This window comes from Elgaria multicarinata, chromosome 13 (assembly GCF_023053635.1).
Source record: "Elgaria multicarinata webbii isolate HBS135686 ecotype San Diego chromosome 13, rElgMul1.1.pri, whole genome shotgun sequence".
In the NCBI taxonomy this organism is placed as follows: domain Eukaryota; kingdom Metazoa; phylum Chordata; class Lepidosauria; order Squamata; family Anguidae; genus Elgaria; species Elgaria multicarinata.
This window is the reverse complement of record NC_086183.1, coordinates 33,011,630-33,295,426: the sequence shown is the minus strand read 5'-3', so window position 1 is coordinate 33,295,426 and position 283,797 is coordinate 33,011,630. Positions and strand designations below refer to the sequence as shown.

General features: G+C 48.2%; 7 protein-coding genes across 9 annotated transcripts in view; all 7 read left to right on the top strand.

Annotated features, from left to right (window-relative positions):
* The window catches only part of PLEKHG2 (pleckstrin homology and RhoGEF domain containing G2), a 56,732-nt gene extending 11,197 nt beyond the window's left edge, over positions 1–45,535 (top strand). The window contains exons 2-18 of the mRNA XM_063139775.1: positions 4,635–4,708; positions 5,546–5,964; positions 8,920–9,020; positions 16,064–16,130; positions 18,611–18,657; positions 19,438–19,588; positions 20,345–20,476; positions 22,427–22,609; positions 23,911–24,003; positions 25,183–25,269; positions 25,778–25,811; positions 25,938–26,039; positions 27,974–28,075; positions 29,735–29,802; positions 34,971–35,249; positions 37,413–38,946; positions 43,284–45,535. Of these exons, the coding sequence (XP_062995845.1) occupies positions 4,660–4,708; positions 5,546–5,964; positions 8,920–9,020; positions 16,064–16,130; positions 18,611–18,657; positions 19,438–19,588; positions 20,345–20,476; positions 22,427–22,609; positions 23,911–24,003; positions 25,183–25,269; positions 25,778–25,811; positions 25,938–26,039; positions 27,974–28,075; positions 29,735–29,802; positions 34,971–35,249; positions 37,413–38,946; positions 43,284–45,370 (5,535 nt within the window). The 5' untranslated portion in view covers positions 4,635–4,659 and the 3' untranslated portion in view covers positions 45,371–45,535. The remainder of the gene's footprint in view (positions 1–4,634; positions 4,709–5,545; positions 5,965–8,919; positions 9,021–16,063; positions 16,131–18,610; positions 18,658–19,437; positions 19,589–20,344; positions 20,477–22,426; positions 22,610–23,910; positions 24,004–25,182; positions 25,270–25,777; positions 25,812–25,937; positions 26,040–27,973; positions 28,076–29,734; positions 29,803–34,970; positions 35,250–37,412; positions 38,947–43,283) is intronic.
* A 16,380-nt stretch (positions 45,536–61,915) lies between these two features.
* LOC134407826 (neuroglobin-like) lies at positions 61,916–85,307 on the top strand. Its single transcript, XM_063139773.1, has 5 exons — positions 61,916–62,148; positions 76,722–76,829; positions 80,893–81,013; positions 81,572–81,652; positions 85,182–85,307. The coding sequence occupies exons 1-5, from the start codon at positions 61,916–61,918 to the stop codon at positions 85,305–85,307; spliced, it is 669 nt and encodes a 222-aa protein (XP_062995843.1).
* A 24,010-nt stretch (positions 85,308–109,317) lies between these two features.
* SUPT5H (SPT5 homolog, DSIF elongation factor subunit) lies at positions 109,318–141,695 on the top strand. Of its 3 annotated transcripts, none has more exons than XM_063140780.1 (30): positions 109,318–109,455; positions 114,471–114,571; positions 116,420–116,579; positions 116,726–116,791; positions 117,623–117,634; positions 119,231–119,300; positions 120,444–120,512; positions 120,642–120,707; positions 120,908–120,938; positions 121,083–121,151; positions 121,919–122,170; positions 123,271–123,360; positions 124,217–124,287; positions 125,332–125,437; positions 125,936–126,029; positions 127,333–127,469; positions 128,047–128,202; positions 129,032–129,178; positions 130,306–130,452; positions 131,332–131,457; positions 132,474–132,558; positions 133,631–133,747; positions 134,439–134,541; positions 134,805–134,929; positions 136,464–136,569; positions 136,659–136,817; positions 137,396–137,564; positions 138,353–138,556; positions 139,390–139,485; positions 141,183–141,695. In XM_063140780.1, the coding sequence occupies exons 2-30, from the start codon at positions 114,491–114,493 to the stop codon at positions 141,324–141,326; spliced, it is 3,258 nt and encodes a 1,085-aa protein (XP_062996850.1). In that variant the 5' UTR covers positions 109,318–109,455; positions 114,471–114,490; the 3' UTR covers positions 141,327–141,695. The 3 variants fall into 3 exon arrangements, with proteins under 3 accessions (XP_062996850.1, XP_062996852.1, XP_062996851.1); XM_063140781.1 differs by lacking the exon at positions 109,318–109,455 and adding an exon at positions 109,462–109,549; XM_063140782.1 differs by lacking the exon at positions 117,623–117,634.
* A 2,371-nt stretch (positions 141,696–144,066) lies between these two features.
* On the top strand, positions 144,067–183,606 carry TIMM50 (translocase of inner mitochondrial membrane 50). The gene is made up of 11 exons (XM_063139772.1): positions 144,067–144,303; positions 147,426–147,573; positions 151,555–151,586; positions 164,676–164,697; positions 169,231–169,289; positions 171,609–171,728; positions 174,111–174,215; positions 177,588–177,686; positions 180,253–180,409; positions 180,958–181,064; positions 183,011–183,606. Exons 1-11 carry the CDS (start codon positions 144,067–144,069, stop codon positions 183,110–183,112), a joined length of 1,188 nt encoding a protein of 395 aa, XP_062995842.1. The 3' UTR covers positions 183,113–183,606.
* Positions 183,607–199,306: 15,700 nt separating this feature from the next.
* On the top strand, positions 199,307–243,903 carry DLL3 (delta like canonical Notch ligand 3). The gene is made up of 9 exons (XM_063139771.1): positions 199,307–199,375; positions 202,319–202,564; positions 204,692–204,749; positions 209,718–209,975; positions 213,782–214,143; positions 225,628–225,844; positions 231,476–232,124; positions 235,917–236,031; positions 243,761–243,903. Exons 1-9 carry the CDS (start codon positions 199,307–199,309, stop codon positions 243,764–243,766), a joined length of 1,980 nt encoding a protein of 659 aa, XP_062995841.1. The 3' UTR covers positions 243,767–243,903.
* A 9,483-nt stretch (positions 243,904–253,386) lies between these two features.
* LOC134408090 (calcineurin B homologous protein 2-like) lies at positions 253,387–262,817 on the top strand. The gene is made up of 7 exons (XM_063140176.1): positions 253,387–253,540; positions 257,579–257,651; positions 259,254–259,334; positions 260,824–260,933; positions 261,589–261,650; positions 262,270–262,392; positions 262,723–262,817. Exons 1-7 carry the CDS (start codon positions 253,474–253,476, stop codon positions 262,774–262,776), a joined length of 570 nt encoding a protein of 189 aa, XP_062996246.1. The 5' UTR covers positions 253,387–253,473; the 3' UTR covers positions 262,777–262,817.
* A 9,108-nt stretch (positions 262,818–271,925) lies between these two features.
* LOC134407822 (ras-related protein ORAB-1-like) lies at positions 271,926–281,114 on the top strand. Its single transcript, XM_063139770.1, has 5 exons — positions 271,926–272,135; positions 275,495–275,590; positions 276,576–276,671; positions 278,150–278,281; positions 280,846–281,114. The coding sequence occupies exons 1-5, from the start codon at positions 271,926–271,928 to the stop codon at positions 281,065–281,067; spliced, it is 756 nt and encodes a 251-aa protein (XP_062995840.1). The 3' UTR covers positions 281,068–281,114.
* Positions 281,115–283,797: the final 2,683 nt, after the last annotated feature.

Here is a 283,797-nt window from a genome sequence, read left to right as displayed (position 1 = left end):
CAGTGGGGCAGTGAATGTGCTCCAGGTTTCCGTCAGATCTCCAAGGCCCCCTGGACAGCTCCTTTAGAGTTCTGAATGAAACCTGGAACCGAATAGCCTCCCCACTGGCATCGGAGCCACCAGGCTGCCCTGGACAAAAAGTGTCATTTCAAGGCCTCTAGCTAGCCAACAATGAGAGTAGCCAACTGGCCAGAAGGAAGGCCTGGCCTGCAGTTGTGGCTTTAATAGCTGCTTATGTTACTTGAACTAGCACGGCAGTGCTTTCATGATGGAAAGAGAAAAAGTCTGTGGAAACGGCTGTGTTGCTGTGGCCCACATCCTGGTTGTGCCACCTCCCCATCCGCTCAAGCGAGTCCCAGGGCCGCCTTGTGCAATGGGCTGCAAAGGCAAAGGCAAGTGGTGGGGTTGCAAAGCGCAGTTTGTCTAATTTCTGTCCAAGAGCAAAGCCCAATTTGGAAGCGGTGTGTGTGTGCCTTTTTCTACACTTAGGGCGCACCCCTATGTGTGTCCTGACTGAAGCCCGGAGTGGGGGTGAGGGAGATGTAGGAGATGAGAGCACTCTTCAAAGACTTGAAAGGTTGTTACACAGAGGAGGGCCAGGATCTCTTCTCGACCCTCCCAGAGTGCAGGACATGGAATCACGGGCTCAAGTTAAAGGAAGCCAGGTTCCGGCTGGACATCAGGAAAAACTTCCTGACTGTTAGAGCAGTACGACAATGGAACCAGTGACCTAGGGAGGTTGTGGGCTCTCCCACCCTAGAGGCCTACAAGAGGCAGCTGGACAGCCATCTGTCAGGGATGCTTTAGGGTAGATTCCTGCATTGAGCAGGGGGTTGGACTCGATGGCCTTGTAGGCCCCTCCCAACTCTGCTATTCTATGATTCTATGACTTTTTTTCTGCCCAAACCTGCGTACGATTGTGCCCTAAATGAAATTGTGCATCTGACCTCCCTTCCCTGACCTGGTGCCCTCCAAATGTGTTGGACTACAAGTCCCAGTATCCCCAGGCATTCATGGGAGTTGCAGTCCGACACATCTAGAGGGCACCAGCTTGGGGAAGGCTGCCCTTATAACAAGGGAGCGGCCAGCGTGTCCTGAGCTGTGTGGAAATTTTTCCAGGAACAAATTGATAATTTCTAAAAACAACAACTAAAAAGTTGGGGGGGGGAAACTGTACTGGGCCTCCAGCTTGCCCAGAACCAGCATCCTCTGACCGGGTAGACTCATGTCCCAATCCCAAAGGTGCGTGGGACGGCAGCGATGACTCACTCGTGCTGTCTGCACATGCTCAGAGTGAGCTGCTTCAGCTCTTCCAGTACCGGACTCTTGCTTTGGAAACCAGTCCTGGAGCCATGTCCTAAAGTCAGCTGGGCCCCGGCTCACCCGCCCCCCTCCAGTAAATGACCAGGGGCTCCCTGATAAAAAGAATACCATCCATGATGGAGTGCTGTCATATGGATTGCACCCAAACGAAGTCCCGCCAGATGGGAGGGGGACTGGATCGTGCCCAGTCTCCAGTTCCCGTAACCCCTCCCTTCACCCAGTCCTTCGCTTTGGTTCTGTTTCCAAGCGCCGGCTTCCCTTCCCCGCTCTGCCCCCTGCCCTTCCCCGCAGCATGGTTAAAAGTTCTCATATGGTGGGGGTGGGGGTGGGGGCTCCGCTTCTTTCCCTGACCTGCTGCCTCTCTTGAATGAATGCATTGTTTCCCAGACAGCGCAACCTTTTGCCCTCCCCTCTCCAGGATGGAGTGACGGATCCCGTTAGTTTACCCGGCGGCCTGCAAAGGTTTTTACAAGACTTCCAGGGGGACGAGGCCAAGACAAAGGCCTTTGTGTGGGGAGGACTAGGAAGGAGGTCCGAGGAGCGGGCTGTTTAGCCAAGAACCGCTGGAGAGAGAGAGAGAGAGAGAGAGAGAGAGAGAGAGAGAGAGAGAGAAAGCACCAGCACGGCTGTGCTTTTTCCTCCAACGCCAAGGTCCATAAGGACTTCCGATGTGTGATACAAGCGTCCCTGTGGGTCAAAACACCAGAATTTCCGCACTGCAACAGGCCAAAGGTCTGGCTAACCCAAGGCCCAGTTTCCTGCTGTTCGCCCCCAGCGTTAAATTTGATTTAGCCATCATGGCCAGCAGACAGTGGGGGAGTGGAAAATGTAGAGGTGCAGCCGCTCATCACGATAGTCCTGTAGCCACACCCCCAAGGAAAGTCCAAAGCTGCAGGCATCCAAGTCCACATCCACAAACTAGTTCTGGGGGATTTCACCTGCTAGGATCAGGCCTTTCGCAAAGCCAGTGGGTTTTCATTGCCCCTTTAATACTTTATGTTACACCAAGGAACAAGACAGTATTGCTGCTAAGTTTCCTTCCCTCCCACAGTTACTGTGTACAGCTACCCTCAGAGGGAACAAGGCATTCTCAGTGGGTGGCAGAAGACATCTGGATCCCTGCTCATAAAAAAGTGCCACACAGCGACCCTGTGAGATTTGGCTCTGCTCACACCACTGCTAACAGAGCTTTCCTCCCGTCCATTTTTCCGGGCCAAACTTTTCGAAAGTCCTCCAAAGGGTTAAGCCTTCCAATTTCCCCCCTCCCTGGCTAATAGCAGCTCCAGGGGTTGTGATCTGGATTGTTGGCTTTCAGGCACAGAGGCAGGGAGGGCTCAACATCACCTAGGGATGCACGGAGCAGCTGGACGTGAACTCGTCAAGGTTTTCCGAATTTCTCATTGAAGCTGATTCTAGTTCGCATCCAGATCAAGTTGCGAGTATTGGGTTTTGTTTTCTTTTCACGTGAAAATTCGTGCACATTTCCCGAATGTACACATCAGTTGTGTGCATTTTTTGAAAAAAATGCACACATTCTTCCGCCATTGATTAAAGCATGTTTGTGGACATTTTTCAAAAGTGCGCGTTTTCTCCTGGGCATTTTTCAGACGTCGGCATTTTTCGAATACTTGCTTTTGTGTTTGTCAAAAGACATCACAAGCCAGAAATGAGCGGACTGCAGCAACGGATGGCATTCGGGCCCACGTGTTGTGCCAAAAAGGGGCGTTAAGCGCATAGTAACTGGAGAAACGGCTCGCTTGCTGTTGGTTATTTTTATGTTTCGCTGCTCAGGTCTTAAGCATCTCCGGTGGATCTAGCAGAAATTTGGGCTGAGTCTGTGTCTTAAGAAGCAGTTCCCGACTTTTACTCATTTACCACTCTGATGATGTACCACGACGGTTGTTGAATTTTTGCCACGGCATTTTCAAACACAACTCTGGCGCTAGCCGTGACGGGTAGAAACTCTTTGAAATGAACGTCATTTTTCTCACCATGTGAACAGGAACTTTTGGGGTTGCATGGGAGAGAAATGTCGTCCGTTCGAGGCGCATGCAAAAGACCAGTGCCTGGGAGAAACGCCAAGGCCCTGTGTCCTCAGTCAATGCCCTCTGGGGAGCCCCACCCCACCCCAACTTTCTTCAGCCAGCCCCCTATGTGTAGGGTGACCCTATGAAAAGGAGGACAGGGCTCCTGTATCTTTAACAGTTGCATAGAAAAGGGAATTTCGGCAGGTGTCATTTGTATATATGGAGAACCTGGTGAAATTCCCTCTTCATCACCACAGTTAAAGCTGCAGGAGCTCTACTAGAGTGACCAGATTTAAAAGAGGGCAGGGCTCCTGCAGCTTCAACTATTGTGATGAAGAGGAAATTTCACCAGGTTCTCCATATATACAAATGACCCCTGCTGGAATTTCCTTTTCTGTGCAACTGTTAAAGATACAGGAGCCCTGTCCTCCTTTCCATAGGGTCACCCTACCTATGTGTCCACATCCTCCCTTTCTTGTTGCTGTTATGGCATCACCTCTTCTGCCCCTCACCGCAGCAGCCAGCCATCCAATCCTAGTTCAATGGTCTCCAGCTGGTGGGGTGAAGATGCCGGTGTGGGTCACACCTGGACCTCAGTTTGGTCAGGCCTGCCGCCGCCCCCTTTTTCGTTTCATTGTTGAATCTCTTTCAGCACATTTCAGCCTTTTAGAAGGGGACGGGGGGGAACCAGAAGAAAGGAAGAAGGGGGAAAGACAGCCTCCGGTACAGCAATGTTGCAATGTCAATTTAATAACAATTTAATCATTACGGCTTCCCCTAGAGCAGACTTTCTGAATCTGGTGCCTTCCACTGTGTTAGACTACAACTCCCAGCATGCCCCAGCCAGGTTCGGGAAGGCCGCTTTTGAGTATCTTTGCAATTGTCGTTTTCAGACAGCGCCCTGCGCGGCTTCGCTTGCTGCCGCCTTTTCAAAGAGCTTTTAAGGGCTTTTAAAAGCTTTGGGGGAATTCTGGAAATCCGGCATTTCTAAGACCTGCTGTATTGACTGATCTCTTCAATTTACTCTTTGCTGCCTAAAGTTTTTATGCTGCTTCAGCCTCCCCCAGCCTGGTGCCCTTCAGGTGCCTGGGGACAATGGGAATTGCAGTCCCAACACATCTGGAGCACACCAGGTTGGGGGAAGGCTGCTGTGTTTGTATTTTTGTATTCTCATTTGGGTGGTCCTGTTTTCAAAACTTTATTGTAAGCTGCCCAGAGAACTCTGGTCTGGGGCAGCGCATACATGCGTGAAAATAAATAAACACACAACTCCATCCTTTGCAGGACGGGTGCCAAAGACCACATCACCATGCCCGAGGGAGCCCTCAGGGGCAGCACCAAGAAAAGAGGAAAGGCAGGTCAGTGTTTTCCCGCCCCACTGCTCCCACCCCATTGCCAAACACACCAAGATAATAAAGCCACCAATACTATGTCCGGAGCTTGTGCAGCTCCTGTACCTTTATAATAAAGCCACCAATACTATGTCTGGAGCTTGTGCAGCTCCTGTACCTTTATAATAAAGCCACCAATACTATGTCCGGAGCTTGTGCAGCTCCAATAACATGTCCAGAGCTTGTGCAGCTCCTGTACCTTTATAAGAGATGTGTGTGTGCAGCTGTGTGTGAAAAGGGAGGCCCAGCAGGAGGCCCTCCGATGCCGAAGGTTTGAATCTGGTTCCGGTTTTGAAGTAGGCCGGCTGGTATTTGTGCAACCCTTTCTTCCACACACCCCACCACGCACACACATGCACACACCCTCCTGCAAGCTGCAGTGCTTTAGATGTGCGCTTGAGATGGGGGGAGGGGGGGGAGCCCGGAGAAGGTGCGCGGCCTTTTCTTTGCAAACTGCCTCCTCCCAGAATGCATTGCACAAGAAACCACAGCTTCAAAAGGTGAGAAAAAGCCACAAAAGGATGTAGAAGAGGGAGGAAGGGGGTGTTTTAGGGTTGTTATTTTTTTTGAAGAACTGACAGCGTGGTGTGGGGGTCGGCAAAAGCAGAAGGTGAGGCGGGGGGGAACAATCAGGGCAGCCATCCCTGTGGAATTGGTTCTTCAACTGTGAAGCTGAATACTGCCAGAGTTGCCTGCGATGGGGGCCCTTTTCGGAACGAGTGGGTGAATTTATTGCGGGACTTGTGGTCTCCCCACCCCACCCCCTGTCGTTTCTTCCTCCGCCCTGCCCCTCTGCCTCAGCAGCATCCAGGCCCTCGTCCATCTCCTCGCTGGGTGGGATCGGGTCCAGCATGGCATCCGACCCCATCTTGGGCAGCTGCACCTCCGTGAACACCGTGTGCTCGGACAGCGACCGGCCCGTCAGCCTCAGCTCCTCGGCCTCCTCGGCCTCCCTGCAGGACAGCCAGAGCGCTTTCGGCAGCAGCGGCGGGCTGGGGGGCTGCCCCCCGCCTTACCCCCACCACAACGGCAGCGACATCAGCCTGGATCTCACGCCGGTGGGCCTTCTGGATGGGCCGGGAGAAGCCCCGCGGGGCGGCCTGCCACGTTGTGGCTGGTCGGCCAAGGAACGCCGCATGAAGCTTTCCCACCTGGACCGGGTGGTGCTGGAGATCGTGGAGACCGAACAGGCCTACGTCAGGGACCTCCGAAGCATCGTGGAGGTAAGGAGGAAAAGGCCAGCGGCAGAGCTGCGCCTGCCTGTGGTTGGCTATGCATTCGAATCCTGCCCTCCCTCCCTCCCTCCCTCCCTCCCTCCAAGAAGCAGGTCTATATCCGCGTTAATATCCTCACCACAACCCTGTGAGGTAGGTGAGGCAGAAAGACAGTGAGGTCTAGCTTCATGGCTAAGGGGGGGATTTGAACTCGCACCAGCTCCAGCATGCCGCTCTCACCCCGCACCACCGCGGTGGGTGCTCTTCCCACAAAGCCAGCAGGTGGCGATGTTGCGCAGGTGTGTTGTCCGCTTCGTTGGGAACGTGATTCGTTTCGCTTCCCAACCGTTGGCTTTGCTTTTTCCATTTCAGAAGAGCGGGAGTTAACCTCTGCCATAAAACTTTTCCCGTTCGTACCATTCAGATGTGCCCCCTCCCCCTCGACCGGGTTTAAAACCCACCTTTGCTTTTCAGCCTGCAGCGGCATCGTAAATTAGTCAGGCGGTTTGTGGGTCTAATATTTGAGAAAGGATAAACAGATGTTTCCCGTTTTCCAATCCACTCGTGAGGCTCACTGAGCTTTTTCTGCACAGCTGCAGCGTGCGCCTCTGGATGCCGGCTCCTGTAAACACCCCGTTGGTTGGCTCCATTGGCCCGCCTTGTGGGCTTCCTGGAAGCTTTCGGCTGTCCACTGTCAGAAACTGGATGTTTGCTGAGATGCACTTTTGGTCTGAGCCAGCAGGGATCTTCTTAAATTCTGTAGCTGAGGACTGGGCCACACGTTTTTCTCAGTGGCCTTCAGGTTAATAACAGCAGCAGCCCCCCAGCCCACCTTAGTTTAAAGGTCTGATTGTGCTTCAGTTCGCACAAGCCTTGTGTTCACGTGAGTCTGCTTCTTTTCAAGCGGGGTCCTGAGCAGAGATGCTCTGATCCAGCCTTCCCCAACCTGAGGCCCTCCAGCTGCATTGGAATACAGCTCCCATCAACCTCAGCCAGCATGGCCAATGGGAGTTGTAGTCCAACAGATGTGGAGGGCCACAAGTTGGGAGAGGCTGCTTATCCATGCTGGCTGAGAATGATAGAAGTTGTAGTCCAACACTTCCCGAGGGTGCCAGGTTGGGGAAGGTTGCTCTACCCACTACACCCAACTTCCCTCCCCACAGTAGCAATGTATTTGTGATCAGCCTTTAAACTCCACAACTCTTGAGAATAGAAAGAACGGTCAGGGGAGGCTGGGGGCTCCGATACCAGTGGGGCATCAATCAGAATCAGTCAGAGCTTTCCTCCCTGGGTAGCTCCTTCAGAGTTCTGACTGACTGAAACCCGGAGCGGATTCACCACCCCGCTGACGTGGAAGCCACCAGCCTCTGCTGCTGCCAGGGAAAGTCCTTTGCGCTCTTTCTCCCTTCCGGCCGTCCCTGCTGCTGGAATTCCTGGAATTCTTTGGTCTCTCTTGGGACCGCGGGAGGGCAGGGCAGACGGGGTCCGTCTGGCTGGAGCAATGGCATCTCCTGTTTTCCAGTCCTCTAAAATAAGCCCCACCGGGCCATCCTGTAATTGTCCAGGCTCCCTGGAACTTGCCCTCTTCCACCTGACCTTTCACAGGCGCCCTTCAGGCCAGCATCCCTTTCTCCCAATTTCACCTCGGCAAAACCATTTCACTTCCATCTCGCCTTCCTTTCCAGGACACAAAGGCAGCAGGGCCTAATCTCACAACAGCCCTGTGAGGAAGGTTAGGTGATGAGCGAGGGACTGGCTCGTCAGGGCAGAGCAAGATTTAAACCCATGTCTCAGTGGGTTCAGCATGCGCCAATCCTGCGAGGTAGCAGCGACCATTCTTCCCAAAATAATGGGAAGAATTCTTCTTCGCAGGGTCCGTGCAAAAGCGAAGGTCCATATTTGTCCGGCGTTTTGCAAATTGAAAGCACTGTGGAAATTAGAAGCACCAGCAGGAAAATGTTATTTAAGCAAATAACGGAGGAGCTCTACTGCAAAACGGCCTCCGCCCACCCTCCCGTGAATTGGTCTGATCCCATTTTTAAAGCCATCTATGACAGTGGTCCTCCCCAGTTCTTGTGGCAGGGAGTTCCATAGGCTAACGCTGTGTTGGGTGATCAAGGATTTCTCCTTTTCTTCCCGCTAATCATTAGTTAAGCCCCGCCCCCCGGTTCTAGTGTTATGAGAGACAGCGAAAAAAACTCTCTGTGGGCACCCTAGTTTAGGTTGACCATATAAAAAGGAGGACAGGGCTCCTGTATCTTTAACAGTTGCATAGAAAAGGGAATTTCAACAGGTGTCATTTGTATATATGTAGAACCTGGTGAAATTCCCTCTTCATCACAACAGTTAAAGGTGCAGGAGCTATACTAGAGTGACCAGGTTTAAAAGAGGGCAGGGCTCCTGCAACTTTAACTGTTGTGATGAAGAGGAAATTCCCCCAGGTTCCCCATATATACAAATGACACCAGCTGAAATTCCCTTTTCTATGCAACTGTTAAAGATACAGGAGCCCTGTCCTCCTTTTCATAGGGTCACCCTACCCTAGGTAGCATCCACTGTTAATCCCACTTCAGGTACACCCATTGAACTGAATGGGACTTGAATTAACTCTGACTAATTCAACTCCCATTCATTTCAATGGGTCTGCTCTAAGTAGGACTAACATTGGATACCCCCACCTTGTCTCCACACCTTTCAAAACAGTCTTGATTTTGAAGGAGCCGTCTTACCTGTCCCTATCATTTCTGAGATCATAAGGGGGGTGTCTAAGGCAGCCTTCTCCAAGCTGATGCCCCCCAGATGTGCTGGACTGCAACTCCGATCATTCCCATTGTAATCAACCGCCTCTAGAGAGCACCAGGCTGGGGACAGCTGGTGTGGGGCGTGTGTTAGTTATGCAGGGTCAATATGGCTGATCCCACATCCCACCCACACACCCACACATTGCATTTCCCTCCCTCACAGGACTACCTGGGCTGCATCATTGACTGTGGGCACCTTCCCCTCAATCCCGAGCAAGTCAACGCCTTGTTTTGCAACATCGAGGACATTTACGAGTTCAACAGGTAAGTCGTGGCGCATCCTCGCACCTGGGCTTGGAGAAGGGCCGGGCAGGAGCTGAGGGTCAGCAGAGAAGGCTGCTGAAACCAGAAAAATATATATTTTATTACAATTACTGGTCCGCCGGCATTCGGAATAATAATAATAATAATAATAATAATAATAATAATAATAATAATAATAATAAATTTCTTACCCACCTCTCCCTTTGGATCGAGAGTAAAGTTCTGATTGATTCTGATTGGGATACAAATTCCACCGCGGCGGCTTGCAGGCAGGAGTGTCACTAGGCCCTTAAAGGGTTCTGGGTCCGGGCCCATAGGACCCAAATCTGCGTAGGATAATTTATATCTCCATATGCAAAATTTAATTTTTTTTTAGTAAGATTGATTTAAATTTCACAGGAGGCAAAGCTGAGCCAGTGAATTCCTCATCCAAATAAATCCCAAAGACAATAAATTCTTCAATTAATTTGCGCTCTGAGCCAGATCATCCCAAACCAAAGAGAAACGTGTGTGTTTTTCTGAGCTTGATTGCCAGGGAAGGAGAGACCCTTTTGGGGGGTGGGGGGATGGGGGGGTGTTACAGCGTGTGGCATGGGGAGAGTTGACATTTCCCACCCCCCAGCTTCAAACCACTTGAAAATTGCCCCCTATGTGGCAATTAAGGTGATTTTTTAAAAACCCTCTTCCACTGGCACCAGAAAACAATCAGGACTTTGTGAAATAGACCCAGGACTTGGAGTCTCTGTTTACAAGTTCAACGTTTTGCTGTTTCAGACGAGGTGCCAGGATCTTTTTATTCACCCAGATATTTAAAACCCCACTAGCGACATTTATTTTATTGCTCCCTCTTGCTCTTTTACGTCATGGTTTTGCGGTAGTGGTTTTTCTTCTTGTGTTTTTAATTCATTATTAAATGCCATATATATATATATATATATATATATATATATATATATATGAGAGAAGACAGGATACCCTGGAGAAGAGGCTGATGCCAGGGAAAGTGGAAGGCAAAAGGAAGAGGGGCCGACCAAGGGCAGGATGGATGGATGAGATTCTGGAGGTGACGGACTCGACCTTGGGGGAGCTGGGGGTGGCGACGGCCGACAGAAAGCTCTGGCGTGGGCTGGTCCATGAAGTCACGAAGAGTCGGAAGCGACTGAACGAATAAACAACAACAAATATATATGTGTGTGTGTGTGTGTGTACAGTATTTAACATGAAATGCAATCAGTCCTAATCTCCGAAGCCAGTCACGGCAATGCATTCTGCAGGATTTAATCCCAAGCGAGTGACTTTAGGACTGTAGCCAAAGAGTCTAGGGCCATGTAAGAGACGGACAGATTTATTATCATGGCAGTAGCTTTTGTGGGCTTAGAGTCACCTGAGCTAGGCTGGGAGTCGATGGGGCCCAGGCCTGCTGTAGCCAAGATGAGGAACGTTCCTCTGTTCCTCAATGTGAAGCCCAAATCATTCAGTTTTCTAGCCTTAAGGGATGCCGGACCAGGTGACCTTGACACCTTTAAGAACAGAATGTTCCATAGTGACTATCTCTAGAGCTGGTGAGATTCCCCGTCACTCATAAATTTTGCTCTTTTTGTTTTAATTGATATTTTACAATATATTTTTGTTTGCTTTTTATTGGTTTTTCCAAAGTAGCAATCAATGAACACAAGAAATTTAAGTAGGCCACATGTAGGTCAATTGCTTTATAGTCTTTCTGATTAGGGATGTAGAGCGTTTAGTTTCAGTTTGCAAATGACTTGACAATGCCCCGAACATAAACCGAAGTGCATTTTCTCCGAAAACGTCCACGAATTTCCAAACTTGCTTCCACATTTGCAAAATTTGTCCTTGAAAAATGCTCAGCTTTCTCAGAATATGCAAATGTCTCCAAATTCAGAACTTTCTCAAAAGGACAACTTCCTAAAATGGGCACATTTTAAATCACTTGTGCTTTCATCGATGGGATAAATTTGAAATATGTGGAAATTTGGGCATTGCTTGCACAAATGTCGTGTTCGAAAGTCGTTTATTTATTTATTGCATTTTTATACCACCCAATAGCTGAAGCTCCCTGGGTGGTTCACGAAAATTAAAACCATTCAAAGTATAAAACTAACAGTATTAAAAACATGATATACAATACAATATAAAAGCACAACCAGGATAAAATCAGCGGCAGTGCAGAAATACAAATTTAAAACACAAATTTAAAACAGCAAAGTTAAAATTGAATTTATAGACTGTTAAAATGCTGAGAGAATTAAAAGGTCTTCACCTGGCATCTGAAAGAATATATCGTATTTCTTCGATTGTAAGACGCACACTAATTTCAGTACCACCAACAGAAGAAAAAAACCTAAGACACACCCGCAATTCTAACACGCACCCCATTTTTAGAGATGTTTATATGGGGAAAAAAGTGTGTCTTAGAATCGAAGAAACAGGGTAGTGTAGATGCCAGGCTCATTTCACAGCCGGGGGGTTGGGGGGCCACAACAGAGAAGACCCGGCGTTCCCGTTCGCGCAAAACGAACAGCTATCGCAAACGCCAGCCCGAATCAAGGAGAGACACGCGGTGAGCAGATGTTCGGAGCATTTCGGCGGGGCTCAAACATCGCTCAAACATCACCCATCCTGATCACTCAGGATCCAAGCAAGATTATATGATAAATGTGATCCCTCCTCCTCCTCCTAATACAGCCTTCCTCAACCTGGAGCGCTCCAAATGTGTTGGACTGCAACTCCCAGAATGCCCTGGCTGGGGCATTCTGGGAGATGCAGTCCAACACATCTGGAGCGCTCCAGGTTGAGGAAGGCTGTCCTAATAGATCGCACTGTAGAGTTCTGTGTGTCTTAAGGAGGTTTTTTAAAAAACACAAAGGAGTAAAGAATATTACAGCGCAGCAAAATATTTAGGCACTCCTGAAAGCGTGTCGTCCCCTGCTCCCCCCAGGCCATAGGTTTAGGGGCACTAGAAGCTGCCGTCTAGCGAGTCGGGGCTTCGAACCATATAGCTCAGATTCGCCTCCTCTGTTGTGCAGCGTCTGTCCAGGGTTTCAGAGAGGGCTCTTTCTGGGGATGAAACAGGAGCCTTCTGCGTGCAAAGTATGTACTCTAGCACTGAGCTGTGCCCTGTAGATTCTCCAAAATTAAAGGAAAGAATGCTATTTATTTTGAAATCTACGTTATTTGATTACCATCTACTCTCACTTTGACACAGGGATGGGGAAATTGCGGCCCTCCAGCTTTTTGCTGCACAGCAGCTCCTATCATCCCCCTCCAGTTGCTATGTTGGCCAGAGCTGATGGGTGTTGCAATCCAACAACGTCTGGGCTGTGCAAATCTTTCCTGCTGTTGCCAGCATGTTGAATCAAAGCATGCTGCTGCCCCCTCTACATTGTCGGGACCCACGCCAAGCCTCCTGGAGCAATTGGTAACGGACACCCATGAGAATACCCGTTACAGCAGAGCTGGGAAACTTGTGGCCCTCCAGAGGTTTGGACTACAACTCCCATCAACCCAAGCCTGCATAACCAGAGGTGAGGGATGATGGAAGTTGTAGGCTAAACATCTGAAGGTTCACAAGTTGCCCCCCGATAAGATTCCCAACCAATAGTTCCTAGACTGTGGGCACACCCCCCCCATATTTTTTTCCTGCAGCCTGTCCAATACATACTGGTACCTGTACAGGTAGCAGAATCTCTTCTTTTTAGGGCTCCCATAATTGTCAGCACAAGGGAATAGCTGGAGGGTGTTGAAGAAACAAATCCCAAGTATTCAGAGATGAACTTGCTCTGAACGAGCATTTGACCGGTTACCAGGATAAGTTATCTTGACCCCGGTCAATCCTGCCCCGGTATCAAGGCCACGAAGCAGCCTGACCCGGGTGCATCAGGCAGCAGAATATGGGAAGAGCAACACATTGTGCCACCTGCCCCTCCAAAGGGCCCGTGGCTTCTTGCTCCTTCCGGCTGTCTACATGGCCGTCCAGCCAGCCAGCCATGGAGGCAGAGTACGACAGTGGGATCTTGTGCATGTAATGTAAGAGGTGCCTGGATTATTTCTTTTCCGCACTGTTGTCTTGTACCTTGGTTATAGCAGCAACTGAACTTGCCACTTTTAACTACATTTTATTGATTGATTGATTGATTGATTGATTGATTGCACTTAGATACCACCCCCCATAGCCAGGGCTCTCTGGGCGGTTTACAGAAATTCTAAAATTAAGATAAAAACGAGTATACAAAATTTAAAATTCTAAAACACAGAACATACACACACAAAGCCTTAAAATCCATTTTAAAAAAACCCTAAACATGTGGGTAATTAGGATCTGCCGCCATATGCCTGGGCAAAGAGGAAAGTCTTAACCTGGTGCTGGAAATATAGCAGCGTTGGCGCCAGGCGAGCCTCATCAGGAAGATCATTTCAGAGTCTGGGGGCCACCACTGAAAATGCCCTGTCCCTCGTTGCCACACTCCGAGCCTCTCTTGGAGTAGGCACCTGGAGGAGGACCTTAGATGTTGAACGTAGCGACCGGGTATATTCACGTCGGGAGAGGCGTTCCATCACGTATTATGGTCCCAAGCCGTGTAAGGCTTTATAGGTCAAAACCAGCACCTTGAATTGGGCTCGGAAACACACAGGCAGCCAGTGCAAGCGGACCAGAGCAGGTGTTATATGGTCGAACCTTCTGGTTCCCGAAATCAATCTGGCCGCTGCATTTTGCACGAGCTGCAGCTTCCGAACCGTCTTCAAAGGCAGCCCTACGTAGAGCGCATTGCAGTAATCTAACTTGGAGGTTACCAGAGCATGGACAACTGAAGCCAGGTTATCCCTGTCTAGATAGGGGCGTAGCTGGGCCACCAACCGGAGTTTGTAGAAGGCACTCCGTGCCACTGAGGTCACCTGAGCCTCCAGTGACAATGATGGGTCTAAAAGAACCCCCAAGGTACGAACCTGCTCCTTCAGGGTGAGTGCAATCCCATCCAGAACTGGTAGAACACCCCCCCCCCATCCTGTCAGCAGAGTCACCTTCCAACAGCATCTCAGTCTTGTCTGGATTGAGTTTCAGCCCTCATCCAGTCCATTGTCGCAGTCAGGCATTTCTTGACTTGCCTGTGCCAATTCATTGCAATGAAATCCAGATCTGAAAAGGTCCTGGAGCAAGCTCTGAAAATGTACAACAGCACACAATGCCGTGGGGGAACTCCTACATACTTGTCCAACTGGCCCACTAGAAGCCCTCTCTAGGGTATCCAGCCACAGAGGTCGCTTCTCCCGGACTCTGGGTGATCCAGGATCTGTTTCAGCAGCAATTAACGTGGTAAAGGAAGGCGGTGGGTTTCTCTAAAAGGAAATGCTTTTAGCCCTGGAATTCGCTGAGCCTGTAATTTGAGCGGGGCTGGTGTGGGGAGGTGAGGGGCTTAGAAGGGGATGTATGTTTTGGAGGGGATGGAGGTCTGAGAAAGACATGGGAGTGTGTGGCTTTTGCAGGAGCATTGTCTTTGCCGAAAGGGTAATCTCACCCCTAAGATCCAAAGTGTCTGGAGCTGAACCAGGTCAGGGAAGGGGGAATTGAGCCTCACCCAATTTCTAATCCCAGACTCTGCATGTAAAAGAGCAATAAAGACAAGAGAGGCATGTCCAGCGAGTGTCTCCAATCACCACGGGGTTCATGGCAGACCTTCTCGAGTTCTAACCTCATCTCTGCCAGTTCACTAATTTATTCGCCCTTTTTATTCAATACCGTTGGACAATAAGGACAAGTCAAAATCTGATACCTCTCAGTTTAGGTCCCGTGTTGCAAAGAAATCCTCTAATGTTGCAAGAAACATAGAATCATAAACTTGGAAGAGATGGTGGAGATTATCTACGCCAATCCTCTGCTCAATGCAAGCCTGAAATCTTTTTTACTGGTCCATCTGTCCGTATAATGCTGATGTGCATCATTTGAGGGGAGACAAGAGAAGTAATTCCTCCGATTTACAAAAATGTCCCTTCTGGTGGCCTGCGAGCAGTTCTCACTCATTTAAGGGGAGCAGGAGAGGGCCCATGTCCACCTCGAATTAGCCACTAGCAGTAGTTGAAGTAGGGTTTCTGTGATTCAGTTTTCCTGTGTGTTAAAATGGGTCCACACAGCCCTCCGCTGTGCTCCAAGAGAATTTCTGAAATGTACGCCTTGAACAGACCCATGTTTTAAATTCTTTCTCCTCCCCCTCCTGGTTTTTATTCCCCATCAGGGCAGGATGGTTTCTTTGACCCCACAGTAGATGACGGCCATTAAAGATGCGAAAGCATTGTTCCCTAACAGGGGTCCTTGGCTAACAGCCATGTTTCCCCTTTTCCTTTCAGTTTCTCACACCAGTCCCTCTCTCCTTTTCTCTTCCCTCACTCCACCTCCTGTTGCTTTTTTGCTTTTTAAAAAGCTGGTTTGCTGCCAATATCTGCACCAACCAACCTGCTTTTCCATCTGGATCTGTTTAAAAGCTTATGCAAAGCCCAGTGGGGGTTGGGGGGAGCGGATATGGGTGGAATATGCAGAGAAGGTTGGAGGGATGGAGTCGATTGACTGGTCTTCTGCTCAAAAGGGACCCACCCACCCCACACACACCCGACCCCTTACAACGTAGCACCGTTAACCCTTTAGGGAAAGGACCCCACGCACACACCATGCCATGAATAACCACTTAATGCGCCTCCCGTTGCAATTCATCCTGAATGATAACACTTGAATGTGCCTGTGCGTTCATCATCTCGATCGGCCTTCCTCAACCTGGGGCGCTCCAGATGTGTTGGACTGCATCTCCCAGAATGCCCCAGCCAGCTGGCTGGGGCATTCTGGGAGTTGTAGTCCAACACATCTGGAGTGCCCCAGGTTGAGGAAGGCTGATCTAGGTCCTCAAAATGCTTCACCTACAAATAGGTGCCAGTGCTTACAACGGCCCTGCAAGGTAGTGCAGTTCCAGGGCAAGGAAGGGGGTCACAAGGACCCTTCTTCATGTTTGCCCCCATCTTGTGTTTCTCTCCCTGAGCAGCGAACTGCTGGAAGACATGGAGCGGAACCCCAGCGCCCACGCCGTGGCCGAGTGCTTTGTCCAAAGAGTAAGTGTCCTGCGTCGGGTCTGGCTGTACCTCATTGCTCTTCCATACCTCTCTAGTTCCATCTGCAACACCTTGTCCAGCTTTGGGGCATCCCCTCATACATCTGGGAAGGTGTCCAGAGACTTGGACAGATGCAGAATAACATAACCAAGTTGAAGCCAGGACCCACCATGGAAGGACAGTCTTGCCCCAGGGTTGAAAAGATCTTTTCTAGCTTCCATTTATTTATTTATTTATTTATTTACAATATTTGTATACTACTCAATTATCTTAACACAGATTTCGGAGTGGCAAACATAGATATAAACAGTAAAAGAAAGAAATTTTAAAAAGCAAATTAAAATGATTCAATTTGAAAACAAAGGAGCCAGAAAAAACAGTGACTAGTCAGTTGGGGAAGGCGTCTCGAAACAGATGTTTTCAGGAGGTGCCGGAAGGAGCCTAATGTTGGTGCCTGCCTGCTCCTCCTTGGTTCATTTTTAGATAGAATCATAGAATCGTAGAGTTGGAAGGGGCTTATAAGGCCATCAAGTCCAACCCCCTGCTTAATGCAGGAATCCACCCTAAAACATCCCTGACAGATGGCTGTCCAGCTGCCTCTTGAAGGCCTCTACTGTGGGAGAGCCCACAACCTCCCTAGGTAACTGGTTCCACTGTCATACTGCTCTAACAGTCAGGAAGGTTTTCCTGATGTCCAGCCGGAATCTGGCTTCCTGTCACTTGAGCCCCTTATTCCGTGTCCTGCACTCTGGGAGGAACGAGAAGAGATCCTGGCCCTCCTCTGTGTGACAACCTTTGAAGTATTTGAAGAGTGCTATCACGTCTCCCCTCAATCTCCTCTTCTCCAGGCTCAACATCCCCAGTTCTTCCAGTCTCTTCTCATAGGGCTTTGCTTCCAGACCCCTGATCACCCTCGTTGCCCTCCTCTGATACCCGGCTAATTCCATCCCAGCATCTAAAACTGAGACGGACTCGCTTTCCTTGCTGAGAACAGTACTGCCCTCCCTCCCTCTTGAGATTTGATGAAGGCAGCAGTTGGCTTTGACTTTGGCTGATGGTTTGGGATGTTGCCAGGGCCAGCTCCGGGGTTTTGAGGGCCCTTGGGCAAGCCCCCCTCCGTGACTCTCACCATCTCACCGCCATGGTCACCGGCTGCTCTGGCTCCTCCTCCTCTTCCTCATCACTCGCTTGCTTGACAGGCAGAGAGCCAGGAGGCCGGGGCATCTTCCTCTCCTCCTCCTCCTCCCTGACACCACTGGGTCAGAGCGAGAGGCAGCAGGTGAACAAGCAGGTGGCAATGGAGACAAGGGGCTCCCATCCAGGGGGGCTTTTGTCAGCCCCCCCCCCGGCTGTCCAGTGACTCTTGTCCGTGTCTATTTTTTACGCCAGCCCTGCGTGTTTTAACTGGATTTGTAAGCCTCCACTTTCCAGTGAAAAGGCCAAGCAAAACTGTTTTGGGCTGCATTAATAGAAGTAGAGCTTCCAAATCGCGTGAGGTACTGGTTCCTCTCTATTCTGCCCTGGTTAGGCCTCATCTAGAGTATTGCGTCCAGTTCTGGGCTCCACAATTCAAGAAGGACGCAGACAAGCTGGAGCGTATTCAGAGGAGGGCAACCAGGTCTGGAAACAAAGCCCTATGAAGAGAGACTGAAAGAACTGGGCATGTTGAGCCTGGAGAAGAGAAGATGGAGGGGAGACATGATAGCACTCTTCAAAGACTTAAAAGGTTGTCACACACAGGAGGGCCAGGATCTCTTCTTGATCCTCCCAGAGTGCAGGACACGGAATAACGGGCTCAAGTTAAAGGAAGCCAGATTCCGGCTGGACATCAGGAAAAACTTCCTGACTCTTAGAGCAGTGCGACAATGGAATCAGTTCCCCAGGGAGGTTGTGGGCTCTCCCACCCTAGAGGCCTTCAAGAGGCAGCTGGACAACCATCTGTCAGGGATGCTTTAGGGTGGATTCCTGCATTGAGCAGGGGGTTGGACTCGATGGCCTTGTAGGCCCCTTCCAACTCTGCTATTCTATGATTCTATGTTGCAAGTAAATAAATAATAGTATCTCCAATAGATAGCTGCCTGGAACTGATCCAGGACATATTTCTCTCCCACACAACCAGAGAATTACACCTGTAATCTTCTGTGGCTTCAAAGAATAAAAAAATGTAGTGGTTTTTTTTGGATGGGCCCTCTTACAAAAGCATACGAGTTGCCTTGTTGTGGGAAAAGGGAAAGAGCAAGCCCACAACTTCTCCTGGAGCCACGTTCCTGCCTTAGCAAAAGCCCAGTGTAGTGCATTAGGAAGCAGGCATTGGTGGCCCCTATACCCCAAGGGGTAAGAAAAGGCGGAGTGCTGCCTTCTGGCAGTTAAAGAAATAACAACCCAGATGCACTTCAGTGCACTTGAATGTTGTTCAGTTACGTTGTTCGGTTAAACCAATTGTTAAATCAGTTGTGTTGTTGTCTAATTACATCTTGCAGAGTGAAGAATTTGATATCTACACCTTGTACTGCATGAACTACCCCAAGTAAGCATGAATTCCCAAGCCCAGCCTGCCTAGCCCAGGGGTGGGTGGGGGCTCTTATCAGTGGGCCCTCAGCAAACGCCCAACCATGCCCACCCCTTAAGAACAAGAGCATAACGCAGCCTTTGTCAATCTGGTGTCCTCCAGGTGTTTCGGACTACAACTCCCATCAGCCCCAGAGAATATGGTATGGGATTAGAAGAGTTGTAGTTCAAAACATCTGGAGAGCACTGAGCTGCGTACATCTCAAGATCTAGTTCTTCAGCAACTCTTCACCCAAACCACCCTCATTCCACTATATTTGTTCCCATCCATCCATCCATCTCCCTTCTACGCAATCTCTGCCCACCCCCTCATTTGCCAGTCCCTGATCTCTGCGCTCCATCCCAGTTTTTTCTGCTGAAAGCTCCCTGGGCAGAGGCGCCCTTTTCTGTTTCCTGCTTCACAAACAGCACCTGGTCCGCTGTCCGCACCAAATGCACGTCACGCATCATCAACAGGAGGCCATGCTGCAGCTTTGCGCCTGTGAAATGCCTGGGAGTAGCTTTCCCCTTCGTCACTATGTCCCTAAGGACTAGAAACTCCCATTCCCCCCTTGAAAGTGAAAATGGTGCAAAGTCAAGATGAAACCCTCTACCTACCTTGTACCCCCGTCTCTCTCTCTCTCTCTCTCTCTCTCTCTCTCTCTCCTTCCCCATTTTGTCCCCTTCTTTCCTTTCACGCTCACTCTTTTTTTTTGAAGAAACGTAACCGTGCCCCCTTCCCCCCTCTCCGCTCCCCAAGCTCTGTGTCGGTGCTGCGGGAATGCATGGAGCACGACTCCCTGGCCAAATTCTTCCGCGAGAGACAAGCCACGCTGTCGCATTCGCTGCCCCTGGAGACGTACCTGCTGAAGCCTGTCCAGCGGATTCTGAAGTACCATTTGCTGCTACAGGTCAGCAACAGCTCCTGCTATTTCAGGGCAGGCTGGGGTAGGTGGGGGGCATGTTCCTAATTTGAGGGAGGGAGGGAGGGAGGGGCGGGAAGGTGAGGGTGGAAGGCTGTGGCGGTGGTGGTGGTTATTATTATTATTATTATTATTATTATTATTATTATTTACCCACCTCTCCCTCCGGATCGAGGTGGGGAGCAACATAGAATGCAAAAACATTATAAAATACATAAATGTGATTAAAACATATAAAGCCGATTGTTAAAATAACAGCCAGACGTCTTAAAATCCGACTGGGTAGGCCTGCCGGAAGAGATCAGTCTTTATAGCTTTTTTTATATTCAGAAAGACTGTTGAGTTGGCGAATCTCTCCCGGCAGGCCATTGTGAATTGCTGGTGAGGTTTTCTGCTCTGGAATGTGAATCTTGGGTGGGGTGGGGGTGGGGGTGTTCTAAGCCTAAAAGGGTTTTAGGGTTACAATCCTAAACATCACCCTTCTCGTGGTGCCTTCCAGACGTGCTGGACTGCAACTCCCATAATTCCCAGCCAGCATGGCTAACAACACGCCAATAGCGTTTTTGTAGAAAATGCAAGCTACTTTTCAGGCACAAAGGCACACACACACACACCATGAGGACTAGAAACATCACATTGTTTACTGCAAAGAAAGCTGAGATTTGTAGGAAGCTGCCAGTAAGCAGCTCTCTGCTCTGTGCATAACCCAACCTGTGCATAACCCAGCCTGCCTTTCCTCCCCAGGAACTAGTGAAACATTATGACAAGAGCAGCCCTGGCTACGACGCCGTGGAAGAGGCTAGCATCACTATGACGGCCGTAGCTTGGTACATCAATGACATGAAGCGCAAGCAGGAACACGCCACGCGGCTGCAGGTACGGGGATTGCGTGGTGCTCGCTTACTTCTATAACCATTGTTCTGCTATAGCACAGCGCCACCTACAGGTTAAGTATCAGAAAAGCTGGCGTGTTGCCCCCGAAAGAAACCAAAACCAGGGTAATTCAGCTTCTGCACAGGGAGCCCAAATTCTCTGCCCTGCATAAGTTATGTAAATGTCTCTCTGTCTGCTTATTTTGCATAATTATTTTGCAAAATAAGGGGGAGGGGGAAAGAGCCACCAAGGGCAACTGGGTCACCATCACCGGAACTTGTATCACCAGATCCACGTGCTCCAAGCACATCTTAGCAACCACGAAGGTGAGCGTGTGGCTTTTGCCTTGTCTTTTAAGGCAACAGAGGGTCAGGACGCTGATTTCTGCACCCCATATCCAATTCCGCGCTTGCGTGGTAGATTCACAAAATTGTAGGGTACACACAGCTCTGTGTCTACTCAGCCACCAAGCATCTGCCTGGATAAGAAAGTCTTACTTTTACTCGGGGGAAAGGTTTTATTTTGATGGGCCGTCAGGAGCAGAAAATGAAAAACTAAGAATATGTATTGTTGTTGTTATTTCTTCTATTTCAAATATTTTAAAAATATCTCGAAGTGATTTAGATTTGGCATCTAAACGCCAGCAAGGAAAGGGCCATCCAGGTCTCCCAGGGCAAGGGGTTCTACAACCAGAGTGGGAGGGTGTAATTCTCTGGTTGTGTGGGAGAGAAATATGTCCTGGATCAGTTCCAGGCAGCTATCTATTGGAGATACTATTATTTATTTACTTGCAACATAGAATCATAGAATAGCAGAGTTGGAAGGGGCCTACAAGGCCATCAAGTCCAACCCCCTGCCCACTGCAGGAATCTCAATGCAGAGATCCTGGGTTCTAGTCTCCACTCAGCCATGGAAACATACTGGGTGACTTTGGGCCGGTTATCAGTTGTTGTTATGAGGTTAAAGTATTTTCTGGGTGCCCATGTTGCTGTCCTTTCAGTGCCAGGCTGACTCCCGTGTCCCTCCAGGCTGCTCAAAATCATGTTATTTTAGTCTCTTGGGTGTTTATGGTGGTTTTAGATTCTGTGTTGACTGGCTGGTTTTATTATTATTATTTTATTTATTATTTATTACATTTTTGTACCGCCCAATAGCCGAAGCTCTCTGGGCGGTTCACAAAAATTAAAACCATAATAAAACAACCAACAGTCTAAAAACACAAATACAAAATACAGTATAAAAAGCACAACCAGGATAAAAACCACGCAGCAAAAATTGATATAAGATTAAAATACAGAGTTAGAACAGAAAATTTTAAATTTAAGTTAAAATTAAGTGTTAAAATACTGAGAGAATAAAAAGGTCTTCAGATGGCGATGAAAGGAGTACAGTGTAGGCGCCAGGCGGACCTCTCTGGGGAGCTCGTTCCACAGCCGGGGTGCCACAGCGGAGAAGGCCCTCCTCCTGGTAGCCACCTGCCTCACTTCCTTTGGCAGGGGCTCACGGAGAAGGGCCCCTGGGGATGATCTTAAGGTCCGGGCAGGCACATATGGGAGGAGGCGTTCCTTCAGATAGCCTGGCCCCAAGCCGTTTAGGGCTTTGAATGTCAATACCAGCACTTTGAATCAGGCCCAGACCTGGACTGGCAGCCAATGAAGTTGCAAAAGGACTGGCGTAATATGGTTTTAGCTCCTGTGACTGGTCTTGTATTTCATTGTGTTGGCATTTGTGTAGTTGGGTTTTTATGGTGGGTTCCATTTTCAAGTGTCATTGTTGGGCTTGTTTTTTTTATTGCAATATTGTCCTGTTTTTGATTGATTTTGTACGATACCCAGGGCACGTGTTTTATAGGCTTCCGCAAATAACGATCACAACCAGTCATTGCTCTGTGGGAGGCTGTGATCGGTCGCCTGCCTTCCATTTCCCCCTGCCTGACCTCTCTGCCCTTTCCAGGAGATCCAGGGGCTGTTGGTGGGCTGGACGGGCCCAGAGCTGGGGGCTTTTGGGGAGCTGATCCTAGAAGGGCAGTTCCGGGTGCCCCGGGCACGCAAGGAGCGGGTCTTCTTCCTCCTCAGCAAGGTGATCCTGATTGCTAAGCGGCGCGGCGACGCCTTCGTCTACAAGAGCCACATCTTTGTAAGTGGGGTTGAATGTGTGGGGCACAAGGTGGGGGGGACAGGGGAGATGGGTGGGCTTGGATCCCTGGCCTTTCGGAGTGCCAGGAAGGCATAGCGTTGTAGATCCAGCACCTACTGAACCTACGGCATGGAGTTTCAGAGTTATTGCCGCAGGTTTGACCTCAACGCTCGTACACCCCCCCCACACACCTTTGATACTTCCAAAGGAGACTTTGGAGCCTGTAAAGACCCCTAGGAATGGCATGGTCTAGGATAGAGCTGGAGAACCAGATGTGGTCCAGAGGTTGTTGGAGTCCAGTTCCCATCAGCCCCCAGCTGGCATGGCCAATGGTCAGGGGTAGTGTGGGAGATGTAGTCCAATAAAGAGCCTTTCTACTCAAGGTTTTTTATTGTGCACTTGTGATTTCCCTCTCACGGTAGTTTGCAGGTGCTTTACACAACGTCGTCATCCTCCAGGGCCTCTCCTGTGCTTTGCGACCATTATGGCCGTTGTTTTTCCCCTAATTATTTAGAAATGGTTGATTGAGAGTCACATGCAGTTGCGCAGTTCCACTATACCACATTGCCATCTAGTGGTTGTATAATGAAACATATAGAAAGACAGAGAAAGAACCACCACCACCCTGAAAAAAGCACGGCTAAAGAAGCCAGTGTTAATCCCGCAAAGAATCTAGAGGCAGAAGCCTTCAGAAAGGTGCACGATAAAAGCCTCATGTAGAAACGCTCAATGGCTGGAGGGCCACAGGGTCCCCATTCCTGGTAAAGGAGCTCAAATGGTGGGCTTGGATCCAAAGAGGGGCTTTGGGTTCAAGTCCCACCTCTGACACGTACTTGTTGCGTGGCCTAGGGCAATTCAGTCTCTCATCCTCCATTCCTTCTGTTTGTACATGTGGACAGGACTGTTGTGTGGACGGACATAATGGGGATAGTGCAGTGTTTTGCAAATGGAAAAGTGTTGTGCAAGGCCGAAGACAGATGTAATATAGCAAGTACTATGTAGACTTCCTCCCAGCATTGCATCTTGTAGCGACAAATGTGCAGGCAAATGAATTGGATGCCTGCTCAGCCGCCAGGCCCTCCCCTCCCACATCCGCTTCTTGCAGGATATTCATCTGTTCCTTTAAAAACAACCCAATCAGAACTCCGTCCTGGAGAACAAAAGGTACATTTGGATTGAAGGCAGTGAGGAAGCCTCCAGAGCGGCTCCTCTGCTCTAGAAATGTTACCTCTGTCTTCACCCCAAGTAACGGGTAGCAACTGAAGGAGACACTGTTGTTGTATTTGCCTCTGGCTCCACAGTGCTGCAATCTGGCCCTGCAAGAGAACACAAAGGATCCGATGAGCTTCAAAATCTCCGATCTTTCCATCCCCAAACAGCAGCACGTGGTCCAGGTGAGCCGCTGGGATGCAGGATCAAAATTAAATTGAGCTGAGTTGGATGCCACAGTCAAAACTCAGACATACTTGTACAGCGCTCTGCAGATGTCCAGTGGCACGGACTCCGTGCACCAGGTGTTGCAGGGGAAGTTTCAAGAACTGAAACTGATTCAAGGGAGGTGGCCGTTCGCAGTCCAGTCTGAATCTGAATTCTGTATAAGAATGTGGTAGTGTAAGGCTTGTTACTCAAGTTCTACCAGACCGATTTGGTTCATGTTTGTTTTAAACTGAAGCTTGTACAGTGTAGACATACAGAAAAAAAATGAAATGTCGAAGAAGTCCAAAGCTTGAGCTTTAATAGCCAAAGAGTGTGTTTCCGTGCCCTGGCGAAGAGCCTGAGGGAGTCGGGGAACAACGGCTCCCACATAGTTCCACGCCATGTGGAGCTGAAATCATGAAGGTGAGAATGGAGGGAGGGGGCTTGGGTTTTGAGAGTCAGGCCTGCTTCGGGAGCAGCCATATTGGATGGTGGTCAAGGTGGCAGTGGACACTCTGAAGAAAAGAAGCGGCCCTGGGAAAAGCCGGGCTTTAAAATGTGGAGGAAGAGGGAAGGAGGTGGGCTTGAGGTCTGAGAGGAAGAAGCAAAAGTTGTTCAGCAGCCATGGGTGTGAGGAAGAGACGGCCGAAAGTCCTCAGTTGCATTGAAGGAAAGTAATCTGAGCCTCCGTCTATGTTAAGGACTCGTAAAATGGTCGTGTATTTAAAATGTTTAATGTTTTAATATTGTAATATATTTATTTATTTATTATTTTTGTATATTTCTTTTCCTAGGTTTTAAAATGTGTATATGTTTTAAATTTTGTAAAGCTGCCTTGAGGCCCAGTATTGGGCAAAAGGCAGGATACAAATAATAATAATAATAATAATAATAATAATAATAATGATGATGATGATGATGATGATGATGTAATTCCCATACAGCTTCTGGAGGACTGATGTAGTCAAGGAATAGAATGTTTTGCCCTCAGGCTACTAGCGTCCATGGGGACATGGGCTTTACACTAGTTTAAAAAAAATGGCAGCAGTGTTCTTGCACAATATAGTAAGAGCATTTTTAATGTGTGTTACTTTGGACACTGGCCATGCAAAATATACCTGGGATACCTGGCCAAATACTTCCCTTCTCTGCTGCAGGTGAAAAACCAGGAAGAAAAACGACTCTGGATCCATTACCTGAAGCGGTTAATAGTGGAGAATCACCCAGCATCCATTCCTCAGAAGGTAACTGGGGGAGGACAGTGTGAAACGTACCTAGATAGCCCTGTGAAACGTACCTAGATAGCCCTGTGAAACGTACCTAGATAGCCCCATGAAACGTACCTAGATAGCCCTGTGAAACGTACCTAGTAGATAGCCCCGTGAAACGTACGTAGATAGCTTGGGGGACCAGGAAAGAGAGATTAGATTTTGTCTTTCCATGGATTGGATAAAGGACATTATTGAGAGTAAATAGTTCAACCCAGGTATGGGGCTTGTGTCCATGATTATCAAAGACTCGTTTTTCGAGAAAAGCAGAAAATCCAAGATGCTTCAGTGGGGACTAGAACCCGGATCTGTAACCACTACAACACACTGACTTCTTCATGTTTACAGGCTGACTTTGCTCGCTTAGTTCTTGGACGTTGTCTTTGAAAAGGGCAATGCTTTCGAATCCGTGGCCGCGCACCAGTCCGGAGCAGCTGCACTGCCCCTGGCCTGACGCTCTTTCTCTGTTGTTTTTTGTTTATAGGCTAAGCAAGTCCTTCTGGAAAACAGCTTCCAGAGTAAGTGTCTGAATTTTCAGCAGGACCCTATAGCCCAGAACCTATTTCTGGGGCTCAGTCTGAGTTCTCCACCAAAGGCTCCTGCAGTTCACATTCAGGGTGTTCTTGTTTGCTTGTTCCCTGCAGGTTCCCCAGAGATTTTCTATAGTCCAGAGTCCCCCCAAAAGCCCCTGCCTTCTCCACGGCCGGACGAGTCCAGGGCATGTGCTCGCAGCAGGCGGCAATCAGGTGAGAAAGAACTGGGCGGTTCAGAGAGAAAGCGCCACGCACTCTTGGAAGGGACAGAAATTCACTGTCACAAGAAGTGGTGAGGCCCACCAGCTTGGATGGCTTCTGAAATGCGTTAAAATAGGCACATTCATGGAGAGGTATGTTGGTAACTACTGTATTAGTCATGATAGCTGAAGGAACGGTATGCATTCAGAGCTGTTAATCCATTGTATCTTTTTTCGGTTTCCTTGCAGAACTGAGCTTTACACTTTCCTGCCTTTCTGCTACATAACCTCTAGGTAGCGCTGTGCTACAGCAAAACACTACAGTTACACAACTAGGAAAAACTTTTTCTTTTAACCGCCCAGAGAACTTTGTGAACCGCCCAGAGAGCTTCGGCTATTGGGCGGTATAGAAATGTAATAAATAAATAAATAAATAAATAAATAAATAAAATTTCACAAATAATGAGATTTTCTACACAGGGCACTTATTGTGCACTCATTATTCCTTATTCAGGGTTGCTTATGGGTTCTTTTTGTGATCCTTGAGTTTCACTTCTGTTTCTTAAGAGCACTTTCTCAGGGGGCATTTAGAGCAGAGAAAATGGATTATTATTTCTAAAAACGAAAGAAAATGTGCTCGCTTACTTGTATAACTGCATTATTCTGCTATAGCACAGCGCCACCCACAGGTTAAGTATCAGAAAAGCAGGAAAGGAAAGCTCTTCATTTAGAGTTCAGATCTCAATTCTACGACGAAACTGAAAGCAGATACAGCAGATTAACAACCTTATGTAGAAAAGCCCAATACTCCATTTTCCTATTCTAAAACCCCCGTGAAAGTGTTCTTAAAAAACAGAAGTGAAACTGGAGGATCACAACATCATCTAAAGAACCTGTAAACTGTGAGTAAGGAATGACAAGTGCACAATAAATGCCTCGCGTAGAAATGTTGGGAGGACAAACCAAACAGAAAAATTATTAGAATCATAGAATAGTAGAGTTGGAAGGGGCCTAAAAGGCCATCAAGTCCAACCCCCTGCTCAATGCAGGAATTCACCCTACAGCATACTTGACAGATGGTTGTCCACCTGCCTCTTGAATGCCTCTAGTGCGGGAGAGCCCACAACCTCCCTAGGTAACTGGTTCCATTGTCGTACTGCTCTAACAGTCGGGAAGTTTTTCCTGATGTCCAGCTGGAATCTGGCTTCCTTTAACTTGAGCCCGTTATTCCGTGTCCTGCACTCGGGGAGGATTGAGAAGAGATCCTGGCCCTCCTCTGTGTGACAACCTTTCAAGTATGTGAAGAGTGCTATCATTAAGTATTATCATCATAACACAGTTGTGAGCACTCAGAAGATCGTACACAGGATCCTGAACTTCATGACCCTTTGACCCGATCCAGTTGTCGTTGTTGATTTTGTAGTTGTTATCAGCGTCTTCTCATTGTATTTCTATGCCAGCTTTTGAAAGGCAACCAAAAAGTGCAGAAAATAACAACCATACTTGAATAAAAGCATAATAAAACATTTAACAGCAACCTTAAAAACCATAACAACAATTTAAAAAGCCGAGTTAAAAAGGTGTGTCTTGACACGCAGAAAGAACAGGGACCAATTGCCAGTTCTTGCAATCTGTTGTTTAATTCTCTGCTTCTGATTCCCCTCCTCCCATCCCTATTCTCCCAGGTGGGAGGGTGGGGGAACAGGGAGTGGAGAATTATCATGGGGTTATGCATGTCCCTGGTCCCCTTGAAGCAACTATTACTCGCCACAGGTAACCAGGAAATCACATCCTTGCTTTTCAAGAATTACTTTACTTTCCATTATAATATACCAGATTTATTTGCTTCATTTAATAGAGGGGTTTAAGGGTGGCAGCGTCATCCCTGCAGAGGCCATGTGGCCAAGCTAATTCTAGATATGATCAAGCTTTCGTGTCCTCTTTCAGAGCCCCCGGAATACATGTACAGTCCAGAGAGAGCCCGGCGAAGCTGCCCCATCTTACAGCTGGAGAAGAGCGGTTCATATCGTCGTGGCCGCAGGCAATCTGGTGAGGACACACGGGAAGCGTGTAGATACGTGGGGGAGGGTGTAGACCCAAGCCTCTGACACGCTTATGCACACAGATAGGGTTGCCATATTCTGAATCCACAAAACCGGGACAATTGGGGGGGGGGGGGGCTAGGATTTTTTTTTAAAAAAAACAGCAGTATGTAAAGGTCTAGGGAAAGCCCAATTTTTCAATTAAAACACCAACAACTGTAAAACCAGACATCTTAAATTCACTGCAACTTACTTCCAAGTAACAGATTTGAGACTTGCAACCCAAATTCAAGGAGGTGGACTGTTGAAGGGTGATTTTGGGGGGAGTGGCTTTTCTTTCCTTCCCCCCCTCTCTCCTTTCCTCTCCTTCACCCCCTTGTCCCCCACTCACTTCCCCCTTCCTCTCCCCCACAAAACTCACTTTCTTCCCCCACAAATAACCCAGCAGCTCTGCCCCGGGCTTACCCTAAAGGTCTGACCGCAACCAGCCAAGCGCACCGAACTCCTTTGCCTGGCATGGGACTCAGGTAGCCCGAGGAGCGCAAGTGCGCCTTTCCTCGCTGTTCTTCCTCTTCTACGCAGCCGCGGGCGCAATAAGTTGAGTCACGGTGAGTGACTCAGATGAGCCTGTGGAAGAGCGGTGATGCTCTGGAAAAGGTGCCGGATTGATGCGTCTTTTTCTCTGCTGCTGCCGCTCCACTGAGCAGGCTCAAGACACCATTTTGGAGGTCAGAATTTCTCCGGCCAGCTGGACCAGGAATCCAGGATTCTTGCCCAGCTGGTCAGGACATTTCAGAATCTCCTGGAAATCGGGACATTCCTGGTTTTCTGGGACATTTGGCAACCCTACACAAAGAGTACTTCCGGACCGGGGTGTCGGTGTCCTAGTGCTCCCCATCAAAATGCATTGTGCCTCTGTTCCGTCTGTTCCTCCTTCATGGATATTTCAGGGGAAGACAAAAGATGGAAGACGTGGTGGGAAAACATAGGAGGGCTACATGTTGAAGATGTTGTCGTCTGGACCCCCAGCCCACCCCGTAAAATTCCCCGAATGAGGCATGGCAGGATAATTGCAGGCTAAAAGCCTCATCCGGAAGCGCGGTGTGTGATCACAGTTCCCAACGGCTGCCGTGCGTTCTGCGGTGACGCTAGAGGGCAGTGCGCTACAAGGCCACACTCCTTCCCCGGTATTATGTAGGGCACCGAAAGAACTTTCTTTGAAATGGTCCCTTAGAAAAGGTGCATGGAAGTTGGGCCGTGATATAACGTTTTCAAGGGTGAGCCTGGGGAGGAATCGATTCTTCTCTTCTCAGATCCTAACCCAGAAAACCTCTGTGGATAATCAACTCTGGAATAACCTTTCAAGGCCTATTGTGCCTTCACTGGAACACTCCCCTGGAGCATTTCGTCTGTGAATGCAAGAAAAAATTACTGCAAGGCCGGCCTCCCTCTTGACTTCTGCCCTGTCTGCTCCAAAATCATGTTTAGATTTACTCAAATAATTATTATCTCAGGTTATTCCCCCTCAGATGAATAAAGCTCTTAACAACACAAGGAAGATTTTGTTCAATTATAAGCTTAATCTTCCTTCTCCTCCATCTCTCCCTCTACTTTCACCCTCACTTAGATCTAAATTAATATTTCTCCTCCTGTTGCCTCCCTGCAGAGCCAGCCAAGGAGTCGCAGGTCCTATTTCATCAGGCGAGTAAGTCCCTGTCACTCCTTGTTCCGTATGTTTGGTGGGGCGGGGTGGTAAAATGAACTCTGATCCGCTTTCCATGTGTCCCTTGGATTGCACCCAGGCCTCCACCATATCCCAAGGCTGGCCATGAGGACCATTCCAGGAGTTCCTGCTCTGCCACGGATTCACTAGCTGGTCTTGGGTGACTCACTTACTCTTAGCCTCAGTTTACTTCCCCTGTCCCTGCCACCACCTGTCAAATATTTTTTTTTAGTGTCCTACCTTGCAATGTTGTTGTGAAGAGGGAAAGCAGGTCCAAGCCCTTATCACTCCCAAATTTCCTCCACAAATATGTTCTTTGCCTAAGGTATTCCAAATAGCGTAACATCCCCACCTGCTTCAGTCTTTTCCCTGATGTGAAAATTGAGATGAGGACCAGATCCTGTGCTCTTCAGGTGGCTGCAGGTGGTTTGAAAGAGGAAAGTGCTGTTCACGGCAGGGGCACTAATCCAGTTTCTTTAAAAGGTTTTCAAGTTTCTTCTAGGCAGGGCTGGTGCTGCCATAGAGGCCAGTCAGGCAGCTGCCTAGAGCGCCAAGGTAAGGGGGGGTGCTGAACGCCCCACCCGGAAGTCACCCTCCCACTCCCAGAGCCGCTCTAGCTGAGCGAGGGCAGCTTCCGGGCACGCCGTTCCAAAGCTGCCCTTCTGCCCCCCCACCCCAGTGTCCCTGACTTGACTTTGGCTGGGCGCCCGCCCAGCCAAAGCCAAGGTGGGACACTGGGGTGGGGTGGAGGCGGGCAGATGACTCCATGTCCTGGCGTCCGGGCACGCTGGACGTCAGAACGTGGAGCTGTCCGTCCACCCGCCCCCCACCCCCCGCGTCCCGCCCAGCCGAAGCCAAGCTGGGACGCCCATTCTGACTTCGGGTGAGGGAAAGGTAAGGCAGCCTCCATCCCTGCCTGTCTCCGCCTACTGGGGGTGGGTGGGTACGCTGGGGTGGGGTGGGTACGCTGGGGGGTGAAAGCAGCTCACCTTGCCATGGGCGCAAAACATCCTGGCAATGGCCCTGCTTCTAGGTGTCCAAAACATGGCCTGAGATGACAGTGGGAGTGAAGGAACTGTCCTGCCCCATCCACACCCTGGGAAGAGCTGCTCCTCTTTCAGATCACTTCAGAAAATATGGTCTCTCTCCCCCTGCAATAAAGGGGGTTTGCTCAGGACTGGCAACCCCACCTCCTGGTTTCTTACCTCCTTCAGATCTCGCCTCTTGATTCCATTAAAAAGGGTGGGCTGAAACACTAGCAGATTTGGGGGAGGGGCAAACCTTTGCAAGTTTAGACAGGAAAAAGTCTTACAACTTTTGTAGGACTTTTTCCTATCTAAACATGCCTAGGTTTGGGCCCTGACTGTGGCAGACCCCACATCTTCAGACGCATAAAGTGTTATCCTTAGTTGGCCGGGGTATCTATGTACACTTGTAGAGAGATGTGCCCTGAGGAACTGGCTCTAGTTCGTAAAACTTCTGCCATAATAAATCTCTTGATTATTATTGCTGTAACAGATTTTAGGCTGCTATTGCTTTAGAAATGATCCCGTGAATTTTCAGTTTTTAAGAAAATTAGGGTATTGTATCACAGCCTCTGATCATGGTTTTCTTTCTTCTCCTCCTCTTTCCCCTCCCCCTATTGCGGATGTTCTCAGATACGACCACATTAAAGGTAGGTTACTTAAGTGTGACGTCTGCACCTCTGGGCGTTTGGTTGTAACTAGTGAGGAGGAGGGTTCTCAGGGGGGAAATGTTTGTTTTTCCTTCTAACTTATAGCCTGTGTGCTTTCTCTAAAGAAAGGAACAATCCAGACATTTGTGTATACATTAGGGCTGTGCTCCACTTCGCTTTGGAGAAGCGATAGCGGAGCGGCCTCATTCACGTCTGACAAAGGCGGAGACGAATCGGGTTGGGGGGCCTGCGGATCGAGGCGAAGCAGTTTGCCTCGATCCAGAGCTCCGGACGCAAGTAAGTGGGGGGGGGGAGGGGGACGCACCTGGCGGCTGAGCCACTGCAGTCCGTGCGGCGACAGCGATGGAGCCAGGTATGGGGGGAGGGGGGCTTACCTGCCTCTGTTGTGGGCTTCAACTGAAGGCCAGGCCTCAAAGCGGAAGCAGGCTGTGGCCTGCTTCTGCTTTGAGGCCTGGCCCTCAATTGAAGCCCACGACGGAGGCAGGTAAGGGGGTGGGGGGGAGTTTCGCTTACCTGGCTCCACCACCACAGTCTGTGCCGCAGCGGCAGAAGAGCCAGGTAAGGGGGGAGGGGGGCTTACCTGCCTCCGTCGCGGCCTGTCGCGGGCTTCAACTGAGGCCCCGGCTTGAAGCCGGAAGAGGCCGCAGCCTTCTCAATTGAAGCCTGTGACGGAGGCAGGTAAGGGGGTGGGGTGGGGTGGCTTACCTGGCGCCGGCAACACCGCCACTGTCCATGCAGTGATGGCAGCAGAGCCAGATCCCGCTCTTTGGAGCGGAGTGGGGGACGGGCGGATCGATCCGAACCGGTTCGGGGGGTCCGTGCACAGCCCTAGTACCCATGCCATTTATTAGTGAGTTTAAAGGAAAACTATGTAGCAAGCCAAAAACACAAGATGTGCATATAATACAGCCGTACGACACAGTGTGAGAAATTGCTGTGAAAGAATCCACCTTAGTCACTTACTAGCGCTGGATTCGGTTTGGCCAACGAGCTGGTTTGGATGTTCTCCCACATGTGGCCATCTTGGGAGAAGACCAATGGATGTCCTAGGAACAGCTGCCTTCCACTGAGTCTGACTCTGGGTCCATCTAGCCCAGTGCTGTCCACACTGACTGGCAGCCCAGTATCGTCGAGACTGACTCCCAAGGTTTTTGACAGGCGTTTTCCAGCCCTACCTGAAGACGCGGTCAAGGATTGGACCTTCTGCATGCAAAGGAGGGGATCTTCTGCCACTGAAATCCTGGGCCTCCCCAGAAAGGGGTGGGCCTAAACCCTAGAGTCGCCCACATAAGGTGGCAGAAGAGGGGGTGACCCAAGGTGTGCCAGCTTATTTCTATCCCCACCACTTTCAAGTGCCAGGAAGTCTCCTCCGTTCTGGAAGGGATCTGCCCTTCTTCCCTTGCTACCCATTTGTATGGCCTAGAGCAGCCTTCCTCAACCTGGGGCGCTCCAGATGTGTTGGACCGCGACTCCCAGAATGCCCCAGCCGGCTGGCTGGGGCATTCTGGGAGTCGCGGTCCAACACATCTGGAGCGCCCCAGGTTGAGGAAGGCTGGCCTAGAGGCTGGCAAAGCCATGGCTGCCCGCAAAGGCTTCTGGGCGAACGGCTGCTTCTGCTTCTAAGCTAGCAAGCTGTTATTGCCTTCTGCACCAGTCTGCAACATTCCTCTGTGTTACGGGAAAGCGGGGTCAGAGGCACAATTACAGTGATCTCATGAGAGCCTCAGGCGTCTTATCTGGAGGCTCTAACGAGCTGACATCCCACGGAGGTTCAGTGGGAAAGCTGGCCGGAACCCCCTTGGAAACCCAATGAGTGGGTCTTGCCCGTGCCAAAGAAATGCCAAGTAGTGCCTTGTTGACCACAACAATGTAGACGTATGCTATAGATTCTTAGGATGAGAAGAGCTGCTTTGTTATTAACAACATGCAATTAACCACTCGCTGAACTTGGCAGCAATGCCAAGTTCAGTTATGCTGTAATTGTTCTTGTGCCCAGGGGTGGGGGGGCCAGATTTTGCCGAGGGGTCCTTTGGGCAGGAAGCTTTCACAGTCTAGTCCATTTTTATTGGGATATGTGTAATATATGCCAATAAATTAATCTCCTTGTAAGCAAACCTGTGAGTCTGACTACTTTGTCTCCTTGGCAACCCTGGAAAAACCTGAAAGCCCACAGCCAGGGCAATACACCCCTATGCCCAGAACTTCCTCTTGGACCGCTGACCACAGGTGGGGACCCTTTGTCCTACAGAGGGCCATTGGCCCATGGGAATAGTCGATTGGGGACCGGAAGCAATGGTGGGTGGAGCCAGAGCCAAAAGTGGGCAGGGATCCCTGCATTGAGCAGGGGGTTGGACTTGATGGCCTTAGACACCCTTCCAACTCTACTATTCTGTGTTTCTATGAGGGTTTGCAGCACTGCAAGATTGCAAAGCTCAGCCTTTCTCAACCTGGGGCCCTCCAGATGTGTTGGGCTACAACACCCAGCATCCCCCAGCCAGCATGGCCAATGTGGGGGGGGGGAGCTACTTTATGTTTGGAGGCAGCGAGGTTGGGGAAACCTCGCACATGAATTTGGGCCATGGGCCGTATGCAGCCGACTGCGGGTGGAGCTTCCACCGGACACACCGCCTCCGTTCCTCTTTCCCACCCTTGAAACCTAACCCAGCCTTCAAAGCATTGAGCTGAATCCTTTCTCCCAGCTGAAACAAAGCCGACAGGTGTATTATCTGCAGGTGCTGGCATTCACCTTTGGTGCTTCAAGACGAGGCTTTTGTTCATTTTAATAATGTAGTAGTTTTATATGTTTTAATCAGGTTTATGTATTTTATAATATTTTGTGTTCTATGTTGTTCCCTGCCTTGATCCAGAGGGAGAGGCAAGGAATATATATATATATATATATATATATATATATATATATATATTACTCGCAAGCAGGATGATCAGGGGTCTGGAAACAAAGCCCTATGAAGAGAGACTGAAAGAACTGGGCAGGTTTAGCCTGGAGAAGAGAAGATTGAGGGGAGACATGAGAGCACTCTTCAAATACTTAAAAGGTTGTCACACAGAGGAGGGCCAGGATCTCTTCTCGATCCTCCCAGAGTGCAGGACACGGAATAACGGGCTCAGGTGACAGGAAGCCAGATTCCAGCTGGACATCAGGAAAAACTTCCTGTTAGAGCAGTACGACAATGGAATCAGTGACCTAGGGAGGTTGTGGGCTCTCCCACACTAGAGGCCTTCAGGAGGCAGCTGGACAACCATCTGTCAGGGATGCTTTAGGGTGGATTCCTGCATTGAGCAGGAGGTTAGACTCGATGGCCTTGTAGGTCCCTTCCAACTCTGCTTTTCTATGATTCTATTATATATATATATATATATATATATATATATATATATATATATATCGTGTCATTGCACTTCCTCGTCTGTGAAATTTGACAAAGGGAGATCCAGTAGTAATGCTCCGCTCCCTCCTTGCAGCACGCTGACAGCGACGGAGAACTGTTCCCAGCTGCCGAGGCCCTCCGGCCTTCCGGCACCTCCTGCACTCTGGCTTCCAGCAAGGCGGAGGCTGAAGAGTCCGACCAGGACGAAGGGGAGGTGGAGTTCTCTTTGGCCGAAGAGCCAATCCCCACCAACCTGTCCATCACCGAAGAGATCCTGGAACTACTCAGCCAGCGGGGCCTGGACAAGGAAGGCAGAAGGGAAGGGGCGTTTTTGGGAGAAGGCAGCCTGGAGCCAAGCGGCCTGCCTCCGCAGGTAACCAAGGAGGAGGCACCACGGTGTGCGGGATCAACTTTAGGGTGCGGTGGGGTGGGGGAGGATTCATGGATTCTCTTCAACGCCATGGGAGCAGATCCATCGTTGCAGGTGGCAGAAGGGGCTATTGCTCCTTACCGGTGGAACATCTGGCCACAAGATCTTAATAATAATAATAATAATAATAATAATAATAATAATAATAATAATAATTTTATTTATTTGTTACCCTCCTCTCCCTCTGGATCGAGGCGGGGTACAACACAAATAAAAACATAAAGTACATGCATCTAATTCAAACGTTTAAAACCAGTGCATCATTAAAAACAGCACACCATTAAAAAAGGCATCTTAATTCAGCCGGGTAGGCCTGCCGGGAGAGATCCGTCTTCATGGCCTTCTTAAATTCTGGAAGACTGTTAAGTTGACGAATCTCTCCCGGCAAGCCATTCCACAAACTGGGAGTGGCAGAAGAAAAGGTCCTCTGGGTAATAGTTGTCAACCTTGTTTTTGTTGGCTGGAGTAAATTCTTCCCAGAGGACCTGAGTGTGCGGGGCGGATTGTATGGGAGAAGGCGATCCCGCAGGTAGCCTGGACCCAAACCATGTAGGGCTTTAAAGGTGATAACCAACACTTTATACTTCGCCCGGAAACTATCTGGCAGCCAGTGAAGTGGCTGTTATATAGCCCAACACTTCCATTTGGGGGCAAGAAAGTATTTCAGGCCTGGCCCTGGTGAAAACATGTTATGGGTAGGTGTACAAGGTAGCTGGTGCGGTCAGGCTCAGGGGGGATCAGCATATTCTCCCAGGCATTTAGCAGCATTTAACAATGCTAAGTTTGACCCCAGAACTGTTTTTTTTAAAATGGATACTGCTGTTTTTATACTGTTGTTTTTATGTTTTTGATGGTTTTAAATTTTGTATGTTTTTAATATTTACTGTTTTTAACTTTTGTAAACAGCCCAGAGAGCTTCGGCTGTGGGGCGGTATATAAATGTAATAAATAAATAAATTAAAACATTTGTATCCCGCCCTATATCATTAAGATCTCAGGGAGGTGTACAGGGTAGTATAAGGCTGAGATTTAGGGGTAGGATGGGAGAGTCTCCCTACGGTGGGGCAGGAGGCAAGACAGTGTTCCCAAAGTGTCATCAAGGCAGGTATAAGTGGTACTTAATTTCTCAAGAGAGGCTCGCACCTGTATGGGAAGCCTGACGTACGGCCTCAACAGAAGCCCTGCTCCATCATTCTCCAAACAGGCCCCCTGTCCATGCTCAGAGGCACTTACCTAATAGGCTCCTTTAAAGAAGAGGTCTTGCCAATGTTGGGAGAGGGTGGTTCCAATCAGCTGTGGCTGAAGAGGAGGCGGGGCACCAAGACCAACAGGTGACTGCAAATAGGTCGCTGAACTAAAGAAGCCTTCCCAGCCTGGCGCCCTCCAGATGCTTTGGACTGTCTGGGGCTGATGGGAGTTATAGTCCCAAAACATCTTGAGCAGCCTTCCTCCACCTGGGGCGCTCCAGATGTGTTGGACTGCATCTCCCAGAATGCCCCAGCCAGCGGCTGGGGCATTCTGGGAGATGCAGTCCAACACATCTGGAGCGCCCCAGGTGGAGGAAGGCTGATCTAGAGGGCACTGGGTTGGAGAAGCCAAAAATTAAAGTTATAGCTTACATGGAGTGTGGCCTATTATTATTATTATTATTATTATTATTATTATTATTATTAGATGAATTTTAAACCTAAGAAATTTTTAAGACGTTGTGATTGTTATTTTAATATTGTATTGGTTTTACATGCTCTTTTAACTAGTTTTATTATGCATTACATTGTATTTAATGTTGTTCTCCGCCTCGATCCAGAGGGAGAGGCGGGTAAGAAATAAATATATTATTATTACATATATTAGTATTATCAACCGTAGCCTGCCCCACAGTGTTTGGGGCGATCTCCCCCAACCTGGCACCGCCCCCTTGCAATGTATGGTACTACAACCCCTATCAACCCCAGTCAGCATGGCTAGCCGTGCTGTCTGGGAATGATGGGAGCTTTGCGCCTGCACATCTGGAGGATGATAAGTTGGGCGAGGCCTGCTTTAGGGTTACGCGGAGTTCTTGGGCTGCCCTGCAGCGATGCCATTTGTCTTCTTGTCCTCTTCCAGGATCAACCCCTCCAAAGCAATACCTTGGAAGAACTGGAGGAGAAGGCGGAGGAGGAGGAGGAGGAGGAGGAGGAACTCCAGGAGGATGCACCCTTGGGTGCCAGCCACGTTCCATCCCAAAGAGACCCCCGCCAGGAAGGACCTCCGCCGATGCTTGGTCACCCCGTTGCCAGCGACTCTTCGGAAAAAGAGCAGCAGCAGCAGCAGGAAGAAGAGTTGAGCGGCCCGTCTCCTCTGCATGTCCTGGAGGACTTGGCCTCGGAGGAAGCCTGTGCGAAGCCAGAGGAGGCGGCCAGCGCTGCCTCCATGGAGCCGGGGGCAATGGACGGGGAGAGCCCGCCCCCTGACCGGTCCAGCCAGCCCGACGCGTGCCTCCCGAGCTCATTGGTGGTCTTGAGCAGAGACGAGAAGAGGGCCACGGCAGACGGTGGGGCCAAGCGGGACTCCACGTTGACCAGGGATGATTGGGTGCTGATTGAGAAGATCAAAAGCTACTACGACGGGCTGGAAGCGGTGAGCAAAGTGCCGGAGCTGGGCAAGAAGGACTGTGCCCCTCCTGTGCCTGCCGGAGTGGTCCGAGAGTCCGTCCTCCGGTTCAATAGCATCTTGAGGCAGAACGACGCCCAGGATGGGGAAGTGGGAGGGGCCAAGCATAGGAGGCTCCGCCTGCAGCACGGCGCCACCAGCCACGAAAGTCCTAGCAGGAGCCGAAGCCAATCCTGTCATGCCCAACAGCCTTCCTGCCACGAAGATTCCGAGGAGGGGCGGAGTCAGCTGCCTACAAGCCCGGAACTTTCCAAGAGGGGGCGGAGCTGTTCTGATGGGGGCCAATCACCAGAAGGCTCCAAACATTCCAGCAGCGATGACGCCCACGCCTCCCATGCCTGCTGTGAGAATTCCGATAAGGGGTGGGCCCAGTCTGGCGACATCCAGTCAAGAGCCACCCTGAAGGATTCTGGGAGAGAAAGGAGCCATGTGGGCTCGAGAAGTGGGCGTGGCACGGAGGAGGAGCCAGCAGAGTCTGAGTTCAAATCCTGCGCAGAGATCCGGAGGGCTTGGCAGGAGAAGGAACGGAGCACCATGGACACCCCCAAAAAAGAGGCTAAAGGGGTGAACAGGGGATCGTACCCCTCCCCTGAGATGCCGGTGTACGCCGAACCTCTGTGCATCGTGGAGGATTCAGACCTGGAGGAACCCCCTTTGGTTTCAGACCAAGCGCCAGAGCAGGGAGCCCACGGCGCCAAGGCAAGGGAACCGCCGGGGACCGAGGTGGCCGAGGGGTCTCCTGGCTACCTCCCCTCCTTGGGTCTTTACGAGAACAACGGGGACCCGTGTCTTCTGGAGAACTCCGAACGCATCATTAGCAAAGTGCAAGCCCTGGCGAAGATGTACAGCGAGAAGATCAGCCGGATGAAAGCGCAGAAGAGGGGCTTGGAGAGGCCGGGGGCGCGACCCCGGGGCCCCCACCGGCGGATCCCTGGCCGGAGCTTGGTTGGGATGGAGGAAGGGAGGCAAGGAGCCAGCATCCCCCACTGTGAGTGAACCCCGCACGTGACCCGTGCATGCGGTGGGACTCTTCCCTAGCTAGCAAGCCCCACCCTCGCTTGCCTCCCGGGGGCTTCTGGGCTTTTTCTCCCATCACTCCCCAGGGCCAGGTGGTGGTGGTGGGTTGTTCCTGCATGTATGTAAAACTTTACATTTCTATACCGTCCACCTTGACAGTTTATAAAGATTAAAACCATGAACAAACAATATAGCAACATGATATAAAACCATCCATTTACAAACATATCAAACAATTGAAGGGAGGCATGATAGCAGTCTTCAAGGACTTGACAGGTTGTCCCACAGAGGAGGGCCAGGATCTCTTCTTGATCCTCCCAGAGTGCAGGACACGGAATCACGGGCTCAAGCGACAGGAAGCCAGATTCCGGCTGGACATCAGGAAAAACTTCCTGATTGTTAGAGCAGTACAACAATGGAACCAGTGACCTAGGGAGGTTGTGGGCTCTCCCACACTAGAGGCCTTCAAGAGGCAGCTGGACAGCCATCTGTCAGGGATGCTGTAGGGTGGATTCCTGCAATGAGCAGGGGGTTGGACTCGATGGCTTTAGAGGCCCCTTCCAACTCTACGATTCTATGATTCTAATTTCACACAAACAATAAAAATCCCAGGACCTGTTAAACACACAACCTGAACCTGTGCTGTCCAGTGCCTGGGAGCTAGAAAGATGACAATGTTGGTGCCAGGCAGGCCTCAGTGGGGAGAACACTCCGCAATCGCTGGTACATTTGAACGTCGGAAGCTGCCCTGGATCCGTTTCACCAAGCAGCGCCTCTCCAGGGTTTCAGGCAGGAGTTTTCCCAGCCCTACCTGGAGAAGCCGGGAATCGAACCGGGGCTCTTCTGCGTGCAAAGCTGCGGCAGAAGTCCATGGGCTGTTCTTGGTGGCCCTGGGCAGGGCTTGGGCGGAACATCAGGAGTCCTCTCCAGAGCAAAATGTCGCTGGGCACAGGGCAACATCCCGAGACCCACCCACAAGGGAAGACAAGATGGATGACGGAAATGGGGGAGTGTACGTTTCCCCTCTGGCTTACTTCACTTTCTGAATCTAGGATGACTTCGATTAGATCCACCCCGTTCCTAGGATTCAGAACTAGCTACGCGGCTGCTGCGGAAACGTTCGCATCTATTTTTAAAATGGAAAGGAAAAGGGGGATCCATGCCCTGTGGGGGCACATAGTGAGGTGGAATTGGCTGTGAAAGGGGGCAGATTCATATTGTGTGGGTGAGCTATTCAGTGGTTGGGCCATCGCTTCGCGGTAGAGCACTTGTTTTGCATGCAAAGGTCCCCAGGTTGAATCCTGGGCACCCCTCACTAGGACTGGGGAAGTCCCCTATCAGAAATCCCCAAGAGCTGCTGCCAGTCAGTGTCAACAGCACTGAGCTAAGTAGACTGAGGGCCTGATGCCTATATAAGCAGTGGAGGCTGGTGGCTCTGAGGTCAGTGGGGTGGTGAATCCGCTCCAGGTTTCAGTCGGAACCAGTCAGAGCTCTAAAGGAGCTCTCCAAGATTTGAAGCTTGGCAGGTGCCCGGATGCTGGCCCCCGACTGAAATGAGCACAGCTGGTTACATAATGGCATTGAACGCGCTGCGTGTTGTCATTAGAGCAAAGCAGTAATTAAGAGGCAGGAACTAAACAGTGAAACTAGGCGAGAGAGAAACAGGAGGACTCGCTTGGGGACCGAAGCTCTGGAGGCTTCACATCTGGGAGGCTGAGGAGGAATTCTTTCCCTGGGGGTCAAAATTCATTTTCCTGTCAGAATTCGCACTCGGGTCTGAAAACGTCTTTGATTCTTGTGCATCTCAGACCAGAGTCTCCAATACTGGCTTCTGCCACACAGACTTGTGTCCCGCTATCAGAAGCAGCCCTGCTTCAAAGCGAGGGGAGGGGAGGGATTTGGGGTGTCAGGCAGCGCTTGGCGATCCTCCGGGACGTTCCGTTGCACGATCAAGGGGAGGTGGGCAGACTCACGACAGTCCCTGTCGCCCCACAATTGGGATCCGGGCTGCTTCCCGACAGACGGCTCCCAGCTCTTTTTTTTTCTTCTGGTAAGAAAAATGCCAGAAGAAGCAGTGAGACAATGCAGGAGGGTAAAATTGCATGAGTGAGTCAGGGCGATTTCACGACAACACTCCTGGTCAAAGGCGGTTGGGCTTGAAAAATGGCCGTGGCTGATCCCAGATGCGTTGGGGCTGGTTAGGGTTTCCCAAGCGGGTGGGGATATGCCAAAAGGCAGGGGATTTGCTCATCTGTTCCCACTCCAACCGGGATGCCCTAATTGCTTTGGTTTGCCACTAACTCTCTGCTGGTCCCCGGAGTATTCTAAGTATAAGTTCTCATCGCTGCCTGTGGTCTGCAGAGCTACTCTCAGTTTAATTTATGAACTACAGTTTTATAGTTTTGCCCTTCTTCCAAGCAGCTCAGGGTGACTTACTCTCCGGCTCTCCCAGCCAGACTCCACTTCCAATCCCCTGTCACACACACACACACACACACAGGCACACACCCTTAGCTTCAGCAGTTTAGACCGTTCTTATAGCCCTCCCAAGTCTACGGCATCCTCTAAATCAGCCTTCCTCAACCTGGGGCGTTCCAGATGTGTTGGACTGCATTCTGGGAGTTGTAGTCCAACACATCTGGAGCGCCCCAGGTTGAGGAACGCTGCTCTAAATCAGCCCCACTCAGCCCTGCTTCAACAGTTTGGGGACCCTTTTAATTTATGAAATAAATCTGGAAATCTAACGCATTCCCTGGCCCATTCCCTCGTCACACGCCCCACAACCACTGCCCACTTGTTGCAGGAGGCCGTTTGAGTCAAGCGGGAAAGGCCGGGTGTTTTGAATGACACACACACACACACACACACACACACACACACACATTTTCACAGCTGGACTGTGTGAGTGGTTTTTGCCTCCTCCGTTTTGCTGACCCACTCACTTCCCTTCTATGCAGCTGTGCAAGGAACATCTGCAAAACAAACTCAGCTGGGCGCCCGCATGCGCTTGACTTTCTGTCTTCCTTGCAGGTTTTGTGTCCTTAGGGGGGAGGCGCAGGACTTCAGCGCAAGCATTTTCGCTTACGTCTAAGAGCAAACGGGGGCAGGCCAACCCTTTCAGAAGGTGCCGTAGCTGCAGGGTAGGAGGAACTCGGCGCTGTTGGGGAGTCACGTTGCCCACGCCCAGGGCCCCCTCTGCAGTGAGAGGGGGGCTGGATGTGGTGCTTCCGTGGCACTCCCTAACGATGCCTGCCAGGAGCTGACACATTCTGGCTTGGTGTCCTAGTTGTGTGGTGAGAGGTTTACTCAGTGCTAAAGGAAATGCAGTCTGCATGTGCTCAGAGGAACTCACTCCTTATTACTTCGCAGGATCCAGGGCGGAGTCTCTGACCCCGGGGGAAAATGCAAAGTTCGAGCTCCTAAATTCTGGGCCTGATTCTCAGCTTGTGACATCTCACCGGGCGGGTGGGTAGTTTTGCTCATGCTCAGGGACAGACGGCAAGGAATTAATTGCTGGCTTCCAGAACAGTGCACGGTTTGGCTCGCTCACTCGAGTCACCTGGCACATTTTGCTCAGCCAGTGCCATCCTGCAGTGCACCTGCTTTTTCCCTGGGGCCCGAAATGCACAGGTGGGTGCGTGGGGCTTGCTGGACAGAGAGCTCAGACATGGGTGAGGCGATTCAGAGGTAGGATGGATGGGGAACTTTTTGGGGAACTTTTCAGCACCGGCCTTCTCCCTTGGACTTCTGTCCTAGCAGAGAGACAGGGCCAGATGTGATCAACCTAGTCTTGAACACACTGAAAGTGCAATTCTGTACATGTCTACTCAGAAGTAAGCCCCATTAAGTTCAATGGGGCTTACTCCCCGATATGTGCGTATAGGATTGTAGTATTAGTTGACTAACTGTTTGCCATTTAGCTCACTAGATTTTTATAGTGTACATATTACCAGAACCTCAGGTATCGTCTTAAGCTACTGAAGGACGTGTGAGATTTACAATTTAATTTTAAAAAAGCCGTGGCATGTGAGAAGGAAAGGCCATTTCCCAATGCATTGCTCTGTGCCTTATTACAGCAACACATCAGAGCCATGAATAGACCTGGGTGTCCTTAGCTCTCCACATCATCATCATCATCATCATCATCATCATCAGTTAGAATTGCCCCACAGATCAATCAACTTTAGCTTTAGCTGATTAAGTTGTAAACGGAAGAGAGCTTGGAGGCCTGGTTGTTTCCCTTCCCGCTGAGGAGCTGGGAGTTTCATGCTGCCTCTTGCTTCTGTCTCTCTCTCTCTCTCCTCGCAGGTGAGCCACGCATCTACGGCCACGTCCTCATCCATGAACCTCTCCACCACGTCATCGGGGTGCAGGAGAACACGCCGCTTGTGGCCGCCACCCGGGGGACGGCCCTGGAGTTGCACAGTGAAAGGCCCCGCCCGCTTCTTTCTCCAGATCTCCTGGGTCCCCTGCGGCAGGAATTGCTGTGCCCGCTCTCGCATCTCGCGCACGTGGAGTCGGGGCCTCTGCTGCCCATCGGCACTGAGGAGGTTCCAGCTGTGCACCAAGGCAGAGAAGTCCCAGGAGGTCCCCAACGTCCCCTGTCCCCAGAGTGCATCGCGGATCCAACAGCCCCCTCCAAAGATGGGCATGCACCTCCACACCCCAGAGCCACAACCCAGATGGCGATTGGCGCCCCCAAAACAGAGGAAAGTGCATGCCCACCCAAGCCAGGCAAGGAGATGGAGGAGCAGACACCGCCGACTTGTGGGACTGTGGTCCAGCCAGGGATTGCTGCAGAAACCGGGATGTCCGGCCTTCCCCGAGAATCACAACAGAGTCTCAGTGACGTGGAGGGCGAAAAACCGTCCACCTTCTCTGGCCCCGGAGAAGAAGCAAAGACTGGGTTAACCAGTTCCTCAGCGATGCCCACGGCGGCGTGGGTCTCTCCAGAGATGCAGGATGAGTGTCCCTCCATGAGAAGCAACAGCCCAGCAGAAAGCACCCCCAGGAGAAAAGAGCCCTCCCTTTTCCAGGAGATAGCCGAGAGCAACAGAGCAGATAAAGAGCTGCAGGTGTTGAGCCAAGAAGCCTCCAGAACCCAGTCTGGGGTTCACAGCTGGGGGAGCCCGAATTCTAGCCCTGGCCCGGAGCCGTCGAAGGCCACCGCTCCCTTCCTGCGTGCTTCCTCTGGGATTGCGGCCCTCTCACCCCCCAGGGTGGGGGCGCCTGCCCAGGAAGCCCCCGCCACAAGCCATCCCGATTTCCAAGCTGGGGCGGCAGCAAAGCCTCCGGCAGCCGCTCAAGAGCAGCACCTGGGGGCGCCCCTTTCAAAGCTCCTCCCCTCCTCGCCCGTCCGCAGGTGCCTCTCCTCCAGCGCCGCGGCCATTTCCAGGTACATCGCGGCCTCCTGCATCAGCCAGAGCCTGGCCAAGAAGAACGGCGCCCCTCCGCACGAGGAGCTGCAAGTGCCTTTCAGGCCCCTCGCCCCCGGCCGGGCCCTCCCCAGAGCTCCGGCCAACCCGTTAGCTCTGCTCCCCAAAGGGGCCCCCAAGGGCCGCAGCCATGTGGCGAAAGCAGAGGCCTTGATCCCGAGAGACGCTTCCATGGCCGGTTCCAGCTCCCCTGGCTTCAGCTCCGGCCCGCTCTCGCCGACCCGCCAGAGGGCCGCCTCGGCGGCGGCACACGCCTTGGTACGCCGCGCTCCCTTCTCGTCCGCCTCGGAGCCCAACTCCAGAGTGCAGTCTCCCTGCCCTGCGAAGCCCAGGGTGTGCTCTCCTCCTCCAGCCGGGCCCCGTGCGTTCACCTTCACCCCCTTGTGTGTCCATCCTCCCGGGCAACCGCCTGGCCACATCACAGCCCCGGTGCCGCTGACGCCGCACTCCGCCACAGGGGCGACCACATTAGCTCAGTTTGCTCGATTGAAGGGCAACAGCCTCCCCGACAGCGGGTCGACAGAGAGCCTGGTCATCAACGGGGAGCAGGAGTCATCAGGGTGTGTCCCGGGGCCTCCCCACAACAACTCTGGCCCAGCCCCCAGAGGATGCCCTGGTTCTCACGACTTAGGCAGCATCAAATGGCCAAATGTGCCCGGCCTGTGCCTGAAGTATGTGAACAGAGAACGTAGGTTGAGTCCCCAGAGGAAGCAACTTGAGGCGCCGGGCTGCCAAAACTCGGACTCCCCCATAACTCTGGACGCAGCTCGATCCACAGACAAGAGCCAACAGAAGGCCAGTTATTCGACTACGGTCAACATCCAAATTGGTGGCAGCGGTAGGATCTCTTCCTTTAGTAATGCCCAGGTCAGCCTAACTCATCCCCTCCTGGCCACGCCGGAGCAACTGAGTGTCAGAAAGGTCAATTGCAGTGCCTTGGAGACGCCACCCAAAACGTGATCCGGCACCTTCAGTGGCTCAAGGCACTAGCTGGGACCTACTTTTCAGATCTTGTCCGGGCCTGGGATCAACCCTAATGCTGCACTCAGAGAAGGGTGGAGAGGCAGAAAGTGTGGAAAGGTTTGAATTGAGATGAAGGAGTCTGGCAAGGCATAGCCGTTCCATTTCGGGTTGGAGGGAGAGAGAGAGAGAGAGAGAGAGAGAGAGAGAGAGAGAGAGAGAGAGAGAGAATGTACTTATATCCAAATATGCCAAGGCAAAGATCTGCTTCCCCCCTGCCCCAAACGTAGCATCTTTTGGCCTCGCTGTGCCAAAAGAGATCACAAAATCTGGCTTGAGTCCATCTCAGTGAATTGGGGCCAGCAAGAGGAGGTGTGTTCAGCGCACGAGGGAGGGATGTTAAGCAAAGCCGACACACAATCGGGAGGATGTGGTTCAGTTTTTTAAAATTTGTATTGTTTCTCTCTCCGCCCCCACCCCATTTTAAACAGATTCCAACTCTTGTTAGAAGAGGGAGCCGTGAAGACTAAGAGGATCTTTGTAAATGTTGTTCATAAATCAATGTGTTGAGCAGATGCTATAGGGATGTAGCAGTCCGAAGCTCAGAATAAAGCCCCCGCCCCGCCCCCCCCCGGCACCAAGATGTAACGCAACCAGAACACACAAAGCAATATTTCTCTTAGCGGTCATGTGGAGTTCCAGGTTCCGGGTTTGAAAAACAGTTTTGGTTAATGCTCTCAGGGTGAACACGGATCAACTCGGTTGCTCCTTGGTGAGAGGGGGAGCATAGCATGCTCTGTCTATGCTCAGAGGTCATCGGGGCCGAAGGCACGGCTTCTGAGATTATAACTGGACCAGGGCATCTTTCTTGGGTGAGCAAGAGCTAAACTTGTTCTTTTCCCACCTTGTGATCTCAGCTTCTGGGGTAGGAACCAGATGTAGGGCACCCCTAAACCATGCCCCGCCCTGGTTCCACCCCATGTAGCAACATTGCCCCACAGCATGTAATGAAAGGCCTTCAAAAGAAATAGTAAAGCGTTCTCAATGAAACGAAGATGGGGCAGTGCAGGCTGGTGGCTCCGATGCCAGTGGACCGCCCACTGGCATCGGAGCCACCAGCCTGCACTGGAACACACCACTGTTCCTGATATATCCCAGGCCTCAGCCTTGCAGCTGATCCAGATACTCAGCAAGGGTTCCTCAGCAAAGTCAGACCGCTCTGCTCCCGCACTCTGCGTTTGAGTCATTTCCCAATGAGCTCTGGATCACTGGCCGAGTTTGGAACTTGAGATTTGCAACAAACGAAGAAGATTAAAGAAAGAAAGAAAACCAGCTGTAAAAGCCAAAACAAACAAAAAAGTCAGCTATGCCAGAATACAGTCCCCGAAATTCTTCATTTGCTTCTAAAGCTTCCAAAAGAGTTACGCAGAGTTCCCTGGGTCATAAAAAAAAGTGAGATGGTTCTGAGTTGTTTTAGAAGCAGGTGAAAAAAATTCCCTTTTGAGAGCGAGAGGGAGGGATCTCGAAATGCAACAGGAATGGCATTTTGAAGCAGCTGTTTGGCTGTGGTATTTACGGCCCTTAGAATATAAGAAGAGCCCTGAGGCTGGATCAGACCAAAGGTCCGAGTCCAGCACTCTGTTCCCACAGTGGCCAGCTGGCTGTTGACTAGGGACCCACAAACAAGACACGGTGCAACAGCACCCTCCCGCCCATGTTCCCCAACTGGTATATATAGGCTTACTGCTTCTACTACTGGAGGTAGTAACATAACTATCAGGACTAGTAGCCTTTGATAGCCCTTTCCTCAGGAATTTATCCAACCCCCTTTTAAAGCCATCCAAATTGTTGGCCATCGCTACATCTTGTGGTAGTGAGTTCCATAGTTTGACTACATGCTATGTGAAGAAGTCCTTCCTTTTATTTGTCCTCAATCTCCCACCAACCAGCTTTATGGGATGACCCCGTTGGGTTCTAGTATTCTGGGATTGGGAGGAAAATGTCTCCCTCTCCACATTCTCCACACCAGGCATACTTAGAATCATAGAATAGCAGAGTTGGGAGGGGCCTACAAGGCCATCGAGTCCAATCCCCTGCTCAATGCAGGAATCCACCCTAAAGCATCCCTGACAGAGGGTTGTCCAGCTGCCTCTTGAAGGCCTCTAGTGTGGGAGAGCCCACCACCTCCCTAGGTGACTGGTTCCACTGTCGTACTGCTCTAACAGTCAGGAAGTTTTTCCTGATGTCCAGCTGGAATCTGACTTTTGTACACCTCTATCAGGTCTTCCATTAGCCTCCTTTCTTCCAACTTCAACCAGCCCAGCTGTGGTCACCTTCCCTCATAGGGGAGATGCTCCAGGCATCATTTGAGTTGCCCATCAACTCTTTCTCCCTTACGCTCCTCAGTCATGTATGAGGTGAGGAACCAGCTGATTCCCCCCCACACACACACCTCTCCCCCCAAATCAAATGTATGAGAACAGGAAGCTGTTGTGCACGGCTCTGAGAGTCAGGAAATCAACAGCCTTTCCTGCATCAGATCAAGGGTCCCTTGACTCTCCAGCATTCAGCTTCCAAGAGCAGATCGCCAACCACGTCCGGTTGGCTGGCAGGCGAGCCGTGGAGGGGATTGGTGCCCTTTCGTTGCCATTTGGACCCTGGGTCTCCTGTCCAGCTACAAATTATCGCTGGACTGGAGGTTCCAGTTTGCCCAACCTTGCGCCCTCCAAATGTGTGGCTTGAACTACAAGTCTCATCAACCCCAACCAGCATGAGCAGTGGGGATTATGGGAGCTGTAGTACAACACATGTACTTGCTCTTGTGAGAGCCAGTGTGGTGTAGTGGCAAAAGTGTCATACTGGGAGTCGGGAGGTCCGGGTTCTAGTCCCCACTCAGCCATGGAAACCCACTGGGTGACTTTGGGCCAGTCACAGACTCTCAGCCCAACCCACCTCACAGGGTTGTTGTGAGGATAAAATGGAGAGGAGGAGGAGGAGGAGGATTATGTACACACCGCCTTGGGTTCCTTGGAGGAAAAAAGGTGGATATAAATGAAAGAAAGAAGTAATTAAATAAACAAATAAATCGACATATGTGGAGGGTACCAGCTTGAGGAAAGACATCTCAAATGTGTCTAACCCCCAACTCCAGCAGCAGCAAATCCCAAACATCAACTCTGCATTGTGTGAAAAGATCCATTCTTTTGTCTGTTGTGAATCAACTGGTCTTTTTCATTAGTAGATCAATAGTTCTAGGATTAAGAGACAGAGGGAACCCTTTTCTTCAATCTGCTTGCTTTACACTTTGCATAATTTTATGAATCCCAGTCGCTCGCTCACACCCAACCGTGCAGCATTAATCTTCATTTTCCTAACCTAAATAGTCTCAAACATTCCAGCCCTTCCGCATTTTGACTGCTCTTTCCTTCACGTTCTCCAGCTTTCTGATACCCTTTTTGAGATGCAGCACCAGGACTGTGCAAAGTATTCCAAATACATCTGCACCAAAGAGTTCTATAACGGCATTATGATACAGGCAGTTTTATTTTCAGTCACTTCCGTAATTATCTCTCAAACGGGGATAATTTTTTGCAGCTGCCACAGACTTGAGTCAACGTTTTCACTGAGCTATCGACCATGCCCCCAAGATCTCATCCCTGCATGGTCACCTCCAGTTTAGACCTCACCAATGTCTATGTGCATGCATGAGGGTTGGGGAATGCCCCCAAATGTATCACATTGTGCATTTATTTCGTAAGCCGTTCTCCAATTTAGAGAGATCATTTTGGAGCCTTTTGCAGACTGCTTGGTTTTCTGACGCCAGATCATTTACACAGTGGTTAAATAGCTCGGGTCTCCACTCCCAACACAGATCTTTGGGGACTTTACTACTTTCTTCCCTCCCTGGCAAGAACGGCGGGCGTACCTCTAACCTCTATTGAATCATAGAATCATAGAATAGCAGAGTTGGAAGGGGCCTACAAGGCCATCGAGTCCAACCCCCTGCTCAATGCAGGAATCCACCCTAAAGCATCCCTGACAGATGGTTGTCCAGCTGCCTCTTGAAGGCCTCTAGTGTGGGAGAGCCCACAACCTCCCTAGGTAACTGATTCCATTGTCATACTGCTCTAACAGTCAGGAAGTTTTTCCTGATGTCCAGCTGGAATCTGGCTTCCTTTAACTCAAGCTCGTTATTCCATGTCCTGCACTCTGGGAGGCTCGAGAAGAGATCCTGGCCCTCCTCTGTGTGACAACCTTTTAAGTATTTGAAGAGTGCTGTCATGTCTCCCCTCAATCTTCTCTTACAAGGGAAGAGAATTTCCATTGTAAGGGAGAATGTTGTGGCCAGGAGGAAAGGGGTTCTTAATCCGTCCTTTTCCAATACCTTCTTAGAAATGTAGTTCAAAACACTTCTTTCTCCCCCCCCCCTCACCTCTACAGCCAGATTCCAAAATGAAGTAATCCCAGCTGAGTCTAAAACGGCCAACCTGGGTAGCATTTGCTTTGCTTTCCTCGCACACACGCCTGCTCTGCAAATTCAGGTCTTGGGATGGCCTGTTTGGAAATGGCAAAAGGGTATCCGGAAGTTGTGAAAAAGTGCAAGGGTATGTGGGGGGGGGGGGAGAACAGCCACAGCTGTGTAGATGAAGCGGTTTTGTCAAGTCCCAACACGTGTCTGAACACCAGCCTTTCTCGAGGGAACAGTTGCTTTAGCACAAAGGCCCTGGGAAGCCTTCCGCCATTTGATAAGAACATGATCTCATCTTCTGCGTTATATCTCTTTTATTGGACTCTTTTAAGGCAGTACAGCTGCTCAAACAGATCGCAGAGTCAAGGGGGCAAAGCCATTGCAGACTCAAATGGGAGAAATTTCCGTAGAAATGGGTGAGGCAGACTTCCAAACCCAGACGCGTGAGTTGGCTGCAACTCCCTAGAAGCCCAACAGAAAACAGCTTCCCAAGTTCAGTTGGTGGGCCAAAGGTTGAACATAGAAAGCTGCCTTATTCGACATCAGACCACTGCTCCATCTAGCCTAGTATTATTGACTCTGACTGGTTCCTTTCCTAGCCCTACCTGGACATTTCCGGAACCAAACTTACGAAGTGCCCTGCTGGATCAGACCAAGGTCTATCTAGTCCAGCACACAAGAGGCCAACCGGCTGTCGATGATAGACCATGAGTGCAACACCACTCTCCTACCCATGTTCCCCAGCAACTGGTGTACATAGACATACTGCCTCCGGTTTTGGAGGTAGCACAAACGTAGCCATCAGGACTAGTAGCCACTGATGGCCTTCTCCTCCAGGAATGCAGACCCCGCTGCCGGGCCATTGCTTTGCAATCTCCCCCGGACTCTGGCTGGTGGCAACTCTCTAGCTTTCCACCTAGCTGGGAACATAAGGAAGTTTCCTGAGACCTTGGAGGGCTCCTTTAGAGTTCTGACCGGTTCCGACTGAAACCCGGAGCGGATTCGCGCCCCGCTGACATCGGAGCCACCGTTTCAGCCTCTTTTTCTTGGAGAGGGGTTTCCAGGCTATGGGGCGGGAAAGTGTTCAGATCAGGCACATTTCCAATTTGAGCCAAACGGAGAGGACGTGGGAGAGTGGCGAGTTGGAAGTCGATGCGCAGGGATGCGATCTCGGCAAATGAGCCGCATCAGGCCTAGGCAAAGTAAGATGGCCGCCTCGGGCAGCTAACTGTGGGAGCCATGAAGTGGACCCCAGAATGGGAGCTTGACGGATCTGACCCATGGAACATAATCCAGCACAAGCCTCATTGAAATGAATGGGAGGCCTCGTGCAGCCTCCTTTTAGTGTGTGTGTGTTATACTTTGGATTTTCTGCCATAGTTGAGGGTTGTTAGGCTCAGGAATTGCTTTCACTTGTAAAAGAATCCGCTATTGAACTTTCTACCTTTTTGTCCAGAAGGTTGTGATGCTGCTTTAATTAAACCCGGGGTGCAGAGGCTCGGGCCTGGGTTCCAATCTGGCCCTCTGCGTTTCCCCCAGATGGCCACACCCCCTTCCCCAAGCTCCACCCCTTTCCCCCAAACACCTATCGCTTGCTGGTTTCTTGGCTTTTGTGAGGTGTTTCCTCGACTCTAAAAAGTTGAAACACTTCTACGGCGTCCTTACAGCCAGTGAGAGCTTTATGCCAAGACCTGCAGATATTTTTGAGATCTTGGTTCTGCACCTTTTGCCATGGCCACCACTGCAATGTGGTCCCTGACCGTTTCTCTGAAATGGTATTTGGCCCTGGGATTAAAAGAAGCTTTGCACCCATGAATTAAACCATACCTTCTGGGGAAATGAATGTGTGCCCTTTTTCTCTTCCCCCACCCCCCTTTACAGGACTGGCTGCCTTTTCTAGGTAAACATGCTCGCTTAACAGATGGTGTGTTTATGTGTGTGTGTGTGTGTTTAATTGTCTATTTATAGTGACACCATTTTAATTTAAGTGCAGGGGATTCCCTCATCCTCCTCAGAATGGGTTTGCTTTTCAATATCCCCTTTCCACCCTTGTAAATAAACATTGATAGCGCTGGCCTCCCACTTTGTATCAATGCCTTTTCTTTTCATCGTCTTTCTCTCGTGGGATGTACATAAAATAAATTTATAATATGATGTGGTGCTTTTTTAAAAAAACCCAATGTGGATCTGGAAAGGGAAGTGTGGGGAATGGTGAGAGTAAATAAACGTCCAAGTTTTGATCAAGATGGTTGGTGTCCCTCTGTCTTTGCAAAACCTTCAGGCTCAATAGTTCTGTCATTTCAGCAAGTCTTTTGCCAGACTTGCAGCAGTGGCTAAGATCTAACAAGACAGGCGTTTGTGGTTTTCCAAGCCCTTGTATTGATTCTATCGTTGGCAACAAATTGAAACAGCCCAGGTCAGAAAGATGTGGAGGAGGCCTTTGGGTAAGGTGCCCGGGTTGTCATTCTTCAGGGCTCAGCTCTCCCTCAAACACACACACCTGCCACAAAGTCTCCCAACATGAAGACCTGTATCACACCAGCATCGAGGCTCATCTTCTGCAATGCACTCTACACAGGGCTACCTTTGTGCCTAGTCCGGAAACTTCAACTAGTTCAAAATATGGCAGCCAGGTTGGTCACCGGTACATCTAGGGGGGACCACATCACACCCTTCACTGGCTGCCAATTAGTTTCCGGGCAAAGTATAAAGTGTTGGTTATCACCTTTAAAGCCCTACATGGTTTGGGTCCAGGCTACCTGCGGGATCGCCTTCTCCCGTACAATCTGCCCCGCACACTCAGGTCCTCTGGGAAGGATTTCCTCCAGCCAACAAAAACAAGGCTGGCAACTATTACCCAGAGGACCTTCTCTTCTGCCGCTCCCAGTTTGTGGAATGGCTTGCCGGGAGAGATTCGTCAACTTAACAGTCTTCCAGAATTTAAGAAAGCCATAAAGACTGATCTCTTCCGGCAGGCCTACCCAGCTGAATTTTAAGATGCCCTTTTTAATGGTGTGCTGCTTTTAATGATGCACTGGTTTTAAATGTTTGAATTGGTTTTATGTATTTTGTGGTGTTTTTATTTCTGTTGTACCCCGCCTCGATCCAGAGGGAGAGGCGGGTAACAAATAAATATATTATTATTAATAATAATAATAATTATTATTCTGTGCAATCACTGCGAATTGTGTGCAATGGACTCCGCAGTTTTCCAGCTTATAATCTGCTTTTATTGTGAAATACTCTGAAGTTTTCCAGTTTATAACCTGCTTTGACTGTGAAGTACTCCCATGCATCCTGCTTTAATTGTCCTTCAAAGGCAAAAGACCCGACCCAGTTTGGTACAACTTTTGGAGCGAATCATTTGTTGTTTTCCAAGCGGCCACTGGGGGTGCAGGAGCAGGATTTGATATGTTTAAAGAAAAATTAAACAAATGCTTACATCTGCGTAAGTTTTAAAGATAAAGACATCCAAATTGGCACAGTAATAGATATTAAGGAGAGCTTTAAGCATACCAAATTTGAATCAGATTGGGTCATCTGTTGATTTTTTATGATTTTTTACATTTCCCCCCTTAAACCCATTTCCTGGTATGCAAAAGATCTTAGGAGCACTGCTGCCCAGGGTGTGATTTAGCTAACAACAACGTTATACTGTAGGGGATAATTTGAGGGAAACAGGTACGTGGGATGAAGCTAGAAATCTCTTGATTGGGAAATGGATGCCCCTTGTTTTTAGCGCACACGTAGGTAAGTGTGTGCGGATCGACACTAAGGCACCACACAGTGCACACAGCCTGGGCTTCCACACGCACCGTAGCTGCTGCAATTTGTGGAGTACATTGCCAGCTAAGTACATTTTTCCCCCTGAAATACCTTGAACGAAAAGAACACGGCATCCTTTTAGCTCTTAAATGGATGGAGAAGAGTAAATCCACAGCAAAAGTAAATTCAGGTGAGATAGATCCTCAGGAATACGTAACATGCAGCACAGGTTATAAGCTGGTGTGAGAATAGGGGTGTTACAACGGCATTCCTGTTTTCAGCTCTGAAATAGTGAAAAGGATGTGTTGGAGGCCAGCCCATCTGGCTCTATCAGATGTGCTGGACTGCAACACCCATCATTCCCAGTCAACATGGCCGATGTCCTTGGGAGTTGCAGTCCTACCCACCTGGAGGGTACCAGGTTGAGGGAGACTGCTCTAAGTAAACTGTAGTCCACAAAAGCTGGTACGATAGTAATTTCGTTGGCCTTCAAGGGTCTTGGTTGCTTTCGCTGCAGTGGACTCACACGGCTACCCTGCTTCAAAGGCAAGCTTGCCTCTTTGAGGACTAGCGGCTGTGTTTCTGCATAGCTTGTGCAAACCGTGCATGAGTCTACCTGCAAAGGGAGAAACGTGAAGAGCCTAACCCAGGCAGATGGTGAAGGCCTTGCCTGCCCACAAAATGCCACTGAACACGAGACTGCCACGGGGCAGCCTTTCCACGTGAGTCCCACGGACTTCTCTGTTTGTTTCTTCAATGGATGCAAACAGCCCAGCTGTTGCACTTTGGAAGAGGCCAGGAATGAAGCTGGCGGGAGCAGCGGACAAGCGCTCAGGGTTAGGGGGCCCTTGCAAGCCCTGTTTTCCAAGAACACGTGCGGAAGAAAAAGAAAGAACGATCATTACTTGCTCTACTGAGACACGATAAAGATTTCCTGCGCTTTTTAAAAAGGTGAATAGCTGAAACATGGGGGGTATGTGCGTCAAAACCCTCAGGACCACTGTGCAGAGCAGGGAGGAACAATGCGGAGAAGGAAAATAGCTGCGAGAGCAGAGGGCACGGCGGGGTGAGGTGGGGGGGTGTACTCATCTGCTCATTCCTCTGTTCCAGAGCAGAAGTTTCCCCCTTGGAATGCACATCGCCTGGCAGCCCCATTTTCATCTCCAGCTAAAGCTGCTCTCGGCTTCATGGAGGGAAACACGCAGGCAGGTCGTTTCACTCAGCAAGACCGATAGCTTCCAGGGTACTGTGGGGAGAGGGGGGTTGGTTTTAAGCTGGAAAACAGCACAGGGGTGAAAGGCGGAACCCCACTCCATGGCACTGTGGTCTAAATCTGCTTCAGGGGGGACCCACATGTGCAATTACCTCCCCCCCCCAAAAAAAAAGAGATGAAGGAGATAAATTTTCATAGGGTCACCCTGGCTTAGGAAAGCATAAAGGTGCTGAAACCTCACAAGGAGCTCTGATTGGGACTAGTCAAGCATCTGCTGCAAAACCTATTTAAATTAGGGCTAAACTTTGCGTGATGCTCAACGCGTCAGTTGCCCTTGCAAGCAAAACTCTAAACGAGAAGCACTTTCAATAGCTCCTTGAGAGCTCCGACTGGGTCTGGATGAAACCCAGAGCGGATTCACCACCCCACTGACATCGGAACCACCCAGCCCCCACAATTGTATTCACATTTACTTGGGGTGTGTGTGTGTGACTTCCTTTTTGAGCGGGCACACAGGGGATTGTCCCACATGGGCGAAATGCCATGCACGCTCGCTTGGAAGTAACTCCCATTGAAACCAGACCTCTCCCTTCTGAGTAAGCCTGACAAGGATTGGGCCGCCTGCGTGTGAGCCAGGAAATCCTTGGTCCATGATTCACTTCCATCACAGACAGCACGAGGCCGTCTTTTATTTATTGCATTTTTATACCGTTTAATAGCTGAAGCTCTCTGGGTGGTTCACAAAAATTAAAACCATTCAAAGTATAAAACAAGCAGTATAAAAGCATGATACAAAGTACAATATAAAAGCACAATCAGCAGCAGTGCAGAAATACAAATTTAAAACAGCCAAATTAGAATTAAATTTATAGACTAATAATAACAACAACAACAATAATAATTTTATTTCTTACCCGCCTCTCCACTTTGATCGAGGCAGGGAACAACAATAAATGATAAAATACATAATACTCGATTAAAACATAATATACATTGTTCAAAACATCCTAAAAAACGTCCTAAAAACATTTTTAAAACATCTTAAAATTCCACTGGATAGGCCTGCCAGAAGACATCAGTCTTTATAGCTTTCTTCAACACTAGTAGACTGTTAAGTTGACGAGTCTCCTCCAGCAGGCCATTCCACAGTCTGGGAGCAGCAGAAGAGAAGGTCCTCTGGGTAACAGTTGTTAATCTAGTTTTTGCTAGCTGTTAAAATGCTGAGAGAATAAAATGCTGGGAGAATAAAGTCTTCACCTGGCGTCTGAAAGAGTATAGTGAAGGTGCCAGGCGAACCTCCTTAGTGAGCTCATTCCACAGCTGGGGTGCCACAGCAGAGAAGGCCCTCCTCCTGGTAGCCACCTGCCTCACTTCCTTTGGCAGGGGCTCACGGAGAAGGGCCCCTGACGCCACTGTCTGCTCAGCCTCAACGCCCACCCCTCCACCGCCACCCCACCAACAACAACCCCCAAGAAGGAAATAATCCTTGTGGCTTCCGCACAGGGCTGTGGAAGGGAGCACTAAGTTAATATAGTAAGTTAAAGTTCTCCAAATCTACGCCAAGCAGGATATGACATAGAATCATAGAATAGTAGAGTTGGAAGGGGCCTACAAGGCCATCGAGTCCAGCCCCCTGCTCAATGCAGGAATCCACCCTAAAGCATCCCTGACAGATGGTTGTCCAGCTGCCTCTTGAAGGCCTCCAGTGTGGGAGAGCCCACCACCTCCCTAGGTCATTGGTTCCATTGTCGTACTGCTCTAACAGTCAGGACGTCTTTCCTGATGTCCAGCTGGAATCTGGCTTCTTGTAACTTGAGCCTGTTATTCCATGTCCTGCACTCTGGGAGGATCGAGGAGAGATCCTGGCCCTCCTCTGTGTGACAACCTTTTAAGTCTTTGAAGAGTGCTCTCATGTCTCCCCTCAATCTTCTCTTCTCCAGGCTAAACATGCCCAGTTCTTTCAGGCCACAGCTAGACCTAAGGTTTATCCTGGGATCATCCAGGGTCCGCCCCTGCCTGAGCACTGGATCCCCTGTGTGTCACCTAGATGAACAGGTTTGACCCCTGGACGATCCAGGGATAAACCTTGGGTCTAGCTATGGCCTTAGTCTCTCCTCATAGGGCTTTGTTTCCAGACCCCTGACCATCCTGGTTGCCCTCCTCTGAACACGCTCCAGCCTGTCTGCATCCTTCTTGAATTGTGGTGCCCAGAACTGGTCACAATACTCTAGATGAGGCCTAACATTATGAAAATGGTTTGAAAACCATCCATGGAGTGCATCCTGGGCTCCAGCAGTTGTCACTACTGTTATAAACCGTTTTAAAACAGTAGTGTAGATCCTGCCCTGGACAGTTGGGGAGGGGGGAATGCAGTCTCAGTGCATAATATTATTACGGCTGGATTCTCAGTAGGGTTCTTCTTTTTCTTCTTCTTCCTTCCTCTCGCCGGTGGCCCTAAATCCTGGCACCATCAGGTTGTTGTCTCGCAGGCAGCTAGAAGTGCAGCCCCGGGGCCTTTGTTCACTGTCAGCACTGTGACAAATACAACCCCAACTTCGGTCCATAAATTGAATGCGCCTTTCATGCGCCGAGCAGAGATGAAAGAGGCGACCCATCTGTGTTTCAATGGAGCTCCCCACAGTTGATGTTTTTCAGGTCTCGAGAAAGGGGAGGAACGGCTGGGAGCGGGAGGGGGAGGGGGAGGGGAGGGAGGAACAGGCAGCCCAAAAAAGCCCCGGGCAGACTCTAGGACCCCGAGGACGCCAGTGGGATTCACCTGCTTTAGACGTCTCCGAGAGGAATCAAAGGGGCGGCTGCAGGAGCTTTCCGCTTCTTCAAAGAGCAGCGTTGCTGCTTCTTCCCGCTTTGGGATCTCCACCTGGAACCTGGAGACGAGCATCCTTTCATTTCTCATCACTCAGCGGAACTTGCGCAGGTAAGTCGGCACTCTCTGGTCCTCGCTTCGTGGCCCGGGGATACGCATCCCCAAATGTTGGTTGTACTTCTAATATTGCAACTTACCTAACTCTGTAGGACCACCAACGCGCGTAGTGCTCATGAAAGCACGATCAGCGAAAGGAAGCCTCCTCCTGCCTTTATACAAATCGACGGTGCGACCACACTTAGAGTACAGTGTACAGTTCTGGTCACCACCCCTAAAAAGGGATATTATGGAACTTGGAAAAGGGCAGAAAAGGGCAACTCAAACGATGAAGGGGCTGGAGCATCTCCCCTAGGAGGGAAGGTGACATCAACTGGGATTGTTTAGCTTGGAAAAAAGGAGACTCAGGGGAGACATGATAGAGGTGTACAAAATTATGCATGGTGCGGAGAATGTGGAGAGGGAGACATTTTCCTCCCTCTCTCAAAATACTAGAACCCAATGGGGTCATCCCTTGAAACTGATTGGTGGGAGATCCAGGACAAATAAAAGGAAGGACTTCTTCACACAGGGCATAAATTATGGAACTCCCTACCGAGAGATGTAGTGATGGCCACCAATCTGGAGGCAAAGGCTATCAATGGCTACTAGCTCGGATGGTTGTGTGCTAGCTCCAGTTTTCGAGGCAGTAAGCCTGTGTGCACCAGTTGCTGGGGAAACATGCATAAGATTGTGCCCTTAGTGCATTTATTATTTTACATTAGCTCTTTTAAATGCATTTTTTTAAAGGTAAGCTGCTTAGAGTTCTTAGGACGTCAAGGTTGAAATAACTAAATAAAGTTGGCATTGACTGTAGCAATAATTGCGTTTTTGCCCAGAGTTTGTTGGAGTGCGCTGTGCTAGGTGGACTCTCTCTTCTCTCTGTTCTTGCAAACTTTGGGACAGTTCATTTCTTTCCCCCACCCAGGGCTGGTGCCAGACTATGGCCACTGCTAGACCTAAGGTTTATCCTGGGATCATCCAGGGTTTGCCCCTGCCTGAGCACTAGATCCCCTGTGTGTCACGTAGATGAACAGGTTTGACCTCTGGACGATCCAGATAAACCTGAGGTCTAGCTATGGCCTATTTTGCACCCTAGGCAAGGTAAGCTACTTGCGCGCACACCCACACCCACACCCAAAAATGCCAACTTCGATTCAGCTGTTCAAGAAGAGTTTCTGAACTATTATATTTTCCTTTTATTATGTTTTTTTCTTAAAACAGCCAATTTGTATAAAACTGTGGCCCTCAAAGGACAGTACTGCGCCCCTCTGAGGTCTGTGCCCTAGGTGGCTGCCTCGTTGGCCTAATGGTAGCACCAGCTCTTCCCCCCAACCCACCCCAACCCATTTCCACCTCCATGCTATTTCTTGATCTAGGACAGTGGTTCCCAAAGTGGGCGGTACTGCCCCCTTGGGGTGGGTGGGATTGCATAGGGGGCGTTAAGAGGCAAGGGGGCGGCAGGGGCTCTCGAGGTGGCCTTTTCCGTACCAGGAGTTTTGGTTACAGAAGGAAATTTCTGGTCGCTCTCATGCACTATGGGGAGGGGTTCAGAAGCCTCTGGTTGCATTTCCAACATCCTATCTGGTCTGCCGACTTCTCTCCAAGCAAAGAAATCGACTCCCAATTACTAAACATGGTGATTTAAGGCTCATGTTAAGTGACTTTAAACCAGACATGGGGAAACTGGTATCCCTTCATCAAGCCCACCCATCACATTAAGAATTTACAGAATAGTGAGGTACTCTACCCTAGTTACTAAATGCAATATCTAATATTCTTGCTAAATGACTATCAGACTTTGAAAAGATGATATCACTGGATCAAGTTCATCAATTATGTTTAATTGAACAAACTAAAAGAATGTAATTGGATTTTGAATAAATATTCAATTAATTGTTACTGTTTTGAATTTTATTGTTTTTATCTTCCTTAGTGGGTCATTGAAAACTGCTATTCTGAATAATGATTTTTATAGGGTAGGTTAGGGGGCACGGGGCATGAGTTTGGGGAACCAAGGGAGCAGTGACCTGAAAAAGTTTGGGAACCACTGGTCTAGGAGATTCCCTGATACTTCCACTCCATCCTTGTCTTTATCCACTGCGCAGTGCCTGTTGCAAGTCATTCGGGGCAGGAACTGGCATCCCTTCAACCTCACACACTGCCGGTGCTGGAGAGCTCTTCCCCTGGCAGTACAGAGGCTTCTGTTCTCAGCTGAGCATCATCTCCCAAATGTCCGCGTGTGCCAGCCGAGGTGGTGGGTGGAAGGCAAGTAATAGTTGCCTCCTTCCGGAGCAAACTCTCTCCCAGCCACCCACTGCAAAATCTCAAACACTTTAGAACTGTAAGGACACCTTCGCATTTGCAATATTCATTTAGTCGCTTTAGATAAGTCACACGCTGGCATGCAATGTTGCTCAGGGGAAACCTGATGACTAGAATAAAAGCCTATTAAAATATGTACAATAAAACAGCTCAACAGTAAATAAATAAATAACAATATAAAGGTAGCATGAAAACAACCAGTAAAGCTTTAAAATGGATTAGAGTTGGAATAGTTTAAAAGGCCTGGGGGAAGAAATTGAAGCAGTTTTTCCCCTGGTACCTAAATAATGACAAGGTAGACAAGCTGGAGCGTGTTCAGAGGAGGGCAACCAGGATGATCAAGGGTCTGGAAACAAAGCCCTATGAGGAGAGACGTGAAGAACTGGGCATGTTTAGCCTGGAGAAGAGAAGATTGAGGGGAGACATGAGAGCACTCTTCAAATGCTTAAAAGGTTGTCCCACAGAGGAGGGCCAGGATCTCTTCTCGATCCTCCCAGAGGGCAGGACACGGAATAACGGGCTCAAGTTAAAGGAAACCAGATTCCGGCTGGACATCAGGAAAAACTTCCTGACTGTTAGAGCAGTACGACAATGGAGCCAGTTACCTAGGGAGGTTGTGGGCTCTCCCACACTAGAGGCCTTCAAGAGGCAGCTGGACAAGCATCTGTCAGGGATGCTTTAGGGTGGATTCCTGCATTGAGCAGGGGGTTGGACTTGATGGCCTTGTAGGCCCCTTCCAACTCTACTATTCTATGATTCCATGATTTCTGGCCTCTGAGCATTTCATAGGAAGGAGGAGGCCACCTCACATCTGAAGATCTACTCATTTGTCCTGCCCTGATCCCACATTGGATTCAGCCTTCTCCAATCTGGTGCCCTCCAGATGTGTTACTGCCTAACACATCTGGAGGGTGCTAAGTTTGGGGAAGGCTGAATTATTTGCTTTTGTGATGTTGACTTGTTGCATGCCAATGTATGCACCAACTTCACCATTTCCTCTCCCCAGGCTCTGTCTTGTTTTGTATTCCATTTTAAAAACATTAAGTCCCAGGTTCAAATCTCCTATTCATCCATGAAGCTCACTGGGTGATCCTTGGCTCAGTTGCTTCTCTCTTGAACTGTCCTACCTCATAAGGTAATTCTAAGGATATTGGGGTGGGAATGCGGAGATAGAGAAAATCATGTATTCTATTTATTACATTTATATCCCGCCTTTTCTCCTCCAAGGATCCCAAGGCAGTGCACTCCTCTCCATTTTATCCTCACAACAACAACCCTGTGAGGTAGGCTGGGCTGAGAGTCTGTGGCTGGCCCAAAGTCACCCAGTGAGCTTCCATGGCCGAGGGGGGAGTAGAACCCAGGTCTCCCGATTCCCAGTCCAACACTCTAGCCACTGCAGCACAGTGGGTCTCCTCAGCTCCTCACAGAAAGGGCTGAATATGGATGCAATTCAATAAATCAACCTTTCCCAGCAAATAATATTTGCAAATTCAAAATGGTCTACAAAGCATGTTTTATTGCAGCCTGATGCCCTCCAGGTGAGTTGGACTATAATTCCCAGCATCCACAGCCAGTCTGCAGTCTGGCTGGGCACCAGGCTGGGGGAGACTGCAGTCAAACATGCTTCATGCGGACCATTTTGAATTTGCAAACGTTTTAAAATCACTGCAGATAAACAATAGCTATTGCTGTTCCTCCTTTCCCCTCTGAGATATGATGAGACATCTCTTTGGTTGATCCAGGTCAATTCCATTGCTAGATACCTTTTTTTTTAAAAAAAGTTCTGTGTGTTTTAGGTGGCACTGGAGATTTGTGAGTTGGAGCCTTGAGAAAGAGAGAGAGAGAGAGAGAGAGATGGGGTGTGCCTTATCCAGCCCAGGCATCAGGTCAGACGCCGCCATCTCTGAAGAGAAGAGGCGCTCCTCTCTGGAAGATGGTTTGGAATTGCCTGAGGAAGCCGAGTGTCTGGGCGACGAGGAGATGCCTGAATTGTTCCCACTTTCAGAGGCTCAGAAGGAGCTGATCCAAGAGTCCTGGAAAGTCCTGCACAAAGACATTGCCAGAGTTGGCATCGTCGTCTTCATCAGGTACGGGCCCGGTTTCTTGTTTTCTTTGCAGGCGGGCGTCTGAGCCGGTGGTCAGAGCTGAACAGCCCTTGTGATGTGCTGACATTCCACAGGTTCAGCTGATGCCACCGCTTGGGAGGTTTCTCTAAAACCCCTAATGTCCAGACCGAGGCCCTGTCAAAGTTATTGTGCTGGGATCTCTTCAGGTAGATTGAAAAAGAAAGATGTCCACTGCGGGATGGATCCCAGTGGTGGTTCTGAAGAGGGTTCGCTGTGCGTCGAGACATCTTTTCCTGCACTGCTCGCTTGCATCAGTGGGAGTCGTTCTGCAAGCACTTCTGCAACAAGCACGGAACCGGCACGGACGGAGCCTGCTAGGAACACGAGGGAGTGCCTTAGACTGAGTCAAACCATCAGTCCATTTAACTTGATTAAGACGGAGGGGAGACGTGATAGCACGCTTCAAATACTTGAAAGGTTGTCACACAGAGGAGGGCCAGGATCTCTTCTCGGTCATCCCAGAGTGCAGGACACGGAATAACAAGCTCAAGTGACAGGAAGCCAGATTCCAGCTGGACATCAGGAAAAATTTCCTGACTGTTAGAGTAGTACGACAATGGAGCCAGTGACCTAGGGAGGTTGTGGGCTCTCCCACACTAGAGGCCTTCAAGAGGCAGCTGGACAACCATCTGTCAGGGATGCTTTAGGGTGGATTCCTGCATTGAGTGGGGAGTTGGCCTTGATGGCCTTAGAGGCCCCTTCCAACTCTACGAATCTATGGTTCTATGATTCTAGCTTAGTCTTGTCCACTCTGCAGGGACCAGCCACGGTTCCCCAGGGGTTTCAGACAGGAGCCTTTCCTAGTCCTACTTTGAGATCTCTAAGTCAACCCCTGGCACCTTCTGCAGGCAAAGTAAGTCCCCTGCCTCCAGTGGAACCACGGATCACTGGGACAAAGCTCAGAGCCGTTTGTCTTAGCAGGAACAATGATGGTGTTTCCCCCGCCACAGAATCCTTCGTTCTCTCTGAATTTAGCTGCCATCTTCACAGTGCCTGGAGGGGGAAATGAATTCCCTCAGCAACGATATATTGTTTCCTGTTGTCATCCAAAGGATTTGGGTGGGGGAGGCTTGGCCCTAAATGAGAAATGGAGGCCTTTTAGTTTTACAAAAGACCTATATAATAAGCAAGAGAGAGATACAGTAATAAGCGAGAGAGAAAGATGGTGCTGCACAGCTGCCTGCAGTTCAGGGCCGGCCCTACCCTTAGGTAGAGGGAGGCCGTCGTCTCAGGCAGTAAAGGCTGAGAGACAGCAGCCAGGTGTGGGAAGACCGAGCTGTTTGCCACACAGAGGACATGGAGGATGGCGTCCCATTGCCAGTACTGCATTTCTTTATTCTCCTTGGAGGTTGTGGGGACTGCCACGAGGACCGCTATTTATATTTATTTATTATTTACAGTATTTATATACTGCTCCCCATTCAAAATTTCGGAGCGGTGTACAAGAAAAAATAAAAACAGGACAAAACAGTTTAAAATAGATTTTAAAAGAAGCAAAATGTACAGTGAACCGTGGCTGGTTCTTAAGGAAAGGCTTCCTGGAATAAGGATGTTTTCAGGAGGCGCCGAAAGGAATACAAAGTTGGTGGCTGCCTGGCCTCCAGAGGCAGGGAGTTCCACAGGAGGGGGGCCACCACACTGAAGGCTCTTCCCCTGGTGGACTCCAATTGGAGGACGGATCTATGTGGAACCACCAGGGACATGCCCTCGGATGACCTCAGTGACCAGGCAGGTTGGTAGGGGAGAAGGCTCTCTCTCTCTCTCTCTCAGGTATCCTGGTCCCAAGTTGTTTAGGGCTTTGTACACAAGTACCAGAACCTTAAACCTGGTCCAGTAGTAAATAGGCAGCCAGTCCCACTGTCTGCTTTTAAGCCGCGGCCCATCACGTTCTGCAGATGTTGCTGTGCTAATGTCAAACACTGAGAGACCCAGAGATGCTAAGAATGCAGGAGAAATTTCGCCCTGGCCTCTGGCCACAGATGAATTTATCTCCCTCCTCTCTGTGTTTGTTCCTTTGCATTAGAAGGATCGATTCCAGGGGAAACGGAACTCCTGTGGTTACCACTCAGGAAGCGTAGACAACGATCCTTGGGTTGGGCTGTATAATGGTCAGAGCAAAAGAGCTGTGAGCTGTAAGATGCACTTTGAAGTGTCGTACTTTAAAATGATGCAAAAATGGGCCATCGCTGAAGTGACTAAAAGGTGCCCCTGTCCAAGCAGTCGAGACCAACTTCCTCCGGGGCTGAAGGCCATTTTTCCAGGCACCCGTCTGTCTTTGCTAAATGGACTTGCAGCCACATTTGACCTTGCACGGCTGAAGTAGTTAAGTTCTAGGCTTTTAGGAAAAGAGGGCTTTTCAGAGGCTGGAGAGGGACAACAGTTTTTCATAGAGTTGATAACGGTTTGGGGAAACCGTTATCAACTCCCATGGCGCGTGTCTTACATTTCTTTTGCCCCAGGGTTCAAACAACACAAAACATGTGTTGATGAGGCGAAAGCGCTGTTCTGCAATTGCATGCCGTCCTTCAAGATGCTTTCCACCTCTGGAGGTGGAAAAATCCTCTTTCTTGTCTCTCTCCAGCCTGAGGGGCCAAGCCAGGACTTCAGATGGTAAATGGATTGCTGCAATTTGATGGTAAATGGATTGCTGCAAGTGCGTACTTCTTTTTTTAAAAAATGCAGAGCGCAGCAGCTGGGGATGGGTGATAATTGTTGGGTTCTCAGCAGAGAGGAGAATCTTCAACGTTTCCTCCTGCACTGCCCTCCTGGTGAAAATGGTTCCTTTGAAGCTACTATTTGCATGGGGAGGAAGGCTCAAGGCTTGGGATATTTTCTTCCCTTTTTGCCAATGCAAACATACATTTCGCATCTCATTTGGCCCCCTGTTGTACAAGACACTTTCTCCCACCACCACCACCTCCACAAGATCATCCTTTTCCATTTTAGCTATTGTAAATCATTTTACCATTTTGTAGTTGGAATTTAATTGGACCAGAGTAATTTTCATGTGTCGGACCTTGCGACGTCAGATCTGAGTTTCTGAACACCAGACAAGCATTTCACATCGATGCAAAATTGCATGTGGCTACAGGCAAACCATCTCCCTTCTGGCTGCTTACCTCTTCTTAATGTCTGCAAAATCCTTCTGCTGCATCCTTGTTGAGCCTCTGGCCATCTCTTGTGGAGCACACTGTCGCCTCTTTCTGAAGGGCCTCCCCTCCTGCCGGATGTCTTAGCTTCAGGGCCGGTGCTACCATAGAGGCCACTCAGGCGGCCGCCTAGAGCGCCAAGCTAAGAGGGGCGCCGGGCGCAGCGCAGCACTCTTGCGTGTTGGCTGTGAGCCAGCCCGGCCCGAGGATTCAGCAGGGTGAGATGGCGCCCTGTGCCCACCCAGCCAAAGTGAAGCCAGGGACACTGGGGTGGGGGTGGGGCGGCTCCACGTTCAGACTTCCGAAACGCACCCGGAAGAGAGAGAGAGAGAATGTATGGGTGAATGAGATGCAGGGGGTCTTTGAGTGAATGCATGTGTTTGTTTGGAATGAGTGATGCTGAGTGTGTGTGTGTGTGTGTGTGCACGCGTGTGAGTTGGAGGGGATGATTTGGAGGTGATATTCCTATTAAATAAGACATTTTAGACCCATAGACGTTCCTTTCCAATTTGTTTGCTATAATTGACTTGACGTATTTCTTGCACTTTAAAATAAATTTAGCAGTTTCAAGTTTTGTGCTTCTTATTTTTTCCAGGAAACATATGTCCTTAAAAATAAAAGTTGGCATTTTTGGGTGTGTGGGTGTGTGGGTGTGTGTGGGTGTGGGTGTGTGTGTGTGTGTGTGTGTGTGTGAAAGTAGCTCACCTTGCCTAGGGCGCAAAATAGTCTGGCACCAGCCCTGCTTAGCTTAGGCCCCAGGGTTTACTTGAAGGGGAAGCATTTGTCACATTCAAATCAAGAAACTCAACCCTAAGAGATGAGGTGGGAGTGAGGAGGCTTGGGACACTTCTGCAGGAAGGGAGGAGCCGTTGCCCCCAGAGGAAGCTGGTGCCTCCGATGCCAGTGGGCCATTGAAGCCACTCCAGGTTTTAATCAGAACTGAACACTTCCAATACATAACATCAGTAACCTTTGCAACAGCCCTGTAAGGTAGGTTGGTAACATTACCCCCAGATTGCAGAGGAAAGAGCTGAGAGCAGATTGCGTTTGCCTCCTTGATGAGCTGATGGCAGAGGCAAGATTTGAACTTGTGTCTTCCTGATTGTAGCTCAGTTTCTTGGGTCTATTTTTCATAGAATCATGGAATAGTAGAGTTGGAAGGGTCCTCCAAAGGCCATCGAGTCCAACCCCCTGCTCAATGCAGGAATCCACCCTAAAGCCTACCTGACAGCTGCCTCTGGAATGCCTCTAGTGTGGGAGAGCCCACCACCTCCCTAGGTCACTGATTCCATTGTCGTACTGTTTTTCCTGATGTTCAGCCGGAATCTGGCTTCCTGTAACTTGAGCCTGTTATTCCGTGTCCTGCACTCTGGGATGCTCGAGACGAGATCCTGGCAGAGGCAGTGCGGTCTAATGGGCTAAGCAGGTTTAAGAGACCTGAATTCAAGTTTCACCAGTGCCATAGAGTCATTGTGCTCTATGAGCCATTTACTCTCTTTCAGCTTCAGCTTTCCTTTCGCAAAAGAGAAATCCAGTGAATGGGTGTGTGGGGTGGGGGCTAGGAATAGCACCATAGAGATTGCTTTTGGTTTGCAAATGAATTTTCTCCTGAACATTATTAGAAGCTATGTGTGGAATGCAGGTTCTCACCTCATCCAGTTCTGCACCCTCCCTCCTCAACATTGTTTTGAAAATGCTTATATGTTAACTTCTAAAGAGGAGCAGTGCCTGGCTTAAGGAAAGAAGGAAAGGCTGAAGGAAGGAAGTTTAAAAGTAACAGCTTCTAACCCTGAGTGCATGGAGTTTGGCAGCAGGCTGTAGTGATTCAGTAGTGAGGTCCGGTGTAGTTTGGAATTCTCTTCCAGAGCATTCGCGGACTTTTCTTTTTTTCTACAGCTTTTAGAACTTGACTTTGTTCTTACTTTCACACTGTTCGTTTTATTGTCCCCTGTGCCTATTTGGTGCGTTCTCTTCCCTCCCTTATTGTTTCGTTATGATTTACTTCGAATGTAAGCTTATGCAGCAGGGTCTTGCTGTTTTATTCTTTTACTACTTACAGCACCACGTACATTGATGGTGCAACAACAACAACAATAAGTTTGCACATGCTCAGAGGTGTTCTTTCACAGCAGCAGGTTGTAGGGCTGAATCCTGGCTTGGACGGAACCCCAGGGATCCCGCGCACCTCCTTTTTGGGTAGGAACCAAGACATCCGGGGCTGGAGTGAGCCTCCACCTCTCCTACCCCTCCACTCCCTTCTCCATCGGGAGTCTCTTGGCCTAAGCAATTGCTTTTGACCTGCAATGTTGTTGTTTTTCGGAGGGGGTCTGTTTTATGTCTGGCTAACTCCAGGGGGCTTTGAGGGAGGGAGGTTCGGGGAGGAGAGAGAACAACGTCTCGCTGGAGGGAATTCAATCCTCCCCACCCCCTCCCCAATTTTCTGGAACAGGACCTGTCCTCTGCCTTGTTCAGGCAGGGTGGGATGATCCCACTCTGTTGTTTATGGCAGAGAACCCTTTATTTGTTCATGGGAAAACTGCCTCTGCCAAGTCCTTCGGAAGTATGAGTCTATCGGCTGCTTCGTGACCCCTTTGACTGGGGATGCCAAGAATCGAACCCGGTGCCTTCTGCACGCACACATGTGCTCTGCCACCAACTTAAGGTCCCTCCCCATATGTTGCATGGATGAGGCACCAGTGGAGTCTGATCTCGAGTTAAAAGGGTCTTGGGCACCAGGCGCTGGGAAAGACCTTCCTCTCCTGGAGACCCCAGTTGACCACTGCCAGACAGACAGGGCAGATAGCACTAGACTAAAGGTGCAATCTTAGACAGAAAAAAGTCCTAAAACTGTAGGACTTTTTCCTGTCTAAATATGCTTAGGGTTGCACCCTAAATGAACCATGTAGGGTTCATGTGACCCACATAGGACAGGGATGGGGAATGTGTGGTCCTCTGGATGTTGTTGGGCAGCTCCCATTAGCCCTGGGTACTGTAGCCAATGGTAACCGTTGCCCATCCGCAATAGAGGACAACCTCACATGTGTATATAACTAGATGATGGGAGGCAAGGTCTAATCTGTGGGCTCTCCTACACTGGAGGCCTTCAAGAGGCAGCTGGACAACCATCAGTCAGGGATGCTTTAAGGTGGATTCCTGCATTGAGCGGGGGGGGGGGGGGTTGGACTCCATGGCTCAATAATGGGCTCAAGTTACAGGAAGCCAGACTCCGGCTGGACATCAGGAAAACTTCCTGACTGTTAGAGAAGTATGACAATGGAGCCAGTTACCTAGGGAGGTCATGGGCTCTCCCACACTCGAGGCCTTCAAGAGGCAGCTGGACTGCCATCTGTCAGGGATGCTTTAGGGTGGATTCCTGCATTGAGCAGGGGGTTGGACTCGATGGCTTTAGAGGCCCCTTCCAACGCTACTATTCTATGATTCTGGGGGCGGACCTCGTGGATCGCATCAGCTTCTTTTTTTGCCTCCCATAAGCAATTTCGTGAACTGCCCGTGTCGTTGGGCTGGGCTGGCTTAGATCAAATGAGATGAGAGATTTTCAGAGATTGTAGACAAGAGATTTTCTTCTATACAAGGCTGTTAAACTGCTGCATCTTGGTTTCATCACAGAATTGAGATACAAGCGCTACGGACTTTTCTACACAAGGCATTTATCATGCACTCGTCATTTCCTACTCATGGCTGTTTACAGGTTCATTAGTTGATGTCATGACCCTCCAGTTTTGCTTCTGTTTTCTAAACAGAACTTTAGCTGAGGTTTTTGTTTGTCTTTTTTTTTTTTTTTAGAGCAGGGAAAATGCTTTTTTCACTTGTGTATTTATGCTATTCCACTCTACCACAGTGCCACCTAGAGGTTATGTAGCAGAAAAGCAGGAAAAGAAATACTTTTCGTCTAGTTCTCAGTTGTCAATTCTGCAATGAAACCATAACTAGATACAACAGATTAACGGCCTTGTATAGGAAAGCTCAACATAAGAAGCATTTCTTTCCTGCTTTCCTGCTACATAACCTCTAGGTGGCACTGTGGTAGAGCAGAATAGGACAAATACACAAGAGGAATTCACACTTCCTTGCACCATCAGAAATAATACCCCATTCTCCCTGTTCCAAAAAAAAAAAAAAAAAAACTCACAGAAAATGCTGTTTACAAACAGAAGCAGAACTGGGGGGTCACAACATCATCTAAAGAACCTGCAAAGAACCATGAGGAGGGAATGCCTTGTGTAGAAAAGCTCTCAGTCTCCTCAAACGCAAATAGTTGTGAAGTGATGAAATCTCTTAGGCTATCTCTATCAGGATTATATTGTAATTTCTTCTCCCATAGCTCTCTGAGTGGGGGTGGGTGGGTGATGGGTTTCCACCAGGGAATTCTCTGCATCTTTGGCCGGGCTAAAATTCCCAGGATTCACTGGGGAAAGTCATAACTGCCAGATCGTTTGCAAACAGATAAACACAGATATACCCTGCATGATATTGCTCTGAGGTCTGGGGAAACATTGCCCTTATGACAGCATTGATAAGCTCTGCAAAAAAATAATAATTAAAGAGTAGAAGCTTGTTGTTTTTTTATTGGGGAGGGGAATGAAAGCTGGGAATCTCCCATTGCCAAATTCTGAGGCCAGCTATAAGGTTCTAAGCTTGCTCAACCATCCGGCGGACGCAGCCCTGGTTGAAAAATGTAGGGGCTATGGGGAGGGAGGGAAGGAAAGAGATCAAAAGCTCTTCTGGTTGCAAATAGCTGTCAAATAATCCCGTGGAAACCTTTTCCTTGTTGAGTCGGTTCTGCCCCCTGGCGCTGCTTCCTCGGGTGTGCACGCGGTTTGCTTTATATCCATCAACACCTCCCCGCAGGCATCCTCCACCTAATTAACACCTTGCATCTGGAACAAGTTCTGCTTCATAAAGAGCACCTCCTCAGAATTCACCCCAGGGCCTCCCCGCTGCAACAGGCAGCCCATGGCACACTCGTTCCCTAATGAGAACCGCTCTTTTCCGCTTCTCTCCCTGCAAAAGCATTAGATCAGCCTTTCTCAACCTGGGGCACTCCAGATGTGTTGGACTACAACTCCCAGAATGCCCCAGCCAGCTGGCTGGGGCATTCTGGGAGATGCAGTCCAACACATCTGGAGCGCCCCAGGTTGAGGAAGGCTGCATTACATCAATCCACTTGGTCTCGCACTTGCTTGAGCTGATTTGCATGGTAGTTGTTTATTTATTGATTTGATTTTTAATTAACAAGCATAATTGGGCAGATCGTGGGAGAGGTGGAAGGAAGCAATTTCGGCTTTTTAACACCTTCTTTGGCCCACTTGTTTTTCTAAAGAAAATAAAAGGATATTAATAAAACTGTACCTTATCAGACAATACACAGATGTGCTTCCAGTCAGAGATCCTTCCAAGCGATTATTCCAAACTAGAACAGAATGACCCCATTTTGTATTCATGGCCGTCCAATTAATGTGTCCATCCCAGGCACAGCCAGAAGCCATCCAAAATAAACAGTGACCTTTGGATCTGGAGTGTCTGACACGGTGCTTGCAGGTGACTCACTTGGTGCTCCACATCCCTCTTGAGTTCATCGTCATCATCATTATCATCATCATCATCAATGATATGATGATAATAATAATTACAATTTAATAATTTTTGTGAATAAGCACGTCTCCCATGGCAGCCATTTTTGACAGTGCCCGCACACTCTTTCAAAAGTCCCACCGGCCCCAAAGGGTCGGGAGCCTTGCATGAGCTAGCCCTTCATTTGCAATTGTCCTCTTGCAAACTACTGAAAGATTTTTTTATTATTATGAACTTGTGCATGGCGGTGGTGGTGGGGGGCACGTTTTATGACTTGGCTGAATTCATTTAAAGGCTGTCCATTACAAACAGCAACATTTAATACATTCTTACCAAAATTATTTCATAAGCCTCCCACCTAATTCTCACTTTGTATATTTGAACGTTTACTTATTGAAGATACTTTTATCTTCTTCTTTTCTTTGACCCAAAGCGGCTTGCAAAGAGTAATAATTTAACAATATCCTAAAACCCCAAATAAATTAACTAGAACAATATGGATTGAAACAATAAGAGCCAAGAATCCACCACGATCAAACTATAACAAACAAACACCAACTTGGCAAGAAAGATATTGCTATATAAATCAGTTCAACGCCATATAAATCATTTCAACACCATAGAACTCAAAGTTGCTGCTTCCCGTCCCCAGTTAGCTGTGGACTCATAAGAATGCAAGAAGAACTCAGCTGGATCAGGCCACAGGCCTCGACCTTTCCCCTTTGGTCTACTTCCTTTTGTCTGTCCTGACTCTCCCACCACCCAACTTCATGGGATGACCCACATTGGCTCTAGTATTATGAGAGAGGGACAAAAACGTCTCCCTATTCTCCTATGGCTGCGAGAGCTGGACCATAAGGAAGGCTGAGCGAAGGAAGAGAGATGCTTTGGGACTGTGGTGTTGGAGGACAATTCTGAGAGTGCCTTAGACCGCAAGAAGATCAAACCAGTCCATACTCCAGGAAATAAAGCCAGACTGCTCACTTGAGGGAATGGTAGTAAAGGCAAAACTGAAGTACTTTGGCCACATAATGAGAAGACAGGATACCCTGGAGAAGAGGCTGATGCTAGGGAAAGTGGAAGGCAAAAGGAAGAGGGGCAAGATGGAGGGATGATATTCTGGAGGTGACGGACTCGACCTTGGGGGAGCTGGGGGTGGCGACAGCCGACAGAAAGCTCTGGCGTGGGCTGGCCCATGAAGTCACGAAGAGTCGGAAGCGACTGAGCGAATAAACAACAAATTCTCTACACCATGCATAATGTTAGGCACTTCTATCATATCCTCCCTTTACCCCCTTTTTCCTAAGTTTAAAAGCCCTAACTGTTGTAATCTTTCCCACTAGGGGAGTTGCTTCAGCCCCTTGATCATTTTGGTTGCTCTGTTCTGCGCCTCCTCCAGCTCTATGTTTTTTGGGTGGGGTGTCCAGAACTCTACGCAGGCTGTACCATAGTCTTGCATAAAGGCACCATAGTTTTGGCAGTTATATTTTTCATTCCCTTCCCTAATGATCCCTAACATAGAAATCACATTTTTCACAGCTCCCACAATCCCTGGTCAATGTCCTCACTGAGCTGGTCTGTGGCGCTCTGGCAACTGCTCCATGCCAAGGCTGAGGAGACTTGTTTATTTTGTCCCTGTTGCAGGATTGCTGCCCGTGGTCCTGAAACTAGCCACTGGCCTCTGAACCACAGCCTCTGTCTCTGTCCAGTGTACTGATTGTGTCTCAGCACCAAGGAACTTCCAAATCTGCCTTGTATTGAGTCAGAACTAGCCCAGAATTGTGGACACTGACTGGCAGGAACGGCTGTCCAGGGTTTCAGGGAGGAATTTCTCCAGTCAAAGAATCATAGAATAGTAGAGTTGGAAGGGGCCTCTAAGGCCATCGAATCCACTTTACAGCATCCCTGGAAGATGGCTGTCCGGCTGCATCTTGAAGGCCTCTTGTGGGGGAGCCCACCCTCTCCCTAGGTCATGGGTTCCATAGTCATACTGCTCTAACAGTCAGGAAGTTTTTCCTGATCTCCAGCCAGCATTGCCCTCAAATGTCCTTGAGCGGGGGAAGGAGAATTGCCCTTGGCCGGGGAAGGGGGCATCATAAAAGTGTATGGATATTGTTGAGCTTTTATATTGTATTTTATATTATGGTTTTATATTGTTGTTTTATACTTTGAATGTTTTTAATTTTTGTGAACCGCCCAGAGAGCTCCGGCTATTGGGCGGTATAGAAATGTAATAAATAAATAAATAATATTGTGAAGGAAGTGGCTTCTCGTAATACTAGGATCAGGTGTCATCCAACAATGATGGAAGATTCAGGACGGATGAAAGGAAGTTTAACTTCACACAGCACACAAATTATGGAATTCACTACCACAATTTTATTTATTTATTTATTTATTTATTTATTACATTTTTATACCGCCCAATAGCCGAAGCTCTCTGGGTGGTTCACAAAAATTAAAACCATAATAGAAACAACCAACAGGTTAAAAGCCACAAGACGCTACCACAAGACGTAGCAATGCCCATCAACTTGGATGGCTTCAAATGGGTATTCCAATGATTTGTGGAGGATAGGGCTACCAATGGCTACTAGTTAACGATGAGTTATCTGGCACTATCAGGATCAGAAGCAACATGTCTCTCAATATCAGTTCCTAGAAAACAAGACTGGGAGAGAGTCATTGTCCTTTCCCAGTCTCATCTGATTGGCCACTATGGACTACAGCATGCTGGACTACATAGACATTTGGTCTGAGCCAGCTAGACTCATTAAACCAAATTGATTAATGGCATATTTTCAAATATTTGAGGCCTGCACATGTTTTTTTGCATGTTTCCCCTTAACTAACCTCAGGCCTATATATGATGTGTGAAGAGAACCCAAGGCCAATTGCACAACGTAACTCCCCAGGCAATCTAATTGCTTACACATTTTTTCATTCATTTCTTTTTCCTAAAGCTTTTAAAACTTGATTTTGCTCTGACTTTTATACTGCCTGTTTGGTGCATTCTCTTCCCCTCCTTATTGTTTTATTATGATTTTATTAGAATGTAAGCCTATGCGGCAGGGTCTTGCTATTTATTGTTTTACTTTGTACAGCACCATGTACATTGATGGTGCTATATAAATAATAATAATAATAATAATAATAATAATAATAATAATAATAATAATAATAATTAGGTTTGATGAAAATTAAAAACACCCAATAGATTACTCTGCCGATCTTGGAGCCGACTGGCTGCCAGTTCAGGTTGGGGCCCGATTCAAAGTGCTGGTATTAACATTCAAAGCCCTAAATGGCTTGGGGCCAGGTTATTTGAAGGAACGCCTCCTCCCATATGTACCTGCCCGGACCTTTAAGATCATCCACAGGGGGCCTTCTCCGTGAGCCCCTGCCAAAGGAAGTGAGGCAGGTGGCTACCAGGAGGAGGGCCTTCTCCGCTGTGGCACCCCGGCTGTGGAACAAGCTCCCCAGAGAGGTCCACCTGGCGCCTACACTATATTCCTTCCGTTGCCAGCTGAAGACCTTTTCATTTTCTCAGTATTTTAACACCTATTAACTTAAATTTAAACTTTGCTGTTTTAATTCCATATTTTAACCTATATCAATTTTTTGCTGTGTAGTTTTATCCTGGTTGTGCTTTTTATATTGTATATTGTATTTGTGTTTTTAAATTGTGGGTTGTTTTTATGTTCTTCATGATTTTAATTTTCTGAACCGCCCAGAGAGCTTCGGCTATTGGGCGGTATAAAAATGTTACAAATAAATAAATAAAATCCTATGCCATGCTGGCAGGAGCCTAGCAGGACAGGAGGAACCGAGTTGATTCCACCTCCTGTTCCTCTTTTAAATAGAAAAAAAAATTCAGCAGGATGGGCTTCAGGAGGGGGAACCTGATATGTCCTATTGTCACTGGGAGAGCATCCGGGGACCCTAGGTTTGCTGTGTTAATTATTTTACTCTACACCAGCCAATAATAATAATAATAATAATAATAATAATATATTTCTTTCTTTATTACCTGCCTCTCCCTCTGGATCGAGGTAGGGAACAACATAAGATACAAAATATTATAAAATACATTAAACTTATTAAAACATATAAAAACTAATACATTATTAAAATAACAGTCAGACATCTTAAAATTCAACTGGGTAGGCCTGCCGGAAGAGATCAGTCTTTATTGCTTTTTTATATTCTGCAAGACCCAATCAAGATACTTCTCTTGGTAGCCATAGACTGATTAACATGGTTACTAGACTATTAATCTGCCCTTAGGTACAATAACTAAACAAAACACCAAATTCTGAAGTCTGCATTTAAACCGATGTTTGGGGGGAAGGGAACACACCAAGGGCCAAGTCACTAAGAATTCGAATGTTCAAAATTATTGGCATTTCGACCAACACGGGTGTCTTAATGTGACATTATTCCTGCTGTATTAAATAGCCCACTGCTGTTGTTTTTAATCTGTTGTGATGAGCTGCCCTGTGGGCTCTTTGCTAGAAGGCTTGCCCATTTTGAGAGAGCTGTACTGGTTACCAGTTTGCTTCTGAGCCCAATTGAAGGGGCTGGCCTTTTAAAGCCCTTCCTGGCTTGGAAACCAAGTCTCTTACGGGCTGCCTTTTTCCATATCAAGCCCCCTAAACATTGAGGTCCTCCACTGAGCCCTTCTCAGGGTGCCCGCAACATCACAGACCAGGCATCATGAGGTCTTCCTAGTCTGTGGGCCGCCCCATTTTGGACTGCCCTCCTCACAGAGGCTCACTTGGTAACGATCTTATTATCTTTTAGGTGCCATGTGAAGGCATTTTGATTTTAGTGGTTTCATAGAATCATAGAATAGTAGAGTTGGAAGGGGCCTACAAGGCCATCGAGTCCAACCCCCTGCTCAAGGCAGGAATCCACCTCCAAGCATCCCTGACAGGTGGCTGTCCAGCTGCCTCTTGAAGGCCTCTAGGGTGGGAGAGCCCACAATCTCCCTAGGTCATTGGATCCATTGTCGTTCTGCTCTAGCAGCCGGGAAGTTTTTCTTGATGTCCAGCAGGAATCTGGCTTCCTGTATTTTGAGCCCGTTATTCCGTGTCCTGCACTCTGGGAGGATCGAGAAGAGATCCTGGCCCTCCTCTGTGTGACAACCTTTTAAGTATTTGAAGAGTGCTATCATGTCTCCCCTCAATCTTCTCTGCTAAACATGCCCAGTTCTTTCAGTCTCTCTTCATAGGGCTTTGTTTCCAGACCCCTGATCATCCTGGTTGCCCTCCTCTGAACACGCTCCAGCTTGTCTGCGTCCTTCTTGAATTGTAGAGCCCAGAACTGGACGCAATACTCTAGATGAAGCCTAACCAGTATTTTGTATTTTAAATATCAGAACGATACTGTGCTTAAACTCTGCTGTTCTGCTCTGCTGTTTTAATGACTGCTTAGTCCTTGTTTGGCTTTAATTGAGCTATTGGATAATTTATCACTGTGGTTTTGTTTCGGTTTTTGTTTTTGATTGCTTTGTAAGCTGCCTGGAACAGCTGCTATGGAGAGTGGTGTATAAATGCCCTAAATTAATCTTCCCCAGCCAGATGCCCTCCAGATGTGTTGGGTTGCAACACCCAAGGATGATGGGAACACATCTGCAAGACAACTGGTTGGGGAAGGCTGCCATAAATAAATAAATAAATAAATAAATAAATAAATAAATAAAGCTTTCCTAAAGGAGGTGGAGACCTGCGTGTTATTCCAAGGAATGAGCACTGTGCTTGTTGTCTTGACGGCCTCCTATTCCTTCTCCAGGCTCTTCGAGACCCACCCTGAGTGCAAAGACGCGTTCTTCCTCTTCCGTGACATTGATGACCTACAGCAGCTGAAGATGAACAAAGAACTGCAAGCTCATGGCCTCAGGTAGGCCGAAGACCCGTGTTTTCTGGGTCCAGGTCATGTGTCCGTCTTCTCATCAGTACGTTAGCCCTACGTTGGAGCGCTTACAGGGTTTCTGGCATTGCCAGCAAGGCTGGCTTCACGCTGCTGCAATTGCGAGGTGCCAGCTGGATGCTGTTGTGTGTTCCTTTCCTGGGGGAGGAGAGGGTTGCTAAGCAATACACAGTGCTTCCTTTCCCCCCACCGCACATTCTCCTACAACAAACTCTGGGCTTCCATAGATAGGTGCAAGGAAACACAGGAAGTTTAGTCCCCCTTTACCAGGGATTGCTAGGTTTGCCCAAAACATTTTGACAAAATCCAAACTCCTAAAGCTATGCTACTTCATCTTTTTGAAACTAATGGATTCCTGCATAAAGACCTTCTTAAGCAATTATATACAGCTGCATTGTAAGCCTGTGGGCAGGGACTGTCAAGAAATACTTTTGTAAGCCGCCATGAGAGCCTTTTTTGGCTGAATGGCGGCATAAAAATACTTAAATAAATAAATAAATAAATAAATAAATAAATAAATAAAATGTCATGCGTAGCATGTAACTGGAAGTCTCCAAAGCCACAAACTAAAAAGGCATTTACCCTCACTCGCTTTAATGTGTTGCCATCAGCATTACTAGAAGGACGATTTAGTAAGATCCCGGTTAATGAACGGATAGGTCCCTGTGGTTCTGGAGCAACAGAATCTGTTGAACATGTCATTTTGCATTGTAACATGTAGGAGGAATGTAGAAAAAAGTTAATCTTTCCTTTATTAACAACCTTTTCTGGATATAGCTCCACAACGTTGGTATTAATCTGTTTAAGGGATGCATACTCCCATATTACTGAAAGGGTCTCTAAGTTTCTCCTGACCTCAATGCAAATTAGAAAAATAACGCTGCAATCCGCCTGAGAGAAGCAACTCACCAAGCTGTATTTTGCTTTTATGTCACTTTTTTATCTATCCCTTGTATGTTTTGGTGTTGATTTTGCTGGTCTGTGACCGTAATAAATAACAATGATGATTATGGCTGCATATAATGGTCCTGTTGTGGCCTTTGACTATTTTCTGATCCAATGATTAAGGACATGGCAATGGTCAATGGTTCTACCTTTTTTGGAACCCATCCTGCACTTCAGCAAAGGTGTTGTTAAGAGCGGCCCCTTCTTCCAGTTGGGTTAATAAGGAGCAAGAATAACCTTCAGAAGCAACATCGAATAGACTCAACGAGCAATCATTACTAGGGCCCTCTTGTTTCTATTGGGACAGTCGTGCGCCTCTCCTAACCTGGTGGAATCATTCCATACATTGTTTATATATGAGAACAGCTTTGCTAAAACCAGGCGCCGTCAATGAGCGTTACCGAAAAAAATCCGTGAAGCCAGCTGGACCTCACTGGGGCCTCTTTCTTCACATTGTGTTCTTTGATTACATTTCACCCGAGGTCATGGTTGAGTCTCAGACAGTTCTGGAGAACTTGTTTCAAAACATAAATTAACTTTTCTGTCTGTCCATAACTGCAAAATTGATGGCAATAAGCTTCCTATTTTGCATAACTTGTATTTCCGCCCTAGTCTTCAGTGACCCTTTGCCTTTTTTATTTTTTTGCTTTTGGGGGAGGAATAATGTGTTCACCAAATAGCAGACAGACCCTGAGGATGGACTATTTAAATACACCCCCCCCAAAAAAAATAAAAACCACTGACAATCACACACACACACACACACAGAGAGAGAGAGAACCTGAGGTACTTTCAGACTCAATATTTAGTGTTGATTCATCGCCATGCTTCATTCACCCACTTTTGTATCCCTAGGACACCGATCATTGTCTGGTTGTATTTATCTTCTCTGTGGTCCCTCCAACCTTCCTCTACTGTTCTGATGTGCTTTTAAAACCAAAGGCGACCCCCGGGCCTCAGCACCTTGGCAGATACGGCTCTTTGTCTTCTCTCCATTAGGGCCGCCCCCACGTTTCCCTACAAACATGTTACATCTCCCATGATGCCATCTGTCAAAAATGTTTATTCATAATTCAATTTTTATAAAACAAAAAAGTAATTTCATTCACAACATCCAAGACTGAGGTAAATCATAAGATAAAACAAAACGACCGGGGTGGGGGGGGAATGAATTATATACACTTCCCCAAAGGGAGACAAGATGTTTATGCGATATCTAAAACGCCTTTCCGGAATGGAAAGTTATTTGGGCAGCACCTTGAGCTATTGTAATATTATTATTTAATCTTCATATAACTATAGCAGTTCCTTGCCAAACCACAATAATAATAATCCCCCTTGGTGGAGCCTTTGGGGCCCCCTTTACAGTTATCTGTTTTAGAACATGTACACTTCTATAAGTCCACGTATAATAGAGGAAGGATTGGCGAGAGTCTTAAGTTGCTTTTAACTAGGGGTGTGCACGGACCTCCCGATCCTCTTCGCGCCCGATCCGCCCTGCCTCGATCCGCCTAGGGGCCACTCCACTTCGCTGCGGAGCTCCAGCTCCGAATCAAAGCTCCGCAGTGGCGGGGAGTGGCGCCAGGTAAGGCCCCCCTCCCTCCTTCCCCTTACCTGTGTCCGTCCCATCCCATCCCAGCTTCACTAGAGCCCGCGGCTCAACCAGGAACTGTAGGCCCCGATTGCGGCCTACACTTCCTGGTTGAGCCGCGGGCTCTAGTGAAGGTGGCGACAGGCTGCGAAAGACGCAGGTAAGACCCCCCTCCCCCTTGCCCCCTTACCTGGCTCTGCCGCCATCGCCACATGGGCGGCAGCAGCAGCAGGGCCAGGTAAACCCCCCTCCCTCCTCTCCCTTACCTGCATCCATCCATAGTCCCGCAGCTGATTCAACTGAGCCCGAGCCTAGTCTTCCTGTTTGAGTCCTCGGGCTCAGTTGAAGCAGCCACGGGACCGCGGACGGATGCAGGTAAGACCCCCCTCCCCCTTACCTGGCTCTGCCGCCGTCGCCGCATGGGTAGGCAGCGACAGCAGCAGGGCCAAGTAAACCCTCCTCACCTTTTTTGCGGAGCTCCGGATCGAGGCGAAGGATCCGCCTTCACCTCGATCCACTCCGCAACGCTCCGCGGCTCTCCCGATCCTCTTCACCTCCGCCTTAAGGGGAGGCGAAGCCCCCCAATCCGCTCCTGCTTCTCCGGTCCAAGGAGAAGCGGAGCACATCCCTACTTTTAAGACTTCTATAGTGCTTTACTGATAGTTGTCTTGTATGTCATACACGTTTGGTATCAGTTTTTAAAGGTTATACTATTGAGTTTTTAGTGGCCCAATATATAGTGGTATTTGTTTTCATTGATTAAATAATTTTAAATGCTTTCATCATCATTGTTATCTAATTGCTACTATCTCAATGCTTTGTTTTGTAACTTTTTGGAGGATTCCTCGCTGCTACAAATAACCTTGAAAAGGATGCAACTTCCAATTAAAGAAAGAGGATTTGGCTGCCAGGAATTTGCTTTGTATCATTGGGCCAGTTAGTTGAACTGTAGTAAATTGCAATCTTTTCCAGTCTGAATGCCCTTCCGCCTCTGTCCCTTGCATAAGGGTGGGGTGGGGGGCACTGGTACTCTCTTGCTAGAGCTGGGGACGTTGGAGAAATTCACAGTGGAATCAGGTGAGTTCAGATTTCTGTGAATCGAACTTGCGAATTCCGCAACAGTCTTTTTCCAAGTCACGCGGCTCGTGAACCAGTTTTTCACTTTTAGAGAGGATTTGTGCTAAACTGCATTAGTTAATGTGCATTCATGCTATTGGGCGGTATAAAAATGTAATAAATAAAATAAAATAAATAAATTTGCATTCATGCTAATTATGAATTAATTTCGAATTAGTTCATTCCACCAGTGAGCGGATAATGGCACAAAAGTTGCCTGACAGTCCATGAAACCCAGATGGAGCAGATTTAACAGCCTCTGTCCATCCCTCGCCGGGACCCCCTGAAATTCCAACGCCTGCCCTGCCAGCTTTATGGGCCTCTTTCTTCTCATACCCAGATTTCTTCTCTGTCTCTTTCACACTGTCCCTCCATTGCCAGGGTGATGTCGTTCATCGAGAAGAGCGTGGCACGGCTGGACGAGGAGGGCAAGCTGGAATACTTGGCCTTCGAACTGGGCAGGAGTCACTGCCGGTATAAAGCTCCCCCCAAGTATTATGAGGTAAGGACAGACAGCTCAATCCCCTACAATAGCAGAAGAGAGACATTGCCGTGCCAGGTGCAGGAGGAACCCAGAAAAAGAGCCAGGACTGATCCCCAAGTTCTGTCTTTCTCTTTCTGGGTTGTTCATGGTTAACAAACCATGGTCTATTAGCATGGCTGGATTCGCACATCATGACAACCCAGGATTCAACATCCCGTGGGTTACATTAAGCATGGGTCAATGTTATGCACCAACCAGGTCAGTGTCTCGACTTTTATGATGTTGCATTCTTTTAGATTTATTGTTAGATTTTATTGTATTGTTTAAAATAGTTGTATGGTGCCTAGAGAACTAACTTCATAGATGTTTAACAAATAATAATAATAATAATAATAATAATAATGTCATCATGTCCATTTAGAAAAACTGCCATGAGCGATAAAAGAGATAATAATAATAATAATAATAATAATAATAATAATAATAATAATAATAATACAGCCTAACAATAAATAAAGCCAATCTGCCTATCATTCTTCCCTCTCCAAAACTCCTTTCCCTTCTCTTGTTTTTCAGTACATTGGCGCTCAGTTCATCCAGGCTGTCCAGCCCATTCTAAAAGAAGAGTGGACCCCAGAGGTCGAGAAAGCCTGGGAGGTAAGGAGGTCTGGCCGGATTAACATTTTATCCACCCCCTAGACCCTTTCCCAGAATATTCGCTAGCATAACTTCCACCCATCCAGGCCCTTGTTTTTTTTTGGGGGGGGGGGTAGTTAAAAGTGTGTGTGTGTGAGAGAGAGAGAGAGAGAGAGAGAGAGAATAATGGCTGGCTGGCTGGCTGGCTACAGAACCACTAGACTACAGGTTGTCTGCTACATTTATTTCATGGTATTTTAAAAGCTTAATAAAGTAGTATTTCTTCCACATGTGTCTAGTGCATCTCAGTATTATCTCAGTGCCTTTGCACTAGAACAGCCTTCCTCAACCTGGGGCGCTCCAGATGTGTTGGACTACAACTCCCAGAATGCCCCAGCCAGCTGGCTGGGGCATTCTAGGAGATGCAGTCCAACACATCTGGAGCGCCCCAGGTTGAGGAAGGCTGCACTAGAAAGAATGAATAGCTTATAATATTGCGTACTCATAATCCCATTGCCCAGCCGTACTGATTCCCCCAACATGCCAGTGAAGTAGGCCAGAAATTGCTCCTGTCCTTCCGCAGGTGCAATTAACCCCCTCTGTCACTGTCAAGAGGAGGGCTGTGCCTTTTTAAGGGCTGAGGCAGCGAAAAGGCCAAATCCAGCATCCCCAAAACCCACTCTGATGAGCCAGCAGGGAATGAGAAGTACAGGAAACGATGTCACGGATTCTCCCGTCCACCCACGCATAAGATCACCGCTCTGTGAGTGTAAAGCAGGGATGGGGAACCTCTTTCACCCCACGGGCCAAATTCAACTTCAAAGAAGCTCTCGGAGGGGGGGGGCATTCCAGTGGTGGGTGGAGCCAAAAGGCAAAAAGGGGTGGGGCTCAAAATATGACAAACACCAGCATGTTGTAGCTTAAGGCTCTTACTGCCTGCAATGAAGCCTTAGGAGAGGCACATTTCAATCTTTCAGAATAGCGCAAAAACCTGGACACCAGCAAACGATTGGTAGGCCTACGGAGGCGTGACCAGCTGGGGAGGGCTGCATTGTGCTCACAGGCCCGAGGTCCCCCACCCCTGTTGAAAATCTTCATAGAATCATAGAATCATAGAATAGCAGAGTTGGAAGGGGCCTACAAGGCCATCGAGTCCAACCCCCTGCTCAATGCAGGAATCCACCCTAAAGCATCCCTGACAGATGCTTGTCCAGCTGCCTCTTGAAGGCCTCTAGTGTGGGAGAGCCCACCACCTTCCTCTGTAACTGATTCCATTGTCGTACTGCTCTAACAGTCAGGATGTTTTTCCTGATGTCCAGCTGGAATCTGGCTTCCTTTAACTTGAGCCCGTTATTCTGTGTCCTGCACTCTGGGAGGATCGAGAAGAGATCCTGGCCCTCCTCTGTGTGACAACCTTTTAAGTATTTGAAGAGTGCTCTCATGTCTCCCCTCCATCTTCTCTTCTCCAGGCTAAACATGCCCAGTTCTTTCAGTCTCTCTTCATAGTGCTTTTCCAGACCCTTGATCATCCTGGTTGCCCTCCTCTGAACATGCTCCAGCTTGTCTGCGTCCTTCTTGAATTGTGGAGCCCAGAACTGGACGCAATACTCTAGATGAGGCCTAACCATGATGACCAGTTTATTAGTATGACACTTTTACATGGTAGAACCATGCTCAAAGCTGCTTTCAGCATCATTTTTTAAAAACAAAAACAAAAAACAATCACAATAAAAAGTAGCAACATTTCCAAATAATTATCTAACCGTTTTCTAGAGTGGTAGAGTTGGAAGGGGCCTACAAGGCCATCGAGTCCAACCCCCTGCTCAATGCAGAAATCCACCTTAAAGCATCCTTGACAGATGCTTGTCCAGCTGCCTCTTGAAGGCATGTAGTGTGGGAGAGCCCACCACCTCCCTTGGACATGGGTTCCACTGTTGTAACAACTAGTGTGACCATATGAAAAAGAGGACAGGGCTTCTGTATCTTTAAGAGTTGCATAGAAAAAGTAATTTCAGCAGGTGTCATTTGTATGCATGCAGCACCTGGTGAAGTTCCCACTCCATCACAACAGTTAATGGTGCAGGAGCTATACTAGAGTGACCAGATCCAAAAGAGGGTAGGGCTCCCACAGCTTTAACTGTTGTGATGAAGAGAGAATTTCACCAGGTGCTGCATGCATACAAATGACACCTGCTGAAATTCCTTTTTCTATGCAACTCTTAAAGCTACAGGAGCCCTGTCCTCCTTTTCATAGGGTCACCCTACGTGTTGTACTGCTCTAAAGGTCAGGATTTTTTTCCTGATGTCCAGCCAGAACCTGGCTTCCAAGTCAGAAGAAAGATTAAATAGTCATATTTAAACATCTCACATTAATAAATAGAATGTAGGACTAAATAATCCAATAACAATTCATACGAAAGTCAAACAGAGGAGTTTTTTTTTAAGACATCTACAAAAACAGCAGCCAGAGCCACAACGATGGTAGCCAAACCTCCAGGCCAGGCAGAATAAGCCAGCGGAGCAGGGACCAGGCGTTGCCAGACTTACCGTGAGATGGTCTCCTGGCACCTTCAGCAGGAGCAGCCGCCTTTGCAGCCGGAGTCCGCCAGAGTTCCACCCTTCCAGGCCAGAGAAGCCGGGACCAGGTCTTGCAGGACTCCGAGCCAGAATGCAAAGGAGGAAGCCCACGCTGCTCCCTGCCATAGAGAACATAGAATCATAGAATAGCGGAGTTGGAAGGGGCCTACAAGGCCATCGAGTCCAACCCCCTGCTCAATGCAGGAATCCACCCTAAAGCATCCCTGACAGATGCTTGTCCAGCTGCCTCTTGAAGGCCTCTAGTGTGGGAGAGGCCACAACCTCCCTAGGTAGCTGATTCCATTGTCGCACTGCTCTAACAGTCAGGAAGTTTTTCCTGATGTCCAGCCGGAATCTGGCTTCCTTTAACTTGAGCCCGTTATTCCGTGTCCTGCACTCTGGGAGGATCGAGAAGAGATCCTGGCCCTCCTCTGTGTGACAACCTTTTAAGTATTTGAAGACTGCTATCATGTCTCCCCTCAATCTTCTCTTCTCCAGGCTAAACATGCCCAGTTCTTTCAGTCTCTCTTCATAGGGCTTTGTTTCTAGACCTCTGATCATCTGATCATGCAGGGAGGTGTGCCGTTGTTTGGTTTTTTAAGATAGAGGAGCATTCCGTGATGTGGGGACCCCAGCCAGTTTGGCCAACGGCCATGATGACTGCAGTCCCACACATCTGGAGGGCACCGGCTTGGGGAAAGCTGGCCGATGTGATTTCTCCCACCTGCTGTCCAGAAACATCTGTTGTTTATGTGAACTCGGATGTGGTGAATTCTGGATCCTTGGGAAATGACAAGGGCGGCGAGCGGGGAGTTTGCGAGTGCATTTTTGGAATGCGTGCCCAGCCTTTCAGACCCTTTTGGCTCACGGCGCTGCCTTAGAGCCTCATGCAACTTGCTCCTCCAATTTTTTGGGTTCGAGATGCAAAAAGCGGTAAACATCTGTCTCCCCACCCCTCCCTCTCTCTCCAAAGAGCCTGTTCAAGTACCTGGCAGCCACCATGCGGAGAGGCTTCTACAAGGAAGAGAAGATGATGGAGGCCAGCCAGTCCCTTTCCTCGAGGAAGGCTGGTGCTGAATCCACCCCAAACAAAGTCTAGCAAGAGTGCTCCACCCTTGACGGGGCTCGCTGAAATACCTCCCTGGGCCTTTTTGCTCCCGTCTCCCAAGTGCGACTCCCAGCGTGCATAAGATGTTGTTTGCGGTAACGTCACCTCTGCTAAAACCTGGGGTTGGCAGTAGAATTGGGGGCAAGGATTTTAATGTTCGGGCTTCTTAAAATGGGGGCCACTCGCTCCTGAGAGCCTTCATGAGAGCCTTGGTGTGTATGAGATATCTGGATTTCGAAAGGATATTGTGGGAACCGAGCACAGCTTGCAAAGACGCCGTCAGAGTTTCTGGCTGGTGTTTTTTTGGCCACAGGTGGGGGACGCCAACCTTCCCCTGACATTTTAGAGGGCTTCCACGGCTGTTGTGGTACGTTCATCCACGGCCTGTTCCTTTCCAGTAGATTTAATACAGCAACAGTTCCACTCCCAGCCCATTGATCCTGAATGTAGGGAGAGACTGTGGGGATCCATGCAAAGTCTAGTCTCTAGGAAGAGTCCTGAACAGCCCTGTACCCAGGGTGGGGCAAATGGGTGCACCACCACCCCTCCACAGCTCTGCTTCATAAGAACATCAGAAGAGCCCTGAGGCTGGATCAAACCGAGGATCCTTCTAGTCTAGCACTGTGTTCACGCAAGGGCCAACCAGCTGTCAACCAGGGACCCACAAGTAGGACAGCTGTTGACCAAGAGAAAAAACTCCTCCCTAGGATTTTTTTGGGGGAAATTGACCTTTTAATTTGTGGCATCACTGACAATGACAGCCTCCATTTAAAGAATAGAAGTTTGCTTTAAGAATAGAGCAATTTAAGAATAGGAGCAACAGAGGCCACCAGTGAGGGAGGAAGCAGCAGCCAGGCACCTCTCCATCATGCCTGGGTCCAGCTCCAGCTGAGAGCCCCCCTTCCTCCTGCTACCAACTGTCTCTGCAGAGGCCACCAGTAAGGGAGGAAGCAGCAGCCAGGCACCTCTCCATCGTGCCTGGGTCCAGCTCCAGCTGAGAGCCCCCCTTCCTCCTGCTACCCAGTGTCTCTGCAGAGGCCACCAGTGAGGGAGGAAGCAGCAGCCAGGCACCTCTCCATCATGCCTGGGTCCAGCTCCAGCTGAGAGCCCCCCTTCCTCCTGCTACCAACTGTCTCTGCAAAGGCCACCAGTGAGGGAGGAAGCAGCAGCCGGGCACCTCTCCATCGTGCCTGGGTCCAGCTCCAGCTGAGAGCCCCCTCCCTCCTGCTACCAAGTGTCTCTGCAAAGACCACCAGTGAGGGAGGAAGCAGCAGCCAGGCACCTCTCCATCATGCCTGGGTCCAGCTCCAGCTGAGAGCCCCCTCCCTCCTGCTACCAACTGTCTCTGCAGAGGCCACCAGTGGGGGAGGAAGCAGCAGCCAGGCACCTCTCCATCGTGCCTGGGTCCAGCTCCAGCTGAGAGCCCCCTTCCTCCTGCTACCAAGTGTCTCTGCAGAGGCCACCAGTGAGGGAGGAAGCAGCAGCCAGGCACCTCTCCATCATGCCTGGGTCCAGCTCCAGCTGAGAGCCCCCTCCCTCCTGCTTCCAAGTGTCTCTGCCAAGGCCACCAGTGAGGGAGGAAGCAGCAGCCAGGCACCTCTCCATCGTGCCTGGGTCCAGCTCCAGCTGAGAGTCCCCTCCCTCCTGCTACCAACTGTCTCTGCAGAGGCCACCAGTGGGGGAGGAAGCAGCAGCCAGGCACCTCTCCATCATGCCTGGGTCTATCTCCAGCTGAGAGCCCCCCTTCCTCCTGCTACCAACTGTCACTGCTGAACGTTGCAACTAAGACTGTAGTGCCTGAAATTGCTTTTCTTTCCCCCCTCCTCCTCCTCCCTCCCAATCCCCTTTCCTTTTGTGTCATGTCTTTTAGATTGTAAGCCTGTGGGCAGGGACTGTCAAGAAATACTTTTGTAAGCCGCCGTGAGAGCCTTTTTGGGCTGAATGGCGGCATAAAAATGCTTAAATAAATAATATAAATAAATAATAGGAGCCTCTGAAAAATTCAGTGAATAAGGCAGGGCAAATGCACTACAAAAAAACTCATCTGGAAGAGCCCCCAAAAGTCTGCTCTGTCAAGGCTTTCCATGACCGAGGGTGGGATTTTCATGATCACAATCACCCTAAAATTACTTAAGCAATCCTGGAGAGAGCGAAAGAGACAGCCTGTCTAGTAACATAACCCTTGAGGAGTTAAATATTAGAACGTTGCATTTTGGGCTAGAGTTCGGCTCCACCTTGCTCTGCTTTTCAGTTTCAGTTGTGTTCTCTACTCAGCCAACAGTTTTAAAAAAGCATGTTTGTTTGCCTGCAGTAAGAAGGAAAAGTTTGTTTATTCTGAAGTTATGATGAGCGCAGCAGAATTGGGTGATTATTGCGAAAGGATGAAATAACGAGATAACTTGAAGTGATGTGAAAAAATATCCGCCCTAAGTTACCCTTCACTCTTTTAAAGCGCTCAGTATACTCACAATCCTAGTGGTCTTATTCTGTTTCTAAATCTGTTTTTGTTTTGGGGGGATTGGGGTTCTCGTGATACAAGATTAAAACCTAATTTCTGAGAAAACAAGCTCTGAACTAGTTTTTGACTGCTTCGTTATAGCATAAACAGTTTTGTTTGTTTTGCACCTCTGGTGTCGCCACTGCATCCTTAACATCCTTTTTTCTTAGGAAACCAAAAGAGGCCAGTCATTTAATCCTTGGTATTCATACTACATTTCCTGTTAACTTGACCTTGACATAGCCATTACGTAAGTTAACACACTCTCTGCATGGAGGAGGAGTGAGCGGGGAGGCCTTTGCCGCTGTCCTGTTTCTTAGAAAGCTCTTGCTTTCCGTGGGAGACAAATGAGGAGGCCTGCTATGTAATCCACGAAGCTTTTATTAAGCAGCAAACATCTCTTCTACCTGAAGAGAGTCTACTCTCTTGGAAACTACTAGGGCTGTGCTCCGCTTCTCCTCGAACCAGAGAAGCAGAAGCGGATCGGGGTGCTTCGCCTCCCCTTAAGGTGGAGGCGAAGAGGATCGGGGGAGCAGCGGAGCGTCGCGCATCGAGGTGAAGGTGGATCTTTCGCCTCGATCCAGAGCTCCGCAAAAATTGTAAGGGGGTTTTACTTGGCCCTGCTGCTGCTGCTGCTACTTGCTGTGCGGCAGCAGCACGGAAATCACGGACGGGGTGTCGCGGAGGGGGCATTGGACATGACGAGCGGGCATGGAGGACGGGGGACGGGCATGACGAGCAGGCATGGCGGATGGGGGGGAAGAAGGACGGAGACAGGCCTGGCGGACAGGGGGAGGATGGGCGAGCGAGCGGGCAGGGGGGGCATCAGACATTGTGGGGGGGGAATCAGGGGCAGGGGGAGCGGGGGACCCTTTATTTGTTTTTTTAAAAAACCCTACCTTTTACGGCAGTGCGCTCCTGCGCACATGGACCTTTAAGGGGCGAAAACCTGGAGCACGCGATGGGGCTTTCCCTTGCCCCGTCGCCTGTTTACGTCTGGAAAAGGGCGACAGCATGCGCTAGCTGTAGCACGCCGTCGCCCCTCCTCCCAGACGGATTTTCTGGTAGGTCTAGCAAGGCCCTCAGTTTCTGTCACCAGTTAAAAAAAGATCAGGTGTTTCTTCACACTATCATATCCCAGCTGTGAGCAAACAGGGGCTTCCTCCGGAGTTAAATTCTCAGTGATTCCATTGCTTTTCTTGCATCTTTTATTCTTTGTGCTCTTTGACTGCACTGTTTTGTAACACAATTTGCTCGTGATTTAGGTACTTACATTGCATTTGCCATGAATTACTTACCCGTGGAATATCCTCAGAGTAGTTTTCCTTCAAATGTAGCCGTTCGGCTTTCTCTTCCATGTTATTTTTAGGGCTGTAAACCCTTAATTGGTTTACTCAGTCAGATTAAAAAGCATCTTGGTTAAATGAAAAGGGGAACGCTCCATTTTAAAAGAGGTGTTCCTTCCTGAGAGATAGGGACAGACTCTTCTGTTGCAACATGTGAATTTTGTGAACCGCCCAGAGAGCTCCGGCTATTGGGCGGTATAGAGATGTAATAAATAAATAAATAAATCATTTAAAAACAGTGCATACTTTTTAGCTTTGCTTTCTTTTCTTCTTCTTTTGCTCTCCTATGCAGTAATACATGCATATACCTTGTATTATTTTATTTATTTATTTTATTTAAATCATTTGTATCCCGCACTACATCATTAAGATCTCAGGACGGCGTACAGATAAAAGCATACAGTATAAAACCACTGCAGTCATAAAAACCATTGCACAGATGCGAAAAATAAAAAGTAGCACCATAAAATAAAAACAGCAAACATCTCAAAAGGCAGATACCAAAACATCGGCATGAATAAAAGACAACAAGCCATGGAGCGCTTAAACATTCAGAGTTAAAAGTTTAAAAAGTGTTAAAATTGGAGCTGCCGTCGAATCCATGTGAAATTAAAACACGGCTACACCTCAACGGTTTGCCCACCCATACACCCCATGGATCTCCAAAACCAGAGGCGATCCCTATAGCAAGGGTAAGGGGCAAATTTGTTTTCGGAGAAGCTCTCTGGAGTCACATTCCAGTGGTGAGTGTGGTCTAAGCCAAAAAGCCTGGGGCCAAAAATACAGAAAAATACCAGCTTGTTGCATCAAGTTCTTGGACATCAGGAAAAACTTCCTGACAGTTAGAGCAGTATGACAATGGAACCAGTTACCTAGGGAGGTTGTGGGCTCTCCCACACTGGAGGCCTTCAAGAGGCAGCTGGACGTCCATATGACAGGGATGCTTTAAGGTGGATTCCTGCATTGAGCAGGGGGTTGGACTTGATGGCCTTATAGGCCCCTTCCAACTCTGCTATTCTATGATTCTATTTATTTATGTTATTTATTTATTACATTTTTATACCGCCCATTAGCCGAAGCTCTCTGGACGGTTGTTGTTGTTTTTTACACCTAGAAGCATTTATTTTATGCAACAAACTTAAATATGATCATGTGTACATAAAAGTGCACACTATGCTGAACAATGCCAGGAGAAATCAATATTGATGCAAATCTAAATTAAACATGAAAAAATGAGCTGGGTCAGGAAGATAAAAACATAAACAGACTTACTTTCCATCAGCACAATGCTTAAAATTGAGAACAATCCTAAACATTTCCAACATTCCTTACAAAGCTGCCAAAAGTCCATTGATTGATTTTTTACATCAATAATAAAAATCTGGTGACGAGCATTATAAAATCAAATGCTGGGCTGTCTTTACTCCATTAAAATTTAGAATATTCCAACAGAACCACAGGAGTAAACCCACTTAGAAATGATATATGTTTTATATAAAACAGCCAACAATATTGCAAATTATATTAAACTAAAATGGAGGGGGAAATGAAAAAAAAAGATGAAATGTCTACTTGCAAATCAATTATTAAATGATTAGTCTCCTATTCTGATTCTATGATTCTTAGTGCCAGTAAACTAAGTTTTAGGAGAGGCATTTTAATCTTTTAGAATGAGGCAGAAACTGCATGAAAGCTAGGAAAATATCGGATGATCTGTTGTTGGAGGAAGGAAGGCTGTGGGGCTCAGGGAAATCCGTCACCCGTGCTGAACAGGAACAAAAAGTGATTGGAGGCTAGCGGGTTGTCTATACACACAGAAAGCCCCAGGGTTTGTGGGGCAACGCAGCAGCCACCTCGCAGCCCTCACTTGGCTTTCCTGTGAAGGAGAAAAGTCAGGGACTTTTGCATCTGGCATCTATCCTCGCTCTGGAGTCGCAGCGGAGGCATGGCTGGGAGGATAGCGACCCCTGATTGGTCGCCATCCCCGGGGGTTGGAGGTGGGCCCAGCCGCTTGAAACCCCGTGCTTTTGCTGCTGCGTCGGGATTAGCCGCCGCCACCCCAAAGCAGCAAAAGCGTGGGGTTTTGTTTAACGCAGCAGCAACCTGCCCGAAAAGAGCAACTAAAACACTCAAGGCACTGGAGTAATTCCCCTGTGAGAGGTTACAGCAGCTGGGATTATTTAGCTTAGAAAAAAGACAAGGACGGGGGGGACATGATAGAGGTATACAAAATTATGCACAGTTTGGAGAAAGTGGATAGGTTGACATTTTTCTCCCTCTCTTATAATACTAGAACCTGTGGCCATCCCATGAAGCTGATTGGTGGGAGATTCAGGACAGATCAAAGGAAAGAGTTGCTTTCACTGCCTTTCTATATGTTCCATTATACAACCACTAGATGGCACTGTGATATAACAGAATTGCGTAACTGCACTAGAGCTTCATTCCACCATTTCCAAATAAGACCAGACTTTCATTGATTCCACCACCAAAAAACAATGCCACAAAAAATGGTTGCAAAGCATGCAAGAGGCCCTGGAGGATGACGTTGTTGTGTAAAGCATGTATAAATTACCTTGAGTGAGGAAACTTGAGCACCCAATAAATGCCTCATGTAGTAGAAAGGCTCTGAGTAAAACAATGAAAAATAGCTGGCAACTTTACCGTGCCTTCCAGTCCAATCTGACTGCACTAGAGGAGGAGCGAAGGCAGAGAGAGCTACCTACCAGTTACCAGTAGCAGAAGGACGAACAAAGACCTGCTTTGCCTACAATGGCCAAACACATCCAAGGTCATTTTCTGTCTTGTGTACGTTTGGTGTCATTTTTTCATGCCACTTTGGCTGAAGACGGAGGCCCTGTTCAGGAGATGAATATGGCTGATAGTGCTCTTCTGAAGGGAGCCACCCTGTATAAGCTTGGGGAAGAAGACCCAGTGAAGTCATGTTGGTTGTTAGCAAGGAAGCAGCAGGCCTAATCCTGTTCCTCAGCTTCATAGAATCATAGAACAGCAGAGTTGGAAGGGGCCTACAAGGCCATTGAGTCCAACCCCCTGCTCAAGGCAGGAATCCACCCTAAAGCATCCCTGACAGAGGGTTGTCCAGCTGCCTCTTGAAGGCCTCTAGTGTGGGAGAGCCCACAACCTCCCTAGGTAACTGGTTCCATTGTCATACTGCTCTAACAGTCAGGAAGTTTTTCCTGATGTCCAGCCGGAATCTGGCTTCCTGTATCTTGAGCCCGTTATTCCGTGTCCTGCACTCTGGGAGGATCGAGAAGAGATCCTGGCCCTCCTCTGTGTGACAACCTTTCAAGCATTTGAAGAGTGCTATCATGTCTCCCCTCAATCTTCTCTTCTCCAGGCTTCCTTGCACTGATTAAGCTCACATTTTAAGTTGTTTGTGCAGGCCTGGACATATGTTCTAAAGTGTGTTGGGAAACTGTTGTCATTCAACACACATTGACTGCATTCATTTGGAAGCATTACAGAAAATTAGGGCACAGAGCCTGTGTTCAAAGGTCCACTTTTGTCAACTGCCAGTTGTTGCCGTTTTGATTTTGTTTGTCATCTTACTGATGGAAAGGTGGCGTATTGATTTAATTAATAAATTACACAAAAAATACCTTGCTTCCCATCTCAAGTGCCCAATTTAAAGAAAAATAACAGAAGGTCCTTAAATCCATGTCTCTAGAAGTTATATTACTGGCACAGGATGTGGGGAGGTACTATTGAGAGCTGATAAAAACCATTCAAATAGTTTATTTATTTATTTATTTATTTATTACATTTTTATACCGCCCAATAGCCAAAGCTCTCTGGGCGGTTCACAAAAATTAAAACCACAATAAAACACCCAACAGGTTAAAACACAATTACGAAATACAGTATAAAAAGCGCAACCAGGATAAAACCACACAGCAAAGTTGATATAAGATTAAAATACAGAGTTAAAACAGTAAAATTTAAATTTAAGTTAAAATTAAGTGTTAAAATACTGAGTGAATAAAAAGGTCTTCAGCTGGCGACGAAAGCAGTACAGTGTAGGCGCCAGGCGGACCTCTCTGGGGAGCTCGTTCCACAACCGGGGTGCCACAGTTGAAAACTTTTATAGAGACCTACATTCTTATTTTTATAGCACCAGCTCTAACTAAAACTGAATACATTTTGCAGATTTTGGATGCCAAAATCAACTTTCCAGTTACTTACTTGGCAAAGACTTCATGATTGTTTTAAAACTCTTATTGATGGAAATTATCTTTCTCCCTCTGTCTGTCTCCAGTTCACATATGTGCATTAGATAGCAAATACATCATCCATCAATCAATCCTTATACAAAAAATTTACAAGAACATCCCATGTCTGCTCTCATGCTGGTGTTGGACATCTTCCCTTTTTATTCCTGCAGTGACTCAGTTCTCTTTGAAATTGGGATTGTTGTAAAACATCAATGTTTTCTGGAAGGAGGAAGATTGTATTGGCAGCTGTCGCTAAGTTGAGGGGACAGCCAGCACATAGTTTGGAATCGTCCCCTTGTTCTAATGCTGAACAGTCATCCCAAAGCGAGAGAGGTGTGGCAAAACAGTGGAGCGTGTAGGGCATGCAAAATTGCTGGTGTTTTTTCAGTCCTACCAGAAGTGTGGACAACCCCAAGGCAAACTGGAAGGAGGGGGAAAGAACGTTGGACAGAGATCTTCGGCCTGGTGAGTAGCAATGTAGGAGTGCCGGAGTTTTCATGTTTACAGATGCTCAAAATTCCCCCACACACACCCAGAGCTATGGGGTCAGGAACTGCTTCATGAAACAACATTCTCACTGGAAAGAGGTATGTGGAACGAGAACTCCTTGCAGGAATAAAGAGCTTACTTTACAAGCAGCAAGACCAGAGACAACTCCCAGAGGCCGGAGGACTTCCGTTCTCTGATGCTTCCTGACGGACAGCTGACAGACAGCTCCTAGCTCCTATTAATCCAAAGGCACCATTCCCTCTTTTCCCCTTTTTCATTGTTTGTCTTCTGTGGGAAGGAAACGATGGAAGAAGCGATGGGAAAACAGAGGAGGGTTGTGGGTGGAAAATGTCGCCCTTGTAAGATTCCATATTGAGGCAGGGTTAAAAGAAAACTTGTTTGGAAGCCTTTGGATGTGAAAGCGCTGGAGACTTCCTGCAAATATGAGATTTTTTCTTTTTGCATTGAGTGTGGCGGAGCAGAAAGTGTAAACCAGGCAGCGATGGGTTCCTTCAAAGCAAGCCGCATCTACCTGGAGCTCAGCTGCCGGATCTCTCTGCATCTCGGCCTCTAATGCTCCTGTAAAACCAGAGCGAGTGAGCTGTGTGTCAATTCACTCAGGACGCTTCTTTTAGGCAGCAAAGGCTACTAAGCAAGTAACATCAGCTCACCACTGCCCACTGGCAAGTTAAGCAGTCAAACATGCAACCGATGCCTGATTCAATTAACAGTTACAAGGTTTCAGCTTAGGAAGAAAAGAGGCCAGACAGAAGGGATGCGATACAGCTACGCCGGAGAAGAGGGCGAGGAGAATATTTGGGTTAGAGAAAGGTGACCAATTTAATCTGGGACAAGTGGGCTGCGGGGACAGAGAGGACTTCTGCTGGCTTTGGGAAGGAACGTCCTTGCCTTCAAGATGTTTTGCCGCTGCAGCTAAACGGCAGAAACACTGCTTAAAATGTAAGTCCCGTACGTGAGAAAAACTAATCTGAAATGGAGGGGGGTCAGTGCTTCCCTGGGGAAACAGCAGCAAAAACTGTTTAGAGGGAAAGTTAAAAAGGAGGTGAAACCTAATGGGGCTTAGAAGATAGGGAGGTCTTTTCTGGTCAGCCCTAGACCGAGATCTCCTGCCTCTTTACCTTTGGGTAAAATGCAGCTCCTGATTTCGACCGGGACCCCGGCTCCAGGGAAGAGGGGGCAGCACTTTCCCCTCTGCCATTTTCCTGATTAAAAATCCTCCTCCCGAGTGCTGTTTACCCCATTTAGGCAAAAATTGCGTGTACAAAGCGCAATTGACAATACATGGGAAGCGCTTTTCAAAATTTCTGTTCAGGGTTCTCCGCACCTTGGCCTTAAGGGTTTCCCCAGTTTTCTCTGGGGTGTCACAGACTGACACGAAGAGGTATTACGCGCTTTTGAATTGGGAAGGCACTTAGTCATTCCCATGGAATGGTTTTGGTGGGTTATTCTTGGGATGCTTCTGGATGGAGAGTGCCCAGTGCAACTGCTCAGAAGGCATTGGGCAGCCATTCTGTCTTTTTCTTCCTTAACGGATTTAATGCCATAAGAGGGAAGACGGAAGGAACGGTGGGAAAACACAGGAAGGTTACGAGTGAAAGACAGCAACATCTGGACCCCCCGTAAAATTCTGTGAATGAGGCAGGACAAGGGCAAAGGTGCGATAAAAGCCTCATCCGGAAGCACCCTTGCATTTGCTCAGGAGAAAACACAGTGCTAACAAGAAGCGCTCCATGGAGCAACCATTTCAGAGATTATAATTTGCATATCAATAAGCATGAAACTAGCCTTTTTAAAAACAAAGCAGGATCAATAATATTAAAACTGCCCTCAAAAGGAATCTGTTCAAATGCCTTCCACATATATCAAAAAGATACATAATTACTAGACAAAATATGTTTTGTATACCTGATTTTCTTTTTCAGTAGAAAAAAAAGGTAGCAATTATATCATAATTCAAATGCAAATTGCTTTCTGAACCTGAATGCATTTAGTGCTCACCGCAGGCACAGTTCCCATTTTTAGTTTTTATAGCTAGCATAACAGAATGTTATTTCACACATTGCAGATTGATCTGAACAACAGCAGACCAGTTACAGCTTTCTTTCCGACTTGAGGTTATTCTTTTTCATCCAAAAGTGAATTTGTGGCTTCTCCTTGAAAACCCCTTGAAAAGACGAGCATCTGAGATGTAGTCCTTCGCAGAATGTCTAACCTATGGGGCAATTAGAGATTGTTTCCCTCCCAGGATTGATATTCCCCAGTGTCCAAAATGGAACTGGGAAAAGTTCAAAAAGTGGGAATAAATAGGATCAAATGTTTGGTTCAACTATTCTCCCTACCTTTTATTTGTAAAGTTTATTTTGTATCATTTAATACACACTACAAAATTCATAATAAATTGAAAGAGATTTATAATAAATCAAAGGGAGTAGTTTGTCTAACACTCAGTAAATATTATCCGTTTTTAAACAAAATTATATGTCTGCTTTCTGTCTTGTATATAGTTTGTTCATTTTGACATTATGGCATATTCATATGCAACATGTTCCTGCTCAGAGAATTTGGGTTATTTATTTATTTAATGCATGCCTTTCAAGTCTTCAGTATTGTCGACAGCTGCCAGTATTTTATGCAGCATACCTGTGCTGCAAATATAAGACATTAACTCTCTGTAAATTGGAGATACATTTTCCTAAGGTCATTTTTTAAAAAAAGATCTGAGAGCGTGATCCTACAGGTGCGTAGCCCGAATGCCTCTGCTTTTGTAGCCATTTGCACTATGGCAAATTCTGACAATTGGTTAAAATATTGTTGTCTGCATAAGACCAAAATTAACTACATGCAAATCGTTCATCCTAACCATAAAAGTTGTTCTTCACGGTCCAAGTATACCAGTAGGACTAGAAAAATGTTCATAGGCTATGCAAGGATGGGCTATTTCCTCTTTTATGATATCCCATAACATTTTTTTTAATTATTAGACTACTTTAATTTCTAGTATCTTGTTTTATTAAAGGTATGGTAAAATTCAAGTAATATGGTACTGTGGTCTACATATATAATTAATCCAATGCTAATTTATTTACTTTCTATGTATGACATTAAAAGTAAGGAGTTAGGGGGCAATGATTCAAGAGTATAGTTTATTTCATTCAGATTTTATATTTCCAGCTATCTTAGAGGCATAATCATTCAATCCTTTTAAAAAAAAAGTTATGGAAAGAGTTCTCACACTCAAATTTAATGTAGATCTGTGTTATTATTTATTATACAATTCATGTCACCTCCAGTAATCAATATCTTTAAAGGCTTTTCCAATATCCTTTTAGCTTCTCTTGGGGAGCATAAACCCTTTGCTGATACAATAAGTCTTCACAAACCTTTCCTGTATAAAATTATACATCTTCCTTCTGCATCTTCTTTAGTTCTTTCAATTATAAAAATATATATTTTCAGTATAAATTGTTGCTCCTCCTCCTCCGCCGCCTCCTCCTCATTATTATTATTATTATTATTATTATTATTATTATTTTATTTTACAGCCAGATGCTTCAAAACCTGGACTGTTCCATATTAGTCACATGGCAAAAAGTGATTCTGTTCAAAAGGTGCTTTTCCTGTCAGAAGTGATAAAGCCCTAAATGGATCCCCCTTGGCCAGGGAAGTGACAGGATCTCTTTCCTTGGAAGGGGAGGAGAGCACTGAAGGGAGGGGGGGGGGATTTGTCAAGTAGCTACTAGAAATGATTCAAGTCTGTTGCCAGATGTTTTACTGGATGCTTTCCAAGAACATAATCAAAGTTGGGAACAGTTTTGAAGCAAATGCCAAAAGATTTTGGGTGGTTTACAGAGCAAACTCCATAAGGATGGAGCAGAAGGGGCTGGGCGTTTGCACCCTAGAAAAGAGGTAAACGGAGGTCACACCAATGGTATTTAAAGGTCCACAAATGGAATTGGGAGGAAGACGCTTGCCCACCCCTTTAACTGAGGAGTGGTTTTAAATGGTCAGGAATTGGATGTAGGTCCAGCATCTGTAAAAACTTCCTAAACTCACAGGGTGCCCCTATGCGCCAAATCTAAACCACTTTGAAACTAGTTTGATGCTCAACGAACTGTGGGAACTGCAGCTTTGAATAGATACTGGGGCTTTTCTAATAGAGCTCTTGAGCTCCTCCACACTGCTGTGACTCCCAGAATTCCTTGGTTGGGAGTGTGACATTGGATGGACCCCAGAACTATTGTTGTTTAAATGGATACTGTTGTTTTATATTTTTGATGGTTTTAAATTTTGTATACTTTTAATGTTCGCTGTTTTTAACTTTTGTAAACCGCCCAGAGAGCTTCGGCTATGGGGTGGCATATAAATTCAATAAATAAATAAATAAATAAATTTGCAGCAGAGAGCCAAGGGGCCAAGAAATTCAGCAAGACAGAAGAATCCCTTCTGCTGCAGTTGAAGGAAGCTGTAGTAAGATGCCCTGAGAGTGGTGCCAGTGTCCAAAATGGCCACATCAGATTGCAAATGTGGGGAACATGGGTGGGAGGGTGCTGTTGTGCTCAAGTCCTGCTCATGGGTTTCCCATGGGCAGCTGTTTGCCCAGACTTTGAACAGAATGCCGGACTAGATGGAACCTTGGGCCATAGCTAGCCCTAAGGCAGCCTTCCTCAACCTGGGGCGCTCCAGATGTGTTGGACTGCATCTCCCAGAATGCCCCAGCCAGCTGGCTGGGGCATTCTGGGAGATGCAGTCCAACACATCTGGAGCGCCCCAGGTTGAGGAAGGCTGCCCTAAGGTTTATCCCTGGATCGTCCAGGGGTCAAACCTGTTCATCTAAGTGACACACAGGGGATCCAGTGCTCAGGCAGGGCCGAACCCTGGATGATCCCAGGATAAACCTTAGGTCTAGCTGTGGCCTTGGTCTGATCCATTTTGGCTCTTCGCATGTTCTTATGAGAATTTGGTGCATTACTTTCTGAAATATCCCTTATTAAGTGGTATTAGGGTTAAATTTATAGCTGGTATCCTAGGATCTCATGAGTTTGCTTCAGATGTAGAAACACAGCCTGTCGTCTGCTATCAGACCCTGATGTGACAACTACCTGTCGAGCATCAACGTTTGCATTAACAGCAAAGAAAATCAGAGCAATTTTTATTGGTGCGTTGAAGGAACCTGGGCTCCAGAGTCCACGCTGTACTGTACAAAGAGATTTCTCTTATTTAGCTTTAATTTTCCAGTCATATGTCATTTTTAACACTATTCCTTTTGACTTGGACTTTGGCTTGTACAATAAACACGTGGTGATGGTGATTGAAGAATCTCTTGGGAGTTGATATTATCATGACAAATATATATTATATATTCAGGATGGTTTTGGGAACAGCACGTTCTGTCTTACCAGTCAGTACTAGGTTTGTCTGGTGATAAGCAAGGACTGTGGGTTTTTCTTTTATTCTCAGCAATTTCTGCTTATTTTAGGACACTCCAAAAACATCTAACAATGTGGCTGTACATGCAGTGCTTTGCCAGTGTGACATGATGCCCAACTTCAGAGACATCCCACGTCCTTCAGCCTCGCAGAGACTCTGCCATTTCGTCTTTGCCATGTCACTACTGGGTCTGTCTGCCAGCAGGCAACTCCTATGTCAGAGAGAGTCCATTAGGCTCCTGAACAAGATAATCCGTCTCGTGGTGAGTGGACAACAACCAAGGTATTGATGCGAAGTGGAGTGACTGGGGGAGGCAGAATATCAAGAGAAGTAGAATCATAGAATCACAGAATTGTAGAGTTGGAAGGGGCTTATAAGGCCATCGAGTCCAACCCCCTGCTCAATGCCAAGTTAATCTGTTGCACCAAAAGTAACAAAAGGCCTGTTCCCACAACATGCTAACCCACGCTCAGGGGTTGAGTGTGGGTTGTTTTGAACCATGGATTATTTGTTGAGCCGTGGGTTAGTGTGTTATCTGAATGCAGCCAGTGGGACTTATTTTCTCGAACAAGCCACCCTGAGAAACCATGGTTTGTTGTTGGCTTGTTCAGGGTGCTTAGTAAGTCACACTGCTTGGTTAACCAGCTATCCTGGCTGCATTCAGACAACACAATAACCCACCCTGTGGAAAACATGCGGTGCTCAGACAACATACTGATCCACGGATCAACAAATAACCCATCAGTGAGTGTGGTTTGTGTGTTGCGTGAACAACCGCAGCGGGTCTTGTGGCACATTAAAGGCTTAAACATTTGCTACGGCATAGGACAACCTTCCCCATACTGGCTGGAAATTAAATGCAAAAAATAATTACATTAAAGCTTAGAGGTATGTAAAATAATTACTGTGACCATTCACTGAGAAACATCCTGACATCAATAAATTCATTAACGCCAGTAGCGTGATAAAAAATCACATCGTCTCAGTTCAAGCCAGGGAGGCAGAATTTATGTTGGAATTACCCTAGCTGAGGTTGCCTCCACTAATTCTTTCTCTCTCTTTAATCCCTTTCTTTGCCACTATTGAGATGGATCCAGAGGCTCACTTCTTCCACCGAAAGGTGTTTTTTTAAAAAATAAAATCAGAGGGGACCCTTTGGGCCCAACACATTCTTAGGATTTTCATCACATTTTTGATTTGCAAGATGCTTTTTGCTGTGCTTTCATCCCCGCAACAACTCGATGGGATATGTCACCATTGCACCTGTTTTACAGGTGGGATCTTTGGGGCTGAGAGGCACAGGTGTGCCACAAAAATATTTAGGGGGGGAAACCTTCATGGGGGGGGACCCAAAGGAGCCCAATGAGGACCGAACAAGCTCAGTGAGGCAGGGGAGAGGAAAACTGGGGGGAACGGAATGGAATGGCTGGGCCCCAGAGCAGAATTACTCCACACCACAAGGTTTTGCTGTAGGACCCACCTGTCTGACTTCCAGTATTCAACTGCAGGATTGTCAAAAGCCATTTTCTCACAGCCCCTTCCCACCTGTAATATGGAGGATGAATTGAATTTGCTTTAGAATTTGCATTAGCAGGTTTTAAAAATGCTTCACACTAAATTTGAGCCTGCCATTATCTCTGCCTTGTGCATTGGTTGTGCCGTTTTGAAGACCTATGTTTGAGCATGGGAAGACTCACATCAGGACATTCTAAAGATGCTGAGATATCATATTATATCATATAAAGCAAACAAGGATGAATGGAACAGCTGGTTCTTGTGTTTCTCTTTTGTTTGAGATTGATTCCGGCATTGTTCTTTGCTCATCCCCTGGGAGAACTTGCAATCCAAAGTTCTGTCTTACAAGTGGTTGCTTTTGGTGCAATTAAAATAACATGTAGCCAGACTCTCATAATGCAAAAGAAAAAGCATCGGGAACATTTGGAAACGGAGCCTTGTTCACTCTAACTGCATGTTGATATTTTCCTCTAGGGTAATTCCAGTGGTGACGGGATGCTGTACACCCCAGAAGATATCACCGTGCGTATCACCTCCAGATGTTATGTACATTGAGAACAGGGTGGCTGGCAAAATTTGTTCCTGGGGATTTGGTGTTGGCCTCTCTGTGGCCTGTATCTAAAATTGGCTCCTCAAACTATTTAAATGTCTGTTCATTTCAGTATTTCTACCCTGCCCTTCCAAAACAAAACACACACACACACAAAAAGGGGGGGGGGAGAGAAACCGTTTTCCAGGGAACCATTTACAAACAAAACAAAACAGCAACACAGCAATGCAATTAAAAGATCCGTCCAAAAGCAACAGATAAAACAGCAGCATATTGTCTTCATTATTGTATTTTAATAATTGCATTTTATTGCAATTGTGCTTTGTTCTGTAAGTCACCCGGAGAACACATGTTGATGGGCAGCCAATACAAATCCAGTAAATAAATAAATGTCAGCCACTGAGGGTTAAATTAAGAGCTAGCATACGATGAACCTTCTTCTCCTTTAATAACTCACGTTGCATTAGGGCCACAGTTCGCTTGCCTCGGGATCCGGACTCCTCAGAGTGGCCACCAAGATGCCCAGGATGAGGGTCATAAGAGGGGCAATTGAGGTGCATGATAGGGGAAACCCTGGGAGTTATTTCCAAGGATCTATTTGAGGCAGTAGAAGCATATACAATTGTTTCAATGACACCTGCTCCGGTTTGCTTCCAGACTTTGGTTGCACTTACCTGGCAGTAAGCCCTGTTGAACTCAATGGGACTTATTTCTGAATGGACGTGCATAGGATTTCACTGTTTGTTGCAATAGGGAAGCCAACCCCAGCGTGGCGCATGCATAATTCCCATCTCGGCTGGGATTTATGGCGGTTGTATTTCTGCATTGAGCAGGGGGTTGGACTCGATGGCCTTATAGGCCCCTTCCAACTCTACTATTCTATGATTCTATGAACACGTCTGGAGGGACCCAGGTTGGAGAAATCTGCAAAAGAGCATGGGAACTATTTGGGGGGCAGGGGTTCAGCCAGAAGCTTAGCTTTAGGAAATCAGAAAATATTGGCCAATATTACTATAGGGATGTCCATCCCTTGATTGGGTTCCCCTTTGCTCTGCTGCACATTTGCCTATAAAGTTGAAAAATCCACTCCTTTTCCTCCCTAGTAGTTCGAGCAGACTAGAATCTGGAGCAGTAGTGACACAAGTTTTATTTAGGAATTCATCTCTCTCTCTCTGCACAAACTAGACTTGGTCAGGGAGCTGTGAAAGATTCTGGCAGGTCTCGGGTTAAGCACTTCTTTGATACCAAAGTTGTTGTAAAAACCCCACACTACCTTGCTTAGACCACTTCTCCGCATTTTCCTGGTTCTCTGAAGACTCCTACACGGCCTCTGACATGTGGGCACCAGTCTCCAGGTGCCAGTGCCTGTGACGGCCCTGTCAAGGACCAAGTGAACCTTTGCTTTGCTGAACCAAATGGCCAAAGGTCCTTTTTGTAGGTAATATGAGAATAGCCGGATGAGAGGGCAGACAGGAGTTGCAATAAGCGGTCTGTTAAGACTTATGGTCAAGGTAAAAAAGAAAACGAGAACAGCTTTATTCTAAGTTACAAAAAAACATACATAGTCACTTCTACTACTAAAGATAAAAAGAGAAAACCTCATTGCGGAGCGAGAAGGAGAGACATGAGAAAAGGGAGGCGCGTAGCCAGATTGGAAAGGGAGTGGTCAAGATATAGGAGCGGAAGAAAGGGCAGAACCAATTAAATCAATAAAGGAAGGTTAACCAAGTTGACCCTTTCCATACAACCAACAAGTGTCGTTGTCCATTTCCAACACATTTAGCCCAGCATTCGGTCCCGGACAGTTGACAAGCAGGCCTCTGAGAAGGTCATCAGCAGGACACGAAGACAACCTCCTCCGTTTGCTTGTTCCCAGCACCTTCCATTCAGAGATGTACTACATAAACCAGGAGTGTTGAACCTTGGGCCCACTTTGGGGTTCTAATCTGGCTCCCTAGGGCGACCCAGGTGGCCCCACTCCTGCCCTGGTCCCCCAGCCTTTCCCCCAGCCACGGATGGTTCCATGGTTCCCCAGCCGTTGTGCAGTATTCCCCGGGACGGGGTGGGGTGGGGGATCCGTTTTATATATTTGGTCTAGGAAACCCAAGAACCTTACGGTTGACTTTTCTGATGCCTCCTGACGGGATTTCGCCTCTCCTTTCCCCTACGCCACTTGGGACCTCTTAGGTCTGCTATGTTGACCACCTGGATTGCTTCCACAAAGAGATGCAGGTGATCCTGGATGAGCAGGAAGACCACGCGGCGATCCTCTCCCGGTTCATCTGCCGCCTGAACCAGATGAAGAAGCTGCCGCGGAGGGGCTGGTCCTGCACCACATGTCAGCCCTGCCGATATCACCCCTTGAAGCCGGTTCTCGTTTTCCTAAACAGACTCCTGCAGCTGCTTCAGTGGAGCTGCACAGCTCCGGCCACCCCGGGGACGATATACTGCCCGTCCCCAACACCATGACAGTGAGAGCTCCCTGCTGGCTACCAAAGTGGCCCCTCCTCCCTTGAGTCCTCCTGCAACCGTAGGCCAGCCTGGCCCGTTCAATCCGGAAAGGCACCGAGCTGACTGTCGGAGGATGTCCCTTGCAGGATCGGTACCTTCAGAGCTGGGGTCACCCCCCGGTTTGTTAGGGTGCGGATGGATGAGGAAGGCCTTAAGGGTGATGGATACGGGGGACGACGCTGGCAAATGGGACGTGGCGGCTATCCCGTCAAACAGACGGTGGTGACAAAGTGGCAACGAAGCTGATATATTTGGATGCAAAGGCTACTGAGGTAGTCACCGCTGACCTTCTTTGCCTCTCTGTGCAAGATGGAGGAATCGGAGTGGGGGATAGGGGTCCAGGAAGCAAAAAGGACCCGGATTCCTCCCATGTGAATGGAAGAACCTACAGCTCTTCTGTATCGACATCTTCTTTGCCCACCAGAACCATCCATCCATCTAGCAGCAAGTGGCTCTATGAGTCCGTAAGTATCACGTCCCTTACTTTCTCTGACTGTGGTTGTTAATCTAAGAACACAGGGAGCTGCTGTATGCCACGCCAGCCTTCCCCAACCTGGAGCCCTACCGGTGTGTTGGACTACAATTCCCAGCATCCCCTAACCAGCTTCCCCAACACTTTGAAAGTTCTGTGGTGGCTGCGCAGTGGTGCTGTGTTGGCTAAATGATGCAGCAGCCACCTCACAGCCATCGTGGGGCTTTCTTGTGAAGCTGCAATTTTAAAAAGTCTGGAACTTACCTTGACTTTTTCGCCGGGGGGGGGGGGAACACAAGTAAGATCCATCCACCAGCTAACCTTGCTCCAGCATCGCGGCGGAGGAGTTCTTGGGCAGATGGCAACCCCTGATTGGTTGCTGTCCACCCGGGCAGAAGGCGCCGAAAAGCCTGCACCCTCCCTTTCCTTCGGGATTATCTGCCGCCACCCCACAGCAGAGAAAGCACGGGGTTTCTTTAAACGCAGCAGCAACCTGCTGTCCACCAATGGCCATGCTGGATGGGAATTATGGAAGTTGCAGTCCAGGACCTCAGGAGAGCATCAGGTTGGAGAAGGCTGGTCTAGTTTGTAGTAGAGGTTTCCTCCATCAAGCCCAGTATAATTGCTCCAATTGGCAGTAGGTCTTTCTATCCACCTGCGCGCAGATCCTTTTAATTAATCCCAGGGAATATCTGTTTTTTAACCCATTCTTTCCTTTACTAGCCAGTTTGGGGACATGGCTGGACCTACAGCCTCTCCCTGACCTCTCTCTCTCTCTCTCTCTCTCTCTCTCTCTCTCTCTCTCTCTCTCTCTCTCTCACACACACACACACACACACACACACCCACCCAGCATACCTCCTTTCCCCCCTCTCGGATGTCAGAAGATGTCAGAATACCAACGATGGAGAGGTAAGGGTAAGATGTTTCTGCAGATATTTCCACAGGAGGTGGGAGGGTGGATCTCCTCCTTTGAGAGCAGACCTCTCGTTCTGCTCAGGGAGCGGGAAACCCAACATATCCTTTGGCACCTGCAATATCAATCCAGGGAACCTAGGGTTGCACACTTAACGAATTTCCTAGTGGCTTTACGAAGAATATTAAAAATCGTATTTATATTTTTATGCCATGTTTCTGACAAATATTGTCTCCCAATATACACACACACAATAATGAGAGACAGGCCCTGTCCTTGGGCTGACAAATTAGAAAGACAAGACCTACAAAGGACAGGGAATGGAAGGGAAAGGTTGAAAGAGAGCAGCAGGAGATTTATTTATTTATTTATTTATTAAATTTATATACCGCCCCATACCTGAAGCTCTCTGTGAGAGCTGCCTACGATGGAAAGAGGACCTTGTCTTCAGATCCCAGGAAGCTGCTTTCAGATGCATGCAGACTTGGGTGTAGCCTTGGAAGCATTGCATTCCTCTCGTCTTCCTTAGCTGAGGACTTCATAGTTGTTTGTACACCATGGCCAGTTTCCTAGCAAATAATTGCCCTTTGATCGTAGCTCCATAAATCTCCTGTGACAGGGCGAGTTCTGTATTGGCTGCCTTTCTGTTTTTTCCTCCTGCCTCCCCTTCTCTTCTCACAAAAATATGTATAAATAAATGCCATTAGAGCTGCCTCCAAAGTAAAAGATCCTCTCTCTCTTTCTATCAGGGGAATTGATTGACTGCAGTTCACCTTTTGTGTCTTCAATACCTTTGTGATGTGAGCGGTTCTGGAGACTCGATTGAGAGGCTACTTACAAGGAGCTGGTCCATCCGCGGCAAAAGATCAGCCAGAAGTACTTAGGTGCCAAATTGTGGCATGAGCAGAGGAGGGTTCAAACACCAGAAGCCTGAGCCAAGGAAAACATTCCAGGCTTCAGAGACATTTTGAAGCGATTGTAAAACCCTGAACATGGAACCATGTAAACTCTGCGCTAAAAGAATTGAATCGTTGCCCTGGGAAAAACTTGAGTTTTGCAACATGAATAACTAAAGCCAATAAAGAGAAATCATAGTCCAACCTTTCTTTTGCACATAGTTTTAGGCAAATTTTAAAAACTATTTTACATAATTGATCCTGGTTCTACTATCACTGTGAAAGTAAAGGCGAGCACAGGCACCCAGTTTCTGGCTTCTGAGATTTCAGACGGAAATTATCCACACATGTATGTCTTCAGCTATAGAAACTAGCTTTTTAAAACTTTTAAATGAAAGCGAATTCTGCAGCACGCCCGGCATTCTGCCTCGCTTCTGTGCTCCTTTGCAATGGTGGCAGACTGGCAGCCAATCGCCCTCTCCCCTCACCAGTACATGCTTGGCATAATGGTGAACTAGCACGCATACAACTCTTGGAGCACAGGAGGTTACGTCTGTATCCCCAAAAGACAATTAAGTGAGTAATTAAATTACTGGCATCTACTTGATGACCTTGCATGAACATTCAATGTTTATCATTTTTTTATCGCTGCAGAATTTATCATTGCACTTTTCCTCTTGGTGGAGTAAACAGGACAGCCAGATGTCCCTTGTTTAAAAACAGTGGTGATCTTTGACCCTGCTGCCCTTCCAGGATTTCTCTCCATGTGGATTCCCTCTGGAGCTCAAATCTCTATGTTGGTGAAATCCCAACTGACAGGACATTCCCCTTAGAGAGCCTACAGCAGAAGAGTGAAAAATGTTAAGGTTCGTAAGGCAGATGTGGCCATCTGCATCTTCTTCTCCCCGTCTCCCAGAACGGCCAAGCAAGCCAATCAGGGCCTTTGTGCTGTTCAGAATGTTATTCCCTGGAGCAATCTCTACTCCCAAGTGATTTCAACTCTGTTTGTTAAAAGGCCGTGCCATTTCTATTCTTGCATCTGTAGGCAATTTCTTTCTTTGTTTCTCCAGGGGAAAGAAGAGCCAGTGGGCTGGGGAAAGCCCAATATATTATCGGTCCAGACCGCTGCCATCTTTCAATTGCCACTATCCATTCCCTCAATGGATACCAGAGATTACTTTCTTTATCTAGTTCCATCAAACAGAACATCAGTAACATAAACAAAGCAAGGAAAGTCATTCCTTGCCCCAAAGAGCTTACAATCTAAATGTTGACAGTGGAGAAGACAACAACAAAAGAAGTCCAGGAAGTGGTGAGGGATGAACCATCTGAAGAGATGAACACCAAGAAGAATGCCAGTGTGGTATATCGTGGTTAGAATGTTGGACTCGGACCACGGAGATCTGGGTTAAAATCCCCAAGGCCAAGAACCTGGCTTTGGGCCACTTCCTCCTTCTCAGCCTAACCTACCTTATAGGGTTGAAGGTAAAATTGGAGGGTAAGGATGACTTAAAAGGTTGTCACACAGAGGAGGGCCAGGATCTCTTCTCAATCCTCCCAGAGTGCAGGACACGGAATAACGGGCTCAAGATACAGGAAGCCAGATTCCGGCTGGACATCAGGAAAAACTTCCTGGCTCTTAGAGCAGTACGACAATGGAATCAGTGACCTAGGGAGGTTGTGGGCTCTCCCACGCTCGAGGCCTTCAAGAGGCAGCTGGACAACCATCTGTCAGGGATGCTTTAGGGTGGATTCCTGCATTGAATGGGGTTGGACTCGATGGCCTTTTGGATCCCTTCCAACTCTGCTATTCTATGATTCTATGACTACTTGAGCTCTTTGAAGAAAGGGAAGCATAAATAAATAAAGCAATGTTGTTTTCTCTTCTTATTTCATTCTACCTGGACAGATCAGTAACATATTTTATGAAAATCTTCCCTTCTTCCATTGTCAGGTTCTGTTCCCTGCCCAGTGTCAACTCAGTGTGTGGCTGTTGTATGAAAGGAAAGGAAAAGTGGCGGGGAGGCAAACTCCATGTTAGATGGCTATTAGTCCTGATGGCTATGTGCCAGCTTCAGTATCAGAGGCTATACACCTGTGTACACCAGATGCTGGGGAACATGGGCAGGAGGGTGCTGTTGTATGCCTGTCCTGGCTGGTCAGTGTGTGAACATAATGCTGTACTCAATGGATCCAGCAGGCTCCACTTATGTAGTTGGCTTTAAAATCTGTCCTCCCTTTCAAGTGGGCAGCAACTCAGCCTCGCCTACCTCACAGGGTTGTTGTGAAGGTTAAATGGAAAGGAGGAGGACTATGTCAGAGGCCTTGGGTTCAATGCAAGAGGGGGGAAAGTGGGATATAGATGTACTAATAAAAGCCATACGTATGTTTAGACAGAACAAAAGTCTTACAACTGTTCTGTCTAAGCAGAAAACAATTGTTGTTTTTAAATGGATACTGTTGTTTTTATACTGTTTTTATGTTTTTTAAATTTTTGTATACTTTTAATGTTTACTATTTTTAATTGTTGTAAACCGCCCAGAGAGCTTTGGCTGTGGGGCGGTATATAAATGTAAATAAACAAATAAATAAATACAACTCCCAGCATGCCCCAGCAAGGGTGGGGCATGCTGGGAGTTGTAGGACCCACAGATCACGCCCTTAAAGGCCTAAAAGCAATTTGCAGAACCACAAAGCGGAGCAAGATCAGCAACAGCCCAGGCTGCGCTTCTTCCCGTCGCTGTGGAAACCCCGAAATGCCTTCTCCCGCCCCGTAACCTTTGACCTGCCTCCTAGCACTGCCATTGGCTAGGCCTTCCTTCCCAATCCCACCAATCCGCTCTCGTGACGTGGGCAGCCTTGCCGGAGAACGGAGGCGGGCCTCGCGAGGCGTGGAGGGGAGGGGGAAGGGCACGGAGTGTGTCACGTGGCTCCCTGCCGTCAGCAGCGCCGGCGTCGAAATCGTCACGCCGCTCCCGCGGCACGTGACCCACGCAGCGGGCTGCTGGCGAATCACAGCTCGCCCCTCCTTTCCGCCGACGCCGCGTTCTCGCGAGACTTGGTGGGAACTTTGCGTTTTGAGGCGTGAGAGGGGGGCGTATTTGTGTATTTCTTTCGTTTCTCGTCCCCTCCTTCCCGGTTTCCCCCCCCCTTCTTTTTCTCTCCGTCCCGCGCGGTCGTCAGGAGAGGCCTGAGGCGGCGGAGCGGTGCGTGGAGGAGCCGCGGCGCCGGCTGAGAGCTGAGAGCGAAGAGACGCGACGCTAGACGGTGAGAGGGAAGAGGCCCGCCCGCGTTGGCAGCGCCCAGTGACGGCTTTCCGCACTCCGGCCTTGTGGTCGCCTCAGGCCAGGATTAGGCCCCAGTAAGGCTGCGCTACCTCTGACCCCGGCGTGACCCTTGACCCTTCACGAGACACCCCCTCACAGAAGGAGAAGCCCCTCCCCCTCCTTTCCTTCAGGGTGTCTCTGTCCAGCCGTCTCCCCGAACCTCGCGCTCCCCAGATGTGTGGGACTACACCTCCCATCATCCCCCCTGCCAACATGGCCAACGGCAACTGCCCCCCTCCAACCGGGTGCCTTCCAGATGTTTTGGACTTCAACTCCCATTGGCCCAGCCAGCATGGCTGATGCTCAGGAATGCTGGGAGTTGTAGTCCAAAGCAACTGCGGTGGACGGCAGGTTGATGAAGGCCGGCCCAATGGCATCGCTTGGAGGATGCTGGGGAGTTGTTATTTATTAAATGTATGTGTTGCTTCCACTGCAAAACAAAACAAAACATCAGTCTCGAAGCGGCTGATGGAGGCACAGTACCAAAATCCATGATTGACATAACAGGAAAGAGAAGAAAAGAAGAAAAAACCCAAAATCAATCAAAGCCGGAAACAACGCGAGACTACAAATAAAAATAAATACTGTAAACATAACCTGGAAACGATGTGCTATGAAAAGTGTCCCTCCACACATGCTCAAAATCCTCAGCCCCGAACTCACAGCCTACAGGGATGGGGAGAGTGCCAGGTTGGGGGAGGCTGCTGTATACTCACAACTGTGTGGTTTGGGGCCTTCAGGGGATCAGCCCCAGCTTGGTTTCTTAGCTTGTGGCTCACACTGGGTTGCTTTCTTAATACTTACTTCGTTTTTTCTCCAGCTGTGGCTGCTTTGAGCTAAGCAGCAACTTGCTTCCTTTTGTCTGGCAGGGCACGTAACCGCTCAACTGTTTACTCTGTTGCTCCTGGCTCTGTCTTAAACCCTTCTCTTCCTGCGTTTTTGTCCAGATAACCTCAGCATGGTTTCTGAAGTTGTCCCCAGACCCCTGGGGGAGCTGAAGTCCGACATTTTGCTGAATACAATGACCAAAGAACGAACTGTGTGTGACATGTTGTTGAGAATGAATTTATGGTTTGACTGCCTTGCAACGTGGTGATGGACATCAGCTTGGATGGTGTCAAAAGGGGATTAGACACACATGGAAACTTCATTTAGCAGTGGCTGCTAGTCATGGTAATCTGTACGGAGCTTCACTGTTCAGAGGTAGTATGTCAAGAATGTCAGTTGTTGGGGAGCATGAGTGCTGTGGGCTTCCTGTAGGCATCCGGTCGGCTTCTGTGGAAAACAGGATGGTGAACTAAACGGGCCTTTGGTCTGTTTCAGCTAGGCTGCTCTTGTGATGATCATATTATGCCTAAAATTACTAGAAAAACTAGAAATACCACAGGCCCTGCCCTTGGTTTACAATCTCAAAGGTAAGGACGCAACTTTTTAAAGAGGCAAGAAAAGGAGAATCAATCAGTGAAATAAAGGTGCTAGTTTAGTTAAATGCCAAAGCTGCACAAATCAGTTCTTTCTGTTCCTAATCTCTTAGTCTTGAGTCACAGTCTGCCAAATGGGCACCATTGTGCTCTGGATTAAATTCAGAATAATTGTCAACTGTTGCCTGCTGTGCATTTGGCCCATTCACTTTTGGGTCTGCATTGAAGGGGCTTTATTTATAAGTTTTATATCCAGCCTCTCAATAAGTCAGCTTGCCACAAAACTTCCAAATCCATAAAAGGAATAAACTGAATGGAACAAAAACTGCAATAAAAGAGCTCAGAGCAATTAGGGAATTCAACCTTTCCTCTCTCAGGACCCTGAACAGTGGGGCAGATTGAGGCTTTCAAAGTGTTACTGATCTCTAAGGGACTTTAATGTTCGTCCCAAGTTGTTCAATCGCTCCTGAGTGATGTGTTTCTGTGTCTGTAGAATGATGGTTTGCATCAGTTGGTTGAGTGCAGGATTTCCTAAGTGTGTCAGGTTCTGCTGAAAAACTGGCAGCCCAGATCTGTTTATATTCATTCTGAGGCAAATCTCACTGTATTTAACACAGCCTTAGGTTATAAATAAGCCCACAACAGTTTTACTAGTCTGTTTGTGGCTGGCAGAGGAAGTTCAGAGGTCTACTTTTCTATGCTGGGCATGGAGGAGGGGGGCTTCCCTGCTCTAGCAGTCTGCTTGATTCCTATGCTGGGAGCAGAGGAAGGATTCCAGCAGTCTGCTCATTCACTTGCATGCAACTCCTAGTACTTAAATATACAGCTGGTTTAACAGGCCTTTCTTCTGACTGAATGTCTCAAAGATTTGCAATGTATAATTCTATCTAAAGATGACACTTCTTAAGAAAATGCTTCATCTGGAGAAATGTAAACTTGTAAAAAAATAAGGGCACATTCCGCCTTTGATAGAGGTATTACAGGTTTTTTTGGTAAGTGTTCTGAAATGAGGTCCAATGTAGTTTAGCGAGCTAGTCCTGTCACAAGATCACTGGGCAAGTCCTTTCCCCCCAGGTATACATTTCTGATATGGGAACAATAGTTTTGATTTATCTGTCTTGTTTGTGAAAAACTTTCTTGCTTAAAATACTGGCATACATAGGAGACTCTTTCGAATCTTCAGTTCCATTGCTTTCATATGTTGCCATAAGGTCTCGTTCCTTACAGTTCTGGCAGTGCATGTGTGCATGATGTATGTACAGTTGTGGGTGAGTGCTTCTTTTTGTCATTGGCCCTTGCCCCATCTGAGATCACCTATGTGAAGTATGTAGAAGTAGCTATGTTTGATGGTTGCTCTTGGGTGTGTAGGGTTGAAGAAGTCTAGTATGCTGGGCGTGGAGGAGAGGGCTTCCCTCTTCTAGCAGCCTGCTGGATTCCTATGCTGGGTACAAAGCAGAGGTTCCAGCAGCCTGCTCATTCACCTGCATGCAATTCCTAACATTGTATAAGTTAAAGTGCCACCTTGAATGGTGCTTGAAAAGCAGGAGAAACATTGCAGTGATGTGGTGCATTTTTAGTACTGTACCTTTATTGGAACCAGTACCAAATTTGCACCTACTGTAATCTCCATGGATGCATTGATAGCAGTTCGCTGTCACAGCAGTCATGCAAATCTTGGCAATTTATGCCAGAATAAATTCATTCATCTTTAAGGTGCAACAAGGCTCTTTGTTGTTTGGACAATTTAAAAATCTCCTCTTCAAACTAAGTAAGTTTTCTCCGCCCATCAGGTGAAAGTGCATCGTAGCTGGGTGTAGTATCTCTCACTTAGGAGTGGTTTCTACTTGTGCCTTGCAAGTAAATAATTGCCAATTGTCCAAACTAGGCAGGAATATGATAGTGTAATACACCTTATTACCATACCTGTATCGAAAAGGGTCACCTTCCCTTTCAGTGGCGGAGTTGGGGCGACGTTTAACATCTGGGAGCTGTTTAGATGCTACTGAGTTGGGAAGGCTGTATTTGTACCTACAGAATCCAAACTGCATGTTAGCAGCTTGTGTGAGTGTGCCCCAATTTTCCTGTAGCTGCTGATGCTTCGGTCTCTTGCAGACCTAGCCTCTGTTCTCTTGATGCTTGGCACACAGAGTGGCTCCTTTACACTGTAGGAGTCCAAAAGGGACCAGGCATCTAAGGAAGGCCGGAGGATTTAGTATCACTGTGCTGTACTCCAGTCCTTCCAGGCAGCCATAATTATGGAGTAGTCTTGTAAACTACCACTTGCCTGGGTTTCTGTGGCGAGAAAAAGAATCCTCCAGGCAACCTGGAAGGATAACTTCACCGAAGTAGGTTTTTCCCTCCTAATAATAATAATAATAATAATAATAATAATAATAATAATAATAATAATTTATTTCTTACCCGCCTCTCCCTTTGGATCGAGGCAGGGAACAACATTAGTACAGAATCAATGCATCTTAAAAATTCTTGATTTTACATTGATCTGGATAGGCCTGCCGGAAAAGGCTAGTCTTTAAAGCTGCCTTAAAATCACACAGAGAGTTAATTTTATGAATCTCCTCCGGCAGGCCATTCCACAATCTGGGGGCGACAGAAGAAAAGGTCCTCTGGGAAACTGATGTCAGCCTAGTTTTAGCTGACTGAAGTAAGTTCACCCCAGAGGACCTGAGTGTGCGAGGCGGACTGTATGAGAGAAGGCGATCCCGCAGGTAACCTGGACCCAAACCATATAGGGCTTTAAAGGTAATGACCAACACTTTGTACTTTGCCCGGAAACTAATTGGCAGCCAGTGGAGTGATTTTAATGTTGGGGGAATATGCTCACCCCTAGATGTACCGGTGACCAACCTGGCTGCCCTATTTTGAACTAGTTGAAGTTTCCGAACTAGGTACAATGGTAGCCCTATGTAGAGCGCATTGCAGAAGTCAAGCCTCGAGATTACCAGGGCGTGCACAACCGTCTTTAGGTCTTCCGACTCTAGGAAGGGGCGCAGCTGACGTATCAGCCGAAGCTGATAGTGGGCACTCCTGGCCGTCGCGTCTATCTGGGCTGTCATTTGGAGCGACAGAACCAGGAGCACCCCCAAACTGCGAACACAGTCTTTCAGGGGGAGTGTAGCTCCATCCAGAACTGGTTGACACACCTCCAAACCTAGGTCAGAGCCCTTGACAGCAAGCACCTCTGTTTTGTCTGGATTCAGCTTCAGTTTGTTTTTCAGCCACACATAGTTGTATGTGTGAAGGTGGGCCGGTAAAAATGTCTGTGGGCCAACAACACTTTTGTGAACTACTCTGCTAAGTGGTTGCAGAAGATTTCCAAGCAGCATGGTAGCTCTTGGCTGTCTTCATGCCAGGAAACTTTCTATCTGACTAATTCCATCGTCCACAGTTGAGACTTTTTTGTTTGCAGTCTTTTTATGTACATCCCTTCTCCTACTCTCCTCATCAGCAAGCATATACCGTTTATTGTATTTGCGGGTGTTGTGCTTTTAACGAAACGTTTCTCTTCCTTCAGGAAAGAGGAGTGTTGCCAGAATGTCTGACAGCGAGGACAGCAACTTTTCTGAAGATGAGAGCGAGCGCAGCAGTGAGGCAGAGGAGGTAGAGGAGAATGAGGTGAGGCTGAGGAAAGGAGAAGAGAAGATGCAGGCAGGCGGGTGCGTCTCCCTACCTGACGTGAAGGAGGTGATCTCAGATGTGGTTCTGAGGACCCTCAGACTGGTGGTTCCAGGTGACATCGCCATTCACGCTGGGGATGCCTTGCCTGAGGCTGCTCAGGACTTCATAGTCTCTGTGACAGCCATGGGACTGTCTCAACACATGTAGCAGAGCACACAGTAGACTTGTTTTTTGTTCAGCTGAGGAGAAAGTGAGGGCTTTGGATTAGATTTGCGGGATCCTGGTCCTCCCCCAGAGGTTAATGGATCCAGAGGGTTTCCAAAGGCCAAGCAGGGTGGGTGTTCTGGCTGGTGTGGGTGGCTCTCCTGTCGAAGCCTTGGACAATCTCTGGAATGCACAAATTACCCAGGCAGTCGACATAATTGCTCCTGAGCACCCTCTCTCGGTTAATAAGAGTTCATAGAGTGAGCCGGTGTGGTGTAGTGGTTAGAGTGTTGGACTGGGAGTCAGGAGATGCAGATTCTAGCCCCACTCGGCCATGATGCCCACTGGGTGACTTTGGACATGTCACTGCCTCTCAGCCAAATCTCAGCCCTCCCTGGGCTGTTGTGAGGATAAAATGGAGAGGAGGAGGAGGACCACGTAAGCCGCAAGAGAAACAAAAAGGCAAAGATATAAAATGTAATAATAAGTACAACTCCGTGGCTGAGAACAATGAAGCAAGATTTATTTATTTATTTATTTATTTATTACATTTCTATACCGCCCAATAGCCGGAGCTCTCTGGGCGGTTCACAAGATGGAAGATAGCTTTATTTTATTTATTTATTTAAGCATTTTTATGCCGCCATTCAGCCAAAAATGGCTCTCACGGCAGCTCACAAAAGTATTTCTTGTCAGTTCCTGCCTACAGGCTTACAATCTAAAAGACATGACACAAAAGGAAAGGGGATTGGGAGGGAGGAGGAGGAGGGGGTTAAAGGAAAGCAAATTCAGGCACTACAATCTTAGTTGCAAAGTTCAGCAATTACAGTTGACAGTTGGCAGCGGGAGGGGGCTCTCAGCTGGAGCTGGACCCAGGCATGATGGAGAGGTGCCTGGCTGCTGCTTCCTCCCTCACTGGTGTACTCTGCAGTGACAGTTGGTAGCAGGAGGGAGGGGGCTCTCAGCTGGAGCTGGACCCAGGCACGATGGAGAGGTGCCTGGCTGCTGCTTCCTCCCTCGTTGGTGGCCTCTGCAGAGGCAGTTGGTAGCAGGAGGAAGGAGGGCTCTCAGCTGGAGCTGGACCCAGGCACGATGGAGAGGTGCCTGGCTGCTGCTTCCTCCCTCACTGGTGGCCTCTGCTTGAGCACAGATGGAAGAAAATTCCAAATGCATGCAGTCGGATACTTGTGTGTGCCAATGTCAAAGCTAATTCAGGGGCAGCGAAAGCGGCAAAGAAATTATATTTCTCCACTTGCAGGCTCTCTATGCTGTACAGTGGAGTTTTCAGGGTTGTTCTAGTCTTGTTATTAGCTTGCCTTAAGCAGGCTGTGACATGGAAACAAGGAAGGATCCACAATCCCACTACCTGCGTGGGAGCACTTGTGCATGCCTAACGTAGCTTTTTGGCTCTTGACCAGTATATCCAAGGATTGTGCTGGAACAGAGTTTCTTCAGGGAGCTGGAACCCCCTGTTCAAGGTGCAAGAATAGGGAGGGACTGGGAATAGGGGCTTGTGGTTTTCCAAACCGATGAGCTGTTCTTTCATGCCGACACACCCACCGAACAACACTGATTTCTCTGGGCTTCAGCTTGGGCCACCTCTGAGTCAACGATGAACGTTCTCCCTTGATAACCATGCAGGCAGAAGAGCGTGTGAGTGTCGTAGGCAGTGAGAAAGAAGAAGTGGAAGAAGAGGAGGAGGAGGAAGAAGAGGAAGAATACGATGAAGAGGAGGAGGAGGAGGATGACGACCGGCCTGCCAAGAAGCCCAGACACGGAGGCTTTATTTTGGACGAAGCTGGTAAAAAGCCTTCCTTCACCTCCTCAGCTCTTCCTCTTCTGGATTGGGCATTTCAGAGCGTCTTGAGAGCAATGACACCCTTCCCTCCAGGTCTGGCCCTTGCTTACCACACGGCCCTTGCCCCCCTCCTTTTCTCTTTCCTCCAGATGTGGATGATGAGTATGAAGATGAAGATCAGTGGGAAGACGGCGCAGAGGACATCCTGGAGAAAGGTAAGATTAACCCTTCCCGTGCAGAAATCTGGGATTCAGAGCAACTCCCGATGCCTGGGCGATACAAGGCAAGACCGTGCAACCTTTACAGTCCCACAGAACTCTTCAGCAGAGCTCCTGCTGTTGATGAGCCAGGCAGTTTCTGGCTGGTGTGTAGTTCTCAAACACTTGTCTTCTTGTAAACCAACCTAAAGAGGTCCGAGAAAGCATACCCTTTGAATAACCATTTTAATTAATACTCTTTAGGATATTTCTTCCATTTCTGGTTGAGGTCAGGCCCCTATAACAGGACGTCTATTGAAACGTGACTGCATTTTAAAAAGGCTTTTAGGGGTGTGTGTTTTCCTAACAGAATTTGAAAACTTTTTTTAAATCCTGATTTATTTATTTATTTTAAATTATCATAATTGAAACATGCACATTTTTCTCAAACTTTTCAACCAATCAAACTTTTCTGTAAGAGTTGTGGATTGTGAGCCACTGATTGCAGAGATGTGAAGGATCCATTTACTTCTCTAGCTGTCGAAAAGAGAGAGAGAGGCAGGTGCTTGTCCCGGCTGGCTGCAGCCCCGGGCCCGGGCCGTGGCCCCAAGGCTGCCCCTGCCTCCTGCCAGTGCTCCCCTCCTCCTTCCCCCTCCCCCCCCCCCGGCCTGTGGCTTCTCTTTTGAGTTCCCGTACATTTCATTCGCTTCTGCTTGGTTTGTGCCACATCTTAATTTGTTCCTTCCGCTTTTCTGTTCCCCATTCACCCCCCACCCTGTGGTTGGTTTTGATGGTATTATTTGGCTCATACTGTCCGCCCTCCCACCACCACCACCACTTCATGAGCAGAAGAAATTGAAGGTAAGAATGGTTTTTGTTTTTATCCTCTTCATTCCAGCTCCTTTCCTCTTCACCGGCTGCCTTCCTTCTCTGCTGCTTTTCTGCCGGGTGAGGTTCTTTCAATGGGGCTGGGGGCTGCTAGTGTAGTCAGCAACTTTGCATAGTTGCCACAGGTACATAGAGGATATATACGCAACATGAAGACTCTGTCATTTGTAGCATAATTCCCCCCGGCTTGAGTTCTCATCCATCAGGTAGTGCAGTGGTCTCCTGATAAGGGAGGGAGAACTGTCCCCTGTACTTGCTATGCTGCCATCCAGGGATCCAGGCACTGGAGCGCTCTCCCTCAGAGGCAAGTCCTTTTGCCCAGGAGCCGGTCCAGGGGACATTTCTACAGTTTCAATTACAGCTTCGTGCCATTTTTAACCTCTTTTCCAGACCAGGCCAGAAGCATGGAGAAAGGGGGGCTGCTGAGCCCGAGACGAGCCCTGGTCCCTCTTCTGCAGCCAGCCCTAGGGGACACCCCCCCCCTTGAGGGGAGCAGTAATAGCATTTTCCAATGGCCTCATGTATTCCTAGCGCTCAAAGAGCTCCACATAACAGTTTTTGGTAACCCTGACAACAGTCCTGGAAAGGGTCCCAGAATTATTATTCCTCTCTGTCGAAAATTCAAGGAGGGGAACTGAGATCACCTGGCTTGTCTGAAGCCACTTGTTGAGTTTGTGACGAGAGGCCCCTGGTTCACCCTCTTACCCATGATACTAATGGCTCCAGCTTCTCTAATAACCTAATACCCCTTTGGCTTTTCTTCAGTCAGGGTGGTACTCTGGGCAGTCACACACACACACACACACACACTTACTTCCTTTCTGTCTTGTTTCAGATGTTCGTATTTATTGGCTTGTGATCGGAGGCTGTTGGAGCCACTGCCCTGTGATTCTCTGTCACTCCCCTTCCTCAGTTTCTTCTTATCGCCCGCCCTCCTTGTCTCCAAGGCCTGGCTTTCATGGAGGTGGCAAATGACTGCAAATGGAGGCTCACATGCCTGACTGCTGGAGCATACAAAAATATGATCTGCACATAGAAAATGAGCGTGTCAGGGAGTCGAATGCGAGCCAGTTTGCCTCCCTTCGCATGCTTCTCTTCTACGTACAGGGAACGTTTTGGATATGAAGACCATTCAGTCTCCAGTGCAGGCTGAAGTGTACAGTCGTGACACAGGTTTCCTGCCTCCACCCGAAAGCGTAACTCCACCCTGGGGTCCTCTTATCAGGAGATCACTGTGGCATCCACTGCTTAGAGACAGGACAGAGCAGGCGGTGGTCTTCGGTGGCTTGCTCAAGCATAGCAGAAGCTGTTCTGTAATAGTGGCTGGAAGCCTTTCTCTTCCCTCCTTCCTTCTTTCTCATTTCCTCCTTTTCTCTGGTCTTTATGGGCAAGCACAATGGAATTCTCAAAGAGCAGTGTGATGGCCCACGTAGCAAACGCTTCAGGCCTGGAAGCTGTTTGTGGTTCTGAACCGTCTCCCTCAGCTCCAGTGCTTGTTTGTCTACGTTACCCACCCACTCTCTGCTGTCCCCCACCCCCAATGTTGCCAACGCCTGTCTCTTTTCCTAGCGTCCAACATTGACAATGTGGTTCTGGATGAGGATCGCTCTGGGGCACGGAGACTGCAGAACTTGTGGAGGTAATGGGTTAAAAATAACCAGCTTCCTGTGGATGGAGGATGAATAGCGGAATGAGAACTGTGCAAGACCACAGGCAGAACAATGCGTTTTTATCATTTGCCTTTTTTTTTAGGGTCCTAGTTTTCCTGAAGGTAGAATATTGGCATGAAGTAAGATATTGGTGTAGTGGTTAGAAGCTGCATGGTGTTGGTCTATGTGTTTCCTGTCATTCTGCCATTATATGAAATAGCAAAGTTAGATACTTTTAGAGGATCAGTTCCTTTTTGGGTCTAGCTTCCATCCCTATTATCAGTTCATATAAACCATGAGAAAGTAGGTCTTTTATCAAGTATGCTCTTGGCAGGGTTCTGTTCAGCCTTTTCCAGTTGGTGTCCTCTGTGTATGCGTGACTGTAGTTTCATATCTGTAGCGGTGGTATAACTGAAGCAATTCTTCCAACAAGGGCAGACAGAAATGGCCTTTTCTCGCCCTTTATGATCAAGGAAGACCAGAGATAGATCAGAAGCATTGGCTTGGGAGTTTGGAGGAGGCGGGGAGAACCAGCGAGATGAGTAGCAAGCATTGGTGAATTGCACGCTCTTAGGTGTTGAGCATCAGATGTCCGCCAACAAATGTGAACCATCTCTTTCTAGCTAATAATGATGCTTCTCATCGACATTTATATAGCACATCCCACCAACGCAACACATTCGCTATGATGGGACAAGGGAGAGGGCTTTCTCTGTTGTGGCACCCCGACTGTGGAATGCCCTCCCCTTGGAGGCCCGACTGGCGCCAATGTTGATTTTATTCCGGCGCCAAGTGAAAACATGGCTTTTTAACAAAGCTTTCAATGGTTGAATTCACTAAGTTGGCACATTTATATTGTTTTAACTTGGTTTATGGTTTAATTTGGTTTTAGCTGTGTATATTTACTGTTTTATACTGTATGCTTTTATCTGTACGCCGCCCTGAGATCTTATTGATATAGGGCGGGATATAAATGTTTTAAATAAATAAATAAGTGTTGCAGGCTCTTCGTTGAGTAATTATTAGTAGTGTGAAAGATTGACCCAACTGTACCTCTGTTTCGTGGATGGCTACGGCCATGTTTAGAAGTTCCTGACCCATCACTCCCTTGTTCCTCCCCATCCCCCACACAGGGACCAACGAGAGGAGGAGCTGGGCGAGTATTACATGAAGAAATACGCCAAGTCCTCCGTTGGCGAAACGTGAGTATGCCGCTTCTGTCCTGTGGGTGGTTGTCGCCTTTGTTCCTCTTCCATGTCTCACCGGCCAACTTCTTGGCCACGCCCCCCTGCTCTGGCCAACTCAGTTCTTCCCTCTTCTTGTTCCTTTAGGGTTTATGGTGGCTCCGACGAACTCTCTGATGACATCACACAGCAGCAGTTATTGCCTGGAGTCAAGTAAGGACTTTGCGTGTTTTCTGAGTTGTGCGTTTTTGCCGGAGCAGAAGGAGTGGGCGCCTGGAGGGACTCGGGGTCTAAGAGCAGGACGGTGGCTGAGACGGCCTGGCAGAGACGCCTTGGGCCTGGTGTAAGGAACAGGTAACACTTCCTTGGACGGGACAATCTGACTTTGTGTTGTTTGTTCTCCCCTCATCCAGGGATCCCAACCTCTGGACTGTGAAATGTAAGGTAAGCCCCAGCAGGTTCAGGCCCATGTTAACTTCACAAAAGCCAAACGTTGGCTTCTTGTTGCTGGTTGTTTGGGTTGGTATCGTTTGGCTCCGCTCTGCCATCTTGTCTCGTTTCTCATTCTGATGCTTCCCTGCCCTGCAGATCGGAGAGGAACGAGCTACAGCCATTGCCCTCATGAGGAAGTTCATTGCCTACCAGTTCACTGACACAGTAAGTCAGGTGGAAAGACCGCGATGCTTCAGTTTTACTTTGGCTCTGGGATTGGGTCCTTCCGTTGGGTCTGCCTTGCATTGTCATACCCTTAATCCCCCCTGAGTTCTTGGCAGGGGTCCACATACGTTTGCTTGGTTCACTGGCCAGCCGTGGTTTTTTGGTCACTGTCAGTCCTTTCCCTTCTCTGAATCCTCTGGCCCACGCAGAGGGTTAGGAAGAGAGAGATGGAAGTCTTATTCACGATGGGATATTGAGAAGAAAAAGCAGGGGAAAGACTCCTGCAGCTTCCTGACTGTCTCCAAACCTTAGCTATATGAGAAGACTTCACCCTATCTCTCCTCGAGTCCTCTGACACAGAGCGATTGGAAGAGAGGCGGGTCTCCTTTCATTTGTACTAGGGCGTAGGGTACTGTGAGAGGCACACCCCTCTCTTGGTGGGAGACAACATGAGCTGGGACGAAAATGCCCCACCCTGCTGAATCCTTAGCAAGCTAGGACATTGGGGGGGGCACCCCCTGTCCCCCATGGCAGAAGACAGAATGGGCAGAAGGGAAGCAAGATGAAGTTTTAGGCAGGCTCCTGTTTTCTTTCATTTCTCCATTCGTTCCAAGTGCGCCAGGTTTGGAGCATATAAACAACAGATGAAAGATGGTCAGTGCTAACCATATTCAGCCCTGTGCTGTATCTCAGAATCTCCTGGCTTGTATAAGTGATGTCTTGGGCGCATTTCCTGACACATTTTTTTTTAAAAAAAAAAATTGCAGCCCTTGCAGATCAAGTCCGTGGTTGCCCCTGAGCACGTGAAGGGTTACATCTACGTGGAGGCCTACAAGCAGACCCACGTGAAGCAGGCCATTGAGGGGGTGGGCAATCTACGGATGGGCTACTGGAACCAACAGATGGTGCCCATCAAGGAGATGACGGACGTGCTCAAGGTGGTGAAGGAGGTGACCAACCTGAAGCCCAAGTCCTGGGTGCGGCTCAAGCGCGGCATCTATAAGGACGACATCGCTCAGGTGAGGAGAGTCCTTGGCCGGCTTTCAGAATCGCTGAGCATCCAAACCTGGTGAAACGGAACCCATCCAGAAGGGACATCAGGAACGAGGGTTTAACCGTGGCATCTGGGGAAGGTCTTCCTGGAGCAAGGATAGAAGCAAGAAACTATGCTGGGTGGAAGGCAGAGTTGGATAGATTCATTCAAGATCTATTCCGATTTCTTTGCTGGTGCGTTGCTTGCAGCCCACTGTGGTAGGAAATGGTCTGCCCCCTCGTTGTCCTAGAAAAGTGGGGCATTACTAATAATCAGGATTTGACTTGCGTGAAATGGTACCCAACTGTGCGGTGTAGTGGTTAGCGTGTTGGAATGGGAGTCGGGAGATCCGGGTTCTAGTCCCCACTCGGCCATGGAAACCCACTGGGTGACTTTGGGCCAGTCATGGACTCTCAGCCCAACCTACCTCACAGGGTGGTGGTTGTTGTGAGGAAAAAAATGGAGAGAAGGAGGGTTATGTACACCACCTTGGGTTCCTTGGAGGAAAAAAGGTGGGATTTAAATGTAATTAATAAACTGAGATTTCTACACCAAGACATCTTTTGAAATAAGAAGGTTTCTTCCTCCAGGGCTCCAGCGACTTGGCCCAGGCAGGCCTCCCTAAATAGGATGCTATACAGTGTGGGTGGGTACTACTCGCTTGCCTCTGCTGCTCGTCCTGTTCAGGCTGCAGCAATGTCCACCTCTGGAGATCTTGAGCTTGGGGGAGCGGGGCGTCTGGGCTGAGACACTCCTTCAAGCTGCCTGCCGGCCAGTTCAGGTTCTTTTGCCTTTGCTGGTAGGGTATGGCTTGACCAGCTTTGCTCTGCCATTTTGTTCTGCCCATAAGTGTCTTATTTCAGCCGTCCCCAACCGGGTGCCCTCCAGACGGCCATGCTGGCTGGGGATAATGGGCGCAGGTCTGGAGGGCACCAGGTTGGGGAAGGCGGGCCTGTGCTGTCTGCTTGTGGGATCCTGTGGTCTCGACTGCTGACGAGTGGCGGCTCAGCGTGTTTCTTGCCTGACCTGCAGGCCGTAACCTCAACGTTCACTGATGCCGTTCCTCCTCTCTCCCCTAATCTTTAGGTGGATTACGTGGAGCCGAGCCAGAATCAGATTTCGTTGAAGATGATCCCACGGATCGATTTTGACCGCATCAAAGCCCACATGAGTCTGGTACGTTGGCTGAGCTCATTGCAGAAGCCCTCTTGGTGGAAAGCGAGGTCTTGCTGGGCCTTCGTTTCCGCTTCCGGTGTATCTGGCTGGCTTGAGTGTCCTTCAGGGCTACAACCCCCATCATCAATACCTCATAGGGCCACATGCTGGCTTGGGTACGATGGGAGTTCATTTTTTTAGTTTTAAATTCTTAAACTGTGCTCTTCCTCCAAAACAGCACAGTGTAGCTTACAATATTATTAATAAAACCAGTACCACTAAATCAACAATAAAGTCCAGTTATAACAACAAACCGGTTTAAAATGCAACAACAATGTAACCTCAAAGTATCAAATCAGGTTCCAAAAGCTTTCGTAAATACCGTATTTCTTCGATTCTAAGACACATTTTCCCCTTCAAATAAACATCTCTAAAAACGGGGTGCATCTTAGAATCGTGGGTGCGTTTATTATTTCTTAGAATCAGAGCTTTTTTTTCTGTTGGTGGTACTGAAATTAGTGTGCGTCTTACAATCGATGGCGTCTTAGAATCGAAGAAATACGGTAACCATATCTGTAACTTACATTTAAAAGTATTTGTAGCCCAACACGTCTGGAGGCCGTGGGTTAGGGGCCGCTCCTCTTGGATGGTCTGATAAAAGAAGACGTGTTTTGTTTTAACCTTTGGGTGTGTTTAAACTTGAAGCGGCTGCCTGTATGAGCTGCTGTTCTGTTGGCTTCATTGTGTGATAAAAGCTCCGGTGCTGCCCTGGAGAGGGATGTGTCTCCAGTATTCCCTAAAATTACTCTTCCCGAGTTGTGACAAAGTCAGGCCGGGGCTCTGTAGCAACCCTGCCTCTTCTCCTCTTCCCCCGCAGAAAGACTGGATTGCCAAGCGGAAGAAGTTCAAACGTCCCCCGCAGCGTCTGTTTGATGCTGAAAAGATCAGGTGAGTGTCGGGGCGGGGAGAATGGATGGTCCAAGCTTTTGGTGATTACGACTGGAGCTTGGGGCGGAGATGGACAGTGGGTGGACAAGCTGTGCTGCTTGATCAATAAGAGCTGCGGGTTCTCCAACACGGGGAAACTGGTGTGGGGCTGATTTCTCCAGCTCCAGCTCTGCTTGACTTTGGCCCTGGGGCTTAATCATAGAATTGTAGAGTTGGAAGGGGCCTCTAAGGCCATCGAGTCCAACCCCCTGCTCAATGCAGGAACCCATCTTAAAGCATCCCTGCTGGATGGTTGTCCAGCTGCCTCTTCAAGGTCTCAAGTGAAGGCCAGGGAAAAGGACATCATTGTTCCTGCTAAGACAAGGCTCTGAGCTTTGTCCCAGTGATCCCTGGTTCTACTACACCACTGGAGGCAGGGGACTTACTTTGCTTGCAGAAGGTGCCAGGGGTTGACTTAGAGATCTCAAAGTAGGACTAGGAAAGGCTCCTGTCTGAAATCCCTGGGGAACCATCGCTGGTCCCTGCAGAGTGGACAAGACTAAGCTAGAATCCTAGAATCATAGAGTTGGAAGGGGCCTATAAGGCCATCAGGTCCAACCCCCTGCTCAATGCAGGAATCCACCGTAAAGCATGCCTGACAGATGCTTGTCCGGCTGCCTCTTGAAGGCCTCTAGTATGGGAGAGTCCACAATCTCCCTCGGTCATTGGATCCATTGTCGTACCACTCTTACAGGAAGTTTTTCCTGATGTCCAGCTCGAATCTGGCCATTATTCCATGTCCTGCTCTCTGGGTTGACCGAGAAGAGATCCTGGCCCTCCTCTGTGTGAATATCTTTCAAGTCCTTGAAGGGTGCTATCCTGTCTCCCCCTCACTCTTCTCTTCTCCAGGCTAAACAGGCCCAGCTCTTTCCATCTCTCCTCGTAGGGCTTTGTTTCCAGACCCCTGCTGCAGATGCAGGGGATTCCAGTCCCCTGCCTCCAGTAGTAGCTCTTCCGCTGGTGGTCATGCTTAGCCTTTCAATCCCACTCTCCCTTCGATTCCAGGTCTTTGGGTGGAGATGTGGCCTCAGATGGGGATTTCCTCATCTTTGAAGGGAATCGCTACAGCCGGAAAGGGTTCCTCTTCAAGAGCTTTGCTATGTCTGCCGTGGTGAGGATTGGGGCCTTAGGGGAGCAGGGTGGGGGTGGGGTGGGTTTCAGGGAAGATTCTTGCTTTATGCCCCTGGTCTGTAATGAAAAATGGCCACGAGGAAGCTGCCTTGTGCCAAGTCTGGCCATTGTAAGTTGCCTTGAGTGGGATTTTTCTTCCCTATTTTTTTTGAGAGAAGCAGTGGCAGCCAGACAGGTGGTTGGATCCAGTGGATTCCCATTTGGGGGCCTTCTCTTCTGCTTCTTGTCCTTGGATTGATGCTGGTGGGGCAGCATTTACTCGTCCTGGGCAGCAAACGGAGCACCCCGGATGCCGTGATGTCCTGGGGTGGGGAACTCGCCAATCTATCTGGCCGAAGTGCGAGTGAGACTGAACTTGGGGGGCCCTTTGAAAGGCTTTAGGCTTGGTGTGTGGATGGGGCCCACCTCCTTCAGTCTGCTCGGTGACGTTTTCCTTACTCTCTGTCCCCCAATTGCCTGTGCTGTTTCCGGGCACCAGATCACAGAAGGAGTGAAGCCCACTCTGTCTGAGCTGGAGAAATTCGAAGACCAGCCGGAAGGTATTGACCTGGAGGTGGTGACAGAAAGCACAGGTAGGTTGGCAGAGGTGGCCTTTGCTTGTTTTCTCCTCCTCCTCCTCCTCCTCCTCCTCCTCTTCTGCTCCTCCTCCTCCCCCCCTTCCTCTTCCTCCTCCTCTTCTTCCTCCTCCTCCTCCTCTTCCTCCTCCTCTTCTCCTCCTCTTCTTCCTCTTCCTCTTCTTCCTCCTCCTCTTCCTCCTCCTCCTCCTCCTCTTCCTCCTCCTCTTCTTCCTCCTCCTCTTCCTCCTCTTCCTCTTCCTCCTCCTCTTCCTCCTCCCCTTCCTCTTCCTCCTCTTCTCCTCCTCCTCCTCCCCTTCCTCCTCCTCCTCTTTCTCTTCCTCTTCCTCCTCCTCCTCCTCTTCCTCTTCCTCCTCCTCCTCCTCCTCCGCGTGCTGCTGACTTTTCTAGCACATGCTATTCCTGGCTAAGAGGAGGTGGGGTAAACCTGCCCAGGCCTATCTGGCCTTCTGGGAGGACTTGAAGCTTCCATGTTTTCAACAGTGAACCTGCAACATATTGTTGGTGTTATAAATAAAAGATAGCACACAAGTTTTCACCACAGACTTGCACCATACGCTGCAATTCTCTAAAATTTAAAACGTATTACATGGTCAAATGGCATTTTCTTCATTACACCTCTTATGTTAGAACTGGTTAAATTAGTGACATAATTTAAACCAAGTTCCCATGCATTCATCTGCTGTACCTGAGTACATTCTACATATCGTTAAATAATTCTACTTATAGTGGTAGACCATAGAGTTATGTAAGAGCCATACATCAATTGTAATATTGACACTGATCACAAATCCTAACGAACGTGGGGCAGTATTCATAGAATCATAGAATAGCAGAGTCGGAAGGGGCCTACAAGGCCATCGAGTCCAACCCCCTGAATGACCATAGAATCATTCAATACCGCCACTGTACTCCTGCTGTTTCTATTAGAATATCAGGACCCACCACTAGTGCAACAGAAAGCTGGTGTTTCCTAAAGCAACCCCAGAAACAACCTGAAATGCTTGTTTCTGAATCAATACAGGTTAGCAGGGCTCTCTTCTTCATGCGCCGCTGAACTACCCTGTTCTGGAAACAAGCGTTTCAGCTCATTTCCTTCAGGATTGGCTATTTTGTTGGTCTAACGGTGAATACCGCTTCTGTGTGGGCAACCCTGGATTCTGCCAATATTGGCATAATCCTTCTCTTCTCTCACACACTGCTCTGCATGTGGAATTCTCCCACATGTTCACTTTTCCCCGCGAGAAAGGCTGTGGAGTAGTAGGCTGCTCTGCTTCACTTCTCTTCTCGTTGCTTTTAGGGAAGGAACGGGAGCACAACTTCCAGCCTGGGGACAACGTGGAAGTGTGTGAAGGGGAGTTGATCAACCTCCAGGGCAAGATCCTGAGTGTGGACGGGAACAAGATCACCATCATGCCAAAGCATGAAGACCTCAAGGTACGGGCTCCCGGTCCTCCCTCCGGCAACGTGGCTTTCGAGTAGGTCAAGCGACTCTCCCCAGCCTGGCACCCTCCATTTGTGCTGGAGTGCAACTCCCATCGTTCCCAGCCCGCATGGCTGCCGGACAGGAATGCTGGGAGTTGTAGTTCATGGTTTAATATGCTTTTAACTGTGCGTATTTATTGTTTTACACTGCCCTGAGATCTTAATTATATAGGGCGGGATACAAATGGTTTAAATAAATAAATAAATAGTCCAAAAACATCTGCAGGACAGCAGGTTGGGGAAGATGGCCTTACAGGAAGCCAGGTCTTGAGTCCATCTTGCCCAGTATTGCTTTAGTCTGTCTGCCAGCAGCTTTCCAGGGTCTCAGGCAGAGAACGGCCCCTCAGCTGTTGCCTCAGGAGATGCTGAGCTTGAACCTGGGACAAAGCATAAACTCTCCCCCTGCGTCCCGCCTCCCCCTTCTCCCGGGGAGGCCAACCAGCACCTCCGCAAAGCCCCCGGTGCTCTTTCACCCGCTGTGATTTGTTCCGTCTCCATCTTCCTCCTTTTTGCCTTACTCTCTCTCCAGGACATGTTGGAGTTCCCGGCCCAAGAGTTGCGCAAGTACTTCAAAATGGGGGACCACGTGAAGGTGATCGCCGGGCGCTTTGAGGGCGACACGGGGCTGATTGTGCGTGTGGAGGAGAACTTCGTCATCCTCTTCTCTGACCTCACGATGCACGAGGTGAGTTGGTGGGGCAGGGGAGAAAGGCCTGTGCAGCCTCGGGGTGGGGAGCGTCTCCGGCAGCACACGCGTCCTGCAACAGTATTGGCCCCTGCGGCTGAATCATCCGGATCCTCTGTGTGGAATGAGAGGCTCCCCCGTCTCTCGCCTCTGTTGCCACTGGCTTCGACTTGCCTTTTTTTTCTAGGGCGGCCCATACTTTTTATTTCCAATCTATGCTTTTAAAAATCAGCACCAAAGCAGTGCTCACTTCCATGGCCAGTATACAATAAGCAAACCTGGCATATTTCCTCCAGTTTGGCACAATTTTTCTCCCACTTCTGCTGTTTTGCAAATTGGGGGATGGCAGCTATGCGGTGCCTTCCTCTCGGGGCACGGAAAACCCTACTGAGCTCCCCTTGAGGCTTCTGAGACTTCAGCGGGCAATGGATCTGAGATTCTCAGCTGAATTTTACGCCCCACACCAGACTCTGTGGGTTTTCTATGATCCGGCGGAATCATGGCTTATAAACGTTGTCCTGTTTTGTACTGGTATTCTCAAGATTGAGTTGTGGGGAGAGGGGGGTAGCACCTTATGAAGAGCGCAAGGACTTGCCAATAAAAATCGGATCTCTAAATGACCACTGCAATGATAAACTTAGCGAGAGTTGATTACATTCTTTGGAATGTCACAGTTTACAACATGCACGTCGCCCCAGCTGCTGCCTCTGCGAGCCGAGGCAGCTCGGTCGTCTTGACTTTCTGAGTTTGTGCTCTTTTACGTAGATGCTCCTAATTCACAGTTTGAAAGTGCCTTTTCAAAGTTGCACCCCGTCCTCCCCTCCTGCAGCTCAAAGTCCTCCCCCGGGACCTCCAGCTCTGCTCAGAGACGGCTTCTGGTGTGGACGTGGGGGGCCAGCATGAGTGGGGGGAGCTGGTGCAGCTGGACCCTCAGACGGTGGGCGTCATCGTCCGTCTGGAGCGGGAGACCTTCCAGGTGGGTGTGCGCTGCCCCTTGAGCTTTGGCTGGGAGGGCGTGTACCTCTGTGGGTGTGCGTGGGTGGTGGTGAGCGAGACTCGGATGCTCCTCCCCTCTCACACCCCTGGCTGTTGATGCCTTTTGCTACTTACGCCACGGATGGGGCGGCCCCGGATCTCGTGTGTTCTGCTTCTGTTTTTCCTCATTGCAATTCCTGAGTCGGCCAATGTGCTTTTAAAGTACCAAGCAAGGGCACCAGCCTGGGATCACTGAAGGGTGAAGGCGTCCTTAATCTTCAGCCTTCCCCAGCCTGGTGCACTGCTGTTGTGTGTGTCAGGCTACATGGCCCTGCAGGCTGAGGAGTTGCAGTCCATCACTTCTGGAGGGCACCAGGTTGATTGATCCCCTTTCAGCTCGAGGGCCAAATCCCAATTTCAAAGAAGCTCTTAGGAGCGGCCCAAATAGCCAGAAACCCCTGCATATTAGAATCATAGAATCATAGAATAGCAGAGTTGGAAGGGACCTACAAGGCCATCGAGTCCAACCCCCTGCTCAATGCAGGAATCCACCCTAAAGCACCCCTGACAGGTGGTTGTCCTGCTGCCTCTTGAAGGCCTCGAGTGTGGGAGAGCCCACAACCTCCTCCTCTTCCTCAAATACTTAAAAGGTTGTCACACAGAGGAAGGCCAGGATCTCTTCGCTATCATCCCAGAGTGCAGGACACGGAATAACGGGCTCAAGTTAAAGGAAGCCAGATTCCAGCTGGACATCAGGAAAAACTTCCTGTTAGAGCAGTGCGACAATGGAATCAGTTACCTAGGGAGGTTGTGGGCTCTCCCACACTAGAGGCCTTCAAGAGGCAGCTGGACAACCATCTGTCAGGGATGATTTAGGGTGGATTCCTGCATTGAGCAGGGGGTTGGACTCAATGGCCTTAGAGGCCCCTTCCAACTCTGCTATTCTATGATTCTATGTCCATCAAATGCTGTCTTTCTTTGTTCAGGCTTCGCTGTCACCTCGGTCCGCTCCCAAACTGTAGGATTGATGGCTGTTTCTGCATGGCGGGTGTGGGGGGCGGCAGGGTTTCCCCCCACATGGTCCTTCTCCCTTTACACTGCTTCTGAGCTTCTTCTCTCTTCCTTCAGGTCCTCAACATGTACGGCAAAGTGGTGACCGTCAGGCACCAGGCGGTGAACCGGAAGAAAGACAACCGGTTTGCGGTGGCCCTGGACTCGGAGCAGAACAACATCCACGTGAAGGACATTGTGAAAGTCATTGATGGGCCGCACTCGGTGAGCGGCTGGCCAGACGCGGCTGCAGGCGCTCGTCTGTCTCTCAGAGGAGTGCAGCTCCCATGCTCGGCTTTCTGCCCGTCATCTCAGGACGGGGCAGTGACAGTGCGCAGCCGGTCATGTGGAGCGTGCGGCCGTGGCCGTGGCCTCCGACAAGTTTTATTGTTTGTTCTTGCAGTTTTATTGCTGGCACTTGCTCTCAGCTTAGCAAACACTTCAAGGAAGTTTTTTAGTTTTGTTTAAGGCAGAATTGATTCCTTCTCCCCACCCCTTTTTTTTGGGGGGGGGGCAGATCTCAGCATTGCTAATACACCTTTGTGCGTTGCTGCTGCTACTGTGGGGGGAAGTGGTTTGCCTTTCTCTCCCCCAAACCTGCTGTGTCTAGTTTTCCACCTCATCCCCTGGAGCAGCTGCATTTCAGATATGGATGGAGCAAAAGGGTTCAAAGTGAAAGTGGCCAGAGGCATTTTTGGTGCCTGGGGTCAACTATCCCAAAAGGCCCCCCTTGGCCTCAGAGCCACTGTGTTCTTGTACAGCTTCTGCTCATTGCAGTGAGGCTTGTGTAGGTGAGCCTGCCTGTCTAATCTTATATGGGGCAGAGTACAGGGTGACTGACTTGGATTTTAAATAGATGCATGGGGCAGGAGGTAATTCCTGAGGCAACTTGGTCTTAGCCTACCTGCGTTGCCTGTTCTCTTCTGCTTTGGAATCCCTGATGGCAAGATCCCTTCCCCTAAGCCACAGCCAAGGGTATTTGTTTCGGTGTTGCGTGTGTGCTATGTGGGAGGTCTGCTGAGGACGGCAGGAGGGGGGGATCCTCGCCAATCCGACCCACTTTGGCGACTTGGAACACTCCTTGTGACTGTCGTCTCCTTCCAGGGCCGGGAGGGAGAGATCCGTCACCTGTTCAGGGGCTTTGCTTTCCTGCATTGCAAGAAGCTGGTGGAAAACGGGGGCATGTTCGTGTGCAAGACTCGTCATTTCGTTCTGGCTGGAGGCTCAAAGGTAAGGAGGGCTCTTTCTTGGCTTGGGGCACGTGCGGCAGAGGCGTCGGTGCCCCTCGCTGAGCGGAGTGGGTGTGAAATTGCATCTGACTGGGGAAGGCTGAACCAGGAAGAAGGGCCCTGAACTCACGATTGAAACCGAAATGGGTTATTGGAGCACAATAGAATCATAGAATAGCAGAGCCGGAAGGGGCCTACAAGGCCATCGAGTCCAACCCCCGGCTCAATGCAGGAATCCACCCTAAATCTTCCCTGGCAGATGGTTGTCCAGCTGCCTCTTGAAGGCCTCCAGTGTGGGAGAGACCACAACCTCCCTTGTCGTACTGCTCTAACAGTCAGGAAGTTTTTCCTGATGTCCAGCTGGAATCTGGCTTCCTTTATCTTGAGCCCGTTATTCCGTGTCCTGCACTCTGGGAGGATCGAGAAGAGATCCTGGCCCTCCTCTGTGTGACAACCTTTCAAGTATTTGAAGAGTGCTCTCATGTCTCCCCTCAATCTTCTCTTCTCCAGGCTAAACATGCCCAGTTCTTTCAGTCTCTCTTCATAGGGCTTTGTTTCCAGACCCCTGATCATCCTGGTTGCCCTCCTCTGAACACTGTCCAATAGTGGACAGTAGAAAATCTTCTCCTTGTGGCTGCATTGGAGGGCCAGTGGGGGGGGGGAGTACCCAAAACTTGCTGCAGCTCCTATTCATAATGCTAAACCAGCCTTCCCCAACCTGGTGCCCTCCAGATGTGTTGGCTTGCAACTCCCATCTTCTCTAGCTGGCATGATAACTAGCTTTATATCAGAAGGTTTGATTAGATAGGCTGCCAAGGTCACTCTGACCTGCAGGCAGCTTCTAGATCTTGGCAGAGCTCCTGCAAAGCCAAATTTCCCCACTGCTGCCATCCATAATGGCCTATCATGGGTCCAGTATCTTTGAGTTGGACAGGGCCAGATACTGTTTGTGTGTGTGTGAGGAGAGAGAGGGGAGAGGGAGGGGAAAAGATGTTGCTGACTTCCTCTTTTTTGCAGCCCCGGGACGTCACGAACTTTACCATTAGTGGCTTTGCACCCATGAGTCCTCGCATCAACAGTCCCATGCACCCGAGTGCTGGAGGTGAGCCCGGTTGGGATTGGGCATCCTGGGAACTGAGTTGCAGCTGTGATCTCTCCCCCACTGCCCTGCCCCACCATGCTAATGTAAGGAGAAGCCTGGCTGAAAATCAGTGGCAGCACTTGGCCAGAAGAAAGAATGGAAAAGAATCCAAGGGGAAACGAGGGAGGGAGGGAAACGGAAAAGGGGGGGGGGAATAAGGAAATCAGATCTGTTCAAGCCTGAGCCGAGACAGCCGATAAGCAGCGGCTTCACTGCCTCGCTCCGAGGCAGGTCTTTGGGGGGTCCTCACCGAGCCTTTCCTCTTTCCTGAGGGCTCTTTCTCTTTTCAGTTCTCTTGTTTGCTTACCTGATCCTTGCTTCCTAACTTCACCCCCAGCCCATTCAAAAAGAGGGTCTTAGGGGCGAGAGACAGGAGCACCAGCGCTGCTTTGCAGAAGCTTGCTGGAATGCCCGAAGGAAGGCAGTGGGCAAGCAGGCAGACATTCTAGGGGCCAAGTCCAGCCGTGCGGCCGTGACTTCGCCTCGGAACAGGTGGAGTCGGAGGCAGTTGTGTCGGAGGGTCGGTGCAGAGGGCCTCCAGGATTCACCTCCGCTTCCCCCCACATCACCCTCTTTCTTCCCGCTGGAGTGAACAGCCTCTTGCTTCGTTACGTTGCGGTGGGCGTAGCACAGCTGCCGTATGCAGTGTTTGTGGTCCAGCTAGGTCAGTACTGTCCATGAGGGCTGATCGGCTGCACCTCTCCCAGGTCCGGGGACAAAAGCAGGCTTTCTCAGCCTGAGATCCTCTCAATGAGGGAGGCCAGGGGTTGAACTGGGAACCTTCTGAGGAGGAAGCATGTGGCGTACCACCAAGGCATGCTCTCCCTGCCGGCACAATGGGACTGGTGCACCGTTAAGGCTGAGGGTATCCATCTAATCGCACTTGTCTCCCACAGAAGAGGTGGCGGGGTGGGTGGGGAGATTTTCTGGGATTGCGCTCACGATGCCTCCAGCGAGCCCCGCAGTCAAGAGACCCTTTGAGGGAGGGGGTGCACATGTGTACATGCTTCAGATCTGTGCTCATCCTCTCCAGGACAGCGTGGCGGCTTTGGAGGAGGTGGTGGTGGTGGTGGTATGAGCCGAGGTCGCGGGCGCAGAGACAACGACCTCATAGGGCAGACGGTGCGGATTTCCCAAGGGCCCTACAAAGGTGAGGCTTCCTCCATGGCCTGAATGCTAACTGGGTGTTCCCTCCCCGTCTTTTGCCCTTTTAAGAGAGTGGCTCCAATCTTGAACAGCCTGGCATTCCTGTCGGACTCCCAGGTGCTTTGCTAGCGCCTCAGCGATATTTGAACGCGGCAGACCGGATTTGGCTGCCACTGAGAAAAGAATGGAGTCTTGCGATTGGGCCTGAGTGGGGCTTTTCTGAAGTCTCCTCCTTGCTTTGGGTAGAACGTTGGTAACAGCTAAGAGTCAGGTTCCTGGGACTAGTGGTAATTCCTTAATCCCCCTCATCTCCCTATCTCCAGAGCATTAGTTGGGACACAACTGGGGCAGCTTAATATCCCCAGACTGAATAAAAACGGCTTTCAGCCTAGCGAACTGTTACGAGCATCACTGAACCTGGAAATGGTGGCTTTGTCTGGAGCCTGAATGCTCGCAATTCCTTGGTATGCAATTCGCCCCTCCCAAAATCACCACCCATCGAAGCCTAGGAATCGTAAACAATCGCAGTGAAATTGGTTTTGAAGTGTAGACGTGTTCCAAGGCTTCATTCCCAGCTCTGAGAGGCCCTGTGAATGAGGACTTTGCTTCCCCAGCCATGTGGTGGAAAGTCTGCCAGTTCAGTTGCATCCCTTGGGTCTCCGGGTCAGAGAGAGCTGACTTCTTCTCTCTTTCAGGCTACATTGGCGTGGTCAAGGATGCCACAGAATCCACTGCCCGTGTGGAGCTGCATTCCACCTGCCAGACCATCTCAGTGGACCGGCAGCGCCTCACCACAGTGTAAGAGCTGGCAAGGTGGCACATTGGCAAGGGCCAGGATTAGAGATATTTGGGATGTGGGTCGGGGAGGAAAACACCTGGGCGTCAGGAGCCGTCTGTGCTTTTACTCTGCCCCTTACAAGGCCCGGGTGGGCAATGGTGGGGTTGCGCTGGAGGCTTATCATGTTAGACGGTTGTGCAGAGCAGCGTAGAATCCTCTCTCGGAGAGGGAGGTGTACCCACTTTCGTTAGTATCTAACTAGCGCTTTTTCTTCCTTTGGTAGCGGTTCGAGGAGACCAGGCAGCATGACCGCTTACAGGAGTACCCCTATGTATGGCTCTCAGACTCCCATGTACGGCTCAGGGTCCCGCACACCCATGTATGGCTCCCAGACTCCGCTGCACGATGGTGAGTAGTGGAAAGCGAGCCGGTGCCCTTTCCCCCTCACTGTGGACTAGCGACTTTGGCAAGAGAGAACTGAATCCTGGGGACAGGATGCAGGGAAGTAGCTAGTGAGGGGTTTCCTAGCTTTCCTGCCTGGAAGCTAGGGCTGCTGGGTAACTGAAAAGCCCGTTGTGCCCTCAGAATAGGCTGGAATATTTGGGGAACGACATTTCTGGGCATGCGGAATAAGTCCTATGCGTGCACCCTTCCAAGCTGGATTTCCCACAACAAGAGACCCTCACAATCCTTAATAGATAGTACATAATGTCTAGAGCAGCCTTCCTCAACCTGGGGCGCTCCAGATGTGTTGGACTACAACTCCCAGAATGCCCCAGCCAGCTGGCTGGGGCATTCTGGGAGGTGCAGTCCAACACATCTGGAGCGCCTCAGGTTGAGGAAGGCTCTTCTAGAGTATGCATGTGCAAGCAAACATTTACTCTCACTGTTGCCTTTGTGCGTCTTATCTGATAACGTAATATTTTAGTTACATTTTAAAACCTCTTAATTGCGGTATAAATTAGGTGGATCAAACACATGTCTGAATGTATTTGGTTAGCATAACTCTAGTTTATTTTCTTGGGTTTATCCTCCTGCTTTTCCCAGTGCACCTTACAATTGAAAGCCACAAAAATGAGGTGTTTTATGGCAGCCACGTTTGGTCCCTGTCATGGTCCCTGTTCTAGACTCTTCCTTCCTGGTGGAAAGGGGCAGGAGGGGCTGAAGATGGGCTGGTTGGCTGACTGACCCTGTGAGGGGGGTGGGGTGCAGGGAAGCCAAGGGACACACTCCCCTGCCTCCCTTTCCCAACGCTGGTCCACCCCTCAGGGACTGCCCCAAGCACTCTTTTTACACTTGATGGTTGAGACGCGGGATAAACCATTGGTGTTTTGATCATGGGGTTTCTGCAATCATTGGTGCAGGTCCATCCCACCCAGCGTGTGCCGCAATTCCAATGGGAAGCCTTCCCCAACTTGGTGACCTCCAGATGTGTGGGGCTACAATTCTCAGCATCCCCCCCGCCAGCTATGTTAGGCATTCTAGTCCAGCACATCTGGAGAGCACCAGGTTGGGGGTAGCTGCAACTGAGCATCAAAAAAGCCTAGACTGGGTGCAGAATTCAGCTCCCTAAGAAACCTCTGCTTTGTGTGTCGTTTCTTTAACTTAAAAACAAACAGACCAAGGTTCTAGTCCTTCCTGCCTGCTGAGTTCTGCAAAGGGTGTGGGCAATTCATGCATGAACGCTCAGAAGAGAGGGGAGTAGCTAAATCAAAACTTCCAGTGGGTGTTGGTTTCAGTGCCCCATGAAATCCTTGCTTTCCCGCTCGATAAGCAAAACCACAATAATTTTAAGAAGCAGGATACACCAGATTGAGGAGATCCCTGCAAACCGTCTCCAGGATGTGGGCGGCCTGGGCACAGTATTAGGGACGCAGCCCTCCTGTGGCCTTGGCTTTGAGCATCAGCGGTGCGATATGTGACCTGTCTGTCTGTCTTCCAGGCAACAGGACTCCTCACTACGGCTCTCAAACGCCCCTGCATGACGGCAGCCGGACTCCTGCGCAGAGCGGGGCTTGGGACCCCAACAACCCCAACACGCCCTCCAGGTTGGTGGCGCCACGCCGGGGAATAGGGCTGGCCCCAGACGAGGCCCCGCCGAGGCTGGCTTGAACACATTTTGTTTCCTCGTCCACAGGGCGGAGGAGGAGTTCGACTACGGCTTTGACGACGAGCCCACCCCTTCTCCTCAAGGCTACGGGGGAACTCCCAACCCCCAGACCCCTGGGTATCCCGACCCTTCTTCCCCGCAGGTTAACCCCCCGTACAACCCTCAGACGCCCGGCACCCCAGCCATGTAAGTGCACCCTAGCCGGAAGGGGGAGCGGGAGCGAAGGGCACCTGGAGGGACGTCAGAAAGCTGCCTCACACCACGCCAGGCCCTCAGTTCATCCCGGGCAGTATGTTGATACTGAGCAGCAACGGTGGCTCCCCAGGGTATTGTGGCAGGAGGCCTTCCTGCACTACTTGGAGATGCTGATGGGGGTCAGACCTGGGCCCTGCCACTGAGCTACGGCTCCTCCCTAGTTGTGGATCCCCCCCCCCAACTACCACTCATGGGCTTCACAGCGAATAAGGTGCTTTTTTTATTTTGCTTTATTGGCTACGATGCGTGTGAAATTGGCACACACATCAGGTTGAGAGCCAATTCGGTTTGAGTGACGCTCAAACGAGTAATGGCGTTGGGCCTGTGACGGTCGCCCTGGACTTTAAATTGGTCTTTTGGTGAGCAAAACCTGATGTTCTCCCTCAGAGTGCTGCCCCTCAAATTATATGATTCCGGAGCTTGGTGTGACGAAGCAGCCGGGATGGGGAGGGAAGAGGGTTCGTGGGTCCCTTTCTGTTCCTAAACTACACCCCTCCTTCTTGTTGCAGGTATAACACAGACCAGTTTTCTCCGTATGCAGTGCCCTCCCCTCAAGGCTCTTACCAACCGAGTCCCAGCCCCCAAAGTTTCCACCAAGTGGCGCCTAGCCCTGTGGGCTACCAGAACACCCATTCGCCAGCTAGTTACCACCCGACACCGTCGCCAATGGCATACCAGGTACCGCTGGTGATGTAATGGATTTGTGTAATGATGTAGGGCTTGTGTAATGCTTCTATACCGCTTCCCATGCTAAAATGTCTAAGAGGTTGACATCCATATATACACACAATATAAAAACAAGTGCAGAGTTAAATTATGGAACTCACTACCACGAGATGTAGCGATGGCCACCCATTTGGATGGCTTTACAAGGGGGTTGGATCAATTCCTGGAGGCGAAGGCAATCCATGGCTACTAGCCCTGAGGGTTGTGTGCTATCTCCGGTATTCGAGGCAATAAGCCTGTGTGCCCCAGTTGCTGGGGAACATGGGTGGGAGGGTGCTGTTGCACCAAGTCCTGCTTTGTTGGTCCCTGGCCGATGGCTGGTTGGCCACTGTGTGAATAGAGTGCTGGACTAGATGGACCCTTGGTCTGATCCAGCATCAGGGCTCTTCTTACGTTATTACGTAAAAACAAAATAAAAGAATGCATTGAAAACTTCACAAGTAGAGCAGAGCAGCGTCACAATTGATACAAGTGTAAAACAAACAGACACTTTAAAATCCCCTCTAGCTCACCGCAAGCCTGCAATCTACTTGGGGTGTCTCAGTTCTGTGAGGCGGTGGGCAGTTGGCTCATTGATGGCTGACCACACCTGAGGGGAATTGATTTGTATCGGTCCTTTGTTAGCTTACCAGCAAAGGGGCGGGGCAGCGCTTTGACTTTCTGCCTCAGACAGAAAACTGTTCTGAGCCAACCTTGGCCATGCACCAACTGCCCCATCCGCGCTCTCTTTCTCTGTCCAGGCCAGCCCCAGCCCCAGCCCTGTGGGCTACAGTCCTATGACCCCAGGTGCTCCTTCTCCAGGAGGTTACAACCCTCACACCCCTGGCTCTGGGATTGAGCAGAGCTCCAGCGATTGGGTCACCACCGACATCCAGGTCAAAGTGCGTGACACTTACTTGGACAGCCAGGTCGTGGGGCAGACGGGCGTCATCCGCAGCGTGACCGTAAGTAGACCGATAGGCCCCTTCGCATGAGTCGGCCATGCAACGAAGGGGAGTGGGTGGCTGGCTGAAAAGAGTTGGAGAAGATGAATAGCGGAGTTTCCCGATGCTCAGATCCAATAAAAGCTGAGGACCTGGTCCCAGGAAAGAGATATGAGCCGGGCATCCATTTCCGAATCTGGACCTGTTCTTCAGTGACTCATAATACGTTGAATGAAACATCCCCGTGTTTCATTTTTGAGTGAGGTGCGAGAGACAGTGGAGGGAGGACAGCGCCTTGCCGGTGCTGTTTCTGCCGGAATGAAAGGAAGGGGCTCACCAGCTACACCTCCCACGTCTCTCGTCGCCCACCCCAAGGTTTGAGCCCCTTTTATCCTGAGTTGAAGCGTCCTTCAGTAAGTTCCATTAACCAAGGATAGCAGCTTTCCATTGGCGCTCCATCCATTGAGCCCTGAGATTTACGCAGCCGGGTGTGGGCTCCCTTGAGGAGTGCTTGTGTGGGCTTCCTTGAGGAGTCTTGTCAAGAGGGCCCCACTGCACATGAGGCTTCTCTTCAGCCAATATATTCTTAACTTCAGCTATTGGGCAGTATAAAAATGCAATAAAAAAATAAACTTGCTTGCTCTGTTCAGCACATATGGTAATTTCTCCCGTAGCCTCACAGTTTCCATTTTCTGAGATCAAGAAGAGCCAGTGGCTTGCCTCTAAAGGTGGGGTGGAGAGGTTTTTCACCTGCCTCTGGAATTAAGCAGTTTTTGCTGATGTCTGCTGTAAGTCACCTTGGTGTGTTCTTTTCCTTCGCTCTTTATCTTCCTCTTCCTCCCACGACCTGGCAGGGCGGGATGTGCTCAGTCTACCTTAAGGACAGTGAGAAGGTGGTCAGCATTTCCAGCGAGCACCTGGAGCCTGTCACGCCAACCAAGAACAATAAGGTATGTCAAGAGAAATGGGAAGAGGTTTCCTCCATCTCGCAGTCCTCTGCTTAAAAAACAAACGGATAATAAGCATGGGGCAAAAAACATTATGTAGCTCTCCGCTATTCTGCTGATGTTTGGAGAAGGTTGAAACCGAAGCCGCCAGAGCAGCCTTCTCCAGCCTGATGCCTTCCAGATGTGTTAGACTACAACTCCCACCATGCCCCAGCCAGATCTGGAGGGCACTAAGCTGAGGAGTCTTGTGTTCGTCTTTTCAACCCCCAGCCTTTATTCTAGGTCAGCCTTCCTCAACCTGGAGCGCCCCAGGTTGAGGAAGGCCGTTCTAGGTGGTGGCAGCAGCATCCTGAATTACAGCGCTGGGTCCCTGGTCATGGAGGGAAAAGCAGTGCTGCCCGGGGTTGCAGGAAACAGTGAAGGAAATAGGAGCAGGGGCACAATGAGAATTTCCCAAACAGGCTTTTTGCCAGCTCCTTGTTTGGCAAAGGCCTTACACAAACCTTTCCTGTCAGTCGCTCAGGGGTTTATTACCGTTTACACCTTTCTCATGTAAGGCTTGAGAGTCAAGGGCTTTTGCATCCCAGGCTTCCGCTTATGGAACCATTTTTTATGCTGCCTCATAAATCCCTTGGATTCCCAACTACCCAGGGGTAGATACACTTGAAACCATTTTTTTTAAAAAAAATCTACCTTTTAGGCATCAGCCAAAACCCCTTTTTATTTACCTAGGTAAAGGAAAGGAACCTCTCGTGCAAGCACTGAGTCATTGCTGACTCTTGGAGGGACGCCAGGTTTCACTCACGTTTTCTTGGCAGGCCTTATAGTGGGGTGGTTTGCCGCTGCCTTCCCCGGCTGTTATTACCTTTCCCCCAGCTAACTGGGTACTCATTTTACCGACCTCGGGAGGATGGAAGGCTGAGTCAACCCGAGCCGACTGCCTGAGAACCAGCTTCCGCTGGGATTGAACTCAGGCCGTGGGGAGAGTTTCAACTGAAGAAACTGCTGCTTTACCGCTCTGCGCCACACGAGGCTGTTTATTTACCTAACCTTTAGTAAAACATTTCGCTATCTTTTAAGTTTTTTAAACTCTTACTTTTAATTAGGCTTTTTTATAATATCTGTGGGTTGTTTTGTTTGTATTAATTTCCTGGGTTTAGCCACATCAGTCTGTTGCATCAAACGCAACGAAGAGTCTTGGGGCACCTTAAAGACAAACACATTTATTGTGGCGTGAGTGTCCATAGACACGGCCCGCTTCATGCATCTGATGACATACATGGACGGTAGTGTCCATGAACGCTTGTGCCAGAATAAATATTCTCATCTTTACATTGCCACAAGACACTGGTTTTTTTTGGTATGTATTGTTTTTTCTATTTCCCCCCACAAACCACATTGAAATAATTGGTAAAAGGCTGGTAATGATTTATTCAAAACTATAGCCTGATGCTGGCTGTGGCTGGCCCAGTCATCTCTGACAGCCACAGAACCAGATGCCCACTTCCTTCTCTTCTGTCTCCACACAATCACCCAGTAATTGCCATTGGAGAGTATAGCTTGGCTGATTCTGAATTGGCCGTTGGCTGTTCCTCATTTGTCCCATCCATTCACAGTTGAGCCTGTGTGACCTCCACCCCACCCCGCTCCAATCTCTGAATCAGTGGCCCTGAGGTGTGTTTTTCCCCCCTGTCTTGCAGGTCAAGGTCATCTTGGGAGAGGACAGGGAGGCTACCGGCGTTCTGTTGAGCATCGATGGAGAGGACGGCATTGTCCGCATGGACCTGGAAGAACAGCTCAAGATTCTCAACCTCCGTTTCCTTGGCAAACTGCTAGAGGCCTAGAAGGATGGAGAATAATTTTGTGTGTGTGACATGGGTGGCTGTTTTCCTTTTCCTTTTCTTTTCTAGCATATCGCCTGCAGACTGCTACAGCATGTCCTTGTACAGATTTGCTCCCGAGGAAGTTTTATTTTTGTGTGTGCGCGCGCACGCTTTCTGTCTCTGTTTATTTCCCCAGCCTAGCAGGTGACTTTGCTTTTTTGGGGGGTTGGGGACAATCTTGCAGTTGTGCGTAAAGTGACTTCAGCAAAAGACATGCAGTGAGCGGAGCACGTTCTTTCTCTCCCGTAGCACTTTATGCCCTCTACAGCACCTGAACCATCTAGTGTGTAGCTTGTTTTAATAAAACATTCCCATATACCCCCCTCCATATGTACTGTGTTTACCTTAATAGAGAAGCCGTAATGTTCAAGATTTCCGCCTTGTCTCTGAAGTCAGATGTTTAAGCGTTTCATAACTGCCACACTGGATCAGCGTGATGGTCCATCTAGTCCAGCACACAGTTCACACAGTGGCCAACCAGCTGAAGACCAGGGGCCAACCAGCACCCTCCCACCCATGTTCCCCAGCAACTGGTGCACACAAGCTTACTGCCTCAGATACTGGCGGTAGCACAAAGAAGAGATTTCACGTACGGTAGTATTTTTTGTAAACCCTCGGTGGGGTGGGTGTTAAATACTGTTTTCATTGAGGAGTAGGGTCTTTCTGTTGGGGAGGAAAGGTCCTTCTGAGGTAAAGTGCCATGCCACAACTTCCCCCGTAAAAGCCTTGATCTCTCAAATGTAATAAACTGCCTTTTGGAGTTCAGTTCTGTCAAAACTAGGGTGGCCCTATGAAAAGGAGGACAGGGCTCCTGTATCTTTAACAGTTGCATAGAAAAGGGAATTTCAGCAGGTGTCTTGCTATTTATGTAAGCCTATGCGGTAGGGTCTTGCTATTTATTGTTTTACTCTGTACAGCACCATGTACATTGATGGTGCTATATAAAATAATAATAATAATAATAATAATAATAATAATATAATAATAATAATAATAATAATAGTGTCATTTGTATATATGAGAACCTGGTGGAATTTCCTCTTCATCACCACAGTTAAAGCTGCAGGAGCTATACTAGAGTGACCAGATTTAAAAGAGGGCAGGGCACCTGCAGCTTTAATTGCTGTGATGAAGAGAGAATTTCACCAGTTGGTGCAGGCAAACAAATGGCCAAAGGCAAGGGCGGAACCAAGTAATCTTCTACAGTAATATTATTGATGGTGCTATATAAATAAATAATAATAATAATAGTAAAAGTTTTATTAAAGTGCCAGGTGCCTACGCGTTTCGAACGCGGTTGTGTTCTTCCTCAAGGCTTTATAATGTTAGTGCAGTTGTCTGCAGAAGCTGCTAGTGCTTTAACTGTTGTGATGAAGAGGGAATTTCACCAGGTGCTGCATGCATACAAATGGCACCTGCTGAAATTCCCTTTTCATTACAACTGTTAAAAGATACAGGAGCCTGGTCCTCCTTTCCATAGGGTCACCCTAGTCAAAACGGCATCTGTAGGCTATTTGGGCACATGGGCTGGATTTGACCCTCTCAGTAGCTTTTGAGCCTGGCTCCCAGCTGAAGTCAAGATGTAAAAAGTTTGCTGAATTTGAGCCCCAGTGGGTCTGCTGTACACCTGTTCTTGTATTACTATGTGAGGCTTGTGCTAGAGAGGCAAAATCCCACTGTTAGTCTGCCTCTTTTGAGGACGTCTTGCAGAAAGCCTGTTCGTTCCTTTCTCTCCCAGTCAGCTATCTCGTTACGCCTTAAGGGTCATGTGCTCTATACTTGCAAAACGCGGGTCTAAACTGTGCCAGTTTTATTGTCCGTGGAGATGCTTCGATTATTATGGCCTCGCTTTCTCTATTCCGGCGTCAGTCCAGCTAAATCCAGCTGTGCCTAAAGGTGGAACTAGACGCTTTGAGGGAAACGCGCCGCTCCTAACCACATTTCCGCCATAAGGAGGCTGCTGTGGCCAGGAGGGAGGGGGCACTTATGGCAAAAGCTCTGACCACAGTGTCTGATGATGATTGTATAGGCGAGCCTATAAATCTGCAAAGTGGCCTGCAGCCTTGCCCTTTGTTCTGCCCAAAGATGATGATGATTTATTTATTTAGCACCATCAATGTACGTGGTGCTGTACATAGTAAAAGAAAACCAAATAGAGCATTTTAAAAAGCCATGCGCTCGCTGCACGTGTCCTGCCCCTTTCACCTTGGCAGCCGTCCTTTTCCTTGTTGGTGGCCCCTCCCTTTAGCAGCGCCAATCACGGGGCGCATCGGCTGCGCCCGCCTCTACATTATAGCCAATGCGTAAGCCCCTCTCGTCTTCGTACCGCCCACTTCGCCTTCTTCCCTCGGCATTGGCCAGTGCGGGGTGTTCCTCAGCGCGGAGTCCCCGCCTAGGCAAGCCGCGCCGCAGAAATTAAACGGCCAGCCAGTGGGCGCCCTCCGGCCTCTCCACTCGCTCGCTATGATTGGCTAAGAGCCGGCAGGTGGGCGGGGAAATCTGGGGGTGGGGGGCGGGGAATGTCGGCCGCTTTTTGCGGATTGGCTAGCTCGGCCACCTCCGGGCTTCTTATTGGAGGGAGTGATGGGTTGGCTCGGGCAAGACGCGAGAGAAGAAAAGGGGCGGGCGCTCGTGCTGCCCTCTCTCTCCCCCTGATTGGGCCAGGCCGGCGCATGCGCGTTTCAGCGCACCGTGAGGAAAGATGGCGGTCGTGGCGGCGGTGGCGGCTCGCGCCTGGTCTGTGGCGGCGCTGACGGGCGGGCTGCGGGCGCTGAACGGCGGAGGCGGCTCCTGCTGCCGCCGGCGGTGGAAGCGGCGAGGCGCCTGGGCGGGGCTGGGGCGAGAGCTGTCCGCGGGGGTCCCGCCTCAGGCCCCCTCTCAAGCGGCTGGGGCGGGGCTGACGGGGGCTGTCCTGAGGGACGCTGTCAGGCAGCAGCAGGTGAGGAGGCGGCGGCGGCGCAAGGGGGGGGGGAAGGTCCCCGGATGCGGTGTGTGTGTGTGATGATGACGACGACGACACAGGAAGCCGCCTTCTCCTGCTGGGTCCAGCCTGGGCGCTTCCACAGGCGCTGGACTACAACTCCCATTATCCCCAACTGGTACGAGGGTAGAGGGAGCTGTAGTCCAACATCTCTGTGCCAGGGGGTTGGCATTCCATGGCTCTGCAGAATTTCTTTAGGACTACACCTCCCATCATCCTCTTGCCATTGGCTACGCTGCCTAGGGCTGATGGGAGTGGTAGGTCCACCTGGCCTAGTGACTGTCCACTCCAGCCTTCCCCACTTCAAATCTGTTGGGCTAATGCTCCCCATCATGAGAACATCAGAAGAGCCCTGATGCTGGATCAGACCAAGGGTCCATCTAGTCCAGCGCTCTGCTCACACAGTGGACAACCGGCCAGGGACCGTCAAAGCAGGGCACCCTCCCACCCATGTTCCCCAGCAACTAGTGCACACAGGCTTATTGCCTCGAGTACTGGAGATAACACACAACGATCAGGCCTTTGCCTCCAGGAATTTATCCAACCCCCTTTTGAAGCCATCCAGATTGGTGGCCATCACTACATCATCCCCAGCCATTGGCTATCCTGGCTGTGTGTGATAGGAGTTGTAGTCCCAACAGGTCTGGAAGGCTGTCTCATCCTCTTCTCACAGCTCCTCGGGTCGAGGCCTTTTGCGTCACTTGCTGCTTTCAATGAGATATGCTAGGATTTGAACCTGGGATCTTCGGCATGCAACGCAGGCGCCCCACCTCTGAGATTTGGTTCTCTGTGATGAGACGTTTGTTTCTAATAAGACAGAGACATTATGATGGACAGTAGAGCATGAGCTCTGCATGCAAGAAGTTCAGTCTACATGCAGATTCAGCGCCCATCAGCTCCATTGAGGGCTGGGAAAGACTCCTTGCCTGAAACCTTGGGGAGCCACTGCCAGTTAGTATTGCTCAAAATGGCAGCTTCCTAAGTTTCTAGTCCAGTATGGTCTATTCTTAAGTGGCACCAAGCCGAGAGAGGTCGCCTTCCTAGACCAGCAAATGAGAACCTGCAGGCTGAGCTTCTGCATGTAAGGTATGTATTCTGCTGCTGAGCTATGTTCCCTTCAGGTCAAGAGCAGACAGCTCTCACTTTGGGTTTTATTCATCAGGATAGGAGCATCACGATCAATCTCTGTGGCCTTGCTCTGACTGTCTCCTCCAGGGAGGCTCAGAGGATGGCAACAAGGGAAGAGGGCCTTCTTGGTGGCGGGGCCCCCTGATTTGTGCACTCTCTCCACTGAGGTCTGCCTGGTATCAATATTGTCAGGGCACTGGGCCATCCAACCCAATACTTGCTACTCTTAACCAGCTAGTGCTCTCCAGGGCTTTGGCAAAGGTCTTTCCCAGCCCTGCCTCCCAAGGTTCTTGAACTGGAGATGGCAGACACTGAGCATACCATGCAGGAATGAGAATATTGGGCCTCCTATCCTGCAGTTAACTATTCTGCCTGGGTGTGGCCCTTCCCACACCCAGATAGAATAGATAACTGCAGGATAGGAGGCCTGCGGTCACCTATTGGCTGTCTATAATCCCTTGAGCATTGCCCCCATCCCAAATTTGCAGGAAAAGATCACTAGTGTATGAAGGCGCCTTATATTTAATCAGGCCATTGTTTCTTCTAGACTACTATTGCCTCTTCTGACTGGTAGGAGCTCTCCAGGAGTTCACATAGAGGTCAATCCCAACAGTTGGTAGGTAGGATCCTTTAACTGAAAATGTTGGAGTTTGAACCTGCAGCCTTCTGCTTGCAAAATTTGTGCTCTTGTCACTGAACTGTGGCATCTCCCAAATGAACATTTTTTAAAGCTTTCCAAAAGCAAACATATGAAATTGTCTTACATCAACTCAGACTATTGGTCCGTCTCTCCTAGTATTGCCTACTCCAACTGGCAGTGTATCTGTGGGGTCTTGGGTTAAGGTTATTCTCAGCTCCCTTCCACTGGAGATACCAAGAATCCAACCTATGACCTTCTGCATGCAAAGCATCTGCACTTTTCCTGAGCTACGAAGTAATTACAGTCTTGTGACATCTGTTGAAGGGAGATAGATTTGGCACGAGCGTCTTCTAAACTAGTACATAGCATCCACAATTTTTGTAAGTCCTGATATTAAATATATATTTAGAATCTGTGTCCTGATTAATTAGTGGCACCTTTTTAGGTGATAAAAATAAATCTTTTAGTCAGGTAATTTAATAGACTGATCAGTTACATGTTGTAGCCCTAATCATAATAAATATATGTACTAGCAAAAGTCAGTTCTGGTATTGAATGAAAGGATCAGATTCTTTACACAACAGATGCCTCCTGGCTAAATCCATATTTTTTTCACCAGAAGCTATCTGTTCCACTTTAATTCAACATCAATATGACCACACTTATGGTGCAATCCTATGCAGAGGAAGGCAACCAGGATGGTCTGGAAACAAAGCCCTTTGAAGAGACACTGAAACAACTGGGCATGTTTAGCCTGGAGAAGATAAGATTGAAGGGAGACATGATAGCACACTTCAAATACTTAAAAGGTTGTCACACAGAGGAGGGCCAGGATCTCTTCTCGATCATCCCAGAGTGCAGGACACGGAATAATGGGCTCAAGTGACAGGAAGCCAGATTCCAGCTGGACATCAGGAAAAACTTCCTGACTGTTAGAGCAGTACGACAATGGAATCAGTTACCTAGGGAGGTTGTGGGCTCTCCCACACTAGAGGCCTTCAAGAGGCAGCTGGACAACCATCTATCAAGTATGCTGTAGGGTGGATTCCTGCATTGAGCGGGGGGTTGGAGTCGATGGCCTTGTAGGCCCCTTCCAACTTTACTATTTTATGATTCTTTGATTCATGTTTAGACAGAAAAATGTCCTATAACTCCCAGCATATCCCAGCTGGCATGGTTGGAGTTGTAAGACTTTTTTTCTGTCTAAACATGCATAGGATTGCACCCTTAAGTACTGAAATGGTTCTTCTAGCTTTGGCAAGCTGTCTGTCTCTTTGCCCACCCCCATAACTCTCTCTCTCTCTCTCTGCAGTCAACAGAAGGTGGAGATGGAAAAGGAACTGATGAGCAGCAAGAGAAGAAAAAACAGAAGGAAAATACTGCATATGCAAAGAAAATGGTGCTCAGGATAGCAGGGCTTATGGGAGCTGGCAGCGGTATAGCAATTATCTACATCTTTGGTAAGTTTCCTTTCGTTCACTGGAGGGGTATCCTGTGCTTTAAGGTGAATCCAAGTCCTGTTCACCACCAGGGATGGCAGTCAGTTCTCTATATATTGAGGCTGCATCTTCTGTCCCATTATTAGTGCAACCGTTGGAGGCATTCCTGTCTCTGGTTCTCTGAATGGCGCCTTCCAACTGTTCGGGTGGTGGAAACGCCTGGCACAAGTTCCTGTTATCTAGATGCAGTTTGAGATGGGGTTATATGTGGGTTGGAGGAGGATTTGAACTCTGGGTTTGTATAGTCTTGCTAATAGAATGTGGCTCCCTGCCATGGAGAGTTGTTAGCTCTCCAGTTGTGCTAGTGCTGGTTGGCCTAATTATGAAGTCTTCTTACTGGGAGGCCTTGCTCCCAGAATGTTTCTAGTTATTATTGCTGCAAGTACCCCAAATTTAATTTAGTTACTGTTGGAAGATCTAGCAGGGGTTCAAGAGTCCAAAAGCCTGTGCTGGCCAATACATTTTTGCAGCGTTTCCCAACCTGGTGCCCTCCAGATATTTTGGTCTACAATTCCCAACATTCTTGGTCATTCTGGCTCGGGGAGATATGAGTTGAAGTCCGAACATCTGGAGGGCACCAGGTTGGGGAAGGCTAAATTACATTGTTTGGCATGTAATTGGAGTGAGTGGGTTAAAATCTCTTTTCATAATCTGTTGGTCCTGGGCAGATCAGCTCCATGCTATGGGAATAATAGAAGCGGTCCATTTACTTTAAGAGAGGAGTGCAGAACCATTTGGGGGAAGGCAGGTGACTTCCAGCCCACCTCTTCGCTGGCTATATAAGGTTAAGTGGGCGTGGCCATACCCACTTGATGTTCTTTGATCCCTGTCTAAAATGCCAGGTGAATCCTTCAAGGCTTAGCTTCAAGCAGGAGGGAAGCGGACTGAGCCAGCTTGTCTTTGCTGTACTTGGGTTTTCCTGGCAGAGAAAGCCCACGGATAGCAAAGGTGTCAGGCGGACCATCTACTTGTTGGCTTCGTCCACCTTGTGCTTTCCTCAGTTAGGCAGGCAAAGCTGAGCCAGCCCAGTTCTCTTTGCTTCTCCCATCAGAGGTGTGAAGGGTACTGGGTAAGCTCAGCTTCGTTCTGCCCGAGCTTTCCTTGGAAGAAGAAGCAAAGTCTCCCAGCCTAGGTGCTGGTGTAAGATTGCGTCTCCACCCAGCATCTTGGCTGGGGAATCGCCTGTGCATCGCCCCCCTCCCTCCCCAGTTTGGAGTGGAAGCAGCTTGTAGGGGAATTCACTCTGTTATCTCCACTCAAAGTCTGAAGATAACAGCAGGGATTATTTTTCCCACCACCTCACCAAGCCAACTGTAGCCTGCAGGAGCAGGGCTTGAGGCCAGGTAGGGGCCCAGGGACAGAGCACAGGCCTCTGTGGGCCAGATGCGGAGTCTCTGCAGGCCAGAGGATCTGCATCCATATTGTAACTGTTTTGGTAACTTGCGCAGAAAACATGGTGTGAAATACTGTCGTGTAAAAAAGAAAGTACACCCTCTTGGAATTGTATGATTTTACATATCAGGACATAATAACAATCATCTGTTCCTAAGCAGATCTAAAAATTAGGTAAATACAACCTCAGATGAACAACAACACATGACATGTTACACCGTGTCATGATTTATTTAACAGAAATAAAGCCAAAATGGAGAAGCCATGTGTGAAAAAGTAAGTACACCTTGTGATTCAATAGCTTGTAGAACCACCTTTAGCAGCAATAACTTCAAGTATTCGTTTTCTGTATGACTTTATCAGTCTCTCACATCGTTGTGGAGGAATTTTGGCCCACTCTTCTTTACAACAGTTCATTGAGGTTTGAGGGCATTTGTTTAGGCACCGCTCTCTTAAGGTCCCGCCACAGCATTTCAATCGGGTTGAGGTCTGGACTTTGACTGGGCCATTGCAACACCTTGATTCTTTTCTTTTTCAGCCATTCTGTTGTAGATTTGCTGGTGTGCTTGGGATCATTGTCCTGTTGCATGACCCAATTTCGGCCAAGCTTTAGCAGTTGGACAGATGGCCTGACATTTGACTCTAGAATACTTTGGTATACAGAGGAGTTCATGGTCGACTCAATGACTGCAAGGTTCCCAGGTCCTGTGGCTGCAAAACAAGCCCAAATCATCACCCCTCCACCACCGTGCTTGACAGTTGGTATGAGGTGTTTGTGCTGATATGCTGTGTTTGGTTTTCGCCAAATGTGGCGCGGTGCATTATGGCCAAACTTCTCCACTTTGGTCTCGTCTGTCCAAAGGACATTGTTCCAGAAGTCTTGTGGTTTGTTCAGATGCAACTTTGCAAACCTAAGCCGTGCTGCCACGTTCTTTTTAGAGAGAAGAGGCTTTCTCCTGGCAACCCTTCCAAACAAACCATACTTGTTCAGTCTTTTTCTAATTGTACTGTCATGAACTTTAACATTTAACATGCTCACTGAGGCCTGTAGAGTCTGAGATGTAACCCTTGGGTTTTTTGCAATTTCTCTGAGCATTGCACGGTCTGACCTTGGGGTGATTTTGCTGGGACGTCCTCTCCTGGGAAGTTTGGCAACTATCTTGAATGTTTTCCACTTTTGAATCATCTTTCTCACTGTAGAATGATGGACTTTAAACTGTTTGGAAATGGCCTTATAACCCTTCCTAGATTGATGGGCAGCAGCAATTGCTTCTCTAAGATCATTGCTGATGTCTTTCCTCCTTGGCATTGTGTTAACACACATCTGGATGCTCCAGACCAGCAAACTGAAAAAACTTCGACTTTTATAGAGGTGGTCATACTTGCTGATGATCAATTAATCACGGACATTTGATTAGCAGCACCTGTCTGCTACTTAGCATCTTAATTCCTATGGAAGCAGTAAAGGTGTACTTACTTTTCCACACATGGCTTTTCCATTTTGGCTTTATTTCTGTTAAATAAATCATGACACGGTGTAATATGTCATGTGTTGTTGTTCATCTGAGGTTGTATTTACCTAATTTTTAGACCTGCTAAGGAACAGATGATTTTTATTATGTCTTGATATGTAAAATCGTACAATTCCAAGAGGGTTACTTTCTTTTTCACACGACTGTATGTATCTCGAAGTATCCATGTTAATGTCTTTGGAGACATTTGCATGTTTGTCCCGGATTCCCAGGCTTTTATGTACATGTCTATGTATAACTCCACGTTTTTACAGAGAAGTATGGTAGCAGTTCTCCGCTGAATCACTGTGACATTTCTTGATGCTTGATCATGTTTTCAGATGGTGTCTCTCCCTTCTGCCCAAAGTGGACCAAATTTATTATTTTTTTCAATTTTATGTTATTACATTTCTGTACCACCCAATAACCAAAGCTCTCTGGGCAGTTCACAAAATAGAGCAGGAAGCTGTAAGAACATATCATAAAACCCTTAAAAAAATAAACAGCTACAGAATAAAATCAAAGTAAAACCAACAGCAGTGCTGAGGTCTAAAATGCAAAATCACAATTTTTAAAACTGAAGGACTTAAAAGCCTTGGAGAATTAAAAAGGACATCTGGAGCTGAAAAGAACACAATTTAGGCACCAGGCAGCCAGAGTGCTACCACTAAAAAAGTAGACATCTGCCTCACCTCATTTGGTAGCAGCACCCGGAAGAGGGCCTGTGAAAATGATGCTGGTGTCTGGGCAAGTATATATGGGAGAAGATAGTCTACTTCTTGCACTTGTTAGTAAGATTTTAAAAGTTTTTAAAAAGCAAAATCTTAATAGCTAAAAATTTAGCTGGTATTTTTGCAAGTGATCCTGAAATGGCAAGAGCTGTCCTGGCACATCCTTAATCTAATGGAATTACATTTGCTCCTTAAAGCTGGTAACACTTCCCTCTGTACCAGCAGCTGCGAGACTTTGGGGGACTGAGTCTTGTTGCATAGTATTAGAAAGTGATCTTTCTGCCTTGTCTTTGTTTTTTTGCTGGCAGGTAGTAATTCGGTGGATGAGCATGGTGCGAAGGTAAGTCGCTTCTTTCTAGGATGTTGGCCTTGTTAATTAGGTGCCTGCCACTAGGCGTCGCTGCCTGCTTGACATTGCTGTGCCATTCCTGATTGGAGAAATCAGACTTCCCAGTTCTCTTGGGGCAGAGTGAACGTTATCTAGATTTGGCAGACAGATACGCTTGTTAGCTAGTAAGACATGAGTGGGAAAGCAAGCTATGGGACATTGTTTCAGGGCAGCATCACAGTACATGTTCCCTCTGTGAAGGATGGGAGTAATTTGTGTGTAATCTTCAAGAGTGTTGGCAGTGAGGCACACAACCTTTTCCAAAGCATTTCTCCGCATTCAAAGAACTTTATGGCAGCCATGCCCCTTATAACGCCGGGAACCCGGTGAGTGGACTTGGTGGTTTAATAGGTATCGGAGCCTGGGTCTCCGACATACAGAGTTCACATTCTAACTATTGCAGGATGCTGTGAAGTGGCAGGGACTTTTCCAACTTCGAAATCAAGAGCTGGAGGCCCTGGGGCCAAATCTGGCCTTTTCAGGAATGCTATCTGGGCCTCATAGTTGCCAGTTCAGAAGCAAGATAGGGAGGGGAGGGGGGACAAGTGACGACCATGGCAGTACATCTGGAAGTAATGGAAGCCCTGACCACCCTGTGATATGTGGATGTACCTTTAAGAGGTCTGCAGCTGTCAGTCTTTAAGAAGTCTGCAGCTGCTAGTCTCCGGGTCCTCATCCAAGGCCTGGGTGGGGCTTCTGTTTCTTGCACTTTGTGGCGGGGGCTTTGCTGCAGAGAGTTTGGTGTGTCGCTGTTCCAGGACGTTTTAATAATAAAGGAATCCAGCAAGGAAAAAGGCTCTGAAGTTATTGCCCGGCAGTCTAGGTCTAGGGCAAGCAGCAGGTTGAGCAGGTAAGCTCACCCCTATGGTCCCCTATGCCTGAGGGATACCACATGGTGTCAGAAGTGGACTATCCACTTCAGAAAGCCACTTGAAGATGGAGCACTTTAAACCTCCGTCTGAGCTAAGCTTTATTGGGAACTTAGGAGAAAATTGGAGAAAATGGGAACAGCGACACACCTCTCTGCAGCAAAGCCCACACCACAAAGAACGTGAAGCAGAAGCCCCACCCGGGCCTTCGATGACCTGGAGGCTAGCAGCTGCAGACCTCTTAAAGGTACATCCACATATCACACACCCCACCCCTCATGGTCCTCTCCTCCGCACGGGTCTCCAGTAGGCCTTGTCACCTGCACTTGTCCCAGTACACATCTCCCGCTGCTCCGCTATCATCCCACCCTCCAGCCCCTCTAAATTCTTGCTTTCCCCTCAGTTCTGGTTCTGAACAAAGATGGCAAAAACAGGGCTGCGAAATAGGCGAACGTAACTTTGAGCAAAGAAGAAAAGCGTTTGCCTTCACTGACCACAGGCTGTAAACCAACTTGGACAAAGATCTCAGCTTTCCAAAACCTCTTTTATGCCACCCAAAAAGGCCTTGAGAGGCTGTTTCCTTCTCCACTATGACTCAGCCCTGAGTCTGTGGGGAAAAGTCTGAAGCCAAGTTCCCATAGATGTTTTGTGGCCCTTATTGCAGCAGGCACATGTTGGCATGGCTGTGTGAATGGGCCTGGCTGATGAGAGTTTGACCTACCTATTGTCCTTTGAGGGGCTGGGAAGGTGCCGGGTGTTTGAGCTGAGCTGGGTCGCTCTGCATATTCATCTGAGACCTTTATTTCCTCCCTTTACTCTCCAACTCCTCCTTTGGGAGCCGTGGTCTTAATTGGGCTTGTTGATGACAGACCTCACACCCCAGACTGTTTGTGGGTTTATTATCATTCCCCTTTGATATTTTGCTGTTGATGGGGGAAATCTCTTCATCTTTTATTAGTGTCCCTGGATAGGGGGGAAATAGTGTATAAAGTTCATTGCAGTCTTCTATACTCTGCAGTCTTCAACCATAGTAATATAGTATTAAGGCTCACCTGGAATGAAGCACTGGTAGTGCGTCAGAGTTTGGGTGTTTAAGTTCTGCAGTTACTTCAGGTCTCCTTGCTGCAAGTGGTTATTTAGTTTCAGATCACAGCTTATTTGTCTAAAGGATCTAATTCCACAGACCTCTCTCTCTCTCTCTCTCTCTCACTCACACACACACACACACACACACACACACACACACACTCGCTCACTTTTCCTCATCAGCCTGAGTGGTAAGTTGGTGGGTTGTTTTGGCAAGTGTCAAACTATAACTGCTTGGTATAAAATCTCTCCTTAAAGTTATGGATAGGTGAACAGTATGTGCATGTTTGCTCAGAAATATGGAGCTTATTTCTAAGTAAGTGGGCAAAATATTGCATCCTGAATCTTTCAAACTCAGCTTTTAGAATAAGCACTATGTTGTGGGGCTGGATTGGAATCTGCAGTTCTTGGTGCTGTTATTTGTTAGGCTGAACTCTTTGGTTTTTAGAAGGACCTCTTTCGGTATTGTTTAGGGAGTGGGGTGGGGGGACAAGGACTCCCCTTTCTGCACTGGTGCCCTTTTGTGTCCATTGCAGGAATGCTGATTAGGGTTGTCTATTCTGTCCTGTCTCTTTTGATATGCAGCACAAGCCTTGAGTGCTCTTGAGGAAGGGAGGTGTGAATTGCCAGTGGCCTTGCATATCCCCTAGGTGTTTTGAACTGGGGGTTAGACGCTTCCCCCCCCCCTTCTTATTTTTTTGAAGTGTCTCTGACTTCCTGATTGCCTTTCTATATTGGGCAGCTTTTGATGTTGCAGGCAAAGACGTCATTCCTCACCCTGCTGTAAACAGCACTTAAATTGTCTTGGGAGGTGAGGAAGTTGTCCTGCAATTTTCCTTGGCGAAGGGAGCGCTTTTTCAGTTGCCCCAGGTGAATGGGCCTCCTTTCCCTAACCCCCTTCAATTAGTGCTAACACACTCCTTCCATGCTTCCGTGAATTACTTCTCATTTTGAGGGGCAGCAGTCCACTTATTGCCAGCACATGCCGTCTGTTTCTGGTCATTTGCACTAACAAGTGCCTTCCAGCACAATCGGCTTCTCTTACAGAGGTGCGTGTTCATAAGGAAACAAGTCTCAAAGTATAAGCCGATGTTTTTTCTTATGACTTGGCTCTTCTTTTTTAGTTGAGAGAAAGGAGTTTTATTTATTTGCCCACAACAATATAGCAATGCTCAGTCAAGACTTGCCTTTAGTCAAGGCTTGCCTTTTATCCATGATACCTGAATGACCCTATAAAGGCAATATGTCTCCAAGCATCAGATAAACAATAGGGGCATTCAACTACCTCATTCCACTGAGGCTTCCTGCAGCATTTTGGCAATCGTTCCTTGGGACACAAGCCTACACATTTTCAAGCAGAAAATGAAATGTGTAGGCTTGTATCAAAAGGTATCCCCTTTGTGGGAATATATTTTGGGGGCATTGGTGGGCGGAGGTGAAGATTTTCACATCTGGAACTGCTGCAGCGGAATTGTAGAATGCCCAATGCTTTGAAGTGGCTGCACCCTTGTCTTTCTCAAAGGTATTCCCTGTCTGTCCCCTTACCTGCTGTTCCTGAGCCACAATAAAACCCCTTTGGTTTTGTTAATGGCCCTTTTTAGGCTGCCTGTCGCATTCATGTGAATGGCCACAATGAGGCGCGAGGCTGCCTGCACTGAAGCAGATGGGCCTGGTCTAAAAGCCTTGGCACACTTCACAGCTTCCTGCAAGTCGCATGGCATCACCTGGGTGCAAGCGGATCTTCCTTCAGCGGGACCTGGCTTGTCTGGACATCTCTTTGCCTAAGTGGCTGTAAAATGGGGCCAGCCTTTGATCTCTCTCTCTTTCCCACACTGTTCTTTTGCTTCCTTCTCCTAAGAAGTGTGGATTTGCAGAAGGGAGGTTTCTTGATCTTTTTTCTTTACTTTTTTTATTACAAATTTCCTTTGTCACTCTTAGTCTTTCTGTGTGCATTGATCTTCCAGCTTTTGGTTTTAAAATCAAAACAAATAGTGGCTCCATTCCGGTAAGATTAAAAAAGGATAATTTCACTAAGGAGTTGTAAAAATGCCTTTTGGATCTAGAAGAGGCTAGTGTGGAGGAAGCCTTGTGTCCAAAGGGAAACATGGGGTACAACACGATTCAGTTGCAGAAAGAAAGACGAGTCAGAAAATTTGATTGCAGTTTGATTTTGTGTCTTGTTATCAAGTTACACCCTTGGAAAAACCTCAGAAACTGGTCACTGCTGGAATTGCTCATATAATCATTTTCAAGTGTTTCACATCTCTTGGGATGGAGCTGGAAGAGTCTTCTGGTTCTCGCTGCCAAAGAGGTGGGCTGCTTGCACCTATTACGTTGAAATAATTATTTCAGATCGTTTTGAGCTACGATTTTAACAGTGGTCCTGACTCATACACATTTTGGTGATGATGCTTGGGAACTTACGGTCTTTTCCAACGGTCTTAGGCGCTCTGGAGTAAAAGATGGTGTTTTGCTTATTGGGTGTAGGTTCCCCGATGTATATTTGACCTTGGTGTTTAAGTCATGTGCCTTTCAAGGTGCTCCTCTCAAGGTGGCACTGTTGAGCTTCAAAACCAAACTGGTTTGGGATCCCATCAAGTTGACATTACGATCAACTCAACTGCCCAGGTCGTCAGAAGTAGTCAATTCACGGAACAAAATACAGGTCTGGATGCTTTTCCTGGCCAATATCTGGGTTCATGTGTTGCAGGTATCTGTGCCTCTGATTGATATTTCTGTTAATCATCTTGAAGAGGTGAAATGGAGCAAGATCTTGAGAATCCGAGGCCTGTCCCTTATTAAAATGATTGATCTAAAGTATATTTTACTGATAGACATTTATGCTCAGTTTCCCAACGTGTAAGTAGAGTCACCCTTGTGCATTCTTATCAGTAAAACAGCATTCTTGACAGTTGGGGCTTTGTTCTATAGAGTCTTGTGTTTCTGATGCTGTAGTTTAATATAATTCTAATCTATTCAGAATTCTATATTCAGAATAATTGCAAATTTACTAACTGTTTTTAGCAAAGTAAATAGTTAAGAGCAGAGACACCACACTGACAACAAAGGTCCGCATAGTTAAAGCAATGGTATTCCCCGTAGTAACCCATGGCTGCGAGAGCTGGACCATAGGGAAGGCTGAGCGAAGGAAGAGAGATGCTTTTGAACTGTGGTGTTGGAGGAAAATTCTGAGAGTGCCTTGGACTGCAAGAAGATCCAACCAGTCCATACTCCAGGAAATAAAGCCAGACTGCTCACTTGAGGGAATGGTATTAAAGGCAAAACTGAAGTACTTTGCCCACATAATGAGAAGACAGGATACCCTGGAGAAGAGGCTGATGCTAGGGGAAGTGGAAGGCAAAAGGAAGAGGGGCCGACCAAGGGCAAGATGGAAGGATGATATTCTGGAGGTGACAGACTTGACCTTGGGGGAGCTGTGGGTGGCGACGGCCGACAGAAAACTCTGACATGGGCTGGTCCATGAAGTCACGAAGAGTTGGAAACGACTGAACGAATAAACAACAACAAACCAATACTAAATAAGTGGGAATGGTTCCCCCATTTTTTAAGATTTTTTTGCTTAATCAAAGTGTGGTAACCAGTTAGGTCAGTGGTTATCAAGTTTATGTTCTCCAGGACACTGTGGTTTCCTCAAAAGTAAATCAGGGAATCCTCAGTGAGAGGGTTCTAAATGAATGCTTGACAAGGGTGTACTCATTGTCTGTGCAGGACAACTTTGAGGCCATAGACGTTCTCCATATGAACAGATTCTGCAGCCTAAAACGTTTGCCAGATTATTCTAAGACAGCCTTCCTCAACCTGGGGCGCTCCAGATGTGTTGGACTGCATCTCCCAGAATGCCCCAGCCATGGCTGGGGCATTCTGGGAGATGCAGTCCAACACATCTGGAGCGCCCCAGGTTGAGGAAGGCTGGTCTAAGAGGTACAGGGGTTCCACAGCAGACATGTCAGTGTGGAAGTACTCCCTGAAGATGAAACATTTTCGAAGGCCATTGACATAACATAAGCCTTGCACAGACTTCACTGAATTTCTCGGACTTTATTTCATTGTACCCGTATGCTCCCCTTAGTCTTCCTAATATAGAAAGCTATAATCAAATCCAGCCAAACAACGTGGAATAGTTTCCCTGCAGGAGGCATCTGCGTCGGCCGGCCGCTTGACTCGGTTGACAAGTGCCAGGCTGTACTTCAGTATTTACATGCCCAATTGGGCTAACTTGGTAGCAATGGTTGTATTTGGTTAAGTACGGGAAAAATTACCAGGGAGCCAGGCGAGGGGGGAGAGACGCCCGACAGCTGCCTGTGTTCTACCGTTCTCGGTCTGCCCCCCAATTGTCGGCGCTGGTTTTTTATCCTGCCAAGCCAACGTTCCGCTGTTCTGAACAAAAGAGAGTTGAGGATTAGACATTGGATTAATCTTGGTGTGTCTTAAAAGTCTTTCGTCCTGCCTCTTCCCACTTATTTTACATAATCCCAAACTCTTGAGTGAAAAGATAAAACAAAGCAGCGATTCATAAACTTGGGCGTGCGTTTAGTGATTGTTTGGGTTAGTTTCTCACAAGAGCAGTTAAAAATACATTTCTCTGGAAGAGATTCTGCCTCTGCTCTTACCAGGACAATCCAAATATTTTTTCTTTGTAACATAGCCACAAGGATGCTTCTTCTTCTTCTTCTTCTTCTTATTATTATTATTATTATTATTATTATTATTATATTTGTATCCTGTCTTTTATTTATTTATTTTATTTTATTTATTGCATTTTTATACTTCCCAATAGCCGAAGCTCTCTGGACGGTTCACAAAAATTAAAACCATAATAAAGCAACCAATAGTCTAAAAACACAAATACAAAATACAGTATGAAAAGCACAACCAGGATAAACCCACGTAGCAGAAATTGATATAAGATTAAAATACAGAATTAGAACAGTAAAATTTAAATTTAAGTTAAAATTAAGCGTTAAAATACTAAGAGAATAAAAAGGTCTTCAGCTGGCGATGAAAGGAGTACAGTGTAGGTGCCATGCGGACCTCTCTGGGGAGCTCATTCCACAGCCGGCGTGCCACAGTGGAGAAGGCCCTCCTCCTAGTAGCCACCTGCCTCACTTCCTTTGGCAGGGGCTCACGGATAAGGGCCCCTGTGGATGATCTTAAGGTCCGGGCAGGTACATATGGGAGGAGGCGTTCCTTCAAATAACCTGACCCCAAACCATTTAGGGCTTTGAATGTCAATACCAGCACTTTGAATCGGTCCCAGACCTGGACTGGCAGCCAACGAAGTTGTAAAAGGACTGGCGTGATGTGGTTTCTCCAGCCAGTCCCTTTGTCCAATACTGGGCCTCAAGGCGGCCTTACAAAATTTAAAACATAAACATTTTAAAACCTATGAAAAGAAATATACAGAAATTAAAAATATATTAAATATATTACAATATTAAAACAAAAAAATATTTAAATGACATGACAGTTTTAAAAGTCCTTAGCATAGACTGAGGCCCAGATTATTCGCCAAAGGCCTGCTGGAACAAAGAAGTTTTTGCCTGCTTCCAAAAGCACATCAAGGAAACGCTTGGAGCAAAAACATGTCTGTGGCGAGTTTGGTTCAAGTTCCTGCAGTGTGTTTGACCGAAGGACTGTGGTGCGGAGCAGGACTTTTCATAGAGAGTCTTGCAGTTTGGCTCAACAGCTGCTTTGCTTCTGCACCTGTGTCTGCAAACAATATAACTCTTGCTTGCAGTCGTGCGTGTGTGTGTGTGTGTGCGCGCGCGCGTACACACACACGCGCATGCAAGATTGGGCTGGGGGTGCTTGTCTTTTAGATGTATTAAGAGCTATTGTTACTTTGAATGGAGGATTCTGTGGGGCTCAAACAGCTGGTACGTTGCTGCAGATTCTTTCAAAGTGGAAAGAATTAAAAGGACTCCTCTCCCAGTGATTCCTCTGCAAATTGCTCTTACTGGGCCAAATGTGGAAAGAGAGACACGCTCTGGCATTAGTGAAAAGTCTTCTCTTTAATAAACTCTTCAGTGTAAAGACAGGAATTTTTCACTAGCACCAGAGCATGTCTCTCTTTCCGCATTTGTTTTGTGTTGCTTCCCCCCCCCCCTCTTTTCTCCACCTGTCACTGGGACAGCCAGGTTTCAACATTGCAGGAACTTAATTTCTGCCAAGCCAAAATGTCACTTGAAAAGCAAAACTCCTGCAAGTTGGCTGCATTTTCTTATTTACGGAGTCAATCGCGTTTGATTGTGTCTGTTTTTCCTTCTTTCCCCCCACTTAAAAACTTGACTTCAGTTCAGAGTAAGGATGCTTGCTGCATACTTTGAAACTACACCGGTTACGCTAGACTAGATAGTCTCCTCTACCTGCAAAATAGTAGAGAAAAATAAAGCAATGGTGTGGATTGGACAAAGAGATCAAAGTATATGAAAGCCTTAAGAACCAGAAAGATAGAGTTAAGAGCCAGCTGTGTAAAGATACCTATGGTTCAGATCCAAAAAGCTATTTTACATGCAACCAGGAGGGTGAAAAGCACCCCATGGGATTTTTTAAACACTTTCTTTGCTAACAGCAGACCCTCTCCCTTCCCAGACCTATATTACAATCTGTTTAAAAAGTTGTTCCTCTTGTGGCGATTGGGCTGCTGTTTGAGGAGCATGAGCTGAAAGCTCACTTGAGTACACAGTCTCCTTTGGATCCTTGCCTTTGTTGTTTATTCATTCAGTCGCTTCCGACTCTTCGTGACTTCATGGACCAGCCCACGCCAGAGCTTTCTGTCGGCCATCGCCACCCCCAGCTCCCCCAAGGTCGAGTCCGTCACCTCCAGAATATCATCCATCCATCTTGCCCTTGGTCGGCCCCTCTTCCTTTTGCCTTCCACTTTCCCTAGCATCAGCCTCTTCTCCAGGGTATCCTGTCTTCTCATTGTGTGGCCAAAGTACTTCAGGTTTGCCTTTAATACCATTCCCTCAAGTGAGCAGTCTGGCTTTATTTCCTGGAGTATGGACTGGTTTGATCTTCTTGCAGTCCAAGGCACTCTCAGAATTTTCCTCCAGCACCACGGTTCAAAAGCATCTACCTTCATTCGCTCAGCCTTCCTTATGGTCCAGCTCTCGCAGCCATAGGTTACTACGGGGAATACCATTGCTTTAACTATGCGGACCTTTGTTGTCAGTGTGGTGTCTCTGCTCTTAACTATTTTATCAAGATTTGTCATTGCTCTCCTCCCAAGAAGTAAACGTCTTCTGATTTCCTGGCTGCAGTCAGCGTCTGCAGTAATCTTTGCGCCCAGAAATACAAAGTCTGTCACTGCCTCCACGTTTTCTCCCTCTGTTTGCCAGTTATCAATCAAGCTGGCTGCCATAATCTTGGGTTTTTTGAGGTTTAACTGCAACCCAGCTTTTGCACTTTCTTCTTTCACCTTCGTCATAAGGCTCCTCGGCTCCTCCTCGCTTTCAGCCATCAAAGTGGTATCATCTGCTTATCTGAGATTGTTAATGTTTCTTCCCGCGATTTTAACTCCAGCCTACTTCACCTGAATTTTTATGGGTCTGGATGGCTCATTTTCAAAGAGGAAGCAGTTGTGTTTTCTGTAGAGAGTGCAGTCTGGAAGAGAGATGGAGGGAATCTATCCTAGTAACATCCTCCTCAACAAGTATGGGTATGCCTTCCTTGAAGGATATGTCCCTCTGCTCCCTTATCAATCGACTTCCTCTAGCAAGAGAACTGAAGTGAATGAAGTAGCTACCAACTGACTTTAAACTGTTACGTGAGCTTTCTTTGCTGCATCCCTCCCATTCATCCATCACAAGACCTGGGGGATCCAAAGGTGTTTTTTGAGACGGGTGTTGATCAGGTTAATTAAAGCGACTCCCTGCTCTCGAGTTACCCTTTGAAAATTGTTTTGACTTTGCATACTGTGTAAAACAAGGGTCTGGGACCCTACAGTATCAAAACCGGGGGCGGGGGCATACGAGGGATAGAATGACTTGGGGAGTGTTTATAGACACATGCTGTGTGGGGATGGCTGAAGCCCCTCTGTTGACTGCACAACACAGCTCTGCGTGTTGCTGGAATCCCAGCGTGTAAAGGTGCGAGAGCCATTTGGCTTCCGCCCCAAAGCTCGGTTATTTTTGCAGGCACAAAAAAGAACCACCCCAGGCTCAAAGGCAGTAGCTGACTTCTAAAAGGACAAGATATCAGGGCTTCCTGGAACCTACTCCCCACCACCACCACTCTGGACATGCTCGCGGTTGCTGTTTACATAGGAAGTGGAAGAGTCTGGGCTGTTTGCATGCTGGGGAATGCTAGAGTCCGGGCAGTGGGTTCCAGATGAGTTTACGTCTGTATTGTAAATGTTCAGTAAGAACTCAAGTGCCTGTCATTGGGGGGCTCTGTCAGGGGGGCAGACTTGGACAACTCCCAGTTGTGCGGTCTACAGGACCAGAATCTGCATGCTTCTGACTTTATTTATTTATTTATTACATTTTGAATACCAGTTGCTGGTGGGAGACCGTGGGAGATTGTGGTTCTGGTCCTCATCTTCGCCTTTCAGGCTTCCCAGAGGCATTTGGCTGGTCACTGCGGGAAGCAGGATGCTGGACCAGGCAGGCCTTTGCTCTGATCCCACTTCAGGGCTCTTCTGATGTCGTCATGACTGCCTTCTCTCACGGGGATCTGGCCCATGAATGAAGAGCTTCTATGCCTCAAGGTTAGGTGTGTGGCTTCCAGAGAAAGAGGCTTCTCGGAGGCACCTCACTTCTGGAACTCTGTCCCCTGACATGTTTGCTTGGTGTCAGCTCTGTTAGCCTCTAGGCACCAGGGGAATTCTGGCACGTTCAGTGGTCCTGGGTGTCTGTCTGGTCAGAGGCGGCCTGATTCCAGAAGCCCCCTCTGCATTCAGTCCTTCCAGACCCCTGGCAAGAGGTGGCAAAGCAAAGGGATGGCTGCCCTACTTTTGGCTCCAGCCCCACCTACCATTGACATGCAGGGGCCCCAACCCAGTACCCATGAGGGATTGTAGCTCTTCCTTACCTCTGCCTTGGGCCCTTTTAATCGCCCCTTGTGCTTTTAATTGCTGCTTCTTGTTCTGTGGGCTATTGGCTTATTCTTTCGTTGTCATCGCATTTGAATGTGTGTGACTACATAAGGCACCTTGAGCCCATGGGATGCCAACGCACTAAAGAATAGTAGATGGTCCCATTTGATGGAGAAATTACTACCAGAGCAACTTCATAGAATCATAGAATAGCAGAGTTGGAAGGGGCCTACAAGGCCATCATATCCAACCCCCTGCTCAATGCAGGAATCCACCCTAAAGCATCCCCAACAGATGGTTGTCCAGCTGCCTCTTGAAGGCCTCTAGTGTGGGAGAGCCCACAACCTCCCTAGGTCACTGATTCCATTGACTTGGTCAATGCCATCTGCAGAATCTGTGACGGAACCTAAATGTCTTTAAAATCCCATTTCCCCTCTATGTAGACATACCAAAAACAGCTTCTTAACACATGTTACCGTGTCTACCCAGCTCTGAGGCGCAAACAAAAACATCTCCCAGCCCCACCCCGGCTACCTATGTTAATTCCTGTGTGTGTTGTCTTGTTATCCTTACTCAGTGTCTGGGTCGCTATCATATCCTGGCCTTTTTAAAAATAGGCTCCTGCTTCTGGAATAGTACGGAGGGGTTATGGGACTGAATGCGGTCCAAAACCAACAATATCCCCTGTTTTCTGAGTGTCGCGCTCTTCCTTCCTTTGTCCATTTTGACCTTGTCTGTCTTCCGCTGACCTGCTCGCATTGCCCGGACAGCCAGTCCGAAACCACGATCCCCGACCTCCTCCTCCCTCCAGGACTGCTTTGTAAACATTGAGGGAGCAAACTAATAATAGCCACTGCTGTGCAACCTCCCTCATTCCAGTAGCTCTTTCTTGGGCTGGCTTGTTTAAGGCATCTGTGGGAGGTGGGCGCCCTGGAGCTCCAGGGGTGGAGTGCAGCTCTAGAATACTTCAGGATCTGAGAATGGCCTTCCTGGACCAGGCAGCCAATGCAACCCTTCCAACACCAGGAAGACAGACAAGCAGTGTTGTCCCTGGCATCTATATCCAGTTTACCGTTGATCTTGGGGATGCCCTTAACCCAGCGTGGGACCTTCCAAATGTCTTCGAATACAACTCCCATCACTCCCAGTCAGCATGGGCACTCCAAACAACCACTAATATATCCACAGAGAAGCCTGTGAATCACTGCTTTGTTCCCCCCCCTTCTCTCAGAATGTGGGATTGTATAAACTAATTGGAAAGGCACAGGTTGAAAGACTTTAAGACACACCGAGGTGGACTGCATAAAACCTTGCCTTAAAAAGCATTTTGCTCGTTCCCAAAGAGAAAATCTTTCATAGGATGTTCTTTCAGTGTTCGCCCAAATTTCTGATTCTTCCAAAAGAAACATTGAAGATAGGGCCCTGGACAAAAAGTCCTGGGAACAGGAGTGGTGGCGGGTTTAGGTGTAAAAGGGATGGCAATTATATCTGAGCCACTTCCTCGCACCTGGTCAGAAGAAATCAACCTTTAAACAGGTTGTCGTCGTCGTCCCCCACTAGTATCTTGCAGTTGGTACCAATGTTTTAGAAGGGTGTTGATCAAAATCCCATATAATTCCAGATTGCATCTGAATGGCAGTGAGTTGATGGAGGACTGCATGATTTGTTTAACTCTCCTATTTCCTCTACAGTTTGAATAAAGTTTTAGATTCTGTCCTTACAAGGGGAAATGTTTGCTCTGATTTGGAGAAAAAAGATTTTTGGTTTCCATCTCATTAAAAGGCACTTTTATTGGCAATGGTGACTTTGCTCTTATAGCAACTAAACTCTGAGCCATTTTTTTAAAAACTCTATGAGGAATGATAAGTAATTATGATATTGGTGTGTTGTTGTTGTTATCTTATTGTAACTTTATTGTATTTCTTTTGTTGTTGTAACCAATGGTTCTAATAATAGAAAGCATTCATTCATCTTATGATTGGGAGGATGCAGAGGGGTCAAAATAACTAGTTTTCTCTTTCTCTGCAGATTCCCGATGAATTTGATAATGGTAAGTAGACAAATCTTTTTAAAAAATGCTATGATAAGCTGAAGTTTGCAGGCTGAGTTGACGTGGTGGGCAGAAATGGGAGGCAACGCCTAGTGTTATGGGGTGGAGTGGATATAAGGTTCTTCAAAAGCTGAGAAGGACCTGAGCTTTCTTCAACAGAGGTGTTCAGTTTTGTTCTTTTTAAAATCCAGTTTTTTGTACCTAAAGCGTATTGATCGATCACCTGAGTTTTTGGACTAATTTTTAAAGCAGATGGCTTTTAAATATGTGCTTTTGTTCTCAAATTATCTCCTGGGTTTTTTGTAATGCCCTCACAGCTGATGCACCACAACTGAAATATTCCAAATTCATGTGTCTTTTGATAAAAGCTGCAAGTTGTTGTGCTACTTTCTCAGCGTAAGGGATGAGTGCTGATGTTGGTGTAAACTTAATGTGGGATTAGAATGTGACTGCATTCATTGAGAACAAATCAAACATTCAGGAGTCCTCTTGAGATGTAAGGATCGTCCTTGAAATGTTACCTGGATGCTGATAGACGAAAGCCTTATGCGTGATCTGAATGGAAACTTGGAGACAGCAGAATAAAAAGGACAATAAGTCTGATTTCTCCTAGTTTTTTTTAATACTCTGTGAACTGCTATCGGATCCACATGTAACTTGGGACATGCTACCATGCTTACTAATGTAAGTTCCCTGCTCAGATGGTTTTTCATGGTTCAAGAACAATCTGGTAGAATCAGACGCTTTAACCTTTTAAATGTGTACCACCAGCTTAACTAAATGTCTTCAACACCTCAGTATTTAAGCAGCTAAGAAGTCTGGTAGGCAGGCAGGCAGCGCCGAAACCCACCAGAAGTTAAGCCATAAATATGTTAATTCCCTGTTGCCTTAAACTGGGTAGTAAAGGGAATGGCAGCAAGCGTGACCTGCTTACACACCCACCTCTTCACAAATATTTTTTTAAAAAATGAAACTCCCAACAAACAAACTTCCCAGAATAACCAGAATTGCTTTACATTTCTAATCGGATGAGCGAAAGAGGGTGGCGCTTTCTTCAGCGGCTGCCTTGAGAGCAGATGTACTGGTGCATAAACAGTGCGCGCGCCCCTTGTCAAGAACAGAAGGTCAGGCGGAACTTATGTCGCGATGGGAAGTTAACAATGCTTCTCCGTTCCACAGACACCCCCCTCCGCCCCCCACCCCGTGCCTATTCCTGAGAGTAGCTGGAGGCGAAAAGCAGTGGCCAACGTTATAATGGGAACAAATGAAGAGCCTGCGAGCCTTTGGGACAAGGGAGAGGGCCGTGTGAGTCCCTGGGGTAAAGCGAGACACAGGCTTTCCAGATGTCCTCCTCCTTAGCTATTCCACTCCTCAGGGGTGGGGGGAGTGGCAGATTTCAGGACACAGAGGCTTGGGGAAGGGCAAAGCATGTCGGAGTCAGAGTCTGAAGGCATCCTGACCTGCCAAGGCCTTTTCGTTTCTTCGGCATGCCTCTGCATCACGTTTTACCTGTAGCTATTGATTTGGCCAGAATGGTGTGCTGTTGTGGGGCTTGGTAGGCCCACCAGCCTTCAAACCCCAAACCTCGTTCCGCCCTCCGAATGTTACTTGGGCAGTCAGTTTTGACTGTCAACTTTAGACGGATCTGCAGCTCCGTTAGATTAGCGTAATGCTCCCGTCTGCATGCAGCACAGCCCTCAATGCTGCACAAATAGTGCACTAGCTTTTAAAATGGTTTTAGTGAGAACGCTGCCAGGGTATTTTGGGTTCCCCTGCCGAGAGATCTGCCCATGAGTGAATCCCCCCCACACACAAAAAAAGTCTTTGATGTTTCAAAATGAACAGGGGTGACTGGGTGTCTTTTTGCGCAACAGAGAGCCAGATGGAACTTAGTACGGCCCTTGCGAGAAGCAGATTGTCCAGTTAGTGGAACTTTTCCGATAAAATATGTAGGAAACGGCGGGGAGGGAGTGCAGTTTTGGGGGGGGGGGGGGTGCCGCTTTTTGCCTGGGATAGGAAGCGCCTTTCACCAGCGCCTTTCAGCCGGCCTGGCATATGCTCTCAGCAGATTAAAAGGCATTCTCCAGTCACAGCCTCATTGTTGCCCACAATGGATTTACTCATTTCGTCCCCACCCCCGCCTTTCACGACCCCCCCCCCCACTTTCCCCTTCCTTCCAGATTTTCAGCTAACTCCACAAGCTCTTTGCTCTTTGATATAAAGATGTATATGTTGCTGTTAACCTGTTTTGTTTAACCATTCCGCACCAGTCCTTCGGCTGAGTGTACCAAAATTCTTCTTTGCAGCCTTTCGTTATGCACACTTGTTTAACTGTGGCTTCTAGTATCAAGCTAAGGAACCTCACCCCAAGTTTATTTTAACCTTGCTGGACACTGCTTAGCTTTTAAAATAATTCCCCTTCACTGGGAGTTAAGAGATTTCTATCATCCAACACAGACTTACTGGAAATTTTTGGAGATGGCAGCTTGAAATGTATTTCGTAAAGGCATTTCTTTTACTGCCGTTCGTAAAATGTCATAGCAGCTAGTTAACCAAATAAAACAAAGCCATCATAACGAAAAGGGCAAGCACCGTTAAAAAGGCCTTCTGAAAAAGGACGGTCTTCAGCTGTCTCCAAAAAGACTTCAGGGAAGACCAACAAAAAGACATCTCTCTAAGCTACCTGCCTTTGTAGAAGTTGGAAGATTCATTCTGTAGTTGGCTGTAGCAAACCACATAGCAATAGCTCACAGCTTTTTACTTTATGTAAATAAATGACTGTTTAAACAGCAGCAGCCTTATCCCTGGTATGCCAGCCAAAAACTTTTAAGCTGATTTCTAGAAAATAAAAATAATGATCTTATTTTTACTGTTATCGATCGTAACTCACTAGAAATAAGCAAACATCAAAGCAAGTTTGTGGTTTTTGAAGCAATGTGATCTTGTAAAGTGATTGCTTTGAAATCCATCAACAATGCAAACTTATTATCCTGACCTGGCACATATTTCTGGTTCGCAAGACACGTTGTCAAGCTAAGCATTGTTCCTGCATCCTCACTCCACTGAAGACAGTAGAGTGTGATTCCAAAGAACTATTAGAGATGGCTCTAAAAATTAAATCGGTGTCTGGTGCATCAAACTTGGATGCGCATTCGTGTAAAAATCTTCTAGTCAGACAGCCAAATTCCACCATATAGGGCTCCAGTTGACACCTGAATCCCTTCTGCCCATCCATCCACCCACCCCAGCTGCTCAACTGGGATTATCATAACAATTGCTCCCAAATTACACCCCATTCAACGCGCCTGCCTTTGATTGATTAACTTACAGTTTCTGTTTGAATAACCCTGGTCGCTAAGATGCTAAAGCTGTAATCTCAGAGGGATAGTTAACAGCGCTGGTGTGGGGACTGTGGTCTGGCTCACACGCTCTTTCTTCTTGAGCCTGACCTCTGCTTAAGCGAGCTGGTAATTGAAGAATCCATTAGTATTCTTTTGGAAGGGCTGTGGGACTCTGCATATGTTCAAGCTGCATCAGATGGCTTGGGGAGGGGGGAGGGGAATAGGAAGCCGGGCTTATGCTGCCAGCCACAGAGCTGAGCTCAGTTAATAGCCATTCATCTAGACTGGAACTGTTAGCAGACTTTTCCTGGCGAGCTATAGCAACACCAAAATGCTGCTTTTATTGTCCTGATAATACTTTTTTTGCCGGGGGGGGGGATTTTTCTTCCTGATATCGAATGGACTGATGAGTGAGAGGCACTTAAAATGAGTTTGATTAAAATAGCTTCCCCACCCCACCAAAAAAACCAAAAAACGTCCTGGAACTATTGTTCCTGATTTCTGAGGATGCCGAAATGGCTCTGTTCAATCTCTAGTTGGATACCATGTCAGAAACTGGTTTAAATGTGTGGCATGCACCCAGTAATGAAGGGCTTATCCTATAAAGAGAGACTGAAAGAACTGGGCCTGTTTAGCCTGGAGAAGAGAAGATTGAGGGGAGACATGAGAGCACTCTTCAAAGACTTGACAGGTTGTCACACAGAGGAGGGCCAGGATCTCTTCTCGATCCTCCCAGAGTGCAGGACACGGAATAATGGGCTGAAGTTACAGGAAGCCAGATTCCAGCTGGACATCAGGAAAAACTTCCTGACTGTTAGAGCAGTACGACAATGGAACCAGTTCCCTAAGGAGGTGGTGGGCTCTCCCACACTAGAGGCCTTCAAGAGGCAGCTGGACAACCATCTGTCAGGGATGCTTTAGGGTGGATTCCTGCATTGAGCAGGGGGTTGGACTCAATGGCCATGTAGGTCCCTTCCAACTCTACTATTCTGTGATTCTATGTAAGTGAAGTCTGTCAAAATACAGAGACAGACCCTCTCTCTTTTGCAAAGCATCCTTCAAACTTTAGCATCAAGGCGTGTCTAGAGCCAGAGGTGTGTATGTGTGTGTGTGTGTGTGTACATTGAAATTTTCACTACCATTGAAGTATGAGATGCTTACTGTGCTAGCCCTGTTCTCTATTGGCTTTCAGATCCAGTGGTGATTCAACAACTCCGAAGGTCATACAAATACTTCAAAGATTACAGACAGGTGAGTGAGAAGCCCTCCACGGTTTCGTGAAGTTTAGGCCTGTTTCAGAATCTGTTCCTAATTGTCCTGAAAAGGAAACAGACTCCCTAAATACCAGAGTGGGCTGTATCCCCATTGGGTGTAAAGAAGTAAGTTGCTCTGTTGGGATCAGTGGGTCACTGGCCACCAGAAGACGCCAGACCTCCGTGATAGACTGCAGTGGCCCCAGTTCAGGCCATCAGCTCTTTAAACCTGTTCTCAAAAGCAGGCTTCTGGTGGTAGAGGAACTAACCAACAAAAGCATGTCATCGGTTGCCCTGAAGTGGGAGAACGGCCACTGTGTGCCCAGTGACCAGCATGCTGAGTCAAGCTGCTGTGGGAGACGCCAACCCTACAGGGGTGGACAAGAGGGGTATTTAAAAAAGAAAAAAGGGGGAAAGCAGCCACTTGACCGGCTTGGGCTTCCCTTTCTCCCCGTCGGACAATAACTTGTGCCCACATTGTCAAAGTCTGCGGCTGCTCCTTCTGCATGAGGCTTTGTCCTGAAGCCGCCTCGTGCTGCTGCTGCACACTGTGAATCCCATCAGCTGTCAGGGTGATCAGCTCACGAGCCTGAACTTTGCCCTCGCAGGCGCAAGCTGTTTTCAGCCCAACAGATTTGCTGTGGTGGAGAAGAGCGCAAGTTCCTTCTAACACACGCACATCGCCGCGGCGGCAGAGGCTGGCATGTGGGGCTGCTGCTGCACCACCTACTCCCCGCTTCAGTATTGAGAGTCCAAAGTCTGGAGCAAGCACAGATGGGGGAGTCTGCTCTAGAGAGGCCGTAACGTCCTAGCAGCTGGTTCTGTGCGTCCGTTAGGTTGGGTGTAAAACAAACTGCAACCTTTGGGAGCCCTGGCCAAAGTTTCTCAGGCCAAAAAGGGACCCTGTTTGTAACAAGGTAATTAAATGTACCATCCTGGCTTTCACTCTCCTCTCCAGTGGGGCAGATCACCTTCTGGGCGGCATTTGAAGAAGTTCGCTTTCTCCTCTTCTCTCTCCTGTTCACAACTCCAAAACTCTTAGGTTAGGAGTGGTAAGGAGAATTGAAGAGGACTGGGTACCTAACATATTGGAGGTCTGCACATGTGTGCCCACACAACAAGCGCACGGGGCATTTTGGTGTTTGTAGAGGCTACTCCTTTCTTGCCTGCCAGTACAGCTCGGTTAATTGGTCCTTTTCCAGGCCAAAGCGATGCCTTAAACCAGTGGTTCCCAAACTTTTTCAGGTAACCGCCCCCTTGGTTCCAGAAACTCATGCCCAGTGCCTCCTGCTCACAGCCCCTTTAAATGGGAAGCACCCGCCGCAGACTTGCCGAGGGAGGGAGGGAAAAGAAAGCAAACACCTCTGTTTTGCAGCCGGCGTGGCGGGGCACACCAAGCAGAGTATGTCTCTTCATTAGCATTTTGGTGCTTTTGAAACATTTCAATTCACTGTTAAAAGGACTCTTCTTAAATGGTATTAATACATGTGTGGATTCTTCCCCTATATGACTTGGGACCAAACTACCTTCTCCCATAAAAATGTCCCTGGGTCTTAAGACCTACTGGAGAGGCACTTCTCGGAAAAGACCACCTGGAGCGCCCCCCTGCTGCCCATTTGCCTCTTAGCACCCCCCTATGCAATCCCACCGCCCCCAAGGGGGCAGTACCGCCCACTTTGGGAACCACTGCCTTAAACTGAGCAAAACGCCTGTTGTGACTGTGCTGATGTAGCCTTTTTGGCATATTTTGCATGCTGTTAACGCAAATGATCCTGAAATGACCAAGCAAAGGATAGGAGTCTGACCTTCAGGAAATGGGGACTCTTCTGCCTCTGAGGTACTGGCACGTGCATGCTCACTGGCACGTGCATGCTCACTCTCCCGCTTCTGAATGAGGAGGGATGTCGGAGTCAACATCAGTGTCCAAAAAGGAATTGCTAAACTCATGACTGAATTGAATAATTGGATTTTTGCCTTCTGTTCTTAGGGTTCTTAAAGCACATACTATAGTTGTGAACCGCCCAGAGAGCTTCGGCTATTGGGCGGTATAAAAATGTAATAAATAAATAAATAAAAGTCATGTGTTCATATTTTTCAATTAATAGATGAGATCTTGAAGCATCATCATCATCATAATTTATTTATTTATTTATTTATTTGTTACCCACCTCTCCCTCCGGATTGAGGTGGGGTACAACACAATATGCTAACAGGGACTGAAACCTAACCCAAATCTAACTTCCAGGCCTAACAAAGCCACCTTGGCAAGGGCCTGCCTTTTTTTATGGTGACAGTTGTGTGTTGCTTTCTTTTGCAGATGATCATAGAGCCCACCAGTCCTAAGCTGCTCCCAGACCCCCTGAAAGAACCCTATTACCAGCCCCCGTACACCCTAGTCATTGAACTCACGGACGTGCTCCTTCACCCTGAATGGTCGGTGCGTATCCCCTCCGAGCGCGTCAGTTCTTTCTGTTGTGAGCCTCACGTCGTCAAACTATGAGACCAGGCAGCCATTATTTATTATTCTTAATAATAATTAATAATTATTATTAATTATTAAGCCAAGAAGATGATCTTAGCAGCAGAGTGTGAACAGAAACCAACGGACTGATGTGAGAAGAAGGAAGGCCAGTCAGAAGAAGGTTGCCGTAGTCCAACCGAGAAATAACCAATGCATGAACAAGAGTCTTGGCAGAAGAGACAGACAAAAATGGTCGAATCCTGGCAATATTATACAGGAAAAAAACGACAGGATTTAGCTACTGCCTCAATATGAGGAATAAAGGAGAGCGATGAGTCAAATATGAAGCCAAGACTACGAGCTTCCTTGACTGGAGTAAGCGTAACATTATTGACAGTAAGAGAGAATGAGAGATGAGGAGAAGGTTTAGGAGGAAAAACAAGCCATTCAGTCTTTGCCATATGAAGTTTCAAACGACGATGAAGCAACCAAGCTGAGATATCTGAAAGACATGCCGAGACACGATCGTGAACATCAGGAGAAAGATCCGGAGATGAAAGATATAATTGTGTATCATCGGCATACAGATGATATTGGAGGCCATGAGATTGAATAAGATTACCCAAGGGCAACATGTATAAAGAAAACAACAACGGGCCAAGCACCGGGCCTTGACTGTTTGTCCAGGTGAACCGTGACCTGCGGCCTGGCCTTGTGTTTGGGGTGAATGCTAGTAGCCATTATTCACCTCGTAAGGGGCTCGGCTAGCTGAATGTGACCACTAGCTGAGCTACAGCGACCAGCCCAGGCTCTGTGGTGTTCCTGATTTGCACAGTGTGAAATAGACCAGAAGAGTTTGGCAAATTCTTCAGGGCACGCCTAAGGATGAGGAACTGCTTTGCCACGTAGCATGTGGGCTTGTATCTTGGCCTTCGCAATAGTGTTTCCAAAGTAAGTGCATTATGCAGGTGCCTCTCGTGTGTGGGGGAACACCTGGCTTCCTCCTCCTCCCACTCTGCTTCTGGTGCACAGTACTGATGCATGTAAACGTAGCGTAGCTGCCACAACATCCTTCCATCGAATGAGAACACGCTATTAAGGAAATACTTCCGAGGCACAGGACATGGAATGCCTTGGGCAGCGGGGAGGATGCGAATAGCCAGGAATGGAAGCATGGAATGGAGATGGTTCAGGCAGCTCAGGACAGAACTGATGGTTTGAATCATCCTGGAAGACTTACCCAATCCTAGAAACCGAGTGGCTAGCTGTGGCTACTTACTGGTGAGCAGAAGGCACTCTGCACACGCTTAGAGGCACCTGCATAATGGCTGAACCGTAGGAAGAACAGAGACCTGGCTGACCTGAGCTAAGGTGCCTCCGAGGTCCCACCTGAGCAGATATTCCATCAGGCTCTAGGTGGAAGGAGAGCTGGAAAGGCGGGTTGATGGCGGCCCCGCTGAGAAGCCAGCTTCCTCCCTCATGTCTCATCCAGCAGCCATTCTATTCCGTCGGTCTGTCGGAGAGGGAGAGGCAGGAAGTAGAGCCACACCATTGGCTCAGCTGCGGCTCCTTTCTTTAAGCCTTTTTTCCCCATTCCACCTGGTAATGATGAAAAGACCAGCAACACCCGGCCTTCATTACAGCCACATTGCAGCTTTGAGATGCATCACATCCGGTCATTAGAAGAACCTGCTAACATTGAGAGATGGGTTTTGGGGGGGTGGGGGTGTCTTGCGTTTTCTCCTTTTGCTTTTCTCTTCCTTCCCCTCCCCCTTTTCAGTTGGGTCTTCTTAGATTGTCAGCTTGAGGATAGGGACGGTCTTGTTTTTACTGATCTGTAACCCTCTGGCTGAAGAGCAAAGTGTAAAGGCTTTAAGGAATTAAATCATCAATAGGGAATGTTTGGGTAATAGCTTTAAGCTGCCCTGCCTGTACTGTGGCTTTTCTTGCCTTCCCGCTTGCAAAAAGATCCGAGATATCTATTTCTTTCCCTGCTCCTGTAAACGCGAACTGAGGTTGGGGCACCAGCAAGAGGTTCTGCATTCAAGAGGGCAGCCTTTGGCGTTTTTGCACTGGGGAAGCCTGGGGGATTTCTGGCCTCCCGCCCCGTCCCCAAACTGAGCCACCCAGCCTTGATCCGCTGCTGCGTTGGCCGGCAACGGTTCCTCCTGTGTCGTTGGGTTTTGTCTTTGTCTCGTGATTCTGCTTCCCTTTCTCTCCCTTCTCCTGCTCTCGTCTGACCCTATTTCATTATTTATTTTATTACTTATTGTTGTATTTCTATCCCGCCTTTTCTCCTGCAAGGAACCCAAGGCGGCGTACGTAATCCTCCTCCTCTCCACTTTATTTTGTCCTCAGTTAGTGACCGGATGGCGCTTCAAAAAGAGGCCCGGCATCGACAACCTGTTCCAGCAACTGGCGCCGCTCTACGAAATCGTCATCTTCACGTCCGAGACAGGCATGGTGAGTCCTCCCTCGCTGCACCCAGCCCCTCCCGGCTTGGCTCCCTGAGCCCAGGTGAATCACGCATGTTCAGAGGACGCTAAATTGGCATAAGGCGACCTCCAATCCCGTGATGTGCTCAGGAAGCGAGGGGTGGCGGCATAATTTTGGGTGCCTCCAGCTGTCCTCTAGCAGCAAATTCCCATGAGTGCACGGTGTCCTCTTGTTCTCCCTCCTCCAGCTCACACTCCCCCACACCCCGGCTTTCGTGTTTACTGTAAGGAAAGCAACAGAGCTGTGGGTGGGAGGCCACTGAGAATGAACTTGCAAGGCTCTCACATGGGAGGGGACCAGGCTTGAGGTTGTTCCAAGACTCAAGTTTACAACTTTGGGGGCACTTCAGCTTATAAAAGAAGGGGAGTAAGGAGGAGACATGATAGAGAAGTGTATAAACGATGCATGGTGTGTGGTGGGGGTGGGGGGTGGCAGAGGGAAATGGATAGGGGAGAGGTTTTCTCAGTCTCTCCTAATACCATAATACTAGAACCTGGGTTCATCCAGTGAAGCGGAGTGGCGGGAGATTCAGGGCAGATAAATGAAAGGACGTTTTCGCACAACTCGTAGTCAGACTACAGCTTTAGCTGCCACGAGATGTGGCCACGGCTGTCAACTTGGATGAGGCCTATCCTCAAGCTGACAATCTAAGAAGACCCAACTGAAAAGGGGGAGGGGAAGGAAGGGAAAAGCAAAAGGAGAAAACGCAAGACACACACCCCCACCCCCCCAAACCCCAACTCTCAATGTTAGCAGGTTCTTCTAATGACCGGATGTGATGCATCTCAAAGCTGCAATGTGGCTGTAATGAAGGCCGGATGTTGCTGGTCTTTTCATCATTACCAGGTGGAATGGGGAAAAAAGGCTTAAAGAAGGGAGCCGCAGCTGAGCCAATGGTGTGGCTCTACTTCCTGCCTCTCCCTCTCCAACAGACCGACGGAATAGAATGGCTGCTGGATGAGACATGAGGGAGGAAGCTGGCTTCTCAGCGGGGCCGCCATCAACAGCTACCAGTCTCGATGGTGGTGTTCTACCTCCAGGACCCCAAGCAGCGTGCTTTTGCATACCGGTCCATGGGGAACGCGAGAGGGAGGGTGCTCTTGCACTCACGGCCCGCTTGTGGCTTCCCATTGGGGCATCTGGTTGCCCGCTGTGCAAAAATTAAAAGAAAACTGAGCTTCTTGGAATCCTGGATTTTGTGCCAGAAGCCAAATCTCTTTTTCTTTCCCCTTTCTTCCCTCCTCATCCCTTTTTCCTTGTGTGTCATGCCTTTTTTAGAATGTCAGCCTGAGGGCGAGGACTGTCTTCTTTACTGATTGATTGCAAGCCTTTTGGGCTGAGTTGCGGGACAAAAATACTATAAATAAATCCCACGCCCGTGTGGTGCAAAGGCAGACTGATGTCCCGCGGTTCTGACCAGGGTCCCCACAGCCTTGCCAAGGCCTGTGGAATTTGTGCGTGATTGGAGAAGGCAGGGAAGTTCTGCCTGCCTGCTTTGCACCTCCTGGGCCAGCCTCCTCCCTTCCACTTCTCCTTTCTCACGCTTGAGTGGCAGGGGAGTCCCACAGGGGAGCGTGCCGCTGCTCATTTGAATATGTATGGGTCCAGCCGGGCTCCTTTCAGCCTATTGAATCTGGGCTATTACTGTGCTAATTGAGTGGGTCTGTCCTTGGGGGAGAAAACAAGGGCTAGGCACGGTCAGGAGACTTGTGGGCAAAAGACAAGGAGACTTGTGGGCAAAAGACAAGGAACTCCTCCCGGAAGGGTCCTGGGTCCATGTCTGGCTTGTCTGCTGTTATTCAGCACATGCGATTCTTTTAAGCTGAGTCACAAGCAGTTCTCCTGGTTTAGAGCTGTGACTTTAGTCAATGTGAGAGGACCGAGTGTGTTGATCTGTGATGCTGTCCGGTTTTAACAGCCCCACGGTGATTCATTCTTAAGAAGGTGTCCTGTTAACAACACACTACTGTGTGGTGATCTTCTTTGGTAGCTCTTCCACATTCATGGAACTCCTTTCTGTCAAAGGTCTGCTAAAAGCCTAGCCTGGGCATATTGTGGAAACGGTGCAAGATGATCTGTTCTGAGCCTGCCTTTTGGCGTTGTCTCTGTGTCCGTGCTGCTGCCCGCCATTCACCTCTGAGATGTACACCTTCTCAGAACGAATAAACTAAACTGCAGCTTGGCCTCGCTGCGGAATCGTGGCACACGGTGTTAGCATTGCAACAGGCCCAAACATGTTTGCCGGTATCAGAGGCAGTCAGCCTGTATATACACCAGTCGCTGGGGAACATGGGCAAAGGGTGCTGTTGATCTCATGTCCTGTTTGTTGGTCGACAACTGGTTGTCCACTGTGGGAACAGAACGCCGGCCTAGATGGAGCCTTGGTCTGACCCAGCATCAGGGCTCTTCGGAGGTTCTTACGTACTTATGAGTGATCCTCAATGAGGGTGTGACTTACTGCTCTCGCTGGTGCCCGTTCTTCTTGCCAGCAAGTAGACACAGCCCAGTACTATTTTGATGATGTACCCTGAAACTGCGAGATGAACCACTCCGTGGCCAGGCTCGCACAATCAGTGGGCAGGTTAAAATGATCGTGGAAGGAAAACAAGACACGGGGGCTGATTTTCCTCCCCATGTGCGCCCGTCACAGGTTGTCGTGACATGCAAACCTGGCAAGGTTGGCTGGCTGGGGTGGATCGCAAACCGCTCAGCAACCCTAGAACAAGCCATGGGTTTCAGAGTGGTTTGCAAATCACGCCAGCCAGCCAGCCAGCCAGCCACCCTTGCAGGGTTCAGATGCCTTGACAAGCTGCACCGGATGAGGGTTACTATGCTCCATAGGCAGCTTGCGACCTGCATGTGCAGGGAGGGAAAATAAGCGGTCATTGTCACACACGGCGGCTTAAATAAGCCACTGTGGTTTGCAGCATATGCCGGGCACCCATTCTGTAACCCAACCTCTGCTCCTAGGTTGTCCTATCAACTGAACTTGGTGAGGGTGGGTTGTTGCCCTGGCTAATGAACCACTCAGAACCTTAGGGTCACGGGTGGTTTGTTAATCATGCCAAGGAATCACCCACGCCGGGTTCAGACCACAACCTACCAGAGGGATTGGGTTATTGGATGGATGCCCCACACACAGCCCAAACCACAGTGGCTTATTTAAGCCACCATGTGTGACAATGACTGTATGAACTGGACCAGTGAGACCACATGTCCTACTGAACCTCCATCACATGTGCTAAAATTCTTCAGCCTGAATTGATGTTTGTAAAGTAATTTTAGAAATACTTTGGGCTGCAAGGTAATTCCGTCCATCTCTCCGTCTCTGTGTTCCAGACGGCGTTCCCCCTCATAGACAGCGTCGACCCTCACGGGTTCATCTCCTACCGGCTTTTCCGCGATGCCACCCGTTACATGGATGGGCACCATGTGAAGGTAAGGCATGGTGGCTTCTGGATGATTTGGAGGCCAAGGCAGCGGAGATGTCCAGTGGTCTTATACTATGGGCTGCAATATTTCCAATGAGGGATAGTGGTTAAGAGTGTTGGCCAGGAATGGGGAGGCCCAAATAGAAATACTCTTTCTCTCTCTCTGCCTAAACTTCAGCTGGTACAAAACAGGGCAGCCAGACTGTTAACAGGGACTGGCCGACGAGACCACATTACGCCAGTCCTTTTCCAGCTTCACTGGCTGCCAGTCCAGGTTCGGGCCTGATTCAAAGTGCTGTATTAACATTCAAAGCCCTAAACAGCTTGGAGCCAGGCTATCTGAAGGAACGCCTCCTCCCATATGTACCTGCCCAGACCCTAACGTCATCCTCAGGGGTCCTTCTCTGTGAGCCCCTGCCAATGGAAGTGAGGCAGGTAGGCTACTAGGTGTAGGGCCTTCTCTGCTGTGGCACCCTAGAGCATTTCACCTGGCACCTACGTTATACTCTTTTCGACGCCAGGTGAAGACCTTTTTATTTTCTCAGTATTTTAACAGTTTGTCATCTTAGCTTTTTAACTTGGCTGTTTTAAATCTGTATTAATCTCTGCCTTGCTCCTTGTTTTTATCCTGGTTGTGCTTTTATATTGTACTTTTATACTATGTTTTTATACTGTTGTTTGTTTTATACTTTGAATTGTCTTCATGGTTTTAATTTTTGTGAACGGGCGACTGCCCAGAGAGCTTCGGCTATAGAAATGCAGTAAATAAATAAATAAACTGCCCCGCAAGGTTGTTGTGAGGATAAATTGGGGGTGGGGGAGGAGAATCATATGTGCCACCATGAGCTCCTTGGACAGAAGGTGGGATATAAATGTATTAATAAATTAAAAGAAAATAAATGAATATGCTGGTAAGTTCAGGAACTGGAAACTCATTTTAATATACTTAGATCATAGTTCTTGTTCTTAGCTGTCAGGATCTAGCACATGATAAATCACCGGAGAAAATTACCGGGCTGCAGCAGCGTATTGTGTTAACTTTAACGGCCACCTTTACCTCCAAATAAAATACAAAGGGTGACAAGTGTAGGCAAAGCTTACTCAGAGATGTGAACGCTCTGCTTCCGTTCATGTTTTCCTGCCTCAGCCCAGGTTTTATGCTCTTCATGGTTTTAATTTTTGTGAACCGCCCAGAGAGCTTCAACTATTGGGCGGTATAAAAATATAATAAATAAATAAATATCGTGCGCTCTTGGTTTACCTGGGGCTCTCAGTTCCAAGTAAAGGCTTCTGGGAAAGGGCTTTAAAGGCTGATGGCCATGCCCAGACGCACCCAGGGGGCTTGGTTAGGTGAGCAGTGCTTTTCATAGAATCATAGAATAGCAGAGTTGGAAGGGGCCTACAAGGCCATCTAGTCCAACCCCCTGCCCAATGCAGGAATCCACCCTAAAGCATCCCTGACAGATGCTTGTCCAGCTGCCTCTTGAAGGCCTCTAGGGTGGGAGAGCCCACAACCTCCCTAGGTAGCTGGTTCCATTGTCATACCGCTCGAACAGTCAGGAAGTTTTTCCACACAAGCCCCTGGTCAGGGCAGCCTTCGTGACGTGTTTCAGGATAACCTGGCCCCTCTAGCAGTCTGCCAGGGCTCCTTTGCCTGTTCAACAAGCCCAGACAGGAGCAAGGTGGAAACGCCAGATGTACTCCTCATGTTCTGCAATGCGATTCCCTGGTGTCTGCTCTCCACAATAGGGTGTGGGTGATTTTGCTGGGCTTTGCTTTGCTGCAAGCCTGCCTTCTGTCTGCCCGCCCGCCCGCCCTCTCCCCCACCCCCTTCACCTCCCATCTGCTGCCCCGGAGCCGGTGGGGTGTCTCTTTCTGTCCATGGTGTGCGCTTGCCGTCTCTGTGTGCTGATTGTTGGGAGTTCCCCTCCCCTCCTGCGGGGAGCAATCCTGCTGTTCTCCAGACAGTAGAGCTGTAAAAGGTCTATACTGACATTGCTGAGTTAAAGATGTAGAAAGCGGCGGAGGGGATGTGGCTGACTGGGAGTCTGCTGATATAGCTGGAACTCTCAAGAGGTCAGGAGAAAATGTTTAATGGGATGAGCGTGGATCCGTAGGGAGGAGTTATTTAATTGCAGGGCGGAAGACGATTTCTGCTTAATTCCTTCAAATGAAATGGTTTTCATTGCATTGGAGATTTGGACCAAAGAGAACACCTGAAAGGGACAACCTCTCTTAATGTTACTATGACAGCAAGCAGACAGACATTGTGTCTGTACCACATGCATCCATTCATACTCGTTTAAAAAGAGAGAGAGAGAGATTAACAGATGTTTATTGATTGAATTCAAAATGCTAAAAAGTAGGTTCCGATCCTTCCATAAGACAAGTTCTCCAAAGAAACGAGACGCCTTCTTTTGTTGAGCTAATTTAATAGTTCAAATTCGGCCGGGTGGGGGCGGGGAGTCTTTCAAGTTGGGCAGAATCCTTCCAAAAATGGGCGTGTTTTTGAAGCGCTTACCTTACCTGATCGTTGGCACCATCCTGCCTCTGTATCCTCTTCCTCCTCTTAGGATATCTCCTGCCTGAACAGAGACCCGGCCAAAGTGGTGGTGGTGGACTGCAAGAAAGAGGCCTTCCGCCTGCAGCCCTTCAATGGCATGGCGTTGAAGAAGTGGGACGGGAATTCGGAGGACCGGACGCTCTTTGACCTCGCTGCCTTTCTGAAGAGTAAGGAGAGAATCGCTTGAACTAACCTTGGCTGCGGGCTGGGGAGCGGGATGTGCCAACTCCAGTGGGGTGGGAGAATCCCCATTCTGGGCTGTTTTATGAAGGAGACTCCTCAAGGAGCAGCTGTAGCACGCGCATTTCCCAAGTCCATGATAGCAGCAGGCAGGTGCAGGATTTAAGATCTAGGGAAACTCTTGTCTTGTCGTGTTTCTGCATAGCAAGTTTCTCTCTCTTATAGCTGCGGAGAGAAGCTTCAGCATGTCCAGGCTTTGCCAGGTGAATTACCGGAAGGCCAAGGGAAGCTGAGTAGGACTTCCCACAGGGCCCAGGGCGTGGGGTGGGGTGGAGGGGGACGGCCCTCTGCATAACTCCTTCCTCCCCGTTGGCGAACAGAATGCGGAGTTATACAAAGGCAGGGGAAACGGCTGGTACGCGTACTTTTAAGCTGCGGAGTGTGAGTTTGCTCGGTGAAAAACTTACCTTGGCCTTGTACCTATAAAGATGGGCAATTTTCGGCCGAGGACACCTTTTATGCTTGTTTCCCACAGCCGTTGCCTTGAGCGGAGTAGAAGACGTCCGGTCAGTGCTGGAGAACTACTCCTTGGAGGAGGATCCGCTGGAGGCGTTCAAACGCCGGCAGTCCCAGCTGGAGCAGGTGAGCGTGAGGGCTTGGTTTCGGGGCAGAGGCCCTTCCTCTAAGAACCTCTGGCCTACTGCTGTTGTGCTGGTGCCAGACGTCCGGGTGAGGAAGTTGGCAACAATGCCAAATGTTTATTTTGGAGAAGGGCTACTGACACGGCTCCCAAGAAAGAAGCCTGCTGCCCTGAAGCATGCGGAGGAGGCTGTGCTCTTGTAGCAGCTCCACCACACCAGATTTTCCTGGGTTTTCTGCAATTAAAGTGATATCAGGTGCACACACGCCCCGCGTTGTTGATGCAGCTCACCTGATATCACGGCTTGGGACCACAATACCTGACGGAACGCCTCTCCCGACATGAACCTACCCGGACACTGCGCTCAACATCTAAGGTCCTCCTCCGAGTGCCGACTCCGAGGGAAGCTTGGAGGATGGCAACAAGGGAGAGGGCCTTTTCAGTGGTGGCCCCCCAATTATGGAATTTATTTATTTATTTATTTATTTCTTGCATTTCTATACCGCCCAATAGCCGGAGCGCTCTGGGCGGTTCACAAAAATTAAAACCACTCAAAGTATAAAACAACAGTATAAAACCATAATATAAAATACAATATAAAAGCTCAACCTGATAAAAACAGCAGCAATGCAAAATTACGAATTTAAAACACCGAGTCAAAATTTATTTATAGACTGTTAAAATGCTGGGAGCATAAAAAGGTCTTCACCTGGCGTCTAAAAGCATATAATGTAGGTGCCAGGTGAACCTCCTTAGGGAGCTCATTCCACAGCCGGGGGGCCACAGCAGAGAAGGCCCTCCTCCTGGTAGCCAGCTGCCTCACTTCCTTATTTATTTATTATTTATTTATTTATTACATTTCTGTACCGCCCAATAGCCGGAGCTCTCTGGGCGGTTCACAAAACCCTTCCTTTGGCAGGGGCTCGCGGAGAAGGACCCCTGAGGATGACCCTAGGGTCCAGGCAGGAATTATCTCCCTGATGAGGCTTGCCTGACACCAACATTGTTATCTTTCAGGCGCCAAGTCAAGACTTTTCTCTTCTCCCAGGCATTTAACAATGCTAAGTTTGTTTGTTTTTTAATGGCCCCCAGAACTGTTGTTTTTAAATGGATACCGTTGTTTTTATACTGTTTTTGTTTTTGATGGTTTTAAATTTTGTATACTTTTTAATGTTCACTGTTTTTAACTTTAGTAAACCACCCAGAGAGCTTCAGCTATGGGGCAGTATATAAATGTAATAAATAAGTAAATAAATTGTAGGGGTTGGCATTTCAGGCTGCAGTCCAGGGTTTTAGATAGAGGCATCCCAAGGGGAAAGGGAAGTGGACATCTTGATTGGATTGGACAGTTGAGGCTTAGGTATATATTTTTCATCACTACACAGCATTTAGCGTGTTCGAAATTGTTCATGTGCATTTTTGCCCTAACCCTCAATCACAACCGTTAAAGGTAGACCACCGTTGTTATGCCCATTGGAGGCTGAGCAATAGCGATTCCAACCAAAGATTTACCCTCTCACCCTCTTGAGCTCCCGGCCTACCTGTACCAACACCTGATTTCTTAGGGTTGCAACTTCCCTGCTTATCTAAGCTCCCGACAGGGAAAATACTGCCAAAATGAAACTGTAGGATGCAACACAGTTCTTGATCAGAGACTGTGGTCCCACAACGTCTTTCAGATGCCCCAGTTGGCCTTGGGATCAGTATCTCCCACACCAGGCTGGCCCTGCTGTTTAACTGCACATGGGAAGCACCTGAAGGAGAGTGCCTCTGAGGATGCACAGAATGCCACTTCTGTGCATCTACACTAGTGCTACCACACTAGCCTGCTGCATCTCGGGGAAGGGGGCGTTCAGTGCTGTGAGGGGCTGCATTGAAAGACTCCTTGGTGATGGCTCCCTCCCTCCCTCCCTCCCTCCCTCCTTCCCTCCGTGTCTCCTTCTCTCAGGAAGAGCAGCAGCGCCTCTCTGATCTCTCGCAACACAAGAAGAAGCAGCTCTTCCTGGGCTCCTTGGCAAGCCGGCTGTGGCCTCGCTCCAAACAGCAGTGACCGTGACGCTTCCCAGCACAGCCCTGCCGCCCACAAGTGGACTTCTCAGCCGTTCCAGTGCCTGGTGGTGGGAACGGTGCCCCCCCCCCGGAGAAGGCAGTGAACGCACGGGGGGCGTAGACTTTGGCCCAAAGGTGACACGGATCGGGGCGCAAGAGCTGGCCCACTCTCACCCTCCGCTTAAACTCCAGCAGCAATATCCCCTCCACGACCGAGGCAGCTGTGTGCAGCGCCCTTTCCCAAACGTTTTTCCAGAGTGGACTCTCTGGTGGCCTCGAGAGCAACCTCCTCTCTGGGTAGCCAAGGAAGTGCGCCGCCTCCTCATCAGAGCCAGGGAAGGGGAGAGCCAGGGTGGGGCCTGCTCCTCGGTTGCTTCCGGATCACTTTTTCACACACCGTTATCATGTTCTCTCAGATTTGAGACCAGTTTGCTACTCTGTTGGGGTGAACGGAAATGAATGTTGGATGTTCTCTCAAATAAATGGTCATCTTTATAGTGACGGCTTCTGCCCTGTCAATCCGGGCTTTCCCGCAAGTGAGGAGAGGGGCGTAAAGAGCCGTGAGGCCCCAGTGGATGGGGAGGTGGGTGGGTTTGAATCTCCACGTTCTGCCGGTGGAAAAGCTGCCTGTGCGAAGGTGGGCAGAGTTTCCAGTGCAATGTCGAGTAGAGCAGAGCTCAAGCTCCGCCTTTCCCCCGCCCTCCACATCTTGATGCAGGAAAGTCCGCTCTAGTCTTCATCCTGAGTCCAGAGTCGGATGTAAACAGGAAAGAAAGCCAGCTGGAATATATTGGGTGGGGAAAGCGGAGAGGACCGGGCCCTTCTAGAGAAAGAGCACGGAGTGGTCTGAAGGTGTTTTGCTTCCGCTGCGCTATGCAGCAACTTTTTGCAACTGGCGTGATTCACCCCCACCCCCACCCCACCCCAAATGTCAGTGGTAGAAAATCCAGTCCTGCGGAGTAGACTTTTTTTACTGGTGTCTGGGACTGCCCTGCTCTGCATGGATAGTGTAGATAATTCGCTGTTCAACTGCAGTATTATACTGAGCATGGGAAATTCAGCATCCTGAAGACTTGAGCTTGCGTTGGCAAACACACCTACCTCAAGAGAAAGAACACGGGTTTGCAGCTGTGTGCACACCGGCACAGAGCTCCAAAAGATAAAGAATTGGGTGAGAAACCTCTAAAACCAGCAAGTGTACCGCTTCCACCCCAAATATGGCTGTTAGAAGGGGGAAAGGAACTTCACATTCCTGCCTTCAAGCAACGTTCCCTCCCCCCTCCTTTTTTGGAGCTGGGGTATCTGGCTAAAACCCACCCTGCACTTAATACGTGGAAGGCAACGTAATTGTTCACCCCTGCCTTCAAAAGTACCAGTGCTCTTGCGCAAATGCCCAGGTTGGCTCTACATTGCTTTGGGTGTAGGGTGGCAGAGCTGAAATCTCGCAGGTGAGGGCTCGCTTCCATTTCCTCAACTCTGTAATGGGCACAATAGTGTACCAGATATTATGCAGGCAAAGCAGGTAGTGTTTGTAAACTTATCATAGAATCATAGAATAGTAGAGTTGGAAGGGGCCTCTAAGGCCATCGAGTCCAACCCCCTGCTCAATGCAGGAATCCGTCTTAAAGCATCCCTGACTGAGGGTTGTCCAGCTGCCTCTTGAAGGTCTCTAGGGTGGGAGAGCCCACCACCTCCCTAAGTAACTGGTTCCATTGATGTACTGCTCTAACAGTCAGGAATCTGGCTTCCTGTAACTTCAGCCCGTTATTCCGTGTCCTGCAAACTGCAAGCATCTAAAGGCAAGATCAGCCTCCCAGCATCTTTGTAGGCCTGCGTGGTACAGCCCAAATCTTGCTTCTGCAATTACCGCAGTTCCAGCCCGGTGAGTCACGGGCATTTCCCTTCTGTGGTCTTTCTTTTTTTCCAGGGCAACCAGAACCCACTACTTGCTGCAGTCTCCTTTTCCTTTCCTACCTTATTCTTCTTAGAAAGAATGTACGTGGGGGGTGGGGGAGAGAGACATTTCCCGACAGGAACCGATTCCAGATCTTTCCCACACTCCCCCCCCCCTTTCTCTTCTCCCTCCCCCAAAGAAAATGCATTTCCAGGCTGTCTAAGCCGGACATGCTGAGGAGGGGAACAGGAGAGGGCTAAACAGCTGAGGGGGGTTTGCAGGGGGAGAGCAAACACATGAGTGTTTAGAGCATAAACAGGACGTCAGCCTGGAAGGACGTCTGCATCCCCTCCTGGATGCTTTTTAACAGCAAGGTTATGTGGCACTGATAATTCCCTTTCTTTGCTTCCAAAAAAACAGGAAGAAGGGGGCGGATTTCTCTCTGCGCTGTAAGAGTAGGTGATCTGAGGCTGGGTGGGGAGAAGGGCGCCTTCCAAGCTGGCTATCCTAAACTAGTTCTAATATTTGGAACGGCTGTTGTGAGCCATGGGAATAATCCGTTGTCAGTAGTTAAGCACATGGTAAGCCGTGCCTGCTGAGGATGCCCAGCTCTGCAGGCTTATGGTCATTCGGCGTCATCCTGCCAGCCACCTGCTTTGGAGTAACTCCCCGTGCTTAAATTCCCTCCTGCCCAATTTCCTCTTGGGATTCTGTGCCTATACAGTCGCTAGCAAAGTCACGAGGAATTGCGCTGACTGAGAATAGCAGAGAAATACACGTATGTGGGTGGGTGGGCAGAAAGATTAGGGGAGTGGGAGGCACAGGTAACTGACCTTGGGAGGGGAGGTCAGCGGGCACCCTGAGCCCCAGGACTGGTGTGTCAAAGAACAGGCATGGAACGAGTGTCAGGTCTTGGAGATGCTCTCGAAAGCGTCTCCCGGAATAAACCCGGCCGGTTCCTGGACATGCACTCCGACACCTGCTTTGAGCAGCACCTGCCTCGACTCTTGGGCTGGGAAGGCTGCTAGTTCTAATACAGCTTCTCTCATAAGGACGCCTCCTTCCCCCTCCCCCCGCCTCAAATAAATAAATAAATCCCAGAGTTGCCAAGGTCTTGTCTCATTGCTTCCTGTTTGGTGTGTATAATGAATCCGTTTCCTGGACCTTTTGACATTACCTCACCCTCCGCCTGCTGTTCTGTCTCCCACTTCTCTCCCCACCCCTCCCCACCCCCTAGCCTTCCTGGTTTAGTTGCAGAGAAGCTGTGAGAGGCGCATTTCAGAGTGCATTGGGGGGGAAGTTTGAGAATAAAACGGCTGTGGATGTTGCTGCCACAAGGTTAAAAGTTTTCCGAGGTGTTCCTGGACACTGCTGGGGGTGGGTCTCAATGAGAAGATCACGGAGGGATTTCACACACAGCACTTAGTTCAACTATGGGATTTGCTCCTACCAGGCCCGGTGATGGTAGAGGCCTTGCTGTGCAGGTGGGAGGTCCTGGCATCTCCAGTTGAAAAGGGCCTTCCAGAACCTGAAGAGCCATGGAGGCACGCCTGGGCTACTATAAGGCAGCTCCCTGTGTTCCTAATAGAGGGTGACCTCCTGAGAAGAGACAAGGAGGGGAAGGGGGTTCTTCCTGAAATGCATTGCTTCACGGCAGCGTGTTCTTTGAAGAGAGCTTGTGTTCTCGGACAGGTGTGCTTCCTCCCCCCCCCCCTTTAATTGGGTCCACCAGTTGGAGCCAGGTGCAATATGGCGTGTTGGTGCCTATACGTTTAAGAGTGTGCACAAATACAAATCCGTATCTGAGTTACTACAAATCGGATTCTAGCAGCCTAATTTTGGCGGTAGGGAGGGTTTTGGTTGCTGCTGTTAAAACAACGGGTAGTCAGAAATCCTTGCTCATTTACTGCAACGATCTACCGGCAGATCCAGTTCAAACGTCTGCCCTCATCTGTTCTGGGGCAAACTTGTTAAGTTCTCAAGAGAGTTTCCTGAGGCCCAAGGGTCTTTGGACCTACTTGAAGTGACTGCCCAAGAGCATTCCCCATGATTTCCCACAATGCACAGAGAAGCGTTCCCATCCGGGTGCCCTCCAGCTGTGCTTGACTGCAACTCCCAGCATGCCCCAGCCTTAGAGTTGTACTCCCAACACATCTGGAGGGCATCAAGTTGGAGAAGGCTGCCACTGAGGTTCTCTGACAGATGTCCAAAGGAAAGTTTGCACATCCGCTCCTGGGGGGACATGGCACCAGGATAAGCAGAAAGGCCAGGCAAAGGGCATCACTTGGAGAAGGGGGTCAGGGAATGTGACGAGCTGGGCCAACCCCCTCGCTATCCCACCAAGATCCCATGTTTGGAAGAGGCCAACCTGCGTTGTGCACTAAGCAGGTGCTTCTAGCAGAAGAGGCTGCTAAATGGAGGGCTGTTCCAGCAGCTTGCTATTCCTGCTGCCAAGCTAACATAACTGAGAGACGTTCCCTTGAGGCTTCCAAAGAATGCATCTTTTTCATGCTGGTTGGTGGCAGGTGTGAAAGCCATGGGGAAACGGGGTTAGGGGTCAGGGGTCTGGAAACAAAGCCCTATGAAGAGAGACTGAAAGAACTGGGCAGGTTTAGCCTGGAGAAGAGAAGATTGAGGAGAGACATGATAGCACTCTTCAAATACTTGAAAGGTGGTCACACAGAGGAGGGCCAGGATCTCTTCTCAATCCTCCCAGAGTGCAGGACACGGAATAACGGGCTCAAGATACAGGAAGCCAGATTCCGGCTGGACAACAGGAAAAACTTCCTGACTGTTAGAGCAGTACGACAATGGAACCAGTTCCCTAGGGAGGTGGTGGGCTCTCCCACACTAGAGGCCTTCAAGAGGCAGCTGGACAAGCATCTGTCAGGGATGCTTTAGGGTGGATTCCTGCATTGAGCAGGGGGTTGGACTCGATGACCTTGTAGGCCCCTTCCAACTTTGCTATTCTATGATTCTAGGGCAGCAGGATGGTGATACAACAAAACTTCAGAGAGGACTCTGTACGTGTGGCTGTGTTCGCTCTACAGTTGTGAAATACTGAACCAGAATGCCTTGGACAACCTGGAAGACTTGTTCTTTCTTCTCTGTGTTTGAAAGTGCCATAATGCTTCTCAGCCACCCGTCAGAGGGAGAGTGACGCCCAAGTGTTCTTAGTGCGGTCAAGCCAGTTTGAAACATTTTCGCAAGCGCTGCCCCCTCGCTAAGTTCTTGTCCATGAAAGGTTAGAAGATGATTCACAGGTTTGTATAAAGGACAATCAAGGCCATACTGAAATTTAATATGTAGATACCCAAAACATTTCTCTCATACCTTGGGTAATAGCTGGTGAAATCTCAAAAAATACTGAAAAGGCTAGATTGCAGAACAGGGCAATGTCCCTCAGACTTTTGGAAGCAGAAGAAATGATACGTATTTTAAGTATCTTCAGGTACATTACACCATTTTCTTTGTGCATCATTCCGCCTTCGGCTTGTGGCAATTGATGCTGAGCTTTTTTGTCAAACACACCTTGGAGGAAGGGTGGGATATTGTATGTCAGAAAGATAAATTGTAAAATCAAAAGATGAGGTTTGGCTTTCTAGGCTCTCAATAGCAGGAAGACGGTGGGACAATATTGTCTGCAATTATCAGTTGCAGCTGGGGTGTGTAGAATCTAAACTTGGTGGAAATTGCTTTTTATTGCTCAGAAAACACAGTTTTCGCCCTTTCCTAATGTGTCTCCGTTCCCCACGCTGCTGGCAGCAGACAAGGCGGAGACAGAAATCCTGGTGTTTCCTTCCATTCATGCTTGGAGCAAGAATGTGGGCCTGTCTCCTTGCTTAGCCTCCTGCCCCTGCATCCGAGCGAGATGCCTCTCTCCTCAGTTTGCGGCCTCTTGGAATAAGTGTGGCAGGCTTGGACCACCAGCACCTGTCGATTTCCACTTTGTGGTACGGAAAGTAAGCTGTGGGCCCCCTTGGTTCCAGAACTACAAGCAAGCCACGTTCTCACGTTCCCATATTTGTAATGTAGGGATTAATACCGTTTTAACTATCAGCAGGGGTGTTGAAAATCTTTCAGACAAATTCTTTTTTGGAGAAGTGCCCAGGGGCCCCCTTCCAATGGTGGGCGGGGCAAAGCCCCCCCCCCCCGGGACAAAATACAAAAAATAACGGCATGTTTTTGCCTTCGGAGAGGCATTTCAACTTTTCAAAATGAGGAAAAGACCCTAAAACCACCAAATAACTGCCAGTCAAGGGCAGGGGATGTTGCCATTGCAGGCCAGGTTTGGGGCACGGCCTCAACACTTCTGGTTCAGGAGATGTGGCATATATTTGCTGAATATTTCTACTTGCTCCAGGAATACTAGCATAAGACTGCCTCTTTTAAATCCCACATTTTCTATAAAGCCCTTGCTATTCTACCCTGACTCTTCCTCTCTGTTTGCAAGGAAGCAATTGGAGCTCTGCTCCCCCCCCCACACACACACAATTCCTTTTCTCTCCCCACCAGCAAACTTGAGATTGTAAACTCCTTGGGGCTGAGGCCTCTCTCTCCCATTCTCCAATTCACTGTATACATTGATAGTGGTGCATGCACAATAGGCAACAGTCCGTTACCTGATGTGTCAAACTTAACAACTCCCATAATCCACAGTGGGCTATGGGATGATGGGCACTGCAGTCCAACATATCTGGAGGGCAGCAGGTTGGGGAAAAGGCTGTTCTAAGGGTTTTGAAAGTACCACCTTCTACCGTAGCATCTAAGATGTGTCCATGCCCAGATCCCGTGCACTGTTGTTAATTTCTGGAAACCACAACACACTGTAACAAAGAGATCCTTCGCCTCTAAATCTGCAAGCTTGCAGGCCGATTGAAAGAGGGAGTCTGCACATGCTCAGATGCTACAGAACCACACTTGAATGTTTTCACAGTTGTGTGTCTCCCAGCTTTGTTCTTGCTAATTTCAGAGAAAACAGAAGGAGAAAAGGAGAGTTGTAAATTACTGGGGAACACCCAGTGCGGACAGCAGCCAGGAGCATTGTTTTTTTTAAAAAAAAAGTCAGTGCCACAAAACCAAATCAGCACTTTGGACATGCTAATCGGAGTCCCTCTCTCTGGGCGGGGGGGGGGGGGGGCTTCTCCAGAAACTGCTGACAAGTCAGGGTGTTCCATTCATTCATAAATCAGTGTTGTTCCTTCCACCCCTATTTTCTCAGGCATAAATTACAGGGTTGAGCCTCAAGAGAATTTTTGGTGTTAACTTTGTAGCCAAGATAGTCTCTCTCCACTTTCCTGTTCTGGTGTGCCTACCAGCTTGAGTTTAGGGCTACCTACGGCTAGTGATAAGGGGAAAGCATTCTGCATACGCTCAGAGGCAGTTTGAGACTTGTCTTACCACTTAATGTTTCAAGCAGGGATGGATGGCGAGAGCAAATGGTTACACATGCCTGGGGTTCACTGGGTGTGAGAACAGGGGAGGGGAGACAGCTGAGCATGAAGCATGCCTAGGGTGGGGGTCCTCGTAAGTTAACCCGTAACAAAAACATCAAGACACAGCCTAGTGTTTGAAGTCATTTGAATGCATTAAATGTTTTTAATAGAGCTTTTTTTTTTTTTAAGTCCCTAATTGCTTGCCGGTCAGGCCCAGTGGGTTGTATCCAATGTTAGTCAAACTTACCAATCATTTCAATGGGTCTACTCTAAGTAGGATGAACATTGGATACAATCCAATGTCATTGCACTAACTTGCCACATCATTGGAAGAAACTGATTTCGCTGCCACCTGTACTGTCCGGATTGTCCGTTGTCCAGTTGCAAGTCCGCTGGGCCTGATCGTGCCATGCTGCAGAAAGTTATTACTCATTGCCTGCGCGAGAGACGGGCCGGAGATCCGTTTGCAATGATGAGCGTTTTAAACAGCTTTCCCCAACATGGTGCCCTGCAGACTTGTTGGACTTCAACTTAGGGTGACCCTATGAAAAGCAGGACAGGGCTCCTGTAGCTTTTAACAGTTGCACTGAAAAGGAATTTCAGCTGGTGTCATTTTGTATGCATGCAGCACCTGGTGAAATTCCCTCTTCATCACAACATTTAAAGTTGTAGGAGTCTGGCCTTCTTCTGTATCTGGTCACTCTAGCTAAGCAGCCTTCCTCAACCTGGGGCGCTCCAGATGTGTTGGACTGCATCTCCCAGAATTCTGGGGCATTCTGGGAGTTGTAGTCCAACACATCTGGAGCGCCCCAGGTTGAGGAAGGCTGAGCTAAAGGGAGCAGAGCTCCTGCAGCTTTAACTGTTACAATGAAGAGAGAATTTCACCAGGTGCTGCATGCATACAAATGGCACCTGCTGAAATTCCCTTTTCAGGAGCCCTGTCCTCCTTTGCATATGGTCACCCTACTTCAATTCCCATCATCTCTGTGGATAATAGGAATTGCACTCCAACACATCCGTAAGGCAGTTTTAAAATACTGCTGTGGTAAGGGCTACTCAGCATTTATTTACCAGTTGAACTCCTCTGGATGCATTTGTTGCCAAACACAGATTTTCTTTTTAAAAAATTACAGCTCTCTCTTTCTCTCTTAGCTCACCCTCCCACCCCAAATAACCCCCTCCTTTCAGGAATTAAATCAGGAATTAATTACCCCTCTCTTGCCTCCATGTTGCCTGTGCCAATATTTTGACATCTCCAGTTCTTAATGCAGCAATAATGTTTGTTTACAGCTCAGCATGGTGAAGGAAGCGAGTCGATGCCTGGTTTTTGAATGCGTTCGTTTGAAAGGACTGTTGGCTGCTTTCCCAAGAGGCCTGTCCTTTTTCATTGCTGCAGAATACAGCCCAGCATGTGCATGTGCACTCTGAGTAGATCCATCCACCAGATGAGCTTTGCTGGATCACACATGGATCCATATAGTCCATCACCCTGTCTCTGACAGCACTAGCCAGATGTATTCAGCGGAGTATTCAGAATGCAGCGTACCTCTCCTTAGAGGGGAAGATGGAGACCGGGTGACCACCTGTTTAGCCGGGTATCTTGCTGCTACTTGGTTGATCAGCAACAGTTCCTTTGGTTCCAGTGGAGGCTGGTGGCTCCTATGTCAGGGGGCAGTGAATCCACTCCAGGCTTTAGTCAGAACTCTACAGGAGCTCTCCAACATAGAACTGTATGGTCTTTATCTTTAATAGAATCAAAGCTTTGGGGATACCTCAGAGATCATTTAGCCCAACACCATTACTGCACTGCAGGCTTCAGCTACAGCATCCCTGACAGATGGTCATTCAGCCTCTGCTTAAATACCTCCGGGGAAGGAGACCCCACCACCCCCTGAGGCCACCTGCTCCACTGCTGAACAGCTTTAAATCAGAATTGGACAGGTCAGCTCTTCAGATGGAGCATGCCTTCAGGAAGAGGACTGTACTCTGTAAACTTGGCCATCCTAGGTTGATAGCCCATTAGTGTGTGTGTGTGTGTGTGTGTGTAGCCGTCTAAGCTAGTTCCCGTTGGTACATCATGTAGTGGATTATTGCATCAGTTTTAACTAGGGCAGGATCTACACTATTGCTTTAAAACGTTTTGTAACAGTAGTGACAACTGTTGGGGCCCAGGACACACTCCATAGACAGCTTTCAAACCGTTTTCAAAGTGTCATTTCCTGCTTGGTGTAGATCTGGTGTTGGGTTAGGGTCTTTCTTCTGACTGCCCTGAGCCACTAATCAGTTTACTTGGGTACTTCCCATGTTTGGCAGAAAGATCTCTCTTTCTCACTAAACTGTTTATAAGCTCATAAACCTCTCTAACTTCCCCCCATTGACTTTTTTTTAAAAAAGCTAAATGCCCTGAAACTCTCTAGTCTTTCTTTGCCCAGAAACTGCCCCTATCCCTGTGGTTACTTCTCCATCACCACCCCACCTTTCCCCAGAGTTGTTGATCCATGCGTTTTGCTTTCCCTCTCCTTGGGAAGCGCTCCAGGGCATTTTGTCCAATAATTCCTAACCAAAGGGCCAGGCTTGGGGCAAGAGACGTGCTTTGGGCCTGCTTTTTGCCACTGTCAATGTGCAGATGCTGAGTGTGTGTGTGTGTGTGTGTGTGTTGCTCCACTAGGGTTGTCCCCCCCCCTGCTGCTGCTGCCCCCTGCGGCCATCCACCATGTGTCCAGGTGTGAAAGAGCGTGCCTCCTATTCGGCTGCCCTCCCCCTGGGGCGAAGGGGCTGCATTTCACACCCTGCAGGCACATGGCAGGAATTTGGGTCCCCCCCCCCCCACTGTATCACCTTTCCTGTTGCTTCTGACACCTTTGTCTGGCAAATGCATTGGGGGTGGGGTGAGGAGAAAGTGTGTCCCTGGGAAAGGCATTAAGGTCCTGGGGTGTGTGTGTATGTGTGTGTAAGAAATCTCTAATCATTTGAGAATCGGTGGGTTTTCTTAGTGCAGCAGTGATTTTGCTCCCAAACTGCTTTTTGCCAGATCTGTGTGTGTTCCACAATAGCATCCTGCAAGGGCAAAAATTTATTGGGTCCAGCATCTGGCACACTGGAATCTGTACGTTTGGGGATGTGGGTTTTTTGGTTTTAAGTTTCTAGCCATTAAGGTTGTGAAGATGGGATTCAAAGCACCTGGGCGGAGCTCGGGGCTTCATTTGTGCCCTGCCAGGGTCTGAGCCTTCCCCAGATTGGCCCTGTCCAGATGTGTTCGACCAGGGATGATCTGCGTTATGGTCCAACACATCTGGAGGGGCTCAGGCTAAGGAAGGCTGTTCTGAAGTGAAGAAGTAAGAACAGATGAAATGGCCCCTGCGCAAGTGCAGAGTGCATTTATCTGAGAGTCCCCAAGAGACAGAGTTTGGGGAGCAGCGTTCTGAATCAGAGGGTTGTATTTCCAGATTCACTGAGCCTTTGCCCCCCCCCCATTGCTAGAGGTTAAGCATCATCAGTGCCTGTTAAAATCCCACAAGGCAGGGAGGGCAAAGCTAAGTATGATTTCAGGGGCTGGGAAAAAGCCAAACCAGGGGGAATAAAATAGGCAAAATTTGCAATAGCCAACTACTTCATAATCATGTCTCAACATTCTCCGCCCCCTGCTTCCACTTTATTTTGGACAGCTTCCTGTGTCTAATTTGGTGGGGTAGGTAGGGGTTTAAACCATAGTTACTTGTTACATGTGGGTTCTCTTTCTGGATTGTTCGTGGTCAGTGCAGCTGCGTTCACACATCACGACAACCCAGAATCCAACAAGCCATGGGTTAAATAAACCATGAGTTAGTTTTCTGTGCATACTAGGTCACTGTGTCCCTCTTTTAAGTCTTTCTTTGGGATGCCTTGTTTAAATTGCAGTCTGGGTTGCTAGAATGTGTCATTCTTGTTAATTTCCCTCCCAGGGTGAGTGAGTGAGTGAGTGAGTGAGTGTGTGTGTAGGTTCTAGAAGATAAGCCTCAAGAGGGGGCATGGAGGCATTTTGTCTCTAGTTGACATGCAGGTAATTGCGTATGTATGAACCAGTTCACACCCTAGAGCTGCTATGTTATATTTCGAAATATAGGTATATTATAAATTTCCTGTTTTGATTTGTGAGATTCTAAACGGATGGCATTTCTATACTGCCTTTCTGAACGAACCAACCAAGGTACTTTACAAAATTCCAATAGATGAATGATAAAGACAAACATTAAAAACAATCTTAGAACCATAAGCATTAAAAAAGCCAAATTTAAAAGATGTGTTTATTCTAACTTGCATTACTTGATGGTGAATTCTTCCAGATTAATTAATGCAGAGATCATCTCATATATGGTTTGTTTGGCTGCACATTTCTTTCCTGTTCCTTGCTTCTGTCTGGGGAAGCAACCCCAACACCTTCTGGATTAAAGCTGTGTTTTAAGGATGGGGGTGTCACAGCTGAGGCATGAACATCCGCCCCCTCCCCCAGACCGAGAGCCCAATCCCAGGTCCTAAAAAAGAGAGATTGAGGAGGGGAGGAATCGAGGTGAACATTCCCCTTGGCTGGGGCAATACAATTTACAGCACAATCACATACCTGTCTACTTTGAACTAAACCCCATTGAGTTTAGTGGGGCTTACTCCCAGGTAAGTGGCGTAGCGTTGCAGCCTCTCAACCACACGTTTGCTTCCTTGGCAAGCAAAACAGCCACGGTGCGTGAGGTTTTTAAGCAAGGTCCCAACCTGTGTCACATTAAAACAGGTGCACCTGCTCCATATTAAGTGAATCTTTCACTATTGCAGAGTGGGAAATTGTTGGCACGTGTATGTTTTGGGGTTTCACAGAACCCTTCATCGCAGAGACATCTATGCAGCTCAAGACTGGCGTGCTCGTACACCACTGTACGTGGATTCAATAAAACAAAAAGAGAGACGCAAAACAAACGAATGAAGATAAATACATTAAACATCTCTAAATAATGGAAAGTGACCCTTATCTTGTGCTTTGTTTTTAAACGGTAAAGAACTTCCCACCTACTTTGGACCTCCCCGTCTTAACAATGTCTTCGGTGTAGGTTATTTTAAAATCAATTTCTATTTCCTGTGGATTGTAATTATAATCTTAGTTTTATTATACAGGACCTATGGTTACTTGATGGGATTAATATAGATGTGGTAAAATAACCATGCTTACACGGAAGTAAATCCAAGGGATTTCAGTGAGACTTGCTCTTGCACAAGCATGTTAAGGACTGCAGCCTAAATTGTCAGAGGTTTGCAAGGAGTGGCGCTCCGGGGATTTTGAAGGGGGGCAGGTGCTGCCATTAGCATACAGCTGGAGCCAGCGTGCTGCTCCTATGAAGACCCCCTTCCTCACTCGCTCCCCACCGCCGCCCGGACTTTTCAGTGTGAATAAAACCCTACTGTACGGCTCCATCACCCAGCCAGGAAGAGAGTTCCTTCCTTTAACAACGCGCAGAGAGGGTGGATGTTTTGTAAGATAAAAGTCTGGTGTGGGGGGGGGGGGGAAACAAGACAAAGCCGTTGTTCCGAACAGACAACTTTGCAACAGGGAGAGAGCAGGTGATGCGTCCACTGGGCTGAAAGGTGGTTTCTTGTATGGGTGAGGGGGGGATGTGGGGATGCCGGTTGTTTGTAGAACAGCCTTCCCCAACCCGGGTCTCTCCAGGTGTGTTGGACTACAACTCCCATCAGCCCCAGCCAGTCAATGGCTGTTGAAGAAGCTGTTGGTGGACAGAGAGGTTCATCTCTCCGACGATGGAAGTTGATTGTCCTGGGGCGGGGTAAGAAAGCGTCGCCCCCTTCTTTTTCTGCAAAATGGAGTCTCTTATTTCTTAATACACCCCCCCCCCCAAATTTTCTATTCTTCCTTATCAAGCCCTAGATAAAGCACAAAATACTTCTCTGGTCTTCCCCCCCCCCCCCCAACATCAAACTCTTGAACTGCTGCTGCTGCTGCGGGTTTTCGTTCTTTAACTTTTCGTGAGATGAACACTTGATCCAGAGAAGGAAGCCAAGTGTGTGTGGGGGGGGGGGGGGGCAGATGGGGGGGGGAAGGGGGATTTCCTTCCCATGATTCTTTACCTGTAATAACTGTCTCGCAGGCATTAATTCAGCAGGTGCAGTTTTCCCCAGTGCTGCATCTCCACCCTGGGAAAGTATTTCCGCCTGTCATGCAGCAGCTGTAGCAGGAGTGGCTGACTTTGACCTACAACTCCCAGCAGGTGGAGGAGGATGGGAGTTGTAGTCCAAAGCATCTGGAGGGCCACAAGTTGCCCACCCCTGAGCGACGGGCTCTGAAAGCCAGGTAGCAAAGCGGTGTGAGCGAGGAGCAGCTGAGGCGTGGGAGTAAATAATTCCCTTGTGGGCAAAGCACCGTGTGTCGGCCTGACCTACCCTGCAGGGTTGCCAGGAGGATAAAACGGAAGGGGGAAACTACGTCTGCTGCCTCAAGGCTAGAAGTTCATGGAATCGTGGGGCTGGAGGGTACCCCAAAAATCATCTAGCCCAACCCTCTGCAAGGTGCAGGAAAACAGTCCAGCCATGCGCGAGCGGCAGCGGCTGCCCAGCCTCTTCTGAAAACACCCCCAGAGGGGTGGAACGAGCTCCCCAGAGAGGTCCGCCTGGCGCCTGCGCTGGACTCCTTTCGTCGCCAGCTGAAGCCCTTTTTATTCTCTCGGTATTTTAACACTTCATTTTAACTTAAATGTAAATTTCACTGTTCTGACTCTGTATTTTAATCTTATATCACTTTTGCTGCGTGGTTTTTATCCTGGTTGTGCTTTTGAGACTGCATTTTGTATTTGTGCTTTTAACCTGTTGGTTGTTTTATGATGGTTTTAATTGTTGTGAACCGCCCAGAGAGCTTCGGCTATTGGGCGGTATAGAAATGTAATTAAATAAACAAATAAATAAATAAGAGGGGGAGGGGGAGAAGCGACGCCCCCCCTTTCCGCTCGCTCAGCACCACGCCCGGGTTTGCCAGGGGGACCCAGGCGTCCGGCCTCTTTCCTCCTCCTCCTCCTCCTTCCCTCACCCCCCCCCCGCCTGCGGGGTAGGCGAAGGGGGCCTCGCTCCGCCCTGCTGCCTGCCTCCCGCGTCTTTCTCCCGAGGAGCCCCGCGGGGGCGGGGCTGGGGGGCGGGTCCCGCGCCGCCGGGCGCCTAAAAGCGCGGAGAGCGCCCGGCCGCCGCCACTCCCCAGCTGCGCGCGTGGGGCTCGGCGTCGGCGGACCAGCCATCGGCGCTCGGGGCTCCAGCCTGCTCCGCGGGAGGCGCGCACCAGCCGCAGCGGCGCCTCCGCTCCTCGCCCGCCGCCGCCGCCGGCGAAAGTGCCCCGTGCTGCTGCTGCTGGGCAGGCGGGCCCCGCTCCCGTCCTCCTCCTCGCGCGCGCTCGCGCCCCTCCGCCGCCGGCCCGGGCCCGGGACTGGGCTCTGCCCTCGCGCCCGCCGCCCCATGGCTCCTCTCCGGCTCCTCGTCGCGGGCGTCCTGGGCCTGCTCTGCGGCCAGCCGGTGAGTGCGCGCGGCCGCGGCGCTTGGACCCGGAGCCGCTCCCAGGAGCGCCCGCCCGCGGACCTCCGCCGCCTTCTCCTGCTGCTTGAGGCTCGGCCGCATTGCGCTCTCCCACGCGGCGGGTCCACGCTTGCGTGCGCTTCATCCGAATTCGAGAGGGGCGATTTCTTGTGTGCGCGCGTGGATTCGTAGCGGGTCCCTCCGTGTCTAGGATCGGGGCCGCTGTGTAACTCCGGATGACTCGGTTGGAAGTCGGTCCGCGGGCGGGGGGGCGGGCTGGGGCCAGTGGAATATCTCGCCCGAGGATTGGCCGCGGCGGACACGCGAATTTGGGGAAGATTTGGGAAGGGGCTCCAGGTCTTCTTGGATAGACAGAGCAGCCTGGCTGGAGGCAACCCCGAGGCCTCCCGGGAGATGCTCGTAATAAAGTGTCACCTTAAAAGATTTAACTTTTAAAAAAGTGGGGGGAAAGTTTCTGGTCCTCATGACTGAGCGCGTGGGAAATGCGTGCAGCCCTTTTGGCTGGCCGCCCAACTGCAGCTGGGCTGTGTCTGCAGGGTAGACAGCCGCCCCGCAATTCGTGCCAGCATGAAGCTCGGGTCTGTATACGACCACCTGCATCACACAGGTCATGGGGATAGGAGGGAAGTTTTCCAGGGGGTTCGTTTTCGGATTGGCCCAAGCCTCCGAAGACACGTGACGTCTGCACGTGTGGAGGGGCGTGAAGCACAACTGCCTTTCTTTTCTTTTTTTTTTACTGCGTTTAATGGAAATAGAAAATGCCTTTTAAGCCATGACCGTACAAAGGGTGAAATCTAGAAACGTGTTTTCTGTTGGAGGATTAAAGGAAGTTGTGCATCTAGTTGTGCATCTTCAGTTGTGCATCTTCAGGCTAGTTGTGCATCTTCTCCAAAACGAAGGTTTGGGAATTAACGCTGGATGGTTTTTGGGGAGGGTGGTCAGCGCTTGTCTTCTAAAGCAGAAGTGATGGGGGTGAAGCCTGCCTGGGGATGGCATCCTAAAAGCCATTCCCCCCCCCACAGACACCACAAGTATTTAGGGGTTGGCTGTTGCATCCCCATGGTGAGGAGAAAGCCCTCTGCATATGTTCAGGATTCGTCTTGCCTCCAGAAGAGCAGTTGTGTTTTGTCTCTTACGAACTACACATTTCATCTCTGTGGATCCTTAAAAGCTTGTTGCTCAGTCTTGGTGGGGGCATGTGGGGGGGGGAGGAAGGCTTTTAAACTTTTGCCTTGGGAGCCTTTTCTTCCAAACTCTCTATCAGCCGGCTGTTGGATCAGATGAATGTGTGGAGATTTGTGTGTGTGTGCGCGCGATGATATCCATTGGACTGTTAAGCAGGAGCATCTGTGGTCTCTGGCAAATGGGCATGAAGGATTATCCGGCAAGAATAATCCCCCCCCTCCCCAGCCTCTGCTGTCCTGGCAGCTCTCTAGGTATTGGCCTGAAGGACTGGAGGAACGGAACAATTCCTTCATTCAGCTACTGCCTGTAGTAGAGGCACCAGCCGTGGGCTGCACCTCTATTTGGACGTGTTGATTTTGGGTGCTTGCCTCTCCCCTCCCCTTCTCTCTGATGCTTTCTGTTTTCAAGATAATTTACAAAGTGAGATGAAAAGATAAACGTTTTCTTCTTTCGTGTGTGTGTGTGTGTGTGTGTGGAAAGAGAGATCCACTCTCCCGCACACGCCTTACCTGGCCCCTTCATGAGATCTTTCTACCATATCGCTAGTTTTTCGGGTGCAACTTAACTGTATTTTCCTTCCTATCTTGATTATGGCGAAGTTGAAGCTTGTTGAAAAGCAAGCCTTGGAGCTACTTTCTGGCTGCGTTTAAACTTCTGCGGCTTTCCTTCTGATGCACCCTCCTCTTAGGAAAGTGTAATTCAGCAGAGCTGAGAAGTACACGTGCCTAAGACTGGGCTGTCAGCCAGGGTTCTTCAGCTTCTCCCATACCCTGATCTTGTGTGGGGTGAGGGGTGTCTCAATAATAATAATAATAATAATAATAATAATAATAATAATAATAATATATTTATTTGTTTATTTCTTACCCGCCTCTCCCTTTGGATCGAGGTGGGGAACAGCATTAGAACAGGAATCAACACATCTTAAAAATTCTTGATTTTACATTGATCTGGATAGGCCTGCTGGAAAAGGCTAGTCTTTAAAGCTGCCTTAAAATCACACAGAGAGTTAATTTTACAAATCTCCTCCGGAAAGGCCATTCCACAATCCGGGGGCGACAAAAGAAAAGGTCCTCTGGGAAACTGATGTCAGCCTAGTTTTAGCTGAGTGAAGTTAGTTCACCCCAGAGGACCTGAGTGTGCGGGGCGGACTGTATGGGAGAAGGCGATCCCACAGGTAACCTGGACCCAAACCATGTGGGGCGTTAAAGGTAATGACCAACACTTTGTACTTTGCCCGGAAACTAATCGGCAGCCAGTGGAGTGATTTTAATGTTGGGGGAATATGCTCACCCCTAGATGTACTGTTGACCAATCTGGCTGCCCTATTTTGAACTAGTTGAAGTTTCCGAACTAGGTACAATGGTAGCCCTATGTAGACCACATTGCAGAAGTCAAGCCTCGAGGTTACCAGCACGTGCACAACTGTCTTTAGGTCTTCCGACTCTAGGAAGGGGTGCAGCTGGTGTATCAGCCGAAGCTGATAGTGGGCACTCCTGGCCGTCGCATCCATCTGGGCTGTCATTTGGAGCGACGGATCCAGGAGCACCCCCAAACTGCAAACACAGTCTTTCAGGGGGAGTGTAGCCCCATCCAGAACTGGTTGACACACCTCCAAACCTAGGTCAGAGCTATGGGGTAGTGGGAGAGTCCGTGGTTTAGGGAGCCATTTGATAGATGAGTTGACCAGCTGTGGACTCAGTGGGGGAATAGTAATGTGCACCGGCGGAAGGGATAGAGCATGGGGGGCGGCACCTGTGAGTTTGCTGTTTGCACAAGGCTGAGGGTTCCCCCTTTCTCTAGGGGGAGTAATGAGGTCCATAAAAACAGTCTTTATAGTCCCTCCAGGAAACTAGTCTCCTCTTCCACAAGGTCCCACCAAGCCCAAAACACACACGCACACATCTCCAGACTCAGCCAAGGTGCACTTAAAAATAGGGTGGGATTTGTGGGACATAGTAGTTGAGGCATCGGGTGGGAAGATGACTGGGGAAGAATCAAGCAGATCCCAATGGCCGGACAAGGATTGCTTTAAGCTGAATAGGAGCAGAGGGGGCAGCTGCCGGCACAATCTAGTGTGGTCTGTAAGCCCTCCATGCATTTATGGCTGCTTCTAGATTCTGTACATGTTTCTCTGTACATGGGTCGCTATTCTGATACATGGGGGTGCGGGGAACTAGCAAGAAAAGACGGGAGGAGGCATCAGGGTGCCTGCTCTGTGGGGGCAGGGGGCAGGAACGCATCCTTTTCTCTACAGCGGAGTTCTGTGAGGCACTGAGACTTGGCGCGGCCAGATGTTAAAAGGGTTGGGAATGCGATGTGGGTTGTGAGGAGCAGTGCGGCCTAGTGCTTAGGGCAAATTTGGCAAGTGAGCTCTGAGATTTGAGTTATTGATTGAATGGGTCAGCAGGTGACCCCTGATGGGAGAAGAGGGCAACGGCCCTGACCCGTCCTTGCCTCCCTTTTAACAACGGTTTGACTGCAGGAATCGGCAGGTGATTTAATTTGGCAGCAGGGAGACAAAAACATTTTCAGGTGTGTCGGCGTATAGGTTGACGCAGACAAGCTTCTGGAGGAGTGGATAGACGCAGGTGCTCTGGAAGCTGACTAGGTCTGCAGCTTGGGGGGGTTATGAGGTCTGTGTTTCAGGAAGAGCTGCAGGGCAGAGCCCAGCAGGGCAAGGTAGTCCGGAGGGTCCTAATGGCTGAGAGGACTGAGGGATCAATCGGGGTCAGAGACGGTCACGGCATGAGGTTGCCTCGCTAACCTTAATCAAGCATCAGCTAGCAAATCAGGTTGGCTAGCTGATGCTTTATTAAGGGTGCGACCATTTATTTATTTATTTATTTATTAAACTTATATACCGCTCCCATAGCCAGGGCTCTCTGGGCGGTTTAGGGCTCTCTGGGCTCTCATGACCATGGGCTTGTTTAGGCAGAAGAAAGTTGTAGGCCTATTTTTCTATCTAAATAGGCACTGGGTTGCGCTGTCAGTGGGTGCATCGGTCTTCTCCCACAGTCTGGGTGCCTTGTGGAAGGAGCCTGGGAGGAAAGATGGGCGCTTAATGGGAGGAGTGGTGATGTGGGGAATGCAGCAGGGAGTTCCCGGAGTTAACGGGTTTCCTATTTTTTCACCCCTGCAGGCTGAGCAAGCTGGTGTGTTTGAGCTCCAGGTGCACTCCTTCACCACGAGCAGCTCCCGAAGCTTGTGCCACGGCATCCATCCCTGCCGCCTTTTCTTCCGCGTCTGTCTCAAACACGCCCAAGCCGTGGTGTCTCCGGAACCACCTTGCACCTTCGGGGCGGCCCTGAGTGACATCGTCCCTGCTGACCGCAGCGCTGTGGCCACCAGCGGGCCCATCCGTGTCCCTTTCCACTTCAAGTGGCCGGTGAGATCTTTCCCAAGCCGGCACGCTCCGGACATCACCTTTCATGCCTGCGAGGGGCCAGGAAGCCTTAACGCACTTTCCACCTCTAGCACCATTTCATTCTTCTGGGGTCCAGCGGCTTTGCACCCCTTTCCCTCGTTAGCTGCTTCATGAATTCTAAGCCTTTCCTGTTTTAATTACAGTGAGAGTGCCCTGCCTGGCATACGCTGCCCCGGTTCGCTCTTGGATTCATAGCAAATTCACTTCGTTTTAATTTCGAAAGTAGTTTGATGAGGAAGGTGGAGCAGGTGTGTGTGTGTGTGTGTGTGTGTGTGTGTGTGTGTGTGTGTGTGTGTGTAGGGGGTGGGGAGAATAAAAAATAAATAAAACTCTCTCACAGGGTTAATTAAAATAGTTTGGATCCTATTAAAGCTGTTCTGTATGACCAGAAGAGGGTTGATCTTATGTGTGTATATTTACATGTATTTGCTCTTGGGTTGTCATAATAATTGTAAACTGCCCCAGAAACATGCCTACAGGTTAAAAAAGGGGGGTATAAATATTGAAAATGGGGTTGACCAGTTTCCCTTTACCTGGCACTCCTCTCTGTGATATTGAACAGAGGCTGAAATTTTTCCACACGAACTGACTCCCTCAAGTTAGTAACGAAGCTGGCGCTATTTAATAGCAGAAATAGAGTAAAGGGGCAAAGTTAATTGGGCAAAACCCCGTTTTAAAAGAAAAGATAGATTTTAAAAATTTCCCAACGAATTTTGAACAGCCGTTGCGCCACAGGAAATTCTACGCTGGTTATACAACGGTTGGTCAAAAAGCTGCTAGACGTTCAAAGTGTGTTGAGAATTCACATAGTTTGTTCAGATTTGCGTTTCCCTTTTTGTTTTCCTAATCTGTTTTTGGTATTTCTGGGTGAGGCGCTTACAGGGGAGGAGCTGGGCACTCCCAGCCGTCCCCGGTGCCAAATATGAACACCCCACAGCAGCAAAAGAGCGTTTTGGACTGTGCCAAGCAATGAGCTGGAGCCAACGCTGTTCCTTCAATTTATTTATTTATTTATTACATTTCTATACCGCCCAATAGCCGGAGCTCTCTGGGTGGTTCACAAAAATTAAAAACATTCAAAATATACAACAACAGCATAAAACTATAATATAAAATACAATATAAAAGCTCAACCAGATAAAAACAGCAGCAATGCAAAATTACGAATTTTAAAACACCAAGTTAAAATTTTTTATAGACTGTTAAAATGCTGGGAGAATAAAAAGGCCTTCACCTGGCGTCTAAAAGCATATAATGTACGTGCCAAGCAAACCTCCTTAGGGAGCTCATTCCACAGCCAGGGTGCCACAGCAGAGAAGGCCCTCCTCCTGGTAGCCACCTGCCTCACTTCCTTTGGCAGGGGCTCCCGGAGAAGGACCCCTGAGAATGACCTTAGGGTCCGGGCAGGTACATATGGGAGGAGGCGTTCCTTCAAATAACCTGGCCCCTAGCCATTTAGGGCTTTAAATGTTAATACCAGCACTTTGAATCGGCCCGGACCTGGACTGGCAGCCAATGAAGCTGGAAAAGGACTGGCGTGATGTGGTCTCGTCGGCCAGTCCCTGTTAGTAACCGCACTGCCCTGTTTTGTACCAGCTGAAGTTTCCGGACCATTTTCAAAGGCAGCCCCACGTATAACGCATTGCAGTAATCCAAACGAGAGGTTATCAGAGCATGGATGACTGTAGCTAGGCTATCTCTGTCCAGATAAGGGCGCAGCTGGTATATCAACCTAAGCCGATAAAAGGTGCTCTTTGCCACTGAGTTCACCTGTGCCTCAAGTGACAGTTCTGGATCCAAGAGCTCCCCCAAACTACGGACCCGATCCTTTAGGGAGAGTGCAACCCCGTCCAGGACAGGGCAAACATCACCTCGCCGGACAGATGAACCACCCGCTAACAGTACCTCCGTCTTGTCTGGATTGAGTCTCAGTTTATTAGCCCTCATCCAGTCCGTTACCATGCCCAGGCACTGGTTCAGAACAGCGACTGCCTCAACATTTACTCTTCCCTTAACTATTGTGAATTCTATTTCCTTGCTCCTGCTGTTTTTCGTCAAGTCTCGTTTGTGCTCTCGCTTCCCTTCTAGGGCACCTTCTCCCTCATTATTGAATCCTGGAGGGCTGAATCCGGAGAGCCGTCCACGGGTAATTGCTTTCTTTATTGGCTTAATTGCACACCGCACGTGTTCAAAGCGCTGCTAGTACAACAACCCCTGTAAAGTAGGCCAGTATTAGTCAAAATGACAAGAGGAAGTAACAAGGGGAAAAAACAGAGTTCTTTATTCCTGGAACATATTAAGTTAAACCGTGACAGTATCTTTTTTTTTTCTTTGAAGGAAAAGAAACTTATAGGTTGACTCGAAAACATTTTGATATCAAGTTAGTTTTCAGGGAAGAGGATAAGCTCAATCTATTTTTTTTTATCTTGAAGGTTTCAGGGCTTGGTAAATATGGACGTTAGTAAGACTTTTGTTTAGATTGTTTTTATGTCTTAGAAGAATGCCTTAGATCAGCCTTCCTCAACCTGGGGCGCTCCAGATGTGTTGGACTGCACCTCCCAGAATGCCCCAGCCAGCTGGCTGGGGCATTCTGGGAGATGCAGTCCAACACATCTGGAGCGCCCCAGGTTGAGGAAGGCTGCCTTAGATGAATCAAAAGTGAGTCAAATAAATCAAACGTTGAGCACCAAATGGGGCTGTATACAGGAAGACGCTGTGGCAAGGTATTGCCAGTCTAGATGGATAGATGGACAATGCGTGCCTTGGGAGAGTAATAATAATAATTTATTTCTTACCCGCCTCTCCACTTGGATTGAGGTGGGGAACAACAGTGAATACAAAACACATTAAAAACTGATTAAAAACATAGCGTACATGATTAAACATCCTTAAACATCCCAGTGCTCTTCAACATTTTATTAATGATTTGGACGAGGAGGTGCAGGGAATGCTTATCAAATTTGCAAATGACACAAAATTGGGTGGCATAGCTAATACCCTGGAAGACAGAAACAAACTTCAAAGTGATCTTGATAGGCTGGAGCGCTGGGCTGAAAACAACAGAATGGAATTTAATAGGGATAAATGCCTAGTTCTACATCTAGGAAATAGAAACCAAATGCACAGTTACAAGATGGGGGATACTTGGCTCAGCAATACTACAAACAAGAAGGAATTGTTGTAGATCACAAGCTGAACCAGTGCGATATGGCGGCAAGAAAGGCAAATGCTATTTTGGGCTGCATTAATAGAAGTATAGCTTCCAAATCACATGAAGTACTGGTTCCTCTCTATTCGGCCCTGGTTAGGCCTCATCTAGAGTATTGTGTCCAGTTCTGGGCTCCACACTTCAAGAAGGACGCAGACAAGCTGAAGCGTGTTCAGAGGAGGGCAACCAGGATGATCAGGGATCTGGAAACAAAGCCCTATGAAGAGAGACTGAAAGAACTGGGCATGTTTAGCCTGGAGAAGAGAAGATGGAGGGGAGGCATGAGAGCACTCTTCAAGTCATTGAAAGGTTGACACACAGAGGAGTTCCAGGATCTCTTCTCGATCCTCCCAGAATGCAGGACACAGAATAATGGGCTCAAGTTACAGGAAGCCAGACATCAGGACATCAGGAAAAACTTCCTGACTGTTAGAGCAGTATGACAATGGAACCAGTGACCTAGGGAGGTTGTGGGCTCTCCCACAGTAGAGGCCTTCAAGAGGCAGCTGGACAAGCATCTGTCAGGGATGCTTTAGGGTGGATTCCTGCATTGAGCGGGGGGTTGGACTCGATGGCCTTGTAGGCCTCTTCCATCTCTGCTATTCTATGATTCTATGACAATGCATGCCTCAGGAGAGTAGGACGGTGTTGACATCAATCTCTTTTGCTTGTAGGGGTTTGGATCTCTGTAGCAATTGAGCAGGCAAGAAATGCTCGTCCTGTTCTCTTTGTCCCCCTCCTTTTGAGATCAGGTCACGTGTCTGAGCTTCTTTTTGCAATACGTGTAACCACTTGGTAAGCTGGTCTGTCTCCTGTATTGGCATGCCAAATAATGAGGTGGGCTTCACCATTCGCTGGTTTCCCTTGCCTTCGATCAGGTGTGGGCATGTGGTAAAACCTCTCCTTGCCACGTGGCAAGATGCTCAAAAGGGCTGCCTTGGCCAAGAGGTCATGACTTGCAGGGGACAGTTATCAACTCATAAATATTCCCCTCTCAAAATTAAAGTGAGAAGGAATTTCTGTTCACTTTAAAGAAGACCACGTATATACCTCTATTCCCGAATGCTCTCATAGAATCATAGAATAGTAGAGTTGGAAGGGGCCTCTAAGGCCATCGAGTCCAACCCCCTGCTCAATGCAGGAATCCACCCTAAAGCATCCCTGACAGATGGTTGTCCAGCTGCCTCTTGAAGGCCTCTAGTGTGGGAGAGCCCACAACCTCCCTAGGTCACTGGTTCCATTGTCATACTTCTCTAACAGTCAGGAAGTTTTTCCTGATGTCCTGATGTCTGGCTTCCTGTAGCTTGAGCCCATTATTCCGTATCCTGCACTCTGGGAGGATTGAGAAGAGATCCTGGCCCTCCTCTGTGTGACAACCTTTCAAGGACTTGAAGAGTGCTATCATGTCTCCCCTCAGCATCATCCTTGTTTCACAGTGCAGGAATCCACCTTAAGGCATCCCTGACAGATGGCTGTCCAGCTGCCTCTTGAATACCTCTAGCGTGGGAGAGCCCACAACCTTCCTGGGTAACTGGTCCCATTGTCCTACTGCTCTAACAGTCAGGGAGTTTTTCCTGATGTCTAGCTGAACATTATAGAATATGCTCTGCTCTTTCCTCTTCCCAGGATGCCAGGATGTGACCAGAATTACTCAATTCTTCAAATTCTCCAAACTATGTGTTATAGGCGAAATAGTGCTAATCTATCCCAATACCGTAGCTTGTTTTTCTTTCTTTTTGCATCATTCTGGATTTTCTAGTCGGAGGTGGCGAAGGGCACTGAAGTCTAGGCTTGGATGCTTCCACCCATTAAGTGTCTTATTCTGCCATCTTTCTGGCTTCTGAGCATTCAGCAGGCATTGCCCAGTGGCAGAGCACATGCGTTACATTGCAGAAGTTCCTTGATCCATTCTCTGACATCTCCGGACAAAAATACAGATAGCAGCGGATGGTAAACATTCACTGCCTGAGATCCTGAGGACAATCGCAATAGAAGATGCTGAGCTAAACAGGCCAATGGTCGCTGTATAAGGCAGCAGCCTCTAAGCATGCATCTGCAGCCGTAAAGACTCTGCACTTACGAGTTGGTTGGGGTGTGTGTATGTGTGTGCTCTCACGTTCGTTTTAATGGAAGCTGAAACTTTCACGGAGCTGAACTTTGTGCCCGCTGGGACACAAGCCCGAATGCAGCGGTCTGCACTGCCACAGGGCAATGAGAACTCTGAAATATAACCTGGTGTTTATGTAGCCTTCATTTTTAAGGTACATCTGAACAGTACAGAGGTGTTTCCTCCTGACAATGGTGTAGCTGGGGCTGAAGTCCAGGGCTCTCACAGCCCTCAAATGACAATCCAGAGAACAGTAGGGGAGAGAGGAGGGTGTTGGCCATCAGGCCCTGCATCCAGCACCTGGCCAGGGCCAATGCTGTTTGCCCCACGGCGTGCCTCTCCCCCCTTATTTTTAAACAGAGTTGGGACGCACCCAACTGGGAGTGTACATGATTAGAACTGCACATTTTACTTTAAATATACCTTATCCGTTCTCTACTACAATGGCACTTATTCCCAAGTTAAATGTATTTCGGGTCAGGGCAAGCAGAAGCAGTCGTGATAGTGCTACGATTTATGAGAGTTTAAGATGCAAAACTGCAAATGCTTTTATTTATTTATTTACATTTATATACCGCCCCATAGCCGAAGCGCTCTGGGCGGTTTACAAAAGTTAAAAACAGTGAACGTTAAAAAGTATACAAAATTTAAAGCCATCAAAAAAATAAAAACAACGGTATCCATTTAAAAACAACAGTTCTGGGGTCCGTTAAAAACAAACAAACTTAGCATTGTTAAATGCTGTTAAATGCCTGGGAGAAGAGAAAGGTCTTGACCTGGCGCCAAAAAGATAACATTGTTGGTGCCCGGTGAGCCTCATCAGGGAGATCATTCCATAATTGGGAGGCCACCACTGAAAAGGCCCTCTCCCTTGTTGACAGTACTCTCCCTTACAGAGTATTATTTTTTAAATCAGGCTTGGCAAACAGGTTTTTGTTTTCTATTTTTCTCAAACGTATCACGAATGTAAAACCAGTTGTGAAGTACAAAATGGTGCCATATAATGTTAGTTGTGTGCTTCGGTACTAATGCTCATCTAAAGCCTCCCCCCGCCCCTAAAATAAGTCCAGGAGCAAAGATGACTCAGCTGCACTCTTGAAGAATCCCTGCAGAAGTGACCTAGTGTGGGTTTGCTCATTTTTACATGCACCTGCAACACACATCTTCAACCCTGCACTTTTCCCAGATCCTTTGATTCTCAGGTTCAGAGATCTCAGCCAATTAGTTTCCTGGCGAAGTATAAAGTGTTGGTTATCACCTTTAAAGCCCTACATGGTTTGGGTCCAGGCTACCTGTGGGATCGCCTTCTCCCATACAATCCAACCCGCACACTCAGGTCCTCTGGGAAGAATCTACTTCAGGCTGCCAAATTTAGGCTGACAGGTATTACCCAGAGGACCTTTTCTTCTGCTGCTCGCAGACTGTGGAATGGCCTGCCGGAGGAGACTCATCAACAGTCTACTAGCATTCAAGAAAGCGATGAAGACTAATCTCTTCCGGCAGGCCTATCCAGTGGAATTTTAAGATGTTTTTAGGATGTTTTTAGGAATTTTAAGATGTTTTTAACAATGTATATTATGTTTTAATTCAGTTTTATGAATTTTATTGTTTACTGTTGTTCCCTGCCTCGATCAGAATGGAGAGGCGGGTAAGAAATACATTTATTATTATTATTATTGTTGTTGTTGTCGTCATCATCTCTAGCGGATGGTATCCCTGTTTTCCCCTTCCCCCCCCCCCACTGCGTCATCACCAACCCAACCGCCTACTTATTTTCCTCCTTGTCTGCCTTCCTCTAGAGGATGTCCAGAGGCTGATCAGCCGCTTGGCGACCCGTCGCCGCTTGGCCGTGGGTGAGGACTGGTCGCAAGATGTGCAGCTGGGAGACCAGAGCGAGCTGCGTTACTCCTACCACGTCACCTGCGACGAGCACTACTATGGGGAGAGCTGCTCGGACTACTGCCGGCCACGGGACGATACCTTTGGCCACTACACCTGTGATGAACTGGGCAGCCGGACCTGCCTAGCAGGGTGGCGGGGCGAATACTGCTCCGAGCGTAAGTAGCCTTTAAGCAGAGGAGTTGCTGCAGCTGGAGTAGCGGGAGGAAGGAGCTGAGTTCAAATCCTGATAATTCATTGGCACGGCTAAACCTAGCAAGAGCCATCTCCCAGCAGATGGGCTCTTAAAGCAGGGAGGTAGCAGTTGTATTGTGAGACCTGTCCCGTGTAGGGAGAGGACTCCGACCCTCCTCCCACACTTGGCGAAAGCACTTTCCCAATAACTCAGTCTTAAAAAATAATAATGAAAAAATAATAAAATTAGCGATGGCTCCAGTTTATTTATTTATTTATTTATTTATTTAATTAATTAATATACTGCCCCATAGCTGAAGCTCTTTGGGCAGTTTACAAAAGTTAAAAACAGTGGACATTAAAAAAAAAAGTATACAAAATTTAAAACCATCAAAAATATATAAAAACAACAGTGTAAAACAGTATCCATTTTAAACAACAACAGTTCTGCGGTCCATTTATAAACAAACAAACTCAGCATATGTTGTTAAATGCTGTTAAATGCCTGGGAGAAGAGAAAGGTCTTGACGTGGCGCCGAAAAGATAACAATGTTGGCACCAGGTGAGCCTCATCAGGGAGATAGTTCCATAATTGCGGGGCCACCACTGAAAAAGCCCTCTTTTCAGTTTAATTTTAAACCGTATGAAATTCTATTTGGGTGCAACTATCCAAGGGAGACGGACATTTGGGGCTCTCTAACATTGCCCAGATATAAATTTCTAGGAGATTTTAGGCTCTCTATGATGGGAATAGCCCTTTTCCATGCAACAGGCTATTAGAGAAGGATTTAAAATAAAATGGCCAACTGTTTGTCAGCAGATTCAGGACAGATGGAAAAGTAGTGCTTTTTACTATGCAAAATAAACATTTGGCAGCCAGTGCCACAGAATGTGAATGTAGGAAGCTGACTTACACAGAGTCAGGGCATGGGTCCACCTAATCCAGTATTGTCGACACTGACTGGCAGCAATGGCTCTCCAGGGTTTTGTTCAGGGCTCTTTCCAGCCATACCTAGAGATGCTGGCAGGAATTGAACCTGGGACCGTTTATTTATTTATTTATTTATTTATTTATTTATTTATTTATTTATCACATTTATATCCCGCCTTTTTTCCTCCAAGGAACCCAAGGCAGTGTACATAATCCTCCCCCTCTCCATGTTATCCTCACAACAACCCTGTGAGGTGGGTTGGGCTGAGAGCATGTGACTGGCCCAAAGTCACCCTGTGGGTTTCCATGGCCGAGTGGGGACTAGAACCCAGATCTCCCGTCTCCCAGTCCAACACCTTAGCCACTACACTGGCTTTCAGTGCATGCAAGGCCTTTGGGCTGAGCTCCGGTCTGTCCTATTTGCAGTGATGGCCACTGGCTTAGATGGCTTTAAAAGAGGGTTTGGCAAATCATTAATTGCTATTAAGGAAACCCAAGGAGGGAAGGCCCTTACGTGCCCCAAAACAAAAGAGAACATATTCCCAGGTGCCTGAAAAACCATTTTATTATACCTAACACATTTCAGAAAGGACTTTCCTTCCTCGGGGGACCACTTAACTTCCTCCACATGTGTTGCCAAAAAAATATTTCCAATGCTGCTTCTGTCTTAAAATGCTCAAAACAATTATGAATGACAATTAGCCGTGATGACTAAATGAAATCTCTAGGGGCGTTACACCTCTGAATGCCGGTTCCTGGAGGGTAAAGGTGTGTGGGGGTGTGGAATTTGTCACCTTCATGTTGGGTCCTAGAGACAGCCCCACTTTGAGATTTTATTTTTTTAAAAAAAGAAAGAAAAGCAATGTTGATTTTTTCTGAAATCAATGAAATAAAGTTTGGCTGGCCCCTGGTAGAAATGCAGGGCTAAATGGATCTCTGGTCTGATCCAACAAGGTGATTCTTCTGTTCTTGACCATGAATTCTTTTCCTTCCAAGTCAAAATCTCCTGGATGTATAAGTTCAAAAAAACATGAAAGGTTAGCAGTTCCTTGTGTAACTGCTGCTGTAATATGTGGTAGCTTAAAAAAAAACCTAAACGTTGGTTTTCACAGCTTGGATCATTTTGATGCCATAGACCTTAACTGTGCTTGTTTTCATCTGCTCACTGTCATCCCTGCCTGCTCTCATTGGGCTCCACCTGCCCATTTATTGAAATTCTCAAAATGTAAACAAAAAGACCATGGTAGGTTGTGTTTTTTGCAGAAGAAGGTTGGAGCACCAAAGATATAAGCAAAAAGAGGAACAGATTAGCTCTGGTGCTGGTGAAAGGATTCTTTATTGTTCTTGTTTAAAAGAAATTTTTTTTGCTTAAAATAATTTTTTTGTAAAATTTTGTACAAATAAATTCTTTTAAACAAAAAAGTTTTTTTTAAACAAGAAAAAATAAAGAATCCTTTCACCAGCACCAGAGCTAATCTGTCCCTCTTTTTGCTTGTGTTTTTTGTGCCCTTTATGATGTGTTATGATCCCAAATTTGTAGGATTTGAAAGATGGCTAGTGGGCCTTAACATAAGGGTTAAGAACATCAGAAGAGCCCTGCTGGTCCGATCCATCCAGGTAATTCTTATGTTGCCAAAATGTCACTCTGTAGGAAAACAAAATGGGAAAAATCATCCCTCATGAAAGATGCCCCTTCTTTCATGCCCCTGGGGAGAGCTTTCATTTCCTTCTCTGGTACCCCTGAGAACAGTCTGGCACTTTTAAAACAGCCGGTACCAGAGCTCAAACGTGCCTGGAAGTCATTCCTTTGGATCAGGAAAGCTTTCCTCGCTCGTCTGATTACACAGCGTGGAAAGAGAATGCATCCTGCGCGTGCTCAGAGCCTCTACTTTCTTTCATGGTACCTTATTTATTACATTTCTATTCAGCCCAATAGCTGAAGCTCTCCGGGCGGTTCACAAAAATTAAAACCGCAAAATACAGTAGAAGATGTAAAAGCTTAAAACTGCAATCTACGACTTTGTACATTCCTGTCCCTTTCTTTCCCACTGAATATGCGCTCTGTATAGTATCGAACAGGTAAATGGGGTGTCTGTGTGTTTCCAGAGTTTTCTGGATGGGAGGAGGAGGAGGAGGAAGAGGGTCATGTGTTGCACTATAGACTTGTGAAATATCATGACGTTAAAGGTGTGTGTGTGTGTGTGTGTAAATCCAAGCATGCATCTGCCTCTCTAATTCTCAAATGTTAAAGCAGAAGTAAGACAAGAGGGCCAAACTTGTCCGGCTTCCCAGTCCTTGTGGGCCTTGCCCATCGCCATGGAAATTGCGTTGGGCCCAGGGAAATCCCTCTTTTTACAGTCCCTTAAATTGTGACGGTTTAATTGCTTCACAAAGCTTCCCCTTGGAGCCTTGGCATATGGAGGCGCTGGTTAACTTCCTGAGGGGAAAGGTGGTGGTGGGGGAATGGATGATTAACCAGGGTCAGGCAAGCCACGCGCTCCCAACTCCTTTGTTATAGTGTTGTGTGCCTCTGCTGGGAGGTGGGGGGGGGGGCTCTTAAAAGTGGGTCAGGGGGGGAATCCCCCCTTCACACACACACACCACCAGACACTCTGCTTTTGTTCCCAGGGGACAATGGAGAGCAGCAATTCATGAAAAGGGGACTCGTGTTCCAGCCCGGCCAGGCCCTGCCCCGTGGTGGCTTGCCTTTTTGGGTGGCATGTGGGCCTTTTGTTTGGCGTGATGGCAGGCGCCAGATGTTGGTGTGACGCATGACATCTATACAGCAACAGCTCTCTCTCCCCCCTCTCTTCCCCCCCCCCCTCCTCCTCCTCCTCCTCTCTGCTTACCTCTTTTCAGCGATTTGCCTGTCCGGCTGCAGCAACAGTCACGGCTACTGCGAGAAGCCCGGAGGCTGCAAGTGCCGCATCGGCTGGCAAGGGCACTTCTGCGACGAGTGCGTCCGCTACCCGGGCTGCCTCCGTGGCACCTGCGTGCAGCCGTGGCAGTGCAACTGCCAGGAAGGCTGGGGAGGGCTCTTCTGCAACCAGGACCTCAACTACTGCACCAACCACCGCCCGTGCAAGAACGGGGCCACTTGCACCAACACCGGCCAAGGCAGCTACACCTGCAGCTGCCGGCCTGGCTTTGCGGGCACGAGCTGCGAGATCGAGACCAATGAATGCGACAGCAACCCCTGCAAGAACGGAGGCAGCTGCAATGTCAGTATTGCACCTTTCCCCTCGACACTCCCCCCGCCACACCCTCCTCCTCTCTCAGCCCTGTCCCCACCCCATCCCCACCAACGGCCGTCCTGTAGCAGCGTCCCGCCCGTAAGAGCAGAGCCACGAGGCCGGTTCGGGCGTTCAGCATGCTTTCTCTCAAAGACCCTCCCTAGAGATGCCTCTACCTGGGTGGCATCACTTAACGGGACCTGGGATGTCCGAGCATTCAGCTGCGGCAGCCCATCAATAAATAGGCCACGCCTGAGAGCCAGTGTCGTGGCCAGGCGGAGATGAGCCGTGAGCCGGCTCAGCTCTCACTTTAGCCACGGACCCATCCGCTGTTCTCTCAGCTTCTGCACTCTGAACGTGGACTAAGGTCCAGCGGGTTGTGGAAATGGAGGCAATGTTGAAAGTGCTCTTAGCACCGGAAGGGCAGTCCAGAGGTGGCACAGCTCCAAAAATGTGCTGTCCGGTTCACGGCAGCTGCTGTCCGGAATCGGTGCTGTCTCAGGTTGAGTGTTGCATCGCCCAAATGCCTCCCGCCCTGGAGCACGGGGAGCACATTGCCTGGGCAAGGTTTTGAACGTCTGAGCTGCCCCTTGCTTAAGCAGACCCCTCCGGCCCTTCAGCTCCGCTACTTTTCTCTGCTGAAAGCCGAGAGCAGAAATGCGGGTATTTTCCTTAAATAGTGCATCACCCCTGCACCTGAACACATGGGAGCTACCACATCTGAGCCCGCTCTAATCTTTCTGAAGCTGGGGTACGGAACCTGTGGTCCTCCGTATGTTGATGGATTATAACGCCCTTGACCGTTGTTTATGCTGACCGGGGCTGATGGGAGATCAAGTCCAGAAACATCTGGAGTGCCACAGGTTTCCCATTCATGTTCTGGAGTGCCTGCGCACACTGCAAGGTTCCTTTAGGCAGCAGGAGAGGATTCTCAGCCCATCTTCAGGTAATGTCACTGGCCGTGGCTTCCTTTGAGGGTTGGGGAAGGCAGGCCTGTACTTAAAAGTGTGGGTCTGAGAGAACACTGCCTGGGGAAGGCGTCCTCTCCTGCATAGTCGTAGGAACATCAAAAGCTATACGGAGCCAGACCATTGGTCCCTCTAACCCAGTATTGTCGACACTGGCTGGCAGCACCAGGATTTCAGGGTGGAGTCTTCCATCCCAACCTTCTGCATGTAAAGCAGGTGCTTTTAGGAGTATGCCTACACGAATGTTTGAATTTGAATTGGCATAACAGCCATGGCAGCTTCCTATAGAACTGTGGGGGGTTAAAGCTTGGTTGGAGGGTTTGGAGGAGGCTCAGCACCCTTGAAAAAGTTACTTATTTATTGCAGGATTAGGCCACTCAATAGCTGCAGCTCCCCAGGTTCCTTAGCTAAACTGGTTACAACCATTTGCAGTGTTTATTTATTTAATTTTATTTATTTATTACATTTTTATACCGCCCAATAGCCGAATCTCTCTGGGCGGTTCACAAAAATTAAAACCATGAAGAGCATCAAAACAACCAACAATCTAAAAACACAAATACAAAATACAATATAAAAAACTCAACCAGGATAAAACCACACAGCAGAAATTGATATAGGTTAAAATATGGAATTAAAACAGCAAAGTTTAAAATTTAAGTTAATAGGTGTTAAAATACTGAGAGAATACAAAGGTCTTCATCTGGCGATGAAAAGAGTACAGTGTAGGTGCCAGGCGGACCTCTCTGGGGAGCTCATTCCACAGCCGGGGTGCCACAGCAGAGAAGGCCCTGCCTCTAGTAGCCACCTGCCTCACTTCCTTTGGCAGGGGCTCACAGTGTTGATGGCGGTTTTATGAGCATTGCAGTCTTCTCTCCAAGATGTGTCTGACTCATAGCTCACCAAGGTCATTCTGCACCAAAAAAAGCTGACTTTTACAACCTGCATAAATTATGCAAATAGTGTGCACATTTTATATACTATTGTACACTATTGGCTCTGCTACTTGTGGGGGAGGGCAGAGGGTAGAACAGGGCACTGAAGATTTTTAAAATTTATTTAATTTATTATTGCACTTATATCACGCCTTTTTCCCTCCAAGGAACCCAAGGTGGCGTACATAACCCTCCTCTCCACTTTATCCTCACAACAACAACCTTGTGAGGTAGGCTGGGCTGAGAGTCTGTGACTGGCCCAAAGTCACCCAGTGGGTTTCCATGGCTGAGTGGGGACTAGAACCCGGATCTTCCGACACTTTAGCCGCTAGACCACACTGGCTCTAAGATCCACCTTCTGATCACTGAACGTCTTTTTCAGCAGCTCTCCTGTCATCTCAGATTCACTGTGTTTTCCCTGCATTTTTTTTCCATGTACGTCAGCTTGGTGTTTTTAAAAGTGAAAGCTGAGATTCTCAGGAAGCTTGTATTCTGCACTTGAAACCACACATTGTGCACGCAGCAAGCCCAGTCCAACATGCAGTCAAGAAAGAGTGGACTGATGTGCTTGCATGCATTAACAAATACCACAAAAGCCAGTAATGGGTACTTTGCATAGAGAAGTCGCAAGCATAGAGATGGCCAAATGTGAAATTCAGCCCCATGTGTGCATGCTGTGGATTAGGGCTGTGCTCCTCTTTGGTTCGTAGAAGCGATAGCGGAGCGGCCTGATTCGCCTCCGCCAAAGGCAGAGATGGATCGGGTCGGGGGAGCCGCGAATCGAGATGAAGCGGATCGAGACGAAGCAGATCGCGACGAAGCGGATCCTTCGCCTCGATCCTTTGCTCCGAAAAGAAAGTAAGTTTGAGGGGAAGGGAGCTTTCCTGGTGCCACCGCAGTCCGTGTGGCGATGGCAGCAGAGCCAGTTAAGGGGGAAGGGGGCCTTACCTGGCTCCGTTGCTGCAGTCCATGGGGCAGCAGATGGTGGAGCCAGGTAAGGGGGGAGGGGGACTTATTCGCCCGCCATTTTGTCCCCCCTTCCCCACTTACCTGCTGTCAAGTAAGTGGGGAAGGGGGGCAAAATGGCGGGCGAATCAAGATCCGATCCTTCGGATCTCACTCCAGGATCCGATCAGGGGAGGGTTGGATCTGCGCGAACCGGTTCGGGCCCAATCCGAAAGTTCTGGATTGGGCCATGAAGCAGTCCGGGGGGCTGGTGCACAGGCCTAGTAAAGATAGACCAGCTGTGATATAGCCACCTTGGGGTGCAGATCTGGGCTACCATTGAGGGCAACGCTGTAGGAAGCAAATGGATGGGCCAAAACCCTCTGGTGAGTTCTTCCTTGTACGCCATGCTGAACTGAACAGGGGCAGCCCAGTAGGGTGAGACTCTGATGCTTGAGGTGGGCATCTGTGCCCCTCCTAACCCTCTAACCCCAAGTCCATCCCGGCTCCCTAAACCCTTTATGAAGTTTCAGGTCATATTGAATTGGCCTGGCCGAGGCCTTTGGGCAAAAGCGTTTTGTGTTTGAGCTAGCAAAGATGCTCGTGGCTTAAGAACAGCCAATGACAACTTTGTTTAGGGAACAAGAATCAAGAAAGCCAAGTGGTTTGTACTGCGCCGAAATGAAACTGGCTTCTAACATAAGCAGACCGGGAGGTGAGGAGGTCTCGGGTGGGCTTCTATTTCCTGTGGCCTTTTTCAGTGTGAAAACCCATCCGTGGCAGCTCTCTGGCCGCTTATCCATTTTCTTCGTTGTCTGTAAATTTTGCTAGTGTTAATCCTAGCTGGCCTGCTCAGAAGGTCCTGATGGAGTCTGTGTGTCTAAGCACAGGGGATGAGTTTAGCACTGCTCTGGAGTAGCACATGTGGCTTCTGCCCCCAAGGTGCTAGGGAGGCCTGGATAACCGGAGGAGAACGTGCACGAATGCCATTTCGTGGACCTAGATTTAGTTTCTGTAGCTTGTGAGGAATGGAGAGTGAGGGTTCACGTTTGGCATGAAAGGCAGGTTTTGAAGAGGGACCTTAAGCAAGGGGGGAAAGCCCCATAAGACCTGTTCAGCAGCACAAACCAAACTAGACATGTGCCTTTACGTACGGGTGTTGAAAATGTCTCTGCAGAGGAGGCCCTTCTGGGGAATACCATCAGTGGGAGAAATGTGTGACATGACCTCTGAGAGGTTCAGCATGTCTGGAAGACTCTTGGTTGAGGAAGGCTGGTAAGCTCTGTGCTGCAGTGACAACTAGGAGGGGAAACTTCCTGACTGTTCGAGCAGTACGACAACAGAACCAGTGACCTAGGGAGGTTGTGGCCTCTCCCTTGAGGCGGCTGGACAGCTGTCTGTCAGGGATGCTTTAAGGGGAATTCCTGCATTAAGCAAGGGATTGACTCAATGGCCTTAGAGGCCCCTTCCAACTGTGATTCTATGAACAACCTTCAGACATCCCCCTGATAAGCTGCTCAGGAACCCCCAGGTTCCATGGGACACAAGGCAGTGATGCCCTAGCTATTCGCAAGATTAGTTTTTGTGTCCTAGAATCATAGAATAGCAGAGTTGGAAGGGGCCTACAAGGCCATCAAGTCCAACCCCCTGCTCAATGCAGGAATCCACCCTAAAGCATCCCTGACAGAGGGTTGTCCAGCTGCCTCTTGAAAGCCTACACAACTTGGCGTTCAAAATTCAAACGTTAAACGTTCGGGATTATTTCTGAAGTATCACACTCATGCGAAACTTTGATTCTCCCTTTTCTCTCCACCCTCCCTTTCTCTGTGCAGCTTGTGTGGCGTTCATAGGCTGCTTGCAGGCTGCTTAGTGCGCCCAGCAGAAGGCCTCGGCTGCTTCCTGCATTTTTAATTTAGCACTGAGGTGCTAAACGGGGGAGTGTGGGAACCCCAATGGGCCTTCCAGCTGCTATTGTCTTGCGAGCTGTAAAGAGCGTTGGGGCAGGTTCGGGGCGGGGGAAGGCTTCAAGGCAGGTGCCGTCAACAGCTGCTCTTTTGTTGGGGAGGAGTTGCGTGTGGCTGTGAGGGTCCCCATCGCCACCGCTTCCATCTCCCCCTCTGCGAGGCCTGCATGTTATGGCATCCAGCGTTTTTCAGATGCCTGCTAGTGCGTTACTCTAGATCTCTTCGTCTAGAGCAGCAACCTGGGGCGCTCCAGATGCAGTCCAACACATCTGGAGTGCCCCAGGTTGAGGAAGGCTGGTCTAGAGTAAAAAGGGGTGTTGATCGAACGCTTAAACCCTTAAGTTGTATCTGGGGATGGGGGCAAATGTTTTGGCATGCGCTTTTAGACCAGCCTTAAAAGCCCACAGGTATTAGCCCACGGAGCAGTTTGCTAGCCCTCCTGCCCGCCAACATATACCCATGAGAGTTGCTGTCTGTGAAATCTTAAAAATCGCTGCAATGTATGAGTTGCCAATCTCTTCCCACTGAAGATAAGGGTGGTTTGTTTTAGCGAAGGATGCCACCTACTGGGAGACCTCGAACCGTTGACACCAATTTTGCCTGCGGTCCAATTCCAAGTGGCTTCTCCTGTTGAGCATTTTACAGGCAGCCCCTTGCTACAGATGTTGCTCGCAGACCCATGTGCCTGGGCCTGTGCGCCCCGTGGGCCTTTGAGCTTCCGTTTCCCAAACAATAGTTACAGAGATTCCTCACTCGGTATGGCAAGACACTGTGGAAATGAAGGAGTTTGTGGGGTACTTCAGAATCAGTTTGTGATATGGCACTGAGTCCATTCAAAGATGTCTCTCCACCTCCCGCCCAAGCGTAATGGCAATACTTAGCACTTTAGAGTGTTAAAAGCATTTAATACGCATGATCTTGAAATCCTCGCCACAGCCCAGTAATGTATCTTGGTGGTGGTATTATTTATTTATTGCATTTATATCCTGCCGTGCTTCCTCCAAGGAACCCAAGGCGGTTTACATAATCCTCCTCTCCATGTTATCCTCACAACAACAACCCTGTGAGGTAGCTTGGACTGAGAGTCTGTGACTGGCCCAAAGTCACCCAGTGGGTTTCCATGGTGGAGTGGGGACTAGAACCCGGATCTCCCGACTCCCAGTCTTAACACCTGAGCCACTACACCACACTGGCTCTCAACTATCCCTATATTGCGATTGAGGGAACTGAGGCTGAGAGGCTTAATTAAGGCTACCAGGTGAGTTTGCCAAGGATGAGGTGTGAATTGAGCACATCGTGATTTGTAGGCGCAACTGTGCTATGCCAGGTCCAGAGGATAAGGGTGTCCTGCGTGTTGGTCAGAATGCTGGATTTCTGGCACTGGCACCTCCGGCTGGTGTCCCCTGCTTTCGTTGGGGTAAAAGCGGAAGAAGGGAGGAGGCGTAAAAAGCTGCCGTTTCTGGATGCCTTTCTTCTACGCTGGTATTAAAGATAAAGGAGCCCGTCTGTTTGTCTATCTGGGAACTGGGGTGAGAAGCAGCAGCCATGTAACACACTTTGGAAGAGGTCTTTTACGGGTCCAGGGACATGATTTTTTTTCCTCTTTTTTTAATTGAGTATAAAGTTGCGTCGAGGTGGGGCTCGTTCTCCAATGTGGGCCACGAAGTGGTGACTTGAATGTCCATGTTGCTTCAAGCTAGGACCAGAATATGGGAGCAGCAGCAGCAGCATTGCTTAGTATAGACAGGTTCAAAGCAGTTGCTTTTTAGAGCAAAAAGGGATATCCAAGCGATGGCAACTGATGTTTCTGCCCTGGACACGTATCTCTCTGTAGTCTGCCCCTCCTAACGTGGTACTTTTCTCCCTCGTAGAATCATAGAATAGTAGAGTTGGAAGGGGCCTATAAGGCCATCAAGTCCAACCCCCTGCTCAATGCAGGAATCCACCCTAAAGCATGCTTATAGAATCATAGAGCTGTCTTCTAGAGTTGGAGCTTAGCTGAGGAGAAAAGTGCCAGGGGAGTTGTGCTGAGAAGCCAAGAAACAGGCAAGAAAGGGCTCAACACCCCCTGTTCGCATACTCCTTTTGCTCTAAAAAATATACGTCCCTCTCAGATGCAGGCTAATATTCTTTTAGAGCAGCCTTCCTCAACCTGGGGTGCTCCAGATGTGTTGGACTACAACTCCCAGAATGCCCCAGCCAGCTGGCTGAGGCATTCTGGGAGTTGTAGTCCAACACATCTGGAGCGCCCCAGGTTGAGGAAGGCTGTCTTCGAGAAACATTAATTTGTCCTTTTTAGTGGAGCCAGGATATCTTTCATGATGAATAAAGTGTTTGGTTATCAGGTGATACATACGCATATATGATCCATCATATACAGCTTTCATAACATCATACAGAGTGAAATGTTTTAATTTTAATAATATATTTATTTCCCGCCTCTCCCTCTGGAACAGCACAGAATACAAAACACTATAAAATACATAAAACTGATTAAAACATATAAAAACTAATACATTATTAAAATAACAGCCAGACATCTTAAAATTTGACTTGGTAGGCCTTCCAGAAGAGATAAGTCTTTATTGCTTTTTTATATTCAGAAAGACTCTTTTGAGTTGGCGGATCTCCCCCGGCAGGCCATTTCACAGAATTTTACACCACACTATACCTTAGAGGAGTGACACTTGGCTAAATTCTGCTCCATGACTTGTGTCTGTAGCACCTAGATACTTCACATATCAGTCTGTCCATAGTTTGGAATCACAGGACTATCATCCAATAGTGTAAGAAGACACCAGGAGGGATAGTGAGGGGCAAATGAAAATCAGAGCTGAGCTGGGAGGGGGAGGAGAAGGGAAAAGTTCATGCGTGGAAGAAAAGGTAAGTCGGAAGAAGTGCTTAAAGTGGAATGATGACGCAATGGATGCAGAGGAATTGCCACAATAGAGAATGGACACTACAGGTAAGGGCGGAGATCGAAAGCGGCAGAATAAAAAGGAATTTGGTGAGACAAATGTGTGCAAGGCTGTAAATAGAAAAGCACATTTTGCAGCGATTTCAAAAAGGATGTGGAAAGAGGAGGAGAGGAAAGAAATGGCTGGAAGGATGGGTTCGAAGAAGAAATACTTCTGGATGAAGAATGGAAATGAGAAGCTAAAGAAATGAACAGTGCAAGAGTCCAGATAGGAAGTAACTGGACAGCCAGAATAAGCGCCGTTATCAGCTGAGACAGAAATTTAGATTGTGATGACTGAAGTAGCAAGTTTTATCAAAGGACTAAATTGGAAGTGAAAGCTTAAAAAAGTTAAAATTCTGCTCATTTTAAGTGCCTGGCCATAAAGACTGATGAGAAGATGGTCAGAATTCAGAGAAGTAGGTGAAGGAATTGGGCAGTTCCATTGTATTGAATTTAACAAAATGTTCAGGCATCCATGAAAGAATGCTATGGCAGGTCTCATTTGCCACATGCTAGAGGAAGGTGGGTGGAGCTGGAAGGCCAGAGGCCTTGTGCTTCTGATACAGGTCTCCTGCCTTAACTTGACCTACAACTACAGCATTCAAGACACAAAGATGAATTTGAAGTATGTGCAGGTTAAAAGCTAAATGTTTTTTTAAAAAATACTCCCAGGGCTTGCTGAGGCAGGAAAAACACACTTCCAGGCTGAGATGGTGCACGTTTACACAGAAGTAAGCCCCAGTAATGCCCTTGAGACATGCTTTTAACTAGATTGCATTTGCGCCCTTAGAAGCTCTAAACACTGCCGGATCCTTGGATATGACTTTATAAATGCAGCAGAGATTAGTTTGCTTAAAAAACGCCCCCCCCCCTGCACTTGTCTTTAGTGAGGACCCCTTAGCTTCCCCCCACCCCAGGAATTGGGATGGCTGTTCCACTGTACCCAATTCCCTGGTGATGTACATGAGATGCCCCAGCTGACGATGGCATCCTACACTCCACTGCTGCCTGTGCATGGTTAGAGCTCTGTTTTGCTTGTATAGCGCCTTCATGGTTGTCTGAACACTGAAGCCACCTGCTGCTTCTCCGCCAAAGGCCCTAGGCTTTGTCTCCAGGACTGCCTTGCTACAGCACAACCACCTGGCAGGGATGCTTTAGGGTGGATTCCTGCATTGAGCAGGGGGTTGGACTAGATGGCCTTATAGGCCCCTTCCAACGCTACTATTCTATGATTCTATGCTGGCTGAGGATGGGGAGTGCATGGATTCTCTCTTTGGTGCTTTCACCTCCATTTCCATAACCTCCCACAAAGATTTCCGTTCAGAGAAAGAGACGTGAATGTGACTTGGGCCCACACCAGTAAGGAGAAGAAGGACCTCTACGTAGTGTCTCTTGCTCTTCATATCGTCATGGTTTGTTCTAGTACTCCTGTGTGTGTATGTAGAGACACTCAGCCTTCCAATAGCTGATTTAATCTATACTTCGTGAAGAAAGCACACACTAGGCTCTTTTATCAACTTTTGAGGGAAATGGATTTGAAGGTTCTTCATGCAATGGCTTTCCTTTGTGGTGCAAGTGAGCAAAATATTTGGAAGGTTGCTAACTTCTTGATTCTGTTTTTGCATAACGTGTGCCAATGTGTTACCTGGCATGAAAGGGAGAGTTCAAACCTGGTTTAAAGTTGCTTTTCTAATCCCATTTTTGCGGCATAGCCCTTTGAGTTGAGCAAAGTTTTCAGCTCCCTGCCTCTTGTCCAGCCTCTATATTTGGGGAAACTTCTTCAGAAAAACAGCAAGCCACTCAAGCTCTCTAGAGATCATTTCTTTTATGGGAGCTGTCCTTTCTGACTCTCCTAGGAAGCTCGCGTGACATCCTTGTGGTTGTCTTGTCTTGTGGCTCTCTTTGAAACTCCCTCTTTCCAACTGTTCACACAACACCTTTTTGAAGCAAAGACTTGCTACAGTCCCAAGTTGGGGTGGGGGTGGGGGGTTTAGTCACAATCAGAAATATTTATAAATGTCACTTTACATAATGTGTGGTATCTCCAGTTAATGATTTCCAGGGCTTGCTTTGAATGCCAGGACACTGTAACATGGAAAGTGCAAGAGTGTTTCTGGGCATGTGCAGAATGCCTCTCCTTTGCTGCTGAATGTAATTGCAGCCAGCATCTCCCCCTAACCCTAATACATTAAAAAAAAATACTAGGGCGGCTTCTAAGGCAGAGCCTTCATCTGCTAGGCTTAAGCCCCCCTTCCCCCTCCAGAAATTCATCTCGGGGGTCTGCCCCTCTCTAGAAGTAATTCCTAGTATCTTTTGGAAGGTGCTAGAGAGCTGATGCTAATGGCTTAGGCTGCCTATTCTGACTGGCATAAAGCAGGGCCTTTATCCTCTAAAATAGCACAGTACAGATGGAAGGTGTATAGAACTTAAGAAGAAGGCTGGGGTGCAAAGTGTCTGTGAATTCTTGCCTGCATGGAAGGAATCCATGAGTTCTACAGAGGATCCAGAGCTTTGGAGGCTGCTTTTCTCCAGGCAATGCTGGTGTCTGAGCTCTTCGAAGGAAGCATGTTGCTCTATGAAATCCAGACCCAAACATGCCAAGAAAAATAGTTTATAGTGGGAAGTCAACACCCTTGCTTCTGTAGGCTCTATTTTAGGTTGATTTTTGAAACTCATGGGTTGACTGGCTTGCATTTTAAAGAGGTATGTGATTGGGTAGCTAGGACTACCTGTATTGTGGTAGCCCTGTGACCCTGGCCACCCTCTCTGCACCCAGGGATGGCCAAAGTGGACCTCTTTGGGCGATAGGGCTGCAATATGATGTCTGAGCAATAGACCCGGCTACATACAAAGGGGATCCATAGTGTGCTTTTCTTTGGGTGTGGATCATCTAGAGACCTCTGAGGTTGAGGTTTTTGAAGTCAAAAGCATTGGCAGTTAAGCACTGCAAGAGTTGAACTACTTCGATCTCACAAGAGCTCAACTCTTCTGCAAGTTAAGGTCTGTGATGAAAGATGACAGAGGTCAGTTACAAGACTAGGAGGTTTCCTTGAGATTACTTCAGCAAAAGCATTGCCAATTTGAAGGTAAGGTTTTGAAGAGCGGAGCTGCTGGACCAAGCCAAAGAAAGTTTCCGGTGGATTAGCTTGAAGCTTGATTAAGAATGTGACTGCAATACAAACTATTTAAAGTATCTGACAGTGACCGGTGGTGGTTGTTTTAAAAAAAGGAACAACAATGAGAAAAGCATTTGAAACATAGTCCTTCAACTGTGTGTTTAGAACAGAAGTAGATTAAAAGATGAAACACAGTAGGATTCAGTCCCCTACTCATCAGTGGAGACATCTCTGCAAACCCCAATGAAATGCATTTATTTTTATATTTTTATCTTGCTTTTTGGACAAATATTGTCTCCCAAAGCAATACGCATTGAATAAGCTTTGCCCTCAGGCTTACAAACTAAGACAAGATGCAAAAAGGGAGTGGAGGGGAAAGTGAAGGAAAGCATCAGTTTGACAATGCCAAAACAAACTGGTGAGTTGCAGACAGACATTTATATCTGCTCGGGGCCCAGGCTAATCTTGCCTTGCTGGTGATCTTATAAAGGAGACCACCTGTGTCTCCATCACTTCTGTCCAAGACAAAACCCTCCTAATCAGTTGGGTGTTGGTCCTTTCCCCCCCTCCCCTTTTTCTTTGCAGGACTTGGAGAATGACTACAAATGCACCTGTCCTCAAGGTTTTTACGGCAAGAACTGTGAAGTCAGTGCCATGACCTGTGCTGACGGGCCTTGTTTCAATGGTGGGACGTGCGCTGAAAAACGCATGGGCGGGTACACTTGCCACTGCCCAACGAGCTACCATGGTTCCAATTGTGAGAAAAAGATTGACCGGTGCAGTAACAACCCCTGTTTGAACAGTAAGTGTTCCTTTCCCCCTCTCGGATCTTTCATTTCCCTAATGGGGGAGGCTAATCTGAGTTTTCAGTATCGCAATGGAGTATTTTGTTTTTTACACATACAAATAAGACATAAACTACCACCTTATTAGCACATGCACAGACATCCATGGCACGGTGGTTTTAGAAAGAATGTTGAGTCTAGGTCTCATGACAAAATTAGGTTCTCATCGTTCTTCCGAGAGGGATAAAGTAGTTATTATTATTATTATTATTTATTTATTTATATAGCACCATCAATGTACATGGTGCTGTACAGAGTAAAACAGTAAATAGCAAGACTCTGCCGCATAGGCTTACAATCTAATAAAATCATAGTAAAACAATAAGGAGGGGAAGAGAATGCAAACAGGCACAGGGTAGGGTAAGCAGGCACAGGGTAGGGTAAAACTAACAGTATAAAGTCTGAACAACATCAAGTTTTAAAAGCTATAGGAAAAAGAAAAGTTTTTAGTTGAGCTTTAAAAGCTGCGATTGAAGTTGTAGTTCTCAAATGTTCTGGAAGAGCGTTCCAGGCGGCAGCAGAAGAAAATGGACGGAGCCGAGCAAGGGAAGTAGAGGCCCTTGGGCAGGCGAGAAACATGGCATCAGAGGAGCGAAGAGCACGAGCGGGGCAATAGTGTGAGATGAGAGAGGAGAGATAGGAAGGAGCTAGACCATGAAAAGCTTTGAAGGTTAACAGGAGAAGTTTATATTGGATTCTGAAGTGAATTGGAAGCCAATGAAGAGATTTCAGAAGCGGAGTAGTTGAATTATAAGAGCCCTGAGGCTGGATCAGACCAAGGGTCCGTCTAGTCCAGCATTCTGTTCACACAGGGGCCAACCAGCTGCCTATGGGAAACCCTCGAGGAAGGCATGAGTGTAATAGCACCCCCTTGCCCGTGTTCCCCAGGAAGTGGTACTGAGAGATATAGTGACTCTGATACTGGCGGTAGCACATAGCCATTATGAGTAATAGCTATATATAATAACCAGTCTATGTAGTCTAAACATACCTCTTATCTACCATCTCCTGTTCTCTGTTGTTGAAAGGGTTTACAGATTTGTTGCAGAAGACCTAGTGAGCTAGTTGGCAGATAAGACAGTATTTGTGCATTGATTGTTAAATGCAGGTCCCGTGGGGGGCGGGGGAGTGGAATATTTATTTTGTGAGAGCCTAATGCAGAGCTTAGGGGCTGAAAGGGTGTGTGCTGTTGGCTGAAATGGAGAGGAAGATGAGTGAGAGGAGGCCTCAGCATATGGGGAATCTGTGATTTGGGCACAGAGGGATATATGTTGTGTGGATAGTGTCAATATATACTTTAGTCACCAGGTGGGCACTGGATTCAGTTGTATTTATGTGCATCCCAGAGTTTCCTGTGCCTGTTCAGTTCTCGTTCAACAGAGGCAATAAAATGTTTGTCTAGTTTCCTGATTAGTGTGTCTTCTAAGCCAGGTGTGGACAGAAAGTAGATATCCAGATGTTTTAGTCTTCAACTCCCAACATACCTGACTATTGGGATTTGAAGTCAAAAATACCTGAAGATCTATCTTCTGCTCCTGCCCTAAGTCTTCCCTGACGTGCTGTCAGAAATTGGGGGTTCCTAAAAGAACAAAGAAAGTGCACAGTTTCCTGAGCTAGAAACCTTCAGCTTCAATCATCTAGCAGCAGGCCCTGAAAGGAAAGAAAGATGGGCCACAAAACTCCACGAGGAGGAACAAATAGTGAGGGTGAGTTCGCTTTTTATGACAGCCGTGTTTATAAATCCTTCACCTTTGCTGAAGAAGACCACAAGCACAATTATGAGACTGCAGGTGGACAGCCAGTTGTCAGGGATGCTTTAAGGTGGATTCCTGCATGGAGCAGGGGGTTGAACTTGATGGCCTTAGAGCAGCCTTCCTCAACCTGGGGCACTCCAGATGTGTTGGACTGCATCTCCCAGAATGCCCCAGCCTGGGGCATTCTGGGAGTTGTAGTCCAACACATCTGGAGCGCCCCAGGTTGAGGAAGGCTGCCTTAGAGGCTCCTTCCAACTATGATTCTATGCTTTGGTCAAGGTTTGGCCCATTTCATTCCCAAGAACAATGCAGGTTATGAGAGGGCCTGCATCTACCAAAGAGCTCTGAAGCCTGGAAAAAACTGCCAATTTATTTCTTTTCTTATTTTGTATCCCCTCCTTTCTACCAAAAAGTGGCACTTAACACAGCTGCTAGGACCTTATGTGAACAAGCTGAACAGTATGAATCAGTCGATAAAAAGAAGAAACACCAGAAAAAGAGAGAGAGAGAGAGGCTTGAAATTTTCAACAAAGGCTTTTCTGAAAGAATGCAACGAATAGAGAGCTTGACCATTCGTAAGGCGTGGAGATGTCAAGGCGATCTGAATTGATCCAAAACCAGATCAGGAAACAAAAGGCATCTTGGGAGTAACTGGGAGGAGGTCAGCCTCTGCTCTACAAAACGTTAGAAGCAGCTGAAGCAAATCGCCCCTCGTGTCGCTGCAAAAGCAGCACAAAAGAAGCCAGGAAAAAAAACTCCGGCCATTTGCAAAGCACACTGAAGGGGGGGGGGGAAGCCCAATTTTTAAGACAGGATGCACAAGATGAGGAAAAGGTTTTGCTTTTTCATTTTGCGGGGCTTTGCCCAACGAGAAGAGCACAGTGCAAGAAGTGTTCAAAAGCAAGGCGTTTTACTATCCAGTGTCATTCCCAGATGGTGCAAGAAGTGACCACAGCAATGGACAGCAATTTTTTCTTAGGCTTCATATTTTGTAAAGACACCGATAGTGCTGGAGGATGAACTTTGTTTGTCAGGCAACCATTCATTTCAAAATAGATGCAGGAACGGATGTCACGGTTGTGCCAGAGGACACCTACCTATTTTCCAGCAGTCCCCAGGCCATGCCAGACAGCTGTATTCTACGCGGCCTTGGATAGGTTGCCACACAAGCAAGCTACAAAGAGAAACAGGTTTTCTTCATATCATAGGATACAAGGTCATAATCAGAATGGTTTCCTCTGCTGCGGAGTAGCTGGCAGAACGGGATTCCTGTAAACAGTGGGAGAAATAGAAGAAATATTTGGAAATGTTGTTATTATTTATTTATTTATTTATTTATTTATATAGCACCAACAATGAACTTGGTGCTGTACAAAATATACAAATAAAACAGCGACACCCTGCCTAGAGGGTTACAATCTAAAATCACATTAAAACATATGAAGGGGGGGAAGGGGTTCACAAAGCAGAAACAAGAGAATAATCATAGTAATAAGAACAGTAAATCAAGCTAAAATACCAAAAGCTATTGAAAACAAATGAGTTTTCAAACACGTTTTAAAATCTACAATGGAACTCGTGGTACGTAGTTGCTCTGGAAGAGCATTCCAAGCAAACGGGGCAGCCAGAGAGAACGGGCGAAGCCGGGCAAGAGCGGTAGAGACTCTTGGGCAGGAGAGCAACATGACATTTGAAGAACGGAAGGTATGAGGGGGGTGGTAGAGTGGAATGAGAGAGGAAAGATAAGAAGGTGCAAGGCCATGGCACGCTTTGAATGTCAGCAAAAGAAGCGTATACTGAATTCTATATGGGATTGGAAGCCAATGAAGAGATTTCAACAAAGGAGAAACATGGTCAAAACGACGAGCCAAGAAAATAATCTTGGCTGCAGAATGGTGAAGAGAGGCCAAAGAGGAGAGATGAGCAGAAGGAAGACCAGTCAAAAGAAGATTACAAAAGTCCAAACGGGAGATAACCAATGCATGGACAAGGGTCTTAGCAGACGATTCAGATAAGAATGGATGGATCCTAGCAATGTTATATAGCAGCCTTCCTCAACCTGGGGCGCTCCAGATGTGTTGGACTACAACTCCCAGAATGCCCCAGCCAGCTGGCTGGGGCATTCTGGGAGATGCAGTCCAACACATCTGGAGCGCCCCAGGTTGAGGAAGGCTGGTTTGGAGGGTAGATTTGTTTAGCTGTGTGATTTCTTGTCAGGAGTTGTGTGAGGAGTGAGTGAAAATAAGATCCTAGGGACTAAGGGTTGTTATTATTGTAATTGTTATTACTAGAATTCTTAAGAATTGGCAGGATTTGAATAGAATTTGAAGGAACTAAGAACAGTCAAAGAACAGAGCATAAGGAAGACCAGTCAAAAGAAGATTACAAAAGTCCAAACGGGAGATAACCAATGCATGGACAAGGGTCTTAGCAGAAGATAAGGACGGACGGATCTTAGCAATGTTATATAGGAAAAAACGGCAGGACTTGGCTACAGCCTTGATATGTGAGGAGAAAGAAAGTGAAGAATCAAAAATGAAGCCAAGACTACGAGCTTCTTCCACCGGATAAAGTGTGACATTATTAACAGTAACAATGAATGAAGAGCGAGGGGACGGTTTGGGAGGGAAGACAAGCAAAACTGTTTTGCCATGTTTAGTTTTAAGCGACGCTGAAGCATCCAGGCTGAGATGTCAGACAAACAGGCTGAGATCCTAGCCTGAACATCTACCAAAAGGTGATCTAGTGGACATTGTCTAAAGCCTTGATGCCAGATCATACAGCTTAGAAATACCCTGCAGAATCCCCGTTCTCTTCTCAAAGTAGAGCTGGAAAGGATGAAAGATCCTGACATAATTAAGGAAGTAACCCAGCCTTCCTTGTGGTGTGTTCCAGTGGGCCTATTCATCAAGAAAAAACAGGAAAATATACATCTGTGTAGATCTTTAAAAACTTAATGAAGCTGTACTCGGAGAAAAAGATGTACTTCCGACATTAGAGAACCTTCTCAAGAAAGTGTTTTCCCAAACTGGCAATGCCTCAAGCATTTTCTGGCACATACATTTGACAAGCCAGAGCACCAAACTGAATACACGTTATCTGAGTTTTGGGAGGTTCTATTTTCAGCCTCTCCCATTTGGGCCGATGGCAGCTTTTCACTGACGCATCTTCACGCCCTAGACTGACCGAGTCTATCTAGGCTGGCCGTTAGCACCTCCTGGGCAACCGGGACATATTTGGGGGCTCGCTGTCTTACTTGAACATGAGATCTTCCTGACCTCTGCTGTGTTCCTAGACCATTGGTTGTTCTTCCATCCTGACTTGATTCTTGACTCTGCCTTTGTGTTTATCTTTTGGTTTTGACTTACACTTTGGACCTCACTATTGTCCCATGGTTCCTGGTCCTTGGCTTTTGGCTCGCTTTGGACTGCTGCTCATGGCCCAGCCCTGATAGCACCCCTGCTAAACAAGGAGAAATACATTTTTTCACAAAGGTAAAATAGAGCTCTTGGGATAAGTAATCCTGCAACGTGGGTCAGAGCCGAGCCCAAAGAAGGTAAGTTAGAGCTGAAAGCATCGCCTAACGCTACAGAGCTGAGATGCTTTATGGGAACACCTCAGTCTCTGATGTATTCTGCTTTAATTGTAACTTACTCCAGACCTTTGGCATGGCATAGAAACGCAGCAGCATCCGTTTTCCAATTTACAAAAGCTTCCTGCCTGGTTGCTCTGCTGACTTGGCACAGACGATCAGGACTAAACAGAGGAATGGCTTAAAACCAGACTGGTCATCTGCTGACAAACCTCTGTGCGTCTCTCTCCTTTCCTTTCCAGGTGGCCACTGTCTGGATCTGGGCCGTAGCATGATCTGCAAATGTCGCCCTGGTTTTGCCGGCTCTCGCTGCGAATTGAATATCGATGATTGCGCAGGCAACCCGTGTGCCAACGGGGGCACGTGCATCGACGGCCCCAACAGCTACACGTGTTCCTGTACCCTGGGCTACGGTGGCAAGGACTGCAGTGCCCGTATGGACGCCTGCGGCTCCAGCCCCTGCCTGAACAGCGGCACCTGCTACACACACTTCTCTGGCCACGTCTGCGAGTGTCCAGCCGGCTACATGGGCTCCAGCTGTGAGTTCAAAGTCCAGGTCCCCACCCCCGTTAGCAGCCAGCGGGTGGCCGAGGGCCCTTTCCCCGTCGCTCTGGCGGTTTCCTTTGCTCTGGGGCTCATGACGTTGCTGCTCGCGGCCTGCGCGGCCATGGCCGTGCTTCGGCATATGAGGCAGGGCCACAAGGCCGTCAAAAGCAGCGTCCGCAACGACCTGGCGACCATCAACAACTTCAAGGAGCGGGACAGCTTCCTCATTTCCCCGGGGCGCTTTAAGGTGTCCAACAAAGATGGCAGATTCCATGGCGACCAGTTCAATTGCAAGAGGAAGCTGTTGGATCAGAGTCGCGAATCTGTCTGCAAGAAGCTGGAGAAGTAAGTGGGCAGCTTCTGTCTCGTTTGGTACCTCTTCTCTGCTGGTATTTCGAAAACAGCGGAGAAGCTCGGCTGTGGGGAGGCAAATGTGGGCAAGTGGGAGAGGAGCCATGTCACGAGAGAGGAGCCATGTCACGAGAGAGGAGCCATGTCACGAGAAAGAAGTCCACCGCCCCTCCTCAGAGTTAGTTCCTCTGTCTGAGGAAGAGGCAACTGAGCGACATCCCAGTTATCTGCCGGATTGAGGTAGTGATGAGTTGAGACGTTCCATCACTATGGGCAGGCAGCTGGTTTCCTCTTGTGCAAATAAATAGATAAACACAGGTAGGTGAACCCAAGTGGCTAGGAAGATGGGGAGTGAAATGGCCTCTTTGCCATCACCAGAAATTCACACTCAAACCTCAGGCCCAAACTAAAAGAAGATATTTATCAAAGGAACATAAGAAGAGACGAAAAGGAACGGTAGAGTGTGTCCTTGAAAATAATAACTACATTTACTAAACTTTTAGAGGTAAAATACTCACGAGGGTCACTTGGACAGTTGCAATACGCACAACATCTTTGGGTGGTCAAAGTGGGAGGTGACTGGAGGAGCCAGGATGAAAAAGGAATAAAGAGCCATATTCCATTTTTAGGGGTGATAGACCATTAGGAGTAGCACACATTTATTTATTTATTTATTTATTTATTTATTTATTTATTGCATTTTTATGCCGCCCAATAGCCGAAGCTCCCTGGATGGTTCCCAAAAAGTTGGTCTTTGCTCCTTTTGGGGCTAGGAGGTAGACCAGAGAAAGCCCTTTTATCTCCCAGAGGTAAGACGGATAAGTTCACGTCTTACCTCTGGGGGACTCGATACACCTTCCTGTTTTGTGGATCTGAAAACCCCAGGAACTGTGTGTGGTATCGCATATGGGTTATGGATGCCAGCGTCCGGATCAAGGATGCAGACAGCAAAGGGGAAGTCTGTCGAAGAAATCTGTTTGCTGGGGCAGAGTTTATTTATTTATTTATTTATTTATTACATTTCTATACTGCCCAATAGCCAGAGCTCTCTGGGCGGTTCACATAAAAAATTCATCCAATTCTACATGGAAAATGTAGAATATAAAACCATATAGCACTGGTCCCAAGCCATTACAGAGTCCTCAATTCCTGTTATCATTCCTTGGACGACACCTTGTTGATCAGCATCAGTAGTCTGTGAAACAAGTGCACTAACGGCTGGAAATGTGGTGCTAGACATAGCTGCAACAGCTCCTGCTGCCCGCATCATCCAAGATTCTGAGCCAAAGCCATACCTAGCAAGCGGCAATATTTGAAATCCCAATCCCAGCAGGACAGTGGTTTTGTTTTCAATTGACCTCATAAGTAAACTCAAAACTATTGTCTGTGCAACAAGTTTTCCTAGGCTCCCTCCCCGCCAGACTTAGTTTCGGTTTCCGCTGTGGTGCCTGACTCAATATGCAGCAAGCTGGGTCCAATTAACCGATTTCCCAGGAATTTCTGCAATTTCTGCAAATTTCTGAGCAATTTGTGCAAATTTCTGAGCAATTTGTGCAAATTTCTGAGCAATTTGTGCAAATCACCGCCAAATTGGTCCCAGTTACTGCCGAATTTGTGTAATAAGTTGCAAATTTCTTACATCTTTTTGTTCTTACATCTTTTGCAGTGAACACAGGTGCAGAGAATTCATTCAGCTTTTCTCCAGCCTCCTCCTCCTCCTCCTCTAACTCCCTTGTCATGCAAAGGTTCAGCTGTCTCCCTAGCTGGTTTCCTGCTTGTGAATTTGTAAAAGGTGTTTTTATTGTGGGTCTTATCGCCATGAGCAGTTGGACCTGGGGGAAGGAGCCAATCAATCAAGTGCTTGAAGAAGGCTCTGGTAGCAAGACGCTGTGACTGGCAAGGCAAAGGTCTCCTTTGGGTAGCAGTTAGGGCACATTGACAGGAGCACAGCAGGGCAGGTGCTAATAGCACCTTGGACAGCGCCATGTAAGCTGGGATAGTTCCTCCTGAAGGAGCTGCTGTTCTCTGGAGGGACTTGCAGCAGGAGAACCATCAGTGGTCCAGTCAGCTCAGGTGTCAGAAGTTTCCCCTCCAGCTGGGTCCGACTGGAACCTTAAAGGCCCCTGCTCATTTCTGTAACTTCAAGCTTGTACATGGCTCAGGGACTGGAGAGATTTTGTGAGTCATTCTTGGAGGTCACGTTTGATGGGGCGACCACATCCTTGTGCCTGGGGGATACATCAGGGTTTCCTGAGGGTCCTCCCTGGAGTGAGGTGACCAATGTCTTCTGGGGCTCAGAGCTCTCTTTGGGGGGACGCTGATCCTCCAGACCCAGAGGTACGACAGTGATATGTTCCTCCGAATTCTTCTTTGCATTCCTTATTGTCTGCTTCCTCATTAACAGTTTTATTGGCCTGTCCAGCTATATTCCATAAGAGGAATGTTAAACAGGAATTACTCTCAATCTCAAACTGATAATTGATTAGTTCAGTTTCTTTCCAACTCACCACCCATATCAACGAAAATGCTACAATTTCTCTGAGTGACGGGGTTAATTGAAGGCGACTTCAGGAAGAGTAAAACTGATCCCAACTCAAAATGATCGTAATTGGAGCCTTTGTTGCTGTTCATGAGAAGTCAGTGCTTTTCAATTAACAAATGCAAAATCAAATTCCTTTTGAGAGGAGTTACATTTTTTAAAAAAATACATACATGAATTTGTATATATCCAGGGTAATGAATACACCTGAAATAGGGTGACCTTATGAAAAGGAAGACAGGGCTCCTGTATCTTTAACAGTTGCATAGAAGAAGGAATTTCAGCAGGTATCATTTGTATACATGGAGAACCTGGTGAAATTCCCTCTTCATGACAACAGTTAAAGCTGCAGGAGCTATACTAGAGTGACCAGATTTAAAAGAGGGCAGAGCTCCTGCAGCTTTAACTGGTGTGATGAAGAGAATTATTATTAGTCACAACAGCTGAACGCAACCTCTTACTGGTTGCAGGCCTTCCCACCTATGCCCTGATTGTGAGTTTCTTAGGCAGGGGTGGGCAGAAAGTAGATTTATTTATTTATTTATTTATTTATTTATATATTACATTTTTATACTGCCCAATAGCCGAAGCTCTCTGGCCAGTTCACAAATTACCTGTAAATTACCTGTAAATCTCAGGACAATTTGCAGATCAACAAGAATTTCTGGCTCCCAGTGATTTAACAACAGCAGCAACAAAAAGAGGTTCCCCCCCCTGCACACACACCCAAATTAGGCTGCTTTGTTGAAGGAAAGGTGGGAGGAATCCAGGTGTGGATCTCTGTGTGAGAAAGGGCCGTGAGCTCAGGATGGTAATGAAAAACCAAGGCATTGGATTAAGCATTTGCTGAGCAGCACCCTGGTCCTCGATTCTAACGTACAGAACCCACCCAGCCCTGCAGACCTCCATTTTGCATCTGCCTCCGGTTGGTGGTCCTTGAAGTTCTAGTACAAAACAAAGCAGAAGCCTGAGGTCTGCACAGCTGTGTCCTGGAGGCATCTTGGTCTGACTTAAACAAGGCAGTTTCTTATTTCGGATATCCTAGTTGGGAAACCCACCGTAACCAAGCTACGGTCCACTGCTGCCTTGCGCCAAGACCTTTTTGCGGTGATGGTTGTGTTGTGCAGACGTCTTCAACTCCCCGATGAGTAAGCACAGCCAGCTCTCTCGGGCGCAGATCTGGACAACAAACCTGACTCCTCCACTCATCTTAACACTTTCCTTCTTTCTTTCTTCCTCCGCTGTAGTAAAAGATCTGAGCCCCTCCGGTCCTCTGCTCCTGCTGGATATCCCAAAGAAGGAACCTACCACCCTATCTACACCATCCCAGACCAGATGGAGCAATGCATATATGCAACTGAGGTAACGAACATGAGCGTGGACTCTGGCAGCCCCTAGTTAGCTCGGGGGGCTAGTGTGGGCCCAGGGGTGACAGGAAGCACCGTGCAGCTTAAAAGCAGGCAGATGTAGTGGGTTTTGCATGGGCGCAGCAGCCTCTTCACCCACGTGGGCAGTAAGTAGTTGATGGGACGTACATCTACACCAGCGAGTAGAATGCTGGACTGGAGAGGGAGGCCATAGCTAGACATAACGCACAGGGGATCCTGGGATCAGAGAGGGAAGATCCCTGCATTTCCCCAGGATATGACCCTACACTTTAGGGCCGCTTTTTCCGCAGCCTCAGGCTGACCCCGAGACGGTGGAACGTGTAGGCGGGCGTCACGGTTTGTCCCAGCGCCTCGTGGTTACTCGTGAGGAGCTGGGACCTGCGCACGGAGCTCCTCAGGAGCTCTGCGCCCGTCGGGGGTGGGGTGGGGTGGAGCAGGATTTTTTTTAAAAAAAACACAACAACACTCACCTTTTGCGCACGAGCACTCGTGCACTCCTTCCTCTTTAAAACAAAACCAAAATGGCGGGCACGACGTCCTCTTACTTTGAGGGCATTGCGAACTGCGTGTAAACAGAAGGGGAAATCTCACGATAAAAATATTGTGAGATCTTCACCCCTCCGTCACGCTAAACCGGTAGGTCTAGCTGAGGCCTGAGATAGCTCAATCTTGCCACCCCCCCATTGCTCAGGCATCCAATAGGCTGCTCAGCTTCTTAAACATATCTGTGTCTCTTTAAAACAAAAACAAAACAATTTCATGCATATATGCATTCAATCTTTGCATTACATTTTTTTTTAAAAAAAGAAATCTCGTCTGGGAATTGGGGTGGAATAAGACTAGGTAATCGATGCCCGTCCCAGCTGTAACAAATTGCACCTGAGGAATCTGCTTTTTCTCAGTTCAACTGAGTTTGTACCTTCAAGCAAGTCTCAGTACTGGGTCCTAGCTAGGAGTTTAATCCACATACAGCTAGAAGAAGATTTCTTTTTTCACAGCTACAAAACCGCACGTAATCCTTCAAGCCCTGCAGAATGCAGTCAAATTTAAGGCTTTCTTTTCTTATGCTGAAAAATGTAAGGTCAGGAAAGAAGTATCTAATGTAGGGTGGCCATATGGAAAGGAGGACCGGGCTCCTGTATCTTTAACCATTCTTACCTGCCCAAGGGTCTCTACTTCTCTTGCTCGGCTTTGTCCATTTTCTATCACTGCCCCTTTTGCCTGGAATTCTCTTCCAGAGCATTTGCAGAACATGAGTTCAATTTCTGCTTTTAAATCTCAATTGAAAACTTTTCTTTTTTCTACAGCTGTTAGAACTTGACTTTGTTCTTTCTTTCACACTGTTCGTTTTATTGTCCCCTGTGCCTATCTGGTGCATTCTTTTCCCTTATTATTTTATTATGATTTTATTAGAATGTAATAAGGTGTTGCTGTTTTATTCTTTTACTATGTACAGCACCATGTACATTGATAATAATAATAATAATAATAATAATAATAATAATAATAATAATATTTTAAAAAGTTTCAGCAGGTGTCATTTGTATGCATGCAGCACCTGGTGAAATTCCCTCTTCTATACAACTGTTAAGGATACAGGGGTCCTGTCCTCCTTTCCATACGGTCACCCTAGGGAGACTAGGTACTAGGTTAATGTTTGATGCAGTATCGGTCATGCGCAAGGCCTGCCTTGTCCGTTCACTGTAAAATTCCAAAAGGCATTTTTGAGAGCTGACAGTGTAAATAACACTGGAGATCTGAATCTGACTAACAGTGCATAACATTGCAATCCTATGCAGGTCTACTCAGAAGTAAGTCCAATTGAGTTCAATAAGACTTACTCCCAGGTAAGGATGTGTAATAGCAATGTGTACCCGATTGGACCAAGCCCGTGAGTGTTGTTCCAACGTACAGCTTACTGTTTTCTAAGCGATGGTATATTGAACAACTCCTTTCCCCCAAACCTCTTCCACCCCTCCCCCCAAAACCTCCTAAATTTCAGCCTACTGGAAGTCACAGACTGAAATTATGACTCTCATCCTTTCTGCAAGGAGCTCAGAAGGGCAGTTTAGCCTCACCAGAACTCTGAGTTAGGAGGAGCAAGAGGGGGTATGTCTAGGCCAAAACTACCCACAGAGATATAGAGCTTCATCCCACATCCCTGCTTCCCTTGGATTCTCCCCGTAGCGCTAAGCTTTCGCGGTTGTTCTTTTTGCTACCGGGCGACAGCGATCCTTTGCATACCAGGAAGTGAGTTTAAGGGGGGAAATGTAAAAAAAATCATAAAAAATCAATGGGTGACCCAATCCGATTCGAATTTGGTATGCTTAAAGCTCTCCCTAATATCTATCACTGCGCCAATCTTGGTGTCTTTTCTTTAAATCTTACGCAGATGTAAGTATTCCTTTAAAATCCTGCTCCTGCGCCCCAGCGGCGGCTCAGAAGATACACTCAAAAAGTAGGGGCAAAATAGGGCGAATCTTTTGGCTTTATTGCACAATTAAGGCAGGATGCATGGGAATACTTCACAATCAAAGCAGATTATAAGGTGGAACACTTCGGAGTCCTTTGCATGCAATTCGCAGTGATTGCACAGTATAACGCTGGTGTGATAAAGCTCTTAGAAATGAATGAGGATTTTCTTTTCTCAGTTGATTCTAGCCAGTCCATGCTCTAACTGGTAAGCATCGTTAGCAAGGGTATTATAACTATGAGACTTGACTAGCAAAAATCTGGCTGTATGGCTAGCAAGAATAATGCATTGTATTATTCTCGATCCTCCCAGAGTGCAGGACACGGAATAACGGGCTCAAGTTAAAGGAAGCCAGATTCCAGCTGGACATCAGGAAAAACTTCCTAACTGTTAGAGCAGTACAACAATGGAATCAGTTACCTAGGGAGGTGGTGGGCTCTCCCACACTAGAGGCCTTCAAGAGGCAGCTGGACAATCATCTGTCAGGGATGCTTTAGGGCGGATTCCTGCATTGAGCAGGGGGTTGGACTCGATGGCCTTGTAGGCCCCTCCCAACTCTGCTATTCTATGATTCTACGATTTTCAGAAATTGTTTTCAATTTTAGAAAAAGCTAAAATGTCCCTGTCATTTGCATATGTGACCCCTCCCCCTTCATTTTAATTCTAATTAATGTGGGCACCAATATTTGAAATATTGTGAGTAGGCCTTGGTACATGGCCTAGACCGGGGCAGACGACCTGGTATCCTATGTATGTTTTGGACTACGCTTTCTGTTAGTCCCCGCCAGCATGGAAAATTGTCAGGGACTCTGTGAGTCCAAACATCTGGAGAACAGCAGGTCGCCTTTCCCCTTGGCTAGATCTAGAGCAGGCTGTAGCCTGCATGGCTGGGACCAAGCCCTCCCCACTCACAGCTGGCGCTATGGGGCGGGGGGTGGGGTGGGGTGAGGGAGGAGCTGGTCAACACTGTGCAAGCAAGTCATTTCAAATACATGAAAAGTTGTCACACAGAGGAGGGCCAGGATCTCTTCTCGATCCTCCCAGAGTGCAGGACGTGGAATAAGGGGCTCAAGTTACAGGAAGCCAGATTCCAGTTGGACATCAGACAATGGAACCAATGACCTAGGGAGGTTGTGGGCTCTCCCACACTGGAGGCCTTCAAGAGGCAGCTGGACAGCTACCTGTCAGGGATGCTTTAAGGTGGATTCCTGCATTGAGCAGGGGGTTGGACTCGATGGCCTTAGAGGACCCTTCCAACTCTGCTGTTCTATGATTCTATGCTGTCAAGTGGGTCCTCTGAGCAAGATAAGGAAAAGGCCTGCCTGTGCAGGCAAGATTTCATCTGTCTGTGCAATGCAGCCTGTTCCTGGGTACACCATGTAGCTTGCTGAGAGTGAATTGCACAAGCAGGAGGCGCAAGGCATTATGGGCCAGGGAACACCCAGATCCAGAAGTGGCTCTCTGGGTTTCCTCGATAGCCGGAGAGACTTATTGTGTGAGTGTAATGTGCACGGCTCCTTTTACACTGCTGTGATAGTTGAGTTCCACAGGAAGTCTTGACTGGTCGAGCTCTTGTTTGTACAAATATTATGGGTAAGCCAAACCTTTTCCTTCTTTTCCGTGATGCATGCCTTGAATCTGTAAGACAATTGACTCATGCATTATTCACCAATCGGTAGCGCTTCAGCCTCGCTTTTCCGGAGATTAGCTAACAAAAATCCCCGTTCAAAGTGATGCGATTCCCTCGTTCTCGGAAGTGGGGCTATGCACCGGAATAATTCAGAAAAGTCTAATTGTCACAGACAGGACTAGCAGACAAGCTGCAATGAGGAGTTTGGATTTGAATGCGGAAATTTGTTTTTTAAAATATGCAAGCACTAAATGTTTCAGGATCAAGTACAAGAGATGAGTAAAGGCACCTCGACGTGAAACTGAAGTTCTCCATCGGTGGACAGAGGGACTTCTGGAGCAGATGGCTCCTCCCACTTGCTCCAACAAGGAGCGCCATGAGAATCAGCAAACGTTATGCCTTCTGGTGGGAGGAAAAACCCTTCCCTGTAGCGACAGGGCTTGCACGGGGCATGAGCAACCCTGTCGCCATCCACCCCCTTCTAAAAGGCAAGCCTCATTGGTAGAGGTTTGTATGGCCGGCACCTCGCCTTCTGCTTCTTCATTCATTAGTCACTACAGAATGGGAGGTAGGAACCTCAGGAACGCCGACCTTCTTAAGTCTGGAAGGCAGCAAAGTTCCCCATCGGCACTGTAGGTTAGCTTTGGAACCCTCTGCTCTGGGATACCCTCCTCCACTGGAGCGTGTTCAGAGGAGGGCAGTGAGGATGATCAGGGGTCTGGAAACAAAGCCCTATGAAGAGAGACTGAAAGAACTGGGCATGTTTAGCCTGGAGAAGAGAAGATGGAGGGGAGACATGAGAGCACTCTTCAAATACTTAAAAGGTTGTCACACAGAGGAGGGCCAGGATCTCTTCTCCATCCTCCCAGAGTGCAGGACACGGAATAACGGGCTCAAGTTACAGGAAGCCAGATTCCAGCTGGACATCAGAAAAAACTTCCTGACTGTTAGAGCAGTACGACAATGGAATCAGTTACCTAGGGAAGTGGTGGGCTCTCCCACCCTAGAGGCTTTCAAGAGGCAGCTGGACAACCATCTGTCAGGGATGCTTTAGGGTGGATTCCTGCATTGAGCAGGGGGTTGGACTTGATGGCCTTAGAGGCCCCTTCCATTCCAACTCTACTATTCTATGACTATGATGGAGAAAGGAACATTGGGCCTGTTCTGAAGGTGTCTTCTCATCAGAGGAGGAGGGTATCCTAAGCTCACCTGTGTGGTAAACTAGCAAGGGGTGGCCTTTGGCCCCAAGGTTTAGTGCAGCATTTCTCTCTCCCAACACCAACACCTCTTTCTCTCCCCACCCCCCTTCCTCATCTGTTCAGGTTTCCATTGCATCTTCTTGTGAGTTTTAACTTTCTGAAGATTTTTTCCAGTTGTGAAGTGACAGGGTGGCCTCATTATATCCCCAAATGGGAAAGGGTTCCCCCCTCCTCCCACCAGAAGGAATAAAGTTTGCTGGTTTACATGGCCCTGTCTGCTGGAGCAAGTGGAAAGAAGAACCCACTCTGGGATTCCCTCCATCCACCGATGAGACAAAACCTCCATGGTAAGTCCAATGTCAATTTCTTCCATTTGGCTCAGGTGCCTCCTCCACGCGATGCCTTGAGGTTCCTTCTCAGGCTTATAGGAGGCAGACAATATAGGAAACTTTGATTGGAGACTGCCCCTGGGACCACGGCTCATCCTCAGCCAAGCTGCCCTTCTCAGCAGGCCTCAAACTGGCAAGTAAGAGGCCCAAAATTCATCCAGGTACCCTCAGGAGCACCGTGGAAAGGTGAGCGCTCCCTCCTCCTGAGTGTACAACTGAGAGGCAGCACAGTGTGACCAACTCACAGTTGTCTTTCCTTCCTTGCGTCTTGCACATGGCCAAGTGATCCCACCAGGCTTCCAGAGGACAGACGTGCGGAGCAGCTAGTTGGACATCAAAGAATACTTTTGCTTCAGTTGAGGTTGCACTTGGGTGAATGCTACTATCAATGGCTACACCTTAAATTTGATCAGCTGTGTTTGGGAGAGTATCGTAGAAAGCGTAATAGATCCAGCTTTTCTTTTTAAAAAATTGCAATTTGTCACTGCTTGTAAGTGTGACCTGCTTTGATACCACCCATCTTTTGGAGTGGCACCTGAGACAACCTGAAGAATGGCCAATGGTGCAGCAACTTCACCTGTGAATTGCCCTCCTCCAATTCTCTCAGGTGCCACTCTGTCCCACCCATCCAGATAAAAGGAGAGGGTGGAAAAAGAAAAGAAAACTCAGGACCATGGTGTGAAGGTTTTCATTTGGTCCTAACCTCGTGGGTCGTTACCTCAAAACCTTCCCTGTCTCACCATTGGGTCTCTTGGACTTGAAACTGTTGGATCCGGTTATTCCTTGGAATGGGTCTCCTCATCCAGGACGGATGGCCAGGGATGCTATGAAAGACAAAGAGCCTTATCTGCAAAGCCCTCTTCACAACATCTGTGTTCATTTTTTAAAGTAATGTGTATTCGTGAATGAATGGTTGACGCAACTTTGGAAGGAGTTTGCTCTTGGAGGCTGCAGGAAGGGGTCTGGGGCGCCTCATGGCAGTCTCCAATCAATGTGTGTTACACAAGTCTGCCTCCCTCCTGGCCTCAGAGAAGTAAACCGCATCGCTTGGTGTGGCACCTGAGAGGAGGACAACGCACAGGTGAGTACTCACGGTGGACCATCCCCTGACTGTTTGCTGGGGTGGGGTGGGTGAACCATCTCCCTTAAACGCCATTTTGTTTATCTGTAGAACATTATAAAGAGGCTCCCTTTCCGAATTTACACCTTGATCTTTATTTCTGTGTAACGACGCGATGTCACCAGCATAACGTCCACAGTTTTGAACTGAAGAGAGAACTGCTAAGACTATAATGATCGGACACTCTGAATATGTCACACGAAGGTCAAGCACCTCTCTGCCTCCAACTCCCCCGTCCTAACAGGACCAGATATTAGTCAAGGTCATCCAGGGTTGCTGATGGCAGGTGGCACCAAAAAAACCCCTTTTACTTTCTGAAAGTGTTGGTGAGCACATTCTCTTGAGCCAGGCAAAAGCAATGATCATAGATCTGCCATGGAGAAATGTCCGAGGTTTCACAGAAGTCCACGTTGTACCAAATTTCCATGTGTGTGGCTGCAGCACTGGTGGTGTCCAGGACCTGCATTGCTTCCCATATATGCAGGCCCTGCCCCTTGCTTCTACCATGGCTGGATTGGTGTTTCTCCTCCTGTCGTTTCTGAAGTTTCCCTGCAGCTAGGAACACGGCCGGTGGCTGCAGTCCGTTTCCTTGTCCGGAGGGAGCAACCTCCGTGTTCTGGGTGGAAAGGCATTTTGTAGCCTGGAGGCTCATAAGAGGCCTCTCTGGGAAAACAGCATTGCAACCAGAGCTGCAGCTTGGCTAGTGACCCTATGCAGGAGTTTACGGTGCTTTATCTCATCCTTGAAGGGCTAATTCCTTCCTTGGGAAAGTTTTCAGGAGATTCTAAGCTCTGGAGAAGGGGGGTGGGGGGTGGGGGGTGGGCCAGAAGGTATCACTTAGCCATTATATTCTGTCCTAATCTCTGCCCCCCTCTTTCATATTCATTTCTAGGTCTAAAGAAGAATCTTCTCCCAAGCCTTGGAATCTGACAACTGTATTTCATTGTATTTTTCTTCCAAATTCTCAGCTAAAGGAATGTTTACAGAGCACACTGAATGGACTCCTGGAGCAGCTAATACCTTACCATTATTGGGGTTTTTTTTTAATCTATATAGTATTATATATAAAAAAAGACTCCTTTTTTAAAGGAAAATATTTAATATTTATTCTTGCTGCTATTTTTTAATTTTATTTTTGCATTGAGACTGACTCACAGACCTTAGGAATGGAGACTTACCCATGGATCGCAGAATGGAAAATTAAAGCTGGGTTTGGAGAATTTTGTCTGGGATTTCCGTTGAGAAAGGGGGGGAGGCTCATTTGGGGTGTGGGGGGAGGGGCAGATTTGGGAGAAACACAGGCTGCGCTAAGATTGTCTGATTTGTAGAAAAGGCAGGCCCTTTTCTCACACAAGTGCCAGGACTGAAGTCATTTTTGCATGTCTTTTTTTTATTTTTAGTGTGGATGCTTTTCCCTACAGGTGTGTGGGCTACTGTCATTCTTCCCTCGCCATTTGAAGGAGGGAAACACTCTTTTTTTCCCCCCAGCCATTGGACAGGTGTAGAAAACAAGCCTCTCAAACGAGGAAGTTATGATTGATTGGATTTCTCTCCTGCTTTTTGTTCCTGAAAGATCCCCAGGGCAACTTGCATTAAAAAAAATACATTAAAACACAGTGGCCGTTCCATTGGCAGTGGTTTGGTTGTAAAGAAGCAACCAGAGGTGAAATGTTAAGAGGACCCCAAGGACGCCGGAAACTCCCTCTGAGGCAGGGCTAGGGAACCTCTGAGTAGTCAATCGCAGTGCTGCTTTGAAACTGGCAGGCAGGACATGCCAAATTCCTCGCTTAGATATAGTATTCTGTGAAAGGGCAAATGCACACGGTTTTATTTTGCAAGGCGCTGTCACCGCAAAGTGAAAAATGCCAGTTCTTCCAGGGGTTTCCCGAGTGAAGGTTTTGCCACGCTTTCACCATGTGGGGTCAGCAGTTGTACAAGAGAAGTGAACTTGAGAAGACAGCAGAGATTTCTCATCTCATAATGAGCATATTCCCCATTGCATTATTATGATTATGATTATTTAAATTAATGATATGTGAACACACCAAAATTCACAGAAAGCCGTCCTTTCTTGGGTAGCAATAGAATGGGTTCTGTTCATCAGGACTTTGTGCCCTTGGAGTTGCTTGGGACGGCTTTCCCCATCTGCTGGTAGAGATTATCTCAAAATACACCATCAGCTCACCTGCCTTACAGCCCGTCCGGCCACGGAGAGATCTCTCCGGGTTGCACCTAAAGCAACGTCAACATGCGAACGTGCTACATACAAAGGGCCCAGATTTGCCCTTGGTCTGAAATTCTTTCGTGGATAAAGAACTATTTTTTTATATCAAAACAAGATAGGACCTAGTGAGATTTATATGACAAATTGGATTAACGTTGAGATTGCTTATTCTGTTTTTCCATTTTTCTATTTTTTAAAAAAAATCTGGAGAGGTGAACTTAAGTTCTGACAAATAGTGCTGTGAACCTTCACATATTGATTTTCCCTCCCAATAACGGTAAGTATTTTGTCAGTAAAAAAAAATTGGAAGTCTTGCTTTCAGAGCCTGAATTGAGGTAACAACGGAGTCATCTCACTACAATACCAGTTGTGGCAACCTTTTATGTTAAAGTCTTCTGTTGTTTTTTAAATTAAAATTTCAACCTCAGTTCCTAGTGTCACAAGTTCTAATAAAAATATTATGGGGTGGGCAGCAGTTCTTACTACTTTTTAAATTGTTTCTCCCCTGCTCCCATGTTATTTTTCCTCTTAATTTAAAAATACACAAGAAATATTGTATACAAAAAAAAAATCTGCTGGAGATACTTTATATACCTATTTAAGTTGTATATACTGTATATTTATAAGTGTCATGTTTATATACCTCCCCCTCCCACCTCACCCCCATCTGTAACTTTTCTTTTTTATGTATGGTCCTTTCTCTCAAAAGAAAGTTATATAAAATATCTATTTTGCTCAATGAAAACCAACCTGCTGTTTCCTTGCACAGTTTTTCTACGTTTACACACAGTAGCTATAAGGCTAGACATCATCATGTGCTACTCCCAAACACACAGCGTCATCACACAGGGGGAAATCGTGTTTGCTTACCCTCGCTTCTCCACCGGCGCATTTGTCTCTCATTACTTCCTCTTTTGAAAGAAGAAGTAAACAATGTGTGCCTGTGGCCCGTTCAGTGGGCCATTTTGATCCCGCTGCTTCTCCTGCACACAGCAGGAGAGAGCAGCAACTTCCGTCTTTAAAAATAAGTCGGACTTACTGGGTTTTGTGCGTGCGTGGGTGGGTGGAGGGTTTTTTGTGGCGTGAAGAAGGCTAGAAGGTGCAAGAGGCAGACGACTTCGTAAGAGGGACCCAGTAACGATTGTGCAATAAAACACTCGTCTGATGGAGCTCACACATGCAGAACCAGGAGCGCCCCAAGACTTTTTTCAGCTGGAGGTGAAGAACCAGGTTCTGTCCTCTCCCATGCCATATACAAAAGCCGATTGGCCTGTTTCTTCAACTCTGGCGATGAAATAGTGTCCGTCACCACCTCTGAAAGCAGCAGGCTAGGTGAACAGGCACATGGCAGGCCGCTGGCTCTCCGCTCTCTCTTCCAGCACCTTGGTCCTGCGTCCCAGCAACTGCTGCCTGAGGTGACTGCTTAACTCTGCCTAGTGATAGGACGGACCTGTGCAAGCTGGCTTATCCATTTATTTCCCTGGAGGGGTGCGGAGTAGCCCCAAGACATTTTGCCACCCCGGGGGCCTGCACAACTATCGAAAAGGGGTCACCCAAGACCCTCACCACTTCATCCTGCCCTGGCATCCGCCACAACACTGCAAGGGACCCCCCAGTTTCACGTCCCAGAGTCCCGTTCCCAAGTGGTTCCATGCATTGTTTGTAGACGTGGGCCATTCCTAGAGGAAGGCTTCCATGCACACGCAAGATGTGTGCACAGTCAGCTCTCCCCCGCCCTTCATAAACACACACACACACACACACGGGAAGCCCTTCTGACAGGACAAGCATCAATACCTTTGCACCCACAAACAAGACGTGAGGACAGTGTTGGGAGACACCCAGTGGAATCACCTTAGCACATTTCCGTCATGAAACAGGAATCTCAAATCAGGCCACTTCAAATTGCAAAACCCAGTAAAATTTAGCATCCCCACTGGAAATTGGGGCGGGGGGGGAACCCAGGGCCGGTGCCAGACTATTTTGCACCCTAGGCAAGGTGAGCTACTTTCACACACACACCCAAAAATGCCAACTTTGATTTTTAAGAACAGATGTTTCCTGGAAAAAAATAAGCACAAAACTTGAAACTGCTAAATTTATTTTAAAATGCAAGAAATACGTCATGCCAATTATAGCAAACCTTTTGGAAAGGAACGTCTATGGGTCTAAAGAGCATTATTTAATAGGAATATCACCTCCAAATCATCCCCCCCAACTCACACACAGACTCAGCATCACTCACTCCAAACAAACACACGCATGAACACATGCATTCACTCAAAGACCCCATGCACCCCATTCAGCCATACATTCTCTCTCTCTGTGTCTGTCTTCTGGGCGTGTTCTGGAAGTCCAAATGTGGAGCCGCCCCACCCCCACCCCAGCGTCCCTGCCTTCGCTTCGGCTGGGTAGGCATGGGGCGCCATCTCGCCCGCCCAGGCCCAGCTGAATCCTCGGGCCGGGCCGGCTCACAGCCAACGCACGTGAGTTCTGCGCTGTGCCCGGCGCCCCTCTTAGCTTGGCACTCTAGGCGGCCGCCTGAGTGGCCTCTATGGTAGCACCGGCCCTGGGGGAACCAAAAGGAGGACATTCCACAACCTTCCCTGGAAGCACTTTCCAGAGGAGGCTGAAGTTGGTCCCAGCTCCTTCCACCTTCGAGGAAGTTAGGAACGTCTCCCTGGTATTTTAATTTTAATCCATTGCCTGGTACTTCATACCCACACTCGCTTTTTCATTCTTCAATGGACAGGGCGAAGATTCTCTTCCAATGGAGCTTTTGTCGGTGGCCAGCTTGTCCAGGATTATAGTCATGGGTGGGGTGGTGTTTTGTAGCAGGGGTGGAAGAACTTCGGACTGTAGCCAACCAGGTCCCCCAGAACAGAGGTCCTGGAAGAAGAATGACTTCTAAACCTTTGTCCCCTTCTTTCCCTCCCCACATCCAGGAGACCGGCTCCCTGAAGCAACAGAGCAAAGTGTTAATGGCAAAACCATAAGGCAGACAAGTGTGAAAGGTGCTGACCTGCCACTCCTGGGGCAGCTGTTTACAAGCAGCTGTCAACACATGGCTGAAAAATGAATGTGTGCTCCCCATCCCAGGGTGTCTGGTGTTCATGTCAGAAAGGGCAGTGAAAGGCAGCAGAGGGAATCCTCTTTCTAGCCGTAAGATAAGCATCGGAAATGCTTAGTGAGAAGCTGGGAGTCAAGAAGCTGGAGTTCTTACGAAAGGAACGTTCCACATTTAAACCAACATATGCACAGTGGTTGGCCCAGTACAGGATACTATCACTATTTTCTCCACTGGAAAGAATTAGGGGCAATCAAAATCAAAACCTGGACAGGATCTATACTACTGCTTTAAAGTTACAGGAAGCCAGATTCCGGCTGGACATCAGGAAAAACTTCCTGACTGTTAGAGCAGTACAACAATGGAACCAGTTACCTAGGGAGGTTGCGGGCTCTCCCACACTAGAGGCCTTCAAGAGGCAGCTGGACAACCACCTGTCAGGGATGCTTTAGGGTGGATTTTTGCATTGAGCAGGAGATTGGATTGGATTGCCTTGTAGGCCCCTTCCAACTCTGCTATTCTATGATTCTACGACAATGGGAACCAGTTACCTAGGGAGGTTGTGGGCTCTCCCACACTAGAGGCCTTCAAGAGGCAGCTGGACATTCATCTGTCAGGGATGCTTTAGGGTGGATTCCTGCATTAAGCAAGGGGTTGGACTCGATGGCCTTAGAGGCCCCTTCCAACTCTACAATTCTATCATTCTATGAAAGCGCTTTATAACAGTTTTGACAACTGTTGGGGCCCAGGACACACTCCATATACTGTATTCAAAACTGTTGTAAAGCACTTTAAAGCAGAAGTGTAGGTCCAGCCCAAGTTGATTTCCATTTAGCATCTCTCTCCCAGGTGAAGTCCACCTCGACCCAGTGAAAACCATGCCCTAGATGTAAGCCAAAGGTCTGTGGTTGGAGACACCGTGTGGAGCCTAAGAGACCAACATTCAAGTATCTCCTCTGCCCTGGATCTGTTGTGGGGCCTTGGGCAAGTCACCCGCCTTTCAGCTGCAGTTAATTTCATCTTCCTGACAAAATTATATTAGAATGTAAGCCTATGCGGCAGGGTCTTGCTATTTATTGTTTTACTCTGTACAGCACCATGTACATTGATGGTGCTATATAAATAAATAGTAATAATAATAATAAAAGGATGTTTCAGGAGTACTTAAAATAATGGAAGTCTTCTAGCAGCTAGAACAGCTGCAAAAATGAGCAACAAACCCCGTTGCAGGGTATCGAGTGTTGCCCACATGTTAATTCAGTTTACAACCACATTCATCAAACATGAAAGCTGCCTGCTTCCACAAATCCAAAGTGTCACGACAGAAACTAAACATGTTAAGAAAACATAAACAGAACTACACTAAACACAAAGCTAATGGGGTCAGTGCAGCCCTTTCTAACAGAACAAACATCTTCGATCGCACAGCAACTCCACCGTCCTTGATTTCTGAACTAAGATGAGAAGCCTGGTTCAGATCATGAGCCTGGATGCTTGGCGTTCAGAACTCGGAATTGCAAGTAGTATTCAGGAAAAAGGCACTCCCTATGGAGGAAGGTTACAGCAGCCGGGATTGTTTAGCTTGGAAAAAGGAAGGCTATGGGGAGACATGATGGAGGTGGACAAGATTATGCCTGGTGTGGAGAACGTGGATGGGGAGACATTTTTCTCCCTCTCTCAAAATACTAGAACTCATTGGGGTCATTATCCCATGAAGCTGATGGGTGGGAGATCCAGGAAAAATAAAAGGAAGTCCTTCTTCACACAGCACAGAGTTAAACTATGGAAGTCACTACCACAAGATGTAGTGACGTTTCGGAAGCTGCAGCTCGTGCAAAATGCAACGGACAGATTGATTTTGGGAACCAGAAGGTTTGACCATATAACACCTGCTCTGGTCCGCTTGCACTGGCTGCCTGCATGTTTCCGAGCCCAATTCAAGGTGCTGGTTTTGACCTATAAAGCCTTACATGGCTTGGGACCTGACGGAACGCCTCTCCCGACGTGAATATACCCGGTCACTACGTTCAACATCTAAGGTCCTCCTCTGGGTGCCTACTCCAAGAGAGGCTCGGAGTGTGGCAACGAGGGATAGGGCCTTTTCGGTGGTGGCCCCCAGACTCTGGAATGATCTCCCTGACGAGGCTCGCCTGGCACCAATGCTGCTATCTTTCCGTCGCCAGGTTAAGACTTTCCTCTTTGCCCAGGCATATGGAGGCACATCTTAATCACCCACATGTTTAGTTTTTTAACGGTTTTTAATGTTTTATGTGTGTATGTTCTGTGTTTCTAGAATTTTAAATTTTGTATACTCATTTTTATCTCAATTTTAGAATTTCTGTAAACCGCCCAGAGAGCCCTGGCTATGGGGGTGGTATCTAAGTGTAATAAATAAATAAATAAATAAATAAATAGTGATTCAATCATTTAGGGTGACCATATGAAAACATCAAACAACTGCTACATACATATTGAATAAACGTTGAATACATATATGTTGAATAGATATTACCTATATATTATCATACTACAACGTAATCATTCTTAACACAAAAGTGCTCCCCCCACCTCGGGATCTATTCCTGATTCCAAAATCTAATCGTTTCCTCTGCTGGCGGTTTCCCACTTCCCTTAGTAAACACAAATATTAGGAACTGTTTCCAGATTCCTTCAAACTCATTTATTTTAGTTATACCTTTCCTCCACTTAATATTACAAGTCAATTTATCATTAATAGCTATATCCCATACTTCTTTGTACCATTCTTCAATAGAATATTCCCCTTGAATCTTCCAGTTCCTAGCTACAATCAATCTTGCTGCAGTCAGCAAATTCGTTATCAATTCCTTGATTTCCTTTTTACATTTAAAATCTTCAAATAGTGTCAGTAATGCAACTTTTGGTGTTCGTTCTATCTTCATTTCCACAATTTCTTCAATCTCCAAAAACACCATCTTCCAAAATTTTTGAACATAGTTACATTTCCACCACATATGTAAATACGTTCCTTTTTCCCCACATCCTCTCCAACAGTTTGCTGAATGCTGATTATTTATCTTATTCAATCTAATCGGGGTTAGGTACCGGGGGAGATTTGTAAAATTAACTCCCTGTGTGACTTTAAGGCAGCTTTAAAGACTAGCCTTTTCCAGCAGGTCTATCCAGATCAATGTTAAATCAAGAATTTTTAAGATGTATTGATTCCTGTTCTAATGTTGTTCCCTGCCTCGATCCAAAGGGAGAGGCGGGTAAGAAATAAATAAATATATTATTATTATTATTATTATTATTATTATTATTATTATTATTATTATTATTATTTCTTCGATTCTAAGACACACTTTTTTCCCATATAAACATCTCTAAAAACGGGGTGCATCTTAGAATCGCGGGTGCGTTTATTATTTCTTAGAATCAAAGCTTTTTTGTTGGTGGTGGTACTGAAATTAGTGTGCATCTTACAATCGAAGGTTTCTTACAATCAAAGAAATACGGTAATATGCCCACCCTTGCCCTTCACCCAAAACCCTGCGCTGCATTCCAACAGCGCCCCCTGCTGTCTCACTGCTGAATCAAGTCACTCTATCAAGAAATTCCAAACAGATCCAAATTGCTGCTCCCAAGAAAAAATCCTCCCTCTTGCTAGTAATATTTCTTGATGTCTAGGCCTAAAGAGTATTTAATTTAGCTACATTTAATTTAGAAACAGCAAATTTCTGGACCTCAATGTTGCATGATGGGGAAAGATCTATAAAAAATGTAGGAAACCACATAGAATTTCATTGCACAGAACATCAAAGAGGCCGGTGAAAACTGAGTAGGCATTCACATGTGCACAGGAAGGCAGGAATTCCTACTCCCAGCATAAATTTCCACCTCTGAAGTGCTCTGATAGCAATTTTCTCTTTGCATCAATCATGCCCCCAAAGAGGATAACACAGATTATAGTTTGCTTCTTGGGAATATTATTATTGTTGTTGTTGTTGTTGTTGTTGTTGTCCTTTTCGTGCCAAAGGACTTCAAGGCTCTTGACAGCATAATGCAGATCAAAATTAAAAACATCAAATCAGCACAATCAGTAAGTAAAAAAGGACCAGTAAAAACCGAGATGCAGCCAGCAGCAAGAAATGACAAGGCTAGCATGCTGCTGCTGGCAATCCACTGGCAAAGGGGACAAAAAAAAAAATCTCCCCTGGGGAGGGAGATCCAGAGACTTGGTGCCAACATGGAGAAGGCCCTGTCCCAGGAAGAACCACACATACAGACTTTGCTGTACTTCAAACTATGAGGGAATCAGAAGAAGAACTTAAAAGAATGGGTGAGTTCATACAGGGTCGTCCTTCGGGTACCCTGGAGTCAGGCCACGGAGGGCTCTGAAGGCCGAAACTAGCCCTCTGAATTGGGCGCAGAAGCCAACGCAGATGTTTCGGAACTGGAACCCTAGGCTCTGACAGCCGCTGCAATCAAGAGCCCTGCAACTGGATGTTCTACCAACTGTAGTTTCCCAGAAGTCTTCAACGGCATCTCCACATAGAATCATAGAACAGCAGAGTTGGAAGGGACCTACAAGGCCATTGAGTCCAACCCCCTGCTCAATGCAGGAATCCACCTTAAAGCATCCCTGACAGATGGTTGTCCAGCTGCCTCTTGAAAGCCTCTAGTGTGGGAGAGCCCACAATCTCCCTAGGTAACTAGTTCCATTGTTGTACTGCTCTAACAGTCAGGAAGTTTTTCCTAATGTCAAGCCGGAATCTGGCTTCCTTTATCTTGAGCCCGTTATTACGTGTCCTGCACTCTGGGAGGATGGAGAAGAGATCCTGGCCCTCCTCTGTGTGACAACCTTTTAAGTCTTTGAAGAATGCTATCATGTCTCCCCTCAATCTTCTCTTCTCCAGGCTAAACCTGCCCAGTTCTTTCAGTCTCTCTTCATAGGGCTTTGTTTCCAGACCCCTGATCATCCTGGTTGCCCTCCTCTGAACACATCTGGATTCCCTTTGGCTTCTCCTTGGCCCCCTGCCTTTTGAACAGTCAGCTTAAGATGGGATCTGTGCAATTCAAAGGCTTGCATAGTGAGCCTCAGCCACTCCATAGCACGGCCTGGTGCATCCTGCATTTCCACCTTAAAGAAACACTGCCTGGTCCGTCCCACGTCCCTCCTATGCTTGCAGCCCATTAGCTGCCTTGCTTTGGTAACAGCTGCTGGGAGGGAGTCTGAAGGTGCCGTGATATTAGTACACTGAAGCGTTCTTGCGTATTTACACACACCCCGTAAATAGCTTTGGCTGCCCCAGAGTGGGACAGAGAACGCTTCAAGATGGGAGCCCAAAATTCCCAGCCCTTCGCCATCCCTGACCAAGAGGAGATCATGACAGAAACTGGCTGTAAGGAAAACTTCAAAGAACAGGTTCCTTTCCCTTCCTTCGCTGCAGGCAGTTTAGAATGATCAAATTGAGGGGAAATCAGGGGAGGGAGTTTGCAGCAGGGCGGAAGAGAGGCAGCAGCTGGTATCTAAAGAGCTCTGTGTTGTCTTAAACTCCCCACCCCAAATTGGGAGCTCTGCATTTGCCCCAAAGTACTCTTTGCTGCCCCAGAGAGATGAGCCTGAAACATATGGGTTTCCCGGAGCTCAGTCCCAGGGAGTCCAGGTTCAAATTAAAGCCTTGATGGTTGTAGACTAGGGAGGGGAGTTGGGCCTAGCGGTTAGATCAGTCAAGTAGTGGGAAGGCAAGAGATCTTTGTGAGCAGAGAGAGTCCAAGTGAGAACTCCACTGCTAAAGCACTGTGTTGAGGGGCCCCGGTTGGTTAGGGTAAAAGGGGGCGAAAGGATTGCAGGATTCCTGGGTTCTAGTCAAAGGCCAGTGTGGGAGGGAGGGCGGTTCTTTGAAGGCTCTTAAAGAAAAAGGTGCGAAAGGGCTGATCTTCAGGCTTCTTTATTTTACGCCTGGGCTGCAAAGTCTGGTAGTCAGAAAGGGCGTAGGCATGGGAAAGACTTAGTCAGCTTCTTCATGTTTTTCTTCCCAAATTGGGGGAGGAACTGCGTGTTCTGGACTTGGCAAGTTGCCGCCACCCCCCAGGGAAGACCCCTGGCTCCGTCCAGTTCCTAGATTGGGGGGTAGAGCAGTGGCCGGGCGATCGAAGGAGGCTAGGGAGCCACGAGCTGCAGCCCCAGCTTTGGGGGCAGGAATAAAGTCCAACGGGCAGGTGGGAGGAGGGCGCGGAACTCCTGGGCACTTTGCCGCACTGGGCGTCGGAAAGTGAAGTGTATGGTGTCATTGTTGTACACATAAAAGCGAGTCGAAAACAAGGACTCACAACAAAGGAGGCCTTTGTGCAGATGTGTGGGGGGGGGATTTGGGGAAGAGCCTCACACTGCCAGGGTAGGCTGCCATTTCTCTGCCTCCCCACCTTTCAGGGTCCTCTGACCAGCAGTTTTTTGGCCTAAAAAGAAACTGTTGATGCTGAGCTGGAGTTTGGGCCCCACCCAAAGCCCAGCATCGAATCTGGCAGCTGGCCTCTCATTGTCTGTGTGATTCCACAGGGACAGGAAAGGGAGGTCTAGGTTGGACTTTTAGCGCAAAGGCAGCCTTGGCTTCCCAATTTTGAAGGGGGGGGAGAGTATTAAATTTCGGGAGTGGGTGGGCAGATGTTTGGGGGTGGTTGTTTAAAAATAAAATGCCAGCGCATCACTGACTTCCTTTATTGCACTAGGCATGACACTTTACCCTGGAGATCGGGCACATTGGATTCATGGGATCCATTTCTCATTTCATCCGGGTCCTGCCGGGAACTAAAATTCAATTTCTATGGAATAGACCATCTTTTTTTCAGAATAATTTGAGTTCATCTGGAGCTCTGTGTACCGTGGAGAAAGAGGGCAGCAATAGGGTTTCGTGCTGACCCCACCCACAAAAGAAACCACACTGAAGTTGGTTCCAAAAGCAATCTCTCATGAAGCTGCAGCCCCCTTCACTGGAGACATGAAAGGCCTGTCAGATAAGCAGACTCCCTCTGCAAGAGAATCAAGGGGGCACCCAGTCCAGTTTGGCTTGAAAAGCAAGGTTCTAGCCCTTAAGACGGGGTGAAGAACTGCTTTTTGATGGAGCAGCTGAATTTTCCCCCATCAGGCACTGTATGGGAGATACCTACAGACATTATCAGTCTCCCCTCACCCCCTTTGACCCATTTTGCCGTTCTCCTGGCTCAGAGAAGCATCGAGTTCTGGGCCTGCCTCAGCATGGAGAAAGGGGCTCAGCTGGTACAGGGAGTGGCGAGCAGCCACACGAACCTACTTGTCTGGTGCTGCCCACATACCCACGCTGATCTCAGATTAGCAGTAACAGCGGGAATTTGGGGGTTCTTCTAGAGGGGGAAGGACCCTGGTGTAGGGTGACCATATGAAAAGGAGGACAGGACTCCTGTATCTTTAACAGTTGCATAGAAAAGGGAATTTCAGCAGGTATCATTTGTATATATGGAGAGGAAAGGAAAGGAAAGGAACCTCTCGTGCAAGCGTTGAGTCATTACTGACTCTTGGAGGGACGCCAGCTTTCGCTGACGTTTTCTTGGCAGGCCTTATAGCGGGGTGGTTTGCCGTTGCCTTCCCCGGCCGTGATTACCTTTCCCCCAGCTAACTAGGTACTCATTTTACCGACCTCGGGAGGATGGAAGGCTGAGTCGACCTGAGCCAGCTGCCTGAGAACTAGCTTCCGCTGGGATCGAACTCAGGCCGTGGGGAGAGTTTCAGCTGCAGAAACTGCTGCTTTACCGCTCTGCGCCACACGACCTGGTGAAATTCCCTCTTCATCACAACAGTCAAAGGTGCAGGAGCTATACTAGAGTGACCAGATTTAAAAGAGGGCAGGGCATCTGCAGCTTTAACTGTATGACACCTGCTGAAATTCCCTTTACAACACAACTGTTAAAGATACAGGAGCCCTGTCCTCCTTTTCATAGGGTCTCCCTACCCTGGGGGACCCAAGGAGGCTCTGTAGAACCACTGCAGGCCAGATATTAGCCCCACAGGCCAGAGATTCCTCATCCCTGCCTTAAGATGGCAACCCCTTCAAAGCCGGTGGGCAATGCCTGGCAAAGCCTCAGAAGCTGGGAGGAGGTGGAGGGAGGCCTAGACGATGTCCAGCATTCAAGGCAATGGATTTCACTGCCTGCCTCGGCAAATAACAAGACCAAAACAAAATAAATAGAACCTGTATGCTGCAAAATATCAGCTAGCAAGACTAGCAAGAGAGGGCTAGTGCCTTCACGATCCTGCTTGTGGGCTTCCCAGAGGCGTCTGGTTGGCCACTGTGGGACACTGGAGGGGAGGGGGACTCTTCGAATTATGTAAATTGTGCAAAATATGCAAAACTATGCCAATTTGGCTACCTTAAGAAGAATGCAGCATTCATCGCTTCCTGTCCCAGAGAAGTGAGATGCTTCTCGAGCACAAAGCATGCCTCACTCCAGGCTTTAAAGAAGCCCAGGGCTCCTTCCTTGCTGTCCACGTTTAGCTTCATCCCACGTACCTGTTTCCCTCGAATTATCCCCTACAGCGTTTAGTTGGTGGTGGTGGTGGTGGTAGTGGTGGTGCTAGCTAAATCACACCCCGGGCGGCAGCGCTCCTAAGATCTTTTGCATGCCAGGAAATGGGTTTAAGGGGGGAAATGTAAAAAATCATTAAAAAATCAACAGATGACCCAATCCCATTCAAATTTGGTATGCTTAAAGCTCTCCTTAATATCTATTACCGTGCCAATTTCGATGTCTTTATCTTTAAAACTTACGCAGATGTAGGCATCTGTTTAATTTTTCTTTAAACATATCAAATCCTGCTCCTGCGCCCCCAGTGGCTGCTCGGAAAACAACAAATGATTCGCTCCAAAAGTAGTACCAAACTAGGTCGGCTCTTTTGCCTTTGAAGCACAATTAAAGCAGGATGCATGGGAGTCCTTCACAATAAAAGCAGATTATAAGCTGGAAAACTTCAAAGTCCTTTGCACGCAATTCGCAGTGATTGCACAGTATAACCCTGGTGTGATAAAGCTCGTTGTGGAGTTTGCACACTCCGCTTCCACTGGGGCTCTCGGTGCTGTCCCAACATGGTAAGCCTCACTCCCCTCAAGCCTCTTTTCCCAGCAAGCCATCTGCACATTCCTTGGTACACGCGCCGCATCTGTGAACCACGAGACTGCAGTCAATACAACATCACCCCCCATCCCCCTGAGTTCCTTGTCAAGCTGGCCTCCCTGAGGCTGCTCTCTTAAGTTGCAAACAGCTAATATTTTAGTTCAGGTGAAGGTTCGTTGCTGCTAACTTTTTTAAAAAAAAAATTTAATGCACTCACTTCAAGGCCATTGTACCCTCGACCTGCAGTGCTTCCTTTGGTTAATCATTAAACTCTCCTTTTCTGTTGCACCCACCAGTCTCACAAGCTAGTGTTCTTCGTCTTTACCAGCGTTTCCAGGCCCTGGACAAAGATGAGAAGGGCTACCTCAGGTAAGGGGGAAAGGAAGGGTGGGGTACAAGCAGAGAACTAGAAAGGCACCAAGAGTCCATCTAGCCCAGGCTCCTGTAAACGCTCCATGTCTCACCCCCAAACTGACATATGGAGCAGAGATCATAGAATCATAGACTAGTAGAGTTGGAAGGGGCCTTTAAGGCCATCGAGTCCAACCCCCTGCTCAAGGCAGGAATCCACCCTAAAGCATACTTGACAGATGGTTGTCCAGCTGCCTCTTGAAGGCCTCCAGTGTGGGAGAAGCCACCACCTCCCTCGGTCATTGGTTCCATGGTCGTACTGCTCTAACAGTCAGGAAGTTTTTCCTGATGTCCAGCCGGAATCTGGCTTCCTGTAACTTGAGCCTGTGTCCTGCACTCTGGGAGGATCAAGAAGAGATCCTGGCCCTCCTCTGTGTGACAACCTTTCAACTCTGCTGGGGTTGGGGCAGTAATTATTTGTTAAAATCTACATCATCATTTTATTTCTTACCCGTGTCTCCATCCTGATCGAGGCGGGAAACAACAATGAGTATAAAATACATAAAATATTGATTAAAAATATAGTATACATGGTTAAAACTTCCTCAAAAACAAACTAGAAACATACTAAAAGCATCCTAAAAACCCTTTCTCTTGAGTTCTACCCCACAAATATTTGCAATGATTTTAAATATAGCTGAAAATATTTTGTTTTGTTTTTAGCATAAATTAAAAGGCTGATTAAAAAAAAATCTTATATAAGAAGGTAAGCCATTTGGGCAGGAATCTCATAATTGCTACCACTTTCTGTACAGCACCTAGCACACAGATTGGGAAAGGAAAGGAACCTCTCATGCAAAGCACTTGAGTCATTGCTGACTTCTAGAGGGATGCCTGCTTTCGCTGACGTTTTCTTGGCAGACTTTGTAGCGGGGTGGTTTGCCATGGCCTTCCCCAGTCGTGGTTACCTTTCCCCCAGCTAGCTGGGGACTCCTTTTACCGACCTCGGAAGGATGGAAGGCTGAGTCGACCTGAGCCGGCTGCCTGAGAACCAGCTTCCGCTGGGATCGAACTCAGGCCGTGGGGAGAGTTTCGGCTGCAGTAACTGCCGCTTACCACTCTGCACCACACAGATCATAGTGAATAACTATTCATGCAATCGTTGAGGCAATAAGTACTAGTCCTGCACTCCTGTTGCATCGGTACGTTACACTTTGCACAGACAGCAACAGCATCAAAGCATGTACAGTTTCCCACTTTCCAAATACTTACAAGGTTCACAGAAGAGACGGAACAATGATTCGGAATACCCACTATAAACAAATCAAAGCTTTGAAAACAATAAGCAAGGAGATTTAGGTGAAGCTTTTCACAGAACGCCTCACCCAGAGGACAGTAGCCTTGATTATTATTTTTCTGCTATGACCAACATTTGCATTTAATAATTTGTGTGTGTATCACTCCAACCCACCGACCCCTTTCTTTGGGGGGGGGGGCATTAACCACTTTGGATACTGATTAGGAGCAAAAATAAACATAAATAAAATTATCTACGTCTATTGCCTAAGCTGCTAAATATAAACTTTCTTAAAGCGACACACTCTCTCTCTCACTCTACAGCAAAGATGACCTCGAAGGGATCGGGGAACTGGCAGTAAACCCCATCGGGGACCGGATCATCAATGTCTTCTTCCAAGATGGGTGTGTGCGCGCATGCAACAAAGACAAACGAAAAAGTCTGGCCCCAGCATATAATAATAATAATAATAATAATAATAATAATAATAATAATAATAATAATAATAATAATAATATATTTCTTACCCGCCTCTCCAATTGGATCGAGGCGGGGAACAACAGGAAGCAGAAAATACATAAAATACTGATTAAAAACACAGCACACACTGTTAAAACATCCTAAAAGCATCCTAAAAGCATCCTAAAATTCTACTGGATAGGCCTGCCGGAAAAGACTGGGAACTAGTTTCCATGGATAGTAGAGCCAGTAAAGTTTACTGCGCCCTAATGCCATGCACAGCCTTCTTTGCCAGGTTGGTTCAAGGCAATAGGGCAGCCCCGACCTGATATGAACCAGAAGTGGGGGCAGCAAGATATACCCGCAGCCTGTGCTTCCTACTCCTCCGCGCCTCCACCTTAGCAGAAATCGGAAAGTTCAAGATGGAGATCTGGAGAAGCAGGAAGTTAAAAATGAGCAACGGCTTTGTGCCATCTCCAGCGCTGCAACTCACTCCAGACAGCGCTGCAACGTCAGCTGCCACTGAGGCGGAAGAATATATTTCTGCCGGGTATTAGACCAACAGAGAGTACCAGGAGGGCTTTTACACTGCCTGCTGCTGCTGTTTGGTTCCAACTCCTCCATGGAAGCAGCTGCTGTTGGCCAGCATGCACAGGTTGCTCTCCTCACCCGCTGTCCCAGTCTCCTAAAGTGGCCGGAGAGCTCATAGAATCATAGAATAGCAGAGTTGGAAGGGGCCTACAAGGCCATTGAGTCTAACCCCCTGCTCAGTGCAGGAATCCACCCTAAAGCATCCCTGACAGACGGTTGTCCAGCTGCCTCTTGAAGGCCTCTAGGGTGGGAGAGCCCACCACTTCCCTAGGTAACTGATTCCATTGTCGTACTGCTCTAACAGTCAGGAAGTTTTTCCTGATGTCCTGCTGGAATCTGGCTTCCTTTAGCTTGAGCCCGTTATTCCGTGTCCTGCACTCTGGGAGGACTGAGAAGAGTTCACCAATTCTTGCACTGGCTACCTGTATGTTTCCAAGCCTGATTCAAGGTGCTGGTTTTGACCTATAAAGCCTTACAGGGTTTGGGACGACAATATCTGACAGAGCGCCTCTCCTGACATGAACTTACCCATGTGCTACGTTCATTGTCTAAGCCCTCCTCCAAGGCTGATATAGAAATGGAATGAATGAATAGCAGCCACACAAAACTTTCTTCTGAGAACTGGCAAAGCAAGAGGGAGTGGCATGTACCGGGCAGGTACATATGGGAGGAGGCGTTCCTTCAAATAACCTGGCCCCAAACCGTTTAGGGCTTTGAATGTTTGTACCAGCACTTTGAATTGGGCCCAGACCTGGACTGGCAGCCAGTGAAGTTGTAAAAGGACTGGAGTAAATGCCCCGTTGAAGCAGGGATGGGCCTTTGAAGCATCCTGTTCCTCCCTAGGAGAGAGACCACCGACTTCCGAACATTTGCTCGTGTGCTGGCCCACTTCCGGCCAGTGGAAGGGCCCGTGAGCTCGGAAAGCGTGAACAGCCGGCTTAGCAAGCTGAAATGTGAGTATATATATCACTGCGGTGGCAGTGGGGCCGCGGGTGGGGTGAATGTTGAGAACGGAAGCAGAATGGTAAGCCCTACCCTTTGTAGCTATGAGAGCTACAAACTTGGTTTTGGTTTTGTTCCGTTTTTAAATGAAAGCTGAGATGCCCAAGAGGCAGAATTGTGCAATCTCAATTGTGCAATCAGGGCCAAATTTCCCAGTTATGCTGTGGGATAAGAGAAGCGCCACACGCGCACCTGCGCGCACACCTTCCTGACTGAAATTGGGTATTGCAGGTAGGGCGGCATGAAATGTACCTAGCCTATATAGCAGAGGGGCAGAACCGCGTTCAGCCCCAGGGCAAAGTGCCATATTCCAGGAGCTGGCGGGGGGGGAGGGGGACTGGCAAAAAATGGGGGGAAAGAAAAAGGGCCCCCAAAAAAGCCAGCCAGGGACTAAGCCTCAGGAGAGGAGAAGCATTTTGACCTTACAAAAGCAGTGAAACCATCCAACCATTGGGGGTTGGGGTGGGGGGTGCCAGGAGGGAGGGGCATGGCCTTCTGCCCCATCCCCACCCCAGCGAGACAGATTGGGACCCCCCAGGCCTTAAAGCCTCTGGGTGCCCCTCCCCGTTGCTAACCCTCACCCCCGTCTTTTTGGTGCCTGTTCAGTTGCTTTTCAGCTCTACGACCAAGACAAGGATGGGAAGATTTCGCGGGCTGAAATGCTTCAGGTAACGACTGTGTGTTTGGACATTTGGAAACACTACGAGGGTGGGCAAGAAGGGCACGTGGGAGGAATTATATGAGCAGTTGAAAGAAGCAGTGTATTCGAGCGGTTACACTACGGGATGGTCAGTGCTTTATTTTTATTTTTATTATTATTATTATTATTATTGGTACACCTTAGGTTGACCATATTTTGGAAACTAAAAAGGAGGACAAAATGGCCACCATCAGGAGGCGTGGCCACCCCAACATGCTCACCCCCAAGGGGGCGTGGCCTTGGTCACATTTATTTATTTATTTATTTATTTATTTATTGCTGCCCTGTTTTGTACCAGTTGAAGTTTCCGGACCATTTTCAAAGGCAGCCCCACGTATAACGCATTGCAGTAATCCAAACGAGAGGTTATCAGAGCATGGATCACTGTAGCTAGGCTATCTCTGTCCAGATAAGGGCGCAGTTGGTATATCAGCCTAAGCTGGTAAAAGGTGCTCTTTGCCACTGAGTTCACCAGTGCCTCAAGTGACAGTTCTGTTGATCAGAGGGATGGAGAGATGCATCCCCACCCCCTCACGTCTCAAAACACTGACCTCTCTGCTCCCGATGTCCCTTTTCCCCAACCCCAGGTGTTGAGGATGATGATTGGGATCCAGGTGACGGATGAACAACTCGAGTGCATCACAGACCGAACCGTCCAAGAGGCTGATAAGGATGGAGACAACGCCATCTCTTTTGAGGAGTTCGCAAAGGTCTAGTTGGTCTGGGATGGAGAAGCTTCCATAATACAGAATCCTAAAGCTGCAAAGATGTGAACTCTTGTAGAGCAATACATATTCAATTCCACTAGTCAATTGTTTTTTTAAAAAACACCCAGATCAAAACCAAGAGATCTCTCCTCTGGTGTGGACACTCTGTCCCTTAGCCCTAGAGTGGCGGCGGCTAGTGGTTTCTCAACGTTGATGGTTATTTATTATCCTTTAGTCACATTTTCCAGAACTGCGTCCGGGCACTCAAAACTAGCGCTGAAACTCAACACAAAGTTCTTTGTGACAACCTTCCCTCTCTGCCTTGTTTTGCAGTCTGTGGAGAAGCTGAACATTGAACAAAAGATGAGCCTTCGGATCCTGAAATGATCAGTTGAGAACCAGAGAGTCCCACAACAACTTGGAAATGAACAAATCCGGCTCCTCATCCGAGGCGGAGGCAATTGCAAAGAGTATGGGATCCAGTCAGATCTCACCTCTATTCCAAATACTTCCAAAAGAGATGCAGTTAGAGAAGGCCTCCGTTTAATCAAGATTGCCCTGTGATGATGATGGGTCCGGTCCGAGAACCTGTGGCCTTCCTGTCTCATGTACTGGAATGCACATCAAGCTTATATGTGTTTTTAAAAAGAAGGGTGCAGAGAACAACATGGCAGTTCTCTCCTCCCCATTTGTTACATGCAGAGAAAGGACATCAGCATCCTGACACTGAAGAGGAACTTCTGGGTGTCTTGTGCAAAGTTTTTTAAAACACGCCTGGGGCACGGCATGATTACTTGTTTGGAGAAGCCCTCCTGAACCTGGGGCGGGGGGGTGCTGATACTTTCGCAACTTCTCACTGATTAGTCATCGTTATCTCCCCTCCCCAACCCCACCCCTGTTTTAAAACTATGTCCCCAAAAGAAATCAGGGGCAGCAAAATTAAACGCTGCTGTCGCCAAGCAGAAAACGAAAAGTCGCAATTTGGGGGTAGATTCACAATACTGTGGATCCAATGCAAAATTAAAAAGGGAAGACGTTTCCAAATCAATGCGTTGCTGTTCAATACCTCCTTGCGATGTATCTTACGTACTTCAGCCTCACGTTCAGTCATTATAAATCCATAGAGAAGATCCACAAAGTTAAAGTTCATTTCAAATACTTTGCCCTGTTTTATTTATTTATTAATTTATTTAAGGATTTTTATGCCGCCATTCAGCCAAAAAAGGCTCTCACGGCGGCTTACAAAAGTATTTCTTGACAGTCCCTGCCCACAGGCTTACAATCTAAAAGACATGACACAAAAGGAAAGGGGATTGGGAGGGAGGAGGAGGAGGAGAGGGAAAAGGAAAGCAAACTCAGGCACTACAATCTTAGTTGCAAAATTCAGCAGTTACAGGTGACAGCAGGAGGGAGGGGGCTCTCAGCTGGAGCTGGACCCAGGCACGATGGAGAGGTGCCTGGCTGCTGCTTCCTCCCTCACTGGTGGCCTCTGCAGAGACAGTTGGTAGCAGGAGGGAGGGGGCTCTCAGCTGGAGCTGGACCCAGGCACGGTGGAGAGGTGCCTGGCTGCTGCTTCCTCCCTCACTGGTGGCCTCTGCAGAGACAGTTGGTAGCAGGAGGGAGGGGGCTCTCAGCTGGAGCTGGACCCAAGCACGATGGAGAGGTGTCTGGCTGCTGCTTCCTCCCTCACTGGTGGCCTCTGCAGAGACAGTTGGTAGCAGGAGGGAGGGGGCTCTCAGCTGGAGCTGGACCCAGGCATGGTGGAAAAGTAAAATAAAAGTTTTACCCCTCCTCCCCACTTTCCTGCCCCACCCCTTACAATGGCACTTTGGCACCGCAAGGCGCCTTCTTCCCGCACTTATTATTGTTATTATTTATTTATTTAGAATATTTATATACCGCGCCCCATTGAAGATTTCGGAGCGGTGTACAAGACAAAATGAAAATAAAAACAGAATAGAACGCTTAAAACAGATTTTAAAAGAAGCAAATAACAGTGACTCATGGCTGGGCATTAAGGAAAGGCTTCCTGGAATAATGATGTTTTCAGGAGGCGCCGAAAGGAGTACAAAGTTGGCGCCTGCCTGACCTCCAGAGGCAGGGAATTCCACAGGAGGGGAGCCACCATGCTGAAGGCTCTGCCCCTGGTGGGCTCCAATCGGAGGATGGATCTATGTGGGACCACCAGGAGCAGACCCTCAGATGACCTCAGTGACCGGGCAGGTTGGTAGGGGAGAAGGCTCTCTCTCTCTCTCTCAGGTATCCTGGTCCCAAGTTGTTTAGGGCTTTGTACACCAGTACAAGAACCTTAAACCTGGCCTGGTAGCGAATAGGCAGTCAGTGCGGTTCCCTCAGCAGAGGAGTTCCATGCTGGAAAGGGGCAGCTCCAGACAACAGCCGAGCTGCAGCATTCTGCACTAGCTCCAGCTTCCGGAGCAGCTTCAAGGGCAGCCCCACATAGAGCACATTGCAGTAATCCAGCCTTGAGGTTACCAATGCCTGTACCACCGTGGCCAAGTCATCCCTGTCCAGGAAAGGCCGTAGTTGGTGAACCAGCCAAAGCTAGTAAAAGACACCAGCAGCTACACAGGAAGGAACGCAAGTGCAAACTTCCCCCTCTTTAAAAGTTTTTTAAAACTGGGGGGGAGGAGGAAAATGGCAGCCAGAGGATGACACTGGACACTTTCTTGCGATATGGCTGCAAGAAAGGCAAATGCTATTTTGGGCTGCATTAATAGAAGTATAGCTTCCAAATCGCGTGAGGTACTGGTTCCTCTCTATTCGGCCCAGGTCAGGCCGCATCTAGAGTATTGCATCCAGTTCTGGGCTCCACACTTCAAGAAGGATGCAGACAAGCTGGAGCGTGTTCAGAGGAGGGCAACCAGGATGATCAGGGGTCTGGAAACAAAGCCCTATGAAGAGAGACTGAAAGAACTGGGCATGTTTAGCCTGGAGAAGAGAAGATCAAGGGGAGACATGAGAGCACTCTTCAAGTACTTGAAAGGTTGTCACACAGAAGAGGGCCAGGATCTCTTCTCCATCCTCCCAGAGTGCAGGACACAGAATAACGGGCTCAAGTTACAGGAAGCCAGATTCCAGCTGGACATCAGGAAAAACTTCCTGACTGTTAGAGCAGCACAACAATGGAACCAGTTACCTAGGGAGGTTGTGGGCTCTCCCACACTAGAGGCCTTTAAGAGGCAGCTGGACAGCTACCTGTCAGGTGTGCTTTAGGGTGGATTCCTGCACTAAGCGGGGGGTTGGACTCAATGGCCTTGTAGGCCCCTTCCAACTCAGTGATTCTATGATTCTATGTCACGAGGAGAGGGGGCGGGACTTGGGGCAAACCACCTCTACTCCCTCTGGCTGACCGTTCCGCCTCCCTTATTTCTTTTTATTTTTATTACTTGTATCTGCGCAGCTGCAGAGATACAGATAATACTTTTTAAAGAAAAGTAGGCGGAGGAATGGCCCCGTTCCTCTCCTCTCCCCCCATTTTTATTTTACTTTTACAGAGGTGTGGGGCTGCCCCCTTCCCTGTCCAGCCCATGGCAACCAATCGGGGTGCGCCATGGGCTCCGCTGCCCAAAACATCAGGTTAAGTGCCTGACTTTTTGGGAGTGGGGTTTGCCCCGGATGGCTTCGCAGTGGAGGCTGCATCACGTAGATGACGTGTCGCTGCTGTGAAGCCACCCTGGGGCAAACCCTTCGTGTAGACAAGCCCCTGGTATTTCTGCAGCAGTGCATTGTAGCAGGCCAGAGTATTTATCTGCCAGCCCAGGATTCTATTCCAACCGACCGGGGGTGGCTCTGCAGGATCTCTGGCAAAGCAAGCTCCGTCTCGTCACTCACGGCCTGATCCTTTAACTGGACACGGTGCCGGGGATTGGATCTGGAACCTTCTGCATGCAACGCAGCGTCTATGCCCAGCACAGGCTAAAGGCTCCAATGTCAGTAGGGCTGTAAATCCACTCTGGGCTTTAGTCAGAACTCTAAGAGGCTGAACCTGTTTTGGGTATTGAGTTCGGAACCTTGGGTGGCTCCTTTAGAGTTGGGACTGAAACCCAGGAGGGATTCACGGCCCCACTGAAGTCGGAGCCACCAGCCTCCACTGAGCTACGGGCCCCTCCCTTTCTTTCCTTAATGGTTTTGCTTCCCTCTTTCCCCTCTGATGCTCCCATGCTGTTCTTGGTCTCCTGCCCGCACTTATGCAGGATTAGTGCGCTGATCTTTGGCAGGCTTAGCTTAGGCATTTTAAAACAGGGACATGAAAATTATTAAATATACATAGGGGTAGCTCTGGCCTCTATCCATGCCATGCTGAGTTGTGCAAAAAAAAAAAGGGGGGGTGGATGAGGAAGAAAATCTAGCAGGTAGGGATTTATTTTATTTTATCGCTTCAAAGCAGCTGTGGCGGAAGAAGGAACACCAGTATAACCAGTTGGAGAGCCACACAAGGGGCAAACATCGTGGGAAAGGCAGCACCTCTTTCGTGTAGTATTATAGAATAAATAAATAAATTCTGCTCTTGACTTTGCCCCCAAGCGCCAACACAAACGGCAGTGGAGGCTGGTGACTCCAATTTCGTTGGGGCTGTGGATCCGTTCTGGGTTTTAGTCAGAACCAGACAGCACTCTCACGGAGCTCTCCAAGGTGATGAACCCTATTCCTCCATATCAGTTCAGCACCTTGGACAGTTTCTTTAGAGTGCTGCTTGGAATCTAGAGCAAATCCACCACCCTGGTGACCTCGGAGCCACCAGGCTCCACTAGATCCTTTAGAGTTTGGGCTGGTTCAGACTGAAACCCAGAGTGGATTCACTGCCCCACCGAGTTGCCTGCCTCCGCTGCCCCCTGGTCATAGAATCATAGAATAGCAGAGTTGGAAGGGGCCTACAAGGCCATCGAGTCCAACCCCCTGCTCAATGCAGGAATCCACCCTAAAGCATCCCTGACAGGTGGCTGTCCAGCTGCCTCTTGAAGGCCTCTAGGGTGGGAGAGCCCACCACCTCCCTCGGTCACTGGTTCCATTGTCGTACTGCTCTAACAGTCAGGAATTTTTTCCTGATGTCCAGCCGGGACATTAACTGCTGCCTAAGCAAACGCTTTTATCTGTAAAGAACTCCACACTGAGTTGGTGGTCAGCATGGGATGTGGGATGAATGGTGGGCCGCACAAGCTATTCGTGGTAATTTCTGTTATGAATAATGCAAGAATCCGTTGGTGCGGGTAGACATTTTCTTGGTTTCTGGGGGAACAGCTCAGCAAATGACCGAGGATTCTGCAAAACCAGGCGAGATTCCTCGCATCTGGGCCCATCCCAGAACTTTGTCCCATTAAGAGGCCAAAAGATATCCCCCCACTGCCCCAGCATTTCTGGAAAGCTATATACAGCACAATGAATTTTTGATGACACCATTAGCAGACATTTATCCAGAGTCCCTCTTTTGTTCTCTAGTAGTGAATATGGCCACAGCACTGAATCCAAGTCAGGGGACCAAAAACTGAGAAAGCCTGCATCGTACCAAGCAATGTCTCTGTGGCCAAATTATCAGGAACTGCACCTCTCAAATACCATCCTGCAACATAGGAAGCAGCCTTATAGTGAGTCAGACCATCAGTCCATCTAGACCAGTATTGTCAACATTGACTGGCAGCATCACTCATAGAATCATAGAGTTGGAAGGGGCCTACAAGGCCATCGAGTCCAACCCCCTGCTCAATGCAGGAATCCACCCTAAAGCATCCCTGACAGGTGGTTGTCCAGCTGCCTCCCAAAGGCCTCTACGGTGGGAGAGCTTACGACCTCCCTAGGTAACTGATTCCATTGTCGTACTGCTCTAACAGTCAGGAAGTTTTTCCTGATGTCCAGCTGGAATCTGGCTTCCTGTAACTTGAGCCCGTTATTCCGTGTCCTGCACACTGGGAGGATCGAGAAGAGATCCTGGCCCTCCTCTGTGTGACAACCTTTCAAGTCTTTGAAGAGTGCTCTCATGTCTCCCCTCAATCTTCTCTTCTCCAGGCTAAACATGCCCAGTTCTTCCCGTCTCTCCTCACAGGGCTTCATTTCCAGACCCCTGATCATCTCCAGGGTTTCAGGCAGAATTCTTTCCTTAGCCCTACCTGGAGTTGCCGGGCATCGAACCCAGGGCCTTCTGCTTGCAAAGCCTGCGCTCTACTGCTGAGCTACAGTCCTACTGTATATACTATATACTTATTCACCAGTTAAGAGATATTTAAAGTTCCAACTACAAGATCCCACCTTTGTATTCTGTATCCATGACTTTAGCTTGTCTGCCACTCCCTGCTTCTCTACTCAAAAAGAATCGCCGATACGCCGGCATTGAAATCCCACCCTCTTAGCATCCGTGGCTAAAGAGGATGAGAACCCTGATAAGTCGTCTTGATGATGTGCTAGCCACCCACACACCCTGCTGGCCCAACCCAGTGACCCCCCACATCTCTCCTGCAGGGATCCTCCTGCCTCCTTTGCAGATCCAGCCCTCCCCGCTGCAAGATGAAAAGATCCCAGCCGGCCACGCCTCTCCCATCCCAGCCAATCCTCTGCATCATCGGATGACGTCATCTCCCACAGCTGGCCAATGGTGGAGCCCCCAGCTGGGAGCATCTTTGCTGCAAGACAGGAGGGCTGGGGAGGGAGAGGACCAGCTGCTGAGCAAACTGGGGGAGGGGGCCCAGGGTGGACAGCTCCTTTGTTTCTTCCCTCGGAGGCTGCGATCATGGTGATCTGGGATCCTTCTGGGCCCCTCTTTAGGCACGGCTGGCTTTGGGGTTCCAGGCCTTGATGCCAGCTGGTGGGAGATGATCCACGCTGCTGCTCCACCTGCATGGGACCTCAGCCCACCCTCTCTCCTGGCTTCCAGAGGGATCAGTCCCCCCCAGATTCCTCGAAGACAGACACTCTCCCCATCCTCTCGCTTTGCAGAGCAAGTCGCTCCGAATTGGACAGCACCTGCTCCTACTCAGGAAAGACTGGATTAAAGGCACAGAGCAAGGCAGGTACCTTAAGCCCTCTTTTCAACCTTCATCTCAGCATCATAGATCCCCCACCTTGTTCTAAAGCAGGAAGAGAAACGGAGATGGGAGGAGGGAGGGGGCTGGAGGCAGGAAGGGGATGGAGTTTCCTCATTCTTAAAACGGGCTGGAATTTCACGAAGAAGAATGCAGAATGAACGGGGAGACCATTTTACTGCATCGCTTCCAGCTGGTGGGGGCGAGGACCGCTAAAGGCATGCAGAATTAAGGGAGCAAGTTCTGTTGAGCCAAGTTTTATTTTACACATTGCTGTCACCTTGCTTGGGGGGAGGGCAATTTCAAGGGCTGGGGTGGGATCAGAAATAACTAAAATCCCTCCTGCAAATCCATATTCCGATACTGCATATGAATTGCAAATATCCACTGAAGCACTCCCTAGGGCTCAGAGGGGTGTTGCTACCAAATCCCTCTGCCGAATGCATCCCCAAAGTTGAAAAATCTCCAACGTGACCGAAAATCGGCCCTTTACATCAAAATGGAGGGAGGTTTTGCCTTTCAGACCTAAAAATTGTGGAGTCAGGATTTCCCTCATTATTATAAACTGCAAACTTGCCAGGATTCATTTCCCCCAGCTGATGTAGAAGATAGAATTTAGGCTTCATCATCTCTACATTGCATTTTAGCAGCTATTTGCACAACCTAAAGGAAAGAGTAACTCTGTAGTTAAATATGTAAACAGCAGCTGCTAGTCTGTAAGTGCAAAAATGCAAGAGTACAATTATTACTTTGTGCATATCTAAAGGAAACTAGTTTGATGGTTTCTCCTCTCCTCGGGGAAGGTTCTCCCTGGGAACTGTAGTTCTGTGATGGGACTGGGGGGGTGGGGTAATTAGGATCTCTACCAGAGCATTCTGAGTACTAAACTACAGTTCCCGGGATCCTTTGGGAGAAGCCATGACAGTTAAGCCATTATGAGACCAATGTGTGGAGATGCCTTTAGGAACCAATTTACTGTGGCAGGAGGTCTCGTAGGTATCGGAAGCACGAAGTAGACTGGATGGGGCGTAATTTGAGCCTGGGATGATATTGGAATATGTTTAGATTCTTCTTCACCTTTACTAGGGTGACCATATGAAAAGGAAGACAGGGTTCCTGTTTCTTTAACAGTTGAATAATAAAGCGAATTTCAGCAGGTGTCATTTGTATGCATGTTGCACCTGGTGAAATTCCCTCTCCATCACAACAGTTAAAGCTGCAGGAGCCCTGCCCTCTTGACCAGATACAAAAGAGGGCACTGCTCCTGTAGCTTTAACTGTTGTGATGAAGAGAGAATTTCACCAGGTGCAGCATGCGTAAAAATGACACCTGCTGAAATTCACTTTATTATTCAACTGTTAAAGATACAGGAGCCCTGTTCTCCTTTTCATATGGTCACCCTACCTTTACTTCACATCTGCAGAGTTGCCTTTCCCTCATCATAGCCAGAGCCCTTCACATCTGGAAGAAATTAAGGGAATGGCTTCATGGGTCTAACCAAGCACTAAAAACTCGCATTTTAAAAATTAAACGATTGGGGTAGCTTTTAAATGTTGAGTTTGTTCTGACTCTATACTGTTAGCCTCACCCTACCCAGTGCCTATTTACACTTCCCTGTGCCTGTTTGCATTCTCTTTCCCTCCTTATTGTTTACTACAACTTTATTAGATTGTAAGCCTATGCGGCAGGGTCTTGCTATTTACTGTGTAATCTGTACAGCACCATGTACACTGATGGTGCTATATAAATAAATAAATAATAATAATAATAATAATAATAATAATAGTAAAGGCACTGGTGGATCGACCACATTAACAAGTGTAGAACCAAACATAATGTAACATATTCATCACCCACTCAATGCGAGAGCACGAAAGATGTCCTAAATATGATGCCCAGCCAAGATCAGATACATTTCCCTTTTCGTAGCAAGAACGACCCGATGCGTGTGACAAACATTATATCAGGCCTGAGAATTGGGCTGGAATTAGAAAAATAATAGTTGAAAAAAGTTCGCAATTCATTTTTAAAGGCCTTACACTCAACCATTGCCTTCTTTTGGAACTCTGAAATACTTGTTCCTGGGTTTCCCCCATTCCTTAAATGCATTTTTTTAAAAACTTGAAAGCTGAAAATTCTGTACACAATTATTCTTATTTATCCAAAAGGCAGACAGAATCCAGGACCCTGCAACACCCTCCATACACCTCGTCTTTCTGCCATCTCAAAGTAGCAGGACACGTGGGCTGTCCGCATGTCTGCTTGCTAACATGTCAACCATCAGCCCTGAATAGTGAGTATTAACGACAGGGGGAAGAACCCTCCTTGGTAATGGGTTACCTGCACAGCAACAAGGCAATGCCAAGTAAAGGGTTTTTTTTTGGGGGGGGGGTGTTAAATGGGATGTTCCTTTTTAAGTCATTTCAAGTTGAGCATTGGGTTTTGGATACCCACCAGAGAGGGAATTCAGCCATTGATCAGTCAACCAGTGGCGTCACAGAAGCTATGGGTATCCACCTTCTACCTGTAACTAAATTTCTCCCCTCTCTGCTTAAGAAAAAAAATCAATCTGTGCCTCCGTCCAAACCAAGACATTTTAGTTGCTCATCAAAGTGTATTTCTCTTTCCTTCCTCAACAACAGCGACTACTTATTTAAGCTGCTGCTGATTGGAGATTCTGGAGTTGGAAAGTCATGCCTCCTGCTCCGTTTTGCGGTAAGCACTCGCGGTGCCGGCTTCAAATGCCTGGGTCAGCTTCTGTTAAAACCACAGAAACTGAGAAGGCAAGCAGGGCCCAGCCTCATTGTCAGTGTCAGGGCTGGCGACAAAGGAGAGGGCCTTGTCAGTGGTGGCCCCCTGACTCTGGAATGAGATCGCCACTGAGGCCCACCGGGCACCAACACCTTCCTTCTTTTGATTGCCCTCTATTCCCAGGTGTTTAATGACGGGGCATTTATGCTAGTCATCTAAAGAGGTCTAGTATTTTATTGAAACTGTTATTAGCTGTCTAAATTGTTTTAAATTTTGGATATTTAATTTTTTTATGCTGTATTTATTTTATTGTCGCATGGATTATTGTAAACCACCCAGAGAGCTTCAGCTATTGGGCAGTATAGAAATGAAATAAATAATAACAATAATAGTCTCAGGGCATCTAGAGGTAAAGAATATTGTAGAATTTGAAAAGGGGCAGCTACAATGATTAAGGGGCTGGAACAACTCCCCTATGAGGAAAGGTTACAACAGCCAGGATAGAGAAAAAGCAAGAGAGGGGAGATGTACAGAATTATGCATGGCGTGAAGAAAGTGGATAAGGAGACATTTCCCCCCCCTTTTCTCAACACCCCATGAAGCTGATTGGTGGGAGAGCCAGGAGAGATAAAAAGGAAGTACTTCCATCATACAGCAAATACTTAAACTATGGAACTCACTACCACAAGATGTAATGATGGTCACCAATCTGGATGGCTTTAAAGGAGGATTGGACAAATTCTTGGAGAAGAAAGCTATCAATGGCTATTTCTGACAGCCATATGCTACCTCCACTCTCAGAGGCAGTATGCCTAGGTACACCAGAGGTTGGGGAACATGACCAGCAGGGTGCCTGTCACACTTGTGTGTATCTCTTCTGGGTTTCCCCAAGGCAGCTGGTTATCGACTGTGTGAACTCAATGCGGGCCAAGATGAAAAGGTTGCAGCTCAGTAGTGGAACTGCGTGGTTTGCATGCAGATGATCCTGCCATCCCCAGACAGGGTTGAGAACACTCCTGCCTGAAGCCTTCGAGAGCAGTGGCCAATCAGTGTTCATAGAATCATAGAATAGCAGAGTTGGAAGGGGCCTACAAGGCCATCGAGTCCAACCCCCTGCTCAATGCAGGAATCCACCCTAAAGCATCCCTGACAGATGGTTGTCCAGCTGCCTCTTGAAGGCCTCTAGGGTGGGAGAACCCACAACCTCCCTAGGTAACTGATTCCATTGTCGTACTGCTCCAACAGTCAGGAAGTTTTTCCTGATGTCCAGCTGGAATCTGGCTTCCTGTCCATTGAGCCCATTATTCCGTGTCCTGCGCTCTGGGAGGATCGAGAAGAGATCCTGGCCCTCCTCTGCGTGACAACCTTTTAAGTATTTGAAGAGTGCTCTCATGTCTCCCATCCATCTTCTCTTCTCCAGGCTAAACAGGCCCAGTTCTTTCAGTCTCTCTTTATAGGGCGTTGTTTCCAGACCCCTGATCATCCTGGTTGCCTTTAAACCAGTGGTTCCCAAAGTGGGTGGTACTGCCCCTTGGGGGTGGTGGGGTTGCATAGGGGGGCGTTAAGAGGCAAGGGGGCGGCAGGGGTGCGTTCGAGGTGGTCTGTTCCAAGAAGCGCCTCTCCAAAAGGTCTTAAAATCCAGGCACATTTTTATGGGAGAAAGTAGTTTGGTCCCAAGCCATATAGGGGAAGAATCCACACGTGTATTAATACTGTTTAAGAAGAGTCCTTTTAACGGTGAATTGAAATGTTTCAAAAGTATCAAAATGCTAATGAAGAGACATACCCTGCTTGGTGTGCCCTGCCACGCCAGCTGCAAAACAGAGGCATTTGCTCTCTTTTCCCTCTCTCCCTTGGCAAGTGCGTCCCATTGAAAGGGTCCAGTTGAGCTACAAAATGACATTGAGCTGAAGCCAAAGTTTAAGAAATCGTACCAGGAGTTTTGGTTACAGAAGGAAATTTCTGGTCGCTCTCCTGCACTATGGAGAGTGGTTCAGAAGCTCCTGGTTGCATTTCCAACATCATATTTGATGGAACGTGGTTTTAGTGTGGTCTGCCAACTTCTCTCCAAGCAAAGAAATCGACTCCAGGTTACTAAACGTGGTGATTTAAGACTCATGTTAAGTGACTTTAAACCAGACATTGGAAAACTGGCATCACTTCATCAAGCCCATCCATCACATTAAGAATTTACAGAAAAGTGAGGTACTCTACCCTAGTTACTAAATGTGGTATCTAATATTCTTGCTAAATGACTATCAGACTTTGGAAAGATGATATCACTGGATCAAGTTCATCAATTATGTTTTATTGAATAAACTAAAAAAAGTAATTGGATTTTGAATAAATATTTAATTAATTGTTACTGTTTGAATTTTATTGTTATTATCTTCCTTAGTGGGTCGTTGAAAACCGCTATTCTGAATAATGATTTTTATAGGGGTAGGGTAGGGGGCACAGGGCATGAGTTTGTGGAACCAAGTGGGCAGTGACCTGAAAAAGTTTGGGAACCATTGCCTTAAACCATGGCTTTAATCACTGTGGTTAAGCCAGAAAGCCATGCTGTGTTCAGAAGACACCTTAAACCATGACTTTAACCACAGTGAATAAGGCTTTTTTGCTTTATTCAGAAGACACCTTAAACCATGGCTTTAACCACCATGGTTAAGCCAGAAAGCCAGGCTGTGTTCAGAAGACACCTTAAACCATGGCTTTAACCACCATGGTTAAGCCAGAAAGCCAGGCTGTGTTCAGAAGACACCTTAAACCATGGCTTTAACCACCGTGGTTAAGCCAGAAAGCCAGGCTGTGTTCAGAAGACACCTTAAACCATGGCTTTAACCACCGTGGTTAAGCCAGAAAGCCAGGCTGTGTTCAGAAGACACCTTAAACCATGGCTTTAACCACAGTGAATTGGTTTAAGGTGTCTTCTGAATGGGGCCATTGTGGACAACCATGGTCTAACTGGGCACAAAGGCAGCTTCCTGTGTTCCTACAAGCATTCGGCCAAACAGCCTCAGTGCTTGTTTACACGGTCAAACTCTAGCACTTTCAAATTGTGATTTGCTCAACTGAGGATTGTGGGGCTTTCAGTGTAGCACTAAGAGCATCATAAAGGTGAAGGAAATGAAATTGGCAATCAAAATGTTGCTTTTAATTTCCAAGAGCTGGCTTTAATTTCCAAGAAAAATTCTGTTGGAATTTTTCAGGGAGGAGCTGCAAATCTCTTCCTCCAGTGCTTTTACTCAGGTCTGCCTCATTTGCTTTGCAGAACTCCACAACTTACACAAATGTTTCTCTTCTCTTCTCTTTTCCTGCTCTAGGACGACACCTATACAGACAGTTACATCAGCACCATTGGGGTGGACTTCAAAATCCGGACCATTGAGTTAGAGGGGAGGACCATTAAGCTGCAAATCGTATGTAAATCCATGGAAAACAGGGTTCCTAGATTCCCTGCCCTTAACTGGATGGAGAATGGGGTGTAGTTGCAGTGACTAGGGAGAAAGGAGGACAGATTTCTAATACCTTGAACAGCTGCATGAAACACGAAATCTCAGCAGGTGCCATTTCTTAGCCCTGCCTGACAAGCTGCACGTATTGAAGTTCTTTCTAAGCATCTATACAAGTATAGAAGCCCTGTTTTCCTATATATCTACTACTGTGGGTGACAATTCAATACAAAGCTTAATTGCTTTCAAATAAGCACTCTGGCCATCCAGTACAGTAATAGCAGGTGAATCTTCCTAGCTTTAAGAATATAAGAAGTGCCATACTGGATCAGACCAAGGGTCCATCTAGTCCAGCACTCTGTTCACACAGTGGCTGGCCAGCCATCGGCCAGGGATAAACAAGGAGGACATGGTGCAATAGCACCCTCCCACCCATGTTCCCCAGCAACTGGTGCACACAGGCTTACTGCCTCGAATACTGGAGATAGCACACAACCCTCAGGGCCAGTAGCCCTTGATAGCCTTCGCCTCCAGGAATTTATCCAACTTCCTTTCAAGCCATCCAAATGGGTGGCCAACACTGCATCTTGTGGTAGCGAGTTCCATAATTTAACTCTGCGCTGTGTGAAGAAGCTCTTCCTTTTATTTGTCCTGGATCTCCCACCCATCAGCTTCATGGGATGACCCCGAGACGCTCCAGCCCCTTCATCATTTTAGTTGCCCTTTTCTGCACTTTTTCCAGCTTTGCTTTGTTAATTTAACATCTGTAGTGGGAGAGGAAACCATTGTCTTGATTTAGGCCTAAGAGAATCAAACTTCCTAGTACATTCTGTTTCAGTTTCACACTGAAGTCTCCTTTTGATATTCCTTTGCTGAAGGTTGATTCACATATCGTAACTCTACCTTGTAGAAGGCAGCTTTAACCGGAAACATACACTTCTTTCCTTCGCAGTGGGACACCGCCGGGCAGGAACGCTTTCGGACGATCACCTCAAGCTATTACCGAGGAGCACATGGCATCATCATTGTATACGACGTGACAGATCAGGTGAGATGAACCGAAGCCGGCTTTCCATTCAAGAAAGGCAGAGGGGAGGCACCAGCTCAGCATTTCTTTCCCCACCCCCTCTGGTGCAACCGTGAACATCGCAGCAAGGGATAAGATCCAGTGCAAGTGTAGCGTAGCGCAAGGCAAGGCAGCTGCCGTAGGTGGCTCATTTGGGGTAACAGTCAAGAAAAGCAAAGGGGAGACTGAAACAAGATGCAGCAATGGCTACTGGTTAAGGCAGTTTTAAAAGGGGATTCAACAGGTTCATGGCGGATATGCTGATCAATGGCCATTTAGTTAGGACAGCCACGTGGAACCTCCATGTGCAAAAGCAGGAAGCCAATGAACAGCAGTTGCTGTGTGGAGCATCATTAGTGGAAGGTCCTGGCCTTCATGCCCTGTTTCTGGCCTTCCCAGGGGCATCTGATGGGCCACCGTGGGAACAGGATGGCGGACTAGATGGACCTTCAGTCTGATCCAGCAGAGCTCTACTAATGGCCAATGAAACACACTCCAATGAGAAGTTTTTTTGCACAAGCCCCGTGTGAAGGGTGACGGCAGCCTTGCAAGGAAAGGAAAGGAACCTCTCGCGCAAGCATTGAGTCATTACTGACTCTTGGAGGGACGCCAGCTTTCGCTGACGTTTTCTTGGCAGGCCTTATAGCGGGGTGGTTTGCCGTTGCCTTTCCTGGCCATTGTTACCTTTCCCCCAGCTAACTGGGTACTCATTTTACCGACCTCGGGAGGATGGAAGGCTGAGTCGACCTGAGCACTAGCTTCCGCTGGGATTGAACTCAGGCCGTGGGGAGAGTTTCAGCTGCAGAAACTGCTGCTTTACCGCTCTACACCACACGGAGCTCATAAGCCTTGCAAATGCATCCACAAAATTTAGCAGCCCGTAACCATTTTTTCCAAGTTAATGCTCCTGTCCCATATTTCACAGTGTTACTGATGAGTAAACTAAAGGAGGAGTGAAATTAACTTTGGATATTTGGAAAGTGTCTCTACCTAAGTAGCTACGAAGATGTTCAAGACAGACACATGGGGTTAGGCAGCCTTATAGCAAGGCAGGTTCAGCAAAGGTTAGGCCAAGGTAGCTCTGCTCCCCAACACTAGGGTGACCCTATGAAAAGGAGGACAGTTGCATAGAAAAGAGAATTTCAGCAGGTGTCATTTGTACATATGGAGAACCTGGTGAAATCCCCTCTTCATCACAACAGTTAAAGTGCAGAAGCTATACTAGAGTGACCAGATTTAAAAGACGGCAGGGCACCTGCAGCTTTAACTGTTGCGATGAAGAGGGAATTTCACCAGATTCTCCATATATACAAATGACACCTGCTGATATTCCCTTTCCGATACAACTGTTAAAGATACAGGAGCCCGGTCCTCCTTTTCATAGGGTCACCCTACCTAACAAGCCCACGCAAACCCGTTTGAACGGCCCGCCTGACCTCCCTCTCCGCTGCGATTTCCAGGATTCATTCAACAACATGCATCTCTGGCTGGAGGAAATCAATCGCTACGCCAGCGAGAACGTCAACAAGTTGATCGTGGGAAACAAAAGTGACCTCACCAGCAAGAAAGCGGTGGACTACACCACGGCCAAGGTGCATACGCAAGAGAAGGGGCGCGTCGCAGCGCTCTTGACACTTAAGTGGCTGAGAAATAGCGGCCTTTCGTGAAAGTAGTTGCACATTTGCTCTCACTGATTCCTCCCTGGCCATCTCACCCATTCTTGAAGCAGATTTTAGATTGGACATTCTTTGAGGCAGGGAACTCTCTTTTGGGCTTACGTTACTCTGCCAGCCGCAGCGTACATCGATGGCACTAGATAAAGCAGCACCTTCCTGTTCTACCTTACAAAGAGAAGTGTCAGAGTCCTTCGTTTACTCTTGTTCTTCTTCGGTTTGCCCACAGTTACAGTTTATTTATTTCGGTCATGGAACAGCACAGCAGAAAACATCATCAGCACTAAAAGCTTCATCCCACGTACCTGTTTCCCTCGAATTATCCCCTACAGCATTAAGCTGTCGCCGTTGTGGTTGTTGCTACCTGGCGGCTAGATCCTTTGCATACCAGGAAATGGAATTAAGGGGGGGAATTTTAAAAATTCATTAAAAAATCAATGGATGACCCAATCCGATTCAAATTTGGTATGCTTAAAGCTCTCCTTAATATCTGCTACTGTGCCAATTTTGATGTCTTTATCTTTAAAGCTTATGCAGATGGAAGCATTTGTTTAATTTTTCTTCAAATCCTGCTCCTGCGCCCCAGCGGCTGCTCGGAAAACAACAAATGATACGCTTGAAAACTAGTAGCAAAATATCGCACTTCTTTTGGTTAACCAGCGCAATTAAAGCAGGATGGATGGGAGTACTTCACAATAAATGCAGATTATAAGATGGAAAACTTCAGAGTACTTCACAATAAACATAGATTATAAGCTGGAAAACTTCGGAGTCCTTTGCACGCAATTCACAGTGATTGCACAGTATAACGCTGGGGTGATAAAGCTCTAATATTAGAAAACCCCGACAAGATGAGTACAATAAAATACATGCATAAAATACATATATAAAAACACAGCAGTCTCAGCCTGAATCTAAAATGTAATAAAACTCCTCAACATCAATTTCCGTTGGCTTATGGCAGCCGCATAGTGACTAAGAAGAGTTGACAGGCTCTAATATTTTATCAATCAGTTTACTGTTGTTGTTTTTGTTTGTATTAAACAACAACTTTTCACCAACTAAAAATTTATTTTATTTATTTATTTATTAAATTTATATGCCGCCCCCATAGCTGAAGCTCTCTGGGCGGTTTACAAAAGTTAAAACCAGTGAACACTAAAAAAGTATACAAAATTTAAAAAAATCAAAAATATAAAAACAACAGTATAAAACAACAGTATCCATTTAAACAACAACAGTGCTGGGGTCCATTAAAAAACAAATGTTCCCCCCCCCCCCCCGGTTAATTGAGTATTGTCACACAGGCCTGCAGGTGCCAAGCACCACCTTTGAGAGGCGCTCCCCTTTTCCTCTCACACAGGAGGGGCCTGCCTCTTCTGAAGTGGCACCTGGCACACCCAAGCTTCGTCTAAAAGCAAAGTATGCCTGCCTCTTGCGTTAGGATTTCTGCTTTTATTCAATGGCAAATTGATTCTAATGATGAACGTACTAACACTCTTAATCAACTAAGGCTTTTTAGAATCAAGCAACAACCCTATTAGCTATCCCAAACATCTCTGAGCAAGGAAAACAGGAAGAAGCTGTCTTTGATATATATATGTGTGTGTATGTGTATGTATATATATATATATATATATATATATATATATATATATATATAAGCAGAGTGGCCTGATTCACCTCCGACAAAGACAGAGATGAATCTGGTCGGGGGGCTGCGGATCGAGGCAAAGCGGTTCACCTCGATCCAGAGCTCCGGATGCAGGTAAGTGGGGGGGAGGCGGACTCACCTGGTGGCAGCGGTGGCGCAGTCCATGCAGCAGCGGTGGAGCCAGGTAAGGGGGCAGGGGGGAGGGGGGCTTACCTGCCTCCATCGCAGGCTTCAACTGAGGCCCTGGCTTGAAGCCGGAAGACGCCGTGGCCTTCTCTTCCAGCTTCAACCGGGGCCTCAATTGAAGCCCTCAACAGACCGTGACGTAGGCAGGTAAGGGGGCAGGGGGGTTGGCTTACCTGCCACCACTGCCGCTGCCATCCATGCGGTGATGGCGGCGGAGCTGGATCTCGTGCCGCAGAGCGGAGTGGGGGATGGGCAGATTGGCCCGAACCGGTTCGGGGGGGTCTGTGTACAGCCATGTATATATTATGCCCAAGAAGAGGGAAGCAAGTTCATTCTTTTACCATCTTCAAAGCATCGCAGGAGAAACAGAAGTAAACACTACCAGAGATTCCAGCAGTAGTTGAAAGCACTGACTAGCCCCTGCCCAAATACAGTTCCTACACTAGTAAAAACACATCCATCAGCAATTCCTGCGATAAAATGTCCAAGCTGCATACATTCTCACACAACTTCCCCCATGTCTGCATTATGTCACATGGGAACGCAGATGTCTGTCTCTCTGTGTGTATGTTAGTCTCCAAAAAAAGTACTTTTGCTGCTGAGTTTTCATCATTGCTTTTTATCTTGACCTCTCTGGATGCAGGAATACTCGGACTCCCTCGGGGTGCCCTTCCTAGAGACGAGTGCTAAAAACGCCACCAACGTCGAACAGGCCTTCCTCACCATGGCGGCAGAGATCAAGAACCGAGTGAGCAGTGGGCCCACCCAGAACGACAGCCACAAGTCCAATCTTCACATCCAGAGTGGCCCATTGAGGCAAGAAGGACCTGGCCAAGGGGAAGACGGGGGCGGGGGCTGCTGTTAAGGGAGCAGTCACCCGCTGAGGAATGGAGTGGAAGGCCCAGCGAGTGCAGAGGGTTAGTGACCCTGGGGCCTGCAGAATGACCAAAGGTAACTGGACCCGCCCCCCCATTCACAGCACTCCTACGTATCTCGATAGACTTGGAATGCACAATGGAACTTCTGCTGGTCAAGTCTGCGTGTGCTCCCCCCCTCCCCATTTCACTGACTTTGGAATCGTAATATCCACTCCTATTCAGCCACCACCTCCTGGCCTGTTTCTCCGGCCCCCACGTCCAGCCCAGTTCCCTGCTCCTGGTAAAGCTCCTATTAAACCAGTGGAACTATGGAACTGCCCAGTCCAACAGCGATCATGTCACAGGTCGGGCGAATCGAGAGTTGCGAAGGAGGTGGGGGCGAGGGAAGAGACCTTCATACCAGTCATTCATCTGGAATTACCATGATCCTCTGGTTCTGCCTTCACACTAACCAATATAGGCTTTGAAATGGGCCCAGCCATCATTCGGAGCATGCGATCCTGTAACGTAAGACTAATTACCAACTCCGCTCAACCCTTCTTTAAAAAAAAAAAAAAAAACAGCCTTTTATTTCATTGTTGAAGGCTGTTAGACAAATAGAAAGGACCCAGGTTTCCTCTCTTCTCTCCACGCTCATGTTTGGATCATCTGCTAGCTCTGGGGGCAGAACTACGCTACGGTCTTACATTGTTTTTACGCCATTTTAACTGCCACAAACGTTGGGAATTGTAGTTTCCAAGTTTCTATTCTCTCGCTTTCCCTTTTCAGCTACTCACCGCTACCACCAACAAAGGACTGCTGAATGCAGGGTTCTCCAGGGTGCCGGAGAGGGAATCCGTTAGGCATGCTGACAAGGGCTTTTTAAAAGGACCATTTCGCACGGCACAGTGGTCAGGGATTCTAATTCCCATGTGTAGCGCATGCTGCTATAACATACCGGTGCGTATGTGTGTGCGAACGCACCTGGTTTGTTGCCTAGAGTTACCTTCCGTGACATTTAGAGAGTGGGAAAATATCTATGCTAGTGGGACGGGCCTTGGAGCTTTCCGTGCGTCTCCCAAGAGAGCCGGTCTGTTGATTGGTGCTCAGTATATGGCTGACCTCATTACAATGTTATAGATCAGGGGTCCCCAACCCCTGGGCCACAGACTGGGACCGGTCTGTAGCCTGTTAGGAACCGGGCCGCGCAGGTGAGCTGTTTTCACACCCCCACCCCTACCCCTACCCCAGCGTACCTGGGCGCAGGGCGCCATCTTGCCTGCCCAGCCGAAGCGAAGCCAGGACACTGGGGTGAGGTGGGGCAGCTTTGGAATGGTGTACCTGGCTGGAAGCCGCTCTGGGAGACCGACTTCACGGTACGCCATTCCGAAGCTGCCCGCCCCAGCATTCTGGCTTCGCTTCGGCTGGGCGCCTACCCAGCCGAAGTGAAACCAGGACGCTGGAGTGGGGGGTAGGGCGGGGGCAGGGCTTCCCAAAACCATCCCCTCAACCCCCCAACCCCCCGTCCGTGGAAAAATTGTCTTCCACGAAACCGGTCCCTGGTGCCAAAAAGGTTGGGGACCGCTGTTATAGATGATTTCTCTCTTCTTGAAGCTCGGCCATTTTGTCCCTGAGAGTTATCTTCTTATTTGTGATGGAATCATTAACTATCTTCAAAGAGGGTTTTTTCCCCCCTTCCAGTGGAGACCAGATTGACTGCTATGCTGTGATGATATGTTCAGACAGAAACATTCCATGTAACTTTTGCCCTAATAGGGTCCCCGTTAAGAAACTTATACTGGATATTTTCTGGCGTCACACCACTTACCCTAATCCTGACAACTTCACCTGAGTTGACAGGAAAGGGCGGGGGGAGTCCCCAGAAAGTTATCCTCCTTCACCTTCGAAACACTGGTGAACATTCCGCACCTACAGGAAGGGACTTTGGCAGGCAGAAGATAAATATCTATGGCTCATCTGGGTCCGGAGTTCTACAGAAAGATGATCCATTTTACTTTTCATACTATCCGTCACCTTTTACATCAGCTAACATAATATGTTTGCATGACTTGAATTTGAACTGCACTTTTTATTTTTTATGACCTGCTCATTTTGTGACTGGTTGTACATTTTGAAAAGCCCTGCAACAATGGATCCCGTCCCCATGCACCCCACCCCCCACCCTGATCCCACCCACCCCATACTTTGGGTGTCTTCAATAAATCATCTTCCTCCTCCTCTTGGCTCTGTCTGGGTTGGGAAGATTGTTTCTTTAGCCCAGTGGTTCCCAAAGTGGGTGGTACTGCCCCCTTGGGGGCGGTGGGATTGCATAGGGGGGTGTTAAGAGGCAAAGGGGCGCTTGAGGTGGTCTTTTCCGAGAAGCACCTCTCCAGAAGGTCTTAAAACCCAGGGACATTTTTATGGGAGAAGGTAGTTTGGTCCCAAGCCATATAGGGGAAGAATCCACACATGTATTAATACCGTTTAAGAAGAGGCCTTTTAACGGTGAATTGAAATGTTTCAAAAGCACCAAAACGTTAATGAAGAGACATACCCTGCTTGGTGTGCCCCGCCATGCTGGCTGCAAAACAGAGGAATTCGCTCTCTTTTTCCTCCCTCCCTCAGCAAGCCTGCAGCGGGTGCTTCCCATTTAAAGGGGCCGTGCGCAGGGGGCACTGGGCATGAGTTTGTGGAACCAAGGGGCGGTTACCTCAAAAAGTTTGGGAACCACTGCTTTA

Bases quoted from the DNA above. Each gene is read 5' to 3' on its own strand.
- LOC134407826 (XM_063139773.1), top strand. From the start codon at position 61,916: ATGGGGTGTGCCTTATCCAGCCCAGGCATCAGGTCAGACGCCGCCATC. The intron at 62,149-76,721 runs GTACGGGCCCGG...TTCCTTCTCCAG, and splicing joins GGCATCGTCGTCTTCATCAG to GCTCTTCGAGACCCACCCTG. The intron at 81,653-85,181 runs GTAAGGAGGTCT...CTCTCTCCAAAG, and splicing joins AGGTCGAGAAAGCCTGGGAG to AGCCTGTTCAAGTACCTGGC.
- SUPT5H (XM_063140780.1), top strand. From the start codon at position 114,491: ATGTCTGACAGCGAGGACAGCAACTTTTCTGAAGATGAGAGCGAGCGC. The intron at 124,288-125,331 runs GTGAGTGTCGGG...CTTCGATTCCAG, and splicing joins TTTGATGCTGAAAAGATCAG to GTCTTTGGGTGGAGATGTGG. The intron at 133,748-134,438 runs GTGAGGCTTCCT...TCTCTCTTTCAG, and splicing joins TTCCCAAGGGCCCTACAAAG to GCTACATTGGCGTGGTCAAG.
- TIMM50 (XM_063139772.1), top strand. From the start codon at position 144,067: ATGGCGGTCGTGGCGGCGGTGGCGGCTCGCGCCTGGTCTGTGGCGGCG. The intron at 151,587-164,675 runs GTAAGTCGCTTC...CTTTCTCTGCAG, and splicing joins TGGATGAGCATGGTGCGAAG to ATTCCCGATGAATTTGATAA. The intron at 174,216-177,587 runs GTGAGTCCTCCC...TCTGTGTTCCAG, and splicing joins TCACGTCCGAGACAGGCATG to ACGGCGTTCCCCCTCATAGA.
- DLL3 (XM_063139771.1), top strand. From the start codon at position 199,307: ATGATATCCATTGGACTGTTAAGCAGGAGCATCTGTGGTCTCTGGCAA. The intron at 204,750-209,717 runs GTAATTGCTTTC...GCCTTCCTCTAG, and splicing joins ATCCGGAGAGCCGTCCACGG to AGGATGTCCAGAGGCTGATC. The intron at 225,845-231,475 runs GTAAGTGTTCCT...TTTCCTTTCCAG, and splicing joins TAACAACCCCTGTTTGAACA to GTGGCCACTGTCTGGATCTG.
- LOC134408090 (XM_063140176.1), top strand. From the start codon at position 253,474: ATGGGAGCCCAAAATTCCCAGCCCTTCGCCATCCCTGACCAAGAGGAG. The intron at 257,652-259,253 runs GTAAGGGGGAAA...CTCACTCTACAG, and splicing joins GATGAGAAGGGCTACCTCAG to CAAAGATGACCTCGAAGGGA. The intron at 262,393-262,722 runs GTCTAGTTGGTC...CTTGTTTTGCAG, and splicing joins CTTTTGAGGAGTTCGCAAAG to TCTGTGGAGAAGCTGAACAT.
- LOC134407822 (XM_063139770.1), top strand. From the start codon at position 271,926: ATGGGTATCCACCTTCTACCTGTAACTAAATTTCTCCCCTCTCTGCTT. The intron at 272,136-275,494 runs GTAAGCACTCGC...TTCCTGCTCTAG, and splicing joins GCCTCCTGCTCCGTTTTGCG to GACGACACCTATACAGACAG. The intron at 276,672-278,149 runs GTGAGATGAACC...TGCGATTTCCAG, and splicing joins TATACGACGTGACAGATCAG to GATTCATTCAACAACATGCA.